General features: G+C 38.1%; 10 protein-coding genes and 5 pseudogenes across 15 annotated transcripts in view; 9 read left to right on the top strand and 6 right to left on the bottom strand.

Annotated features, from left to right (window-relative positions):
- PANX3 (pannexin 3) overlaps positions 1-5,352 on the bottom strand; it is an 11,677-nt gene extending 6,325 nt beyond the window's left edge. The window contains exon 1 of the mRNA XM_082342835.1: positions 1-5,352. This exon is cut by the window's left edge and continues 279 nt beyond it. The gene's annotated coding sequence lies outside the window, so the exon portion shown is untranslated.
- A 24,249-nt stretch (positions 5,353-29,601) lies between these two features.
- LOC309604843 (olfactory receptor 8A1-like) lies at positions 29,602-35,973 on the bottom strand. The gene is given in 3 exon segments (XM_082339835.1): positions 29,602-30,589; positions 30,592-31,081; positions 31,084-35,973. Coding segments are annotated over 3 exon segments (1,068 nt in total). The 5' UTR covers positions 31,210-35,973; the 3' UTR covers positions 29,602-30,137.
- A 7,435-nt stretch (positions 35,974-43,408) lies between these two features.
- On the top strand, positions 43,409-54,130 carry LOC309604844 (olfactory receptor 8B12-like; annotated as a pseudogene). The gene has a single exon. The product of its transcript is annotated as an olfactory receptor 8B12-like (transcript).
- A 7,306-nt stretch (positions 54,131-61,436) lies between these two features.
- On the bottom strand, positions 61,437-70,156 carry LOC309604854 (olfactory receptor 8A1-like; annotated as a pseudogene). Its single transcript, XR_014249656.1, has 2 exons — positions 68,082-70,156; positions 61,437-67,757 (listed from the first exon to the last, which is right to left on the bottom strand). The product of XR_014249656.1 is annotated as an olfactory receptor 8A1-like (transcript).
- Positions 70,157-86,762: 16,606 nt separating this feature from the next.
- LOC309604861 (olfactory receptor 8B8-like) lies at positions 86,763-240,396 on the top strand (annotated as a pseudogene). The gene is made up of 2 exons (XR_014249655.1): positions 86,763-93,153; positions 234,165-240,396. The product of XR_014249655.1 is annotated as an olfactory receptor 8B8-like (transcript).
- Positions 94,040-287,864, top strand: TMEM225 (transmembrane protein 225). Its single transcript, XM_082343943.1, has 4 exons — positions 94,040-114,237; positions 280,568-283,763; positions 285,075-285,272; positions 285,426-287,864. Exons 2-4 carry the CDS (start codon positions 283,586-283,588, stop codon positions 285,647-285,649), a joined length of 600 nt encoding a protein of 199 aa, XP_082200069.1. The 5' UTR covers positions 94,040-114,237; positions 280,568-283,585; the 3' UTR covers positions 285,650-287,864.
- On the top strand, positions 135,898-156,933 carry LOC309604851 (olfactory receptor 8B8-like). The gene has a single exon (XM_082339842.1). It carries the CDS (start codon positions 149,180-149,182, stop codon positions 150,116-150,118), a length of 939 nt encoding a protein of 312 aa, XP_082195968.1. The 5' UTR covers positions 135,898-149,179; the 3' UTR covers positions 150,119-156,933.
- On the top strand, positions 157,019-180,226 carry LOC309604846 (olfactory receptor 8B4-like). The gene is given in 3 exon segments (XM_082339837.1): positions 157,019-164,555; positions 164,559-165,048; positions 165,051-180,226. Coding segments are annotated over 3 exon segments (987 nt in total). The 5' UTR covers positions 157,019-164,135; the 3' UTR covers positions 165,128-180,226.
- LOC309604855 (olfactory receptor 8C8-like) lies at positions 184,464-190,724 on the bottom strand (annotated as a pseudogene). The gene has a single exon. The product of its transcript is annotated as an olfactory receptor 8C8-like (transcript).
- LOC309604849 (olfactory receptor 8B3-like) lies at positions 202,806-207,230 on the top strand. The gene is given in 4 exon segments (XM_082339840.1): positions 202,806-206,287; positions 206,289-206,859; positions 206,862-207,123; positions 207,125-207,230. Coding segments are annotated over 4 exon segments (954 nt in total). The 5' UTR covers positions 202,806-206,257; the 3' UTR covers positions 207,216-207,230.
- Positions 217,668-218,600, top strand: LOC309604852 (olfactory receptor 8B3-like; annotated as a pseudogene). Its single transcript has one exon. The product of its transcript is annotated as an olfactory receptor 8B3-like (transcript).
- Positions 220,852-226,161, top strand: LOC309604850 (olfactory receptor 8B3-like). Its single transcript, XM_082339841.1, is given in 2 exon segments — positions 220,852-220,908; positions 220,911-226,161. Coding segments are annotated over 2 exon segments (948 nt in total). The 5' UTR covers positions 220,852-220,871; the 3' UTR covers positions 221,822-226,161.
- On the top strand, positions 226,159-234,171 carry LOC309604853 (olfactory receptor 8C8-like). Its single transcript, XM_082339843.1, is given in 3 exon segments — positions 226,159-228,636; positions 228,640-229,012; positions 229,015-234,171. Coding segments are annotated over 3 exon segments (924 nt in total). The 5' UTR covers positions 226,159-228,294; the 3' UTR covers positions 229,224-234,171.
- On the bottom strand, positions 257,763-263,595 carry LOC309604845 (olfactory receptor 10D1B-like). Its single transcript, XM_082339836.1, is given in 3 exon segments — positions 257,763-258,680; positions 258,682-258,705; positions 258,707-263,595. Coding segments are annotated over 3 exon segments (999 nt in total). The 5' UTR covers positions 259,358-263,595; the 3' UTR covers positions 257,763-258,356.
- On the bottom strand, positions 269,890-274,873 carry VWA5A (von Willebrand factor A domain containing 5A; the record flags this gene model as incomplete). Its single annotated transcript, XM_082343944.1, has 4 exons — positions 269,890-270,504; positions 273,045-273,212; positions 274,326-274,405; positions 274,861-274,873. 4 exons carry the CDS (start codon positions 274,871-274,873, stop codon positions 270,214-270,216), a joined length of 552 nt encoding a protein of 183 aa, XP_082200070.1. The 3' UTR covers positions 269,890-270,213.
- Positions 287,865-288,358: the final 494 nt, after the last annotated feature.

Below are 288,358 nucleotides of genomic sequence, written 5' to 3'. Positions count from 1 at the left end.
CTGCAGCCCTGGCCTCACGGATATTTGTGTGAGGAGCGGGCGCTGGTTCTCTAAATAACTGGCCAGGCCCTGAGCCAGGCACCTGGTAATTAGAGGGAGGCATAGCCTAGTGGGTCCTCGCTGGAGGAGGGTCGGGTGTCAGCTGGGGCTGGTGCCAGGCTGCCCTCTGGATTGTCCCCGAGCAGATGCAGTCCCGTGGCTTTAGGCTGCCCTCTCATTAATAAAGTATTTTTGGTGGGGTGGTGGAGAGGAGGAGGGCTGTGGAGCAGGTCCCCCATGTAATTGGTGTGGAATTTGGGTGGAGATTGCTTAAATGTGTTGAAGGCCCTCATTTTGTGGTTTGGGGTGGGAATGGAGCCCCCAAGACTCAGCTAGCGTTGCTGCTCCTACATAGTATTCTTTGTCCCAGTGATGATTTTTGCTTTGGGCCCAGGTTCTCTCCCAGAAACTGATCTGTGTTTGGTGTTACATTCCCTTCCCTGCCTCTGGTCTTTTTCTAAAATGTTTCAACCATGTATTTACAATTTCCATATATTTACAAAAAAAAAATTTTTTTTTAAGCTCCCGTCAGTTCTCTAGAAAGCTGAGGAATGGGTGGCAGTGTTGAGTAGTAGAAAGAACATGACTTTTGAAATCTGGAGGGAAAAGTCTCCCACTGGAGACCTAGCAGCACTTGTGTTTTATCGCGTGACTGCGGGGAGTCACTTTTGGCTCTGTATTCTCATCTGTCAAATGGTATTATATTGATTGTACAAAACTGTGAAGATTGATGAAGAGTATTGTATGGGAAGATGCACTGTAAACTGTAAAGTGTAGGGTAAATGTCAACTCTTACTTTAATTTGGTGAGTTTGGTCGGTGGAAAGGCAAACACTGGGGCATATGGTAATCTTCTCTCTAGTACTGCCCTTAGACTTGGCAAGAGAGGCCCTGACCTTGGCTTTCACACTGGTCCCCTTTGCCTGTGGCCTTCCCACACGGCAAGGAGTGCATGGGGCCAAGGGGATGTGCTCATTCAGAGCCCATGCGCTTAGACCACTCTTCCAGCACCAGGGATGCTGTAATTCCCTGCCCAGATGGCCCCAGCCTGCTTCCAGGGCCTTTTCCTCAGGTACATTCTCCCATCGGCAGATCATGCTGCTGGTGTGCACCCTTGGGCCTAAGGAATGGCTCATTGTTGGGGTTTGGATGGAATTTAGAAGTCCTGGGTGTCCACACATGCAATTGTGAGACTTCTTGCAACGTGGGACTTAGCTGGGTTGGGAAGAAGGGATCTGGGCAGTTTGAGGATTCTAAATTTGAACCTGGCATTCCTGATCATTATGAAGGGGTATGTGTGTGTGTGTGTGTGTGTGTGTATGTGTCAAGGTAGGCAGATATAGAGCATATTTTAGTTAACAGTTTGCTTGCTTGATGTATAACTTCTCATTTTTTAGATATATGGTATGTGGGCTGGCACTGCCTCTGTCCCCATCCCCGGGCTAGAGGCCAGCTCTGAATCAGAGTTGTCCTGTGTGTACTAATCGCAGTGATCCAGGCCTGGCAGCGGGAGAAGGGATCCTTTATTTCTACTCCCCATCAGCCTCTCCACACTCCCCTTTCTGTAACTTTTTATTATATGTGTTTTTGCCAAATGTATTTTGCCAAATATTATTGGTTCATATGCATGTATTTTCTTTTGCCTTTTAAAAATAATTTACATTTTAATGATGTACCATATACATACATTAATATACACATGTTCCATAAATTTTCATCTGATCAAGAAACAGAACTTTAGTTTACACCCCAGAAGCCACCTTCGTGCTCCTTTCTAATAACCATCATTTCCCAAAGGATAATCAGTATCCTAACTTCTAATAGCATAGATTAATTTTGCCTTCCTTATGCTTTATAGAAATGGAATCATATGTATATACTCTTTTGTGCTTGGCTTCTATTGCTCTACATTGTATCTATGAGAATCCATTTTATTTCCTGTTTTTGTGCTCTATATAAATGGAATCATATGTATATTTTTTTGTGTGTCTGGATTCTCTGCTCAACATATTTCTGCGATTCATCCACGTTGCTGTGTGTGTCAGATTTCCATTCCTTTTTATTGCACATAAATACAACAACTTGTTTGTCCATTCACCAACTGATGGACATTTAAGTTCTAGTTTCTGGTTATTATAAAATAATTCTACCGTGAACATTCTAACTTGTGTCGTATGGTGAAAATATGTATGCATTTCTGTTGGTTATATACCCATGAAAATTGGTGTATTGGAATTTCTGGGTCATAATGCTTTGCATATGTTCATCTTTATTCGTTTTCCAAGTGGTTATATTTATTTGCATTTTTATCAACAGTTTGTGAGACTCCTGTTTTATCCACTTCCTTATGTTTTTGTAATTAAAAACAATCTGGCCATTTTGGAAGGTGTATAATGACATTGGATTGGGGTTTTCTCTGATGATGAATGCAGTTGGCCACTGTGACCATTTGGAAATCTTCTTTTGTGAAGTGTATGTTTAAGTCTTTTGCCTGCTTTCCTCCTGGGTTGTATATCTTTTGAATATTGATTTGCAGAATTTAATTTTATATTCTGCATATGAGACCATCACCAGATATATGTTTTATTTATATCTTCTAGGAGTCTCAGTTCCTTGTTGGGTGTTGGCAGGAGGCCTCAGTTCCTCAGCAGGTGGGTCTCTCCCTACCTCCCCACCTCTCACTGGGTGATCCGAGCAAAGCGGGAGCCGCCGTGCTTTAATGACTTAACCTCTGAAGTTTCAACTGCTACTTCTATTTTTTTCCTATTCAATAGAAGGAAGTCACGAAATCCAGCCTACATTCAAGGGGATGGGAATTGGGTTCCACATTTTAAGGGAGTGTCAAAGAATTTGTGGAATATTTTAAACCATAATTTTTGAGGAAATTGTCCATTTTCATCCAAATTGTCAAAGTTATTTGCATACCATTATTCATAATATTCTCTCATCATATTGTATTACTATCTTATTATGAAAAAAACTTAAAAATACAGCAAAGTTGAAAGAATTTTACAGTGAACATCTATAACAGTTAATTCTATGACATTTTATTTGGCTTGCTTTGTTATGTATCTATTTTTCTATCCACCCCTCTATCCACACATAAACCATTCAATTCTTTTTTTGGATATACTTCAAAGTACATTGTAAATATTGATATACTTCTTCCTAAATACTTCAGCACACACATCACTAACTATACTTCAATATTTGTTTACAGTTTGTTATTTTAAGGTAAAATTTATGTACAATGAAATGCACAAAGCTTAAGTATTCATACACAGATTTTGACAAATGCATACACCTGTGTAATCCACACCTCATCAGGACTAGGACGTCTTCACTCCAGAAGATTGCATTTTATTCCTTTTTAGAGATCCTAGTTTTCTGATGAAATCTCCATACTTTCATCTAATTTATCCGTCTTCTATTTTTTCATCATATTAATCAGGGTTATTTTTAAATCCTTATTGCTAACTCCAGGATTGGGGTAATCTGTAGATCTGCTCTACTGTCTACGTTTTGCAAAAATTACTGTTTGGAACTTGCATTGTATGCTGAACACCGTGGATAAAGGACCATAGGAACCAGAGATGCTCTGGATGATTCTGTCTTTTACCAAAGATGGTTCCCCTTTCTTCTATTAGTCATATAGGGTGAGGAACTGACCACTGAATCCAATCGGGGTCTGAGCTGACGTAGGTCTGCGCTGGGGTTTTAGTAAGAGTCAGTGTACATTTAGTTTTTCCTATTCCTAGAGCCTGATCTTTCCAGGATTTTGATTGAGCCTGTTGGGTCTTTGTCTCTTAAGCTCTGAAAGACTGTGAGGGGGTCTATTTTCCCCTTCAGAGGATTTCAGTGTAGCTCGTTAGTCTCCTGCTGCATTTAGCTTCTCAACCTGGCAAATGCTTTGAAGGAGAGACTGCCTCAGTGACTTCAATGCAGGACCCTTCCCTTTGTAGTGTAGTTGTTTCATAATTAGCACAGAGTGTAGGAGATTTCACTTTGCATTTTAGAGGCTTTTAGTCTAGTCTACACAGCCCCAGTGCTCAGGAAACGTCCTGTGGGGAAGACTGGGCATGCATTTGAAGTCTCTAAAATTTCCTATTGTCACTCCACCTTATAACTACCACTAAAAGCTTTGATGGTTCATTTTTCCCTGGCAGAAGCCCTCTGCTTGGACCAAGACCAAACGGGGAGTTGGCACCCAGAAGCAGGAACTTCCTCCAGGGGAAAACTTCCTGAAGATTGTCTTCTTACCTCAAAATGGTTCTATCTCCTGTGGAATTTTAATTCATCTTGTCTTCATTTCTTCCACAACTTCCTGATATCCACAAAACATAGTTTTTGTAATTAATACAGCCTTTTCTGCTATGGCTGCAGGAACAGTTGCCTGTTATAACATACTGAACTTTGCCTGAAAGTCTGTGCATTATAATTTTAATACATATAAATGATTTTATGTTTTATATTTTATGGTTTCTTACTTTAAAAAAAACTTGTCTCTTTACCCCTAAAAGTCCATCAATGTGGCTATGTACACAGATAATATATTGTTTCCATTGTTGCAAAACATTGCATTTTATCTACTTGCTTGCCTGTTGATGAGTATTCATTTTGCCTGTACTCCTTATACCACAGTAATGCACATTTCCCCCTGTGGTTCTATGACAGAATTCAATTGGGATATACATCAAAGACTGGAATTTCTAGATCGTAGGGCAGCATATACTTAACTTGTCTTAGGTGATATCATATTGCTCCTAGAATGGCTGTAATGCGTAGTTTCTTATATTTCCACATCTTCACCAACAGTTAGAACCATCTAACTTAAAAATTTTTGTCACTCTGTTGGATGTTAAGCAGGGCTTCTCACGGTGCGGTCCAGGAACCCCTGAGAGTCCCTGAAGCCCTTTTAGGAGGCCTGCAAGGTCAAAACTCTTTTCACACTAATATTGGCAGTATTTGGTCTTTAACTCTCATTCTTGAATGAATGTAAACTTTTCTGGAGGCTACATGCTATGTGATTTTTCAATGGGTTGAATGTAGAGGCAGATATGAAATTCCATCTGTTTTTTATTAAGCCAGGTATTAAAGAGATTTGCAAAACTATAAAGCAGTGTCACTCTTCTCACTAAATTTTTGTTTTATTTTGGAAAATATAGTTACTTTTCACAAAAATATTTATGTAATAGGTTTGTTATTCTTATTTTAAAATGAATCTTTAAAGATTTTCAGTTGTAATTTCTAACATGGTAAATATAAGTTGATATATCTCACATATATAAAAGCTCTTTGGTCCTTGATATTTTTTAAGAGTGCAAAGGGGTTAGATGTGACAGGGTGAGAGAGTGTCATGGACATATATACACTACCAAATGTAAAATAGATAGCTAGTGGAAAGCAGCCGCATAGCACAGGGAGATCAGCTCGGTGCTTTGTGACCACCTAGAGGGGTGGGATAGGGAGGGTGGGAGGGAGGGACATGCAAGAGGGAAGAGATATGGGAACATATGTATATGTATAACTGATTCACTTTATTATAAAGCAGAAACTAACACACCATTGTAAAGCAATTATACTCCAATAAAGATGTTTAAAAAAAAAAAAAAAAGAGTGCAAAGGGGTCCTGAGATTAAATGTTTGAGAGCTGTTGGTATAAAGTGATATCACATTATTTTAATTTGCATTGCTCTTGATAATTCATGAGTTGAATATCTCTTCATATGTGCATTAATTATTTCTGTGTAACAAATTACTTCAAAGCTTATCAGCTTAAAACAATAAACATTATCATCTCCCAGTTTCTGTAGGTCAGGAGTTTGGTAGCAGCTTAGCTGGGTTGCTGTGGCTCAGGGTCTCTCATCAGGTTAAAGTCAAGAGATTGGCTGGGGCTACAGTCATCTGAAGGCTTGGTTGGTGCTGGAGGACTCATGTCCCAGAGGCTCACTCACACGGCTCCTGGCAGAAGCCCTCCGTGTGGCAGGCAGCCTCATTTCCTCACCACGTGACCCTTTCCATAGGTCAACTACAAGAAGAACTCCATGTTCTCACTACATGGCAGCTGGCTTCTCCCAGAGCAAGCAATCTGAGAGAGAACCAGGAAGAAGCATGAATGCATCAAACCCAGAGAAAAATCCCAGAGCTTCTGCTAAAGGCTTTGGACTTGCCCTCTATGAAGCTGATGTGGAGAATGCTGAAGAGAAAACGCACAGGAAACAAGGACTGTTAACCTAGAGACTCCAACGTTGAATCAAGTCAAAGAGAAAACTGTCATATCAATATTATACAAGATAATGGATGAGAGAGGTAATGACTGATGAATAGCTCACAAAGGACAATTTTAATACAAGGCACAATGTCTATGGTTGAACCAACCAACCCCATTACAAATACTGCAACTACCAGCAGGAGCGGATGAGATATGACGACACAGAGGTCATGGGTCAGCATGCAACCGTCAGCCATGACAAATACAAGCAAGAAGTGGAGCTGTGACAAGCCGACCTCAAAGGAGATGATCTTCTTCTTTGATACAAAGTTCATCAGTATTTTAGGGGTAATAACAGAGCAGTTGCAGAGATCCACAAATGATGAATTTCTGATGAAAGTAGTATATGGGAGTGTGAAGTTGAGAATTAAGGAAAGTTAGAGCAATCGAGACTGGGCACCCCACTATGGCGCTCCCTGAAAGAGAGGGAGCTGGAGCCCTGGTTGCCTTGTTGACTCCCTGAGAATGAACTCTGTCCCTGTAGAATGCTTTGCTGCAGCCATTCTCTTCCAGGTGGGAGCCCTGTGGTTAGGCCAGGTATGAGCATCTCCGCGCACCTGTTTCTTGTGTTTTATTCATCTCACTACTGCTAATAATTGTTAGGAGTCAGACCAGGTGGGCAGTGTTTCAGAGACCAGCAGGGTTAGAGGAAATGGGCAAGGCCTGGAGTTTTTACTGCCTACAACTTCATACATTTAGAGTTAGAAATCTCTGTTTCTTGGACATGCATTTCGCTTCAGAATTTTAATCTCTCTTTTCGTATAGTCAATTCCAAAATATTCACCAGAACATGATAATGTAAAGCTGACATTATCCCAAATCCAGGGAGTATAGTGTGGTATGCTTATCCTGCTTACTGAATGACAAGTCATGTCCTTACCTATAAAATAAGAAATAAAAATATCAACTCCGAAGGTTCGTTGTAAGCACAAAATGGGATAATGCATATGGAAATATTTTTTCAAATGCTCAGTTGCTATAGAAATGTGAATTGTCATTATGCATCTGGAAATTGACCTTAGTTTTTCCCTGGACTTGAAGCTCTGTGATTTAACTCAACAGGTATCTTCCTACTTTGGGGAGGTTAATTACCAGCTAAACTGGAGGGCAGTAGTTGGGGTGAGAGCATCATGTGGTGGTTCCTGAGAAACCATTCCAAAAAGGAGTATAATCTGCACCCCGATAGGCCATGCATATCAGTGTTAATGGAGTTTGACTAACTGAATTTTAATGCACCAGATGTAAAAGAAGACCACGAAGAAACTGTGTTTTAGGTGCCTGTATGTGGCATGGCCCAAGGTAGCCAAAGAAGAAGGAAAAGAATAAATAACAAGGGATTATACACACCCACGAAACACATGCATGTTATCACAGTTATGTATTTGTGAAAAACTGTATATATGATTGTGGGCATATGTATTGAAAATAAAAGATGAAGTAGGATATAGCACTTTATGTATTTATGCCAACAACTAGGTTTGCTTTGCATATGAAATTGAATCCAACAAATTGGTAATTGGGCCTAAGTCCTATGATTGCTGAAAAGCCAGCATCTCTGACTCTAGACTGAAGGCACTGTCCTACTAAAGACAGATTAAATTATAGCAACTGAGAGTTTTGTAGCTTGAAAAATTGGGGAATCAGAAAAATTTTGTAGTTTAACAAATTGGGCAAATTAGGCTTGGAATGTAGTTTATTCTGAATAAAATAAGGGAATTAAGAAAAAAAGATGAGATCTATTGCTCCTTTTGTGCTCAGAGGAGCTCAGGAAAATTCAGGTTAGGTCAGGTTAGAAGTAGGTGGAACTAGAAATAGAATATGACATTCACAGATCAAAAGAGAATGATTTAAGTGGGGAACCAGACTCCCCTCTGCTCTGTGCCCTTTATATTGGGGTCCCAAGAAGTCTGTCTGTCCTTGAATTCCTTTTCTCATGTCACATTCTATCCCAGAAATTAGAGTATGTGGAAATATTAAGAAGAGGCACATAGAAAACCATGGGGACAATATCTACTCTGGGAAAAAGTAAAATGGAGCAAGTAAGGAAACGTAATCATAGTACAGTAAACATTAAATGTTGAGAAATGAAAATTGTGATGTACCCATATTGGGAGGAAAGGAGAGGAGAATTGAGGATGGGGAATGTAAGAGACCTAAATCCCAATCAAATTGAATTGGCAGTAATTCCCTAAGCAAATAATGGTAAAATAACTATTATGAGTTAGCTATTATTCTAGGCCATAAATCAATGAATTATGTTTAAATTAGATGAATCAACAAATAGCATTATAAGCATATTATTTAGAAACCCTGATTCTAATCTTTGCTGTGTAACCCTGAGCAAATTTTTTGACTATTTGAAGCCCAAACTTTTTCAGCTACAAGTTGGGAATTATTACACAGCTACTTCATAGGATTGTGAATTTTAAATTACTACAGTACCTGAAAAAATACTAAGTTTCAGTAAATTTAGACTCTTGTGTTATTATTATTATTTACATGTTTCTATAATGGTACTTAAGCAAGGCACTATTATCTCCATCTGCAGTGGCAAAGGACTCAAATTTCAGACATGCTTGCTAGAAACATGGATCTTTACCACTGGGAATCTAAACTGACAGACATCTCTGCGTCTGAGATGTACTTCCTAAAATAAAAATAATTTAAATTCTAGCTACTTTAGTTGCCTAACTTATATAATTAATGCTATTTGCATAATTCAGTAGAGTTTATGCATTCTTTTCACAAGTTTAAATCTTTTAATCCTCATAAAAATCTTGGAGGCAGATGGTATTTATTAGCAAGAACTATAATATATATATTTTTTAATTGGTGAAGAAACTCATGTGTAGATAGATGAAGAGATTTGTTCAAAGTCACAGAACTAAGAGAGGTGACTTGGAACTTGAACCTGAAGATTCTGTGCTTTTTTTCTTTGCCTCTAGTTAATGATTCTCAATGTGTGGTCCCCAGACCAGTATCATCAGCACTGCCCGGGAACTTACAAATCCTTGGGCCCCACCCCAGACCTACAGCAAACTCTGGAGATGAGGCCTGACAATCTGAGTCTTAACAGCTTTTCTAGGTGACTCTGACGTACATTAATATTTGAGAACCACGGCTCTAGTCTAGTTTGTAGCCTTTTAAATCTGTACACCTGTGTCTCTCAGGCATGTTGTTTTACTCCTGATGTCTTATTATCAATATGGCATAAGGAAAAAGAGGAATGCTGCATTATTGTTTTCATTTTCTAGGAAACAGAAGCTCAAGAAGTTACTCAAGTTACCCAAGGTCACATAGCTAGCAAGAGGCAGACCTGGGCATGACCTAGAACCCAGGACTTCTGACATCAGCCCATCATGTCCTCTCGGTAACATGCTGTTTTGCTACAACATACTTTTGGGTAGGACTTACTTTTGCAAAGTAAAACAGGTTTATTGAATTTCTGGGGATAAATGGGATCTTATTGCTGTATTTCATAAGCATTTTTTAAGATTTCAAAAGCAATATATGTGCATGAAGAAATGAGAAAATATAAGTAAATAAGAAAAAATGAGAAATTAAAAACACCGTATTTCCTCTACATTCTTAATTACTTAATGTCTATCCTTCCCAATATTTTTGTATGGATACATATACCTTTCTTTTTCTGAAATGAGATCATATTACATATACTGTTTATAGCTTGCTTTATTGGGCTGCCTTTTAAAATACATGGTTTTATATGATTCCCCTCCCATCACACACACACACACACACACACACACACACACTCTGCTAGCAATACCTGTCCCAACCATGCTCCTGTAGGCTTCAGATTACAGTGGTAAAGACAGGGAAATCCACACTGCACCATAAGCTTTATACCTTAAATTATGGTGCCCAAAATGGCACCATTTATTCATAACTACAGTTCTGAGTTGTGTTTCTTATCCACATTTTAAGACAAGGGATTTGAAGTTCAGTGAGAGGTTAAACAAATTTACCACTGTCATCCAGCTAGGAAGTGGCAGAGCCAGGATTTGTACTGAGATCAGACTAATTCCAAAGTTTATTTTCTGAATACTTAGCAGGGCCACATAATTTGTAATTCAAGTGGGATGCATCAGATTTGAAAGGTGTTGAGTCTAAAGTGCTGTCAGCCAAAATGGCACAGTAGGGAACTTCCAAAGTCCTTTCATCGACAAAGCAATAAATAAACTGGCAAAAACTTTCAAAATAAACTTTCTTGGAACTCTGGATACTAACCAGAAGCTTGTAGCAACCAGGAGAACACAATCAAGAAAAAAAGCTTAATCTTGGTAGGACAGTTCTGTGGCACTTTAACTTATCCTTGCTGCAGCTCAGCGTTGGCCATGAAGACAGCAGCTCGCATTCCTGGTGTAAGTGCCAGTACTGGAAGGAGCGTAACGGACCTTATTCTCCAAGAACCGTGGTTGTTTGTTTTGTCCTATCTGGTGGCTCTCTGAAGGATCCTGAAAGGGCTTGCCTCTATTTTGCCTAACCTGGACTCCTCCCGCCGGCTGATGGGGCTACAGGGGGAGGAGGCCACGTGTGGAAAACATTTAAAGGCAAAAATGTATTAGTGAGTGCAACCTGGGGCAAGGGATAACATTTGGGGCAAACAATAGGTTAACCAAAGATCTTGGGAGGAAAGACTAGGGAATGAGACGTTTTTGAAAATAAGGGCTTTGAAAAGAGCCCATGTATTCCGGGGAACCTAGAAGGCCACACACGTGGCTAGGGCTGGGCACATGCTCAGAAAAGACCTGAGAAGACCCTAAGCTCTCACCTCTGGCTGACCTTCGTGCAGCATTATTTATAATAGCTCCCAAGTGGAAACAACCCAAATGTCCACCAACTGATGTATGGATAAATAAAATGTAGTATATCCATTCAATGGAATATTATTCAGCCCTAAAAAATGATGTTTGCAACATGGACAAACCTTGAAAACATTAAGCTGAGTGAAAGAAGCCAGACATGAAGGCTGCATATTATATGATTCTATTTATGTGAAATGACCAGAAGAGGCAAATCAATAGAGACAGAAAGCAGATTAGTGACTGCCAGGGGCTGGGGGCAGAGGGAATAGGAAGTGACCAGGTTTCTTTCTGAGCCAATAGGATGTTCTGGAATTAGATAGTGCTGATGGTTGCACATTATTGTGAATATACTAAAAACCACGGTATGTATACGTTAAAATGGTGTATTTTATGTTACACGAATTTTACCTCAAAAAAAGTAAAAATAAAGTAAAAAAAACCCAAAAGCACAAACACATAAAAAGTGGTTGCTCTAATAGCTTTGAAATGCATTTGAAACGATGCTTCTATGGTAAAAGTTTCTGAAGTGACATCAACTCAGAGGAACTTTCCCTGATGTTGCATCATCCAGACAAGAGCCCTCAAAGGTTTTTAGAGAAAAGTCAACTTTTAATGAGCCCCTGAAGTCTTATTTGCTCTTGAGTCCCAGGGAGAGTCTGCCTTCTGGGGCTTATTTGAAGCCTGTGATAATAAATTGTTTTTCCTCTATTTGTAGCATATGTGCTGCTGAAGCAAGCACTGTTTTTCTCTAATGTAACTTTTGTGCAGTGGGATTGAGTACAGGGATTGGGATTTATTAATGATATTGAAGGATGTAGCAAAATTCTAAGTGAAAATCTATAAATAAGGCACCATTACTTCTGAGTTTTTGTCGAATATTGGCCACAGAGAAATATAATCAATCATTGATGAGTACTCATAAACACAAACAGGCCTTGAAGAAGATGGGTTTTGGCCTTTATATTATGATTTCATAACTTCTCCAAGGGGACTCCAGCACTTAACTCTGACCAGAAATATATCTAACCCACCCACTCGCTGAGGCTTTAATTTCCCCAAATTGAGATTTATTACTTTGGCTGAAAGGTCTGTCTTCATTAAAATAAAAGTGTCCTTAATAAGGAATGTGGATCACAGGTGGTCAAATACCAGCTTTATTAGTCCTTGAAGAAATGAATTTATCATATCCCTTCCTGAAGTCAGTTATATAATGTATGGAATTTAGAGATGCCAGGGCTGGGTGTTTGGAGAACAGAATCAGGTGTACATAGATACCTTCATGAAATGACATATGATTTCTTAAAATGTTCAGAAAGGATTTTTTCTCCTCTAAACTCTCAATATATCTCGATTTTTCTTTGCTTTGGGTTAAGGTATGGTTACTGAAGTGCACGACAGAAGTGTATTGCCTAGGAGGGATGTTTCATTGAGCCATGTTTACCCAAACAGACATTAGAATAGCTGACATTACCAAGCACAACTCTGGCTGCGTCTTTTCCAAGTATTTGTACAAATACTACCTTCACAATGAGGCCTAACCTCACCACTACCTAAATTTGCAGCCCATGCCCCTCCCCCCCTTTTTTTCTTGAATTATTTATTCTGGAAGTTTTTGTTGAGCACCTGCCCTATGCCACGGGCTATTTTAGGTACTAGCGATACTGTGCTAAGCAAAACAAACAAAGTCCTTGCCCTCAAGGAGCTTACACTCTCTAGTGAACAGCAATATATTGAGAATCCATGATATCATGCCCCTCCCTTTCTACCATCTTTCCTTGCTTTATTTTTGAGCATATTAAAAATTGAGAAAAATGTCTTTTATATTTATCCACACATTTTACAATTTTAGGTGCTCTCCAAGTTTATATCTACATTGTATCCCCAAGGTTAATTTTTATACTTTTAGGGGCTCCCCAGTTTTCCATCTGGTATCTTTTGTCCTTCTGCCTAGAGAACTTCTCTTAATGTTTTTTGTAGTACAGTCAGCTGGCAGCAGATTCTCTAAGGTTTTGTTTATATAAAACCTTTATTTCACCTTCAATTCTTTTTTTTTTTTACATCTTTATTGGAGTATAATTGCTTTACAATATTGTGTAAGTTTCTGCTGTACAACAAAGTAAATCGGCTATATGTATACATATATCCCCATATTCACCTTCAATTCTGAAAGATGTTTCCACTGAATACAGAATTCAAGATTGACAATTTTTTTTTCTTTCTGTACTTTCAAGATGCCATTCCATTATCTTTTTGCTTGCATCTTTTGCATTTCTGATGAGAAGTCTGTAGTCATTCTTATTTTGTTCCTCTGTATATAATGTGCTATTTTTCCTCTGGTTGCTTTTAAAATGTTCTCTTTATGACTGATATTCATCAATTTGACTATGATGTAGCTTTGTGTGGTTTTATTTTTGTTTATTCTGCTTGTAGATTCATTGGGCTCCTTGGATGTGTGGGTATATAGTTTTCATCTAATTTGGAAAATTTTAGCCATTATATGTTTAAATATTTTTCTCTTTCCCTCCTTTCTCTTGCTAGGACTCAAATTACACCTATGTTAGACTGCTTGATATTGTTCCATAGGTTACTGAGGCTCTATTCATTTTTATACTAGTCTTTTTCCTGTGTTTCAGTTTAGATAGATTCTACTGCTATGTCTTCAAGTGCACTGATATTTTCTCCTGCAGTGTTGAATCTGATGTTAATACAATCAAGTGATTTTTTTCGCTTCAGATATTATATATTTTTAAGCATCTAGATGTTCCATTTGAAAATATCTTCCATTTATTGGGCAGAAGACCTAAATAGACATTTCTCCAAAGAAGACATACAGATGGCCAAGAGGCACATGAAAAGATGCTCAACATCAATAATTATTAGAGAAATGCAAATCAAAACTACAATGAGGTATCACTTCACACCAGTCAGAATGGCCATCGTCAGAAAATCTACGAACAACAAATGCTGGAGAGTGTGTGGAGAAAAGGGAACCCTCTTGCACTGTTGGTGGGAATGTAAATTGATACAGCCACTATGGAGAACAGTATGGAGATTCCCTAAAAAACTAAAAGTAGAATTACCATATGACCCAGCAATCCCACTATTGAGCATATACCTGGAGAAAACCATAATTCAAAAAGACACATGAACCCCAATGTTCACTGCAGCACTATTTACAATTGCCAGGTCATGGAAGCAACCTAAATGCCCATTGACAGATGAATGGATAAAGAAGATGTGGTACATATATACAATGGAATATTGCTCAGCCATAAAAAGGAACAAAATTGGGTCATTTGTAGAGACGTGGATGGACCTAGAGACTGTCATACAGAGTGAAGTAAGTCAGAAAGAGAAAAACAAACATCATATATTAACACATATATGTGGAATCTAGAAAAATGGTGCAGATGAACCAGTTTGCAAGGCAGAAATAGAGACACAGATGTAGAGAACAAACATATGGACACCAAGAGGGGAAAGTGGCGGGGTGGTGGTGGTGGTGGGATGAATTGGGAGATTGGGATTGACATATATACACTAATATGTATAAAATAGATAATAAGAACCTGCTGTATAAAAAATAAAATTAAATTAAATTTAAAAAACATTAAAAAAATAAATAAAATAAATAAGCTATAAGGATATATTGTACAGCACTGGGAATATAGCCTATATTTTATAATAACTATAAACAGAATATAATGTTTATAAATTGTGAATTGCTATGTTGTACACCTGTAACTTATATAATGTTGTGAAACAACTATACCTCAATAAAAAATAAAATAAAAATTTAAAAAATCTTCCATTTCTTTTAGCATGCTTATTTATTCCTTTAAATTATTGAGCATATTGAGTATAGTTATCATAGCTAATTGTAAAGTTCTTATCTGCCAATTCCATCATCTCTGTCATTTCTGGGCTTTTTCTGTTGACTTATTTTCCTGCTGTTTACAGGACACATTTTTCTATTTTTTCCATATTTAGTAATTTTTTATTGGATGTGGACATTATAGATTTTATGCTGTTGAATGCTGGATTTTATTGTATTCCTTTAAAGTGTGCTGGGCTTTCTTCTGGCGGGTTTTACTTATCTTTAGAATCAGTTCAACCCTTTGAAGTTTGTTTTTGAGCTTTTCTAGGGTACATCTAGAATAGCCTAGGGTATGCCCCATGCATTTATTGAAATCTCTTCTCTCTGGCTGGTAGTAATTTGACTGATGACAGGCTGTGTGAGCTCTGGGAGTTGTTCTGCTTATTGCTCTCTGGTAATTGGTTTTGTCCAAGAAGCTCTTTTTTTTTTTTAAACCTGTCCGCATGGACTTTTACTCAGATTTGGTATTGAGCCAAAGTCTCATCTAGAAGGTTTGTGGAGTTCTTGTTTGCATAGCTCCCTCGGCTTCAGTATTCAGCTCTACGGATTCTAGCTGCTTGGGCTGGCTGAATTCCAGCATCTGTCTCCTCAGTTCAGTGAGACTACCAAGCTTGGTTTGCTTCCCTTTCCTGAAACCCCTGTTTGGAAATTGCCTCTAGGAAGAAAATCAGAGTGATCACATTTGTTTTTCTTTTTTCCCCTGAATTAGATTCTTCTGCTGCCTTCTGTCAATGTCTGGAAACAGTTGTTTCATATATTCTATTTGTCTAGCTGTTAAAGGCATAAGGAAAGTCTGAACCTTGTTGCTCCACATGGTTGGAAAAGGAAGTCTCAACCCCAGTTTTTCTTGAAGTATCTTTTCTGTAGTTTTAATGTGCATTTCTTGTATGAGGAAAGTTGAGCATCTTTTCATATGTTTAAAAACCATTAATATTTCTGTTTTCTCTGAAATCTCTTCATCTCTTTTGCCCAATTTCTCTTGGGTTGTAGGTGTTTAGATTCTCAGTTTTTAGAAGCTCTTTATATTAAAGACATTAGCTTTTTGTCTGAGATACAAGTATATACGTTTGGATACATTTGAAATTTATACTGCTTATGGTGTGAAAAATGAATCTAATTTTATTACTTTTCATATGGCTATCCAGTTGTATCATTGCTATTATAAAAAGTGGGAACCCATTTTTTCCCTGATGATTTGAGATGCTACCGTCATCATATATTACATTTCTATTGTTCTCAGGTCTATATGTGAACTTTATGTTCTATTACAACATTCTATCAATACCATTCTATTCATGTGCTAACTAACACCAACCTGCTTTAATTATAGAAGCTTTATATTGTTTGCATACCTGTTAGGGTTAGCTTCTAAACAATGTGTGTGTTCAGGATTTTTCATGCTACTTTTGCTTGTTTATTCTTTCATATAAACTCTATAGTCAGTGTGCATTCCTCCTGAAACAAAAACCTGATGCTATTTTTATTGAAATCGTATTATAAACAAACTTAGAATTGATATATTTTCGTTGAATATTTCAATCCAAGGACATGAAATGTCTTTCTATTTTTCTTTGTGTTTTTTAGGTGTGTTTATACCTTTAGTCATATAGGTTTTGTAAAATTCTTGTTAGATTTTTGCTTAGGAATTTATTTTACTTTTCTACTGAAATGAGATCTATTTTTATACATTCTAACAGGTTACCGTTTGTATGAAGTATATTGATTTCTAATTTTATTCCTGCAATTTTACTGGTATTATTTTCAGTGTATTTTCATTGATTCTTTTGGCGTTTCCAGATATATAATAATAGCATCTGCACATAGAGTTAGTTTTATCATTTCTTTTCTGATTCTTCTGCCTCTAAATCCTTTCTCTTGTCTAATGGCATTTTCTTTTCCCTTCTATACAATATTAAGTAATAGAAGAGATGATAGGCATTCTGTTCTTGGTTCAGGTTTTAAAAGGAATGCATCTGTATTAGTTTGCTAGGGCTGCCATAACAAAATGCTTCAGAGTGGGTGGCTTAAACAACAGAGATTTATTTTATTACAGTGTTGGAGGCTAGAAGTCCGAGATCAAGGTGTCCGTATGATGGTTTCTCCTGAGGACCCCCTGCCTGGTTTGCAGATGGCCGCCTTCTCCCTGTGTCCTCACATGGATTTCCCTCCTTGTGCACACACCCCTGGTGTCTCTCATTGTGTCCAAATGTCCTCCTTTTATAATGACAACAGTCAGGTTGGATTAGGCCACCCTAGTGGCCTCATTGTAACTTAATTAACTCTTTAAGGGCCTTATCTCCAAATACTGTCACATTCTGAGATACTGAGGGTTAGGCCTTCAATATATAAATTTTGAAGGGGACACAATTCAGCTCATAAGAACAATGAATATTTTTACATTAAGAATGTTCTCGGGACGTCCCTGGTGGTGCAGTGGTTAAGAATCCGCCTGCCAGTGCAGGGGACGCGGGTTCAAGCCCTGGTCCGGGAAGATCCCACATGCCGTGGAGCAACTAAGCCCGTGTGCCACAACTACTGAGCCTGCGCTCTAGAGCCCACAAGCCACAACTACTGAGCCTGCGTGCCACAACTACTGAAGCCCGCACACCTAGAGCCTGTGCTCCGCAACAAGAGAAGCCACCGCAATGAGAAGCCCGTGCACCACAATGAAGAGTAGCCCCCGCTCACCGCAACTAGAGAAAGCCTGCGCACAGCAACGAAGACCCAATGCCGCCAAAAATAAATAAATTAAATAAATAAAAATTTTTTAAATGTTCTCAATTCATCTTACATACTATCAATTTCTATTTCATTTAGTATTTATAATAATGAGTATTGAATTTGGTCAAATGCTCCTGGTCCCACTCCTTCCCCCATCCCCTCAGGTATTGCAAATCCTCAAAGTTCCATTTTCTTCCTTGTACCTTCAATATTCTTTTCTCTACTAATTCTTTTCTTCAGTGTACAGACATAAGCATACCTTTATTACCTTAAAAATATTCCTACCAATGCCCTTTCTCTCTCTTTTGCTTTAATTGTAAAAAATTTTTAAATAGTGATGCATGCCTTCCTGTCTACCTTGAAGGGCTGGTGTTCATTTCTAAATGTTATACCATTCCTTGCCCATCTCTCTCCTCATACCCACTGCAACTCCTATACAGATGTACTTATAAATCAAAATCTGGGCATTCTCTGTGTTTTGGAGCTTGCTGTGTAATGACAGCAAGTAAGTGTTTCCTGAGCTAGAAGATGATCCTGAGCACCTTTTTTTTTTTTTTTAAACATCTTTATTGAAGTATAATTGCTTTACAATGGTGTGTTAGTTTCTGCTTTATAACAAAGTGAATCAGTTATACATATACATATGTTCCCATATCTCTTCCCTCTTGCATCTCCCTCCCTCCCACCCTCCCCATCCCACCCCTCTAGGTGGTCACAAAGCACCAAGCTGATCTCCCTGCTGAGCACCTTTTTTGATTCTTAATTTTAGGCATGTTGCCACCAGGTGGCAGTAGGAGTCATCCTCTGAACTGACACTGAAGATGTTTAGGCCTTTGCTGATTTTTAAACACTGCCTTCTACTTTTCAAAATGGAAATGTACATACATATATATTCACTCATATATACATATATATTAATATATATGTATATATACACATATAATGTATATATACATATTTATATTTTATATACACACATATATACACATAATTTACTTAATGGAATATATACACATTCATACATATACATAGCATTCAAACATTTATATATAATATATATGCATATTTATTTTCAAAAGTAAAATAAAAGCAAGCACTATAGTTTGTCATGTAGACACTACAAAAGCCCTGCCTAATTTCCAGGTTCACAAATTGTGTTACTGAATTTTGGTCATCTTTGTAGAGATCTAGTGTACAGATTCCCACTAGCATCAACCCTGGGCCCCAGGGCCAAATGGGGGAGGGGGACAGAGTAGGCCCCTCCCTCCATTGTTCTGGGGTAAACAGTGCCAGGGTCGAAGTGAAGTTGTGCATGGTAGTGGTTAAAGGGTGCTTCAGGTGTGAACTCGAAGGCCACAATTTCCTGTTTTCTCTGGGAAAAAGGGAGCTACCTCTTGATTACTACTTAGACCTCTGATATATTTACATGTGAAATAAAACTCTTTAAAAAATATCATCCTATGGCCACAGTGACATGGACATATGATGCTTCCCTCCTTTATTTGGCGAGGAGCCTCGGGCATAGCCTTAATCAGAAATCATGGTCTTTAGTTCAGAATTCCTGACAGGATAATGTAGAAACAAAGGGACTAGGTTTTTCTTTTCCTAGCATAACACAGAAAAGAAAGATCTAGGCTCAGGACATTCCCCCTCTCCCTTATCTGAGTCTTTTCCCTTCCAGGAGCCCGAGAGAAGGGACTACAGGACCCTCTATGATACCAGTGGGAGAGTGGCCTCATCCCTTGTCTCTTCAAGTCTGTCTTAACCGACAGTTGTGCACTGGAATGTTTTGGATTTGGATTTTGTTTTGGCTTTGTCCCCTCCCCTTGTTTGATGTGGGTGAGAGAAGGAGAGATTGTGATGTCTCTAGGTCTCATCCTGGGTCTCAGTCTTTGGACCTGGTTCAAGACCAAGCTCTGAGTAGCCTAGACAACTACTGAATCTCTCTGAGATGCTGTGTGGACTGGATTCTGGTGCACAGTCTAGAGCAGCCCAGCCTGGACTGGTGATATGCCCTGGGTGGGGTGGCGGGGGATGAGGACCTATAGACACTTCACACCTGCAGATGAATTTATAGGGGAAGGGCACACTTAAGTGTGCAAGGGGGCAAGAAGAGACAGGCATTGCTACCTCGCTCCTCTTCCTTTGCATGAAGATGAGCCATTCTCTTGATATGGAGAAAGAAATTCTCATTCTGGAGGTAAGGAACTGGTACTACCTCTAATAAGGTTCTTCTTTTCTAAACCTAGAGATCACTGCCCAGAAGAGGGTGGCTCAGCCGTGATTACAGATCCCTGCTGAGTTCACACACAGACCAGAGCTGCCGCCATTCACTTCTTCCTGATCTTAGGGATGCCAGGGCTTCACCACTCTGTCGAGTCACTCAACTCCCCACGTTCTTCTTTTTTCTTATCCTTTAGCTTCTCCTTCATAGATCTCTTCTATTCATCTTTCAGTTCACCCAAAATGATAATAGGGCTTAGGTGTTTTATCCATTTCTTTGTCATTGGTGGTCACTGGGCTTTGAAACTAGTGGCCTGTGGTCGCTATTGAGGCTACGTTCTCGAAGGATTCCTTCCTGCTCATGCTTGGTCCCGATGTTGCCGTGTTTTCTAGAGTCATGACTTGACCAGGAGACGTGGACTGAACATGTCTGTGATCACAAGAGCAACAGCTTTCACAGGTGTGCCGTGCAGCTCCCGTCCTCCAGCTTTCCTGAGTTAGCGCCTATGTCACAGCTGGTGGATTTCCTGTCATGGGCATTAACTTCGTGGTTCCCAGTCTCAGCATCATTATCTCATGTTTTCATTCACTTCATCACCTTAGTCATCATTTTTTTTTTTTTTGGCATCATCCTTGATGAGGACTTGTCCAAAGTTTCAGTACCTGCAGACTCTACTCAATCCTGGTCACTTTCTCTTCTTCCTTCTCTCCTATTCATCCGCCACCCCCCGCCCTTCAGCATTCATGTACTTCAGAGATCTCTTGGCACTGTGGTCTAAGGTAAACCATCCAGTTTGAGTGCTGGTGTTTTCTACAGGACTCTGAGGGATATTGTCTTGATTTTCTGGGCAAGCGCTCAATTTCCTTGACCTGGACACCAACCTCACCTCTTACTAGCCCCCTCCCTGGGAACTAAGTCCGACTGTGGCCCTATTTTGTATGGAAGGAGCACCGGGAAGCAGGAGAATGATTCCTTCCTAACTTCAAGTATTTCTTCTTGCCTTTACTTTTCTAGCTCCTGTGCCTCATTCACCCATGACTAGGACTCCTTATTCTCCCTGCCTCACCAAACACACAGATTTTCTCTTCTCCAAGGAGCCTGTGCACTAAACCCTCATCTGGCCAGGTCAGGTGTACCTGCCTGTCCCAGCGGCACAGGGCAGGGAATGACAGGACACAGGGAAGCTAAGATTAAGATTGGCAAGGAGACGCCTCTCTGCTCCCCCCGCCATATATATATATCTGTAGAGAGGTTTGTTTTAAGCAACTGGCTCATGTAATTGTGGGGGCCTGGCACGTCCGAAATTTGTCAGGCAAGCATTCAGGTAAGAGTTGATGTTTGTTTTGAATTTCAAACGCATCAGGCAGGCAGGCAGGCTGAAAACTCAGGCAGGATTCTATGTTACAGTCTTCGGGCAAAATTCCTTCCTTGCTGGGAAATTTGCTTTTAAGGCCTTCAGTTGTTTCAATCAGGCCTACTCACATTATGGAGAATAAGCTGCTCTACTTAAAGTCAGCTGGTCATGATGTTAATCCCACCTACAAAATCCATTCACAGCAACATCTAGGCTAGTGGTTGAACAAACAACTGGACCCCTAGCCTAGCCAAGCTGACGCATAAACTTAACCTTCACAGTCTACCCACTGTCAACCAGGCATCCATACACATCTCCTTTAACCATACTGATATCCGTGTAAAGACAATAACGAATCCGTACTTCCACCCAGAATGATACGGCCAAGCTGACACATAAAATGAGCAATTGCACCACTCTTCCCCAAAGCTCTCCTATTTCACTCCTCAGTAGACTCGGTGATTTAGCCACAATGTCACCTACCTTTCCTTAAATACACTAGGGTTTTCTGTATCTCCATGTCTTTTTTCATTTTGTTTTCTCTGCCTGGATCCCTCCCCCATCCTCTGCTGGCCACCTACTTATCATTCAGGACTCAGAGCAATGAGTTCTCAGCACACCATAAACCTGATTGTGTTATTTCCATAGCAACGATGTTAATGAATAGGACACAGTTTCTGAGTGAAGACTGAGTATAAAATAAAGGTACGGCCAATTATCTGTCATACCATATATTATAAGCTATAATCATTTAAAAACAAAACCATAAAATAAATTTTATAAAAATGGGCAATGAGCTTCTCCTTGTATTGATTACATAAAGCACCTCAACAGACAACAAAGGGGGTGTGTGAGTGTGAGTATCTGTGTGTGCATGTGTGTGTCACACGAAACATAGGCGTCAACGACAACAGGGAGTGTTTAAAATATGTGTTTAAAATATAAATGCTAACTACGCCACATTTAAACAATATGATGTCATTAGCTTTATGTGATTTTGGAAATAATTTTGGGGATGTATTAAATTATTTTAAGATGCTTCCCAGTAAAATTTGAGCTGACATATATATATATATATACTATATATATATACACACATATATATAGTATATATATATATATATATAGTATAATATATATGCAAGCAAACATGTTTATAGTTGCTTTGCTGACTTTGGAGCATTAATGTTTCGTTTATCTTTTTAAAACGTAGCTCTTGTGAGACAAATGGCCTACAGATTTCCCCTTCCCTATTCTCCAAGGATGTTACTCTCTGGAAGAATAATAATCTGGAATCTGGTCCATTTGTACATTTCCACCCCTTAACACACCAACAAAAAGAGCCTGGAAGGGAAAAACAAGTTTAAATGCGTGAGTATTGTATGGAAGGAAGAGGGAAGGGCTGTTCCCACGTTACTGGGAAGATGGCGCAGGGGCCACGACCACGTGGGGAAAGAGAACACTGCTCCCCAGCCTGCGGTCCTCCCACTCCCTTCCCACCGGTGCTCCACCTTGCTGGCTTCTGTTACAGCCAGTGGTGGTTCTTGGCTGAGAAGAACAATCTGCCTCATTAACTTCAGCAGGAAATAAATTTGTTGGAAAGATATGGGGTAATTTGCAGAATCACAGAGAAGCCTAGGGAACCAGGTTTGGGAAATAATTAGGATCCAGGGGAAGCCACGTGGCTAGAATCACAGCTAAGGCCACAAGTAAGGAGCACTGGTCACTGGCCGTTACCACGGGCACCGCCTGATACACGATGTAACACAGCTGGTTCCAAGAGCGAGTCAGCTTTGTCTTTCCATAATGGACTCAAAATCCTCCTTGCTTCTTTGTAGTAAAGAAGTAAAGTCCTTTACTTGCTCCAGAAGTAAAGTCCTGAGTGGGGGCATCTGACTGGCTGAGGCTGAGCATCCCTCTGCACATTTTAGAGGCCTGGGAAACAAGGGTCTAGCCTTACTAGCTACCACGTAGGGAGATCTCAACTAAGACTCAAACAAGGGCAGATTTCCAGACAGAGAAGGGGGATCCTGGAAGCCAAACAGCACCTCCACCTCCTATGCTTCAGGTCTCTGAATTGCACTTCCTCAGAGAGGGTATCCCTGACCTCGGGAACTCAGTTCATTTCCCCCATTTTGTGTTTTCCTCCAACTCCGTACTTCCCCTTGGAGCACTTATCACACTTCTAATTCATTATAATAACACCTAGGACCTCTTTATAATAAATCCAGTTCCATACACATGTGCTGGCAGGTGTGGTTAAAGATTCTCAGGGGAGAGGGTTTTCCTTTTTGCCCCTGCTCCATCCAGAGCCAAAGGCTGAGACCAGCCTGCATTCTCATCATCTCTCTGGGTGGGGCATTTCTTTTTCTGTTCATTCACTCAGACCTCACTTTCTTTGAGCATGCATTTATAAGGGTGGTGGGGAGGTGACATGCCTCAAACCCCACTTTCCCTCTGCTTGCGCCCGGGCTTCATCTCTTGCCCCTCACGTGTGAAAATCTAGGCTCTCAGCCTCTGAGGACCGGCACACACCCTCAGGTCAACACTGGCTCCAGCTTCATTTACGTTTTCTTAATTTTTCCTTTGCCTTCACAGCAACTTTTGATACTTTCCCACAAACCATACCACGTAGTAAAAGGTTGTTTTAATATTGTTTATCCACTATTTTTATGTATCTCTAGTGACAGAAGGTTTTCTTCTTCTGATTATATAACCAGAAAGGACTGTTTCAATAAATATTTTTCAATTTAATGAATGGATACTTTAAGAATTATCTTTTTTTTTTTTTTTAAGGAACATTTATTCATTTATTTTGGCTGCGTTGGGTCTTCGTTGCTGCGCACAGGCTTTCTTTAGTTGCGGTGAGCGGGGGCTCCTCTTCGTTGCGGTGCACGGGCTTCTCATTGTGGTGGCTTCTCTTGTTGCGGAGCATGGGCTCTAAGTGCGCGGGCTTCAGTAGTTGTGGCTCGCGGGCTATAGAGCGCAGGCTCAGTAGTTGTGGCGCACGGGCTTAGTTGCTCCGCGGCATGTGGGATCTTCCCGGGCCAGGGATCGAACCCTTGTCCCCTGCATTGGCAGGTGGATTCTTAACCACTGCGCCACCAGGGAAGTCCCAAGAATTATCTTGATAAACAGAAATATTTGCTCTTTCATGTGCTTCTTGGTCACTGCTGTGGACTTGGTGAATCTTCTGTAGGAGAAGGAAGAAAGGGAGAAAAGCCATTTTTCCAAAAATAAACCCAGAATGTACAAATTTGGGACTGAGCTTGACTCTCAGGGTGGGGAGAGGTGATTGGATGCAGTGACCCAGACCCAGACTCTGTCCTGGAGATTTCCCTGTTCCTTTCCTTGGGTCCCAATTTGATGTCCACCCACCAGCCTGCAGCCCTCACAGGGCTTCTGCTTCCCCTCAACACTGAACAAATGACCGTGACTTGCTGCCCTGTGATGCATCTGGAGACAAGGCCAGAGGGTTCCAGCATGACTGTCCTAAAGGCCAGGGGATGACAAAAGTAAAATAAGCATGGAACACATCTACAGCAAACGTCTTATGAGATATTGTTTAATCATTGTCAGCTTTGGGGGTCCCACAGACGTTTCTGTACCCCAGCTCCTGTGGCACAGGCCATCCTTTACCCTCATTATCCTTATCATATTTGGACTTGTCTACTTCTCAAAGTCCAAACTGAGAACACACATCCTTCATCTGCTTGTTTCATTTCTTTCAGGCCAGTCCCAATAATGAAACTTGGTCAGCATATGATTCATACTTGGAGATGCCTTATTTTAGATCCCATGCAAAGAGAGCAATAAGGTGGTGGAGACCCTCTGGTGCACCTTGTAGTGAAAGTAACACAGTGGAGGGGAACCCTGGGCGAGGGGCACTAACGGCAGGGGGAAACCCACAGCTATGAATGTGACTCTGTGTCAGGCACCAGGGCTTCCAAGAGCATGTGCTCTGCAGCTGTGTGTACAACAAGATACTGCTGAGCACGGGGAGACCCCAGGATAGGCAGGGTGAGGACCTGATCACTTTACGCACATGGCTCTGAGCAGTTATCTATACTAGAAGCAGGAGATGCTCCTCTAAATACCTGACCAGGCCCCTGGTAATTAGAGGGAGGCTTGGCCTTGTTGGCTTTGAGCCCGTCTTTGCTGGAGGAGGATCCAGCTTCAGCTGGGACTGGTGCCAGGCTGCCTACACTGAGCTGTCCCTGAGCTGGTGGAGCCCCATTTCTTTGCGCCAAAGTCTTGCAAATGAGAAATTTTCAGTATGGTGATGGGGAAAGGGGTCCTATGGGGCTAGCGACCCTAAGTAATTGGTGTGGAAATTGCTCAACTGTATCGAAGGCCCTCATTTTGTGGTTTGGAATGAGAATGGAGACCCAAGACTCTCTCTGGGATTGTTACACCTTCATTTATTCTTTTTCCCAATGAAGGGCTGTGGTTCCCATGCCAAAACTGCTCTGCATTTAATGATGCCTACGGCTATCCTTCCCCGCCCACACCCTGGACTTTTTCCAAGTGGTTTAAACTACACTGGATTTCTGAAAAGCTCTGGAATGCAGGGCAGGGAACAGAAGTGGAAAGGGCATGAACTTTCAAAGCTGCAGTCAAAAGACCAGAGATGATAGTACCAGTTTTTCACTGTGTGACTTTTGAGAAACTGAATATACAAACACACGATGGCTAGACCATGTGTAAAAATAGAATTCCTACTCACAACCCCAGCAGCAACCAGCCCGGGAAGCCAAACCACAGTCTCTGCAATAATCAGCCCAGAATGAACAGGACTTGCTCACTGCCTGCCAGCTTCCCTATTTTTTTTTTTTTTTTTAACCCCTGCTTCCAACTTGGGGCCAATCAGGAAAAGCCAAATATGCTCCCAAACCAATCACAAAGGATGCCCTGCTTATAGTTAGCTCCCCTCCATCTTCCCCGTGCCAACAACCTCCAATCAGAGCGCACGTGAAGCCTTCCCCTTTCTTCACTATTAAGCTTTCCCACTCCCTTTCTGCTTATGAGTGTCTGCCAAAGGCAGTGATGGTGGCTGGATCCCTTGCTAGAGCAAGCTCTGGATAGATAGCCTTTGCTTGTTCTCATCTGGTGTTCTTTGTTTATCCCACACTTTGGACAAGTGACTTAGCCCCATTTCTTTTATTTGTAAACGGTCTATAGATGATCTCACAAGATTGTGAGCATTGATAGATACTGAGTGTGAAGATGCCTTTAAAAAAAAGAACCATTTTATTGAGGTATGATTGACACAGAAAAAGCTATATTTAATGTATACAACTTGATGAGTTTGGAGATAAGTATACACCTGTGAAACTGTCACCACAATCAATGCCATAAACATGTCCATCTTCTCCAAAAGTTTCTTCCTATTTATTTATTGTGATAAGATCAATAAGATCCTCCCTATTAGCAAAATTGTAAGTATACAACACAGCATTGCTAATTACAGGCAAAAACAAAGTAACCCTTTGAGGTTTAGGCTGTGACCCTATGTAATTGATGTGGAAATTGCTTAACTGTATCGAAGGCCCCCATTTTGTGGTCCTTCTCAGAGGACACATCTCAAGAGCTCTCCATGTGTATATGTTCCTTCTATGTCTAATGGTATGAAAAATGAACGAGAAGCATGAAATACACACACACATAGCCTTCCTCTCTTTTTAGGAAAACACTATGCCACCCATAATAAGGGAAAAAATACCCCAAGAAACCTGAAATAAAATTTGTCTTGAATTTAATATGACTTTCCCACAAAGAATGGTCTTCGGCATATACATTTAAATTCACTCTATAAAAACGATGCTTTGTAAACTGTAATATGTGGGACACAAACATCTTATCTCAACTGTGAGACCTGCCAGCTGGGGAGAGAAGCAGCAGCTATGGGCAAACACATGGGCAAGGTCACCTCTCTGCACAGTAGCCTTAGCAACCTCCCCGGACTGAGTGAGAGGCTCCTGTCCTTGGCCCTTCTCTGGCTGTATCCGGTTGGATCCAAGGGGCTGTGCCCCAGACAGAGCCTCTGCACCTCCTTCTAGACTTTGCGTGTAGTGTTGGGATACAGAGTTCCCTGCTCAAATACCCTGTACCCGCCAGGAAATGGCTGTGTGCCAGGGTATGGATGGAATACTTGTGGGTGGGACAGAACAAGGGGTGGGAGTGGACGGGGCAAGGTGAGGCTGTAGGCAGGGGGCTGGGGAGCAGGGAGAGGCTTCCTTTAGTATTGTGTTCTGGTGCGAGACTCTTAGATTCTGAAATTTCTAAATGTGAACCTGGCCTTCCAGCTTGTTATAAAGGCATATTTGTCAGCTTAGGTAGAAGAAACTATTTAACATTTTGTGAATGCTATTTTTAACTTCTAAATATTTAGAAAGTCTTTCCTCAGGCCACATGATATTAAGGGTGGGCTGGCCTGTCCTCCTACCCAGCAGTTCAGTGGGAGCGCTGATCCAGGGCCTCTTGGGAGAGTTGACTGCTACGCAGCTGGGGGCGGGCCCAGGAAAAGGAATTTTTATTTCTGTTTCTCTTTTTCCCACTCCCTCTTTCCATGCATCTTATCTCTCTGGGTAACCATTCTAACCTGCTTAATGTGTATTTTATGAATTACGAGAATAATTTTCTCATAATTATAGAGAAAACACAGTTTTCTCTCTGTGTTTTTTTTCTGGTTTGTGTGCATGTAAGTTAAACATACATAAGTAACATTAAGTTTTATGTCTCATTATCTTTCTTACTTTGCTCACATAGCACTATAGCTCTAGGCTATATGGCCTATAGTTAATCTTTTGCTTCTAACTGTTGCAATGTCTCCACTTCAATTTACCTATTCCTTACCCAGTGGTGGATGTAAAGAGATACCTTGTTGTTTTATTTGCACTTCTCTGATTAGTAATTGGGTTGAGCATCTCTTCATCTGCTCAGAGGCACTTCAGGCTTTCTCTTCTGTCAATTGTTCTGTATACTTTGCCTATTCTTTCTGTTGATGTTGAAGTTTCTAATATATGCTAGTTAGATATCTTCTTCCAATTTGTTATGTTGCTATTTATTCTTTCCGTGGAGTCCTCTGCTGAACAAAAATGCTAATTTTTGATAGAATCAAATTCACCAGTTTATTTGGCTTTATAGATCATCACCTTTGGAAAACAAACATATTTTCCTGCATTTTCTTCTAATTAGAGAGGCTCTGTAGTGGTAGAGATCTTATCTCTTGCTGGAAAAAGGTCAGGAAATAATAGGTAGACAGTTGAGAATGGTTCTCTCAATATCTACTCTACCCTCCTTCTGGTCAGGTTAAAAAGCTAAAAATTACATATCCCAGTTTCCCTTGTAGCTAGAGCCATGGATGTGAATTAGTTCCCGCTAATTAAATGCTTTTGTGTGAGGTTTGGCGGGTGGCTCTCACTCCTTAGTGCATATCAGAATCCCCAGGAGGCCCGTTACAACAGAGATCGCTGGGCCGCATCCAGTAATTCTGTAGGTGTGGAGCAGGAACCCCAAGTGTGCATCTCTAACAAGCTTCCAGGTGAGGCTCAATCCCAGGGTTCAGTTGTTTATTTACTAAGCCAAGTGTCCATAGTGAAATGGGGACAACAACAGTACCAATCACTGGGAGGTGCAATTCAAATAATGTACATAAAGCATTTAGAAGCATTGCGTGGCTCAGAGTAAGCCTCCAAAAGCATGGCAGTGGCTGGCATTATTATTATGTTACTAAGGAAGTCACATAAAGGGATCAGGTAGAAGTTCTTGGGCAAGAATAAGTAGGGAGGCGTGGAAGAGAGGAGAGGAAGACGTCTAGATGAGAAAGGCTCTGGGTATCACCTCTTGGTGACTCTCAAATCCACCTCTCTCTGCCTTGTGTACTCCCAAGTACAAAAAAGTAGGAACAGGTTGAGTAGTATTTTCTGCATAGAAGGTAATAAAATAGCTAATGACTCTAAAACTCAATGCTCATAGTTTAAATTTTTTTTAATTAATTAATTAATTATTTATTTTACTTTTGGCTGTGTTGGGTCTTCGTTTCTGTGTGAGGGCTTTCTCTAGTTGCGGCAAGGGGGGGCCATTCTTCATCGCGGTGCGTGGGCCTCTCACTATCGCGGCCTCTCTTGTCGCGGAGCACAGGCTCCAGACGCGCAGGCTCAGTAGTTGTGGCTCACGGGCCCAGTTGCTCCGCGGCATGTGGGATCTTCCCAGACCAGGGCTCGAACCCGTGTCCCCTGCATTGACAGGCAGATTCTCAACCACTGCGCCACTAGGGAAGCCCTAAATTTTTTTTAATTGAAGTATAGTTGATTCAAAATATTGTATTATTTTCAAGTATACAACATTGATTCAATATTTTTATAGTTACTCTATTTAAAGTTATTGTAAAATAATGGCCATATTTCCCTGTGCTTACAATATATCCTTGTTGTTGATTTTATACATATTAGTTTGTTCCTTTTCATTCCCTACCTGTATCTTGTCTGCCCCCGGTCCCCCAGTAACCACTAGTTTGTTCTCTATATCCGAGTCTGTGAAAGTTTAAAATTTATGTTAAATTACAATTAAGATAGTACAGTTTACCAAAGGGCTCAGGATAGAGAAAATGCTTCCCAAATGAGAGAAAACATGAACTTAAAATCAGCTGGCTTCAAACAGAAATGAGAGTAGAGAGAGGGCGGGAAGGAAGAGGGAAGGAGGCAGTCACCCAGCCATGCAGAGATGGGATTGTTTCCCATCACAGGTGGGCTAGGATTCAGAGGGCTTCCCTCTGGTATTCATAACAACTAATTTTTTAAATTGAGAAAGAATAATAACATTTGCTCAAAACAATTTTCCCCTCAGAGTTTTCTTCATGGCAGCTTTTACCTCCTCATTCCTCAAGCTGTAGATTACGGGGTTCAGCATGGGGATCACTGTGGTGTAGAACACGGAGGCCACTTTCTCCCGGGCTGGGGAACTGGCTGTGGAGAGTTTCAAGTACATGAATGCGGTCGTTCCATAGAACATCCCCACTGCAGCAAGGTGGGAGCTGCAGGTGCTGACGGCTTTGGACCTTCCCCCTGTGGTGCTGATGCGGAGGATGCTGGACAAGATGAAGGCGTAGGAAATGAGGACTGTTACGCTGGTGACCACGATGTTGAATCCAGCCAAAACGAAGACTGTCATCTCAATATGATAGCTGCTAGAGCAGGAGAGCTTCATGAGGGCGATGATGTCGCAGAAGTAATGACGGATGAGGAGCTCACAGTAGGGCAGTTTCAACATGAGGCCATCTCTATGGTTGAGCCAATGAGCTCCATGGCATAGACCCCAACCACCAGCAGGGAGCAGAATCGATGTGACATGATGATGTTGTAAAGCAAAGGGCTGCAGATGGCGACATAGCGGTCATAGGCCATGACTGTGAGCATGTAACACTCAGCAACGACAAACACAATAAAGAAGTAGAACTGGGACATGCACCCTGCATAGGAGATGACGTTCTCTTCTGTCACAAAGTTCACCAGCATCTTAGGGGTAATGACAGAGGAGTAGCAGAGATCCACAAGAGACAGGCTGCTGAGGAAGTAGTACATGGGGGCGTGAAGCTGAGCATTTAGACAAATCAGTGTTATCATGCCCAGGTTCCCTATCATGGTGACTGAATAGATCCCAAGGAAGAGGAGGAAGAGGGAGAACTGGAGCTCTGGTCGATTTGTTAAACCCTCAAGAATGAACTCTGTCACTGTAGAGTGATTTTCTCCAGCCATTCTCCTCTGGTTGGGAGCCCTGTGGCACTGGGAGAGAAGAACTCCATGAAAGGCTGCATCTTGCACTGCTTGGTGAAGCTAGTTTTGAGTATCTGGGGCCAGCTGAGTGATCCTGGTATACTTCCTGATGAAGTATCCCTCATCCTGCTGTTTATTTTGGGAGGAAGACCAGACCTTGGGTATTTCAAAGGTCATGGAGATGAGAGGAAAAAGGGGGAAAGATCTGAACCTTTTACCGTTTTCATGTTTCTCAAATATTCTAGAGAGGTGGTTCTTAAAGTGTAGTCCCTGGGCCAGCACCATTGGCATCACTTGAAGATGTTAGAGATGCAAATTGTCAGACCTCACCCAAGACCTACCAACTCAGAAACTGTGGGGATGGGGCCCAGCAATGTTTCCTATTGTCTCCAGTTGATGCTGATGCACACTCTAGTCTGAGAACCTCGATTCTATAAGCAATGAGCAGTATACTCCATATTTTATAGTTGGAGATGCATTTTGATTCAGAAATGAAATTCCCCTGTCATCTATGCAAGTCCTAAATATTCACTGAATGTGAACATATGAATACTTATCTCAAATTGATGCAGTGTCAGGGTGATTTGGTAGTTACAACAGTATCATTGAGTTACAAGTCAATTTCTGTACCTGAAAGATGAAGAAATTAGTGATATCAATCCCTAAGGTGGTTGTAAAATTAATATGGGGAAATGCATATTTAGAAATTTTTTTTCAAGAAGTCATTTCCTATAAAAATGTGAGTTGTCATTAGGGGTCTGGAATTTGTTCTTAGTTTTTTTTATCATACTTCAGGCCCTAAGGCAATGGTTCTCAACATTACTCGTATATTATGATCACCTGGAATCATTTAAAAAGTATTGATGTCTACGTTATGCCCACAGAGGTTCTGATGAATTCATCTGTGGTGAAGGCTGGGCCCTGGCACCTAGTATAGTCCAGAGAAAGTGCTCAATAGCTACTTTCACTATTATTATTGTTAGTTCTATTTTCAGATCATAGTATCAAACCATGGCTGCATTATCTCCTTAATGACAAAGTACTCAAATTACAGACAAGTCGTAAGAAGCAAGGATTATCATTGCTGAATATGATACCTATAGATATCCCTTCTCTAACATGTATTCCTTAAGCTAAAATCCTAAATTTGCACTATTTTAATTGCTTACTAACTTTTTTATAATGCTCTTCAAAGGTCAATCTCAGTAACTCCTCCCAGAAGTTTTGGGTATGTGGATAAATGTATCTGAGTAGAATTTTTATTCCCATGTTCTTACTGAGAAAACTGAAGTGCCAGACACTAAGTGACTCTCCCAAGGCTTCCTAATTATCAAGTATTTGGAACTGAAAGTGCTTTCTTCTGATCATGAGCTCCTTCCCTTGGCCCAAGTGTGTAGCCTTGTAAATCTGCACACCTATAGCTCTAAGCAATGTTGTGGCTGAATGTGCTTTATACTTGATGTGTTAGCCTGTGCATAGCATATAAAAATGAGGAATGCTGTATGTATTATTTTCCTCTTCTCTAGAAAACTGAAGCTCTAAAAGTTAAATTACCCAAAGTCATAAAACTAGCAAGACACAGAACTGGGTCTAAAACCTAGGACTTCTGACCACCAGTCTGTTTTGTTTTCACAAAACTATGCTGCTTTGCTGTAGCTTATTTTATGTGTAGCACTTTATTATTGTTCAGTAAACTTAATTTATTGAATTTTTGGACATAGAGGATAGATTTTATTGCCAATTTCAGTTGCATGCAAAAAATTTACCAAGGCAGTATAAGTGCACTGTAGAAAATCAGAAATACAAATAAGCAAAAATAAAATACCATTTTCTTGCTCCTTGGAGACAGTCATCATGAGTGTCATTTTACATTTTTTCAATGCATATATGTATTTACATGTGTATGAGCATATATGTATTTTTTAAAAAAACATTTTGTAACCTGCTTTTAATGTAAGTACTTTCAAATACACTGTCTCATTTGATTCCTATAATAGTAATAACAGTAGCTAAATTTGTCACCCTGCTCCTCCACCTGTAGACTGACAGAAAAGAATGGCAGGAGGTTGAGGGGCACAAGATGGTAGACTTATGAGAACCCTTCACCCATATATTCTCATTCATAAGGGAAATATGTTTATAAGAATATGTACTTCTCAAGAATACATTCAGTAATATATCATCTGTGAAAATGTTGCTAATGCAGATTTTAAATTAAACTTTTTCTTTTGAGTTAATTGTAGATTCACATGGAGGTACAAGAAATAATACAGAGAGATCCTGTGTACCCTTTATGCAGTTTCCCCAGTGGTAACATTTTGCAAAATTATAGTACAATCACATGCGGGATATTGCATGTTACCATAGATAATCCACTGATTTTATTCAGTTTTCTCCAGTGTTATTTATACTCATTTGTGTGTGTGTCCATTTACTTCAATACAATTTTATCACATGCGTCGATTTGTGTGTCCACCACCACAGTTCAGATAAAAACACATCACCTTCATTTTCTAATTTTCAAAATAATAATTTGGTTTCTTATCCTCCAAAGATGATTAGTTATTTTTCTTTAGTATCTTTATACTCTAATTTAATCATATTTTATGTTTTCCAGTTCACTGCAATTATTATCCTTTTGTTGCTCAAAATTTTTTATCTTTGGCCTGTGGTATTCTCTTCAGTTTGTCTCTTTAGTCTTTTGGACACAGTGCTATTAGCCTCTAATATTAATTACTATCTGATAGGACAAGATGTTCTAAGCTCCTCTCATACATTTCTTTCTTCAGACCAGGAATTAACAATTTCTCCAAGAAACTTGGTTACTTTTAGTGCTGAAATGGCATTTGAAGGCCAAAGATTAGGTGCTATAAGGGTTCATTGCTTCTGGGTTATTGCTTCTAGGTCTTTTGAAAAAGTACTCAAAAATTTGTATTACGTGGTTCTTAATAATTTTACTAGGATATGTTTTCATATTCATTCTTCAGCAGTTTTCTTAGGTGCGATGTTCCTTTTCAATATATCAAATATATATATAAATATATATATTTAACTGGGAAAAATTTCTTGAATTATATTATTTGTTCTGTTCCCTTGCTTTGGTTTTCTCCGTTGTGGCTCCTAATCACCGTAGATAAGATCTTCTTTGCCTTGTGTCTGCATCTGTTACTTCCCATTCATTCTCTTTGTTTATTTTTTCTTCTTCTTTTCATCTGTTTTTCTCACCTTCTAATTACTTAAAGTATTATCTGTTGTGTTTAGTTGCTCTTCTATTACTTCTAATTCAGCTTAATTTCCTAAATCATTTTTTCTTTTATTTCTAGTAATTTCCTGAGTTATTGTGTAATTATTGATTTTTTTCTAATTCTGAGTTTTGTTACACTTTCATACCTTGTATCATTTAAAAATGTGTTTTAGCTCATTTTGATAGAATGTAATAGGATTCATTCATTGTGGGCATGTGCTATGGACTGAATTGTGTTCTTTTCATAAGCCATCCACTGTAAACATTTAAAAACTGGACAAAGTATATAAAATAATTGTTTTTAGACGTTGGACAACAGGTGATGCTGAATTATGATCTAAGACGGAAAAGGAACATATGAGGTGAGTCCTATATTCACCCCGACTCTTTGTCAGGAGAGACTTTCTATATCATAGCCCAAAGAAGATATATGCTAACAGAGCACAGCATTTTTTTGTGAGTTGAGAAGAAGCAGACTAGAGTTTTGGGAGGCTGAAGTAGGTGGAATGGGTAGTAAAGTATATTGAAGCCACAGAGAAAGAACTCCAGGAATTTGTATATGGGTCCTTGTGTCTTTCTCTAAGCTTTGACAAATGCATAAGCTATGCATTTCTAACATAAAACTCGATGAAGCTGGGCAAAGTATAAATCTTTGGAAAGTTTAAGTTAAATAATTATCAGAGCTTATACAGGACTGTGTGATGTTTGTGTTCCATCCAGCCAGTGAGGAGATCTCCTTGAACACCTGTAGCACTCCCTAGAGAGCCAAGGTTTATGTCTTAACATTAGGGCCAAATTAGTTCTAGAATAAAAGCTATACTTCATATGTACTAACAAAACTTAAATAAACCTCAAAAACACCAAGACAATCTACAAGTAGTTTAACTGGCTGCCAAAACAAACTTTAAAATATTTTAAAGAAACAAAAAACAATTAAGAGAGTCAACAATGTACGGCATCCTATCAAAATTACTAGACATTCAGATAAGCAGGAAAATGTGTAAGAAAAGCAGGAGAAAATATGTATAAATAGAAATATCACATCTGATGAAATTAAGACAAGAATTTTTAAACAGCTATTATTGTTATTCAAGGATGTAAATGAAACTGTGAATATAATGAAAAGAAAAATGGAAGATACAAAAAAGAATGAAATAGTACTTTTAGAGATAAAAAATATGAAATAGAGATTTATTGAATGAACTTAAGAGCAGACTAGACATTGAAGATAAAAGATCAATGATAGAGAAATAGAAACTATTAAAATAAACCACACAGAGGAAAATGAACAAACTCAATAAACTGCAGAATATCCAGTGGTCTAACAATGGTGTAATTAGAGTCCCAGAAGGAAGGGAGGAAACAAAAAACATTTGATGATACAATGGCTAAAACGTTTTGATTGGTGGAGATAGAGATGATAAATGAAGTAAAAAATGTTGAGGATTGTTGAGTTGGGTGTTGGGTACATGGGTGTTTAGCAAACTAGTCTCTTTACTTTGTATATGTTTAAAAATTTTTATATTAAAAGTTTTAACTTAAAATAGATAATAGATCTAAGAGTAAAAGCAAAGACTTTAAAACTTCTAAAAGAAAAACCAAAATTTTCATGATGTTGGTATAGGCTAAGAGATTCTAGACTAAGCACAAAAGCACTCACCATAGAGACAAAAAAAAAAAACAGATGACTGGACTTAAGAATAAAAACTTCTATTCTTTGAAATAGACTAATAAAGAAGTGAAAAGACAAAGACAGCCCTGGGGGAAGATATTCAATATCAAAGGACTTGTATTCAGAACATATAAAGAGCTCTTACAACTCACTAATCAAGAAGACAAACAACTAATTAAAATTGAACCAAAACTTTGAATAGATGCTTCATTAAAGGAGAATTTCAAATAGTCAGGAAACACATGAAAATTTGCTCACTATCATTAAGTATCAGGTAAATGCAAGTTGAAAACACACTGACAGAACACTATGTGCCCACTAGAGATGTTAACCTGACAATATCAAATTTTGTTGAGAATGTAGACAAAGTGAACCTCTCAAACACTGCTGTTGGAAAATAAAATTAAACCACCTCTTTGTCAAATTGTTTGGCAGTTTCTTATAAACTTGTCTATCATCAAACAATTCCACTCTTAAATATTTATCTGAGGTAAATGAAAACATATGTTAAAGAGTTCTGTACGTGAATGCTTAGATCTGCTTTATTCATAATAGTCCAAGCTGAAAACAACCAACTGTCCATCAACAAGTGGGCAAACTAATTTGTGGATATGTTCAGGCAATGGATTATTATTAATCAATAAAAAGAAGTGTACTCCTAATACACACAACAAAATGAAAGAATTCATTGATGAATTCTTGATGGGGCAGGTTTAGGAGGTATCTGCTTGTGCAGAAGAGAAGAGGAACTCAGCTTTGAAGTTGCTGTTTGGACTGACCACAGGACAGACTATTGGAAACATCCAGTAAAGTGACTGGATACCACTTTAGGGGCTTCATAGAAAGATAAGAACTAACGTCACAAGTGTTAAAGTCACCCTTATAGAGGAGGTTGCTGAACAGATGCGTTCACCAAGCACTTAAAGAAGCAAAAGAAGTGCATAGGATGTTGGGAAAGGTGAAACATGAGGGGAGAGGAAACGGAACAAGAGGCAAAATAAGAGCTGCCTTTATTAGACTGCAAACTCCTCCAAGGCATGAACCATGTCTTTTTCTCCCTAAACCTAGAGTTTTAAAATGCTAAATAATGTACAAATTAGAGACTAACTGAACATTAAATAGAATTCTGTCCCATCTGACTCCTGTTTAATGACCTTAATTTTAGTCACTTTCTTAGGAGCTGAGGCCATTTCAAATGAAGACCTATCAGCTACCTTCTTTTCTCTCCATCCAGGCTCTATGGTTCTTCTTGTTGGAATTTATGTGTGTTCTTGTGTTTCTCTGATGTGTAGTGATGAACAACTCACTCAGTGCCATATCAGTGCTATTTGATAATCTACCAAAACTCTGAGACATATATGTAAAGACATTGTATACATGCTTATGTATCAAACATCCACTTACATTATATATTATATATATATATATAATATAAATATATATGTTAAATATGTGCTAGAAGTAACTGAAGCAAAGAAACCAAGAAGAAGAGATAAGCGTTTTGGAAAGGGGAAGGTTCTATACCAAAATGAACATGGTCAAAAATATTTCTTTCTGTACTGTTTCTTGCTTGTGCTGGAGCAAGTCATCAGTAAACTTGACTTTGGAGAAGCAATGGGTGAAATGCATTTAAAGTAAAGTTCTAACAGCAATAGTCTCTGAAGTGACATCAAACAAGAGGAAGTTTCCCTGGTGTTGCATCATACCCATACAGACAAGAAAGCTCTAAGGCTCCTAGAGAAAAGTCAAGTTTTAATGAACCCCTGAGGTCTTCTTTGCCTGTGGGGCCCTAGGGGAGTTTATGACAGTTAATTATTTTTCTCCATTTATAACTTATTTGTAGTGGGATTAAGATGAGGCTTGGGATTCATTAGAGTCACTGTAGGACACAGCAAGATTCTAAGTGTAAATCTACAAACAAAACATCACTATTGTGGAGCACTGACTGAAAATGTCTCACAGCAGTGGATAAGCAAGCAGACACTGATGTGTACACACACATAAAAATAGTGATAGGTGTGGTGATTGTAGTTGGACTTGACAAGGTTTCTGTCTTTGTAGTGTGATTGCATAAACTTCTCATGAGAAGCCCTGATCAAAAGCATAGCTTACCCACTTGTTCACTGAGGCTTGAGTTTCTCTGAACAGATATTTTTTTTCCCCTTTGGTAAAAACATCATAAATGACCTATGAAAGGATTTTGGGTATAGGTGACCATGCACCAACTCAGTTAGTCTGTGTACAGAGGAGTTTATCAGATCCCTTTCTGTGAGCTGATTTGAAAAGGGAATTTGAAGCAGCTGGTGCTGGCTGCTTAAAGACCAGAAATGTGTATGGACAGTGACCTTCACTGTGTGACCTGTGATTTTATAAAAATCTCAGAAAGGTCTTCTGGTCTCTTTAACTTGTCACTATGTACAAAACTCCCTACATTAGAGCCAGTGCTTTCAGTGAAGCTATATATCTGAAGCACCAGACAATACTGCATTGGTCCAGGTCCATTAGAATAGCTGATATATTAAGAGCACACCGCAGTCTTTCAAGTCTTTGCTCAAATGTCACCTTCACCTACCATCCTCTTTAAACTTACAACCCACATGCCTTGCTTTGTTTTTTATAGCTCCTATTACCTTCTAAAGTGTTACATGGGTTACTTATTTATTTATTGTCTGTCTCCCCCCCTACTAGAGTAAAAGCTCAATGACTTTTGTTTTGTGCTTTATTTGCAGTTTCTAGAACAGTGCCAGACATAGTTTCTTAATTAATATTTGTTGAATGAATCAATGAATTTCACTCTCTTATTCAAAGATTGTTAGACGTTACTCATTGGCTGATAATTGTGTTTAGGCTTAGCATTCTAAATTCTCCTTTGTGTGTTCCTGGTGCACTTTTCCAGACTAATTTCTTATTTCTTTTCAAGATTCACCCAGGTATTGCATGCATCAATAATCTGTTCTTTTTTATTGCTGAGTTGTATTCAGTTGTATGACTATACCATGGCTTATTTATCTATTTTCCTGTTGATCCTTATTTGGATCATTTCCCAATAAGGGAAATGTTTTTGGCTGTTATGAATAAAGCTGTTATGAACATTTGTGTGTGAGATATTTTGTGGACCTATGCAGTGATGTTTTTGGATATATGACTGGGAGTGGAATTGCCGGGTCACAGGGTAGGTGTGTGTTTTACTTTATCAGATACTGCCAATTTTACAAATAACTGTACAATTTTACATCCCCACTAGCAATATAAGGGAATGTTATTTGTTCCACATTCTTGCCAGCACTTGGTATTGTCAGTCTTTTAAATTTTAGCTTATTGTGGTTTTAATTTGCATTTCTCTAAGAAGTAAACCTTTGAGCAACTTTCCATATGCTTATTCTCCATTTGAATATCTTCTAACATATCTATTTAAGTCTTTCTCCCATCAAAAAAATTTTTTTAGTCTTTTATTAATTTATTTGTAGGAGTTTTTTATATAGTATAAATATAAGTCCTTTGACAGATACATATATTGTGAATATTTTCTCTCTGTCTGTGGTTCGCCTTCATACTTTCTTAATGATGTATTTCAAAGAACAGAAGTTTTAAATATTGATCAAATCAAATTTACGCTATTTTTCTTTTATGGTTAGTAACTTTTTTTTAACATCTTTATTGGAGTATAATTGTTTTACAATGGTGTGTTAGTTTCTGCTGTATCACAAAGTGAATCAGCTATACATATACATATATCCCCATTTCCCCTCTCTTGTGTCTCCCTCCCACTCTCCCTATCCCACCCCTCTAGGTGGACACAAAGCACCGAGCTGATCTCCCTGTGCTATGAGGCTGCTTCCCACTAGCTATCTATTTACATTTGGTAGTGTATATATGTCCATGCCACTCTCCCACTTTGTCTCAGCTTACCCTTCCCCCTCCCCATGTCCTCAAGTCCATTCTCTACGTCTGCATCTTTATTCCTGTCCTGCCCCTAGGTTATTCAGAACCTTTTTTTTTTTTTTTTTAGATCCCATATATATTTGTTAGCATATGGTATTTGTTTTTCTCTTTCTGACTTACTTCACTCTGTATGACAGATTCTAGGTCCATCCACCTCACTACAAATAACTCAGTTTCTTTTTATGGCTGAGTAATATTCCATTGTATATATGTGCCACATCTTCTTTATCCATTCATCTGTCAATTGACACTTAGGTTGCTTCCATGTCCTGGTTATTGTAAATAGTGCTTGCAACAAACATTGTGGTACCTGACTCTTTTTGAATTATGGTTTTCTCAGGGTATATGCCCAGTAGTGGGATTGCTAGGTTATATGGTAGTTTTAGTTTTAGATTTTTAGGAACCTCCATAGTGGCTGTATCAGTTTACATTCCCATTAACAGTGCAAGAGGGTTCCCTTTTCTCCACACCCTCTCCAGCATTTATTGTTTGTAGACTTTTTGATGATGGCCATTCTGACCGGTGTGAGGTGATACTTCATTGTAGTTTTGATTTGCATTTCTCTAATGATTAGTGATGTTGAGCATCCTTTCATGTGTTTGTTGGCAATCTGTATGTCTTCTCTGGAGAAATGTCTATTTAGGTCTTCTGTCCATTTTTGGATTGGGTTGTTTGTTTTTTTGATATTGAGCTGCATGAGCTGCTTGTATATTATGGAGATTAATCCTTTGTCAGTTGCTTTGTTTGCAAATATTTTCTCCCATTCTGAGGGTTGTCTTTTTGTCTTGTTTATGGTTTGCTGTGCAAAAGCTTTTAAGTTTCATTAGGTCCCATTTGTTTATTTTTGTTTTTATTTCCATTTCTCTAGGAGGTGGGTCAAAAGGATCTAGCTGTGATTTATGTCATAGGGTGTTCTGCTTATGTTTTCCTCTAAGAGTTTTACAGTGACTGGCCTTACATTTAGGTCTTTAATCCAATTTGAGTTTATTTTTGTGTATGGTATTAGGGAGAGTGCTAACTTCATTCTTTTACATGTAGCTGTCTAGTTTTCCCAGCACCACTTATTGAAAAGCGTGTCTTTTCTCTGCTGTATATTTTTGTTGCCTCCTTTGTCATAGAGTAGGTGACCTTAGGTGCATGGGTTTATCTCTGGGCTTTCTATCCTGTTCCATTGATCTATATTTCTGTTTCTGTGCCAGTACAATACTGTCTTGATTACCGTAGCTTTGTAGTATAGTCTGAAGTCAGGGAGCCTGATTCCTCCAGCTCCGTTTTTTTCCCTCAAGACTGCTTTGGCTATTCGGGGTCTTTTGTGTCTCCATACAAATTTTAAGATGTTTTGTTCTAGTTCCGTAAAAAATGCCATTGGTAATTTGATAGGGATTGCATTGAATCTGTAGATTGCTTTGGGTAGGATAGTCATTTTCACAATATTGATTCTTCCAATCCAAGAACATGGTATATCTCTCCATCTGTTGGTATCATCTTTAATTTCTTTCATCAGTGTCTTATAGTTTTCTGCATACAGGTCTTTTGTCACCCTAGGTATTTTATTCCTTTTGTTGCAATGGTAAATGGGAGTGTTTCCTTAATTTCACCTTCAGATTTTTCATCATTAGTGTATAGGAATGCAAGAGATTTCTGTGCATTAATTTTGTATCCTGCTACTTTACCAAATTCATTGATTAGCTCTAGGAGTTTTCTGGTAGCATCTTTAGGATTCTCTATGTATAGTATCATGTCATCTGCAAACAGTGACAGTTTTACTTCTTCTTTACTGATTTGGATCCCTTTTATATCTTTTTCTTCTCTGATTGCTGTAGCTAAAACTTCCAAAACTATGTTGAATAATAGTGGTGAGAGTGGTCAACCTTGTCTTGTTCCTGATCTTAGAGGAAATGGTTTCAGTTTTTCACCACTGAGGACGCTGCGGGTTTGTCATATATGGCCTTTATCATGCTGAGGTAAGTTCCCTCTAGGCCTACTTTCTGGAGGGTTTTTATCATAAATGGGTGTTGAATTTTGTTGAAAGCTTTTTCTGCATCTATTGAGATGATCATCTGGTTTTTCTCCTTCAATTTGTTAATATGGTGTATCACGTTGATTGATTTGCGTATATTGAAGAATCCTTGCATTCCTGGGATAAACCCCACTTGATCATGGTGTATGATCCTTTTAATGTGCTGTTGGATTCTGTTTGCTAGTATTTTGTTGAGGGTTTTTGCATCTATGTTCATCAGTGATATTGCCCTGTAGTTTTCTTTCTTTGTGACATCTTTGTCTGGTTTTGGTATCGGGGTGATAGTGGCCTCGTAGAATGAGTTTGGGAGTGTTCCTCCCTCTGCTATATTTTGGAAGAGTTTGAGAAGGATAGGTGTTAGCTCTTCTCTAAAGGTTTAATAGAATTCACCTGCGAAGCCATCTGGTCCTAGGATTTTGTTTGTTGGAAGTTTTTTAATCACAGTCTCAATTTCATTGCTTGTGATTGGTCTGTTCATATTTTCTATTTCTTCCTGGTTCAGTCTCGGAAGGTTGTGCTTTTCTAAGAATTTGTCCATTTCTTCCAGGTTGTCCATTTTATTGGCATATAGTTGCTTGTAGTAATCTCTCATGATCCTTTGTATTTCTGCAGTGTCAGTTGTTACTTCTCCTTTTTCATTTCTAATTCTATTGATTTGAGTCTTTTCCCTTTTTTTCTTGATGAGTCTGGCTAATGGTTGATCAATTTTTTTTATCTTCTCAAAGAACCAGCTTTTAGTTTCATTGATTTTTGCTATTGTTTCCTTCATTTCTTTTTCATTTATTTCTGATCTGATCTTAACGATTTCTTTCCTTCTGCTAACTTTGGGGTTCTTTTGTTCTTCTTTCGCTAATTGCTTTAGGTGTAATGTTAGGTGGTTTATTTGAGATGTTTCTTGTTTCTTGAGGTAGGATTGTATTGCTATAATCTTCCCTCTTAGAACTGCTTTTGCTGCATCCCATAGGTTTTGGGTCATTGTGTTTTCATTGTCATTTGTTTCTAGGTATTTTTTCATTTTCTCTTTGATTTCTTCAGTGATCTCTTGGTTATTTAGTAGTGTATTGTTTAGCCTCCATGTGTTTGTATTTTTTACAGTTTTTTTCCTGTAATTGATATCTGGTCTTATCGCATTGTGCTCGGAAAACATACTTGATACGATTTCAGTTTTACCAAGGCTTGATTTGTGACCCAAGATATGATCTATCCTGGAGAATGTTCCATGAGCACTTGAGAAGAAAGTGTATTCTGTTGTTTTTGGATGGAATGTCCTATAAATATCAATTAAGTCCATCTTATTTAATGTGTCATTTAAAGCTTGTGTTTCCTTATTTATTTTCATTTTGGATGATCTGTCCATTGGTGAAAGTGGGGTGTTAAAAGCCCCCTACTATGATTGTGTTACTCTCGATTTCTCCTTTTATGGCTGTTAGTATTTGCCTTTTATGTATTAAGGTGCTCCTATGTTGGGTGCATATATATTTACAATTGTTATATCTTCTTCTTGGATTGATCCCTTGATCTTTATGTAGTGTCCTTGTCTCTTGTAGTAGTCTTTATTTTAAAGTCTATTTTGTCTGATATGAGAATTGCTACTCCAGCTTTCTTTTGATTTCCATTTGCATGGAATATCTTTTTCCATCCCCTCACTTTCAGTCTGTATGTGTCCCTAGGTCTGAAGTGGGTCTCTTGTAGACAGCATATACGGGTCTTGTTTTAGTATCCTTTCAGCCAGTCTATGTCTTTTAGTTGGAGCATTTAATCCATTTACATTTAAGGTAACTATCAATATGTATGTTCCTATTACCATTTTCTTAATTGTTTTGGGTTTGTTATTGTAGGTCTTTTCCTTCTCTTGTGTTTCCTGCCTAGAGAAGTTCCTTTAGCATTTGTTGTAAAGCTGGTTTGGTGGTGCTGAATTCTCTTAGCTTTTGCTTGTCTGTAAAGGTTTTAACTTCTCCATCAAATCTGAATGAGATCCTTGCTGGGTAGAGTAATTTTGGTTGTAGGTTTTTCCCTTTCATCACTTTAAATATGTCCTGCCACTCCCTACTGGCTTGCAGAGTTTCTGCTGAAAGATCAGCAGTTAACCTTATGGGGATTCCCTTGTATGTTATTTGTTGTTTTCCCCTCGCTGCTTTCAATATTTTTTCTTTGTATTTAATTTTTGATAGTTTGATTAATATGTGTCTTAGCGTGTTTCTCCTTGGATTTACCCTGTATGGGACTCTCTGAGCTTCCTGGACTTGATTGACTATTTCCTTTCCCATATTAGGGAAATTTTCAACTATAATCTCTTCAAATATTTTCTCAGTCTCTTTCTTTTTCTCTTCTTTTTCTGGGACCCCTATAATTTGAATGTTGGTACGTTTATTGTTTTCCCAGAGGTCTCTGAGACTGTCAATTCTTTTCATGCTTTTTTCTTTATTCTGCTCTGTGGTAGTTATATCCACTATTTTATCTTCCAGGTCACTTATCCGTTCTGCTGCTTCAGTTATTCTGCGATTGATTCCTTCTAGAGAATTTTAAATTTCATTTCTTGTGTTGTTCATCATTGTTTGTTTGCTCTTTAGTTCTTCTAGGTCCTTGTTAAACGTTTCTTGTATTTTCTCCATTCTATTCCCAAGATTTTGGATCACCTTTACTGTCATTACTCTGAATTCTTTTTCAGGTAGACTGCCTATTTCCTCTTCATTTGTTTGGTCTGGTGGGTTTTTACCTTGCTCCTTTATCTGCTGTGTATTTCTCTGTCTTCTTATTTTGCTTAACTTACTGTGTTTGGGGTCTCCTTTTCACAGGCTGCAGGTTCGTAGTTCCTGTTGTTTTTGGTGTCTTCCCCCAGTGGGTAAGGTTGGTTCAGTGGGTTGTGCAGGCTTCCTGGTGGAGTGGACTGGTGCCTGTGTTCTGATGGATGAGGCTGGATCTTGTCTTTCTGGTAGGCAGGACCATGTCTGGTGGTGTGTTTTGGGGTGTCTGTGAACTTCTTATGATTTTAGGCAGCCTCTCTGCTAATGGATGGGGTTGTGTTCCTGTCTTGCTAGTTGTTTGGCATGGGGTGTCCAGCACTGGAGCTTGATGGTTATTGAGTGGAGCTGGGTCTTAGCATTGAGACAGAGATCCCTGGGAGAGCTCTTGCTGATTGATATTACAAGGGGCCAGGAGTTCTCTGTTCGACCAATGTACTGAACTCGGCTTTCCCACTTCAGAGGCTCAGGCCTGACACCCAGCCAGAGCAACAAGACCCTGTTGGCCACACGACCATGTACGCAGGGAGTTTCTTGCCTTTTGGGAAGTCTGAGGTCTTCTGCCAGCATTCAGTAGGTGTTCTGTAGGAGTTGTTCCACATGTAGATGTATTTTTGATGTATTTGTGAGGAAGAAGTTGATCTCCATGTCTTACTCCTCCACTATCTTGAAGGTCCTCTATGGTTAGTAACTTTTAAGAAATTCTTCTTACTTTAAGATCTTGAAGACATTCTCTTATTTTCTTCTATAGGCTTAACTTTTACATTTAATTCTCTGATCCATCATGAATTAATTGTGTGTGGTGTGAGACAGGTGTCAAGGATCATTTTTGTTTATATATAAATATCTAGGTGTTTCAGAATCATTCACTGAGAAGAAGTTTCTTTTCCCACAGAATTGCTTTAGCACCTTTGTAAAAAAATAATCAATGAACCATACATATGGGTCTATTTCTAGACACTCTACTCTGCTTCATTAATCTATTTACCTCTCCTCACTTCACTACTACACTATTTTAATATCTGTAACTTTAGACAATTCTTGGAGTCAAGGAGTGTAAGTCCTCCAACTTTCTTCTTTTTCAAAGTTGTTTTGGTTTTCCTAGGACCTTGCATTTCCATATAAATTTAAGAATTATCTTGTTAATTTCCACCAACATGTCTGCTGGTATTTTGACTGGTACTGAATTGAATCCATAGATTAATTAAGATGGACATAATATAACAATACTTAGTTTTCCAATCCATGAACATGATATACCTTTCCATTTATTTAGATTTTCTTAAATGTTCTTCTGTCATATTTTATAGTTTTCAGCATAGGGGTCATACACAAATTTTGTTAAGTCAATTCCCAGATATTTCATTTTTTCGGCTAACATAAATGGTATTTTAAAACTTCATTTTGTAATTATTTTTTGCTAGTATGTAGAAATATAATTAATTTTCATATATTAACAGTGTATTCCATGCCCATATAAATTTACTTTTAAATTCTAGTAGTTTGTTTATGAATTTATTTGTATTTTCTGTGTACACTTATGTCACCTGTAAATAAGGATGGTTTTATATGTTCCATTCAAATCTTTACGTCTCTATCAAACTGGGAGAAAAAACTTATACCTGGAATCTTATCTATCAGGATTTAGTTTGAAAGCACTGAGCAGATGGAAATTCAGTTAGAAGCTGTGTTCAGAGAGGTATGAGTGGAGGGCAGAGGCCGTCAATGGGAATTCTGGATTATATGCTTGACGTATTAACTGATACATTGTAGAGACTGAGTTATGCTATCCTTCTTTGAGAGTTGAGAGACTCAACATTTTTTTATTATTGAATTGGCTAGAAACTCCCATATAATGTTGACTAGAACTTGTGAAGTGGACATTCTTGACTTGTTGTTGATCTTCTTGCTTGTTATTGACCTTAGGATGAAAGCATTCAGTATTTCTATTGAGTATGATGTTAGTTATAGGTTTTCCATAGACATCTTTTATCAGATTTAGGATATTCCTTTCTGTTCTCTTTTGCTGAGAGTTTTTATCATGAATAGTTATTGACTTTTATCAAATACTCTTTCTGCAGCTATTGAGATGATTATATGGTTGTATTTTTTGTTCTATTAATGTGGTGAATAATATTGACTAATATTGTCAATGTTAATACATATTTGTTCCTTTTTTCCTACCAACCCTTGATTGTTTTAAAAATTCCATTTCAGGGCTTCTACTGTAAGTTGCTATACCTCTTTATATTATTTTTATTGTGTTGTTTGTATTCCTTTATTTGCATTACTGTATTTTGTTTTATTGTGCTGTCATTTTACATAGTTTGCTAATATATGTATTTAAAAATTCACCATAAATTGTTTGCCTATTGCTTTAAATGGCTGAAGTAATTTGACTGCTTAAAATAGTCAAAGAAATTTTAAAAATAGCCTTTTATATGTACCCACATATTTATCATTTCCAGTGTTCTGCATTTCTTCCTGCAGATCTGAGCTTTCACTTGGAACCATGTATCCCTCCTCCCCCTCATTTTTTTGTAGTGTAGACTTACTGGTGACAAATTCTTTCCCCTTCTATTTGTCTGAAATTTTCTTTCTTTCTTATTTTGAAGAATATTTTTGCCACATATAGAATATGAAATTGACTTTTTTCTTTCAGTTTTAAAGATGTAATTTCATTTTTTAACAACAGGTAAGTTATATTTTTGCTCCTTTGAAAGCAATGTGCCTTTTATCTTGGTTGCTTTTAAGCTTTTTTTCTTTGGTTTTCATTAGTATGAGTATGATATGCCTAGGTGTGGTATATTTTATATTCATATTGCTCATCGTTTCCTATGCTTTTTTATTCTGTGGGTTCATTACTTCATCAAATTAGAAAGATTTTCATCTATAATCTTTAAAAATATTCTGTCTCCCCCAATTCCCACTTAACTCACCTTTTGAAACTCTGATTACACATATGTTGTCATTGTCCTAAAGATTTTGGTTGCTATGTTTATTATTATTATTATTATTTCTATCTGCATTTAGTATGATAATTTCTATTGATCTGTTTTGCTTTCAACAATCCTTTCTTTGGCTGTGCTGAGTCTGCTATTAAGTCAACCTAATGAACTCTTTATTTCCAGTGTTATATTTTTCAGTTTTGAATGTTTTTGGAAAATTTCTTTTATTTTTATAAATCTGTTGGAATTTGCCATCTGTTAGTCAATTTTGTATTTATTTTATCTAAATTTAAATACTAAATAATTATAGTAGTTACTTTAAAGTCTTTGTCTGCTAATTGCAACATTCGGGTCACATGTGGATCTGATTTTACTGAATATTTTTTCTTCTTGATTATGAGTCATATTTTCCTGTTTCTTTTTTCTTTTTTTAAATTTTTATTGGAGTAGGGACTTCCCTGGTAGACCAGTGGGTAAGACTCCGCACTCCCAGTGCAGGGGGCCCGGGTTCAATCCCTGGTTGGGGAACTAGATGCCGCATGCATGCCACAGCTAAGAGTCGCATGCTGCAACTAAGAAGCCCACCTGCCGCAACTAAGAGCCTGCATGCCGCAACTAAGACCTGGTGCAGCCAAAATAAATAAATATTTAAAAAAAAAAGGAATGTCAAAAAAGATAAAGTTTCTATTGGAGTATAGCTGATTTACAATGTTGTGTTAGTTTCAGGTGTACAGCAAAGTGAATCAGTTATACATATACATATATCCACCCTTTTAAAGATTCTTTTCCCATACAGGTCATTACAGAGTACTGAGTAGAGTTTCCTGTGCTACACAGTAGGTCTTCATTGGTTATCTATTTTATATGTAGTAGTGTGCATATGTCAATCTCCCAATGTATCCCTCCCTCCTTTTGCCCCCTGGTAACCATAAGTTTGTTTTCTCCATCTGTGACTCTATTTCCGTTTTGTAAATAAGTTCAATTGTACCATTTTTTAACATTTCACATATAAACAATATCGTATGATATTTGTCTTTTTCAGTCTGACTTACTTCACACAGTGTGACAATCTCTAGGTCCATCCATATTGCTGCAAATGGCATTATTTCGTTCTTTTTTATGGCTAATATTCCATTGTATATATACCACATCTTCTTTATCCATTTTTCTGTCGATGGACATTTAGGTTGCTTCCACATCCTAGCTATTGTAAATAGTGCTGCAGTGAACATTGGGGTGCATGCATCTTTTCAAATTATGGTTTTCTCCGGATATATGCCCAGGAGTAGGATTGCCGGATTATATCGTTGCTCTATTTTTTCTTCTTGATTATGGGTCATAATTTCCTGTTTCTTTGTATTTATAGTAATTTTTCATTTTATGATGCTGGACATTGTGAATATATTGTAGAGACAGTGGATTATGTTATTCTTCTCTACGGAGTGTTGGATTTTGTTCTGGGATGCAGTTAATTTACTAGCAGATCACCTTGATCCTGTTGAGGTTTGGATTCAGCCTTTGGGTCTACAAAGTAGACCCAAAGGTCTACTTTGGGTCTAGTTCAGTTTTGCCCTTAGCCTGAAGGCTTAGCTCTTAGTTCGAAGGTATGGGTTTCAGGGGTCATCTTAATTCCTGGTATGCAGATGCCTGAGGGTCTTTATCTTTGGCTGCTTCCTCTCCATACCTTGCCCCACAAATTTCAGCTGTCTTAGCATCCTTGAGCACTTATCTTTCTTTATTCTACTAGTAGAGACTGTTGTCATTTGCTTGGGTTCCACTTCACTCTGCTGGGTTTGGAAATTGCCCTTAGGGAGAAAGTTAGGGTGAATGTGGCAGTCATCTCATTTTCTTGCCTTCTCTCAAGAATTTCACCCCTGTGCTGTCTGCTTCCCAAAGCTTGCAGACAGTTGCTTTATACATATTTTCCAATCTTATAGCTGTTTATGGTCAGAGGGTAAGTGTGATAACACCTACTATGTTACACTTGAAATCAGAAGTCTGATTGCTTACTTTTTAATTACTTGTTCTTTGTGTGCCAACCAAGCTGAAGGTCATATGGGGACGTGGACCAGGAGAGACTGGAAACCTGGAGACTTAAACTAGATCTGTGACCTTGGGCCAGTGGCTTTACTTCCTTGGATTTTCTTTGTGTCTTTGTTTATAAGATGAGGATAAATATTAGTTTTGTGGATCTGTAAGTAGCTGGCATTGGAATCACTAGGGAAGATTTAAAAATATGGCTACCATATTTATACCCATAGAGATGCTGATTCAGATGGTCTGAGTGGAGCCGAGAATTTCTTTTCTTTCTTCCTTCTTCCAGTTTTATTGAGATATAGTTGACATACAGCACTGTACAAATTTAAGGGGTACAGCATAATGATTTGACTTACATACATTATGAAATGATTATCACAGTAAGTTTAGTGAACATCCATCATTTCATATAGATACAACATTAAAGAAATAGAAAAAAGTATTTTTTGTGAAGAGAACTCAGGATTTACTCTCTTAACTTTCAAATATAACATACAGCAGTGATAATTATACTTATCATGTACATTACACTCCTAATACATATTTATCTTATAATTGGAAGTTTGTACCTTTGGACCACCTTCATCCAACTCCACCCCCCACCCCCTGCCCCACCCCCTGCCTCTGGTAACCACAAATCTGACCTCTTTTTCTATGAGTTTGTTTGTTTTTGAAGTGTAATTGACCCATGACACTATGTTAGTTCCTGTTACACAACATAGTGATTTGGTATTTCTATACATTTCAAACTGGTCACTATGGTAAGCTGAGCTACAATATGTCACCATCCAGGGACTGCCCTGGCAGTCCAGTGGTTAAGCCTTCACCTTCCAATGCAGGAGATGTAGGTTTGATCCCTGGTTGGGGAGCTAAGATCTCACATGCCTCGTGGCCAAAAAAACCAAAACATAAAACAGAAGCAATACTGTAACAAATTCAATAAAGACTTTAAAAAATATGTTACCATACAAAGATATTACATAGTTATTGACTATATTCTCCACACTCTACATTTCATACCCGTGACTCATTTATTTTGCAACTGGAAGTCTGTGCCTCTAAATCTCCTTCACTTATTTCAGAATTTCTTTTTAATAAACATTCTAGGTAATTATGGTGCTCAGCCAGGTTTGTGAAACACTGGATTTTATAATTTCCTGAATCTTTTCAGGTCAAAATTCTATGAGTGTGTGGGCTTGATGTTAAAGAAAGTAAGAAAAGATCAAAAGATCGAGATGAAGGATAGACAATATTTGACAAGGCATAAGTTTGTGTTGGGGAGTTAGAAGACAAAAAAAGACAAAAGCAAACCAAAGAGGAAGAACAAATTTGGATGTATCCTTGCACTGGGAATCTTATCTACCAGGACTCAGTCTGAGAGCACTGAGAAGCTGGGAAGTCAGTAGAGAGAAGCGCTGACAAAAAGTGGGTAGAAGGCAGGGACAGTCAAAGGGAGTTTTATTTAGAGAAAGGCTGTTCCCGGCAGAGGCTGAGAGCAGTTACCTGATAGAGATTCTTTGTTACCATTAAACTTATACCCCCGGAGAAGATGAGAGCAGGGAATCACAGAAAACTCCTTTCTTGTTTGAGCTAGATATAGGGCAGTTTTTCCTGGAATAAATAGGAATATGAATAAATTGAGTGCCCTAAACTAAATTATAATAGATAGCTCTTTGTGTTAATCTTTCCTTGATACACTCATTTCTTGTTTTTATTAAAGTCATTGCATATTTATTTGTTAGCTTACAAAAGATTCCTCTCACCAGGAGGAAATTTAGTCTAGTGATTACAACACAGAGGCCTGGAGTTAGACCCAGGCATGTGGGCTGTGAAACACACTGCCTCTGTGAACAACTTACCTTTAAGATGAATATCGTTATTGTGAGGAATAAACAAGAATATATTTGTATGGTGCTTTGGATCTTGGCAGCAAGAAGTCAGTGTAAAGGATCTGTGTCAGGCACGTTATTGGGTATTCCAGAAATAGTAACGATAGTAGTTTTTCACAGTGGTATTTCTCTTAATTGTACCAGATAAATTTTTTGTTGTTGTTGAAAGAACTGTCTCTAAAAGCCAAATCAACTAATATCAAGGGTATAAACAAACATTTGTTCCTTTGGGAAAGTAATCTCTTAAGAAATGGTCTTGAGGGAGTCCCTGTCTTAATAATCAAGTCACTTCACTTTGTTATAAAGCAGAAACTAACACACCATTGTAGAGCAATTATACTCCAATGAAGATGTTAAAAAAAAAAATCAAGTCACTGAGATCTGTAATCCTAATAAACCTCTTTATTCTCCTGTTATCCACTAGTCAGGAAAAGGCACTGTCTCCTTCCTTGTAGCTAGAGGGGCTTTTGGACAAATCAATAATTGGAAATCGTGCTCTTCAATGCAGAAAGGGATTCAAGATAAATTAGAGGCTCTGATTCTCTAGACCAGACTTGGGAGGAGAGAGTTCTGAGCTCAAAGCTGTCATCTTCTATTCACTTATGGTCATTTTCTTTCCCAGGACAATTGTGGACAAGAGACAATGGAGTGTAGCATTACATCTCTATACTAAAGGAAGGTGAGTGCGTGCCTGGCCCTGGTCAGTCACGTAACATGGTGGTTACCAGTGCAAACTGTGAGTCAAACTGCCCAAGTTCACCTTCTGACTGCTACTCAGTAGTTTTAGGACTTGGGTGAGTTACTTAACTCAGTTGTCTCATCTGCAAAATGGGGATATTAATAATGTCACGTAACTCTTAGTACACAGACTCACATAGTAACCACTTAAATAAGTGGTAGCTTAAAACAATTATCACTAAACCTAAAGTTACTGGAGCTAGGAGACCTTGGAGAAATGTGACCTCCCCTTCTTGATTTGTCAGCAGTGACCCAGAGGTGGGAGCACTGAGAAGACGCAGTGTCTTCTGCCAGTCAGGACTCTCTCCAGGGAAGAGGCTCAGATGTCAGCAACTGAAGCAGAGTCAGGAGAGAGAGGACATAGGAAATGGACTGACTTAAAGATCTAAAAGACATCTATCCTATTTTTGAATGAATTGGAATATGAATAAAGTACTGCTTTCTCTGGAAGTGCCAGTTCTCACTCTGGAGGCAAAGTCTAGACTCTTATTGTTCCCTGGAAGTTAAAGTCACTTGGGCTATGAAGGTAGATCCATAGCAAACAGTAAAAAGCTTCCTTCCATACTAAAGCTAAATCTCTCGGTGGATACCATTCTCAGGAATGGGGGATGGGTACTGGGAAGGTGGTGGCATTTCTTCTAAGTGGTTCTCTTTTCTTTTCCCTATTGACCGCCCTTTCCCCAGCCATCCCCAGAGGAGAATGGCAGCCGAGAACTCTTCTGTGACAGAATTCATCCTTGCAGGTTTAACCGACAGCCAGGACTCCAGATCCCCCTCTTCTTCCTGTTTCTAGGTTTCTACATGGTCACCACAGTGGGGAACCTGGGCTTGATAACGCTGATTGGGTTGAACTCTCGCCTGTACACCCCCATGTACTTTTTCCTCTTCAACCTCTCCTTAATAGACTTGTTACTCCACTACCATCACTTCCAAAATGCTGATGAGTTTTATCTCAAAGAAGAACATCATCTTGCATGCAGGGTGTATGACAACACTTTTTCTTCTGCTTCTTTGTCATTTGTGAGTCCTTCATCCTGTCAGCGATGGTGTATGACCACTCTGTCGTCATCTGTAACCCCGTGGTGTACGCAGTCACTATGTCTCAGTAAAAGGTCTGTTTACTCCTTTTGTTGGGTGTCTATGTGATGGGGTTTTCAGGGGCCATGGCCCACACGGGAAGCATAGCAAATCTGACCTTCTGTGCCAACAACCTTGTCAATCATTTCATGTGTGACATCCCTCCTCTCCTTGAGCTCTCTTGCAATAGCACTTATGTGCATGAGCTGGTGGTCTTCATATTTGTGGCCACTGTTATCGGAATGCCCATTGTCACCATCTTCATCTCTTAAGCTCTAATCCTCTCCAGCATTCTCCACATTCACTCCACTGAGGGCAGGTCCAAAGCTTTCAGTATGTGCAGCTCCCACATAATTGTGGTTTCTCTTTTCTTTGGTTCTGGGGCTTTTGTCTATCTCAAACCACCTTCTATTTTGCCCCTTGACCAAGGGAAAGTATATTCCCTATTCTATACCATTGTGGTACCCATGTTAAACCCACTGATCTACAGTTTGAGGAACAAGGATGTCAAAGCTGCTCTGAGGAAAACCTTGGGAAGAAAAATATTTTCTTGAGAAAGGAGTAATATTTAAGAAGATACAATTTTTTTTTATTAGTGTGTGTGTTTTCAATGAAGGATGAAAGTTCCAGTTTTTTCCTCTCTTGTACAGAAAGAGAATTTTAAGTCTTTATGTTTGGATGAGTGTTTAGTTCAGATCTATTTTCCCTGTCCTTTGACCTACCTTCACTATTCCAAGATTATTTAATGCAAATTCTTCTATAATTATAGATCATTTAATCTTGAATGGGCCTTGCAAATCATTTAATCTAGTATCCTCATTTAATAGATGTTGGAGACTCAGAAATATTATATACGTTTTCCAGGGCCACACAACTAACTGGAGTCACAACTGGGACTGGAATGCAGGCCCTTGAATTCCAATCTACTTGGTTTTCCTTTGTGGCATGTTTTCTTGCTTCATTTCCTTGTTGCCCTTGCAGATTTAATTTTGAAATTACGATGTATTAGTATATTAAAATCTGATTCTATTGATGGTAATTTAATGTAACTTCTCAATAAATCATTTTTGAATATTACATTTTTTTTTCAAGAGGGTAGGAGACAAACATTTACTGAACTTGATCATAGCCATATGACGAGACTTGTGTAAAAATTGCAGTGCGTGGGTGGCATGTTATGTAGGTCCCAGATAGCAGATAAAGAATGGTAATTCGAGGTTATGTATGGAAGCTGAGGGACCCAGCCTAGTGAATGAGAACTTCTGTAGGTTTAAGGGTTATAAAGATGCTGGGTTGGAAAATTTCATACATTATTTCAAGACTGAGAAAGTCAGAACTTAGAGTTTTTTCTAAGGGTTAGTTTGGGTGTTTTAGCTATAATGGAAAAAATCTGTGACTCAGGACAATCTACTAAGAGTCTGTAAATTCTAAAGGACGATTAAATAATTTGGGGGATCTAGTAAGTTATCAAGGTTGTACCAAGCAGCTGATTATTAGAAGAGGCCATTTCCATAGAATTTTAAGGCACTGCAGATTGCACTGCTCTTCTCATGCAGGCATATCTGGGAAAGACAGCATTCACCTCGACTGGATTATAAATCCACAACATTGGGTAAAGAGGTATAGAACATATCAGAACACTTGGGTCTCAATGACTTATTAGTAATAAAAGAAGATTCTTCGGAAGAGCACTAACATGTTAAGTGCTGGGGAGACACTTTGTCATATGAGCTTTTCTTCGGGAAGTTTCTCTTCTTTTGGGAAAAAGGGAATTGTGAATGAGTGACTAATTTTGACCTTTATTATGACATCGACCAAAGGGAGTGAAGTTATAAAACTGAAAGTGTTGGGGTGAAGATTCTGCTTTAGTCAGAATGGAATAGGGAAAGAGAACTGAATTCAAGAGACCTGTTGGATGTATAGTTTGTGTGGCTGGTGGGTGAGGTGACTAAGCCACATTCAGAAGGTGCCAGAGGAAAGAGCAATTTGTGAGGCATGTAGTGGAACTGGTTTTGTATCAACTGGTAAGCTCAGTTGATAGTTGTGTGTCTTTGAGCAAATTACTTAATGTCTTTAAATATTACTTTCTCTATTTTTAAAAGGGACAGAATGGTCTTGACTTTGTGGGGGTTTTGAGAGAATGAAATGCCAGGCACTTAAGAAATCTTAGTTCCTTCCCTTCGGGAACTCTTTCATCTGGTTATCAGCACTTCCTCTAGCTTTTGCATGACCTGAGGCAAATCAATTCATCTTTCTGGAACTCTGCTTAATCATGAGAAAAATGGACTCTTCTTTAATTTTCATTTAAAATGGGTATTAAATATTATTAAAACATATTAAAAATATTTTGACTAAGTAATACTTGCACATGGTAAACAATTAAACAACGTAAGTGGAGGTTATACTGTGAAGATATGTCTTCTATCCTTCTAGTTATTCCATCCCTGAATTCTCCTTAGAAGCAACAGCTGTTGGGGACTTCCCTGGAGGTCCAGTGGTTAAGACTGCATACTCCCAATGCAGGGGCCCGGGTTCGATCCCTGGTCAGGGAACTAGATCCCGTATGCCGCAACTAAAAAAAGAGCCCACATGCTGCAACTAAAGATGCCGCAACGAAGATCCCACGTGCCGCAACTAAGACCTTGTACAGAAACTAAGACCTTATGCAGCCAAATAAATAAACAAATAAATATTAAAAAACAGAACAAAAACAAAAACAAAGAAACAAAAACCAATTGTTGGTTATTCTTTATGAATACGCCTGTGTTCAAACATACATGTCTCTCTCTCTTTCCATATATATCTCTCCATATATATATGTATGCACCAGACAAGACGCACCACCACAATGATCCTGTAGTCATGTAAGCAACAAATATTCACTGTTGTGCACCAATGAGATTCTGTGAGACTGTTATATAGCAATAGCTAACTGATACACTCCACTAGAGATCAGGAAAGGAGAATCTTACCTGGAGTAACATTTCTTCCAGTGTGATCATGCTCTATGTGTCATGTTATAAAATATTGTTTAACTTATCATTATAATGTGAGCATTAACTTATCAATAAATATTTTTTGAATCATACTTTTTCAAGGATTTCATCATGTAGATTTGTGATTTTTAAAAAGCTTTTTCCTATTGTCAAAAATTAAAATTGTGCCAAGCTTTCCAATGTTTTATTACTATAAGTGATGCTATAATTATTACTTTGTGTTAAAATTTTTGTCTAGATTTCTGAATATTTCCTCAGAAGAGATTCTTATTTTATTATTTTTTCAGTTCAAAATATTTCCAAATTTCCCTTTGATTTCTTCTTCTCTGACCCATTTGTTATTTAGAAATATGTTTAACCATTATTTTCTCAGGTAAAGTTTTGCTAAATTGACAGGTGGTTCAGAGCTCCCGACCTCTGTCTTCTCTTTGTTCTTGGATCATCCTAACTTGGATAATTCTGATGTCAACAGCTCCATACACTTTTTACTCTTTAACTTTTCCTTCATTGGTTCCTTCAATTCTTTTATTATTTCTCCCCAGTCATGACCTCGTGACAACAAAAAACCTTATCACCTATGTGATATCAAAGATTTAGCTTTTCTCTTCTGCTGTATGAGATAATCCAGTTTCCCAACACCATTTATTAAAGATACTATCCTTTCCTCATTGACTATTCTTGGCTCCCTTGTCAAATATTAGTTGACTGTATATGCGAAGGTTTATTTATGGCCTCTCAATTCTGTTTATTCATCTGTGTATCTATTTTTCTGCCTGTACCATTCCAGTTTGAATGAGGAAGTGTGATGCCTCCAGCTTTGCCATTCTTTCTCAGGATTGCTTTGGTTACTTGGGGTTTTTGTGGCTCCATACACATTTTAGGACTGTATTTTCTATTTCTGAGAAAAATGCCACTGTAATTTTGATAGGATTGCATTGAATGTATAGATGGCTTTGGGTAGTATGAACATTTTAACAACAGTAAACCTTCCGATCCATGAACATGTGTCATTTTTCCATTTCTTGGTGTCTTCTTTAATTTCTTTCATTACATTCTTACAGATTTGGTGTTCAGATCTTTCACTCCCTTGGTTGAATTTATTCCTAAGTATTTTGTTTTTGTTTTTGATGCTATCATAAATGGGATTATTTTATTTCTTTTTCAGATATTTTGTTGTTAGTGTACAGAAATACAAATTGATTTCCAAATGTTGATTTTTGTGTCCTGCAACTTTACTGAATTTGTTGATTAAGTCTTACTTTGCTGAACCAGTTGATTAATTTAACTGATTCATTGACTAGTTTTTGGGTGAAGTCTTGAGGATTTTCTATAGAAGAAAGTATCATGTGCAAACAGATAATTTTTCTTCTTTCTAATCTGGATGCTTTTTTTTTTTCTTTCCTGATTGTTTTGGCTAGGATCTCTAATACTAAGATAAATAGAAGGGGTGAGACTGGGCACCCTAGCCTTTTTCCTGATCTCAGAAGAAAAGTTTTCGAATTTTCACTGTTGAGTATGATGTTAGGTGTGTCCTTGTCATATATGGCCTTCTCATGTTGAAGTCATTCTTTCTGTACCCAATTTGTTGAGTATTATCATGAAAGGATGTTGTATTTTGTCAAACACTTTTTCTTCATCTACTGTGATGATCATATGATTTTATCTTTCATTCTAGTAACATGGTATATCACATTTACTGATTTGTGTATGTTAAACCATCCTTCCATCCCAGTGATGAAACGTGCTTAATCCTGGTGTATAGTTCTATCAGTGTGCTATTGAATTCAGTTTGCTAGAATTTTTTTGGTAATTTTTGCATCTATATTCATCAAGGATATTGGCATGTAGTTTTATTGTTTTGTAGGGTCATTGTCTGAATTTGGTAACAAGGTAATATTGGCCTTGTAAAAGTGAGTTTGAGAGTATTCCCACCACTTCAATTTTTTGGAAGAGTTTGAGAAAGTTTTGAGTTAATTCTTTTTAAAAATGTTTGGTAGAACCCATCAGGGCAACCACCTGGTCCTGAGAATTTCTTTGTTGAAAGATTTTTGATTTCTGATAAATTCTACATACTCATCATTGATCTGTTCAGATTTTCTATTTCTTCATGATTCAGTCTTGCTAAGTTGTACATTTCTATGAATTTATCTATTTCTTCTAGGTTATCCAATTTGTTGGTGTATAATTGTTCATAGTGCATGATCTTTAGTATTTCTGTGCTATCAGTTAAAATGTCTCCTTTTTCATTTTTGATTTTCTTTATCTTTTCAAAAACCAGATCTTGGTTTCTCTGATCTTTACTATTGATTTTTTGGTTTCCATTTCATTTATTTCTGCTCTGATCTTTATTATTTCTTTCCTTCTTCTAATTCTGGACTTGATTTGTTCTTCTTTTTCTAGTTCCTTGTGTGTAAAGTTAGGTTGCTTATTTTACATCTTTTTTCTTAACGTAGGTATTTATTGCTAAAAATTTCCAGCCCGTGTGCCACAACTACTGAGCCCATTTGCCTCAACGAGAGAGCCCGGATGCTGCAAACTACAGAGCCCACGCACCCTGGAGCCCGCACACCACAACTAGAGAAGAGAAAAAAATCCACACACCGCAACTAGAGAGAAGCCCGCACGCCACAGTGAAGATCTACATGCTGCAGCAAGGATCCTGCATGCTGCGACTGGGACCCGACACAGCCAAAAAAAAAAAAAAAAGACATAAAGGTGGCCAATAGGCATATGAAAAGATGCTCAACATTGCTAATTATTAGAGAAATGCAAATCAAAACTACAAAGAGGAATCACCTCACACCAGTCATAATAGCCATCATTAAAAAGTCTACAAATAGGGACTTTCCCGATGGTCCAGTGGTTAAGATTCCATGCTTCCACTGCCTGGGGCACAGGTTCAATCCCCGGCTGGGGAACTAAGATCCTGCATGGCACGGCCAAAAAAAAAAAAGTCTACAAATAATAAATGCTGGAGAGGTGTAGAGAAAAGGGAACCCTCTTGCACTGTTGGTGGAATGTAAATTGGTGCAGACACTATGGAAAACAGTATGGAGGTTCCTTTAAAAACTTAAAATAGAGCTACCATATGATCCACTAATCCCACTCCTGGGCATATATCTGCATAAAGCTCTAATTCAAAAAGATACATGCACCCCAATGTTCACAGCAGCACTGTTTACAATAGCCAAGACATGGAAGCACCCTAAATGTACATCGACAGAAGAATGGATAAAGAAGATGTGTTATATAAATACAGTGGAACACTACTCAGCCATAAAAAGAATGAAATAATGCCATTTGCAGCAACATGCATGGACCTAAGGATTATTAAAGTGAAGTAAGTCAGACAGAAAGACAAATATCATATGATATCACTTACATGTGGAATCTAAAATATGTTACAAATAAACTTATTTACAAAACAGAAACAGACTCACAGACATGAAAAACATAGTTACCAAAGGGGAAAGGTGGGGGAGAGCTCAGTTAGGAGTTTGGGATTAGCATATACAAAAACTATATTAAAATAGATAAACAACAAGATCCTACTGTATAGCACAAGGAACTATATTCAATATCTTGTAATAAACAATAATGGAAAAGAATCTGAAAAAGAATATATCCATATCTATATCTATATCTATATCTGTTTGAATTACTTTGCTGTGTACCAGAAACTAACACAACATTGTGAATCAACTAAACTTCAAGAAAAATAAAAAAATAAAAATTTCCTTCATAGAGTTGCTTTTGCTGTCTCCCATAAGTTTTGGTATGTTGTGTGTCCATTTTGCTTACCTCAAGATTTTAAAATATTTCTTCCTTGACCCACTGGTATTTCAGGAGTGTGTTGTTGAATTTCCACATATTTGTGAGTTTTCTAGATTTCCTCCTGTTATTTATTTCTAGTTTCAAACAAATGTGGATGGAAAGATGCTTGGAATGATTTCAGTCTTTTAAAATTTCCTAAGACTTTTTAATGACCTATCATATGATATATCCTGGAAAATGTTTTGTGTGCATTTGAGAAGTATTCTTCTGCTCTGGGATGGTACATTCTGCATATGTCTGTTAGGTCGATTTGGTCTAAAGCATAATTCATTTAACATTTCCATATTAATTTTCTGTCTGGGTGATCTAACCATTGTTGAAAGTGGGGTATCATAATCCTGTATTCTTTTTGTATTGTTGTCAATGTCTCCCTTGAGATCTGTTAGTATTTGATTAATATATTTAGGTGCTCTGATATTTAGTGTATATACCTTATGGTTATTATAGCCTCTTGATGAATTGACCACTTACCATAATATAATGACCTTTTTTTGTCCCTTGTGACCATTTTTAACTTAAAGTCTATTTTATCAGATATAAGTAAAGCTAGGTGCCCTAGTTCTCTTCTGTTTTCCGCTTGCATGAAATATCTTTCCCTCCTTTCACTTTGACCCCATGTGTGTCCTGAAGGCTGAACTGAGTCTCTTGTAGGCAGCACATAGTTGGGTTTAGTTTTTTATCCATCCAGCCACTCTATGCCTTTTGATTGGGGAATTTAATTCATTTACATTAAGAGTAATTGTTGATAGGTAACAACTTACGAACGCTATCTTGTTAATTGTTTTCTGGCTATTTTGTAGTTTTCTTTGTACCTTTTTTCCTCTCTTGCTACCTTGCTTTTTGAATAATTTTCCACAGTGTTATGCTTTGATTCCCTTCTCTTTACCTTTTGTGTATCTTTTAGGTTTTTTGCTTTGTGGTTACCATGAGGCCTACATAAAACATTTTATAGATATAATGGTCTATTTTATGCTGACAGTAACTTAAGTTCAATTCCATACAAAAACTCTGCCTTTTACTCTCTCCCATTTAAGTTTTTTTTTTAATTAATTAGTTAATTAATTTTTGGCTGTGTTGGGTCTTCGTTGCTGCACGTGGGCTTTCTCTAGTTGTGGTGAGCGGGGGCTACTCTTCGTTGCAGTGCGCTGGCTTCTCATTGCGGTGGCTTCTCTTTGTTGTGGAGTACGGGCTCTAGGCATGCGGGCTTCAGTAGTTGTAACACGTGGGCTCAGTAGTTGTGGCACACGGGCTCCACAGTTGTGGCTGGCGGGCTCTAGAGTGCAGGCTCAGTAGTTGTGGCGCACGAGGTTAGTTGCTCCGCGGCATGTGGGATCTTCCCGGACCAGGGCTCAAACCCATGTCCCCTGAATTGTCAGGCAGATTCTTAACCACTGTGCCACCAGGCAAGTCCCCCATTTAAGTTCTTGATGTCACAGTTTAGCTCTTTCCATATTGTGTATCCATTAACAAATTATTATAGCTATAGTTATTTTAACAATTTTGTCCTTTAACCTTTATACTAGAGTTAAGTGGCTTAGACACCACCATATTACAGTATGAGAGTATTCTGAGTTTGACTATGTACTTACATTTACAGTTACCTTGTATATTTTCATATGTTTTCATGTTACTAATTAGTGCCTTTTCATCAGCTGGAAGAAGTTCTTTTAGCGTTTCTTATAAGGCAGCTTTAGTGGTGATGAACTCCCTCAGCCTGTGAGTGTAGCTTCAAATGCAAACCATTCACTCCAGGACCCATACACCCAACAACCCCTTTCACTGAGCTCTCATACTCTGGGCCACTATCCACCTGCCCTAATCATGCAAAGCCAGGTTCTAGACAACTGGGGACAGCCTCCAGGCCCCAGAACCAGCTGAAGTTATTCAAACTAGCCAATCCTACACCTGCTTACGCTGTCTCACTCATTATTCCCTGTGGAAAACACAATAGTCTCTTGTCCAATTTCCTCCTCTCTTTCTGCCTCATGACCAATCCTGGTGCTTTCTTGTGTGGCCCCCGTGGTGTGGCATGCTTTCCTTGCTTGGTAACTGTGAATATAAAAACTATTTTAAAAAAAGACATTTTCTTTGGAGAGATTTAGGCTCACAGTAAAATTTAGCTGAATGTACAGAGATTTCCCACATATCTCTTGCCTCTTCACATGCACAGCCTCCCCCAGTATCACCATCCCCCATCAGAGTGGTACAGTTGTTACAACTGATGAACTGACACTGATACATCATCATCACCCAAAGTCCATAGATTACATTAGGGTTCACTCTTGGTGTTGTGCATTCTGCTGGCTTGGACAAATATATAATGACATATATACATCCTTATAAGAGTCATACAGTGTAGTTGCACTGTCCTAAAAATCCTCTGTGCTCCACCTGTTCATCCTTCCTTCCCCAGGACCCTGGCAACCACTGATATCTGTGACCTTAGCAGAAACATCACCAGAGAAGATGTACAAATGGCAAATAAGCATATGAAAACATGCTCCATATCACTTGTCATCAGGGAAATGCAAATTAAAACAATAATGAGATACCACTACATACCTATTAGAATGACCAAAATCAAGAACACTGACAACACCATGTGCTGGTGAGGATGCAGAGTAACAGGAACACTTATTCATTGCTGGTGAGGATGGAATATGGTACAGCCACTTTGGAAGACTGTTTGGCAGTTTCTTACAAAGCTAAACATACTCTTACCATACAATCCAGCAATTGTGGTCCTTGGTATTTACCCAAAGAAGTTGAATCCTATGTCCACACAAAAACCTACACACAGATGTTTATAGCAACTGTATTCATAATTGCCCCAAACGTGGAAGCAAACAAGACAGCCTTCAGTTGGGGAAAGGATAAATAAAATGTGATATATCCAGACAATGGAATATTATTCAGTGCTAAAAAGAAAAGAGCTATCGAGGCATGAAAAGACATAGAGAAAACTTAAATGCATATTAGTAACTGAAAGAAGCCAACTCTATGACAATCTGGAAGAGGCAAAACTATGGATCAGTAGGGAGATGGGTGGTTGCCAGGGTTCTGGGGGAGAAAGGAAAGAGTAGGTAGAGCACAGAGGAGTTTTAGGACAGTGAAACTACACTGTATGAAACTATAATGGTTATACATATAATGGATACATGTTATTATACATTTGTCCAAACCCATAAATGACAATACCAACCCTAAATGTAAACTATGGGCTTTGGGTGGTAATGATGTGTCAAAGTAGGTTCATCAATTTTAACAAATGTACCACTTGCATAGAGGAGGTTGTTAATGGAGGAGACTATGCATTTGTGGTGGGCAGACAATACATGGGAAATCTTGGTACCATCTTTCAGTTTTGCTGTTCACCTGAGACTGTTATTAAAAAAAAAAAAAAACTGCTAAAAATAGCAAAAAAATACTGTGAGCATTTAGTTTCCTGTATTAAATCCCTTTCTGCTTGAAAAATTTAGGATTATTCATTTTTCTATGTCTGAGTGATGAAGTACTGTACCTAAAATAATTTAAAATGACAAAAGACTGATAATTAGTTCAGTATTATTCTAAATAATTATGAATGACAATGAAAAGAATGCCCACAAACCTTTGCAGTGCAAAGTAAATAACTCTTTAACACACTGTTTCAATCAAATGGTGGAAGACATTTTATCCCATGCCAACTGGATTTACTGAGTCATACTGGCAGATGTGGCAGAATGTCAGTTATTTAGAGTGGAGAAAAGACTACAGGAATGTCTAATATTCCTTGGCTGTCAGGGAGCTGTGGGAAGATTGTGGAAGAAAGGGAAGTTATTTTCAGGAAACATTTGAAATTCGAAGGTTATAATTATGCTAAGATCAATAGGCTGCACAGAGAGACTGTTGGCCAAGAGAGGGGGGATGATGAACTATCGGTGTGAATCTCAGTGTTAACTGTTTACCAGCTATGTAATATGAGAAAGTTACCTAACCTCTCTAAACCAAAGTTTCCTCATCTGAGAAATAAGATAATTTCGTAAAACACTTAGAAGATTGCCTAGCGTCCATGAAAGTGTGATGTGATGATGATAATTATGATGGTGATGATGATGATGATGATGATGATAATAATAATAATTGGGTGAAGAGACCATTTAAATAATCGTGGCAGGAATGAGATAGTAATAAAATAATAAGAAAGAGAAAAGAGGGATAAAGCTGGGTGAGAAGGAGACTATTTGCTATTTCTTGTGACTTTTGAATCCATCTCTATTTGTCTGTGTACTCTCAAGTACAAATTATTTTTAGTTTGGGTAATACTTCTCTATAGAGGAGAATAAATCAACAGACAGCTCTCTTAAACTCACTGCTGAAAGTTCTAAATTTATGTTATAAACAAGATACATGTTTACCAGAGGACAAAGGATAAACCAAACAACTGATCCCAAAAGGAAAATAAAACATGAACTTCAAACCAGCAAGATTCACGGCATGAGAGATGTGAAAGGGAGAAAGGAAAGAGGAAAAAATGAGTAAATGCATTCAATCAGTCATGTTGAGAAATGGTTGTTCTCTATTCATGTGTGTATAAATGTTTAGAGGGTTTCTCCCCTATATTTCTCTCCCAATTTTCAACCTGAGAAAGAATGGCGACATTTGCACCTAAAGAGTTTTCTCCCTATGTTTTCTGCATGGCAGCCTTTACCTCCTTATTCCTCAAGCTGTAGATTAGGGCGTTCAGCATGGGGATCACTGTGATGTAGAACAGGGAGACCACATTCTCCTGGGCCAGGGAACCGGCTGGGGAGGGTTTTAAGTACATGAACGAAGTACACCCATAAAATAATCCCACAGCTGCAAGATGGGAGCTGCACGTGCTGAAGGCTTTGGACCTTCCTTCTGTGGAGGGGACATGGAGGATGCTGGAGAGGATGAAGCATAGGAAACAAAGACTAAGCTAAGTTAAAGTTAAGCTGGTGGCTATGATGTTAAATCCAGACAAAAAGAAAGTTGTAATCTCAATATCATAGGTGCTAGAGCAGGAGAGCTTCATGAGCGAGAAAACATCACAGAGGTAATAACTGATGAGGATCTCACAATAGGACAGTTTCAACATGAGGCCAGTCTCTATGGTTGAGCCAATGAGCCCCATGACAGAGACCCCAGCCACCATCAGGGAGCAGACTTGATGTCATGATGATGTTGTAAAGCAAAGGGCTGCAGATGGTAACATAGCAGTCATAGGCCATGACTGTGAGCATGTAACACTTAGCAACGACAAACACCAGGAAGAAGTAGAGCTGCATAGGAGATGACATTCTTTTCTGACACAAAGTTCACCAGGATCTTAGGGGTAGTGACAGAGGAGTAGCAGAGATCCACGAGTGACAGGTTGCTGAGGAAGTAGTACATGGGGATGTGAAGCTGAGCATTCAGGCAAATCAGTGTTATCATGCCCAAGTTCCCTATCATGGTAACCAAGTAGATCCCAAGGAAGAGGAGGAAGAGGAGGAGCTGGAGCTCTGGCTGATTTGTTAAAGCTCCAAGAATGAACTCTGTCACTGTAGAGTGATTTTCTGCAGCCATTCTCCTCTGGGAGCCCTGTGGAGATAAGGAAGAAGAGCCTATGAAAGGATATATACAGTCAGTCCTTGCTATCAGCGGATACACATCCCAGGATTCAATCAACTCCAGATTGAGGACACAGAGGTCTGTCTTCACTGTACTATGTCATTTTATATAAGGAAGTTGAGCATTGGTGCAGCAGCCCCTGCATATACTGAGGAAAAACGGTGAATGAGCCTTTCTGGTGAGGCTAGGTACTAGCCTCTGTTCCTGAGTGAGTGATCTTGAACTCACTTTTTCCTAATTGTTTCTCTCTTTACTTCTTTTAATATTTTCTAGGATTCAGATGAGTTTGGCATGGTCTGAAGAATATGAAGGTGGGGAAAAAAGGCCCATCCCTGGAGCTTTTACCACCCTCATGTTTCTCAAGTACCCTGAAGGTAACGAAAACTGTGTTTTATTTATGGGTTTGGGGTTGAATTTTTCTCCAGAAAGAGAAAGCCCCTTGTCATCTATGCAATCCCAAAATATTACCCATAAAATGAAAACATGCAGTCACCTTATCTCAAATCCAGGTAGTGTGGGCTGGTAGTTAGAGCCCTTCCAATTACTGAGTGACAACTCAGTTTCCACATTTGAGAATTAAATGGAGTTACAACATCAATTTCCAAAGTTCAGAAATATAGTGGAATAATATACATGGAAATATTTTCCAAATATTCAGTTGCTATACAAAGATAAATTTTCATTAGGTATCTGGAATGTCTCCAAATTTTTCATTGAACCTGAGGTCCAAGGATAGTTATTCTTAGTTTTAATTACACATAAAAATCACCTGGTGAGATTTAAAAAATAATGATGTCTGGTTTCTGCTTATAGTAATTCTGATATATTGGCATGTTTTGGGCATTGAGCACTACGTTTCTCGGTAGGTGGCAAAGTTCAGCTAAAGGTAGCAAAGATTTTTTTTCAAGTTTTGTGCTTATTGGAACCAGAATGATTTTGTAGTTTGAAATTTTGGCATAGAATTCAGTTTATCCTGAGTCAAATGAAGTTCCTGAGGAAGAGTTTGAGACTGACTGCTCTCCACTGTGTTGAAAGAACTCAGGAAAAATTCAGCTTGGATCAGGCTTAGGAGTAGGTGGAAGTAGAAATATAACACAATACAACTTACGGATTAAGAGCAAAATGATTTGAGTGGGATGTGGACATTTTCCTTTGTCCCCTTCTTGCCTTCTGGTTGTTTCACCATTTTTCTATTTCTATGCTGTTGATTTCCAAATTACTACTTATTGTTTGTCTGTTTTTAGAGTCAACCTATGATCAAGAAGATTTTTAGCTGATGGTAATTATATGTAGATGCCCAAGAGATTCCTTGGAAGAAATCTTGGTATAGCTAAGTCAAAATGCCAGTTTAAGTTGGTCTTGAGATGCACCTCCTTTCACTGGGCATCACATGTTCTTGCGATGATTTTTCTTCATTTCTCCTTTCTTTCCAATGAGAAAAAACTGAAGGAAACAATATGTAAGAGCAGAGAGTATTTTTCTGCTGATAAATTGCCTTCTAGAAGTAATTTGGTAGATTCTGTTGAGAAATTGTCAAGTGGTAAATGTAAATCCAATCCTGAGTTTATGGATGAGCAAAGAAAAGTTCCATGTGAGTGAAAAAAAACATTTTTTTTAATCTGAAGATTTCAAAACATATTCAGAGTAGTTAAAAGTTAGTGAGTGTGCTTGTACTTCCACCCATGAAGGTACTTCCACCCACTCATACTGGAATTGTATTTACACCATAAACAACCAGAAAACCAGACAAGGCCTATGAAACAACCATTTCCAGACATTTGACAACAGGCAGCACCAAACTGATTCCTGAGAGGAGGGAAAAGTACATCGGAAGCCCAACAGTTGTACCAATGATTCCATGCCACACTCCAGGTGGACAAATCCAGAAAGGATGAATATTGCAAAATGTAGAACAACAACTAAATAATAAAAAAACTATAGCTGGGGCTTCCCTGGTGGCGCAGTGGTTAAGAATCTGCCTGCCAATGCGGGGGACACGGGTTCGAGCCCTGGTCTGGGAAGATCCCACATGCCGCGGAGCAACTAAGCCCGTGAGCCACAACTACTGAGCCTGCACGTCTGGAGCCTGTGCTCCGCAACGGGAGAGGCCGCGATAGTGAGAGGCCCGCGCACCGCGATGAAGAGTGGCCCCCGCTTGCCACAGCTGGAGAAAGCCCTCGTACAGAAACTAAGACCCAACACAGCCAAAAATAAATAAATAAATAAATAAATTTATAAAAGACAAAACAAAACAAAAAACTATAGCTAATAAGCTAATAGTGGAGATAAAATATAATCATCAAAAGAGTCCATCCAAAAGTAGGCAAGGAAAAAGAAAAATTGGAATAAAGGACAGTTGCAAGGTGGTAGATTTAAACTAAACCATGTTGATGACTGATTTAAATGCGAATAGTTTAAATATTGTAATGAAAATGCAGAGATAGTCACATTGGATAAAAGGCATTACCCAACTATATGCTTTCTCAAGAAATCCACTTTAAATATAAAGACACCAATAGCTAAAATTATAAGTATTGAAAAAATATACCAAGCAAATATCAACGAAAGAAAGCTGAAGTGACCATATCAGCATTAAAGAAAGTAGATCTCAAAGCAAGGAATATTACTAGAAATAAGAAGGAACATTTCAGAATGATAAAGAAGTCAGTTCATTAAGGTGACATAAGACTCCTAAACAAGTTCACCTATTAACAGGGTTTCAAAACACATGAACCAAAACTGACAACTGAAAGGAGAATATACAAGTCCACCATTAGTTCAAGATTGCAATACTCTTTATTTTTACTAATTGATGGAACTAGTAGAAAAATTAGTAATGACATAGAAAACACCCACAAATTGGCATTTTTGGAACACTCCACACAGAAGCAGCAGAATACACAATCTTTCAGGTACACATAGAAGAGTTTCAAGATAAAACCTATTCTGGGCAATAAAACAAACCACCATATCTTTAACAAGGTGAAATCAGATACAGTACCCTTACCAAAACAAACTATAAATAATTTATGGAGAGATACTCGGAAAATCATCAACTAGTTGAAAATTAAACAGCATACTTTAAAATAACACATGGGTCAAAGTAGTCATAAATTAAGTTAGAAAATAACATTTTGACCTGAATGAACATGAAGATACATCAATCAAAATTTTTGGAATGCTGCTAAAACAACTCTAAGAGGGAAACTTGTCATTAAATGCCATTTTAGAATAGAAGGAAATTCTAAAATCATTCATCTAGGTTTCCACCTTAATAAACTACAAAAATAATCAGAATTTAGGAAATAATATACATAATCACAGAAATCAGTGAAATAGGAAACAGATAAACAGTAGAAAGAAATCAATGAAATGAAAACCAGTCTTTGAAAATATCAATAAACTAAAAAATACCTAGCCAGAGAGAGATATGGGGGGGAGGGGGGAGAGAGAGAGACAATCGTATATAAAATATAAAGAGCAGAAATGAGATGAGGCATCTCAATGTCAAGACTGGGACCTAGGATAAGAGAGGATCAAACACAGGAGAGCAGCAAAGGGAACTAGGAGAGTGAGTCCAGAAAGGACAGAGCATGGAGGCCTTCAGGAGAGAAATGAAATTGGGAGATTGAATCAAACGTTTGAACATTTGGAAAATAATAGTAATCGGTACTTAGATAGTATGGAGCATGAGAAAATATAAAGGAGTGATACTTATTATCGGGCAATTATTACAATTCCAGGAAACTTACAAGTAGTACAAATAAGGAAACATAATCAAAAGTACAATATTTGGCTCTGCAGTGATGACTCACTGCAAAATTAAGTATGATAATGAAGTCTGCATTATCATAGTTCTCATCTTGTAGGCATTAATTACTGAGAATCAAAAACTGTATTATACTGTTTGGGGAGAATAGGGAGGGGTCCTGAGGTGGAGGAGTGTTAGATAATTCTGCAACTACATTAAGTGGAAGTAATGCATTAAACAAATACTTATTAATAACTATTATGTCTTAGGTCCTATTTTAGGCCATGAATAATGTCTAAAATAGTAAAATCCTCAAAGATCATGGTAAGCTATAGTGGAGAAACATAGAGGTAAATACCAGAGGAAACAGACATTTGAAAGTGGTTTCCTCTGGGCAGCAGAGTGGACGCGGGGATGCTTGGGGAAGCTAACTGTTAGTTTTCATTACTATTCTTTTAGTAGCATTTGAATTTTAAAGTATGTGGGTACATTATTTTTTAAAAATAAAAATTGATTAAAATACTGTGTTCCCTTGTAGTTTTTACTGGTAGCATTAATGTAGATTGTATTTTTTTTTTTTTTTTTTTTTTTGGCACACGGGCTTAGTTGCTTCGGGGCATGTGGGATCTTCCCGGACCAGGGCTCGAGCCCGTGTTCACTGCATTGGCAGGCAGACACCCAACCACTGTGCCACCAGGGAAGCCTAGATTGTATTTTTAATAAAAGGCATAATTGTGTTAAAATATTATATTTGACATTTAGTGTGGTAGTTAAAGGTGTAGACTCAAAAATCAGACAGAGCTGGGTTAAATTCCAGTTCTGACTTTCACTATGTGATTTTAAGCAAGTTACATAAACTTTTTACTTCTAAGCATTCTTTTTTTTTTAATACTCAAAATAGACAATCATTCATTTCTCTCTGAACAATACAACAAAAATGAAGATTGTGTTAGGTACAATCAGAATTCTTACAAAAATTATGAGGGCCAGTCACAGAATAGAGTTGGAAGGGAAGAAGCCACGCCTGTAAACATTTTCCTGAGCATGTGAATGTAAAATTCATGGAAGGTCAGAGATAATGCATTTATCATACAAGGAAGCATCAACTTTCACGAGCACTGGACTTTGTGTCACTTAATGAATTTCTCCTAGAACTGGGTCCTGCTGGACTTAAATGGAACTGAGGTGCCATTCATACGTTTTTTAATAAATTTTTATTGGAGTATAGTTGCTTTACAATGTTGAGTTAGCTTCTGCTGTACAGCAAAGTGCATCAGTTATACATATACATATATCTACTCTTTTTTAGATTTAATTTCCATTTAGGTCACCACAGAGCATTAAGTAGAGTTCTCTGTGCTATACAGTAGGTTCTCATTAGTTATCTATTTTATATATAGTAGTGTGTATATGTCAATCCCAATCTCCCAATTCATCCCACCCCTCACCTTCCCCCTTTGGTAATCAGAAATTTGTTTTCTACATCTGTGACTCTTTTTCTGCTTTGCAAATAAGTTCATGTCTGTAAATTGGCAATAATGATAATAATATCTACCTCACAGTGGACAGCCCCTAGCCCATAGTATTGCATATAATAAGTGGTCAACAATATCTATTATTATTAATTATAGCATCAGATCATACTATCAAACCATGACTCTACTGTCTTCAGAGACAAAATATACAAATAATAGACATGCTCTCCAGGAGGCATGCACCAATACATATGGAGATGATACTCAGAGACATCCTATCTCTGAGATGTATTTCTAAGCTGAAAAAATTTATATTCCTGCTATTTTAATTTTCTCCTCAAATAATTACTAATATTTTAATAATCTTTTATTGTACACATATTTCCTTTAGAGACTAGTCTCAAGTACTACTCCCTTACTTTTTTTTTTTTTAGTTGAATAATTGACCTACAACACTATGTTAGTTCCAGGTTGAAGTGCTGAGATCTTAAGGCTTCCTCAAAGGTCACAAAATTTACTAGTGGTGACTTGAAACTTGAACCTAATTCTTCTGTCTCTAAATCTGTGTACCCTTTCCTCTCCTTTGGTTTGTAGACTTATAAATCCACACAGCTATGGCTATGGCAATATTGTGGCTGCACAATATTGAGGTGTACTCTTTATTTCCTAGTATGAGGAGAGCATAGAAGAAAAGAGAGATGCTACCTTATATTATCTACTCTCCAGGACAGGGTTCAGCAAACTCAGTCAAATCCAGCTCACTGTCTACTTTATAATGATAAAGTTTCATTGGAGCAAAGCCACGTTCATTCCTTTATGCATTGTTGATGCTGCTTTTCCGGTAGAATTGCAGAGTTGAGTAGTGGCAACAGAGTCTGTTTTGCCTTCCACCATACCATGCTCTCTTGCTATAACTTGTCTCTTTGTGGCACTTTATTTTTATATTTTAAATAAACTTAATTTAGTACCTTAAGGCCAAGGAGTGATCTTATTGCTATATTTCCGGAATTTTTTTTAAATTACAAAAGCAATATATCTGCACTGTAGAAAAGTAAACATACAGATTGGCAAAATCAAATCATCATATTCTAACGACTAAGAATCTAAAATTGCTATGTATATTCTACTAGATCTTCTATGCATATATGCATTTACATATATGTGTATTATTATACATGTTTCTTTTTTTACTAAAAGTGAGCATATTATACCTTTTGGTTTGTAACCTGCTTTGTTGTGCAGCATTAAAAGACATTGACTCACCTGCTCAGCAACAACAGCAATAATATTACTTGTGTTCATTTTGGCATTGAAGGTAATCTGCATTCTCATAAATTTTATACCTTAAATTATTGGCAGTGAGATAACTAGTGAGTAACTAGTAACAGAATTTTGAATTGTATTTCAATTTTTTAAAAAAAGAGATAGACAAATTTCATCTAGATAGTGACAGTAGATTTAAAAGATATCTTTCATATCCCCTTCCCTCAAATTGGAGTCTCCAAAAATAAGGAACAGAAAATCCACAAAAATATATCATTACCAGGAATCAAAGTTCCTTATACAACAGAATATTGTTAAAAAGCAGAGATTTTATTTCCTGCCTCTTGACGTGAACACCTTTTCTAATGAATAGAAAATTGTTGGCAACAGAAATCTAAGTTTTATTCCTGTAATCTTCTAGCTAATGTTATAAATGATCTCAAAATTTCTTATTAGTTGCTAAAAATCTTACCACTAGTTTTATCATCTCACCAGAAGCTCAGAATTGCTGCTAATGACAACGATCAGAATTATGAAAACAACTATACTTCCTTTGCAAGTGGGGGAAAAGCACCAAGAGAAGGGGGATATATGATTGAAAAGAGTATATATAAAAGGTCTGTAGTAGAAATGGTAATTCATGGAAGTTATTTTGTTCTCATCTTACACAATTGCCTTAAAACTATAATTGAATACCTGTGTTGAGGAAAACTGGAACATTGTTACCTGGAAATCTTAGGAGGTACTTTGTTTTCAGTGATCAAGAAATAAATACCAGAAAATAGAAAGCTACAAGATTTACATCTATTTCCAGTGAAAGGGGTGAACACAGTCATAGAAATGGGTCACTGAGATTGGGAGCACTGAGTATGTTTATATATAGGTAGAATTTCTCCTGGAATGCAGCCGCTCCAGAGACTGGGTCCTCATTGAATGAGCAATTAGTCTGGGTTTACTCTTGCAGTATGAAAGATGTTTTACCTCCCAGGTGTGTTAATTTTTCGTCTAATGGGAGAGTTACCCTGTAGCCTGGTACGTTTGGTACCTCATGCCAGCACTAGGACATTTTTAGCTTCATCATTATCATCATCATCATTACCTTGACCACATCAGTCATTACCATGAATATCATCATCACCTTCACCAACATCATTGCCTTTGCCATCAGTAACTACCATCCTGGTTACTATTCATCATTAGTTTTCATCTTTATGTACAATAAACTATATTTATGGTCTTTATTATTAAAAGGCTTTATTTTATATCTTTTTGTATTGGACATTTCCCCATAACCAAATTCACTGAATTTAGGTAAAAAAAAAAAAAAGCCTGTTTAATTTTAGTTAACTGTTTTTTTCATCAAAATAGAATAAACTTTACTGTATTTTTTGGTAATTAACCTTCCTTAGTTTTATATTTTTCATTTTATTATTTTTACTGTTTTATTGAGATATGATTGACAAATAAAAATTATATACATTTAAGTTGTACATGTGGCTTTTTAAGTGTACAATGTGATGATTTGACATATATATATATTGTGAAATGATTACCACAATCAAGCTAATAAACATATCCATCACCTCACATAGTTACCTTTTCTTCGTGCTGAGAACACTTAAAATCTACTCTATTAGCAAATTTTAAGTGTGTATTTAATTCAGTATTATTAACTAGAGGCACCATGCTGTACATTAGATCCCCAGAACTTAGTCATCTTATAATTGAAAATTTGTACCCTTGACTAACATTTCCCCATTTCCCCCACACCCAACCCCTGGCAACCACCCTTCTTAGATTTAAAGGTTAAAAAATACTTAATGCTACCCATGTCTGTTTAGTAATGTTGGTTATCTAAAGTTTGTTCACAGCAACAAGATCCCCTGTGTTTTTAATCAGTTAATAGCAGTGTATCTGCAGCTTTTATATTTGAAAGCAGATTGGCTGTAGAAAAATTAATCTTCCTTGGTTCACATTTAAGTTTTTGAGTATCTAAAATGTATTACTCCATTTTCTTCTTCTGTAAAGCATGTTGTCAAAACATCTGATGACACTGCAGCCTGCCTGACAGGAGACTCTGGAAGCCACTGGAGTGAGACATATGACTTTTGATGCAGAGGAGAGGAAGGAACTCATCAAGGTGGGCATATTCCCTAGATCCACTCTGAAAGGGACTGAACTTTTGGCAGCAGCAGCAGCATCCTCTCCAGCAGAAGAGGAGTAAAAGGATGGAGCCTTTGTAGGTGAATGAAGATAAGTTGCTATCAGCGTAAAATGGATTGTTTAATCTATGAGATGTTTTATGTAGGTCTTGTGGTAACCACAAAGCAAAAATCTAGAGTAGATTCTTGAAAAATAAAAAAAGTGGGAGACTGAGCATACTGCCATGGAAAACTACCAATTTAAAAAGGTAGGCAGAAAAAGAAGGAAAAAGAAACAATGGAGATACAAACCAAGCAGAAGGCAAATAGTATGATGGCAGTAGTAAGATCCTTACATATCAGTAATTACCCTAAATATAAATAGACTGAATTTACCAATCAAAAGTCACAAAGTAGCTGGATAGATAAAAATAAAACCCAACTATATGCTGCTTACAGGAGACTCATTTCTGCTCTAAAGACACACATAGGCTCAAAGTGAAAGGGTGGAAATAGATATCCATGCAAGTGGAAACCAAAAGAAAGCAGGGATAGCGGTACATATATCAGACAAAAAAAGAGTTTAACCAAAAATAATAACAAGAGACAAAAAAGGTCATTACATAATGATAGAGGAGTCACTACATCAAGAAGATATGATAACCATAAATATATATGCACAACATCAGAGCACCTAAATCTACTAAGTAAATACTAACAGATCTGAAGGAACAACAACACAATAATAGTAAGGGACTTTAATACCCCACTGGGAGCAACGGATAGGTTTTCCAGACATAAAATCAACATAGAAACATTGGAATTGAAGCATACTTTAGACTAAATGAACTTGACATATACAGAACATCCGACAGCAGCAGAATACACATTCTTCTCAAGTGCACATGGAACATTCTCCAGAATATACCATATGATAGGATGCAAAACAAACATTAGCAAAATTAAGAAGATTGAAATTATACCAACTATCTTTTCTGACTACAGGGAGAACCTTCAAGATGGTGGAGGAGTAAGACATGGAGCTCACCTTCTCCCAAGAGATACATAAAAAATACACTTATATGTGGAACGACTGTCACAGAACATCTACTGAACACTGGCAGAAGACCTCAGACTTCCAAAAAGGCAAGAAAATCTCCACGTAACTGGTTTGCTTTCTGCTTTTGATTTGTTTATTGTTTTTAGTTTAGTTTTATTGTTTGTTTTTGTTTTGGGGTTCTTTTGTTTGGTTGTTCTCTTCTTTTTTGTTTGCTTCTTTTTTCATTTTTGTTTTGTTTGTTTGTTTTTTGCTTTTAACATTTGTCTTAGGGTTTTGTTTGTTTTCTTTTTTTTTCTTTTGATTGTTGTTGTTGCTGCTTGTTAGTTTTTGACTTTGGTATTTGTCTTGGGTTTTGTTTGTTTATTTTCTCCCCCCCCCTTTTTTTTTAATCTTTTCTGACTACAATGGTATAAAACTAGAAATCAGTAACAAGAGGAAAGCTAGAAAATCTAAAATATGTGGAAACTAAACAACACACTTCTGATCAACTATGGGTCAAAGAAGAATCAAAAGAGAAAAATTATCTGAAACAAATGAAAATGGAAATACAACATATCAAATCCCATGGGATCCTGCAAAAACAATTCTGAGAGGAAAGTTTATGGCAATAAATACATATATTAAGAAATTAGATCCATCAGGAGATGAATGGATAAATAGATGTAAGATATATATATATATATAAAATGGAATATTACTCAGCCATAAAAAGAATGAAATTCTGCTATTTGCGACAACATGGATGGATCTGGAGTGTATTATGCTTAGTGAAATAAGTCAGACAGAGAAAGACAAGCACTCTGTGTTATCACTTATATGTGGAATCTAAAAAAATAAAACAAATGAATGTATGTAACAAAACAGAAACAGACTCACAGATACAGAGAACAAACTACTAGTTACCAGTGAGGAGAGGGAAGGGGGAGGGGCAATATAGGGGTAGGAGATTAAGAGATACAAACTACCATGTATAAAATAAATAAGCAACAAGGATATATTGTACAGCACAGGAAAATATAGCCATTATTTTGTAATAACTTTAAATGGAGTATAATCTATAAAAATATTGAATCATTATGTTGCACACCTGAAACTAATATAATAATGTAAATCAACTATACTTCAATAAAAGAAAGAAATTAGAAAGATCTCAAATAAACAGCCTAACTCTACACCTCAAAAGACTAAAAAAAGAAGAACAAATTAAACCCAAAGTTAGCAGAGGAAATGTAATGATAAAGATCTACATGGAAATTAATGAAATAAAGACCAGTGAAAACAATTGAAAGGCTCAATGAAATTAAGAGCAGGTTCTTTGAAAATATAAACAAACCTGACAGACCTTTAGCTAGATTAACTTAGAAAAAAAGAGAAAGGACTCAAAAAATAAAATTAGAAATGAAAGAGAAGACATTTGTAATGTCTTCATCACATGTACAGAAATACACAGGATCATAAGAGCAAACTATAAACAATTATATGCCAATAAATTAGATAACGTAGAAGAACTGGACAAATTCCTAGAAACACACAAACTACCAAGACTGAATCAAGAATAAATAGAAAATCTGAACAGACCAATAATGAGCAGAGATTGAATCAGTAATCAAACACCTCCTGATACAGAAAACCCCAGGACCAAATGGCTTTACTGGCAAATTCTACCAAACATTTAAAGAAGAATTAATACCAATCTTTCTCAAACTCTTTCAAAAAGTTGAAGAGGAGGCAATACTCCCAAACTCATTCTATGAGGCCAGTATTACCCTGATACCAAAGCCAAATAAGGACTCTACAAGAAAAGAAAACTATAGACTAATATCCTTGATGAATATAGATGCAAAAATTCTCAACAAAATATTATCAAACCAAATTCAAGAACACATTAAAAGGTTTTCACACCATGACCAAGTGGGATTTATCCCTGGGATGCAAAGGTGGTTCAACGTATGCAAATCAATAATTGAAATATATCACATTAATAGAATGAAAGATAAAAATCACATGATCATCAGTGTAGATGCAGAAAAAGCATTTGACAAAATAGAACATTCTTTCATGATAATACAACAAATTAGGTATAGAATGAACAAATCTCAACTTAGTAAAGGCCATATATGACAAAGCCACAGCTAACACACTCAATGGAGAATAATTGAAAGATTTCCCTCTAATTTCAGGAACAAGACAAGCATGCCTACTCTCACCACTCTTATTCAATGCAGTACTTATTCAATCCTAGTTATTCTTATTCAATCCTAGCTAGAGCAATTGGGCAAGACAAGGAAATAAAAGACATCCAAATCAGAAAAGAAGTAAAAATGTTGCTATTTGCAGATGATACGATTTTGTATATAGAAAATCCCAAAGAATCAACCAACAAATTTTTGGAACTAATCAATAATTTCAGTAAAGTTGCAGGATATTAAATTAACATACAGAAATCAGTGTATTTCTATACACATCTGAAAAGGAAATAAAGAAAACTACACCATTCACAATAGCATCAAAATCAATAAAGTATATAGGAATAAGTTTAACCAAGGAAGTGAAAGATCTGCACAATGAAAACTACAAGACTCTGTTGAAAGAAATCAAAGACACAAAGGAAAAGGCATACCATGTTCACATAGATCAATGGAACAAAACAGGGAGCCCAGAATTAACCCCCGCATATGCAGTCAATTAGTATTTGACAAGGGAGCCAAGAATGGGGAAAGGATAGTCTCTTCAAGAAGTGTTGTTGGGAAAACTGGATAAATACATGCAGAACAATGAAACTGGACCACTATCTTACACCACTCACAAAAATTAATTTTAACTTAAAAAACTTAAAGATAAGATCTGATAACATAAAACGTCTAGATGGAAATATAGGGAAGAATCTCCTCGACACTGGTCTTGCAATGATTTTTTGGCTATGACCCCAAAAGCATAAACAGCAAAATCAAAAATCAAAAACAAATGGGACTACATCAAACTTAAAAGCTTCTGCAGAGCAAAAGACACAATCAACAAAATAAAAAGGCAACTTACAGAATGGGAGAAAATATTTGCAAGTCACATATCTGATAAGGGGTTAATATAAAAATATATAGAAAATTCATACAACTCAATAACAAAATATGATTAAAAAATGGGCAGAGGAACTAAATAGACATTTTTTTCTGAAGAAGACATCCAAGTGGCCAAACAGTTACGTCAACATCACTAATCATCAGGAAAATGCAAACAAAACCATACTGAGATATCATCTCACACCTGTTAGCATGGCTATTATTAAGAAGACAAGAGATAACAAGTGTTGCTAAGAATGTGGAGAAAAAGGAACCCCTGTACACTGTTGGTGGGAATGAAATTGGTTCAGCCACTATGGAAAACAATAGGGAGGTTCCCAAAAAATTAAAAATAGATTTATCATATGATCTACAGAAATTATGCTGAGCAAAAGAAGCCAGATCAAACCCCACAAAATGTGTGACTCATTTTATGAAGTTATAGAAGAGGCAAAGCTAATTTAAGGTGAAAGAAAATCAGACTAGTAGTTTTCCCAGGCGGAATGAGATTACCAGCATGGAACAAGGGAAATTTTCTGGAATGATTGAAATGTTCTATATTAAGATAATGGTGTGAGTTTCAGAGGTGTATCTTTTTGTTAAAAATGATACAGCTAAGATTTGTGTGTTTCAGTGTACATAAATTTTACCTGGGAAAGAACTGTCACCATCATCATCGATTGAGGTTAGGAAGCCAGTGAGGTAGAGATGATATAAGATTGTCATAATGCTGATATTGTTGAAACTAGGAGGGATACGGAGAGATTTATTATACTCTTCTGTTTACTTTTCATCATTTGAAATGCTCCAAAATAAAAAGTTAAGCAAAATTAACTCAAAATGGGATACTGACCTAAATATTAAGGCAAAACCAGTAAAAGTCTAGAAAAAGACATAGCAGAAAAGATATCTTCACCACCTTGGGCCAGACAAAGAATTTTAGATAGAACAAAAATGCACTAACCACAATATAAATTGGATTTCATAAAAACTGAGACTCTGTTCCTTGAAATACACTGCTAAGAAAATGAAAAGCAGGCCACTAACTGGGAGAAAATATTTTCAAAATATATGCAAAATACTTATACCCAGATTATATTAAGAACTTTTATAACTCAATAACAAGAAAACACAGTAGCCAAGTAAGAAATATATAAATAGCCAAATAAGATATATAAATGGCTAATCAGACATGAAAAGAGAATCAATATCATTAATAATCAGGGAAATGCAAATAAAATCATGAGATGCCACTGCATGCCAACAGAATGACAAAATTAAAAATACTGACAATTCCATGTACTGGTGAGCAGCTGGAATTCTCATTTATTGCTGGTGGGAGTGTACAATGGCACAACCACTTTGGAAAACACTTTGGCAGATTTTAATAGAATAAAAAAGTACATGTTTCATATAATGTAGTGATTCTGCTCCTGGATATTTGCCCAAGTGAAATGGAAACATATGTGGCTGAATATTCATGGAAGCGTTATTTATGTTAGTCTCAAACTGTAAACAATATAAATTTCCCTCAACTAGTGAATGAGTAAACAAATTGTGGTATATTCATATGATTGAACATGCCTCAGCAATAAAAAAGGAATGAACTACCAAAGCATGCAACAACATGAATTCATCTCAAAACTATGCTGAGTGAACGAAACTTAACACGAAAGAGTAATACTGTATGATTACATTTTTATAAATGCCAAAAACAGGCAAAAATAATATATAGTGACTGAAATCAGAAGTCACCAGGACCAGGAGTGGGGGATCATTCATTATACCAGAGAACATTTTAGGGTAATGAAAATGGTATGTATCTTGATCGAGTGGTGGTTGCATGGGATTATACATTTGTTAAAAATCAATGAACTGTATAAATCCATAAACTGGGTTCATTCTATTGTATGTCAATTATACCCCAATAAAGTAGATTTAAATACTCAAATACAACATATGAAGGGCCCAGGCCAAGAAACATAAAACTGAATTCCTAAAGCCCAACATTACTTACAGAGATACGAATTAATGTGACGGCATTTTTAGCATCAAATTGGCTCAATTTGTTAGGAACTTGTTAGGATAGACATGGGGGAAAAGAAACGCTTATACATTGCTCACAGGAGTGTAATTGAACCTTTCATGAGAACATTTCAGCAATATTCTTAACAGAGGGTATATCTTTAGACTTACCAGTTTAACTTCTAGGAATTTATCCTCAGAAAATAAATGGTTAGGTTTGTAAAAATGCATATTCAACTCAGCAGTATTTATCTTAGTCAAAATTGGACATAACACATGTCAAACAAAGAACTGACATACTAAATGATAGTACATCCACTGAAGGCATATTATAAAACCATTAAGAACAATGCTGTTGAAGTTTATTTACTGGCACATAAAGATGCCAATAATATATAGTTTACTTTTTATTGGAGTAAAATTGCTGTACAATATTATGTTAGTTTCTGCTGTACAATGAAGTGAATCAGCTATATGTATACCTATATCACCTCCCTCTTGACCTCTCTCCCACCCCCCCATCCCACCCATCTAGGTCATCACAGAGCACTGAGCTGAGCTCCCTGTGCTATACAGCAGGTTCCCACTAGCTATCTATTTTATACATGCTAGTGTATTTATGTCAAACCTAACCTCCCAATTCATCCCACCCCCCGCCCCGTGTCCACATGTCCATTCTCTACGTTTATGTCTCTATTCTTGCCCTACAAATAGGTTCATCTGTACCTTTTTTCTAGATTCCACATACATGCATTAATATACGATATTTGTTTTTCTCTTTCTGGCTTACTTCACTCTGTATGACAGACTCTAGGTCCATCCACATCTCTACAAATGACCCGATGAAAATGCTTCAAGGTAGTATATACAATATGATCTAACATCAAACATCATGCACCGAAATATTAACAGTGATTATTTATGAGTGGATGGCTTTTATTTTCTACTTTATGTTAATATATATCCTATAATTTTTCTAAAATATAAATGCACTACTTGTAAGAAATAAATTGTTAAAATGCATTACTTTCAGCAAGTTCTACCATTATTATTAAAAAACAATTCATGGTATATATTATTTTATTAAATAAATAAAATTTATTATAGTAATAGTAATAACTAATGAAACTGGTTTCAGAATGGGCTAGGACATAAGGCAGAGAAATCAATTTAAAAACTTTACACAAGCAGTAGAAACAGAAAAAGATAAACAGGGCCACATACTATGACATGATGATGAAATGCCAAGCAAGACTTAGTATCTCTAATGGCTTGAGAGAGAACAACAGAGAGGAGAGGCACAAATCATATTTGATTAAGTTTTCAAGCTCAGGGGAACAGGAGCAGGATGACGGAAATGGAAAAATAAGAAGGGGGTAGGGGACGGTAATAAGGAACATCTATATTGTATTCATCACTGATAGGCAGGTACTGAGTGTTAGTGTACCACAAAGCTATAGGATTAAGAATTTTCCCTGAAGAAGCTTTTAACCTAGTTGGGGTTTATGGAATACAGTCTTGAAATAACCAATGAATAGTTGTAAGTTGTATCAGACTAAAGACAGTAAAAGTTATATGGAAAAATAAGTGAATACACTTGCAAGAGAATGACTTAGTTCAAGGTTATGACTTAGTTCAAGGTTATTTTTCGAGTTTTTTTCCCTCTTGGACTTTGGTAACATTATTTATCCCTTACTCTTGACATTTTCCCTACTTTTGGCCTATGTGACATTTTATAGACTCAGCTAATATTTACTAAGTGAATATTCACTGGAGTAAAATTTAACCATCACAGATATCTGCAAGTTTGGTATTGTTATCCCGTTTTTTAGATTGGGACGCTGAGTCTTAATTAGGTTAAGTGACTTACTCAGGTTTGCCAGGACATAAAGAATACGGTTGGGTTTAATTCTAGGTTTGTTTTCTCCAGTTCTTGCTCTTAACCACTAAGTTTGCCTTATTTTGACATTTCCCTGGTCAATTTTCTTTTCCCATTATCTGTGTGTTGGCATTTTTGGAAGGTTGTATTTAATTTGCTGTTGTCTTTAAACTCTCCTCCTTGAAGCAATTTTCCCATTTTTCTGTAATCATCTATTCAGATGATTCCCCGAATTGTATCTTAATCCCTTTCATTCAATCTCTGAGTTTCAATTTTCTACCTTTTCTTTGTCATTTCCTTATTTTTCCATTTCCTGTTCCCCTGAGCTTGAAAACTTAATCAAATATGATTTGTGCCTCTTCCTCTCCATTGTTCTCTCTCAAGCCATAGAGACACTAAATCCTGTTTGGCATTTCATCATAATATCATAATATGTGGCCCTATTCATCTTTTTCTGTTTCTACTGCTTGTGTAAAGTTTTTAAATTGATTTCTCTGCCTTCTGTTCTAGCCTATTCTGAAACCAATTTCACCCAAAGATATAGTTATTACTATTATTATAATAAATTTTATTTATTTAATAAAGCAATATATAACATATAAATTGTTTTTTAATAATAATAATAATGAATTAGCTTCTTTTTGTATCTTCTTTGTGCCAGAAGGTGCATCACTTACTCATTAAAACAACACTTTGAGTTGTGGTTATTTTACTAATTTTAAGATAAAAATTTGGAAACTCATAGAAAGGCTAAACAAATTTCTCAAGATCACATAGCTACTAAGTAGTAGAACCAGGGTTTGTGCTGAGGTCTACCAGATTCCAAAATTCATGCTCTGAGTACTTCTCATTCAACTAGGATATATTTCAGAGTGGAAGGAAACTACTAATTTTTCTGGGACAATAAGCGCAAATTGGGACTGTCCTAGAAAACCAGGACTTAGAATCTAGCCTTATGAATTCTACTTTCTACTTCCTAACCATTGGTGATACCCAGATAAATAATGGAGCGGTTGAAAAGACAGAAAGGAAAATGTGTTCATCCTTGTTCTCAGTGAGTTCAGGGATGACCACAGGACGGCCTCTTGGAAATATCCAGAAAAAGTTTGGATACACAGGAAAGGAGCTTAATAGAGAATTGAAAACTAAAGACACAAATTTGAGAGCCATTTACATGGAGGGACTGTTGAAGCCATGAAACAATTGAGCTCATAGAGAATTTAAGAAAACAAAACAGTATGAAAGGTTAAGAGGCACTATTAGACTGTAAGCTTCCTTCTGGCATGAATCATGTTTTCTTGCATCCCTGAACCTCACATATTACATTGTCAAATACATTTATTAAAAACAATTTAACATTAACTATTATGCAGGCCCATATGACTACTGAAAGATGAATTTAATTCTATCTCCTTTGTCAGGAGCTAATGGAGACTATTTCACATGAAGCCCTCTCAGATGCCATCTTTTCTCGCTGGTCAGGTTTGTGCTTCTTACGAAGCTGGGAATCCTATGATAGGTAGGGATTGATTTGGGACCATACTTGTACAACTCCAATGGACTACCAGAAGTCTGAGAGCTAATGCACATGCATGAGACGTATTTGCAAAGACATTTTATCATATGTAAATCTTCACATGCCCTGTGATGTTTTATGTATAATATATAATTTAAGTTAGAAATAAATAGAAGAAAGTCATTCTCAGAGATTGAAGTTTTGGAAAGGTGACAGTACTATACAAATAGAAAAACAAAACAGGTTTTTTTTTTTGCTTTTGCTTTTGCTTTCTGCTTGTACTGGAGCAAGGCATCAGGTAACATGGCTTTAGAGAAACCCTGCTTAAGATGCATTTGGAAATGGGGTTGCCCTGGCAACTGTCTCTGAAGTAACAAAATCCCCTAAGAGCTTTCTGAGAACCCCTCAAAGTCTTCTTCATACTTGGAACTCAAGGAGAGCCTATTTTAATTTCATTTTAATGAATTATCTTTCTTCATTTTTAACTTTTGTGCAGTGGGACTGAGATTCATTAGGGTTACTTTGGGACATGGAAAATTCTAAATGTATATCAAAAAGATGAGGCACCATCACTGCGGAGTCTTAGCTTAGGGGAAGTAGGTCCTCACTGATGTATGCGCACAAACTCATAAACATACACAGGCCTGAGTGCAGTGATTTTAGTTAGACTTGCTTGAAGGAAGACAGACTTCTGCCTTTATATTTTGATTTCATAACTTTTGTAAGAGGACTTCTGCCATTAACCCAGGACCAAAAACCTCTCTAATCCACGAGCACACCAAACCTCAAATTTCCCCACATCAAGATTTATTTCTTGGCTATGAAATCTGTCGTCCTTAATATATAAAAGCCCCTGGTAAGAGGTGCAGAGTACAAGTTGCCTCTGTAGTCCCTATTTGAATGAAGTTCCTTCCTGAGAACTATTTGAGAACGTGTGCAATTTACAGTAGCCAGGACTGATGTCTCGAGACAAACCGGGTGCCATCAGTAACACACATTAAGTATCTTTAAGAAGTCCAGCAACGTCCCTGGTCCCTATGAAGTTTAGAGTTGGACAGACCAGAGTCTGACTTAAGATTCTGGAACCTACAATCTGTGTGTGTGTCTCCTTTTAAAGTGAAGATTAATAGGTCTAGCCTATTAATAGGTTGTTGTGAGGAATTAATGAGATAAAATTATTTGTGTATTGCTTTGGATCCTTCGTATGAGGGTCCTGGGTCAGATACAGTGTTTGGTACACAGTAAGTGCTCAAAACAAAGTAGCAAGAATTATTTTTCCCACATTGCTTTGCTCTTAAATGTGCTTAAAAAATGTAAACTCTGTAAAGGAATAGGCTGTTAAAAGCCATGTCAAGCATTATCAAAGATGTAAATAAACATTTCTTCTTCCTTAGGGAAGGTGGTCTCTGAAGCAGTGATCCTGAGGGAGTCTCTTGTAACTAGGTCAACTGAGATCTCTAATCCAGAATAAAACTCTTTAGTCTCCTGTGCATTAGGAAAGGATGCTGTTTCATCCCTGGAAGCTGGACAGGAAGCTTGGGGCAAAGCCACAATCAGAGATCTTGTTCTTCTGCTCAGCAAGAGAATCAAGATAAACTAGAGGTTTTGATCCTTAAAGTAGAGAAGCAGAAGCAGAGGCCTCTGAGCTCCGAGTTTTCACCTTCTTTTCACCAGGGCATTTGAGTCTCCATGAAGGAGATGGATGAGAGCCAGTGGAGCACAGCAGTGTGACTCCAAGCAGAAGGAGGGTGAGTGCTTGCCTGACCTGGTCTGTCCTGTGGCAGCGTGGTTACAAGATCAAACGCTGTGAACCAGACGAGCTGTATTCATTCACCTTCTGCTGCAACTCAGAAGCACTGGGACTTGTGCAAGTCACTTAAACCCAGTGTCCTCATCTGTCATATGGGGATAATCACAATGACACACAGCATTTAGATCAATGCCTCTCCCCTAGTTGGTGCTCAGTAAGTGTCCCTTTTCTTTTTCTTAAAGTTAATTAATAACTTTACATTATGACTCCATTATTATTGTCACATAATAATTCCATAGCCATTCCAGCCAAACACCCTGGGCACACAACCTCATCTTCTTGCTCTGCTGAGTTCTGGCCCCAAGGTGGAAGGCCTAGGCAGGGTTGAATGGCTTCTACGTCTCAAGAGTCACCCTAGAGAAGGGCTTACATCCTTGACCAAGGGCTGTAGAATGGAGGAAGTGCACAGAAGGGACCCTTATTCTGGAGGTAAATTTCACCCACAGGTTACTAGGATGGTTCAAGGTACTTGGGGACCATGAAAAGAGAGACACAGGTATGATGAAATGCCATCTACTTGAAGTTCAAAAATCTCTCTGTTCAAATGCCATTCTCAAGAAGGGTTTTTTTTTTCCCTCTTTTTTTCTGAACAACTCTTCTTTTTCCCTCACAAATTCTCCTAGAGGAGAACGGCTGCAGATAATATCTCCTCTGTGACAAGAGTTTATCCTCGCAGGCTTAACAAACCAGCCAGGACTCCAGATCCCCTCTTCTTCTTGTTTCTAGGTTTCTACACGGTCACCGTAGTGGGGAACCTGGGATTGATAACCTTGATTGGACTGAATTCTCACCTTCATATTCCCATGTACTTTTTCCTCTTCAACTTGTCCTTCACAGATTTTAGTTTCTCTACTGCCATCTTCCCCAAAATGCTGACAAGTTTTGTCCCAAAGAAGAACATCATTTCCTGTGCAGGGTGTATGACTCAGCTCTTTTTCTTTTGTTTTTTTCTCTTTTCTGAATCCTTCATCCTGTCAGCGATGGCATATGACCGCTAGGTCGCCATCTGTAAACCACTGGTGTACACGGTCACTATGTCTCCTCAGGTGTGTTTATTCCTTTTGTTGGGGGTCTATAGGATGGGGGTTTTTGGGGCTGTGGCTCATACAGGAAATATGGTATTTCTGACTTTTTGTGCCGACAACCTTGTCAATCACTATATGTGTGACATCATTCCCCTCCTTGAGCTCTCCTGCAATAGCTCTTACATAAACGCACTAGTTGTCTTTATTGCTGTGACTATTGGCATTGGGGTGCCTTTTGTTGCCATTTTTCCCTCTTATGGTTTTCACTCTTTTCAGCATTTTCCACATTAGCTCCACTGAGGGAAGGTCCAAAGCCTTCAGTACTTGCAGTTCCCACATAATTGCAGTTTCTCTTTTCTTTGGGTCAGGAGCTTTTATGTACCTCAAACCACCTTCTATTTTACCTCTTGACCAGGGGAAAGTGTCCTCCCTATTTTATACCATTGTTGTGCCCATGTTCAACCCATTAATCTATAGCCTGAGGAATAAGGATGTCAAATTTGCCCTGAAGAAAACCTTGGGCAGAATAACCTTCTCTTGAAGAAATATTAGAAATTGAGAAATAGGATCCAAGATTTTTTACTGGAGTGTTTATTATTATTATTATAATTATTATTATTACTATTACTATTGTTGTTGTTATTATTTGGTGTGGACCCCAAGCTCCAGTGCTTCCTTTCTATTCTATATGTAGAAGAGATTTTAACTCTTTCCCAAGTGGATTTATCCTCCTTCACCCTCATTTCCCAACTCTTTCTTCTTTATTTTACAAAAATAGTTGGTACTATTGAATGGGACTTAGGAATCATTTAATCCAGTGCCTTTATATAATACATCACACTTTGGAGACTCAGAAATGTTTGTATGTTGCCCAAGAACATAAAACTACCTGGTGCCAAAGCTGGGACTGAAATCCCAGCTTGAACCCCAATCCAGTTTGTTTTCCCTTATGCCATGTTTTCTTGACTCATGTCTTTCTTGGAAGATTCTACTTCACATGTTTGTTGACCTAGCACATTGAATTTATGAATATATTCACAGTAAGTTCATGCTACTTTTCACAGGATAATTTTGATATATCACATTTTGTAAGAGAGTAGGAGGTGAAAACTTCTGTTGAGTTGGCCTTGGCAAAATGACAAGATCAGTTCTGATGGATTTTGTAGTAAGTGGGAAGTATGTTAGGTTTCAGACAGATGCAAGTATGGTGACCTTTGACTTGGTGGATGGAGCCCTAGGGACATAGTTTAGTGAATTAGAACTTCCAGGTGAGAGAAATATAATTTTATGGGCTATAAAGATATGGGGTGGAGGTATATATTATTTCAAGACTAATGAGTCAGAATTTGGAGTTTCATTTCAAGGGTTACCTTGGTTGTGGCCCAGGTAATTGGGAGCTGAACTATCCAATACGGTAGTCACTAGCCATATATGGTATCAAGCACTTGAAATGTGATCATCCGAATTGAGACACAGTGTAAGTGTGCAATGTAAGTGTAAAATACACACTGGATCTTTGAAGAATTAAGATGAAAACTAATGTAAATAAGCTCATTGATAACTTTTTATATTGATTACATACTGAAATCACACTTTCGATCTATTACGTTAAATAAAATATATCATTAAAATGAATTTATCTGTTTAGTTTTTTAACGTATCTGCTGGAAAGTTTCAAATCATATAGGTGGCTTGCATTCTATTTCTATTGGATGACACAGGTCTGGAGGATGTAACAGAGCAATAGATGGTTGTGGGTTCACATTTAGTTATCAGGGCAGCACCGAGCTACTGCTTATTAGGAGAGGAAATTGCTATTGAATTTTCAGGCACTGCCCATTTCCAGGACATTCTAATAATGAGGCATATGGGAAAGGGATGTTGAACTCAGGATAAGTTTATAAATACACAGTATTATGTAATGGAAAATACAGCTTTATATAAAAAATTAAAAATCGAGAGAAAATTTTTGGTCTAAACTCACCATTAGTGGTAAAATTTCTTTGAGAACAATGACAAGTGAAGTGCTAGGGAAATATTTTTACTTATCAATTTTTCCTTAGGAAAGTTCTTCTATTAGGAAATAAGGGAAGTTTGGATAAATGTTTAGTTTTGCCCTTTGATTCTGTTCAATGTTGCTTCAATGAAAAGAATAAGCATACAGAGAAGGACTGTACTTTAGGTGAGACTGAATAGATCCTTGAATTCAGGGGACCTAGAATTTAGGAGTGGTTTGGTATATTGGGTATGCAGTACAATGTAGGTAATGAAAGAAAACAGAAATCTTTAAAAAAATTTGTAGTCTAACTTTCATATAGTAAAGTGCACAAATCGTAAGTGTATAGATTATTGAACTTTTGCATATGTATATATAACCACAACCTAGATCAAGATGTAAAACATTTCCATCCACATTAGAAGGTGTCCTCTTTCTCTTTTCCAGTAAAAACGACCTGCCTTCAAAAACTTCCCCCCACCCCAAGAGCTATCCACTATTCCTTTACTATCATAGATTAATATTTGAACTTCATCTAAACATGTGCTCTATTGTTTCTGGCTTCTTTTCCTCAGGATGAAGTCTGTGATATTCATCTATACTGTTGCATTGGATAGATCATTATTTTTTAAGGCTGTGTAGTGTTCCATTATATGAATATACAATTATTTAGTCTGTTAATGAACAGATAGTTTCAAGTTTTTCCCTATTATTAATAAAGTTTCTATAAACATTTTTGAACATGTATTTTGATTAAAGTAGGCAAGTATTTCTTTTGGATGTGTACTTAGATGTGGATTTTCTGGATAACAGAGTAGGCATATATTTAGATTTTGTAAATACCGTCAAACTGTTTTCAAAAATATTTAGGTCAGTTTACACTGCTATTAACAATGTCCAAGAGTTTCAGTTTTTCTGCATCCTCATTAACACTTAATATTTTTATTTTATCCCTTCTGGTGTTGTAGCAGACTGCCTTTTTGTTTTAATTTTCATTTTCCTGATGGGTAATGATGTTGAGCACCTTTTAATATGTTTATTGGCTATTTCAATATCTTCTTTTGTAATTATTCAAGTATTTTTCCCATTTGAAAAATAGGATTGTTAGTTGTTTTCTTATTCCTTCGGAGGAATTTAAGAAATTCTACATATAAGTCCATATACATGCATGTGTGTATGTATATGTACATGTATGTATAACATATACATATACAGGTAATACATATATGTATACACACATATCTTTTTCTCTACCTCTACCTCTATCTCTCTCTATATATTTTCTTCCAGACCATGTCTCACTTATTCTTTTTTTTTTATAAATTTATTTATTTTTGGCTGTGTTGGGTCTTCATTTCTGTGCGAGGGCTTTCTCTAGTTGTGGCAAGCGGGGGCCACTCTTCATTACGGTGCACGAGCCTCTCACTATCGTGGCCTCTCTTGTTGCGGAGCACAGGCTCCAGACGCGCAGGCTCAGTAGTTGTGGCTCATGGGCCCAGTTGCTCCGTGGTATGTGGGATCTTCCCAGATCAGGCCTCGAACCCGTGTCCCCTGCATTAGCAGGCAGACTCTCAACCACTGCGCCACCAGGGAAGCCCTCACTTATTCTTAATGGTATCTTTTGATAGCAGATATTCCTATCTTTCATGAAGTTTGATTTATCAACTTTGCCTTTTATGGTTAGTGCTGTGGTTTAAGAGATCTTTTTCTATTCTTCCTGAAGCTAGAGGAAGAGGAATGAGAAGGGGTATGAGTGAGAAAGAAGACATAGCAAACCCATGGTGGCTTTGGCTCTGTCAAAATTTTGGTCCCCTTATTCTGGCTTCACCCTATGCTTATATTATCTCTATGTCTATTTGGTTGATGCTTTGCAGGGGCAGAACACTTGAGGCATGAAGGTGCCAGGATTGCAAGTATTTTCAATTTACTAAACATGCATTTGTTTATGTATTTTTTATGTTTTAAAAAGGGTTTTAAGGAGATATAATTAATATACAATTAACTAAAAATGTTTAGACTGCAATTTTGATAAATTTTGACATATGTATACACTCATGAAACCATCACAACAATCTTGTCCCCTTGAGAACTCTTCCATTTCCCCCACTCTTCCTAGGTAACCACTGCTTTCTTTCTTTTGTTTTCATTCTCAAGATTTTATATAAATGAGACTGTACAGTATGTATTCATTTTTGTCTGGTTTCTATCACTTGGTTCAAGTATTTTGAGATTCTTCCATGTTGTTACATCTATTAATAATTATTTGTTGTTGCTGAGTAGTGTATCCATTGAGTGAATGGATATACTACTACTACTACTACTACTACTACTACTACTACTACTACTGTTACTACTGTTACTACTACTACTACTAGTATATATGGACACACTAATACCATTTGTTTATCCTTTACCCTGTTGATGGCCATTTGGGTTGTTTCCAGTTTTGGGCTATTACAAACAAAACTATTATGAACATTCATGTACAAGTCTTTGTATGAACATATCCTTTCATTTCTCTTGAGTAATACATAGGTGTGGAATGGTGAAGTCATACGATAGGTATATGTTTAATTTTTTTTAAAAATGCCGAACTGTTTTGCAAAGTGACTGTGCCATCTTAACACTCCAACAAATAGTGTTTGAGATTTTCAGTTCCTCCACATCTTCACCAATACTTGGTATGGTCCACTTTTTAATTGAACACATTTTAATAGGTGTGTAATGTTATCTCAATGTGGTTTAATTTGCATTTCCCTAATGACTAATGATGAGCATCTTTCCATGTAGTCATTTGTCAGCCATAAATCTTCTTTGGTGAAATGTCTATCCAACATTTTTGCCCATTTTTTAAAAAGTAGCTTGTTTATTTTCTATCATTGAGATTTCAAGGTTCTTTATATATTTTAAATTCAACTCCTTTACCAAATATGAGATTTTCAAATAGTCCATGGCTTGTCTTTTCATTCTATTCACAAAGGATCTCAATTTTAGTGAAGCCCAATTTATCACTTTTTTCTTTTATGAATTGTAGCTTTGTTCTTATATCCAAAAGTGTTTTGCTTAAGACAGGATCATAGACATTTCCTCCCATATATTTTATTCTGGAAGTTTTACAGGTTTTTACATTTGGGTCTATAATTCATTTTCAGTTAATTTTTGTATATAGTGTGAAGTATGGATTGAAGTTTTCTTTGGTGTGTGTTTTTGTACAAAAAACTTCCAGTCATTGTTCTTTTACCTATGTTAAAAATCAATTAATTCTATTTGCGTGTGTGTGTGTATGTTTCTGTTCTCTATATTCTGTTCCTTTTATCTACTTGTTTATTTTGATGCCAAAACCATACAGTTTTGATTATTGTAGCTTTATGATAATTCTTGAAATCAGTAAATGTAGGTCCTCTACCTTCATTCAGCTTTTTCAAATTTGTTTTGGCTATTTTATGTGTTTTGAATTTCATTTTATTTATTTTGTTATACAGCAGGTTCTTATTAGTCATCAATTTTATACACATCAGTGTATACATGTCAAGCCCAATCCCCCAATTCATCACACCACCACCCTCCCCCCCCCCACTTTCCCCGCTTGGTGTTCATATGTTTGTTCTCTACATCTGTGTCTCAATTCCTGCCCTGCAAACGGGTTCATCTGTACCATTTTTCTACATTCCACATACATGCGTTAATATATGATATTTGTTTTTCTCTTTCTGACTTACTTCACTCTGTATGACAGTCTCTAGAGCCATCCATGTCTCAACGAATGATCCAATTTCGTTCTGTTTTATGGCTGAGTAATATTCCATTGTATATATGTACCACATCTTCTTTATCCATTCGTCTGTCGATGGGCATTTAGGTTGCTTCCATGACCTGGCTATTGTACATAGTGCTGCAATGAACAATGGGGTGCATGTGTCTTTTTGAATTATGGTTTTCTCTGGGTATATGCCCAGTAGTGGGATTGCTGGATCATATGGTAATTCTATTTTTAGTTTTTTAAGGAACCTCCATACTACTCTCCATAGTGGCTGTATCAATTTACATTCCCACCAACAGTGCAAGAGGGTTCCATTTTCTCCACATCCTCTCCAGCCTTTCTTGTTTGTAGATTTTCTGATGATGCCCATTCTAACTGGTGTGAGGTGATACCTCATTGTAGTTTTGATTTGCATTTCTCTAATAACTAGTGATGTTGAGCAGCTTTTCATGTGCTTCTTGGCCATCTGTATGTCTTTTTTGGAGAAATGTCTATTTAGGTCTTCTGCCCATTTTTGGATTGGGTTGTTTGCTTTTTTAACATTGAGCTGCATGAGCTGTTTATATATTTTGGAGATTAATCCTTTGCCCATTGATTCGTTTGCAAATATTTTCTCCCATTCTGAGGGTTGCCTTTTCGTCTTGTTTATGGTTTCCTTTGTTGTGCAAAAGCTCTTAAGTTTCATTAGGTCCCATTTGTTTATTTTTGTTTTTATTTCCATTACTCTAGGAGGCTGATCAAAAAAGATCTTGCTGTGATTTATGTCAAAGAGTGTTCTTCATAGGTTTTCCTCTAAGAGTTTTACAGTGTCCGGTCTTACATTTAGGTCTCTAATCCATTTTCAGTTTATTTTTGTGTATGGTGTTAGGGAGTGTTCTAATTTCATTCTTTTACATGTAGCTGTCCAGTCTTCCCAGCACCACTTATTGAAGAGACTGTCTTTTCTCCATTGTATGTCCTTGCCTCCTTAGTCATAGGTTAGTTGACCATAGGTGTGTGGGTTTATCTCTGGGCTTTCTATCTTGTTCCACTGATGTATGTTTCTGTTTTTGTGCCAGTACCATACTGTCTTGATTACTGTAGCTTTATAGTATAGTCTGAAGTCAGGGAGTCTGATTCCTCCAGCTCTGTTTTTTTCCCTCAAGACTGCTTTGGGTATTCGGGATCTTTTGTGTCTCCATACAAATTTTAAGATTTTTTGTTCTAGTTCCGTAAAAAATGCCATTGGTAATTTGACAGGGATTGCATTAAATCTGTAGATTGCTTTGGGTAGTACAGTCATTTTCACAATATTGATTCTTCCAATCCAAGAACATGGTCTATCTCTCCATCTGTTGGTATCATCTTTAATTTCTGTCATCAGTGTCTTATAGTTTTCTGCATACAGGTCTTTTGTCTCCCTAGGTAGGTTTATTCCTAGGTATTTTATTCTTTTTGTTGCAATGGTAAATAGGAGTATTTCCTTAATTTCTCTTTCAGATTTTTCATCATTAGTGTATAGGAATGCAAGAGATTTCTGTGCATTAATTTTGTATCCTGCAACTTTACCAAATTCATTGATTAGCTCTAGTAGTTTTCTGGTGGCATCTTTAGGATTCTCTAGGTATAGTATCATGTCATTTGCAAACAGTGACAGTTTTACTTCTTCTTTTCCAATTTGTATTCCTTTTATTTCTTTTTCTTCTCTGACTCCCGTGGCTAGGACTTCCAAAACTATGTTGAATAATAGTGGTGAGAGTGGACATCCTTTCCTTGTTCCTGATGTCAGAGGAAATGCTTCCAGTTTTTCACCATTGAGAATGATGTTTGCTGTGGGTTTGTCATATATGGCCTTTATTATGTTGAGGTAGGTTCCCTCTATGCCTACATTCTGGAGAGTTTTTATCATAAATGGGTGTTGAATTTTGTCAAGAGCTTTTTCTGCATCTATTGAGATGATCACATGGTTTTTCCTCTTCAATTTGTTAATATGGGGTATCACATTGATTGATTTGCATATACTGAAGAATCCTTGCATCCCTTGGATAAATCCCACTTGATCATGGTGTATGATCCTTTTAATGTGTTGTTGGATTCTGTTTGCTAGTATTTTGTTGAGGATTTTTGCATCTATATTCATCACTGATATTGGTCGTAATATTCTTTTTTTGTAGTATCTTTGTCTGGTTTTGGTATCAGGGTGATGGTGGTCTCATAGAATGAGTTTGGGAGTGTTCCTTCCTCTGCAATTTTTTGGAAGAGTTTGAGAAGGATGGGCGTTACCTCTTCTCTAAATGTTTGATAGAATTCACCTGTGAAGCCATCTGGTCCTGGACTTTTGTTTGTTGGAAGATTTCTAATCACAGTTTCAATTTCATTACTTGCGATTGGTATGTTCATATTTTCTACTTCTTCCTGGTTCAGTCTTGGAAGGTTATACCTTTCGAAGAATTTGTCCATTTCTTCCAGGTTGTCCATTTTATTGGCATAGAGTTGCTTGTAGTAGTCTCTTAGGATGCTTTGTATTTCTGCAGTGTTTGTTGTAACTTCTCCTTTTTCATTTCTGATTTTATTGATTTGAGTCCTCTCCCTCTTTTTCTTGATGAGTCTGGCTAATGGCCTATCCATTTTGTTTATCTTCTCAAAGAACCAACTTTTAGCTTTACTGATCTTTGCTATTGTTTTCTTTGTTTCTATTTCATTTATTTCTGCTCTGATCTTTATGATTTCTTTCCTTCTGCTAACTTTGGGTTTTGTTTGTTCTTCTTTCTCTAGTTCCTTTAGGTGTAAGGTTAGATTGTTTGAGATTTTTCTTGTTTCTTGAGGTAGGCTTGTATAGCTATAAACTTCCATCTTAGAACCGCTTTTGCTGCATCCCATAGGTTTTGGATCATCATGTCTTCATTGCCATTTGTCTCTAGGTATTTTTTGATTTCCTCTTTGATTTCTTCAGTGATCTCTTGATTATTTAGTAACGTATTGTTTAACCTCCATGTGTTTGTGTTTTTTATGTTTTTTTTCCCTGTAATTCATTTCTAACCTCATAGCGTTGTGGTCAGAAAAGATGCTTGATATGATTTCAATTTTCTTAAATTTACTGAGGCTTGATTTGTGACCCAAGATGTGATCTATCCTGGAGAATGTTCTGTGCGCACTTGAGAAGAAAGTGTAATCTGCTGTTTTTGGATGGAATGGCCTATAAATATCAATTAAATCTATCTGGTCTATTGTGTCATTTAAACCTTCTGTTTCTTTATTTATTTTCATTTTGGATGATCTGTCCGTTGGTGTAAGTGAGGTGTTAAAGTCCCCCACTATTACTGTGTTACTGTCGATTTCCTCTTTTATAGCTGTTAGCAGTTGCCTTATATATTGAGGTGCTCCTATGTTGGGTGCATACATATTTATAATTGTTATATCTTCTTCTTGGATTGATCCCTTGATCGTTAAGTAGTGTCCTTCCTTGTCTCTTGTAACATTCTTTATTTTAAAGTCTATTTTATCTGATATGAGTATTGCTACTCCAGCTTTCCTTCAATTTCCATTTGCATGGAATATCTTTTTCCATCCCCTCACTTTCAGTCTGAATGTGTCCCTAGGTCTGAAGTGGGTCTGTTTTAGACAGCATATATATGGGTCTTGTTTTTGTATCCATTCAGCAAGCCTGTGTCTTTTGGTTGGAGCATTTAATCCATTCACGTTTAAGGTAATTATCGATATGTATGTTCCTATGACCATTTTCTTAATTGTTTTGGGTTTGTTTTTGTAGGTCCTTTTCTCCTCTTGTGTTTCCCACTTAGAGAAGTTCCTTTAGCATTTGTTGTAGAGCTGGTTTGGTGGTGCTGAATTCTCTTAGCTTTTGCTTGTCTGTAAAGGTTTTCATTTCTCCATCGAATCTGAATGAGATCCTTGCCGGGTAGAGTAATCTTGGTTGTAGGTTCTTCCCTTTCATCACTTTAAGTATATCATGCCACTCCCTTCTGGCTTGTAGAGTTTCTGCTGAGAAATCAGCTGTTAACCTCATGGGAGTTCCCTTGTATGTTGTCATTTTTCCCTTGCTTTCAATAATTTTTCTTTGTCTTTAATTTTTGCCAATTTGATTACTATGTGTCTCGGCATGTTTCTCCTTGGGTTTATCCTGTATGGGACTCTCTGCACTTCTGGACTTGGGTGGCTATTTCCTTTCCCATATTAGGGAAGTTTTCGACTATAAGCTCTTCAAATATTTCCTCTGGTCCTTTCTCTCTCTCTTCTCCTTCTGGGACCCCTATAATGTGAATGTTATTGTGTTTAATGTTGTCCCATAGGTCTCTTAGGCTGTCTTCATTTCTTTTATTCTTTTTTCTTTATACTGTTCTATAGCAGTGAATTCCACCATTCTGTCTTCCAGGTCACTTATCCATTCTTCTGCCTCAGTTATTCTGCTATTGATTCCCTCTAGTGTAGTTTTCATTTCAGTTATTGTATTGTTCATCTCTGTTTGTTCTTTAATTCTTCTAGGTCTTCGTTAAACATTTCTTGCATCTTCTCGATCTTCGCCTCCATTCTTTTTCCAAGGTCCTGGATCATCTTCACTATCATTATTCTGAATTCTTTTTCTGGAAGGTTGCCTATCTCCACTTCAGTTAGTTGTTTTTCTGGGGTTTGGTCTTGTTCCTTCATCTGGTACATAGCCCTCTGCCTTTTCATCTTGTCTCTCTTTCTGTGAATGTGGTTTTTTTCCCACAGGCTGCAGGATTGTAGTTCTTGCTTCTGCTGTCTGCCCTCTGGTGGATGAGGCTACCTGTTTTGGCTATTTTAGGTTCTTTGAGTTTCCATATGAATTTTAGAATTGGCTTGTAAATTCCTACAAAAGAACCTGCTTAGATGTTGACTGGGATTGTATGAAATCTGTGGATTTTGGGGGGAGAACTGACAATTACTTTCCCCTAAAATAAATGCGAGGTCCTACTTTTCTACACTCTCTTCAACATAGTATATGCTCAAAATTTTTCAATTTTTCCAACCTGATAAGTGAGAAATAATTTTTAGTATTTTTATAATTTGCATTTCTCTAATAATTAGAAACATTGGAGATGTTTTCAGGTGTTTAATGGCTGTTGGTATTAGTTCTTATATGGATGATCTTTTCACAACTTTCCCCCACTTTTCTATTGGATTTTGATCTTCCCAATTTTTCGGAGGACTGTATATTAACTATATTAGCTTTTTGTCTGAGGTATAAGTTGCATATATTTTTCCTCCCTATTTGTAACATGGCTTTTGACTTTCCTTATGATATAAAATTTTTAAATCAAATATTTTAATCTTTTATTGCTTCTGGTATTTTAATCATAGTTAGAAATATTTTCTCTCCTCTCAGGTTATAAAGAAATTCACTAATTTTTTCATAATGTTTGCATGATTTCATTTTTTTACATTTGAATGTCTGATCTTTTTAGAAATTGTACCAGTGTATGGTGTGAGGAATGGATCCAACTTTATCTTTTTCCATATGGCTATCCAGTTGTTCTATCACCATTTATAAAAAAAGTCCTTCTTTTCCCTGATGACTTGAGCTGTTGCCTTCATTAGATACAAAGTTTCATAGGCACTTGAGTTATTTCTGTGTTTTCCATTCTGTTCTATTGGTCTGTAAGTCTATTCATAAGCCAATATCACATTGCTTTAATTATAGAAGCTACATAATGTTTTCATATCTTGAAGGTAGCTTCCCACATATTGTTCTTATTTTTTTAGGGTTTTCCTGGCTATTCATTTTTAACCATAACCTTTATAATTAATCTGTCTAGTTTCAGAAAAAAAACTGATGGCATATTTATTGCATCTTAAATTTATAAGTAAACTTAGGGAGAATTGACATTTTTGGATCTTCAGACTTCTCATCATGAAGTGTGGTATGTCTTTCCATTTTCTGCAGGTCTACTTCAGTAACTTTTAGGAGTATTTTGTAATTCTCCTCATTTCTGTTTTGCACATTTCTTATTAGATTTATGCTTGGGAATTTTATTTTATTTTGTTACTGTAACAAGGGTTCTAGCTTTCATTTTATATTCTGATTAGTATTTGTATATATGAATTCTATTGAATTACATGTTAATTTTATACTTTGTAATACAATTGTTATTTTTTTGTAGAAGTTTTTCCATGGATTTGCTCAGGTTTTCCAATTATGTTAATAAAATCTTCTATAAATAGAGATAATTTTGCCTGATTTTCCTTCTGATTCTTAGCCTCTTATTCCTTTCCTATTTATAATTGCATTTCTAATACTTTTAATACAATGTTAAGTAACAGTGGAGACTGTAGGCATCTCGGTTTTACTCCTAGTTCTAATTAGAAATGTCTGTAGGGTTTTCAAATTAAGCTGTTGACTTTTTTTTTTAAATTAATTAATTTATTATTTATGGCTGTGTTGGGTCTTCGTTTCTGTGCGAGGGCTTTCTCTAGTTGCGGCAAGTGGGGGCCACTCTTCATCACGGTGCGCGAGCCTCTTATTATCGCAGCCTCTCTTGTTGCGGAGCACAGGCTCCAGATGCGCAGGCTCAGTAACTGGCTCACGGGCCTAGTTGCTCTGCGGCATATGGGATCTTCCCAGACCAGGGATCGAACCCGTGTCCCCTGCATTGGCAGGCAGATTCTCAACCACTGCGCCACCAGGGAAGCCAAGCTGCTGACTTTTGATCTGAGTTTTATATATTTTATCATCTTAAAGAAGAATCTATCATTGTCTAATTAAAAAATATTTTAAAAACATGAGTGGATGTTGAATTTTGTCAACTGCTTTTCATCTTCTTTGGGGTTTTAGTCTCTCAGAATTTCCTCATCTTTCTTAGATCTTTAAGATCTCCATCTCTGCAGACTCTTCTACTGCTAAACATATGCAAGCCTGCTTTAGCTTTAAAAATTCCCTTTGATACTCCTTCTCCCTTTTGCCTTTTCTGTCCACATTCACAGTTTCAACGATATTTTTTAAAATGTTATATAGTCTTTCCCATGTCTCCCTCTGTACCCCAGTGTCAGAATGTAACACTCCTGTTCAGATGCATGTGTATTTTAAAATCTGATTCTTCCAAGCCAGTGAGGACTTCATGTCTGATTTTCAGGGCATTCTTAAACCCTAGGTTCAGTTTGTGCTCATGTGCCTTGATTTTGGTCCTGAAATTTAGGCATGAGGCCACCAGGTGGAAGGAATCGCTCTGTCTGACTTGAATTTGCAGGTGTTATGCCCACTCCAATTTTTCAATAGGTATGAAGTTTCAGTTATACAAGATGAATAAATTTCAGAGATCTGCTGTACAACATTGTAGCTACAGTTAACAATGCTGTATCATACACTTAAAAATTTAAGAGAGTAGACCTCATGTTAAGTGATCTTACCACAATAAAAACAAAACAACTAAGACACAGAAACAAGAAACATAACATAAAAAAACCCCACTACATTCCATGTCATTTTTACGAGAAAATACATAGCATTATTTAAGAAAGTAAATTCTAGGAAAAAAATGCACCATCATTCAGTTAACACCATGTTTTAGAGGAAACTTTTTACAGCAACTGGGTATAATTTTTCAGTTCTTTTTCGAATGCAGAAATGATGGGATTATGGAATAATTGTTGAATAAAAGTATGAATCATTCATATAGTGAACTTCTACCTTAGCCAAAATAATAAAGAATATGTACTCGGATTCTTGGCCTCCAAAAGTGAGGTATCTTTAGAAAAATGTCATCATGGCTATGTGTGATTCTTCCCTGCTGTCTCTACATGGCACGTTACTGCTTCCATGGAGTCAATAGTAAAATAGCACTTACTTCTCTCACAGATTTTAAGCCACTTTGAGGCAGCTTTCATTGTTATTTGATAACGTAAAGTCTTTGGTAGCTTTGAAGTTTCTATATAATTTTATTGAAAAAGGTAATCTGGTGAGGGGCTTTGCCATGTTGAGTGTGTTAGGACCCTAACCAATTGCCAGGTCCACAGATTGTGTTTCTGAAATTTGTCATCGTTCCCGAGAGGCAGCATAGGGATTTCCACCTAGAGTCAACCCTGCACCCTATCTATGGCTCTGGAAGAGGGGCTCCTGCTTCTACTCCTTGGATAAGCAGTCCTTGGGGGATTGAAATTCTGCGCAGAAGTCAAAATGAGCTCTATTTGTGAAAACTACATTTTCTCGTTTCTTTTACAGATGGTCGTCCCAGGAGAACACCTGAGGGAAGCTTCTTTGGGTTCCAGCCAGATCTTGATATATACACATGTAAAAGAAACCCCCTTTTAAATATGTTATGGCCTCAGTGCCATGGACAGGTGATGTGTCCTTTCTTCAACTGGACGGAAGTATCTGGGCATGGCCTTCATTTGAGATCATGGTCTTTGGCTCAGAATTGATTCCAGGATAATGCAGCATTAATTTTCTTGCCATCACAGGAAAAAGAAGTATACATGCTTAGGGCACCCCTCTTCCTACGCCATCTAAGCCTTTTCCTTTTAGGGAGAGCAGAGACTGTAAGACTCTGTACTGCTGACCCTAAGCTGAACAAGGGCGAGCAGCTTCATGGTGGCATCCCATGTCTCTTTTTGTCTTTCTTCCTCAAATGAAGGCCTGAAAACTGAGTGTTTTGGAACTACCTCTTTCCCTAATTTTGTTCTGGGGTGGGGAGTGATTGAAGCAATGGAGGCAGAGATCATGATGTCTCTAGGTCTCTTCCCAGTTCTCATTCCTTATTCAAGATGTGGTTGCTAAGCAACGTGGGAAATTACCGAACCTCTCTGAGATGCTGCATCTCTGTCTTTGCTGTTTCCAGTGATGGAAGACTGGGCTTCCAGTGCACACTCTAGTTTAGTTCACCCTGAATTACTGGCCTCCCTGAGCTGCTGTGTTGGGACATTTCTCAAACAGGGGGGTATATTCATAAGTGTAGAAAGAGACAGGAAGGCCTTTTCCTGTGTTAAGACTAGTCATTCTCCTGTTACAGCAATAGAAGTTCTCATTTCTGAGTCATGGAATTTTGGCCCATAAAGAGGTTCTTTTCTCCTACCTGCTGAGATGACTTCCCTGAAGACAGTGGCTGTGGGAAATGTCTCAACAGTGACTACTTTATTTTTATTTGTTTCACGAATGGACAAGAACTCCATCCCACACTCTTCTCCTTATTCCTAGAGCTTCACCATTTTTACTGGGCTGAATTCTCTCAACATTCTCATAGCTTGTCTTCTTAGATCTCTCCTATTCCCTTGTCATTTCACTTAAAATGATAACAAACTCTGTATCAGAGACGAACATCATCACCAGTTTGAAGGGCAAGATTCTGCTCTTCTGCTTCTTTGTCATTAGTGATCACTGTCTTATTCCTTGTGTCCTGGGGTCACCATGGGATCTATGTCCCTCAGGAATGTTCTCTGCTGATGCTTGGCTTGTTTTGGGAGAGATACTGGTGGTGTCACGCCCCACCCAGTGGCAATGGTCAGACTGACTTTCTGGGACAACACCATCAACCACTGCATGTGCCGTAAACAGCTTCTCATCAACGTCTCTTTTATCAGCACTTGTTTCACAAGCTGGTGGATTTTGTAGTCATGCGGATTAGACTGATCATCTTCTTCTCTTACATACTCATGCTTTCCACCAGCCTCCATTTCCTCACTCCTGAGGCAGAGTCAAAAGCTGTTTCTTTTTCTTTGGATCAAGGAAATGCTTGTACCTCAGTTTACCTCCTGGGACTGGGAGCTATAATGGTGGTTCTCAAATTAAGCAAGAATCTGAATCACTTGGAGTGTTGCTAAAACATAGATTCCAGGCCCCATTCATAGGATTTCTGGTTCAGTAGGCCTGATGTAGACTTAAGAATTTTCATTCCTAGGAAGTTCCCAGGTGATGCTGCTGCTGCCACTCAGTGTGAACCAACCACTGAGAACCACTGGGCAATACCATCACCTTCTACAGCAGAGTAGCAGCCACGCTGAACTATCCACTCAACAGCTAGTTTCCTGAGATGAAAACTCTGAGAAAGAAAACTCTTCCTTTGAGTTAGAGAAATACTGGTATATCAAGTATGTTTTATTTTTGAACTTTTTCATGATACATTTTGAATTCTAAATGTTTTCCTTCTAAAAAGTGATGGTCCTAATTTGTCCTCAAATGGTTTTTTCTCACCTTTCCTTTGTGTACAATCTTCTCCTGTACTCTTCATTTGGTTTCCTTCCCCTCATTCTTGGATTGGTTTCCCCAGAAGACCCTGAGAGAAAGATTCATGTGATAGTGATTTGTTAGGAAGTATTCCCAGTACAGAATGAAGAAGTGAGATTGAGGGAGACTGAGAAAGTGTGTAATATCAAGCAAACTCTGATGATGGGCAACTTTGGCTCAAAGCCTGCATGAAGTCTTTGAAGACACTGTGAGACATGCCTCAGAATTGCCATGAGCAGGGTCAGGGATCTGGAGTATTTATACCCTGGCACATGTCAATCATGAGTTCAGGGGCACTCCAGGCCCTCCTGTGTGGGGAAAGTAGCTCTGGCATCCTGGTGAAGCTCTCTGGCAAATAAAATAGGTGCTAGCTCTTGGGAGTTTGTGAAAGCGTACTTGAAGATGGTGTGCATCAAAATGAGTACAGGATCTGAGGGGACGCAGGTGGAACACTAACAAGTATTTGGTACACTTCCCAACTGTCACAGGTGTTTCTATGTTACTGATGTGACATAAAGGAGAGAAAAGTTGCATCTGAATTGATCATTTGTCATTTTCCTCCTTCTGGACATACTTGCTACTCTTCATATGTGATCATGAACAAAATCCATAACACCGTGTTATCTATCTTTATCTTATGTTCTATGTTTCCAGTAAAATTTTGGTTTTGCTCATTGTAAATACATGATGCCCTCTTCTAATGGAAAAGAAAAGGTCTGTTTTGCTGTTAGTGGTATCCTGGCTTCTTCTGCCTCTTTTCTTCCCAGATATTTAGAGCTGATTCCTTCCCACTTAATCTGGTATTATTCCAATTCTGACAAAAACAAGCAGTTCTTCAATAGCCCTCCAACTCCTGGAGGATATTGGCAACTTCTTGCTCCTCCTAACTCTCCTGTCAGGTGTCCCCCAAGATGCTTTGGAAGTAGACGATCCAACATTCTATTTTTCCTGACCATCTAGGCTTCGTTCATAGGGCTGCATTTCTGCCTATGCTGGACATTTTCATTTGTCCCTGCAAGTCCATTCTCTATGCTTATCCATCCTGCTCTCTTCCCCAGGAATCTGACTGATAAGAACTGTATTAGCAGACTCTCTTGCCCTCTCTCATCAGCAAGCAATGTGGGAAAAGAAGAGAGTAAGGGCAAGGTATTTATTCCCCTGGCCTCCTTTCTGTGGGAGTGCTAGGGCTTGCATCTATCCACCAAGAGTCACACTCAGGTCAAGTGGCCCTCCCCACACTGCTCGCTCTTCTTGCCACTAATCAGGCCTAGAAGTGGTAATGGTTCTCCTTTCACTAGTCCTGGGATATTGCACAGTCTCCTCTGAGTTTCCTATATCCTACCCATACTTTAGAAATAGTTCCTATTCTCTCTGCCTAACCAAATGTGTTTGTTCTTCTCCAGACATCTTGTGCACCCAGAAAGCCTAGCTGCTGGGCTATAGGATCAGTTTTTTAAAACCTCAACCAGACATCTCTGGTGTTCTTGCCTACTCCACCAACCCACAGGACAGAGTGACAGATGTAGGCCAAAGATTATGATAGACAATTGCACATCTCTCTGCCCCTCTTTCCTCACACAAATAATGACAGAGTTGAGTGCCCTGTCCCTTCTCTGAATTCAGGAACGTTACTGCGAGCAGGAAGTTCTGGTGAACTGTTCCACAGCAGTGTCCACCTTTTCTCTTCTTAAAGTGGCATAAGGTTTGGGAAAGCAGACTCCTCAAATAGCTCTGATTTTGTGTACTTGCCTAAATTTTGCAAAGAATGACCTGGGTTCCCAGAAGCAGGGCTGATAACTGACCAATACAGGGAAAGGGAAGGGGAAATAGTCTTTGAGAAATTGTAGTCTTCACATTTCTAGTTACTTTTTCAAGATGATTTGAAAAATAAATGTTTCAACAGTGAAGCATTTCTGAGCTATATCTATAGAATGTTGGAAGCAAGAATTTAACATACAACTATGCACATATGTGAACTATGTACTTATATGTTTACCCACAAAAGGCAACCTGGTTTGAGCAATTATTCCTCTTCTCTGTAAATGGGCCAATTCTCTCTGGCCAAAAGCAGATGATTCCTCTAAAATGGGTACCTGTCCTTCCATGCCCTAGGAGAGTAAAGAATGCGAAGAAACTTTTCTCCTTATCCATATCCTTGTTCTTCTCTTCCTTAAGGGAGAGGAGTGACATTACTGCTGAAGCTGGGAAAGTGAACTGGGAATGAATGGCCCAGTCCCCTTTGGGCTCTCTTTTTAGGACTGGCCTGTCCTCTGGACCAGTATTTGTCTCCTCCTTCATGCGTCCCATCCCCCTTGGTAGGGAAGGCCTGATGTTGTCCATTTTTCCTATGCCTCGGTTCATCAGACTTATCTGGGGAAGGCAATGAGGGAATTAGAGAAACCCACTGTGGCTGCAGAGCTAAGCTGTATCCTCCAGTTAATCCTATTAGTATTGAAGCTCACCTTCTGATCTCCCTTTTATGAGGCTCCTGTGTCTCATTTCTCAGTTAGTTCTCTACTGAAAGTGCAGAGAGCAGGATGAGTGATTATCATCCTTAACAACTCCAACAATCTCCTTTCTGCCCTTTCATACACTCAGTGATTCAGCCCATACTATCACCTGCCTTTGCTCAAATATGAAAGGATTTACTGGGCTTCCAGTTTTTGGGTTTTTTTTGAGTTGGTCTGCCTGTCATGCTCTCCTCCACCCTCTGCTGTGAACCCACTTATTATTCAAGACTCATAGCAATATATTTCTAGTATGTCATAAACCTGGTAACACATTTTCTTAGCAACAATATAATAGTAACGTATAATGAGACATGGTTTCAGAGTGATGATTTAAAGTACAATAAGTTAAAGATATGGCCATTAACTTGTTATAAAGGCAAAAATACACCATATACTAAAACATATAATTATTTTACGTCAAAAACCAATTCTTTAATTTTATGCAATGGATTGATTACCTAAGGAAACTCAATAGGCAACAAAGTGCAATTAGATGGCCCATGAGAAATAGACCTCTATGACTAGATAGTAATGGAGTTCATAGACTTCTGGTTGCCAAGGGCAGTGCAGGGCGGGGCGGGGAGGGAAGGACTGGGAGTTTGGGGTTGGTAGAGGCAAACTATTATATATAGGATGGATAAACAACAAGGTCCTACTGTATAGCACAGGGAACTATATTCAATATCCTGTGATAAACCATAATGGTAAAGAATATGAAAAATATATATATGTGTGTGTGTGTGTGTGTGTGTGTGTGTGTGTGTGTGTATAACTGAGTCACTTTGCTGTACAGCAGAAATTAAACACAACATTGTAAGTCAACTATACTTCAATAAAATTTTTAAAAAAGATTAATGGATAATAAAGTAGAAAATTCTTTCTCATGAAAAAAAATAAAATGGAGTTCAAAACATTGACCACTTAAAACATAAGTACTATCTATGTATGCTATATGTTAAATAAGCATTTAACTAACAGTAATGTCATCAGCTTTTTTTTTTTTTTTTTTACTTAGTTTATTTATTTATTTATTTTTGGCTGCATTGGGTCTTCGTTGCTGCGCGCGGGGGTTTTCTCTAGTTGCAGCGAGCAGGGGGCTACTCTTTGTTGCGGTTTGTGGGCTTCTCATTGTGGTGGCTTCTCTTGTTGCAGAGCATGGGCTCTAGGTGCGCAGGCTCTAGAGCGCAGGCTCAGTAGTTGTGGTGCATGGGCTTAGTTGCTCCGTGGCACATGGAATCTTCCTGGACCAGGGCTCGAACCCATGTCCCCTGTACTGGCAGGCAGATTCTTAAGCACTGCGCCATCAGGGAAGTCCCATCATCAGCTTTAATACACATGAAAAAGAACTTGGAGATGCACTGATAGCCTGCATTATTTTATAAATTTGCACCTACAGCAGTATTCCCCTCCACAGGGACATATTCCTACTTAGCCACCAATGAAATCTTTAGTAATTGAGCAGTCACTGTATGCTGGGCACAGTCCACGAACCAAGATAATGATTTCTTCACCCACCTGACAATGAGTTAAGTCAATCCCTAGTCCCTATCTCACTATATTTTTGATTGGACCAAACTTGTTACTCCCTGCATTAGTCCAGTCCTCTGAGAAGGGGATTTCAAGACAAGCTTAGGTGTGTAACATCTATCAGGGAAAATGAGGCAGGAGCTAGAGGAAGCTGGGAGAGCCATCAGACTGGGGAGGCTGATGGTAAGGCTGACAGAAAATTCTTGAGCCAAATTCCATGGGAGGAGGCCCGTATCTGGCAAGAACATGCCTGCTTTAAAACCCCTGTTCTTTTCAGTCATTTTAGTTGGGGGTAGCCTGTGGGAAGCATGGCCTCAGTACTAATGTGGTGATGATTGATTTCAGAGTGTAGCAACAGGGATGATCAGCCGTTCACACTTCCTGAAGTAGTAGCTCTGAGAAGTACATGTTCATATCACCACAAGGAACTCAAATATAAAATACAATGTTTATTTCATTAAGAATTATTTTAAAAGATAATTCAATGTTTAAAGTAAAAATGAGAACAATGTGCTATGGTGGTGTTTATAACATATGATGAAATAAAATATATGACAATGATCACAAAGAATGGAAGGGAAAATGAAAGTATACTTTTTAAAGGTTTTTAATATTTAAAGAGTGCCAAGCTTTTATTTCAGGACAGATTTTGATAAGATAAAGTTATATACTGTCATCACTATTAGAAACCACTAATAAAATGTGATACAGTTAATAAGCCAACAGAGGAGATAAAAGAGAATACTAGAAAGTACTCAACTAATCTCAAAGAAGGCAGGAAAAGATGGGAAAAAAGGAACAAAGACCAGATGGGACGAGTAGAAAACAAATAGCAAGACTGTAGGTTTAATTCAAAAATTATATTGACTATAAATAGTCTAAACATGCCAATTAAAAGACAGAAAAAGTTATACTGGATAAAGAAAAAATAAAAACCCACTTATATGCAGTTTAAATAAATCACATTTCAAATGCAAAAACAGACGTTTTCTTAAAACAGAGAATGGAGAAAGATATACTGTGTAAGAACTAATCATAAGAAATCTGAAATAGCTATATATTTCTGACACAGTAAACTTCAGGACTTGAAATATTAACAAACATAATGAGGCATATTTCATAATAATTCAAGTATAAAGTAATAAAAACACATAATTCTAAATGTATTACACAGAACACGTTTAACACCACCTAACAACAGACCTTCAAATACATAAAGCAAATGTTGACAGAACTAAAAGGAGATACAGAAAAATTCACAATAAAAGTTGTAGGTTCAACATTCCCCTTTCAGTAGTTGATAAAACAAGTAGACAGAAAATCGTTATAGACACAGAAGACACAAATAACTCTATCAACTGACAGGAACAAAGTGACATTTATGCAACACCTCATTCAACAACAGAATACGGATTTTTTTTCAAGTGCACATGGACAATTCACTAAGATAAACCAGATGCTGGGACATTAAAGAAGTTTCAACAAATTTGGAAGAACCTAAAGTGTACAGAGTATATTCTCTGACTACCATGGAATTAAATTTTAGAAACTAAGAAGAGATCACTGCAAAAACAATGTCAAGAGATAAGATCATGCAAGAATAGGATTTAGTATCTCTATGGTTTGGAAGAGAAGGAAAGAGAAGAAAGAAGCACAAATTAAATCTGACTAAAATTTTGAGCCCAGGGAACCATGAGTAGGATGGCAGAGATGAAGAAGTAAGGAGTGGAGACGGTAAGGAGCTAGGTTTTAGGCTATTTGGAAATTGAACTACACATTCTTTTTTTTTTTAATTTATTTTATTTATTTTTTATTTTTGGCTGCATTGGGTCTTCGTTGCTGTGCGCAGACTTTCTCTATTTGTGGCGAGTGGGGGCTACTCTTCGTTGTGTTCAGGCTTCTCATTGCAGTGGCTTCTGTTGTTGTGAAGCACGGGTTCTAGGCAGGCGGGCTTCAGTAGTTGTGGCTCGCAGGTTCTAGAGTGCAGGCTCAGTAGTTGTGGCGCACAGGCTTAGTTGCTCCGCAGCATGTGGGATCTTCCCGGACCAGGGCTCGAACCTGTGTCCCCTGCATTGGCAGGCGGATTCTCAACCACTGCGCCACCAGGGAAGCCCTGAACTACACATTCTTAAATAACCCAATTTTGAGAAAGAAACCACAAGGGAAATTAGAAAATATTTTTGAACTGAATAAAAAATGAAAAAAAAAAAGCTAAGCATTTTGTGGTGTAGCTAAGGCAGTTTCTGGAGGGAAATTTATAATTTTAAATGCCTATATTAGAGGAGAAAAAAAGTTTAAAATTAACAACCAATGTTTCTCACCTTAAAAATCTAGAGATAGAAAAGCAAACTGAATCCAAAGTGAGAGGAAGGAAAGAAATGATAAAGATAAGAGTGTAAATTAATGAAACAGAATATCAGTAATTAATAGAGAAAAACAATTAAAACTTACAACTTTTAAGGTATCAAGAAAATTGATAAAATACTAGCTAGGCTCACCACAAAAAGATATAAAACAAAAATCAATAATATCAGGAATGAAAAGGGGGCAATCACTACAGATCCCAAAGATATTTTTTAAAAAATAAATAAATATTATGAACAACTTTACCCTGATAAAGTTGATAACTTAGAGAAACTGAGATATTCTTTAAAAGATGCAAATTAGTAAAACTTACAAAAGAAGAAACAGAAAACGGAATAGTCCTAAATCTATTAAAGAAAATCCTTCCCAAAAAGGAAATTCCAGGCTTTAATACTGAATTCTTCTAAACATTTAAGGACAAAATATAGATTAACAGTGATATGGAAGAAGTAAATTGGAATGCAAGAGTTCAATTTATTTAAATTCATTTTCATTTCTTCTTCTTTCCCTTGGATGCACAGAAACATTAGTTAATTCTCACACTAGAAATTCTCTCTCTCTTTTTTTGGCTTCTGTGAATTTCATGAATTCAAGAAATATTTACTTACCCTTTGACTAGTCTGTCTTTAAATATTTCTACTTGGAACAATTCGTCATTCTTCTGTGATCAGAGCATCCTAATTTGTATTTTGACCCCTTTCTCGCAAGCTCTGTTCCTCCACTGCCAATTTTTTACTTTTCCTTTTGAAGATATTTGCCAGCATTTTATCATCTAGTCTAAAATCTAGCTCTTTATCCTTTCCACTCCTTATTTGTTCATTTCTGCCATCCTGCTCATGGTTCCCTGGTTTCAAAATTTTAGTCAGATTTAATTTGTGCTTCTTTCTTCTCTTTCCTTCTCTTCCAAACCACAGAGATACTAAATCCTGTATTTCCATGTTCTTATCTCTTGATACTGTTTTCACTTTACTATTTCCACTACTTGTGAAACCTTAACTGATTTTCCTGCTTTCAGTCTGTCCCTATTTTAACTAATCCTGTGTGCCACTACAGTCTTAAATATTTTTCTTATTCAAAGGTACAGATCTGAATAATAATGACGATAATAGCAGTAACAACAATATAATATTTTTTGTGTCTTCTATGTTCTATGTAATGGAAGATACACCATTTATGATTAGTATCCCCATTTTAAGATGAGTAATTTGAAGCTCAAAGTTCCCAAGGCCACACAGCTAGTAAGTGTCAGAGCCAGGAATTGTAAAGGTTGGTTTGATTCCACATACAATTTCTCATTTAACTGGTATATATTTCAGAGTGAGAGAAGCTGCTACTAATAATAATTTTTTTGGGACAAGAGATGTGAACTAGGGCCAACCCAAATGAGCTAGAATTTATAGTACCCCACTAATACTATCTTCTACTTCCTCTCCAATAAAAACATAGGAAAGTTGGGCAGTCTGCTTTGGGGACAAAGAAGATGTGTTAATTTTTGTACTTGTTGAGTTCAGGGTGACAACAGGACAGCATACTGGAACATTTTAATACAGAGGTTGTATACACAAGACAGGGAATTAACAGAAAGATGAGAACTAGAGATACAAACTTAGGAACTAAGAATAAAGATGATGTTGTTGAAGTCATGAATGAGCTCACCAAACATTTAAGGAAGAAGAGGCTCAGATGGTTGAGAACTAAACACTGGAAATTTTGAAACATGAAAGGAATAAAGTGGTAAAGAAACAGAACATGAGATGCCTCTATAAGACTGTAAACCCCTTTGGGGCATGAACCATTTTTTTGAATCACTTTACCTAGCATTTTAATGTGCCAAGTAAATATATCAAAAACCAACTGAACATTAAGTATAATACAGACCATATGACTTCTGATAGATTGATTTAATGTTATGCCTGTCCTTAGACCCTAACTGAAGTCATATCAAATGAAGACATTTCAGCTGCCATATTTTCTCTCTGTACAGGCTCTTCGACTATTTTTTGGTTGGAATTATGGCTTATTCTTGTATTTCTCTTGTGTGGAGTGAAGGGTACACCACTCTGGTGCTGACTGAAGGTCTACCAGACATTTGAGGGTTAGTGAATATGTGTGAGGCATATATACATAGACACTGCATTATACAGACATTTTCCACATGAGTATGTTATAAACCATGTCTCACATATATTTTAGTGTTAGCAGTTAGTAGACAAGGAATCCATTATACAGAGATTCGAGTTTTGGGAAAGAGTTGTGCGACAAAAGTAACTTAATCAAGAATATTTATTTCTATGTTTCTCTCTGCTTATACTGGAGCAAGTGAACACTGAAAATGACTTTAGAGAAGTCTTGGTTCACTTGAAATAAAACCTTGATGCATTTAAAATACAATTTCCATGGAAACTGTCTCTGAAGTGACAAATCTCAGAAGAATTTTCCCTGGTGTTGTATCATGCCTGCAAGAACCCTCTAAGATTCCTAGAGGAAAGTGAACATTTAATGAACCCCTAAGGTCTTCTTTGCCCTTGGGTCTTAAGAAGAGCTTATTTATGGTGATTATTCTAATTTTTTGATGATAGATTGTTTTTCTCTATTTCTTAAATATGTGAAGTGGGATTGAGAATAGGGATTGGGATTCATTTGAGTCACTCTGGACCATGGACAATTCAATTCTCAGTGTAAATGAGACAGATGAGACTCCATCATTGCTGAGTCTTAGCAAGTGCTCATTGATGTATGTGTACATACTCATAAACATACAGTGGTTTTAGCTGCTTGCTTGGAGAAAGGTGGACCCCTGCTTTTGTGTTTTGATTTCACAACTTCTCCAAGAGGACTCCAGCCCTTAACTCATACCCAAAATATATATAACTCATCTGTTAACTTCCCCAAATAGAGATTTATTTTTTGGATAGAAGATCTACTATCCTTAATATTTAAAAGACCCTGGTAAAGAGTGTAGAATGCAAATTGCTACACAGAATTTTATTAGGCTTTATATCAGTTTCAGTCAATAACCTACATTTTGTGATTGTCACTGTCTGAAACCTCAGCAAGGTCTCTTGCCTCTCTATCCTGTTACTATGATCAGAATTTTCTCCCTCACAGCCAGCAATTTGGGTTACAGTATTGCATTTAAAGTGCAGGAAAAAGACGTGATGCCTTGGAAAGGTGCTCTGTTAAGCCATGAACATGCCATGTTTTGTTAGAGTAACTGTTTTTATCAGGATAAGCTTTTCAGGTATCTTTCAAATCATCGCTCAAATGTCAGATTACTCTGCTTAAAGTTGAAATCTGTAACGCTTGTGTTTTCTATCTCTTTCCCTTGTTTTCCTCTTCTTCATCACATTTTTCATGTCACATGTTTTACCTCTTTCTTTCACGTATCTTTTGTCTTCTCCCAATTGAATGAAAGCTCCATGAGGGCAGAAATACTTTTTGGTTTTTGTTTTGCTTTTTCACTGAAGAATCACCAGGTCTTAGAAGGGTTTCAGGGACAGGGTATATATTCATTAGGTACTTGCTGAAGGAATGCCGTTTTTGTTCAAAATCTTTCATCAACTCCACTTTACCTGTCAGGTTGGCTGTAGAATTTGTTCTCTGCTTTTAGGTCTTGACAAAAGTTGTTATTAACCCAGTAGTGGGATTGCTGGGTCATATGGTAGTTCTATTTGTAGTTTTTTAAGCAAACTCCATACTGTTCTCCATAGTGGCTGTATCAATTTACATTCTCACCAACAGCGCAAGTAGGTTCCCTTTTCTCCACACCTTCTCCAGCATTTATTTTTTGTAGATTTTTTGATGATGGCCATTCTGACCTATGTGAGGTGATACCTCACTGTAGTTTTGATTTGCATTTCTCTAATGATTAGTGATGTTGAGCATCCTTTCATGTGTTTGTTGGCAATCTGTATATCTTCTTTGCAGAAATGTCTATTTAGTTCTTCTGCCCATTTTTGGATTGGGTTGTTTGTTTTTTTTGATATTGAGATGCATGAGCTGCTTATATATTTTGGAGATTAATCCTTTGTCAGTTGCTCCATTTGCAAATATTTTCTCCCATACTGATGGTTGTCTTTTCGTATTGTTTATGGTTTCCTTTGCTGTGCAAAAGCTTTTAAGTTTCATTAGGTCCCATTTGTTTATTTTTGTTTTTATTTCCATTTCTCTAGGAGGTGGGTCAACAAGGATCTTGCTGTGATTTATGTCATAGAGTGTTCTGCCTATGTTTTCCTCTAACTACTGGGCGTACACCCTGAGAAAACCATAATTCGAAAAGAGTCATGTACCACAATGTTCATTGCAACACTATTTACAATAGCCAGGACATGGAAGCAACCTAAGTGTCCACTGACAGATGAATGAATAAAGATGTGGCACATATATACAATGGACTATTACTCAGTCATAAAAAGAAACGGATTTGAGGGCTTCCCTGGTGGCGCAGTGGTTGAGGATCTGCCTGCCAATGCAGGGGACATGGGTTCGAGCCCTGGTCTGGGAAGATCCCACATGCCGCGGAGCAACTGGGCCTGTGAGCCACAGCTACTGAGCCTGCACGTCTGGAGCTTGTGCTCCGCAATAAGAGAGGCCGCAATAGTGAGAGGCCCGTGCACCGCGATGAAGAGTGGCCCCCGCTTGCCGCAACTGGAGAAAGCCCTTGCACAGAAACGAAGACCCAACACAGACAAAAATAAATGAATAAATAAATAAATAATTTAAAATAATAATTAAAAAAAAAAAGAATTTGAGTTATTTGTAGTGAGGTGGATGGACCTAGAGTCTGTCATACAGAGCGAAGTAATTCAGAAAGAGAAAAACAAATACCATATGCTAACACATATATATGGAATCTAAAAAAAATGGTTCTGAAGAACCTAGGGGCAGGACAGGATGAAAGATGCAGACATAGAGAATGGACTTGAGGACACGGGGAGGGGGAAGGGTAAGCTGAGATGAAGTGAGAGAGTGGCATTGACATATATACACTACCAGATGTAAAATAGATAGCTAGTGGGAAGCAGCCGCATAGCACAGGGAGATCAGCTCGGTGCTTTGTGACCACCTAGAGGGGTGGGATAGGGAGACACAAGAGGCAGGGGATATGGGGATATACGTATCCATATAGCTGATTCACTTTGTTATACAGCAGCAACTAACACAACAATGTAAAGCAATTATACTCCAACAAAGACATTAAAAAAAAAAAAAAAAGAAATGTGTGTGAACAAACATGAGATGGGAACTTGAAGTGGCTATTAAAAATTTGGAAAGAAAAAAGTTGTTATTGGTTATCTGACAAATATTTGTTTTTAGTAATCAAGATTAAACTGCATGATCAAGTAGTGGAGAAAAATCAGAGAAAGTTACTTTAGGTTTAAGCTTGGAGAAGGTGCAAATAATTCTTGGTATATTTTAGAGGTGACTGAAATAATGAATATCCTCCTCTGAAGTCCAATACCCCTAATTTTACCCTTCTTGGCTCTAATACTTTCTACATTCCATTAAAATTATTTAAGTACTTGTTTTTATCTATAAAGAATCTCATGAGATCCTAGAAAGTAAAAATGCTGATTCAGAGATTTCATTGTCACTTACAGGGAGGTATTGTAGCACAGTGATTAAGGCTAAGAAGTTTGGAGTTGAACAGGCTAGGTTTTGACTCAAGATTCGGGAACTTCTAGCAGTGTATGCTCCTCACTTTTAAAGTAGAGATTAATAGGTCTAATATATAATGTTGTTGTGAGGAATAAACAAGATAAAATTGTTTGTGCATTGCTTTAGATACTTGGTGTCATATGAGGGTCCTGGGTCAGATACAGTGTTTGGTACATGGTAAGTGCTCAATACATGGTAGCAAGAATTATTTTTCCTACACTACTTTGCTCTTAATTGTGCTTTAAAAGATATAACCTGAATAAAAGAAGAGGTCATTAAAAGCCGTGTCAAGCATTATCAAAGATGTAAATAAACATTTCTTCTTCCTTAGGGAAGGTGGTCTCTGGAGCAGTGATGTTGAGGGAGTCTCTTGTAACTAGGTCAACTGAGATCTCTAATCCAGAATAAAACTCTTTAGTCTCCTGTGCATTAGGAAAGGATGCTGTTTCATCCCTGGAAGCTGGACAGGAGGCTTGGGGCAAAGCCACAATCAGAGATCTTGTTCTTCTGCTCAGCAAGAGAATCAAGATAAACTAGAGGTTTTGATCCTTAAAGTAGAGAAGCAGAAGCAGAGGCCTCTGAGCTCCGAGTTTTCACCTTCTTTTCACCAGGGCATTTGAGTCTCCATGAAGGAGATGGATGAGAGCCAGTGGAGCACAGCAGTGTGACTCCAAGCAGAAGGAGGGTGAGTGCCTGCTGACCTGGTCTGTCCTGTGGCAGCGTGGTTACAAGCTCAAACGCTGTGAACCAGACGAGCTGTATTCATTCACCTTCTGCTGAAACTTAGGAGCACTGGGTTTTGTGCAAGTCACTTAGGTCCAATGTCCTCATCTGTCATATGGGGATAATCAAAATGCCACACAGCATGTAGAACTGTGCCTATCCCATAGTTAGTGCTCAGTAAATGTTCCTTTTATTTTCTTCTCCATCTCACCTCCATAACTTCCATTAACTTCCATAATATGTTGCCTCTATTTTGTTCAGTGACTCTTTTCTTTTCCCCTCACAGGTTCTCCTAGAGGAGAATGGCTGCAGATAACATATCCTCTGTGATAGAGTTCCCATATAATTGCGGTTTCTCTTTTCTTTGGGTTAGGAGCTTTTATGTACCTCAAACCACCTTCTATTTTACCCCTTGGCCATGGGAAAGTGTCCTCCGTATTCTTTACTGCTGTTGTGCCCCTGTTCAACCCATTAATCTATAGCCTGAGGGATAAGGATGTCAAAGTTGCCCTGAAGAAAACCTTAAGCGGAAAAATCTTCTCTTGAAAATGATTGAGAAAGGAGCTCCAAAGCTTTATCAATTAAAAAAAATTTTTTTCAGTGAAGGAAACAAATGTCAGCCAGTGCTTGTTCTCCTATAGTTAAAGAAAATTTTTAACTTGCTCTTAAGCATTATATTTCTTTACTCCTTACTCCAGCCTAACTATTCCAATCATTCTTTGTTTTATGAAAACAGTTTTCACAGTCATAGAAGGTTACTCTTAAATAGGTCTCAGAAATGATTTAATCCAGCCCCTCATATGACACATTACACACTGGTGACTCATAAATATTTTCAGGTGGCCCATGGACACACATGTACCTGGTGCCAGAGCTGGGATCAGATCTAGGCCCTTCAATTTGAATCTACTTTGCTCTGCTTTCCTTTAGCCATGCTTTCTTGATCCACCTTTTCCTTGGAAGATTTCATTTCAAAGGTTTTTGTGTGTGTGTCTGTGTGTGTGATTTTTTTTTCTTTTTTCTTTTTGGCCATACCGCACAGCATGCGTGATCTTAGTTCCCTGACCAGGGATTGAACTTGTGCCCCCTGCAGTGGGAGCGCAGAGTCTTAGCCACTGGACTGCCAGGGAAGTCCCTCATTTCAGAGGTTTTTATTTTTGCATTTAAAAAAACCTAATTCTATTTACAGTGATGTCATGCAACTTTTCAATGGTTAATTTTTGGAATATTTTTGTAAGAATGTTGGAGGTGAAAAATTTGGTGATTTTGTCTTGGCAAAATTATAAAAAATGTTTCAATATTTTTGGGTATGAAATAAAGTTCCATACAGAATCAAGCATAGTGCCCACTGAGGTGGTGTACAGAGCTCTAAGGACACAGGCTAACTTATTAGACCTTCTAATGGAGAGATATACAGATTTAAGGGAGTTAAAGATGTTGGATATGAACTTCATTCATTATTTCCACACTAATATGATAGAACTTGGAGCCTCACTTCAAGGGTCTGAATGATGTAACTGAGTAATAGATAGCTTTGGGTGGAAGGGAGCCATTAGAGCAGTAACAACCAACCAACCAACCAGCTATTAGGAAGGCAGATGCCGTTGTATTTTAAGGCACTGCATATAGCTCTGATCTTTTAATAGTAGGGCATAAGGAAAACAGATGGTGGTCTCAAGACAGGTCATATATTCACAGTATTGGGCAAATGGAGGTACAGCTTTATATAAAGACTCAGAAGAACATTTTTGTTTTTTAGTCTGAACACATTATGAGAAGCAACACTATGTGACCTGTTTGCAACATACTTTGACTTTTGAACTTTTCTTAGAAAAGTTCTGTTCCATTAGAAAAAAGGGAGATTCTGGATACACGTTTAGTTTTGTCCTTTGACATGGTTCTGTTCAATGAGGATGTAATAAAAAGAATGAAAGTGCAATGGAGGATTGTGCTTTCAGACTGTATGGCAGAGGGAAAATTAGCTGAATTCAGGATATTTATGGATTGAGGGTACAGTGGGGGTGATGGAGAATCAGTACAATATTGGTAAATAAAAAAACAACCCCACCTCCATTTAAATTGAAGTGTAAGCTATATATAGCAAAGTGCACAAATTTTAAGTGCTCAATTAATTTTTTCACATACATAAGGCTATGTAACCACCACCTATACCAAGATATAGAGGATTTTTTATCATTTCAGAATATTCTTGCCTGCCCCTTCCCAGTAAATATTACTACCCACTCTCTTTCTGGAAATACCTACTATTCTTACTTTTATCATTACAGATTCACTTTACTCGGTCTTGAGCTTCATGTAAATGTTAAGTATTACATTTACTTTTTTAAAAAATTTCTGGCTTCTTTCTCTCAATACAAAGTATAGTGTGAAATTCATCTATAACGTTGTATGTGTAGGTATTTTGCTCTTGGTTATTGCTGTTTAGTATTCCATTGTATGGATATAGAGCAATTTATATTTCAATTATCCTCTTAATAAACATTTAGCATGTTTTCAGTTTCTGCATATTATTAATAAAACTGCTATGAACATTCTTGAGCATGTAGCTTTTTTTTTTTTGAATTTACACTTATTTATCTTGGTTCTATAGCTAGATGTGGATTACTGGGTCACAGGATAGGCATACTTCTAGGCTTCTTAAATACTAATAAACTGTCTTCCAAGATATTTAAATTGATTTGCACTCCCAGTAGTTTCCAGGTAAGGATGCTCCTCTTTCTTCTGAACATTTGTTATTTTCAGTCCTTTTCATCTTACCTACTCTTTTGGGTGTGTAGTGCACTATCACTTTAGTCTTTTTTTACATTTCCCTAATAAATAATGATTTTGAGCACTTCTTACTATATTCTTTAGAATTTAGACATCACCTTTGTGAAGTGCCTGTTCAAGTCTTTTGTCCACTTAAAAATAGTGTTAGTCTTTTAAAATTATTATTAATTTGAGCTTTAAGAAAGCATATTCTGGATATGAGTTGTTTTTCAGACATATACATTTGCTCAGCCTGTGGCTATTCACATGGCTATTCTTAGCAATGTTTTATAGTAATAGATCTTTTAATTTTAATGAAGTTCAATTTATTATACTGTTAATGCTGTGTCCTGTTTAATCTTTGTTTATTACAAAATTACAAATATATTCCTATGTTTTCTTTTGAAAGCTTTATTGTTTGTCCTTTAATATTTATATATTTTATCAATTTTAAATTAGTTATCATGAATGGTATGAGGGAATAAGTTTATTTTTTCATGATATTATACATCATGAATACATGTATTTTTTCAAGATATTAAATTGCTTTAGGATCATTTATGGAGAAGGCCATCTCTCCTCTTTCAGTTGTATTGGCTTTATATGGATCTATTTGATGATCATGTGACAATGTTTTTATGGGACTAGATGGAGAGAATTTGGGTTGGAGCCAAGGTGGTATATACTACCAGTACAGTGTTCCCTGGAAGTGTTAAGAAAAGACATTCTTGTCTTGTTTTGAAGTTGACATTATATTTATCCCTAGGAATTTGATATCTTTTGCTACTTTAAATGGATTATTAAAATTTAATTTTCAATTTTTTTTTGTATTTCTACATACACAATCATGCCATCTGCAAATAAAGGCAGGATTAATTCTTTCTTAATGATCTTTTATTTTCCTCATTGCACTAAGACATCCAATACAATGATGAGCAGAGGTAAAAATAATGGATATCCCTGTCTTGTTTATGACCTTAGGGTAAAAGCATTCAGGTTTTTGCTCCTGAATATGATGTTTGCTGTAGCTTGTTTGTTTGTTTTTAGATAGCAATGATTAAGAGTGGGTGATTAACTTCCATTTAAATGTATTTTTTTCAAGAGCATACATATACATAGTAAAAAATTAAACAGTATAAAAAAGAACATAGTAAAAATAAGCTTTTCTTTCCCTTTAGTTCTTCCATGTCTCTGTTCTTCCCTTAGATGTAACTAATCCTAGAAATGGTATAGGCATATACAAGCATATCTCTATATCTATTATATTTATTTACATATTTATCTATACATATTTAGAGACCCCTTTTTTTGTTTTAAAATTCTATAAAAGGGCATTCAAAGGTGTATCTTCCAATAGAAATGGTTTAGGGACTTCCCTGGTGGTGCAGTGGTTAAGAACCCACTTGCCAACACAGGGGACACGGGTTTGAGCCCTGGTCTGGGAAGATCCCACATGCCGCGGAACAACTAAGCCCATGCGCCACAACTACTGAGCCTGTGCTCTAGAGCCCACGTGCCACAACTACTGAAGCCCACATGCCTAGAGCCCATGCTCCGCAACAAGAGAAGCCACCGCAATGAGAAGCCCACGCACCACAACAAAGAGTTGCCCCCACTCACCACAACTAGAGAAAGCCTGTGTGCAGCAGTGAAGACCCAACACAGCCAAAAATAAATAAATAAATAAATAAATGAATAAATAAATGTATTTAAGAAAAAGAAATGGTTTAAAGAGGAGTGTGCAGAGGACATTGCTGGGCAAGAAGAAGAGGAATCAAATACAGAAGAGACAAGGGACAGGGTGTGAGTAGGAAAGAGAAAAGAAGAGGCAACACAGCAAACTCATGGTACCTTCAGCTCTGATAACATTTTAAATTCTCTTGATTTTCTGTCCCTACCCCATGGTTTGACTAACTGTACCTTTGTTTGCTTGTTGCTGTAGTGGGGGCAGAGCCATTGAATACATAAGGTGCTAGAATGGCAAGCACTTTCAATTCAACAAACTTTTATATATTCGCTCATTTATCTATTAAAAAAAAAAAAAAAAGGTTGGTTTCAGTCCCAAGAGGTAAAGAGCTTGGAAGCTATCATAGTCATTCTCACAATAAGAAAAAATCTGAACAAACTGAAAAGTTAACAACTCTTCTTAGATCCAACAGAGAATTGGGGTCACAGGACAAACTGACTCCCAGAAAACTGGAGAGAGAGTTGAGAATACAGAATCACAGTTTACTTAGAGCAGAAGCTGCTGGAGCTGGTATACATGTATTGGTAGTAACACTTAAACAGTAGCTGATGAATTGCTGGAGGATGATTATGGACTATCTCGAAATGTAAAAGCTCTTGGGGACTCAGTCTTAGTGAAGCACCAACACTTTTGTGGGTTTTACCTCCAGGAACACCACCAGGTTCTCAGGGAAAATCTCCTCCAGCTTTGGGTGGGGGTGGGGGTGGAGTAACCATTTTAAAACACACTCAGGGCTTTCTGTTCTCTGCCTGCCCTCAAGGGAAACTACTTTACCAGAACCTAAACTATGTTGGAGGTGGGAAATATCCAACTCCTGATCCTCCTGTTCCCTTTAGTCTTCCTGTCCCAACAAGTCTTCTTTATAACAGGCTATAGAGCTGAAAGAACTGCAAGGCTCAGACTCTAATTGAGAAAGATTTTCTAGGGAAATCAAAAGACAAAAGGGGAGAAAAAAATGACACTAGAGAAAACTGAAGCCTCAGATACCTACAGCTATAGCAAACAGTAAACACAGCATAAATCCTAACCAGATAAACATAAAACCTCACACTAAAATCCTATTTACCTCAGTTCCTATTACCCAAAACATCATGCCTGTCTTTTGACAAAAAAATAGCAAGGTACACTGAAGGGCAATATAAAACAAAGTCTGAAGAGACAAAGCAACCAAAAGTACCAGACTCAGGTATAGCAGAGATGTCAGAATTCTCAGACAAGGAATTTAAAACAATTATGTTTAATGTGCTAAAGATTCTAAAAATTAGCAAGAACAGTGGGTAATGTAAGCAGAGAGATGGAAACTCTAAGAGAGAATCAAAGGGAAATATTAGAAATCAAAACACTGTGACAAAAATGAAAAATGTCTTTGATGGGCTCACTAACAGACTGGGCATGGTAGAGGAAAGAATCAGTGATCTTGAAGATATGTCAATAGAAATTTCCCAAACTGAAATATAAAGAGGAAAAAAGAATGAAAAATATGGAGCAGAATATCCAAGAACCATGCGACAATTATAAAAGGTATAACACACATATAATGAGAATACCAGAAAAGAAAAAAGAAAGGAACCAAAGAAAAAACTGAAATAACAGTTGAGAATTTTCTAAAATTAATGACAGACATGAAACTACAGATGTAGGAACTCAGTGAAACCAAGCATGATAAATACCAAAAAATCTACACTTAGCCATATTACATTCAAATGGCAGAAAACTAGACAAAGAGAAAACCTTGAAAGAAGCCAGAGGAAAAATACCTACCTTACCTGTATAGATACATGGATAAGAAGTACAAAATGCTTCTCTTCAGAAACCATGCAAGAGGAGAGTGGAATGATGTATTTAAAGTATTGAAAGAAAAAAATCCCACCAATCTAGATTTTGTATCCAGTAAAGTTATCCTCCTCGGAAAAACAAAAACTGAATTTGTTGCCAGTAGACCTGCCTTGCAAGAATGTTAAAGGAGTTCTTTAGAGAAGAAAATATGTCAGAAACTGAGATCTACATAAAAAAGGATGAGTTTTAGAGGAGGAATAAATATAGGTAAAATAAAACTTTTAATTTTAAATTCTTAGCTGATCTAATAGATAAATATTTGTTCAAATGATAATAGCACCAACGTAATGGGTAATGAGGTAACCATGGTTATGGATAGGTGAAATGAATGACAGCAATGTCATAAGGGATGAGAAGGGGAAATTGGGAATACTCTGTTATAAAGGTACCTTCTATACCCATGAAGTGATATAGTGTTATTTGAAAGTAAACTTACATTAGTTATAAAGGTACAATTCAAAGTCTGGGGTAAACACCAAAAATAGAAAAAGAAGTATAATTGATATGCTAAGAGAGGAGAAAATGGAATAATATAAAGTTCAATTAAAACTAGAGATGGTAGAACAATAATGGAAAGTAAAAAAGAAAGAACAAGTGCAGCAAATAGAAAACATTCAAATATTGCAGACATGAATTCAACTATATCAATAATTACTTTAAATATGAATAGTCTAAATGCACCAATTAAAAGAAACTGACAGAAGATAAAATAATAAGATCTAGTGATATGCGGTCTATAAACAACCTACTTTAAATATAAAGACACAGATTAAAAGTAAAGGGATGGAGAAAGATATACCATGCTAACACTAATCAAAAGAAAGCCAGCTTATCTATATTAATTTAAGACACATCAGATTTCTGAACAAGGAAAATTATCAAGGATAAAGAAGGCATTACATAATAATAAAGGGGTCAATTCTCCAAGAAGACATAAGAATTCTTAAGTGCACATACCAGAAAACAAAGCATCAAAAAATGTGAGGCAAAAACTAATGTAACTGGTAGGAGAAATAGATGAATCCACTATTATAGCCAGAGACTTCAACACCCCTCTATCAGTAAATTGACAGATGCAGAAGCCAGAAAATCAGTAAAATATAGTCATACTGAACAACACTATCAATCAACTTGATCTAACTGACATTTCTAGAATACTTCATCCAACAACAGCAGAATACACATTCTTCTCAAGCTCATATGCAACATTCACCAAGACAGACCACATTCTGTACCATGAAACACACCTGAGCAAATTTAAAAAAATAGAAATCACACAAAATATGCTCTCAGACCACAATGGAATTCAACAGAAATCAACAATACAAAAATAGGAGAAACATTCAGAGATATTTTGAGATTAAGCAACACACTTCTAAAGAGCACATGAGTCAAAGAAGTCACAGGAAAAATTAAAAAATATTTTTAATTAAATAAAAATGATAATATAACTTATTAAAATTTGTGGGATGCAGTAAAAGCAGTGCAAAGAAGGAAGTTTATAGTAGTGAATGTATATATTATAAAAGAAGAAAGATCCAAAATCAATAATCCAAGCTTCCACCTTAGGAAACTAGGAAAAAGAAAAGCAATACAAATCTACAGCAAACAGAAGAAAGGAAATAATAAAAATTAGAGAAGTCAGGGAATTCCCTGGTGGTCCAGTGGTTAGGACTCTGTGCTGTCACTGCCGAGTGCCTGGGTTCAATCCCTAGTCGGGGAACTAACATCCCACAAGCCACGCAGAGTGGCTCAAAAAAAAAAAAAAGAAAGAAAAGAAATTAGAGAAGTCAGTGAAATTGAAAACAGAGGAATATTAGAGAAAATCAACAAAACTAAAAGTTGGTTCTTTGAAAAGATCAATAAAATTGATAAGCCTTTAGCCAGGTTCACCAAGAAGAAAACAGAGAAGACAAGAATCACTAATAACAGAAATAAAAGAGGGGCCAACTATTAATCCCATGAACTCTATGCCTGCAAATTTTATAACTTGGATGAAATAGACCAATTCCTTAAAAGACACAGTCTACCAAAATTCACACACAGAGAAACAGATAACCTGGACAGGCCTTTATCTATTAGGGAAATTGAATCAACAATTAATAACCTTCAAAAACAGAAATGATCAGGCCCAAATGGTTTCACTGGTGAATTCTATCTCCCAGAAAATAGATGAAGAGAAAACACTTTGCCACTCTTTCTATGAGGCCAGCATTTCCCTAACCCAAAAACCAGACAAAGACATTAGAGAAAGGAAACCTACAGATCAATCTCTCTTGATTATAAATGCAAAACTCCTCAACAAAATGTTAGTAACTTAAATCCAACAATGTGTAAAAATAATTACAATGACCAAGTTGTATTTATTTAAGATATACAAGAATGATCAACATTCAAAAATCAAATGATGTAATCCATCACATCAACAGGATAAAGAAGAAAAATCATATGATCTCATCAATAGATGCACAAAAAGCATTTGACAAAATCCTACACCAATTCATGATAAAAATGCCCAGCAAACTAGGGATAAAGGAAAACTTCCTCAACTTGATGAAGAACCCCTACAAAAAACCTACAGCTAACATAATATTTAATGGTGAGAAACTAAATGCTATCCCCCTAAGATTGGAACAAAGCAAAGATGTCTCTTCTCACCAATTCTATTCAACATCATGCTGGAAGTCCTAGCTATTGCAACAAGACAAGAAAAAAAAAAAAAGATATACAGATTGGTAAGGAAGAAACGAAACTCTTTGTTTGTGGCTGACATGATTGTCCATGTAGAAAATCCCAGTGTACTGACATTAAAAACTCCTGGAATTAGATAGCAATTATAACAAGGTTGCAGCATACAAGGTTAAGATACAAAAGTAAACTGATTTCATATATACCAGTAATGAACCATTGTGATTTAAAATTAAAAACACAATATCATTTACATTAGCATCAAAGCAAAAAAGTGCCTAGGAATAAATCTAATAATATATGTATAAGATCTCCATAAGGAAAAATACAAGACTCTGATTTTGAAATCAGAAAGAAGATGTAAATAAATGGAGATATACTATCTTCATGTATAGGAAGACTAAACATCATTAAGATGTCAACTCTTCCCATGTTGATCTATAGATTCAATACAATCACAACCCAAATCCCAGCAACTTATTTTGTGGATATCAACAAGCTGATTCTAAAGTTTGTATGGAAAGGGAAAAGACTCAGAATAGCAAACACAATACTGAAGAAGAAGAGGAAAGTCAGAAGACTGACCCTACCCAACTGCAGGACTTACTATAAAGCTATAATACTTGAGACAGAATGCTACTGATGAAAGTATAGACAAATAGATCAATGGAACACACTAGAGAGCCCAGAAATAGATCTACACAAATATAGTCAATGGCTCTTTTGACAAAAGGCAATTCAATGGTGAAAGCATTCTTCTCAACAAATGGTATTCACATCCACATGAAAAAAATTGAATCTCGACACCGACCTTACACCTCTCACAAAAATTAACTCAAAGTGGATCATAGACCTAAATGTGAAATGCAAAGCTGTACATCTTATTATAGAAGATAATACAGAGAAATTCTAAGTGGCCTTAGGTTAGTCAAAGAGTTTTTAGATAAAACACCAAAAGCACAATCTATGAAAGAAAAAATTGATACACTGGATTTCATTAAAATTAAAAACTGCTTTTCAAAAGATACTTAAAAAAAAAACCAGACAAGTCACAGACTAAGAAAAAATATTTGCAAACCACACATCTAATAAAGTACTTATACACAAAATATACAAAGGAATCTTAAAAGTCAACAATAAGAAAACAAACAACCCGATTTAAAAAAATTGGCAAAATTCTGAACAGACACCTCACCCAAGAAGATATACACACGGAAAACAACTGTTTGAAAAGTTGTTCAACATTATACATCATTAAGGAATAGCAAATTAAAATGACACCTAGATACTACCACACACCTATTAGAATGGCTAAAATCCAAAAAAACCTGACAATACCATATGCTAGTGAGGATGGGGACCTAGAAGAACTTTCATTCATTGCTAGTGGGAGTGCAAAATGGTACAGCTACTTTGGGAATCTTTCCATTTGATTCAGTAATCACACTTTAGGTATTTACCCAAATGAGTTGGAAATTTACGTCTACATAAAATCCTGCATAAGAATGTTTATAGCAGCTTTATTCATAATTGCAAAAAAAAACCCTTGGGTTGACGGAATCAACCAAGATGTCCTTCAAAAGACAAATGCATAAGCAAACAATGGTACATCCATACAATAGATATTATGTGGTTATAAAAAGAAATGAGCTATCAAGTCATGAAAAGACATTGCGGGACCTTTAATGCATATTGCTTGGTGAAAGAAGCCAATGTGAACAGGCTACATATTGAATGACTCCAGTGGGAAATCATTCTGGAAAAGGAAAAACTATAGAAACAGCAAAAAGATCAGTGGTTGCCATGGCAGAAGGCGAGAGGGATGACTAGGTGGAGCACAGAGTAATCTCAGGGCAGTGAAACTACTCTGATGCTACTGTAATGGTAGATACGTGACATTATGCATTTACCAAAGCCCAGAGAACCGTACAACAGAAAGAATGAACCCTAATGTAAACTACGGACTTTACTTAATTATAGTGTATTAATGTTGGCTCATATACTGTAATAAGTGTACACCTCACTAATGGCAAGGTATTAATAGAGAAAACTGTGAATGAGGAAGAAGGGGTATATGGAATCTCTCTGAACTATCTGTTCAATTTTCTGTAAGCCTAAAACTGTTAAAAAAAAAAAGTCTATTAATGAAAAAAAACCAGTTATGATCGTTTTCTTTTCTGAGTCTTGAAGTAGTACAAATTTTTTAGGAATTTGGAAAGTAAGAAAATTGTTAAGAAAGAAATTTACCCTTACGACTACTAAGCAAAGATCAGGAAAGGTTCTCATTTTGAAGCATTTTCTTTCAGTAGGATTATACTTTATATTTTATGTTACAAAATGTTTCCGCATGTTATTGTCATGAGTTTTTCGTTATTATTCTTTAAATTATAGTTTTGCTACATATGATTTCATATGACTGTATCATACTTTATAACATTTTTGTCCTGTTTCAAATCCTCCAATGTTTTATTAGTATAACTAATACCGTGACTATCACCTTTGTGTAAAAAATCTCTGGCTAGATTTATGGTGATTTCCTCAGGATAGATTCTCCACAGGAAACTGTAGCATCAAATGGCATGATGTTTTGAATTTGATATTTCTTTCCCAGTGAATTCATTCCAATTTAAACTCCCAAAAATAGATTAATACCTTTATGAAATGTCTACTCTTTGCCAGACACACTGTACTAGTAAGGCTATATGTAGCTCATAAAAAGTAATCACCCTGATTATTTAAACATAGTTTACATTATTTTCTTCTCTTTACTTGCCTGTCTTAGTAGGATGACAGTGAAAGGGCATTGTACATCTACCTTTTCTTCTTGCTTTTCTCTCTGGATACATAAACCTTATCCACTAAGACTTCATCTCATTAATTTTACCACAGTTTTGGCATCCTCCAAATTGGAGGACAGGAATATAGGGCTTTGTGAAGCACATAAGACACTTTGTCAGTTATAATAAATTTTTTAGAGATTTGTAACATAAATACCCATTTCTTCCTTTTCCCATTAAGACTAGGTGCCTCTATATGTGCTCCCACAGCACCCTTCACTTAACCTGTTAGAACATTTACTGCACATAAAGCAGTTGCCTATTTATGCATGGCTGATCCTCACACAGAATATAAATTCAGTGAGGGCAGTGTCTGTGGTGTCTGTCTGGTTATCTCAACGTTGCTGAGGAGAGTAACTGGCATACAATAGATGCTTAATAACTATTTAGTGGAGGCAAAAAAAAGAAGACTCCAGGAGATTGAGAAGATTATTTTTTAAAAGGCCATGTCTGATTTCCAGACCTATGATTTTATACACACTTGAAAAGAACAGACAGCATTTCAAAACAGAGGTGAATGGTGCACTTTTCCCACAGCAATTGCTCTCTGTTCTTGCTGGTTTGTCTGGGTACAGGCTGTCCCTCAGCCTCCTCTAACTCTGGATGAGAAGGGTCTTTTCCTAGATCAAGTGACTCAGGTCTAAGTATGATATGCAATGCACACTGTCAGAAATTTAGCCTCATTTAGGGCGGTGTTTTGTAAGAAGCACAGATTCTACTTAAATGTTTTTGTCAGTGCTCACTGCTATGATCTTTCAGTTTACCTTACATCTTGGAGCTGTCTTCATTAACCCTTAGGGAGCTGGAGTATTTATGCTTTCACACTAATCAATCATTCATTCTGGGTTGCCTTCAAAGGAACGCACATCCTCAGGAACTTCTGTCTCTCCTGAGTAGGCAAACCAGTCTCCAGCATCCCGAGCCAAGCTTTCTGGCAAAGAGAAGCAGGGACAGGTGTTGGAATTTTGTGAAAGCTTGTTTGAAGCTGGCATGCATAAAAATTTGATAAAGGGATCTGAGGGATATGGGTGAAGCACTGACAGTATGTAGTATACTCCCCAACAGACAGACATGTCTTTATGTTACTGCTGTCATATTAGTGAAAAAAAGAAAACTAAAAACACATCACAACTGAACTGTCCATTTGTCTCTCGAGCTTTTCCTCTTTCTGATGTACTTCTCTATGTTCTAAGGTTCTTATGTTGGGTGAGGTTTTGGTTGTGGAATCAGCTGCTCCCTTTTCTAATGGAACGCAACAGGCCTGTTTTGCTGTTAGTGGTAAGTATCTTGGTTTCTGCTAACTTTGCTTTTCCCAAGGCATTTAGATCTGGAACCACTGATTCCCTCTCACTTATGCTGGCCGTATTCCAATTCTGACAAAACCTGGCAGTTTTCAACACACCTCACTCCCCTGGAGAACGTGGATGTCTTCTTGCTGCTCCCACCCTCCTGTTTGATATGCCCAAGATATTTGGGTAGCCTACATTTTATCATTTTATTCTTTCTATCCATTTGGGTCTCATTTTTAGGGCTGCGTTTATGACTATGCTGATTATCCTCCTTTTGCTCCATCCAAATCCGTTCTTTACACTTGTCCATCCTGCTCTGTCCTCTGGGAGTCTGACTGATGTGGACTGCATTAGCAGACTCTTTTATCCTCTGCAGCAAGCAATGCGGGGAAAGGGAGAGTGAGGACAGCGTATTTATTCCTCCAGCCTTCCCCTGTGCGGGTACTGTGGGCTGCATCCATCCACCAAGAGTCACACTCAGGTAGAGTTGCCCTCCCCACACAGTTTGCCCTCCTTGCCACTTCAGGCCTACAGGTGATACCAGCTCCTGCATTATCCCTGTGGTTTTCCTACCTCCTACCTACAATCTTGTAAACTATATGGCTTTGCTCTGGTTTATGGGCCTTAGGCACCTAGTTGGCGAACCAGATGATCAGAGGGTTTCTAAGCCCTCATCTGGCCAGCCCTGGTACACTTACCTACTTCACCAGGCTGTAGGATAGAGGCACAAGGTGAAACAGAGATACAATCGGCAGTTACCTATCTCTTTCCCCTACCTGCCCACACAAAGAATGGCAGAGGGCCTTGTGCACACTGTGAATTCAGGAATGTCGTCCTAAGTAGGAAGTGCTGGTGAATATCTTCAGAGCAGGGTCTACCCTTTCTCTTCTTGAAGCTATTTATGCTGTGGGAGAGCAGGCTCCTTAAATAACAGCCCCCAAATAGAGCTAATGTCTCTCTGAATTGCTCTTGCATAGTTACGATAATTGTTCAGAAATATTTTATTCCTTTATCAAAAAACTGTACCTGAATATCCTGGGCTCCCAGATCATGGCACAGTATTAATTAATACAGGAAAACAGAAAATATAAGGGGGAAATAATGCATGAGAATTTGTGTTTTTAACTTTTTTTTAGATACTTCTTTGACTTTAGAAGTGTTTCGTATTAAAGATATTTGATTTATATTTATGGAACTTTGGAAGCAAGTATTTAGCATGTCATTATGCGCATATGTGGTACATGTATTTATATGCTTATCCGTGAAAGGAAATACGGCTTTGTGCAAACAATTCCTGTGAATGGGCAGATCTTCTTTGGTCTAACTGGGCACCTATCTTTCCATGCCCCAGGAGGATAAAGAGTGGGAGGAACTTCCTTCCTCATTCTTCCTCAAGGGGGAGGAATGCTCCTAACTGCTAGGACTGGGAGACCCAGCTGAGCTGAGCATATGATGTGCTTCTCCCCTTCTGTAGGGAAGGCCAGTTTCCCCAGGATAACAGCAAGCTCACCTACTTCATTTTATTCCCATCTTCTTATCTTTTCTGCCCTCCCAGGAACTTCTTTACTTTCCTGACAGCTAAGTCAGGCACCAAAATTGTGCTTTTTTAAAAAAAAATCCGGCATGCTGAATTTTAATTTTAATGCAATTAAAATTAATTTAATGCAATTTAATGCAATTTTAATGCATGCTGAACTGGAAGGACTGTTTTTGAATTTCAAACAGTAATATAGCCAAAAATTGTTGCCTATACATATTTTTAGATTTTATAAATGAATAGAGTGATAGACAATAAATTACAGAATGAAAGAAAGGAGTTTTATTTTATGCCCTAAGGAACCAAGATAATTACTTTTGTCTCATGTCTTTCCTTGGTTACTGCTTTACGTTTGCTGAAACTCATAGGAGAATGAAAAACACGCTGAGTAGAAGAGTCTTCTTGCCAAAAGAGAATGCTATTCTTCTAAAAGTTAACCTTAGAACATTCAAAATTGAAACTGGACGGAGATTCTCTGAGTACAGAGAAGTTATTGGACCATGTAACCCAGACTCTTCACTGGAGAGTCCTTCTCCTCTTGCCCTTAGGTCTTCTACCTGAGGCCAGCAACACTGGCCAGCACGCAGGCCTCACAGGCTGTCCCTGGAAAAAGGGCTGCATAAAGGCCACGCCATTGACTTTCAAATATTTTTTTTTATACTTCATTTACTTTTTTAATATTGATTTTTTCATTTTTGGCTGTGCCAGGTCTTAGTTTGTGGCATGCGGGATCTTTTTTTAGTTGCAGCATGTGGACTCTTAGTTGCAGCATGCATGCAGAATCTAGTTCCCCGACCAGGGATTGAACCTGGGTCCCCTGCATTGAGAGTGTGGAGTCTTATCCACTGGACCCACCAGGGAAGTCCCTAGGCCATTGACTTTCAAATGAGACTTTCAAAATGGTTGTCCTGAAGGCTAGGGAGTACCTGCATTGTATGTATATAGATCTATCATATGGAAAAATTCAGTGATACTTAAGATTCTTTTTTGTCTGTATCATATATATTAATACATAAGAAAAAAATGTACATATATATGTATACACACACACAAATACTTTTGTGGAGAATGTGTCTTACATGTTACTCATGTTCAGTATGTGCCCCCCAGGGGTTAGTCTCATTCCATCTCCTGTGGAAGAAGCCACCTTCCACCCTCAGTGCATAAAGTCTCACGTGCATAATGTCTATGTCTTAATGTTCAGACATAGTGGGAGACTGACTTCCCCTTCCTCACTGTACTTAGGACTATCTTTCTCAGAGTTGGCTTTTGTTTGAGTATCGACTTCTCCCTTGGAAGACCGGCACTGCCAATGCCTTTAACCTGCAAAAGAAATCCTACTACCTTGCAGAGTTCATTTTTGTTCTCGAAATAAATGAAGGAGCTAGAGTTTGAACCAGCTCCAATTAGCCATACATCCCATATACTTTGCACTGAACGATACTGGTATATGGTTTCAATTTTTCTGAGAATGAAAGAATTGATTCTTACCTGAAGCCCACCTAATTTGTAACTACAAATTTCTAATCAGAGTTATAATGTAAATGTTTGGTTATACTGTAGCACGGTGCACTGGTGAGAGCATAACCTGAGATACGGCAGGCATAGGTTTGCAGCTCTGCTCTTTTACTAACCAAGTGTATTTGAGCCAATTATTTCCCTTCATTAAACCCTGTTTAGTTACCTGTAAAATAGAAATAGTACTAGTCTCACAAGACTGCTACTAATGTTAATGTACATAATTTATGAAAAGCATTTTGCATAGTGCTAGAAACTCCTCCCCCCCACCGCCATTTTCTTCCTTTCAAAAGGAAATGTGAGGCTTCATATCCCACATACAATTTAGTGAAATTTGTTCTTGAAAATCTATACACTGCATAGGGATAAAAAAGAGACCCACTTCCTGAGCTGCACAATGGTGAAGGTAGGTTTTATTAACCCATTTAACAGATGAGGTAACTGGAGTTTAGAGCCTTTAAGCAACTTGCTACTGAGAAATAAAATATTGCCTGCCATATCAGTAAACAAAGGATGTCACAGTCAACAGAGATTGCAGCCACCACCGGTGAGCTGGTGAGCCCTGAGGGAAGAATACGTGGTGCCATCTAGCAGTCATCAGACTGCAGCCACTCCCCACGGTGAGCCCTGAGGAAACTCAGGATGTGAAAACACAGGATACTGGTCCCAGATAGCTGAGGTGCGTATCAAAGGAATGATTCCAGATACGTCAGAATAATTGTTGACATAATACATGCTTTTTCTTTCTTATTCCCCTCCCCTCTCACAGGTACAGTTTTGCAATTTTCCTGTCCTTCCCTGGCCTGGCAGAAATCTTAAGGTTTACTCTTTAGAGAGTTTGAACCAGGGGTACCCTGGACCCTGGACACCAGGCACAGCCATGGGCAGGGGACTGAACTGAAAAGACAGGGGTGAAATTTTTGGACTTAATCATCAAACTCTCTGAATGTTGGCAGCATCGTTATTAAGGCCACTCTCTCTCCACTCTTAAATTAGGAAATTAGGGTCTCCTTTCTGGTGAAACTGACCAGCCTATGAGGAAAGACCTAGAGATATTGAAGTTAGGGTTTCTCCAATAAAATAGCCCACGTGACCCACTGAAGAGTGAAGTCCTCTAGTTTCCAAGTGTGGCCCAAACCCACTGAGTGTCCTTAGGACGCTTAGGATATTCTTAGTTTCAAGAGAACAGCCAAGGATCACCCAGCATTTGAAGAAGGATTATGACATGAATAAAAGAAACTCAGATGAAACAGAGAATGTGATGCTGCCACTGGTGTCTCAAGCAGCAGAAGGTTATCTAGAGGTGGGCTGTGAATCTAACCCAGGAAAATGGGACTTGTCATCTTGTCTTGGCCAGTCTCATGTTTGTGGTGAGCTGGGCAGTTCCCACATGGGCTGACCACAAAGGCACCCTACTGGTTACTGAAGTTACTGGGAAAGAAACCCCCATAGGAAGCCCTGGAACAGGAATACTGTTCAGGCAGCCCTCTGCTGCGATAAAGGATGAGAACTGAGACACAAGGAATTCTCTGGGGGTTACTTCTTAGCCTCTTTCCAGATTTTTGCATTTGGCAGGCACTGTCCATCTCCTGTGCTCAAGTCTTCTGGTTGGGCCTTGCTGTGTCATGGTAGGAAAGGGGACAGCATTCACTCTTCTGTTTGCCCTGGGCCAGCTAAATACACTGACTCAGGCTTCTAGTCTGGGAGTTCTCTTTCCAAACGGCTACTGGACCCAGACAGGCCAGCAGCTGGCTGTGTCTGCTAACCTGCATTTTGGTACCAGTGCTCCTGCAGGGTGATGTTGATATCCACTTCCTGGGATAGGTGACATCTTTTAGAGGATTTATTGCCTCAACTTTGAGCTTAGATGTAGAGGAGCGGTATAGGTTGGGAATGATCTTGGAGGAAAGGAGTGAATACAGTGGGAACGCCCTTGGCTTTGGTTTTCCCATCATCGTTCCCCAAGAAAGAGAAATTAGAGACACTGATGCTTTTCCCCATTTTATGGTGATGAAACAGGCAATGTGAGTTTGAGGCTCCCTCCATGAATAATTTAGAAACAGATAGCATCATAAGGAAAAAAAAGGGTCAGATCTCCCAGCTCTTCCATGTTCTCTTTAACAGGGATTGTGGAGTGGCTGAATAAATCAAGAGCCCAAACAGTACAAGTAATAATGATTTAGATGGGGTTTATAAGAGGTGGGAAGAAAAGTAGAGAAGAAATAGAAGCAACATTTATTTAGCACATACTATGTACCAGGAAGCGTTAGGCACGAACAATATGTAATCAATAGCTTTTGGGGATAAGGAGTGAAAGACAGTTCAGAGATGATAACTGTCTTGCCTAAGAACTTTTGAGACTTCTAAGCCCTGAAAAAATATTGTGCCCCAATAGTAAGAACTACATAATTAGAAATTTTATTTCCCAAGATAATAAAAACTAACCTGAAGATAAAATAGCTTGTTTCTAGGTTTTTGAATGAAAAATTACGGAGCTGATAATAATTATGGAGGTGATAATATAATAATAACTTTCTTACATTTTTTGTCTTTTCTCTTTTGGTCTCCAAAGGACATGCATGCTTCAGACAAGGGTTTTTCAAACTATGGGCTACAATTCAAAAGTGGACCAGGGCAGTAAGGAGAACACTTGGGAAAATGCCAACATCAGCAACAGTGGGAAGCCTACAGCTATGAACTTGACCATCAGATCCAAGGGATGCATTGGGCCCAACCCCTTAGGGTGGGGCCCCTGTGGAGGCAGTGGGGTGCCTGGAAGCATCTGTGTGCTCTGCAGTTGTATATGCGACATGGTGTTACCAAGTGTGGGTATACAGAGCTGTCAGGATGGAATCCCAGGATGGGCGGAGTGAGGACACAATGGCTTCAGGCAGCTGGCTCTGAGCAGAGCGTGTCTGCAGTTCCAGTATTGGGAGTATCCGCGCTAGGAGCAAGAGATGATTCTCTAAATAACACGGCATGCTATGGGCCAGGACGGTGGTAATTACAGGGAGGCTTGACCGTGACTGGGTCCTTGCTGGTGGAAGATGCAGAGGTTGGGACCTCAGCTGGGCCTGGTGCCGGGCTGCTCCCTCCGAGTAGGCGGAGCGCTGTGGCTTTACGCTGCTCTCGCACTGATGAGGTGAGTGGAGGAGAGGGAGTGCTGTGGAGCCAGACCACCCATCTAATTGCTGTGGGATTTGGTTCGATTTTTTAAACGCATTGCAGGCCTTCATTTTGTTTGGGATGTGACTGGAGATCCAAACTCATCTAGGATTGCTCCCCCTCATAGTACACTTTGTCCCAGGGACGCTGGCTCTGGGCTCTGATTCATCCCCCAACACGTTTTGTCTCCCTGAGCCTGATCTTTTTCCGAAATGTTTCAATCTCACTGTTGGGATTTCCTTTTAGACCCAAAGGTCTTCTGAAAAATTTAGGGGATGAATGGCATGATAGGATATTAGAAAGATCATAAATTTTGAAATTTGAAGGCAAAAGACCTCCACTGGGGTTACAGAGGTTATATATGTCCCAGTTTTCTTTTCTGTAAAATAGGAAAATAGTACGTTCTCCCAGAATTGCAAGGATTGATTAAGATACGGTATTAAGTGGGTTTTCAACTATACAGGCGGGTACAACTGCCAGCTCCTGCTTTAAATGTGGGTTTTGAACTTACAGGGGCAGGGTGATAGCAGATGCAGAAATATTAGAAATACATCCTTAGGGGCAGGAAAATATGGATTATTTAGTCAGGACTACATCCTTCCTTGGTCATATGAAAGAAGTTCCCTGTAAAGAGAGGGAGTTGGGGGCAGATACTGGAAGGAGGGGATCTAAGGAAGTTATTTTGGGGGAGATATTGAAATGTGAAGTGTATGTTTATACAAAACTATTAGGCCAGGTACAGAGAGATTACAAACTCAGAGAAAATAGATTGTCTTTGGCTAAGAATTTGATTACTAGAGTACGACAATCTGAATTAGCTTCCTGGACCTCTCACTTTTGTGAATTCTAGAAAATTACCAACTTCCATAAATTTCAGTTCCTTCATTTGTGAAATTAGCACCATAACATAAACTATTTCATTAAGAATTAAATGAGGGCTTCCCTGGTGGCTGAGTGCTTAAGAGTCTGTCTGCCAATGCAAGGGACACGGGTTTGAGACCTGGTCTGGGAAGATCCCACATGCCGAGGAACAACTAAGCCTGTGAGCCACAACTACTGAGCCTGTGCTCTAAAGCCCGTGAGCCACAGCTACTGAGCCCACGTGCCACAACTACTGAAGCCCACGTGCCTAGAGCCCGTGCTCCGCAACAAGAGAAGCCACCGCAATGAGAAGCTGGCACACTGCAATGAAGACCCAATGCAGCCATAAATAAATAAATAAATTTATAAAAAAAAAATTAAATGAGATAAAGTATATAAACACTGAGTACAATGTCTGGCTTCTATTAAGCATCCAAGAAATAACTATTCATATTATTGCTATTAATTTGAAAAAGCTTGACTCAAATATTTAGTTGTTATTAGCACATGTCAAAATTTAATTTTATTTATTAATGAGGCAACTAGTAAGAAGACAAAGAAGCTGGTTCTAAGAACAGCTTATATACACACACACAATTTTATATAGAAATATATAAAATCAAACACATAATATATAAATAGCTAGGAAAAAATGCTGGAATTAAGACTGCCATGCTAGATATATGACTGATTAATGTCCTACAGGTTAATAAAACCATATTCCCTGTAGGATTAACTCCTTTACTAAACTATACAAATTATGATGACATCAATTTATGCAAAAATCTTACCTTATAAGGCTTATAAAAATGCCTGCCCCTTTATCATCCATGAATTGTTAGTCAAATACACTGTGATATTCTCCAAGAGTATCAGATTAGGGTCAAGCAGGTATTTTGGAAAATGCTCTAGCTCGATGTCAAAGAATTAGTCAATCATCTATTTACATTTTTCCATGTTTGGGATACATTTTTCTTTACCATTATTAAAGGAATTTTTGGAAGGGACAACCTAGAAATTATTGAGCAGAAACAAGACAATTGATTATAGGAACTTCTCCTATCAAACCAACCAGGGTCTTCTTGATTCTGAAATCATGAAGGTGAGATGAAATGAGGCCCAAGACCTGGAGCTTTTGCTGCCTGCAACAGTGCTCCTTAACCTTGGCTGCCCTTTGGCAACACCCCAGGAGCTTTAAAAACATACTGCTGCCAGGGCCCCATCTCAAGCTTCTGATTTAATTTGTTTGGCATTTGGATTTATCGTTAGTTCTTCCCTGGGTCTGAAACTTTTTAGTCCAATACAGCAGGGTCCTCTGCGAATCTAGGGAGAGGTTATTAAAAGCTGAAACAGGGGGCATAAATTGGGGTGAAAGCATTGTTTGTTGATAACAGAGCCTCATTCTAGGCAGAATCTGAAGGCATTAGCTTTAATGGAGTAAAAGCAGTCAAACACCAAGAAGATAACAGAAAAACTTACTTTTTAAAAATATCTATTTATTTGTTTGCATGGGGTCTTAGTTGCAGCAGGCAGGCTCCTTAGTTGCAGCTCACCAGCTCCTTAGTTGTGGCATGTGGCCCCCTTAGTTGCAGCATCTGGCCTCCTTAGTTGCGGCATGTGAATTCTTAGTTGCGGCATGCATGTGGGATCTAGTTCCCTGACCGGGGATTGAACCCAGGCCCCCTGCATTGGGAGCACAGAGTCTTAACCACTGTACAAGTCCCAGAAAAACTTCCTTTTTTTAGACACCACATCAATAATATCTGTACTGTGGCCAGGTTGTCCTCAAAAAGAGTTTTCAAAAGAGCTGCACTATTTTATTCATTTCCTATTCACCCCACTGATGAGGGATCCCTACCCATGGTTATGGGGATGGCTGAACACACAATACCCAGCATTGGACAGATGGGTTAACAGAAGTTTACTACTCACGTATACTCACAACCTGGGGTGGGGGGAACACTGCAGGTCATGCAGGTTCACGAGAGGGTTGCACTAGAAACAGAGAGGACATCCAGGGGCTGTGGGAGGAAGGCTTCCTAGTATTGAGAGGATGAGGTGCCCCTGGTTCCCAGGGGAGAAGGTAATTGGCTTATCTGAATACTTTCTCAAGCTAACAGGGCACTGAAACTCTAGGATACTCAGGGAGAAGCAGGGACTGTGCCTGGACCCCATGATAAGGGGGGGTTGCTTGGTTGGGAGACCTCATCTGTGGGACTGGAGTTGGGTGAGGAACTCATGGTTAGGCCATTCAAGGCCCTCCTGGTTTCCCTCAGATGTCAAGGCAACACATAACATTGGGCCTTATATCACATGCACACATTCACAAAAAATCATGTGTCTGCATTTATGCATTAATGCAAAGTTATGCATATATATGTGGGTATATACAGTCATCCCTCAGTATCTGCTGGTTCCAGGACTGGTTCCAGGACGCCCCCCCGCCCTGTGGATGCCAAAACTCGGGGATGCTCAAGTCCCTTATATAAAATGGAGTAGTACTTGCATATAACCTACACACATCCTCCCATATACTTGTATATTTTAAATCATCTCTAGATTGCTTATAATACCTAATACAACGTAAATACTATGTAAATAGTTGTAAATACAATGTAAATGTTATGTAAATAGTTGGTGGTATGAGGCAAATTCAAGTTTAACTTTTTGGAACTTTCTGGATTTTTTCTTTTTTGAATATTTTCAATCTCTGGTTGAATCTGCAAATGCAGAACCTAAGGATACAGAGAGCTAACTTTGTGTATTAAGAATGAAATAAAAAGATTAAAAATAAAAAGATGTAGCTCTCTGATTATCCATGCCAAATAGCTTGTTTTGCTTTGCATATGGTAACTAGCTACTAAGTGACAGGCTTGTTTTTTTTAAACATCTTTATTGGAGTATAATTGCTTTACAATGGTGTGTTAGTTTCTGCTGTATAACAAAGTGAATCAGCTATACATAAACATATATCCCCATATCTCCTCTCTCTTGCGTCTCCCTCCCACCCTCCCTATCCCACCCCTCTAGGTGGTCACAAAGCACCAAGCTGATCTCTCTGTGCTATGCGGCTGCTTCCCACTAGCTATCTATTTTACATTTGGTAGTGTATATATGTCCATGCCACTCTCTCACTTCGTCCCAGCTTACCCTTCCCCCTCCCCGTGTCCTCAAGTCCATTCTCTACATCTGTGTCTTTATTCCTGTCCTACCCTCAGGTTCTTCAGAACCACTTTTTTTTTTTTTTTTTTTTTTTTTTTAGATTCCATATATATGTGTTAGCATACGGTATTTGTTTTTCTCTTTCTGACTTACTTCACTCTGTATGACAGACTCTAGGTCCATCCACCTCACTACAAAAAATAACTCAATTTCGTTTCTTTTTATGGCTGAGTAATATTCCATTGTATATATGTGCCACATCTTCTTTATCCATTCATCTGTTGATTGACACTTAGGTAGCTTCCATGTCCTGGCTAGTGACAGGCTTTTTGAATCCTTACTGAGAAGTTAAGTTTCAGTTCAATTATCAATATCTATGATTTGGGGCTGGATGGAGAGGTCACCAAATATGAAGACTGTGTTAATTTTCTTTGTTAATTTTGTATTTTGCCTTCATTAAAGAACATAAGAGAAGAGAACATTTTAGGGAGAAGAGAAATTTATTCCACATGACTGAGTTTTAGGTGTTTGAGATATTCAAGTGGGGATGTCTGATAGGCTGTTGACAGTAGAGGGTGTAAGTCTGAGCTAGACACATACATTTGGCAGCTATCAATTTTATAGCATGGGTTCATTTTAGCCAGTATGGACTGATTGCATGTTTATCTTCAGAGCTCCCTGAGGCATAGTACTGACCAGTGGCCAAGCCTATGGAATATATTTACTAAAGATAATAGTGTTTTATAACCATGGGCTCCTGAACTGTTTTAGGGCAGGATGTACCAGCTTGCCAACACTGTCTGGTAATAATAACTGGATTGTAATAATTTAATAAAATAATAATAGCAATAATAATACTTGGTTTTGGCAGAGGCTGGGGGGTCTCAACGGTTCAGGCTGGGGGGTCTCAACGGTTCAGGCTGGTCTCATAGGTAGACTATGTCTACAAGACCAGTTCATTACAAAAGGAGCAGACTTGGGACTTCTCGGTACGAAGAAGCTTCCCACGTATGCTGGTGGTGATTCAAGACCCAGTGACAAAGTGCATCTTATGTAATCCAGTGGTGGGAGGGCAAGGAAGCCCATGCCAAAAATATGTGGACCTCTTTCATTGCATACCCTTCTCGTGCTGTTGCTGTACTTGTGATAAAGCTGTTCTGTGAGTGTAAAACGTTTGAATGTTGTGAGTCCTTTCAACATTTAAATACTTAAGGCAATTAATTCATAATTAACACATCAGTTAATGACATTTAAACCCTAGGAGGGGATGGAATTATTCTGGGAAATTGTATGCGACAGGCAGATAAGAAAGGTGAAGTTGGAAATTTCAGAATCTTCATTTAATGATGAGCAGGGAAGGAATACACCTGGTGTACTGTAGATAACATCATGACGTAGATAAAGCAGGTTTGATATTCCTGTTTACGGAAGAGGAAATCACAGACTGAAAACCATTTTTACTTTTCCAAGGCCACACAACTAGATCTTTAGATTCCTAAACCTGGTTCCTTCAACTACATCACATTGCATCTTGATTAAAACTAGTCTTTAGAAAAGTTCCCTAGAAAAAGCTTTGAAAAGTACATTTTACAGAGGTTTTGTGGCTTTCCTGACCAGTAGAGATGTTAAAAAATAGCAGCGTCTTCACCATCCTGCAATTAGGATTTCTGAGACATCTCTGTCCAACAAAGAAAGTCTGTTGCTTTCTACAAAATTAGTGAATCTTAATTTTTAGGATTTATTTTTAAAAAATCAATTGAGACATCCCCACCAATGCCTAGAATAACCTCCCCTCCATCAAATTGCCTTTAAATAAGGCCATGCTATGTCCTTGCATTTTTCTCCCTCTAGCACAATCTTGGAACATGCTGTACCCTTAACACACCTTGAAATCATATATTTTACATTGCTAGTGTTAGTGTAATTTGCTTTTTATAGTAGCATGCATATTCCTGAGATAAATGTCACTTAAAAATGGATTCCTATTTTAAGAGCCCCAAACTGTGGGCTATGATGAAACTGAGCTCTGGGCAGCTCCTGACTTGGGAAGACTTTGCAGCTCTTTCTGTCACTGAGTAACTCTCCTTTGCCAGTCCTCAAAATATAAGGAGGTTCTTTCTATTCTGTAAATATCTGGATTATGGAGGTCACACCCAATAGGTACACACCATCTAACATGACTGTCCATTCAGTGTCAACATTAGCATATTTAAAATGTCAAAAATATACTAAAACCACTTGTGTGAAATCTACATTATTTATCTTTTGGAAATGGGTTTACCACATAGCTATTTATAGGAAAACTCTTAACAAATTCCTTAATATTTGAAAAAAATAAATGTATCCCTGAACTTATCAATTTTCAAATCTGGACTTTTATTGAACCACATTTACACTTCTTTCTACTGAACTTAGTAAATATTAATGAACAATATGTGCACTTGTCACTGTGTTCAATATAGGGTGTGCAAATTAAACGGTATTTCAACATACCATCTTGCCTTGCGGTAACTTATGATATAGCTGGAGCTGGGGAAATTCAATCCTGAAACAGTGGATGAAAAGTAAAAGGCAGAATTTGACCAAGTGGATAAAAAGAGATATGCAACAATTCGGATCCTAAGATACTTCATTAATTCAAAATTACTTATTAAAATTATGATAACTGCTCCCCACAACAATCCCATATGTTAGATGTTAATCTCTCTGCTTACAGACTGGGTGCCTAAGGGGCAAACACTATAATCTTACTTGGCCAGTGAGTGATGTGATCAGGACTCAGGTCATGTGACTACAAAGCCTGCTCGGGGCCAACACACTGGCCTTCTCTGTCACATTTACTAATAACTTCCTCCTCCCTTTGTATTGAAAAGTTTCATCCTTAACCCTTGACCTGTGGTTTCTGTGCTCACCCCTGTTTACGTGATTTCCCAGTGCACATCTTGATGACCTCCTCCTCATGCCCCCATCTCACACAGCTTTTCCTGACCAACCCTCTTAGATGTACTTTCAGCACCTGACAGGTCTAAATCTAGGTCTTTATTTGCCATCTTTACTTCCTTTTTTCATTGTCCTGGGATTGAAATCTCAGTCACCTTTGATACTTGATCTTTCCACTCTTCTCCTATGATCATTAATTCTAGCTAATTAATCTGTTAATTCCTCCATCACTACAAACACCTGGAGGCTTAAGGAGACCAGGCTGTCCCAAGAGATAACCAAGTCTGATTCCTCTGAGTCAAGGAAACGTTCTTGTGCCGAGCAGGATAATAATAGTACCTACTTCATAGGATTTTTAAAAACATTAAGTGAGTTAATATGTGTAAAGTACTTAGCACAGTTTTTGGCACATAGTAAGCACTTAAAAATATAAAATATTAGTACTAGTATTAGTATTCTTGTATTCTATAATCCATTGGATGATATTTTTAAGCATGCCAAATCTGTACTTTGGGTAGATTATTCGTTTTCTATAAATGACATAATGTATGTAAAATTACTAGCAGAGTGCTTGGTACACAGGTGTTCAATACATGTTAATTACCCCCAATATAGACCTCCAAGTACCCTTCTTATTCTAGGATTCTATGTTAAATACATATATACCATTTATGTACAGATTTGCATGTTAAGGAGTTGAAAATGTTTAACAGAAGTATATTGAGATTGAATATAATGCAGAGCCACATAATTCCTGATATTTGTTTTCTCAGGAGCTAACTGAGGCTATTACAAATGAAGACCTGTCAGCTGCCATCTTTTCCCTTTGGTCAGGTTCTGTGCCTTTTCTTATGAAACTGTAACTTGTGCTTGGCCGCCTCTGGTGGGTAGTGATGGTCAATACACTTGGGGCCAACCTCGTGCCACCAGAAATCTGAGGGTTAATACATGTGCATGAGAGCCACTGTATTGAATTTACATGTGTCACACATGGAATGACACAAATAGATCATAATTTTAAAAAGACAGAAAAAATGGAAATAAATAAAGTAAAGAAGCACTATATAGAGATTCAAGTTTAGGAAAGAGGGCAGTTCTGCAACAAAAGGAATACAGTTAAGAATAGTTCTTCCTACACTGTTTCCTGCTTGGGCTTCATCTGCTCTTCAGGGAACATGACTTTAGTGAAGCCCCAGTTGAGAAGATTTTGAAATGTAGTTCCCATGGCAACGGGCTCTGAAGTGACATAAATCCAGAGAAGCTTTCCTTGGTTGTTCTATTATCCAAACAAGAATCCTCTAAGGCTCCTAGAGAAGTCAACTTTTAATGAAGCTTGGGTCCTCTTTGCTTTCTGTGCCCCAAGGTGCCCCTTTCCTGTGGGGCTTATTTCAGGTTTGTAATAATGATTTATTTTCTTTAACTGTGAGTTGACTACAGTGGGGGTGAGAGTAAGGATTGGAATTTCTTGTAATCACCAAGGCAGTGGCAAATTTCTAAGCGTTAAGATTCATGGTTGAGGTCTCTTGTTATTCAGCTGTGAGCAAAATATATTCCCCGTATAGAGGACTGGCAAGCATCAGGTATGTGCAAGTGTCACACAACACTCACACATACAAAGGACTGACACAGGGATTATAATTAGCTTGCCAAGTGGAGGACAGACAGCTACCAATGAGGTTCTCATTATAAACCCAGTGCATGATGACTCCAAATGCCTCATTCTGACCAAAATGTACCTCTCATCAATTGAGTACTGTCTGAAAGTTCATAATTAGAGATGTGTTTTTTTGGTTAAAGATTTGGTCTTCATTAAAAATAATACCTGGAAGAGGGTGTGGAATGTTTGTGATCTCCCATAAGCTTTAGTCGACTGTTGATGATTCTGTGAGATCTTTCTAGAGAATTGGTTCTGACACAGAATTGAAGGTAAAGAAAGCTTAGGACTGTGAGTGTTTGGGCAAGAGGGATTTTTACCGAGACTAGAAGTGGGTACAGAAAGAGAAGACTGGAGACTGTAAAGGAAAGCTCACCTGACTTTGTGATTTGGCCTTTGTGGTGTGGTAGAGTGTGGTTATTTGAAAATAAAGCATTGGTTTTGGATAGGAAGTAGGGACGAGGTGAAATATTCAAGGACCCTGAGCCTGTCTGTGGATTAAGTTGTGTTGGAGAGACGGGCCTTACATAAAATTTTGAAGAAAAAAAATATTATTTCAGAGCTCCTCTCATTTCTGTCAGCTCTCTTCCTCTTCCATCCTGTATGAGCTCCTCTTGCCCCTTTCAGGTTCATCTACCTCTTAATGAGCTTTTTCTCTTCCTTATTCCTTTCTAAATTATACATATTTTATATCTGTTTTATGTATATTTCTTATAACATTTATAAAGGCTCTTCCATGTGTCCACCTCTTTGCGAAAGTCTTCCATTATCGGATTTAATTTAACTCTCACAACAACCCTGTGAATTATTATCATTATCCCCATTCTGCAGATGAAGAGATTGAGAATCTGAGATTAATGAACATGTTGTGAGTTGCTGCAAGCCAGGTTCTATGTTCGATTTAAAGATACAAAATTGAATAAACCTAGTGCCCATCCTTCATGTTCCTGGAGGGATATGGATGTTCACAAACACAAAGATATGTTGGGAGGAGAGCTGCAGCAGATCTCAGGCAGGACAAGGCACTATAGGATTTTCTGGCTAATCTCCATTAGGCTGTGGCCTGATGATGATTTGAGATCCTACTCCTTCTGGCTTTTTGGCATTTTGATAGAACATACTCCAAACTTTCTGCAAAATGGAATTTCAGGTACTCAATAAATTCACGATTCACATTTAGTTTTCTGCCTGGAATCAAACAGCTTTGGGGGAGGCTGCTTCTCCCACGTGGAATGAGGAACATTTTGGTCAGACCTGCTCCAAATACTGTTTTAGGAGTACCTTAGCTGGGGTTTCCACAAAAACCCACGCTGGAGACAAGGATCTGTGTGCAGGTAGCTTATTTCTGGAAACGATCTCAGGATAAAGGAAAAGTGAAACAGGATAGGATAGAAAACCAATCCAAGGGTGGGTTATTGGGCAGTTTACCCTAATGCGAAATTGAGGATCAATCTCTTTGAGGCCCTTTGAGATACTATGAAGAATGAACCACTAGAGACACACAAGAGGGGAGCATTTATCCACTGGCTCCAGGGCGTGTTAACTCCTTTAAACTTCCAGGTTTGCACCAGAATGGCTGAGCAGATTCCCACAGATGTTCCACAGGTGGTGGCAGAGACATCCTAGCACAGAAAGCAGTGCGTATGTAGTTGTATAGCTGAGAAACTCTTGTTTGGCTACAACTGCATGCAGCCAGCTGCCAGAGCAACAGTAGAAGCTGAAAGCATAGGCTGAGTAATATGAAATGAGGCATAAAAGGTGTCCAACACAGAGAGCCTGGTGATGGCACCTGAACTCGGGGCCTTGTGAAAATGTTCAGAGTGGAAGGTAGAGGATACCACAGCTATAAGGCAAGACCCACATTATATGATTTGTAATGTAAACTTAGAAAGGCCTTTTGTTCCATTTACCTGTTATTTATTCTGAAAGTCCATCCCTTGTCCCTTATCTCATTGCTGTGCTTTGAGTTAAGGCATCTTGTTTGGAATACAAGATGAAACACAGTGCCTGGAGGGACTGTGGCATCAAGTCATTGACACCCAATAGCCCATGAGACTAACTGGTCTTTCTCAGCACATCTGATCATGTCATTCATTCTCCTGTTCAAAATGTTCCATGGATTCACACTGCATACACTTTTCCTGTCATGACATTCAAGTCTCTCCCTACTATGACCCTGGGGTGTTATTCCAGGTCTGATGTCCAATTATGTCCTTTACTTGTACTCTGCATTTCAGTCAAACTAAAGACCAAGTGGGCTTCTTCTGGATAAGCTCAAGACTCTCTTCAACTGCAGAGGTTAGAGACTCATGTTTTATTCCAGACTCTACCACCAACCAGCTCTGTGATTGGTTGGGCCTGAATTTTCCTATCTGGAAGATATGGGGTGGGAGAAATAGATCAGAGTATCCCAAACCTGGCTAAATATTCAGATCACCAGGGGAGATTTAGAAGAGAAAACAAATTATAAAGTCCCACTCCTGGAAATTCTGGTTTATATGTCTGGATTAGAGCAGCAGGGTATGTACTTTTAATAAGCATATACTTACATAATTCAATTGTACAGCTAGGTTTGTGAACCACAGGATTAGATGATTTTTAGTATTGCTTCAAATCTATGAGGCCCCCAATTAGCTGTCACTGAGCTCAAGAAGATTCTAAGAGTCTGGGACATAGATGGATAATTTTGTCATGAGAGAGGGGGAGTTAGGAAAAGAGCAAAGCAAGCAAAACAGGGAAACAAATGTTGGTGAGTTCAGTGGGGTGAAAGGGGGATCAAGCCACAGGGCCTCAGGATCAGTCTGAGGGTACCAGGAGACTGAAAGAGAGCTGAGACGATGGAGGACAGGGGATATCAAGGAGAATTCCAACAATTTAGCAATTCTGGAAAAAAACTGTTCTTAACTGATGGGGATTGTTCTTTACTGTCAAGCTCAAATTCCAAGAGATGGAAGGTTTGTTTCTCCTGGACTAGATACTGTGCAATTCCTGTGATAAACTGAAATGTAAGTGGTGGTATGTGGAAAGCCCTCCTCTAAACTTGCATAGCATTTTATTTTATTTTAAATTTTTATTGGAGTATAGTTGATTTACAATGTTGTGTTAGTTTCTGCTGTACAGCAAAGTGAGTCAGTTATACATATATCCACTTCTTTTTTAGATTCTTTTCCCATATAGGCCATTACAGAGTATTGAGCAGAGTTCCCTGTGCTATACAGTAGGTCCTTATTAGTTATCTATTTTATATATAGTAGTGTGTATATGTCAATCCCAATCTCCCAATTTATCCCCCCCCGTTACCCACTGGTAACCATAAGTTTGTTTTCTACATCTGTAACTCTATTTCTGCTTTGTAGATAAGTTCATTTGTACCCTATTTTTAGATTCCACACATAAGTGATATCATATATTTGTCTTTGTCTTTGACTTACTTCACTCAGTATGACAATCTCTAGGTCCATCCATGTTGCTGCAAATGGCATTATTTCATTCTTTTTTATGGCTGGGTAATATTCCATTGTATATATGTATCACATCTTCTTTATCCATTCATCTGTTGATGGAAATTTAGATTGCTTCCATGTCTTGGCTATTATAAATAGTGCTGCAACAAACATTGCGGCACATGTATCTTTTCAAATTATGGTTTTCTCTGTATATATGACCAGGAGTGGAACTGCTGGATCATACGGTAGCTCTGTTTTTAGTTTTTTAAGGAACCTCCATACTGTTCTCCAATAGTGGCTCTACCAATTTCATGTGCTTTTTGGCCATTTGTATGTCTTCTTTGGAGAAATGTCTATTTAGATCTTCCACCCATTTTTTTGATTGGGTTGTTTTTTTTGATATTGAGCTGCATGAGCTGTTTGTATATTTTGGAGATTAATCCCTTGTCGGTTGCTTTGTTTGCAAATATTTTCTTCCATTATGAGGGCTATTTTTTGGTTTTGTTTATGGTTTCTTTGCTGTGCAAAAGCTTTTAAGTTTAATTAGGTCTCATTTGTTTATTTTTGGTTTTGTTTTTCATTCCTGTAGGAAGTGGATCGAAATTATGTCAAAGAGTGTTCTGCCTATGTTTTCCTCTAAGAGTTTTATAGTATCCAGCCTTACATTTAGGTCTTTAATCCATTTTGAGTTTATTTTTGTGTATGGTGTTAAGGAATGTTCTAATTTCATTCGTTTACATGTAGCTGTCCAGTTTTCCCAGCACCGCTTATTGAAGAGATGCATTTTATTTTTAATAAATAATTTTTTCTGGATCTTATTTTTTTTTGCATATTTAGTAAGATATATTCTATCTTATCTTTTCCAAGAGAATGTCAGAGCCTTGAAGATAAGACTTTATACATTTAGTTATCTCCCACAGGGAGATATTAAATGCAATTGTTAAAAATACCGGATTTGGAGTTAGATGGACCTAGATTTCATATGACCTTTGTAACATTTAGTAAAATACTTCCTCTCTAAAATTGGAGTGATAAAACTTAGTTCATAGGATTTGGGGGAGAATTAAAATAAAGTATTATATCTAAAATGCTTTGGATCCTTGCATGCTGGGTTCAGCATACAAGTGCTAGGAGAGGAAGACTGTTGGGTATACGTATATAATAAGTGCTAAATAAGTGGTAAATTATTAGTTTTACATTTCACTGAGTAGCTGTTAACTGAACAAATAATGTTTCTAAAATCCCATTCAAATATTATCCAGGGTATAAGCAAAAGTTCCTTCTTTTTAGAGTTAATTTTTAGGGCTGTGGCCCCAAGGGACCTCTGGCTTTCTACTTCCAATCAGGTCCCTAGATCTCTAAAACCAGAATAAAACTGCTCAGTCTCCTGTCACCACCTGGCACTGATTACAGGCGAGGATGCTGTCTCCCTTCTGCAAGCTGGAAAAAAGCCTCAGGGCAAAGCCTCAATCAGATATCAAGTTCTTTAGCTCAGAAAGAATTCGAAGGCAGTCCAAGTTCTGATCCCCCAAATAGAACAGGGACTAAAGGGGCCACGCTTAGTTCCTTCACCTGTGTTAGCACCAGAGCCATTTGTCTGTCTGAACAATCGAGGGCAAGAGTTGGACCGACAGGGACAGGGCTAAAGCTGCAGACTGAAAGAGGTGAGTGACGGCATCTGGGCTGAACTTCTCCTAAGTCCCCACCCTCAGGTAGTAAAGGTTTTGGGAAGGACCACCTTCCTTTTCTGGTCTGTCCAAGTTGACCATGAGGTGGACACTCTAGCACAGCTGGGCTGGCTCCATCCTCTCAGAGGACTCTTCCCAGAGACTGACCGCAGTTACTGTAAACTTGAGCAGACACTGGAGTTGGAACGACACAACAAATGGACTGAAGTAAAGATCCGGGAGACTCCTCAGTGCATCCTTGGGTCCCTTCTTCCCAGCAGCAGTGGCCCTCCTCTTGGAGGCAGATCCATCCCCCGATGGTGCTCCAGAGGCAGAGTCACTAGGGGGTCATGGGAACAGACCCATAGCTTCCGGAAAGGCCTTTCTGCTGAAGTCCAAAATATCTAAGTGTGGATCTAATTCTAAAGAACTGGGAGGTGACAGGGAGGGCAGCAGTGCTCTCTCTCCCCATCTCCCTCTAAGTGACTCTTCTCCCTTGTTCCCACAGAGTGCCTTAAATGAGAACGGTAGCTGAGAACTCTTCTGTGACAGAGTTTATCCTCGAAGGCTTAACCAACCAGCAGGAACTCCAGATCCCCCTCTTCTTCCTGTTTCTAGGTTTCTACGTGGTCACTGTGGTGGGGAACCTGAGCTTGATAACCCTGATTGGACTCAACTCTCACCTGTGCACCCCCACGTACTTTTTCCTCTATAACTTGTCCTTCATAGATTTCTGCTATTCCACTGTTATCACTCCCAAAATGCTGATGAGTTTTGTCTCAACGAAGAACATCATCTCCTATGCAGGGTGTATGACTCAGCTCTTCTTCTTTCTTTTCTTTGTTGTCTCTGAGTCCTTCATCCTGTCAGTGATGGCATATGACCACTATGTCACCATCTGTAACCCGCTGGTGTACACGGCCACCATGTCTCCCCAGGTCTGCTTACCTATTTTGCTCGGTGTCTACGTAATGGGGTTTGCTAAGGCCATGGCCCACAGAGCATGCATGGGGAGACTGACCTTCTGTGCCAACAATCTTGTTGACCACTTCATGTGTGACATCCTTCCCCTTCATGAGCGCTCTTACACCAGCACGTATGTAAATAAGCCAGTAGTTTTTGTTGTTGTGGGTATTGATATTGGTGTGCCCACAGCTACCATCTTCCTTTCTTATGCCCTCATCCTCTCCAGTATCCTCCACATCAGCTCCACCGAGGGCAGGTCCAAAGCCTTCAGCACCTGTAGCTCCCACATAATTGCAGTTTCTCTTTTCTTTGGGTCAAGGGCGTTCATGTACCTCAAACCATCTTCTCTTTTACCCATGAAGCTGGGGAAAGTGTCCTCCTTGTTCTATACCATTGTGGTGCCCATGCTCAACCCTTTAATCTACAGCCTGAGGAATAAGGACGTCAAAATTGCTCTGAAGAAAACTTTGAGCAAAAAATCATTCTCCTGAGAAAGAGGCAATACTTAGGAAAGGGACATTTTTCTTTCCATAGATGATTCAAGTTCCACTGGTTACATGGAGAAAATTTGTACTCTTTCTCAAACAAGTTTGTCCTTCCCATTTTAAGAGCCCTTTAAATTAAGATTCTTAAAATTAGAGGATACTCACATTCAGTGGACATTTAGGATCATTTAGTTAAGTTCTATCGTATTTCTGAGAATAGACACAGGCTTATGCACCTTCACCAAGGTTCATTAGTTATGCAGTTACTCAGCAGCGGAACGGTGACTAGAATCCAGGCTCTTGATTTCTAATACTGATTTCCTTCCATTGCTATTCACTTTCTTCCTCCCTCAGCCCTTCCTCAAACCTGGAAGGCTTCATTTCAAATGTGAGCTGGTCTAGGACATGAAAGTCTGGTTCTGTCTACAGAAATTTCAGGCAACTTTTCAAGGGCTAATTTTAAATATCACATTTTTGCATGAAGGTAGGAGGTATAACATTTTGTTGAGATGGTCTTGGCTAAATGACCAGACAAATTCTTGAAGAATTTTGCAGAGTGTGTGGGGGAAGTGTGCTAGGACCTGGAGAGCAGCAAGCATGGTACCTCCTGAGACAATGATGTGGAGCTTCTGGGACTTGGACTTTAAGGGATTTGGCCAGGCTGGGTGGAAGACCTCAGAGAACATGTCAAGGTTACGAAGGACAGGATTTGGGAATTATTTCACACACAATCATTCCCGTTTTCAAGTTGTGCTTTTAAAGCAAGAGTAGAGAAGTCTGCCACTCAGGGTGGTCAGCTAAGGATCTGGAGACTCTTTCAGAACCACAGAAAACCTAGTGTTGTAAGTCAGTAATCCGGTTAGCACCACACAGCAGCCAGTCACAGAGGAAACGGCCACTGACTGTTACAGTACCGCTTCTGTTTTCTGTGTGCCTCTCCAGATTAACTTTCTGCCCTTTGTACTTTACTCCAAGCCCCGGGAGGATCCTGTCAATGGGCTCCCTGGCCCCTGGTTTCTGGCTGGGTTGGCATCAGCAGACGAAATCAGAAGGTGAGAAGAGCGTGATATTTGTGATATTTATTTCCTGGAATTCCTTCCAGCTGGGCTACAGTGTCAGGAACTGAATGCCCTGTTTCCTACCTGGTTACAGTAAATGCTGCCTCCTTTGTCTCTTCATGCCAAGGGGTGGCAATGTCTCTTGGCTGTTGCTAGTCTTGGGAGCTCGATCATCCCTTTGTGGTTTCTCTCAATCACCTTTCTGTTTACACCCCTACAAATAGTTCCCTTGTTATCTTTTTCAATCATTTTGTTTCAGTGGATCATCTGTTTTCTGCGGGGACCCTAGCTGACACAACTTCCAGTAAAGGGTGGAAGAGTTGTACAGCTTAAGTTTGTAGACCCACAGCCTAATGGTATTATGTAAAGGGAGGCAGGGTTGCCTTTTGTTTTAAAAGAAAATTGTAAGTGGTAAATATTTTTTTGGTGAAGCAACAATATGTGAAATGCTGTGAAAATACCTTTGATTTATGAGAGTCTCTTTAGGAAAAGTCTCTTCTATTTGGAAAAATGAAGTTTGGATGGATATACAGTTTTGCCCTTTGGACTGTACAGATCAATAAGGGTGAGTTCAAAAGAATGAGAGTGGAATGAGAGAACTGTGCTTTAGACAGCATAGAAAAGACGGATGGACAGTATGGAATCTGGATGACTGGGACAGGGGAGAGGAGGAGAGTAGCATAAAGACCTAGAAAAAGCATAGACTAGGGAATTGGAGGGTAGAATCAAATTTGAACCCTCGCTTTTACTCAGTAGCTATGTGACCTTCACCAAGTTACTTGATGTCTCTGAGCAAATGTTTTCACAGGATTATTAAGAAAATTAAATGGCAAGTGCTCAGCAAATTTAATCTCCATTCCTGCTAGATCTTCTCCTCCTAGTGTCAGCACTTCCACTAATTTATTGTGTGACCTTGGGACAACTGCTTCATCTTTCTGGGCTCATGCCTGCTTAAATGAAAAATGATTATGCTCTATCAGATTATTTCTACAACCTATTTACTATATATGTTTATTTGTATATTAAATGGGCAGTACATGTTCATGATAATTAAAATTATTACCAAAAAATAATCAGTGAAAGGACGTCCGCTTCACTCCAATTTTCTGGCCCTTTTGTACCCTCCCTCGGGTCCATCACTATTGCTTATTATATATTTTTAGACAGTCTTTGCACGTATAGTATACGGTACCTGCACATACATACACACAATGTTGCCTTTGTTTTCAAAGTCTATGAGCAGTTGCTTTAAACTGATGAAAATTAATTAGAAGAGGAGGGAATAAGGAATTATTATTGGATAAATAAATTAATAGAAAAGCAGAAAAGATGTATATGAAGGGTCATGGGTAGCCCAAAAGAGGGAGAGAGAAAGGAACACTGTGAAAACAAGGAAGCACCAGCCCTGGTTACAAAAGTGTGTGCCCCAAGACAGAGCTCACAGCAAGAATTTGTTTTTTCTGATCTCTTGCCTCCAATTTGGTTTTCATAATTACATAAAATTCTACCATGTGGATGTATTATATCCAATGAGCAATTTTCTACTGCTGTATACTATTTTAATATTTCCAAATTATAAATAATGCTTGATTAACAACATTCAATAAATCTTTGAGTCTCCCCCCACCCATTCAGAATATATTCCTAGACAAGGAATTACTGAATTATACAAGATTCTTGAATTTTATTGCAAAATCCCTTTTTGAAAGTTTACCTCAACTTGCACCCTCACTAGCAGTGTAAACATATCTGGACTGTCTACTTTGGCCAGACTCTGTACTGGTTAAGGGCGGCACTCATGAAAATTTATCATCTTTAATTTTGGTGGTGGTGGTGTTTGTATTATTGTCTCTTCCTTTTACATCTTTTTTTTTCTCTACTTCATAAACTGCTTGTGGTATCGGAATGGGTAAGAAAAGAGGGAGCAAAACTGAAAATGTTTTCTCCATCCTTCTCTTCCTTCCTTATATACTCCTTTTATTTCTTAAATGGCTCTTTCTTGGCTTAATCATATTGCTGGTAATCTTTTTAATTCTAGGAAGGGAACGTATTCTGGAGCCTTTATGTCTGTGATAATCTATCGTGAGGTGTCTTTCTGGAATATCTTTCTTCTACCTCCCCCCCCACCACCCCGTTCGTTTCTGCACCTCTGCTCTGTGCTCTCACAGCAGAACACTGCAGTCAATCTATCAAGTGCTGGTCACAATGTAGGGTCCTTGCTCACTTTCTTTTCTGTATCCACCCCTACCACAAATAAGACTGTAGGTTTTGGGTGAGCAGAGTCCCTGGTGTCCATTTTGAGACAGTCCCACACCCAGCACAGTGCCCAGCACATGCAGAGTGGGGATTTAACAAATATATGTTGGCTGCAAGATTGGAGCATCTAGCAGTTTTAGCAGCTGACTTACTAAAGGGGCTTCCCTGTTCTGTCTTCTGGCAACACATTCTTCTCTTCCAGCACACAGATAAACACATGCTTGGCCCCTAATATCCCATCAATGATGCCTTGATTGTATTATTCTTATGTTTAGTCCTGATCCCCAATTTTAGGCACATGCCACCTGGCGTCTGTAGCAGGAGCCAGACCCTATCATGATTTGTAAACCACAACTTTACACTTCTCTTAAGAGTAAAATGTACTGTGTTATATAAATGTATTGTGTTATATAAAATGTATTGTATTATAGTAAACTCTAAATCACTATCCAATTGAACATAGGGCTTTGAGGGAAATTTTATAAAATACCAACAGTTGGGCATTCATTTTGTACTCCCCATTTTAACTAATATCCCAGAGACAGCATACTGAAGAAAAATTTGTACAATACAGAAGTGAATCATTCATGACACTCCCAAATGGGGTATGACACTCCCATTTCCCCCAGAGTAACAGAGACTATAAGGTCGAATGATTGTGTTCAAAAGATAAATACACTTGGAAAAAAGTCACCAAGACCATAACCTGGTTCTTCTTTGCTGACCTTGCAAAGCACCATTTCCTCAGAGCAAAGCTTCATTTTTCTTTACTCTCACAAATGAATATATTCTATGTCCTCTCAGAATTGCTTCTGGGGACATCTGATAAAACAAGAGTTTTTGAAACTTTGCAAGTTCCTTAGTAATTTATTGGGGAAGGTTACTACTTTTTCCTTTGTAATTAAAAGTAAATTGTGAGAAGACATTTTGAAACTATGAAATGTCACGTTCCTTTTCAATCTTTCACACCCTAGTTTTAGCAGCCATTGATGATGCTTGCCTGAATCTATTACTCTGATGGTTGTAAAATGGAGACTGTCTAACTCCATCAAACCTTTGTTATTTGTTAGCTTGCATTTTGTCAGGAAGAACCTTTATTTCTTCTATATTTATTCATTCATTCATTTATATCATTGTGGACTCATACATTCTAATTTTATCTGAGTTATGATTCATTATTGTCATTATTTACTTTGATGCTCAATTTGTCCCTGATTTGTCCAGTGTGACCCTCCTCACACTGGATCTTATGTCCTTTTAATATATCTCCATTAGATTTTGAGCACTTTATTACTTTCTGGCAAAACAATCAGGCTCATCCTGTACTTTCCCTGCCCCAGCACTGGTTCTACATAAAGACAAATGGTGTTTAAATCTGAGATATGACTATTAGGTGAAATGAGCTGTATTTAATGTAATTCTGCAAGCAGGTTTTTAATGGGAGAATATTCGTGTTTGTAAAGTACTCCTTTATATGTTTGCTCTTTGAGGATACCTGTCTATGTACAAGTGAGACTTGCTTTCTGTCAATAGGCCAATGCTCTGCGTCCCAAACCCGATGATTCCAAAGTGTCACTTCTCACCACTTTTTACCTGCTCACATGACAGTTTCCTAGGTTCCCATCAGTGACTTGTGAGACTACATGAAAGGAAGAATTAGGCCTGGAGCGGGAGGAAAAAAAGCCCCGAGACGCTTGTCCACACATTTGGTTGTAGATGCCATTCAGTCTGGCCTCCTTAAAGACATGACTCCTTGTCCCGTTTGCCTCCTTCATTCATGTATCTTGCAATGACTGTGATCTGAGAATGAAGGTGGACAATATTTTCACATTGAAGGAACTCATGTTCTTCAAACAGTAATAATCACATTTTATATAAGTTCTCATTTAGTCTTCCCTATGACTGTATGAGATAATTCTCTCTGCTTTATAGATGGGTAAATTGAGGCTTAAAGACGTTAAGGAACTTGCCTAAGATTGAATAGATAGTAAGCGGTGGAGTAAAGAACTGAATTTAGACTGTCTGACTCTGGTGTCCACACTCCTACCACTCACTGCCTTCCAGAGGCTCAATCTGCATGTGTAAGAAATAGTGATGCACGTATATGCATCTCGTGCCAAGACCAAGGTCTTGCTGCCTTTGAGCTGAACAAGTCCATAATTCACTCTCATTTGAAAACAATTTGCCAAAAAGAAATGTCAAGGGAGACACACTAAAGACTCTTCTCCTTACTCATGGCACTGATCTACTAGGGTCAGTAATATAAACATGTGAGGCCTCCTGGACTATGGCAATATGGATTATGAAGTAATATATTCAGAAAATGTTTATTTGAGGTTATCTTCCCAACCTCAGCTAGGTGATCTAACACATGCAGGGAGCTTAATACCTGACAGATACAGAAGGTACTAAATAAATGCTGAATGAATCCTTAGTGAGATCTTAAAATACTAAATTATACAGTGTTTTGTTTTTAAAATAATTCTTCTTAAATTTGCAAAAGCAATGCTTGAGTGTTGTAAGAATATGTAAATGTATAGGTAAGCAAAGATTAAAAAATCTATGATCTTGCCACCTAGAGATAACTAACTACTCTTAGGATTTGGGTGTATATTTTTTCAGAATACCTGTGTGTGTGTAGTCGTGATGGCTTAAATTGGTTTGCAAAGACAATACACACATAAACATATACAAACACACAAAAACAGATGTGATCATATTAAGTATGATTTTATAACTTTATTTTTCATTTTGTAACACACTGTAAACAGCTTTCTGTGTAATTAAATATATATGAAAATCATGATTTTTAATGGCTGTACTCATTATGTTTGAAGCTGTAAGGTCAGTGGAATGATGTGAAATGTTTCTGTTGGCTGCACAGAAGGACAACATTGTTTCCTTCTTTTCAAAGAACTTTTTAACAGTGATGTGTTCATCTGAGGATCCTAAATTTCTTTTCTAAGAGTAGCTTTCTCTTTGATTTATTTTCATGTGTGACATTCTACACATCCCTCCCACCACCTTAGTTCAGGTTTCCTGGTCTCCAGCCCCATCCTTCTCCTTCGCCCTTTACCAAAATTCAAAGGCAAGTCTGGAGATGTCAAGGCTCTCCCATTTTGCTCACCATCGACTACAGTGAAGTCCAAACTCTGGTGCTAACCACTTTGGGCTCCAAATGCGATTCTAGCTTCATTTATGCTTTACTTTCCCTAGTGGGGGAGAAGCCTGTATGTCCCTGGCAGGTAAATGAAGAAGCAACCCTTTCTCTTCCCCCTTATTCTCCCCACTTCACCCCAAAGGAAAGGATGGTTTATAGCAGGGGTCCCCAACCCCCAGGCCACGGACCACCAGCGGACCGTGGCCTGTTAGGAACCGGGCTGCACAGCAGGAAGTGAGTGGTGCACGAGCAAAGCTTCACCTGACGCTCCCCATCACTGGCATTATCGCCTGAACCATCCCCCCCATCGCTGGCATTACCGCCTGAGCCATCCCTTACATCACTGGCATTATCGCCTGAACCATCCCTTACATCACTGGCATTATCGCCTGAACCATCACTGGCATTATCGCCTGAACCATCCCTTACATCACTGGCATTATCGCCTGAACCATCCCCCCCATCGCTCGCATTACCGCCTGAACCGTATCCCCATCCCCCGCAACCCTCTACCCCAGCCCCGTCCGTGGAAAAATTGTTTTCCATGAAACTGGTCCCTGGTGCCAAAAAGGTTGGGGACCGCTGGTTTATAGGACTGATCAGAAATTGGGAGAGTTAACTTATAATGTGGCTTAGTTGTGGCCCAGCCCCCTTCCTACAGCTCGCCTCATTTCTAGTTAGGACAGGCACATTCTCAGGATCTCCAATCATCTGTTCCATCTGCAACTCTGCTTCTTTGTTGAGAACACCAACAGTTGTCCAGCTCAGTTTAGACCTGGATTCATAAATTTAGTCTATGGTGTGCAATGAGGGAGCTATAAGGTCCTTGGATGTAGATGTACGTCCAAGCTGGGTCTTCCAATCAACCTTATCAGCAATAAAGCTGGCTTTTTTTTTTCCTGTCTGACTTCTGTGTCTAATTTCTCAATTGATTCTGGACTCAGAGAGGGAAGAAGGATATAATTTACTATCATCATTAATCTACCCCAACTACCTCCCACCCGTCTCTGCCATGTATACGATTCAAGTCTGTGTCATCTTCCATTCCCCAAATTTGCAGTGCTTCCCCCCCCACCCCATATGACCTTTAATATTTCCTTTTGTGATTCCCTTTGCCCAGAACATCCTCCTGATTTTCTCTGCTGGTAAACTTCTACTTATCATTCAAGACTAATAGCAATGCATTTCTAAAACCACATCATAAAGCAGACTGTGTGTTTCCATAGTAACAATGTAATAATTGGAGACTGTTTCCGAATAAAGATCTGTTGCAAAATCAAAGATACACTTTCCATAATACTCTATAAATGATTTTTAAGAGTAAATTATTTTCCACGTTTTACAAGGTGCGCAGAAAGCTATTCCATGTATTGATTTTATAAGGAATTGCAAAGACAACAAAGTGTATATAGAGCCCATGAAAAACAGAACCTTATAATAACAATGACCAATATAAACACACACTAGCAATTTAATCATTAATAAAAATAATTTTTGTGTCATTAGCTTTCTTAGATGTTAAACATAATCCTTATTATTATTATTTGTTGTTGTTGTTATGGCCCACAGAGAATTAAAAAAGCTGGTCAGACAATTAATCAAATGCATTTCTGTTTAGCTAGAAAAGCAGCTTATTAAAGAAAAGAAGAGTCATTGGAGAATTGAAGGTTTAAAAAACTTTGTGTAGGAGTATGAAGAATGGTCTCCAGAATCTGGAATGTTTGTTCATTTTATCCTCTAAACCACATCCAGACAACAGTTCCCTGGAAGGGGAAAAATCATTCAAAATGAAGAAAATCTCTGAGAGTTTGTTACCCCCTTTTAAGAAAGTGATTTTGGCGGGTGTGTCCGCCTTCATCACCGGGATGTGAGAAAGCTGCCCCACAGCCTGGAATGCTTTCCCTGCACCCACTCCCCGCCCACGTTCCCCTTAATCTCCAGTCCCTATTCCACCAGCCAGGGTTCTTGACTGCAGACAGCAGACATTGATTCTGGTTAACTTCTTCAAAAAAGGGAGTTGTCAAGAAATGGGGTGGTTCACAGAATCTTAGAGCAGACTGAGGAACCAGTTTTTGGAGTCAGGCAGCAACCAGGGGAAGCCAGGTGGTGGAATTACAGCCAAGTTACACCTCAGAACCATCTGGTTAGGCTGAGCTGGCTGCTCCTGCTGGTGCCACCAACACCTGATGTTTGTTACTGACTGATCGATTTTTTTTTGTCTTTCCTTGTGCCAAAAAGAAATATAAGTTGTTCTTGTTTCTTGTGTCACTTGCCCCAGACTCAGAGACCTGCATGGGAACATCTGAGCTGAGCTCAGGTCTTATGTTCTCTGGAGAGAGTTCACGGAAAGAGGCCAAGTCCTGGCTCCATCCAAGGCTCACACAAGGGCAGATTCCCAAATGCAGAAGGAGTGCCAATGCTGGACAGTCACAAACAAACAACTATTTTTATCCCTACTTACTTTTTGGTTTTAAACCTGAATTTCACTTCCTCAGGGAGGCCTTCCCTGACCCTCCATTAAATGGGTTCATAGCACCCCATAACTCCTTTCTGGCACACTTACTGTATTTCTAATTGATTATTAGAAGTATCTGTTTATTCTAGGTTTCTCCATATAAATTACATGTTTGAAAGAACAGGGACTATGTGCAACTGTTTCCACTGTTGCTTTATTTTTAGTGCAAAACACAGGGCTTAGAATGTGGTAAATGCTCTCTATATATCTGTTGGACCTTCTTTACTTCTACATTTCTTGGGTTATATTTCTAAATGATAGTTATTTCCCCATCCCCCTAGCTGATGTTGACTTCTGGATAATTTCTACTCTCCAAGTTACTTATTTTCTCTTTACCTGTGTCTAATAGGCTGTTTAACATATTCATAGAGTTGCTAATTTCAACAATCATGTTTTTATTTCTAGAAGTTCTATTTGAGGGAATTCCCTGGTTTGGGAACTAAGATCGCACAAGCTGCGAGGTATGGCAAATAAATAAATAAATAAAGTTCTATTTGAGTCTTTAAAAAAATATGCCTTGTCAATTTTGATTTTTCCTTCATTATACTTTCAATTTGTTTTTTTTTTCCTTTGAATACATCAAGTACATTTTTTTTGTATTCTGTCCCTGATAAGCCTAATAATTTTGCAGGTCTGGTTGTACAGACTGTGATTTTTCATTTATGGTGATTCTCATCCTGGTGGCTTATTTTGTGTTTGTTTAGTGATTTTCATTAAGAGCTTATGATCCTTGGATATTTATCTGGGGAAATTCTTTGATATCTTGATTTAAACTGTATTTTTCCAGGAAGGATTTTTTTTTTTTTTTTTGGTTATATATGTAATATGAATTTTCTACCTAAAACACAGAGGTGGTTAGAACTTTTCAGGGGATATTTTATTTCTTTTTCTGCCCTTCTAGAGCCAAGGCCAAGACAGATACATATCTCTGCCCTCTTCCTATGTGAGCTTTTTTCTTCCTCTAATTAAGCCATGGAAGATGTTCCCCTTTGGGGATCTAGTATTATGCATCAATAGGTTCCAAACTCCCTACCTGCTTGATTCCCAGGCTTTATCTCTTACGTCCTGCATAGGCAACCCAATTAAACTCTGACTCTGGGCCACAGGGCATCTACTAGTTCCCAAAGGGCAAACCCCAGGTCCAGTGCTTGTGCACCCCTCTGGATTATTACTTCCTTATTTTTTCTCTTTTGCTCTCACAGGAATTCACTTAGTTTCTGCCAGTTCAAAAATTAACAAATAGATGATTTTTATATTTTTTTCTGAATTCTTGGTTTTGTTATATCAGGAGAGATTTTTCTGAATATAAAGTTTGCAAGATTGCTGGAAATAGCTAACCTTAATAAAAACTTGTTGGATGATGAATAAATGAATACACTGACTTCTACTCTAATGAATAGAGATAATTCTTTCTTACTGTTCCATTGCTGGGTCATTGCTACACATCTGCTAACCTGTTATTTAAGAGGGGGAAATGCAGTGGGTAAGAAATTATGTACTAGAAAGAAATAACTATTTTCTTCATAAAAATAAACCTCAAAAACATCATCTAAATATGGAACTGGAAAAAGATTCTCTGAGTAGTGAGGGGGAATTAGACCAAGTAATCCTGACCTGTACTAGACACTGTCCTGGCCCCTAGATAGCTTCTGCTCTCCCTCAACATTGGATAAACTGCCATAAACTTTCTGCTTTGTGGTGTTTTTGGAGACAAAGCCAGAGTGTTCCAATATGACTGAGATGCTGGGGATGACAAAAGAGGAATAAGAGTATGGAGAGAGAGAGAGAGAGAGGGAGGAAGGAAGGAAGGGAGGGAGAGAGAGAGAAGGAGCGGGGAAGGGGGAGAGAGAGAGAGAAAGTGAAAGCTGTATGCTTTCATGACTGAGTCACAAAGCATCACTTCTGCCATACTCTTGCTTTGAGAAATCCCAAGTCCCTGCCTAGATGCAAGGTTAGAAAGCATAGACACCATCTCTTTATGGGAGGAGTGTTAGTTTCATTGTACCAAGAGCATGTGGGATGTAAGATGCATGTATGTATGTATGTATGTATGTGTATGTGTGTGCAGGAATGGCCATCTTTGGAGAGAATAATCTGCCACACATGCACAATGTCTAGTTGTTATAAACATAATATTACATAGAAAACATCCAGCATAATGCCAGGTGCTCTGCAGTTGCTCCATATGCATTAATTCTTTTTCCTCTTGATTTCCTCCCTTTTATATGAGAAACAAAAGGGGGTTTTATTTTAAGAGAAATAAGATAGATGAGAAATAAAAAAGGTACTTTTGCATGTGTTATCATACTGAAAGTTGGTAGGTTAGTAAATCTCCATTTTATAAATTAGGGAATTATGCCTCAAAGATGTTTAGTAATTTTAGTGTTAAAGTAATTCCGCAGGATGATTTATTAAGATATTCATTTGTTTTTGTTCTCCATTTATGTTGTAAGTAAACTTTTAATTGAAGGGTAACATAAGAACACAGTCTGATGAATTTTCACAAACTGAACACATCCATGTAACCAGCACCCCTATCAGAAACAGGACATTGTCAGCAACCCTGAAGCACCCTTCATAGACCTTTCCAGTCACTAGCCCCCAACTGACCAACCATGAATAACTGCTATCTGACTTCTAACATAAAAGATTAGTTTCCTTGCCTTTGAACTTCATATAAATAGAATCATAAAGTATGCCTTCTCTTGTCCTTGGCTTCTTTTCTTCCATAATAGCTTTGTGACGTTTATCTGTTTAACTTTCATGAACCTTTTGGCATGTTTTTAAGTTATACATGTGTATACTTATTTTTATTCGGTATACATCTAGGAGTATAACTGCTGGGTCAAAATGTATGTATATGTCCAAGTTTGTTAAATACTACTAATCAATTTATTGTACCATATACAGCAATATACAACAATGTTATACCATGGTACCAATGACTGCAATATAGAATTGTACCAATGTTTTATTCCTTGTTCCTATGTAATTCTTCTCTCCCTATTCCCCTTCCACATACTTTAGGCAGGTAACTATGGTTTTAACTTTATTTGCTTTAGGTTTTTTTTGCTAGGTATAAATCAGAAGCAGCCTGAAGTTAATGCCCTTCCCATTTTTAAGCCAAAATCTACTGACAAGATAGTACTGGTTGGCCAGGAAGAGTAGGTTCAGTGAAGGAGAACTCTCAGGGTAAGGAGGGTGAAGGACAGAGAGACTCCCTTGCTCAGAAAGCAGATAGAAGTCAGTGGGTCTAGGAGACAGCAGGAGCCAGAGGACCTGAATAGCTGCTTACGCTCTTTTTAGTAGGGTGACCATATAATTTGTTATCCAAATCCAGACATTTTTGAGAGTGAGAAGGTTTGCTATTAATAATTATACAGGGATAAAGGATGTAAATCAGGACTGTTCCAAGCAATCTGGGATTATTTTAGGCAGCTTCAGTGGAAACTTACAAATGTAGTTGCTCACATATCTCTTGAATATTTCTTAGAATATTCATGTAGCAGATCACATGGAGAACAATTTTGTCATCTGAAGGATGACAGGATTAAAACCTTTAGGTACATCTCCTGTTAATACCTTAGCCTGCACACATCCATCGAGTAACTTTGTAAAGGGGTGTGTGTGTGTGTGTGTGTGTGTGTGTGTGTTTCTTTGCATATATGATGTGATATTTTAATCTCCTCATATATAGTAAAAGCCAGCCTATGGCCCTTAGTAGGGCTGAGGGTAGGTGGTGTTTGGGGCAAGGGGTGTCTCCACTGTTCTGAGCAGCTCATGGTGCTAGAAACATTTTGTCTGAGGTGCTTTCCATATCACCTACAAGTCTGACCTAACTTTTTTTTTTTGTCCTATTCTCAAAACTCCTTTGAAAATTTAGAAATAATGGCTAAAATTAGTTTGGGATCATCCTCTCTTAATGTCAAGTGTAAGTGCCAAGCTTTAATAAAGGAGAGGAAAACTGAGGGTCCCCCCTCCAATTCAACACTTAACAACATGAAGTCCTTGGAGATAAGGAGAAGTTTGAGTAGAACATCTGAGTCCCAAGATGCTAGGTAAACATCATCATCCAAGCTGTAAACAAAGACAGTACAATTTCTTCCCTGTAGGGACATAGCTCTGAGAAATTCCCAGGGGATTGAAACTGTATCTAATCAGATCCCTGAGATCATCAAGTAGCATAAAGTTCTTCATGATATGCCAGCTGGGGTTCTGGTGAAAATGAGCGTTGCTATTTTTTTTCTCCTAAAGTTGATGTATATACCATCTGGGAAAATCCACAAACAGAAATCTTGGTCTGTTCCTAGAGCACCTTGGAGACTGGGGTCTGTAAAAGCTCTGATTCTCAGCACCAAGGGAATCAGAACAGTTAAAACTTGAGGCTGTCTTCTTTATGCACTAACACCATTTTCTCCTTTGAGATAATGGAAAAAGAGATTGCATAGGGCCCAGGACTGTGGGGGGCAAGGAGGAGGAAGGTGAATGTCTGACTCCCATTCTTCCTGATGGCTTTCTTTTATACTCACAAATAAGGAGTCTGGGATGTATTGAGCCCTTCCCTACTCTTAACACTGACTCTGGTGTGAAATGCAGTGAAGGGACTGAGAGGAGGAAGGTAGGAGGTGCAAACAGAGGGGACACTCTTGGCTTTCTCCCCATGGAGGGAGCCCCGTATCTGGTTGGGAGAGGGAGGCAGGACGAATGGAGACAATGGGGACAGGAGAGCTCCTGTCTCTGAGCTTGAGGCAGTGGGCTCAGGTTGTACTCCTGCTGGCTCTTGGAAGGTCTTTCTGAGAGTCGCTGGGCAGCCAATTCAGGGGCTCCATCTCCTCATCTCCCAAGTGGGGACAGAACTCTTGCTGCCTATGCTAACAGACTCTAGCTTGGATTCACGATCAACCCAGGGGAGCTGAGATATAGTCACAGACACATTGTCAATAGCTTTGGGGGGGGGGCACAGATGAGAGAAGAAAGGCACAAAGGAGGGCATCCATGCACTGGCTCATCTTCTAGACCTTTTTTCCATCAGCCATGCTTGTGCCTCTAACCAGTCTATGTATTTTGCCCTTGTTTCCACAGACAGCGCCCCAGAAGAGAATGACTCTGAGAAAGAGCTCCTCAGTGACTGAGTTTATCCTTGTGGGATTATCAGAACAATCAGAGCTCCAGCTCCCCCTCTTCCTCCTGTTCTTAGGGATCTATGTGTTTACTCTGGTGGGCAACTTGGGCTTGATCACCTTAATTGGGCTGAATTCTAGCCTTCACACTCCTAAGTACTTTTTCCTCTTCAACTTGTCTTTTATAGATCTCTGTTATTCCTGTGTGTTTACCCCCAAAATGCTGAATGATTTTGTGTCAGAAAACATCATTTCTTATGTGGGATGCACGACTCAACTATTTTTCTTCTGTTTCTTTGTCAATTCTGAGTGCTGTGTGTTGGTATCGATGGCTTAGGATTGCTATGTGGCTATCTGCAATCCTCTGCTGTACACGGTCACCATGTCGCCTCATGTCTGTTCTCTGATGATGTTTGGTTCGTATGTGATAGGGTTTTCTGGGGCCATGGCCCACACTGGAAGCATACTGAAACTGACCTTCCGTGATTCCAACATCATTGACCATTATCTGTGTGAAGTCCTCCCCCTCTTGCAGCTCTCCTGCACCAGCATCCACATCAATGAGCTGGTGTTTTTTATTGTTGTTGGAGTGGTCATCACAATATCCCTTATCAGTATATTCATCTCTTATGCTTTGATTCTCTCCAGTATCCTCCGTATTCCTTCCGCTGAGGGCAAGTCCAAAGCCTTTAGCACATGTGGCTCCCACGTTGCTCTGACTCTGTTCTTTGGGTCAGGGGCATTCACTTATTTAAAACCCTCTTTTCCTGGACCTATGGACCAGAGTAAATTTGCCTCAGTCTTCTACACCAGTGTGGTTCCCATGCTCACCCTTTGATCTACAGTGTGAGGAATAAGGATGTTAAAGTTGCTCTGAGAAAAACCCTGAAGACAGTGCTCTTCTGATGGTTCTGTTTGTATCAGTTATTTACCGGTAAGCATCATACTCAAGAATCTTTTTATCTACAGGTGTAGGAATTTAAATCTTTTTTCCTTAAGTGGGGTGTTCTCTCTACTTAAAAAAATCGCAAATCCCTTGCTTATACTCTTTTGGAGGTTTATACTGGTTCACTGCATGCAATTTAGCATCTATTAAGTGCCTATTGTTTACTGGACTCTATACTAGGTCCAAGGGATGAGCAAGACGAGGTGCTATGCCTTCCATCCTTTTCTTGGTAGGCTAAGTGGGTTTTTCCAAGCAACTTTTCTGGCTGGGAGATGGGGCAGGTGGTGGTATGAAGGTCCAGGAGAGTGAATTTATTTTTTCTTCAGTTATGGGAGCAGGCTTACCAAAGATGAAAGGTAGATATACCTTGGGCCATAGGTAAGGTAAGTCTCCCAACTCCTAGAGAGGTTGCTTGGCTAGGAAGATTGTAAATCATCCCTTTCATATACATCCATGTACACACAAGAGAAAGCCTCACTTAAGAGTTCTTTACATGGCCTGAAATGTAAAGATAACTCAAACCTAAAATCTTTCTTTTCAAAGTTTCAAAACTCTTAGGCCATGGATTGGTAACCATGGGGTAGGTGGTTTATAACTGAGCCAAATTCTTGGGCCCTGGGCTCTAAGGCTGAAAGCAAAAGAATAAGGGAGAAATTCCATGGATTTACAAGATTATGTTAACTGCTACCTCTATCCTGCCTGAGATACTGCACATATTATAGGCATTTAGGACAATTCTTTTATTATTTACAGTAGATTCAGATATTACTGTTTCTGAGACTGTGTGGACGTACGTGTGTGCGTATTACAGTTAACTATTAGAGAATCAGGAAGAAAGAGGAGTCACATTACACTTTCCACTTGCAGGAAGACTTGGAAGCAATCCTGATTTTGAGTGCCAAAGACTGCTCTGTACTACTCTGTTGAAGATTCTGCTATTCTATAATGGATAGCTCAGATTTTGAGGAGTACACCCTCATAAACTTCCCTGTGTGCTGGCAGGAAGGTGAACTTAGGGCCAAACCAACCCACATGGAAAGATGGGAGAATGGAGACTCACGGTGGGGTCAGAAGAATGGGACCCTCTCTGTGTAAAGACTAGAACTTGGGGTGCCCATGAGATCATCTGTAAAGAGCATTTGGTACTTTTGGATACGGGAGAGTCATATAAAGTACTCGGTCTATATATTTTGCTTTGTTTGTATTTTTCCAACTCACCCATAAAATTGGATAGCTGCACAGTGTATATTGGTATGAGAAACGAGGAAACAGAGGTGTAAGACCTTTCTCACATTTATCTCTCTGCTGACACTTGTTAGAAGTGGCAGCATCGTACTGAGAAGAAAGGTAGTTCAAGTGTTCCAGGTCATGGCCAGAAGCAAGGCATCCTGAGATGCAGCCGAGAACAGCACAGAGAAGCACCTGCAGCAAGGAACTGACTAAGGAGGAGACGTGAAATAAAACTTATTTTCTCCAAATATGCTAAAGGGAGGGCGTTTTTGAAGGTAGAAAAATCCAATACTTGGATTACATCTGGATTATGATAAAAATGATACTTAACCTTTATTGAGCACTCTATGTCTGGGCACTGTTTAAGGTGCCTTACATATATTAACTCACTTACTGGAATCGTGTTAATGCCATGCTGAACCACTGCTAGTCAGTCCTCTGGACTTAGCTAAACTCTATCCTCCAGAGGATTATCTAGGTCTAGGCATGTGGAGACCTGGGGATATTAGTAAGAGTCAAGAATAAGGAAGAATAAGAATAAATATAATTTGATGTGCATAAAGGAAAGAAATACCATTAGTATAAATGAGTGGAAATAAGGGACAAAGCAAAACCATAAGGATGTGAGTGGAAAGGAATAATTATGAAATAAGTTCATTAAAGCCTAAGAATAACTTTATTTACATTCATCCCATATTGGCATTGGAGTAACTAGAGGTGAAAGCATAAGTATGACTTAATGAGACACCGGCTTGGAACCCTTTGTCACTGAAGATCTGAAATGACAAAAACTCAGAGGCTCTTTTCCTGGTTCTTGTAATAGCCAGTAAGAGCCATTTATTTCTCCCACAGAAAAGACAACATTTCATAAATTATGAAGACCTTCACCTCTCTCACAAACTAAGGATAGGTCATCTTGCATATCCTTCTAGGTTGGTGTTGAGGAACTGCTGGTTCATAAATGGTCAACAAATAGGAACAGGTTTGGGGGCTTCTGCTTTACAGTAAGTGAAAAACATGATTTGATGCTCTGTGTCAGATGTCCTAAAGTGGGTCCCTCTGCCACAATAGCAAAATTCTGTCACCTCATGATATCATGACATTTTGACTTTCAGCAAGTTAAATTTTCTCTCTAGGAAGCATTATTAAAGTCAGGATTCCTCTGGGTTCAGTCTTTGGTCTACTTCTCCTTTTGGCTCTTCCTGGGACGTCTCTCCAGCTCCCACAGCTCCAACAACCACATGTTTGACTCCTAAATCCATAACTCTGGTTTGGACCTATGTTTATAACCTACAATTAGTTATAATTAGAAATATGAAAGTATCGTCAGATACCAAACAGAATTATGTAATAATTTGGTGGTGACGTAGTTTTGGAGAATAGAAAATAAACTGCTCTTGATATCTACACATTCTCCTACATTCTAAACAGGTAGGAGAGCACAGAGGTAAGTGACAGACACCAAGTCCGCGAAGAACTTTCCAGTGGAGCTTGGGAGTGAAAGGCACTGCTCTAGGCTGTGGGGCAGTGATGCCTGTTCAGTGCTAAGCCTTAGCCCACGTGTTAGATCGACAAACATCGCCCTCTGTCCCCTCACACTTCCATAAATGAAATCCGTCATTTACTAACTGCTGCAGCTGCTGATAACATAAGTCTGACTGCAGTGGCTTAAACACATGAAGGTTTATTTTTCTCTAACATAAAAGGCATCTAGAAGTAGGAAGTCCAGGGCTGATATGGCAGAGTCACCAAGAACTCAGTGTCTCTCTCTTTCTTCTCTTCTTAGCAGTGACTTCATTCTCGTGGATGCATCATGGCTTCCATATGGCTGCTAGACCTCATATGGTTTTGTCCACAGTCCAACCAGCAAGAAGACAAAGTGGCAAAGGAGGGCAAAGGATGCTTTGCCTATTCAATGAGTGACTTTCACTGACATCTCACTAGCCACCCCTACTTACAAGGGAGACTGGGAAACTTGGCATTCAACTTCAGAAAACTGCCATCCAGGAAAAACTTTAGGATTTTGTTATTAATTAAGAAAGAGTAAATGGCTATTGGGTAGGCAATCAGCAATGTGTACCAAAGGACAGAATTGGTTCCACCTGCCAGGAGGGAGCAGTTCAGAAGTGAACACCTTCCATCCCTATTATGGCTTCCTTACTTAGTTACACTTGGTTTCAAGTATAAGGGAGAGAGAGAGAAAGAGTTATTAATATTGCTAAATCTCTCACATTACAGTTACCTTTGTCTTTTTTAGTATAAAGGGACTTCTGGTAATTGAAGCTCTTATTTTCTTATGCTTTGAGACGCTCCCTCTTGATTTGTAGGTGGTTATTAGAAATGGTAGGAGAGAAAAATAAACTTTCCTCTATCCATCTTAGGTTCATTGACTAGGGCCCTAAAATTAGAATGATGAAAGAGAGATTAACAAGAGAAAAACAAACAGAAGTGTATTAACATGCGTGTTGTACATACACATAGGAGTACTCAGGGATGAGTAACTCCAAGGGGTGGTTAGAACTTGGACTTAAATAGCATCTTAACAAAGAATAAATTTGTAGAAAAGTTACAAGATAGAGGAAAAGGGTTCTGAGCTTCTGGGGTGGTAAACTGTGGGAAAGTAAATATATGGGGAAAACTAATGGAGGATAAGGTCTAATTAGTAATGTTTTTTAATGTAGGTTCTGCTGGTGAGGTCTCTGGGTTGAGAAGGGTCTAGAGTTGTCTCCAGTGATTAACTTCTGTCCCTAACTTCTGTCCCTTCTGGTAGAGAAGGGAGAGGAACACCTCTACATATTTATGTGCTGCTTTTAGGTAAATAGGGAGAGATTTTCTTATATCTACTTTTTCTCAATAGCCTTCAGTTCAAAATCCTTATACCAGCATGGTATATTTTAGGTAGCATATATTCTGCTGCCATTAGGAACCATACCAAGAACAAAGTTACTGAGAGCACACAAAAATGCAATTCAAGGGCTTCCCTGGTGGCACAGTGCTTAAGAATCCTCTTGCCAATGCAGGGGACACGGGTTTGAGCCCTGGTCGGGGAAGATCCCACATGCCGCGGAGCAACTGAGCCCGTGTGCCACAACTACTGAGCCTGCGCTCTAGAGCCCGCAAACCACAACTACTGAAGCCTGTGCACCTAGAGCCCGTGCTCTGCAACAAGAGAAGCCACCGCAATGAGAAGCCCACGTACCACAACGAAGAGTAGCCCCTGCTGCCACAACTAGAGAAAGCCTGCACGCAGCAGTGAACACCCAACACAGCCAAAAATAAATAAATAAATAAAATAAATAAATTTATTTTAAAAATGCAACTTAAATAGGGCCACGGACAGCGGGGCTCATTGACAGCTAACAGAGAAATATGACAAGAAAAATTAGGCTAGGAAATCCATAATTTCACAGAATAGCAAGAAGACTTGCTTATCTTTTAAGATTCACCCAACCATTTATGGGTTCAACAGATATTCACTAAATTCTCACTAAGTCACAGGTGAAGAGTTCAAGATTTCACTTAATGGGATCATTAGGACTTCAAACTGTCTTTTTTCCATTAATATGTACAACCACATGCCCTAATTAATAAATAAGCTGAGGAGGGTTTGATTGATACTACTTTCTGAAAACTGAGAATCCTAATTAGGACATTTGCCTACTTAGAACAATTTGACATCTCCTTGGAGGAGGGACAAGAGTACTTACAAGCTGACAATTAATAAAAGAATAAGTATATTTAATAGTGTAAAATAGACACCAAGGAAGAATTATTTTTGGCTAAAACTTGATGGTGGAGAAAAGGGAGCACAGAGGATAGGAAGAGGAAATGTATTAGTTGTATCATTAAATTATAGTGATAATAGACACAGTAAGGGTATTTTATAAAGTTATTATAAAAGCATGCACCATTACAAAAATACAAATCAAAATTTCACACACATAAGGAGGAAGAAAGGCAAATCATGTAGTTAGTGACTTAAAATAATGTAAATATAAAATGAGAAGTCATAACATAAAATACTATGATAGAACTAAAACAAACATATATAAATAAATGTAAAAGTCCTAACCTCTTTATTAGTTGAAAAAGGATTAGGCTGGATCATAAAGCAAAATACAAATCCATGTTACATACAAAAACCTATCTAAAACCAAGTGATTCAGAAAGACTGATAATAAAGTTGTGGCCAAAGACATATTAAGTAAATGCAAACAAATGAACAAATGAACAAGTATCAATAATATGGGTATCAACTAGAATGGAAGTCAGGCCAAAACTGTTAAGCAAGAAAACTATAATGTTACAGGGTAAATTTTACAATGTATATGTGAGAGTTGTGACTCTCTATGCCCTAAATAGTAAAACAGCAGGAACTATAAGAAGATATAAACACACTAATGGGAGGAAACTTTAAATTACCTTTCTCAGTTCATGATAAAACAAGGTTACTGAAAAAACAGAAAAAGACATAGAAAATCCTGTCTAAATATAAGAATCAGAAAAATATAATTTATATATATCATTTACCTGATATACTGTATATAAATCATCTGTACGTGTGTGTGTGTGTGTGTGTGTGTGTGTGTGTATGTGTCTAGTTCTGTTTCCTAGAAACACATCTTCTTATTAAGAGGTCAAGACAGTCACATAAATTGAATAGCTATTAGGTCATAAAAGCAAACCTCAATAAATGTTATATATTAGAAATAGCACAATGTCCTCTGATCACTGTGTAATAAAACTAAAACTTAATTACATAAGTAATTAAGAAAAAAAGTCCTCTATTATCTAAATAATAAAAACTAACTTTAAAGGTACTTACAGGTGAGAGAAAACTGCAAAATTATAAAACATCTAGAAAATGGATATGAAAATGCAACATTTCACAACTCATGGGATATGTGTACTGCTAAAGCAGAAATATAACACATAACCTTAAATACTATTATCAATAAAGAGAACAATGAAAATAAATTAAGCACTTAATAAATCAGGAAAAAACATAATAAAACCAAGAAAATGAAAACAGAGGGTAGGAATTAATAAAGTTAAAATAAAAAATACTGAATTAGAAAACAGAAAATAGTAGAATTAATAAATAAATAGATCAACTACTATCTATTCTAAACTCAGAAAAAAAAGGAAGGGGAACAAATACTAAATTTAAGAAATATGGGAGAATTAGAAATGGAGGAAATAAAAAACTTCAAACTACTTTGTTTTGCTCTATTCAAATGGATTAAAAAGCTTGGATGAAATAGTCCATTTTCTAGGAAAATGTGATTCAGTAAAACTAATGCTGGAACACGTAGAAAACCTAAAGAGTCCAATTCCATAAAATAAAGTTGTCAAGAGTTATATACCAGTCCCAAATGGTTTCACAGAAGAATTCTACCAAAGAACAAATAATTCCAATACTATTTAAACTGATCTAAAGCCTAAAAAAAGAAGAAAAACTCCAAAATTATTTTTATGAGATAAGTATAACACTGATGCCAACATCCACAAGATTGCATACAAAAAAGGACCAACCTCATTTATGAAATCAATACAAAAATCCTAAATAAAATATTAGCAGATATTTCAGCAGCAGAAAAAAACAGTAGCTCATCATATCTAAGTAGGGTTTATTACATGGCTGCATGGATGGTTCAATATTAGGAAATCTACTAATATAATTTATTTATTAATAGGGCTAAAGAGAAAAATCATATGATCATCTACATAGATGCTGAGAAGATATCAATTCATCATACAATTGTGACTAAATTCACCTCATAAAATAGGTCTTGATAGAGCCAGTTTGAAGTTTGGATCTCTCTCTCTCTCTCTCTCTCTCTCTCTCAGCTAGAACTAAAAACCCTATTGGACTTATTCCATTTACTTTTATTTCTAGCTATATATAACGCTCATCAAACTGCCTGCCCTCTTTGGACTAAATTCACAGAGACATTTCATTTGTCATATTTCTTTCCTGGCCCTGAGTAACTCATGCTATATTAGGTAAAAAGTAACATTTCACTGTCTTATTCATTTGTATTTATAGCTCCTTTTATTTTCTAGCTGTTTCCAAGTTCTGGACAAATATTCTGGGTTCCACAATTTTAACAGCAAAAACCACAGTATATTGTCCTTAGCTAAGGGCCAAAGGGCTATCTGCAGCATGAAGTTTCTTCGTTTTCTTCACTGTGCAAAACAGCTCCCTAGTGCAAATGAAGATCTTTTATTCCTCTTTGAAAAAGGAAAGAAATGTGGCAGAGAAACTTCCTAGCAGTGGACTGTACCTTTCCATGCAACTCCCACTTGCCTTTAGCTTCTTAGAAGGTAGAAATAATGTGTATTCTCCTGGCTATCATCTTTTATAGAGGAGTAAACTGAATTCCAGAGTTAAGAATCTGCTGAAGGTCACGAGAATGTGGTAGATCCTATTTTTAAACTCCACTTTATTGGACTCCAACTCCTACGCTTTTTTGCGCAAATACACATCGCTTTCTAGAAAGGAATGTAAAGAAATAGGAATATGAAATAGAGAAATATGAGAGGAACAGAGAGTGTGACAATCTGGAGAAATGGTTGCAAATCAGCATGAAAGAGAGGATGGACACAGTGTTGGTGTCCCAAATCCCTGTGAGTGAGATATAGTTTACTTTGGTTTAAGAGTCCAAAATAGACACTTGCACATATTCTTAAAAAGTTTGTCTCCAGGGCTGGATGAAGAAAGTCAGCTACAAGGGAACATTTAACCTTGCTTTGTTTCCAACAATAACTCTAACGAGACTGGAGGATGGATCAACCTCATTCTGGGAATATGTCAGAATCTTTAGGGACATTGTGTATAGTTAAAAATTTATTGTCACATGATTTTGTATATTTGAAAGTAAATTAAATACAAATAATGTCATAATGCCATTTAGTGATATAAAATACTCTGGTGAGAATACCTAAAAGAATTTATCTTCTTAACACCATTTATTCTAAAGAATAGCAAATAAAACCACTCCTTGGAGGTATGTATCAGAGCCTTGGAATTCGCAAAATTTAAATTTTTATCAAATGGTTTTAAGATGGTTAAACACACTGTTTTATAGGAATAAATTTAGATCATAAGTTATATTGGTGAGCATTTAAAACTAGATTTTATGTTCATGACACTTTCTATAAATATACATTATATAATCATTAACTTATAAAATCTTTCTTTCACTCAACTTTTTATTGTATTCCTACTATATTCCAGGTTTGGGGGATAGAGCAGTAAACAAAACAAAACAAAAAATACTCGGAGCTTAGATTCAACTTACTTGTTAAATTGGAATAATTAGTTTATATTTGTGTATGTTATTTATATTGTGATTGCCATGTCTCATCCATTCTTTCTTCACCACATAACATAGTAAGCATCCAATAAGTTTTGCAAATTGAATATATTCAACCTGCTTAATTTAAATTTTGCTCTAAAACACATCTTTTAAAAAAGTTTATGTGTTTTAACAATGAATTGAAAATTTTATATAATGAGTTATGTAAAATCTCTGGTTATACATTTAGGGGCCTAAAAATACGCAAAATATAAATTTTAAACTAAATTCACTTTTTTTAAAACAACTTCACTGAGTCACCAGCACAACCTGGTGGCTGCTTAAATGAATTACTTGGTTCAGTGTTTAAAAGTTTCTCTTGTGAGTTGTGTCTCCATTCTTGTACTGACCTGGCTTTTTCTTTTTTTGTATTTAAAAATCACATTAAGAAGCTTATAACTATCATAATTAAAATTTACACAACTTTTTGTAAAACAAATATAGGTATTTCAAAATCCTATACATACTGGTCCTCTAATAGCAATGTGATTGGATGATCTGTCTCCTCTCCAAGTTAATTAATTTCTAGAGGGCAAGAAGAGCATCACAAAGTTTTAAATTATAATCCTGCTCCCCACAGGAACTTAATATTCTGCAAATTAAAAGCAATTATTGTTTTACTGCTTTGCAACATTTTAAAGGGTTTGTGTGTTTTGCAGGTGATTTATACCCATTTAATAGAGTCTGGGATTTTGTCAGATTCATGATATCTATAATCTGAGATGGTTCTTCTTGCAAGTGATCATGACTAGAAATAACTGGGAAGAAGCTGAATGATCATTTGCCAGAAATGTCTTAAAAGGTATTTCACCATGGATGGGGGTGGTTGCACTAGAGGACCTCTAATTCTAAGATTTTAAAACTACTAGTGGGCTTCCCTGGTGGCGCAGTGGTTGAGAATCTGCCTGCCAATGCAGGGGACACGGGTTCAAGCCCTGGTCTGGGAAGATCCCACATGCCGCAGAGCAACTGGGCCCGTGAGCCACAATTACTGAGCCTGCGCGTCTGGAGCCTGTGCTCCGCAACAAGAGAGGCCGCGATAGTGAGAGGCCCGCGCACCGCGATGAAGAGTGGCCCCCGCTTGCCACAATTGGAGGAAGCCCTCGCACAGAAACGAAGACCCAACACAGCCATAAATAAATAAATAAAAATAAAATTAAAAAAAAAAAAAAAGAAATTGCCCCAGGTTGATCATAAAAGTGCCAAGGACATGAAGTTTAAAAAAAAAAAAAAAAAAAAAAAACTACTAGTGATACATTAAAATAGATCATTTTTTCTGCTTGTACTTCCACTAGCTAATGCAGGAATTCAACTCCTGTGAAATTTCCTCAAGAATTTCTGGGAATCTCCAGAAAGATCTTGTGCTCAGGAACCAGTCGTCTCACTGGCAGCACACTACTCCCTTCTGCAACCTTCCCTGTACCCCAAGACTGGAGGATACACTGCTCTGCAGAGCAGAAGATCAGCTGCTCCTGCCCCTGAGTTTCTGTCAGATGTGCCTGCTGCCCTCTCTTGCCACAGCTCAGAGACCAGCCCACGGGAGTACGGCCACATTCTCCAAGGCTGTTACCAGGCCCTGACACAGAATTCCCCTTCCTTGGTCCCTCTTTTCCCACCTCCCACACACATCTGCTGCTCTGGATGGTGGTCACTTTCATTGTTCTTTTTCTTTTTCACATATCCCTGTAAGAAGAATTTAAATGAGCATCTATAATGTACTGGACCCTGCATTTGGCACTGGGGATACAGCACTGAGCTATGTAGATATGGTTCTAGTTCTCATGAAGCATTCATCCCAACAAATAAATATGGAGCCAAATCAGATCATCTCACCATGAATTAATGAAATCCACAACTTCATCAGACATTATGAATCTCCTCTGGGTTCATCTGAACTCCTGCTAAATAAGTATTGATTTTACTTGCTTTGGTAAATAACACAATCTTTATTGAGTTTTAGATGAAATTGTAGGCTTAATCTAAACAATAAAAATCCAAGTGAATCACAAATTAAAAACATCTGTGATTCACTTGAGTGAGTCATATCATGAATCACTGTGATATGTGATGTGTGATATGTGATATGGAGATGATGGAGTTCCTAAATCCTTAAGCAGCCCAGAAAATGAGTATTTTGAAGCCTTGGTCTTCCTTTCTCCTTTATGTTCAGGATTGTATGAAGCTTTAGTTGCTATAAAGCTGGTAGAAATCTTCCCTGGCAAGGAAGAGTGTGGATGCTTTTGGGAATGGAGAGAATTGAAGAGAAATTTCTGGAAGGATAGTCCAGGTGAAGAATAACTAAAAAGTTATTTGGATGCAGAAGTAGTGGAAGGGGTAGGGAAGAAAGGTGGATTTTGGCTGTGTTGGGCATGGGCAACCTCGTACACACAAGGAGAATGAGTCATACAAGCATGTAGGGATCGGGGATATATTATCAACTCTTTGATTCTGAATACTAAGCCTAAGTTGTTTGAATGTAACTTTATTTTCATCAACTTGTACTGATGTGAGACGAAAAACACACACTTCTAGTGGGCCCATTTTGGAATCCCTTGGTGTGTTGGGTGGCTTTATTAGTGGGGAAATTTATTCAGGTAGGAGCAACATGCACATAGGATGCCCCATAACAATATGTGCTAAGGACACACTAAAGCTTAAGAAAGCTGTTCTAGTACATACAACGTTGATTACATTGACATTGTCCATCTCAAGTTAAATTCAAGATAACAATAAAATTAATCTAAATGGGCGATATCCTAAGATTTTAGTTTCAAGGAGAATACAATTTAAAAAATTCCCTTAAATGCCTTAATTTCTCTGTTTCTGAGATAAAAGCCTGTATCTTTTATCTTTTTTAAAATTAAACCTTTTAAATAGTAGATTAACATGCAGTTATAAAAATAATGCAGGGATCCCATGTATCCTCTATTCAATTTCCCCCAATGGTAACACCTTAAGACTATAGTATAATAGCACAACCAGGATATTGACACTGATACAATGCATTGATCTTATTGAGATTTTCCCAGTTTTACTTTTATTCATTCATGTATGTGTGTGTGTGTGTGTGTGTGTGTGTGTGTGTGTGTGTGTATGTGTTTGGCTACGTTGGGTCTTCCTTGCTGCACGCGGGCTTTCTCCAGTTGCAGCGAGTGGGGGCTACTCTTCGTTGCAGTGCGTGGGCTTCTCATTGCAGTGGCTTCTCTTGTTGCAGAGCACGGAATCTAGGGCGTGCAGGCTTCAGTAGTTGTGGCTTGCCGGCTCTAGAGCGCAGGCTCAGTATTTGTGGTGCGTGGGCTTAGTTGCTCCGCGGCATGTGGGATCTTCTCACACCAGGGATTGAACCCGTGTCCCCTGCATTGACAGGTGGATTCTTAACCTCTGCACCATCAGGGAAGTCCCTGTGTGTGTGTTTAATTCTGTACAATTTTTATCACATACGTAGGTTTGTGTATTCGATACCACAGCCAATATACAGAACAGTTTTATCACCACAAAGATCCCTTGTGATGTTCTTAACTTATGACGTTTATCTTCCTCCTTAAAACTTCATTCCCAGCCTTAAACTCTAATCCTTAAGCCACTAATCTGCTCTCTACCAGTATTACTCTTTCACTTAATTAATATTATAAAAATGGAATGATACAATTTGTAACATTTTCGGATTGACTCTTTTCACTCAGCATAATTCCCTTGAAATTCATCTAGGTTGTTGCCTGTATCAATAGTTCATCCACGTTTTTGTGTGAAGAAAATTTTCCTTGCTTTGGGATATATGCCCAAGGTTCTAACTGCTAGGTAATCATGTGTTCAGTTTTAGAAGAATCTAACAAACTGCTTTCCAGAGTGATTATAATATTTTATATTCTCACCAGGAATTTATGACTGATCCAGTTTTTCTATATCATTGTCAGCATTTGGTGCTGTCACTTTTATTTTAGCCATTCTGATAAATATGTAATATTGTTTCATTGTGGTTTTAATTATGTTTCCCTGATAATGTTGAACATTTTTTCATGTGCTCATTTGCAACCTGCATGTCCTCTTTAGTGAAATGTCTACTCATGTCTTTTTCTCATTTTCTACTTGCTTCTTTTTTTTTACTTTTAAGTTTTTGAGAGTTCTTTATATAATCTTGATACGTTTGTGAGATATATGCTTGCAAATATTTTCTCCCTATCTCTGTGTCTTTTTATCCTTTTAAAAGGGTATTTGACAGAGCCAAAACATTTAATTTTGGTGAGTCTAAATTTACAAATTTTTCCTTTTATAGACTGTGCTTTTGATGTCAAGTCTTAAAAATCTAGGCCTAGCCCTAGATCATGAAGGTTTTCCCCAAATCTGTGTTCTTTTAGCCAACTAAACAAGTTTAACATTATTGGGTTTCTGTCTTAACCTCCAACTCTGTCCATCCTACATAGAAGAGAAAGTTTTAGAAACAGATGCTGGAAGATCAAAATCTTCCAGGCAGGTTTTCTCAGAGATCTTAGCTAAGAGTTTATTTTTCCTCTTCTACAGTTATTAGGAGACTCTGTGAGGCAGAGTAAATCCCATCATGAACATTTTCATTAGCAAACACCCATTATCATTAGCTTTCATAATGAAATAAATTATTTGGTGCATTTCATTTGTTAATTACAATTGTAATTCTGATGATACTTGGGAAAGATGGGGTGATAGCAAAAAAACTTCTCTCCTTTAAAAAGGAACAATATTAATCACAAATGAAAAAGGGCCATTTTTCTCTGAGTGAAACCAAATTACTCCCTTCATGGGTTGATTTTTCTTAGTCACATTTTGACCTATTTTCTGTTTGATATTCAATCACAAAAATTAGGAAAATAGGATATTTCATAACTACAGTTCCTTACCATAGTGTGAGTTCACGAATGTAGGGAACTCTGTTTGTTCTGTATTATATCCCACACGTAGCACCTACTATGATAGGTGTTCAAAAATTTTTTGTAGAATGATTGAATTAATGAATCAATGAGTATTACCCCTAATTATTTCTTCAGGCAATTTAGGAGAGTCATCACTGAAAGAAAGATCAGAGCAGTGAATTCATTTAGTGTTCTACTTCTAAATAACAGAGGTATGTAGAAAACAGCAAGAGTTTCTCAGACTGGTTACCTTGGAGAGGGAGGCGTCTTTCTATGCTTCCCCAGTAATACACAGTCTCAAGTTCTGAAGTCTGTGTTCTGTTGGTTCATCTATATTCCTTTCTGAGCTGAAAGTAATCAAAATGGGCAATATGGGTATTTATGCCCATCAATCAGAGATATCAGCCCTATTCCTAAACTCAATATTTGGTGGGCATATGCTAAATCTCTGTGAGCCTCCATCCTCTTTGGCCTGCTGCAATCTCCCCTAGCTTCTTCTATTGGTGCCCAACCTTAGTTTTGGACACCTGATTATATCCGAGCCCCTGCGGGGACTGAGTAGATCCTCACCCTAAATTCTATGCCACACCTTAGACATCATCCAAAATGTACCGCTGTTAACATTTGGTTGTAATTCCTTACGATCCTAATTTGTAATTGCCAAATAAATTCCACTGCATGCTTATGCTCTCCCTGAAGTGCTTCATGCTCTGCTATCTTTGGCCTCTTCTTCATGCTTTTCCTTGTTGAATTTTCCTCACTCTCCCTATTGTGCTCCCACACTTCTCATCCGACAATACACACTTCTACTTTTGTTCAGGTAACTCATATCCTTCTTCTGTTCTCTGTTGAAACATTACTTTCTCCATTAAGTCTCCCAGCCTCTTAAATCAATCTTATACGCTTGGATACAAATGTACCTATTATCCTCACTGTAAGTATAAATATTTGTCAGATTCCACCACAGACTTTCAGTTCTTTCAGGACAAGGGACATGTTTAAATTATTTGCCATTGTATCAAGATGTCAGAGGTGTTTTTGATATGTAGGCAACAGGTTTCTAACCTTGGAAATACATAGGAGAGAAGAGTGTGGAGCTGAAAGACAATGAGCATTATCTAGTACTTGCTGTCTTTTTATTCTCTTCTGTTCCACATTTAATCCTGAATAAATATTGTGGGTTCTAGAGTCCACAGTGAGTTAAATTAACATTATGCTGAATTTAGCTGGGCACCAAAGTGCCACGGTATTATCACCAAATATCCTGAGAATGTGACTTAAAAGTAGCTTAAATTAGACAATTCAGGTGAACTAAGTCTTTTTTTTTTTTTTTTTTTTAATTTATTTATTTATGGCTGTGTTGGGTCTTGGTTCCTGTGCGAGGGCTCTCTCTAGCTGCGGCAAGTGGGGGCCACTCTTCATCGCGGTGCACGGGCCTCTCATTATCGCGGCCTCTCTTGTTGTGGAGCACAGGCTCCAGACACGCAGGCTCAGTAGTTGTGGCTCACGGGCCCAGTTGCTCCGCGGCATGTGGGATCTTCCCAGACCAGGGCTCGAACCCATGTCCCCTGCACCGGCAGGCAGACTCTCAACCACTGCGCCGCCAGGGAAGCCCAAACTAAGTCTTTTTGATCCTGTCTTCCTCAAACTTTTTTTTTTTTAATAAATTTATTTATTTTTATTTTTGGCTGTGTTGGGTCTTCGTTGCTGCATGTGGGCTCTCTCTAGTTGGCAACGACTGGGGGCTACTCTTCGTTGCGGTGTGCGGGCTTCTCACTGCGGTGGCTTCTCTTGTTGCAGAGCATGGGCTCTAGGCACGTGGGCTTCAGTAGTTGCAGTGCACAGGCTCAGTAGTTGTAGCTTGCGGGCTCTAGAGCGCAGGCTCAGTAGTTGTGGCGCATGGGCTTAGTTGCTCCACGGCATGTGGGATCTTCCCAGACCAGGGCACGAACCCATGTCCCTGCATTGGCAGGTGGATTCTCAACCACTGAGCCACCAGGGAAGCCCTCATACTTTTTAATAGAAGCAAAATTTGTACGTAACTTATCTCTAACAGTTTCTAGAAGCAAAACCCGAGAATCATAGCAGATGAGGTTGATGTTACATGAAAGAGGACTCATTATTGGCAAAGCCAATAATGACATTACTTGCCAGAGTAGGAAGCTAGAATTTTCTCTTTTGATAAGTGAGGTACAGAGGAGGTTACAAAAACTACCACTTTCAATCATTAATTATGAATCAAAACACCCTAAAACCAGTTTTCACAATGTTTAACTTTTCATATACATATCTTTGGCCAGTTTGTCCATGATTTGGCATATATGGATGCAGGGGAAAATCCTGTCTCAGGATTTATGTTGATAAGCAAGTCACTCTAGTAATTTACAGAAAGAATACTGGGGATGCAGGCACTTGGTGTGAGCCTGTAAAGCTATACTTGGAGAAAAGGCAGAACCGACGCAACCCAGAGGCCTAGAGCAGGGCGTATTTCAGCAGGAACAGTCTTGCTACAACGTCACACCCCTGCTCCATACAACTGGCACGGCCCCTGGACATGCTGCAGCCACCAAAATGGTTCCCAACTGTCTCACTGTGTTCACATCATTCCCATCAGATTAATTTCTCCGGTGGAAGCATGCAATTGGCTGCGTCTAGGTCAATGTGCCTCTTTTCTGTGAGCCTAGGGACATGGGGGAGGTGTTTCTCTCCTACATGGATTCTCCAGGGGGAAGTTGGGCACTCAATCTCATCAACATGACACTGAATGGAAGATTATCCTCCAAGATACATGCCCACACATTTGTTTTTTTCATATCTTCTGAAAGAGTGAACTTATATTTTCAACTCTGGTTAGTTGTTTATTTACATAATATCCAATATGACATTTGGGAGTGGAGCACTTGCTGTTTTTTCCTTGCATGTGATTAAATTGATGCCAAAACAATTCAGGTCATCTTCCTGTAACCTGTTTCAATTTGTTTTCATATTTTTAAGATGCTTTTTATTTCTGGCAGCAGCATTGAATACTGGTAGAACCGAATAGTAAGCCAGCTGGCAAAGTAGAAATATAAGCTCCAGAGGCTTAGCCCCAGTATCATGAATAAAAGTACAGAAGGATGGATTTGGACTGAGAGGTAATTTAAACTTACATGAACCAAAGAAACAGGTTCTATTAGGGCAACTGGACAATATTCATCAAACTTACATATATACATATCCTTAGGCTTAATAAATGCACTCTTAAAAACTTATACACATGCCTAACGATTTATGTACTGGTTTACTAATTTTAACCTTTTTTCATAATAACAAAAAACTGGGATTAACCTAGTTATCCATCAAAAAGAGACTGATCAAATACTTTTTTGGACATTTGTACAAAAATTTTATGTAGGTGCACTAAAAACTAAGACTATCTTTATATATATAACACATATATCATATATGACTATCTTTATATATATATATATGATATGATCTCCAAAATGTATTGTTAAGTGGAAAAAACCCTCCTAAACCACTGTTCCAGTCTGGACTAGTTGCTTTTAGGCTAGCTGCACAGCTGTCATCCTGGGACTTCACTAGTCTTCTGAATTTACTCTTTCCTGGATCCTAAGTCTTACTCGTTCTCTAGCTGTGTCTCAAGAAATGGTATATATAAGATAAAAAGCAGGTTAAACCAGTGTGCACACAGAATGCTACCATTTCTGTAAAATCAGTGGGCTAATATATATGAACTTTATTATATGTGAATAAAATGTCACTGACAGCACTGACGGTAACTGATAGGACTGGCCGCCTCCTGGGAGAACAACCGGGTAACTGAGGGGACGGGGAGTGTAAGGGAGACTTTTCATTGTATACCCTTTCTGTAGCTTTTGAATTTTGAACCATGTGAATGCATTATGGACTCAAAAACTAAATAATTAAAAAGGACCCCAATACTAAGAAGCCGTATTTCCCTTATATAATGAGTTATTAATTCTATATATACATATAGGAAAGGAGAAAAATCTAGACAGAGATGGTGGTCGTGGTAAAAGAACGCAGTAAAAGTAAACTTTCCAGAGGAAATACCATCCTAAGAAGAAATATCCGTAAGAAGTCTAAAAGGCATGAGAGAGTATGGTATCAGGAACAGTGCTTTCATAGAAGGAAATCTTTACTGACACAGGAAAATGCTCATGACAGAAAGGGATCAAAAAACAGAGCAGGAGCAAAGGACATAATCCATATAATGAAAAGGCATCCTATAGAATGGGAAAAAATATTTGCAAACCATATATCTGATAAGGGCTTAAATATACAAGGGACTCATACAACTCCATAGCAAAAAAATAAAACAAGCAAACAAAAAAACCTGATTAAAAAATGGACAAAAGAACTGAATAGATATTTTTCCAAAGAAGACATACAAATGGTCAACAGGTATACGAAAAAGTGCTCAACATCACTAATTATCAGGGAAACGAAAATCAAAACCACAATGAGATATCACCTCATACCTGTTAAGATGGCTTTTACCAAAAACACAAGCAATAGCAAGTGTTAGTGAGGATGCAGAGAAAAGGGAATCCTTGTATACTGCTACTGGGAATGTAAATTGGTTCAGCCACTGTGGAAAACAGTATGGCGGCTCCTCAAAAAATTAAAAGTAGAACTGCCATATGATCCAGCAATTCCACTTCTGGGTATATATCCAAAGGAAATGAAATCAAGATTTTGAAGAAATATCTGTAATTCTATATTCATTGCAACATTATTTACAACAGCCAAGATATGGAAACAACCAAAATGTCCATCAATGGATGAATGGATAAAGAATATGTGATACAAACACACACACGCACACACACGTTGGAATATTATTCATCCATGAAAGAAGGAAATCCTGCCATTTGCAACAACATGGATGGACCCTGAGAACACGGTGCTAAGTGAAATAAGCCAGACACAGAAAGATAAATACTGCATGATCTCACTTATATGTGGAATCTAAAAAAAGTCAAACTCATAGAAGCAGAGAGTAGAATGGTGGTGGCCAGGGGCTAAGGAGTGCAGGGAATGGCAAGATGTTGGTCAAAGGGTAAAAGCTTTCAATTATGATAGGAATAAGTTCTGGGGATTTATACTTTAAATTTACTAAGGGAGTAGATCTTAAGTGTATTCACCACACACAAAAAGTGGTAACTATGTGAGCTGATGGATGGGTTAACCAGCTTCATTGTGGTAATCATTTCGCAATGTGTGTGTGTGTGTGTGTGTGTGTATATATATATATATATATATAAAATCATGTTTTATACCTTAAATACATACAATTTTTATTTGTCAGTTTTATCTCAGTAAAACTGGGAAAAAGAATGCATAAATTTATGTGTAATATCACTCTAATTTCCCCCTAAATATATCTGCATATGTAAAGAGAAAAGACTTGAAGGTAACATACCAATCATGATGGGTAGTTTTCTCAGTGTGGTATCTGATACCTAGCATTCTAGTAGCCTAAAATTTAGGGCAAGGCAACTGTCAATCCTACTGAGGAAACTGAAATGCAATCCATTTTAACCACGGTTCAAGGCAAGCATGAGGACTGTGCACAAGAGCACGGATATGTCTGTTATATTTCTGCTGCCTCCGTTAGAAACAAAATTTTACCTACCATGATGCATTTTGGGGTTCTAAAAATGCCACAGCCGCTTTGCAGGCACACCTAATTTATTTACTTGGTTTTATTATCTTCTACTAACACATGCATAGGTTACATTTTGGAGACAGGTTTTAAATTTCATGTATATAACAAGTAGTACAACACATCCCTATTTTATCTTAGTTTCTGAAGGTAAAATTGCATGCTTTTCCTAATTTATTTTGTAACCAAACCAAACAGTTCTTCTTTTTTCCAAAAGGGATCCAAATTCTTCAGGAGGAACATGTTATTTTGCAAACAGGAGTGCTGGTTACCTGAAACAGTCAATTTGAAAGATACCTATGTTATAATAGACCCAGGAAAACCCAAAAGCTGAGGGATTCCATCACCACTAGACCTGCCTTATCGGAAATGCAGAAGGTTGTACTTCAAACTGAAAAAAGAACGGCATTTCCTTCTATTGCATCAAACCAGACTCCTTACCGTTTTGAAGATTTATGGCCACGAATTCTAAGAAAACTCATTTTCTGAAAAAAAGGAAGTTTTTACTAACAAAAACTTTTAGTTTGCTTTAGAGAAAAAATCTGTATCAAACAAGTTCAAACTATTAATTTCATGAATATTTATTTTACCAGATTCTAGTCTAACCATGTAGGAGAAAGGAGTAAACACTAGGTGGTCAAATTCTATTTGATTAGGCAGAGATGTAAACAAAATTATGACAGTCTGATACATGTATATATACATATATATCATACCCCTGATGCTATTACAACAAGTCAGACTAAATTGATTTAAAGTAACTAGGTTCATTTCTCTCAGTTCCTAATTGGTATTAACACATTCCATACTTATAAGCTAATACTTGTGATCCCTGTTAACTAAGCATAAATATCTCATAGATACTATTGAAGCTTTGCTGAGTTTGGAAATGCAGTACTATAGAAACCATGACTAAAAGAGCACTGAAATTCTAGAAGATGTATAACTTACACAGAAGGAGCTCCTCAAATGGTTAAACAACCGAAAGGGCTACATTAACATTGTTTTTAGGGAAAACAAAGAGGGGTGGCCACATCAGACCACATTCATGCTGATGTATGAAAAGTACACGGAAAGAGGCAAAGTGGGAGGTGGTGTGAAAGGGAGTAGGAATCAAGCTGAGTCTCTGGAGCCCACTGTTAAGAATAAAGCTCATTCACTGAGTAAGCATGGAACTGAGAACAATCATGAGACTCAATATTTGCATGTTTAAATGGCATGATTAGACAGAAAAAAGGATCTAAGGCAAAAACCTTGTTCTGAAGAAAATTATGGGAAAACACATTCACACATACACACACACACACACACACACACACCCAACAACCCAGCAATATTGGTTCTGCTTAGTTCGCAACTCTCTTTAGGGTTTTCTTCAGAGCAAGTCTGACATCCTTGTTCCTTAGACTATAGATGAGGGGGTTTAACATGGGGACTATTTTGGTATGAAATACTGAGAAGAACTTCCCCTGGCCCACAGAACCATCAGAAAAGGTCTTGAGATGTGTGAACAACCCAGAACCATAGAAGAGGGCAAACAGTTATTATGTGGGAGTCACAAGTACTGAGGGCTTTGGACCAACCCTGAGCTGATGAGATGTGGAGGATATTGGAGAGGATCAAAGCATAAGAAACAAAAATAATGAACTACATATTATTACAACTGTGCTCACAATAATGGAATCCACTGGCTCACTGGCATCAGTGCTGCTGCAGGACAGCTGGAGGAGGGGGAAGATGTCACACATGTAATGGTTGATGATGCTGGAATCACAAAAGGATAATCTGACCATGTGCCCTGTGTGGGCCATGGCACCGGCAAACGCCATTACATATGAACCAAACATCAGCAAAGAAGAGACCTGAGGGGACATGGTGACTGTGTACAAAAGGGGCTTACAGATGGACACATAGCGATCATAGGCCATGGCTGTCAACACATAGCATTCAGAATGGACAAAGAAACAGAAAAGAAAAACCCAGCAGAGTCATGCATCCTGCAAAGGAGATGATGTTCTCTGACACAAAGCTCATCAGCAGTTTAGGCGTAATGACCAAGGAGTGGCAGAGATCTATGAAGGATAGGTTGAAGACCAAAAAATACATGGGAGTGTGAAGATGAAAGTTCAGGCATATCTGATTAATTAAGCTCTAATTCCCTACCACAGTGACCATATAGTTCAATAAGAAGAGGAAGAAGAGGGGTATCTGGAGTTGACTTTGGTCTGTAAGTCCTATCAGGATGAACTGAGTCATTTTCCACAGACATTATTGGCAGGGGTGTGATCTGTGAGGAAATGAGAAAACAATGTCACATCAAGAAGAGACTGAAATCCTTTCTTTCTAGACCGAGGACTTGTTCCATGGGGGCTCAAGTGTGACTGTTGGGACAGCACTCTAGAAGAGCCAGAGTGACGACTCCGTATCTTTCAACTTTCTTCTCTCATCTGTCCTTTCCTTCCATGTTTTCAAATCTCAGCTGCAACTCCTCACCTCCCTTGCGCTGACATGATCCAGGATAAAGTCTTTCAGCAGGGGTCCAAAGTGATGTTCACATTTGAGAGATAAGGAAACAATATCTTGAAGAGATGAGTAGCTGGCCAAGGCCATAGAGCAAGAGAGGAAAGGAGTCCAGAGTGGTACCTGGGACTCCTTCCTATGGAAATTCCTGAAGCTTGGGACAGTGAGGTCACTGTGATCCCCACTGTGCCCACTGTTCAACCTATTCTCTTTCTCCTACCTTTCAGAAACTCAGCACCAGGCTTAGCAAAAGTACTGAGAGTGTCCCCTACGATCCTGCATTCCTCCCACCCATTCCCTTTATCCAATCTTACCTCAAAATCACAATGGATTGTTTAAGAAGGGCAGGTGGCCTCCCACATCTCTCCACTGCTGTAGCGGTGGGAATGAAAACATCAGAACAGAGAAGACTCGCCGCCCAACTTCCTTCAACCTGGAGACTTCACTACTACCAGGCCTTATGTGCTCTTTTCCCTTCACTGGCCCGAAGGAGACAGAGGTTTTGACAAAGGAGGAGGCAACATCCCTTCTGTCTGTAGATTCGCATATGTCTTCAGGGCAAGGCAAATGCATCAGCTTTATGTCTCCAAACCATCAGCGGGCTAATAGTGTGAATGCATCGTATTCTCTGTGGATCTCAGCAACTTGTTTGGAAGCTTGGAAAATGAGGCTCATTTAGGATCAAAGTTTGATCAGGCTCCTTAGGGAAGAAATTACTGAGGCTGTGTTTACATCTTTTGTTAGTAAGTTGATACTGGTACATTTGGGACTCAGTGTTCTTCTCCAACTATCAGTTCACATTAAGAATTTATTGATGTGTAATAAATTATCATAAACTTAGTGGCTTAAAAGAACACCCACTTACTAGTCATAGTTCTGTAAATTAGAAGTCTGGTGTGGAATGACATGGCTGGATTCTCTGCCCAGGCCGAAATCAGGGTGTGGGCAGGGCTGCATTCCCTTCTGGAGGCTCTGGGGGAAGAATCTGTTTCCAAACTCATTCAGGTTGTTGGAAGAACTCAGTTCCTGTAGTTGTAGAACTGAGAGCTCCATTCCCTTGCTGGCTGTCAGCTGGGGGTCACTCTCAGCTTCTAGAGGTTGCCTGCATTCCTCATCATGTGGCCCTCTTGTCTTCAACCTGGCAGTAAATGGAGAATCCTTGCTGTGCTTTGAATCTCTCCGACTTCCCCTTCTGCCACTAGCTTGAGAAAAACTCTCTGGTTTTAATATGCTCATGTGATTACATTAGGCCTGCCCTGATAACGTCCCTAATTTAAGGTCAACTGTACCATAAAACATGCATAATCCCTAAAGTGATATATCATTATATATATGGTTCCTTCCACATTCAAATAAGAGGGGATTATACAAGAGGAAAAGACATCGGGGGGCGGGTCACGTTTCAGAATTTTGCCTGCCACATCTATCTTCTCTGGAAATCTATTCTTCACACACTTTATATGGAATTACTTGTGAAAATGCTGTATTCCCTTGTTTAGCTTCTCTCAGCTTCTCTCTCAACACAGGTGCAAATCCCTCAGAAAGAGCCTTCTGGGGTCTGCTCCCCAAATTTGGTGTCCACAGCCTTTTATCCCATGTGTCTACTTCTTGAATTTTACTCTCTAGTAGTACTTCTCATGCATTTCGATGATTTCTTGGCTTCATATCATTTCATCTGCCTGAAATGCCTTCTCCCTTATTCTCACTTGGATACCTCTTACTCATTCTCCGAGACTTGTTCTGTCATCATTTCTGATAGAACATCTATTCTGACCTCTTCTCCTGTCTCTACTCCCGGAACCTAAAGTGCCTTCTCTGTGTGCTGCTGAAGCATCTTCTGCATTTATCTTCTCCCATTCATATACAATGAGTTTACATGGGTTACCTTCATTTAAACTGTAAACTCCTAGAGGGCAAGAAGTCAATCTTATTTATTTTTATTGATGCTATTAACAGGTCTTTCTTTCTATTTTTTCTTTTTTTGTTTTGGTCTTTATATTTCTAAATAACATGCAGTTGTTTCCTGATTTTTCACTATTATGTCTTGTCAATTGACTTTAAGTCTGGGAAACTAAATCTAGCCAATTTTCACCTTCTACCGCCACAAATATACTTCCTAATGTCTTCATCTTCCCAGTACAGTTAATTTTTAAAGTTCCATTAATATTCACTGTTTACATGATTATGAGGATGTAAATGCTTTGCACATCTAAGGAGTAAAATACGCTGATTACTTTTCCTTCACAACCCTGTTTTCTCTAGAGTAAATAATGGTCTTGGTGGATTTAAGCTGCAAGGTACTCTGAATACAAAAAGGAATAAAATGCAGATCCCGCCCCTTGGTTCTCTCATTCTAATTAGAGAAGCAACAAAAGAAAGTGAGAACTGCACAATTTATAGATATCTGGCTCTAGCTACAATACTAAACTCTTTCATTAACTTATCCTTTATAATCTTCAGAACTATCTGAGAAAAGTATTTCTGTTTTACATATGAAGAAACCAAAGCTGACGTTAAAAAAAAATTTGCCAAAGTCATAACAACTAATGGCAGAGCCAGGATTTAAACATAGATCTTTCTTACTATAAAATTAATTTCTCTTACAATGCTATACAGAAAAAATGGAGTAATTACTATCATAGAAATTTGTACAAGGTACAGTAGTGACATGTATTAATTAAAAACCTTTTCATTATAATAAATAATTACTTGTCATGTAAGTGAAATGATACTGAGACAAACAAAAAAGTTCACTTAACTGGCAAGTCCAGGGATGCATTTTGCTTCAGGTTTGAATGGATCCAAGGAATCCAGAGGGTTGTGTCTCTTTCTTTCAATTACTTGAATATGCTTGGTTCTACCTGGCTTTTTTCTCAGACAGACTTTCTCCTCGTGTAGAACAGAAGACTCTACTCTGTTCCTCATGAATATGTATCTCCACCTTTATTACTCTGACTCATGCAATGAAAAGATCACTCCTTTGTTTGATCTTATTTTAGCTGAAATTTCAAAATGGACCTTACTAAGAGTTGGGGTATAACTCAAGGGGAAAATGGCTTACCATGAGACCATATAGGACTAGCTTGTTCTGTGGGGCTCCACCGCCGTTTTCCATATACTCAGATCACATGAAATTGAGTAGCTCTTATCTAGGTACCTACTTTTGTAACTTCCAGTGTCAACATGTGGCAGGCATCAACATTATCACCCTTCACCCAAGACTACCCAACAGGTATTTTGAGCTGTTATAGTCCAAAATGAGGAGAAGAAATAAAGAGAAAGGAAAAGACTCAATATATACTGCTCAATGCCTATACTTTTAATTTCAGTATTCTGTTAAAAGAGATGCATCTTTCAAACATGACTGATGCCAAGAAAATGATCTCACCCTCAATTGCTTAACTCTGGGTGAGATTTCAAGAGAATATCATTCTCAGGAAGGGACTGGAAAGAGACCAACCCAGTGAAGAATCTCACTCCTTGCTTGATTTTGCCTATTTTTCTTCTTTTCCTTGTTCTAGTCTTTAAGATTTTATTTTTAAAACCGTTACAACACAAATTTTATTCTGTATTTGACCTCTCTGTTATTAGTGTCTTTATTTCTTTACTCCACACATAGTACTTTTATAATTATAATTTTTTTTCCTCTCTCTAGGTACCAAGAGGTGACACTTCAAATTGCATATCCTTTCCCTTCCCTTCCTGTACATCTTCACTCTCATCTCTCGAGACAGATTCTTCTTTTTCACATTTAGTGTGAACTTAACTCTTTCTGACTGTGGTTTTGGATCAAATTAGATACATCACAATCACAACTCTTCTCTCTTACCTAAGTTTTTTCCACCTGCTCTTGCTCATTGCAAAAGCTTGAGGTCTCTAGAGCAGGAGTGAGAGAGATTGCTTCCTGGGATTTGGAGTTTTTCTTTCTTAATTTATAGTTATTTTGAAGTTCGGGCATTTTTTGTCTTTGGATTATGCTGTGGATATTGTTTTTATGGATTTTTATTTGTTCATCTTATTCTTCTGTATTGCTTTTACCAGAAATATTGGGAGGTGCAGATCTAGGCAGCTGTCATTTTTTCTGGCTTCCTGAAAGTCTTCTCAAAAATAACACCTGGGGCATATATCCAGAGAAAACCATAATTCGAAAAAATACATGCACCCCAATGTTCACTGCAACACTATTTACAATAGCCAAGACATGGAAGCAACCTAAATGTCCACTGACAGAGGAATGGATAAAGAAGATGTGGTACATATATACAATGGAATATTACTCAGCCATGCATGAACATGCCATCTGCAGCAACATGGATGAACCTAAAGATTATCATACTAAGTGAAGTAAGTCAGACAGAGAAAGACAAATATCATATGATATCACTCATATGTGGAATCTAATTTTTAAAATGTTATAAATGAACTTATTTACAAAACAGAAACAAACTCACAGATTTGGAAAACAAACTTATGATTACCAAAGGGGAAACGTGGGGGGGGGTGGCAATAAATTAGGAGTTTGGGATTAATATACACACAACTACTATATATAAAATAGAGGGCTTCCCTGGTGGCACAGTGGTTAAGAATCCACCTGCCAATGCAGGGGACACGGGTTCGAGCCCTGGTCTGGGAAGATCCCACATGCCACAGACCAACTAAGCCCGTGCGCCACAACTACTGAGCCTGTGCTCTAGAGCCCGCGAGCCACAACTACTGAGCCCACGTGCCACAACTACTGAAGCCCGCGCGCCTAGAGCCCATGCTCCGCAACAAGAGAAGCCAACACAATGAGAAGCCCGCACACCGCAACAAAGAGTAGCCCCCACTCACCGCAACTAGAGAAAGCCCGTGCATACCAATGAAGACCCAACACAGCCAAAAATAAAATGAATAAATAAATTTTTTTAAAAAGTACGAAAATCAATGTAATTCACTAGTCTATTTAAAAAAATAAATAAATAAAAATAGATAACCCAACAAGGACCTATTGTATAGAACAGGGAACTCTAGTCAATATAATAACCTATATGGGAAAAGAATCTGAAAAAGAATAAATATATGTATATGTGTAACTGAATCACTTGGCTGTTAATCAACTATACTCCAATAAAAGTTAAAATGTCTGTATATTTCAAACAGTTGTTTTGACTTCAATATGGTTCACTTATCAGTGAACTCAGAAACATTTTTTTTAGTTCTAGTTTGTTAAAAACACCATTGTTCATCATTTAGATTTTTTTTTTAATTTATTTTTAAATTTATTTTTGGCTGTGCTGGGTCTTCATTGCTGCACACAGGCTTTCTCTAGTTGTGGCGAGCGGGGGTTACTCTTCGTTGCGGTGCACATGCTTCTCATTGCGGTGGCTTCTCTTGTTGTGTAGCACGGGCTCTAGGTGCACAGGCTTCAGTAGCTGTGGCACATGGGCTCAGTAGTTGTGGCTCGCGGGCTCTAGAGCGCAGTCTCAGTAGTTGTGGCACATGGGCTTAGTTGGTCTGTGGCATGTGGGATCTTCCCAGACCAGGGCTCAAACCCATGTCCCCTGCATTGGCAGGTGGATGCTTAACCACTGTGCCACCAAGGAAGTCCTGTCATTTAGATTTGTGTTATTTCAGAGAAAGTAAATATTCAAAAGATTACTAGGACTATTACTGGAAATATGGTGGACTAGTTTATTCAAGCCAACCATCTTGTTGGAAATAACTATGCTGTCATATAAAATATAGATTTTTTTTCTTATAAGATTGAAAAGCTGGAAGAGTGTAAAGAATTACTAGGTCAAAATAGATTACATGAAGTATCCTTTATCTATTAAATAAATTGAATAAGTAGGTCATCCTTCACACACACATGTGCTCACATCTTCACCCTAATGGCTTCACTGGTTAATTCTATCAAACATATAAGGAAGAAATAATATCAATTTTATGCAAATTCTTTCAGAAAACAGATAAAGAAAAAACATTTTCCAAACACATTTTATGAGGCCAAAGAATTAAAAGAAAAAATGTCCCCTGTAAACGTAAGTGCAAAAATTATTTATAAAATATTACTAATCTAATATAGTGTTCTATAAAAAGGATAATGCTTTATGATTAAGTGCAGTTCATCACAGGAAATCAAGATTGGTTACACCTCTGAAAATCATTCAATATAATTTACAACATTAACAGAATAAAGGAGCAAATAGTATGATCAGATAAGTAGACACTGAAAGAGCATATGGTAAAATTAAACATCCATTTATCATAAAAATCTCAGAAAAATAGGAATAAAAGAGATTTTCTCAATGTAGCAAAGGGCATTTATAAAAATTCTATTGATACATCTAACATTGTAATTAATGGTAAAGACTGAATGCTTTCCCTGTAAGATTGGGAATAACCTAAGATTGTCCTCTTTTCTCTGTATGTGGTAAAGAGCCTAGCTATTGAAATAAGAAACAAAAATGAAATAAGATGCCAGCAAACTGAAAACAAAGATAAATTAGCATTATTCATAGAAAATATGATCATTAATATAGAAAAACCACAAAACAAAAATACTAGAACTAATAAACAGATATAGCAAGGTCTCACGATATAAGGTCATTAAACATAAACCAACTGCATTTCTAAATGCTAGCAACAAAAATTTGGAAAACGAAATTAATAAAAATTCCATTTAAATAGCATCAAACTAAAATCATTAGAAATAAATTTAATGACTGATGTGCAAACTTCTAAACTGAAAACTTCAAAACCTTGCTCTGAGAAATAAAAGAGGATATAAATAATGAGAGATACACCATGTTTGTAGATTCAATATAATTTACAACATTAACAGAAAAAAGGAGAAATTAGTACTGGAAGATTTGATGTTGTTAGCATGTCCATTTCCCCAAAACAGTGACACCGAATAGCCAAAGCAATCTTGAGAATGAAAAACGGAGCTGGAGGAATCAGGCTCCCTGACTTCAGACTATACTACAAAGCTACAGTAATCAAGACAGTATGGAACTGGCACAAAAACAGAAATACAGATCAATGGAACAAGATAGAAAGCCCAGAGATAAACCCACGCACATATGGTCACCTTATCTTTGATAAAGGAGGCAAGCATATACAGTGGAGAAAAGACAGCCTCTTCAATAAGTGGTGCTGGGAAAACTGGACAGGTACATGTAAAAGTATGAAATTAGAACACTCCCTAACACCATACACAAAAATAAACTCAAAATGGATTAAAGAGCTAAATGTAAGGCCAGACACTATCAAACTCTTAGAGGAAAACATAGGCAGAACACTGTATGACATAAATCACAGCAACATCCTTTTTGACCCACCTCCTAGAGAAATGGAAATAAAAACACAAATAAACAAATAAGTCTTAATGAAACTTAAAAGCTTTTGCATAGCAAAGGAAACCATAAGCAAGACGAAAAGACAACCCTCAGAATGGGAGAAAATATTTGCAAATGAAGCAACTGACAAAGGATTAATCTCCAAAATTTACAAGCAGATCATGCAGCTCAATATCAAAAAAACAAACAACCCAATCCAATAATGGGCAGAAGACCTAAATAGACATTTCTCGAAAGAAGATATACAGATTGCCAACAAATACATGAAAGAATGCTCAACATCATTAATCATTAGAGAAATGCAAATCAAAACTACAATGAGGTATCATCTCACACCAGTCAGAATGGCCATCATCAAAAAATCTAGAAACAATAAATGCTGGAGAGGGTGTGGAGAAAAGGGAACCCTCTTGCGCTGTTGGTGGGAATGTAAATTGATACAGCCACTATGGAGAACAGTATGGAGGTTCCTTAAAAAACTAAAAATGGAACTACCATATGACCCAGCAATCCCACTACTGGGCATATACCCTGAGAAAACCATAATTCAAAAAGAGTCATGTACCAAAATGTTCACTGCAGCTCTATTTACAATAGCCAGGACATGGAAGCAACCTAAGTGTCCATCAACAGATGAATGGATAAAGAAGATGTGGCATATATATACAATGGAATCTTACTCAGCCATAAAAAGAAACGAAATTGAGTTATTTGTAGTGAGGTGGATGGACCTAGAGTCTGTCATACAGAGTGAAGTAAGTCAGAAAGAGAAAAACAAATACCATATGCTAACACATATATATGGAATAAAAAAGAAAAAAAAGGGGGGTCATGAAGAACCTAGGGGCAAGACGGGAATAAAGACACAGACCTACTAGAGAATGGACTTGAGGATATGGGGAGGGAGAAGGGTAAGCTGTGACAAAGTGAGAGAGTGGCATGGACATATATATATATACACTACCAAACGTAAAATAGATAGCTAGTGGGAAGCAGCTGCATAGCACAGGGAGATCAGCTTGGTGCTTTGTGACCACCTAGAGGGGTGGGATAGGGAGGGTGGGAGGGAGGGAGATGCAAGAGGGAAGAGATATGGGAACATATGTATATGTATAACTGATTCACTTTGTTATAAAGCAGAAACTAACACACCATTGTAAAGCAATTATACTCCAGTAAAGATGTTAAAAAAAAAGGACATTAGGTAAATACTAAGGAAATCTGTATAAAGTATGGATTTTAGTTATTGATAACATAACAATATTGGTTTATTAATTGTAACAAATGTACTGCAAGGTGTTAATAATAGGAGAAACAGAATGTGGGATATATGGTAATTCTCTGTACTGTGTTCTCAATTTTTCTATAAATCTAAAACTGTTCTAAAAAATAAAATTCATTTTAAAAAATGAAGAAGGAAACCAAGAAACAGGAAGATATAGGATCCAGAGAATAAGGGACCTAACATAGGTATAGTGACCTAACATAGGTAAGAGGTGAAGAGTATCCCCAGAAAGATGGTGAAGGGGGATCTCAAGATGTTAAATCTTCAACAAAGTAAGAGGGCATCCTGTTGTCACTGGAGTGGATCATAAATTTCTTGGAAAGACACCTTAAAGAAGATAACACTTTTAGAATACCAGCTAACATCATATAGCTACAGCTGTACATTCTGAGAGGAGATCTGTACAAATGGGCACGAGGTTAGGGATAAATCACAGAAATCCATAGACTATTAAGCAAACGAAAGCACCTAAAAATATTCACTTCAAGGAAAACAAAAAAGGAAACGAAAGCAAAAATAGCATTTTATGTACTATCTATAAATAGTGTTTAATAATCTAACTGCCAATATTTATCTAACAATTTACAGTTATAACCATATTGCAAGAAAGAGAGGCGTGTGTGTGTGTGTGTGTGTGTGTGTGGTGACAGGGAGGTAAGATTCCATAGGAACTCACACTGGAAACTATTAGAGTAATCTAAACATGAGATGAGGAGAAGCTTATCAAATCAGTATAATTGAGAGGGAAGGCCAGACCAGGATTTCAAGGAGATAAGTTCTCTGGGACTTGGAGACTGGATGAAGAAGTTGAGTGAGACGAAGATGTTTACAATTTGTTTGTTGCCTAGGTGGTAGTGAAAAAAGCTTAGAAACTGATGACCAGAGGAGGAGCAGTGCTGAGAATCACCAAGTAAATGTTGACTGCAGTTTGGGGCACTTTAACTTGAGGCACATAAACAGACATAAAACAAAACTGTCCAGGAGGCAGGCAGGGAACAGGTTCAGGCTGTACATTCAGGTGAATATGAATGAGGAGAAGAAGAACAAAAACTTATCAGACTCTATGTTCCAAGCAGTGTTCTAACATTTTACATGTAGTAAGTCATTTAAGCCAAAAGACAATTATTCTCATCTCACAGATGAGGATATCAACAGTGAAAGAGGTCACATAAATTGTCTAAAATTTCACAATTAGAAAGTGGAGAATCCACCTGGGTTTAAATTTCAGAAAGTCTGACTTGACGGCCCGTTCCCTTAAACGCTTTGCCGCAAGTCAAAACCTTAGACTAGCAGAATCATTGACCTGCTCTGCTCTCCTGACACTGAGAGAATAACACATCCACAACTACACTACATGATGTGGGTGTTGCCAACTGCTCAGAACTGGGTGAGCATCCTTTGTCAGTGGTAGCACAGCTGCCAGTCTTTTTGGCCTGCCCCACCCTTGCAGAACCTCTGTCTACCAAGCTGTCTATAAGATGCCTTATAGATGCGGATACCTGCCACATCTGCCTGTTCTCCAACCCTGGTTTTAGAACTTCAAACCAATTGTCTGAATTCCCAATCTTCTTTATATTAACTCTTTTCTATTTAAAAGAGCTAGAGTCATTTTTTTTCTAGTTTTATTGAGGTATAATTGACATACAGCACTGAATTAGAGTCACTTTCTATTGTTTGTGCACATAAACCCTGATACAATATTTCTCCCCCACATGTATCAGCCAAAGTGTGATCTAACTGGCAAAACACGTATCTGTCAAATGGGTTAAATTCTAAGTTAGAAATATGAATGAACTTTGCAGTACAAGATTTCAGGGTGTTTTAATTCTCAGTTAATCATTGAAATTTGTGTAATCTTTGTACCTCACTTCTCAAAAGAGAATATTCTAGCTTCCTCTTTGGCAAACAATGTCACTATTGGTTTTCCCAATAAGTCCTGTTTCATGTAACATATAAACTCATTTGCTACAACTTTGGATTTTTCCACCAAAAATTATTAGAAGTAAGTTACAAACACAGTTTATATTTCCTGAAAAATATGGGTAAGTCAAATCAAAAGGACCTTCTTCAGTGGAACTTATGGTTGAGTGAGGTCAGCAAATCTTCTCCACAAGAACATCCATAAACTTGGCCAAAACTGACAAACACAATGATTTCAACACTCTGGAAATCAACCAACGCACACAACAATCTGAGAAATGTTGAGGCTTCAGAAAGTGCTGAAGTTCATGTAAGAACAATGGGAGTCTGTGATATTTTACACAGGACTCCTCCCAAGGCCAAATTCTGACTGGCTCTTCGAACTTCGTATAAACTCTGTACTCTAGTTGCTGAATTTCTTTCTCACACGGCTATGTGTTTCCAACTCTGAAACCCTAATCCATGTATACTGGGGTTGACGGAATAATAATAAATTGTAGATAAAAGAAATTTTGTTATACTCAAATGCCTCTTCCCGGCTGATTTGCTTACGAAGAATAATATTGATCTGGGGAGCGAGCGCCGCAACAGCGAGAGCGGCCGGCTCCACCCGCGCGACTCCTCCCACAGCCGCCGCCGCAGCTTTACAGCCGCCGCTCGACGTGACGCGCGGGCCAAGGTTAGCGCCACCGCAGCCTCCCGGAGCCCAGGGGCAGCCCGGAGGCCCTGTGCCCTGTGCCCGAGCACAGGCGCAGCCTCACTCTTACCTTCTCCGGAGAGTCTCTGAAGACGCGGCGGGCGCAGCAGGCGGCTAGCGGCCCCTGCGAGGTCCTGCGCGAGGGCTCCCTGGTCTCCGGCATCTGCTGGGCCCCGAAGTAAGCGGCCGCTGGAGAACGGGCAGCCTGAGAGCCCCGGGCGGCCGGCTGGGCCTGGGTCACCGCACGGAGGCTGCCACGGGAGACGAGTGGGGCCTGCGGGCACGCGCGGCCTGGGCCACCGCCAAGGCCTCCTACGGCAGCAACCGCGAGATGGACGGCACGGAAGCCACCCTGGGGCAAATCAGCGGCTAGCACCGGAAGCGCCGTGCAGCCCACGCCCCGGCCCACTGCAGCCCCCAGTTGGCCGCCCACCAGCTGCCCGTGGCCTGGCCCCTGACGGTCCCACAAAGACAAAGCTTCGTCCGTCTTCTGCTCTGCAGCCTGGGGACCCCAGGCCCGCCGAGCCGCACACCCGCCTCGGTGGAGCCGGCGGCTGTGGCGCCGTGTGAGGAGCATGCGCACAAAGAGCGCGCCCGCTATCGCCTCGGGTCTTCCGCAAAATGGAGGCGCAAAGCCCTAGAGCGCCGGCGGGCCAGGGCCTGGCCAAGAAGGACACCAGGGGCAGCAAGCTGAGTAAGTGCCCGCCCATAACCCTGGGTATGTTCTAAAACAAGAAGTGCGTCTCCCGGCCACCCGCTCAGGCCGGGATTCCCGTGCCACTGCCGCCCGTCAGGGCACCTGGCCCTCGTGCCCAGGCAGCCTGGAAGCCGCTGATCACGGCGGAGCGCGGCTCCCCTTGGGGCCCACCGGTGGATGCCCTGCCTCTCGCCCGTCGGCCTCTCCGGTCTTGGGGCTCTGGGCCCTCACTGCCCCAGGCCTTGCTCCCCCAACTCCCGTCTCTTCTCACACCTCAGTGTCTGGGCTCTCAGCCTCCCCTTCTTACGCGTCTGCCTCCACCGTGTCTTTGGGCTTCACGCCCCCTTTGGGCCCTCATTCACTTCAGGGTCCCATCGCTTTGTGCCTCAGTCCCCCATTTGTAGGGGTCACCTTTTTGTACTTCAGTTCCGCGTTCTCCTGAGGCCTCCTGTCTTGGGCCTTCCGTGTTCTTGGGGTTCCCCTCTGCTCACGACTTACCGACTCTGCAGCTTCTTCACCCTGCTGCTGCTTTGCTGTCTCTGGCAGCCCCCATCCTCTCTGTCCTCCTCAGACCCTTTCTCTCCCACCTGCATCTCAGGCAGCTGGGGGCCCACTTCCTGTCCTGCTTGTATTCCCGTTTCCTCACTACCTCCTTCCCTGCCTCCAGGCACCTTTCCTGATGGCCCATCCTTTTGCTGTGAGGAAGTGAGCTGGTTGCAGACAGTTTGGGAGGGAGGGGTGGACCCAGCTTCAAAAAATGCCTTTCTTGGCGAGTGCGATAAGACCTTGGCAGGAGGCCAGGGGTAAGGGGCTCCCTGAGGGGCTGCCCTGCCCAGGCCAACTGAAGCAGACCTGGCCCCCTCCTCCAGCAAGGCTCTGGCCAGCATCTGGTGAGGAGTGAGAGCGCTAGGCTTTGCGCACGATAAAACCTGGTCTGGATGGGTGATGCCCCAGCCTCATGAAGAGTCCCTGGCATGCCCCACAGACACGTGCTCACAGGCACCATCCCCAGCTATGCCCGGAAAGGGGCTGAATGTGGAGCGCTTGTTCTTGAACAGATGAAGGCAGAGTATGGTGGCTGCTGAGCCCCAACCCACTGCTCTGGAGGGGTCCTGGCACCCCATGAGGTGGGAGTGGTCTTTGCTCTACAGGTGCCCAGCAGACCCCATCTCTACCCGGTTCTTGGAGCCTTTCCTCTTTGTTACCAACCTGCAAAATCTGTCCTCTTAACTTTCTTGTATTTTTTCACCTCCAGAGAGTAACTTTGATTTGGAATGATACCTTTTGGTACCAAAAGCCAATCCCCCCCACAACATGTAGGTGTTAGCACTGTGAATTTAGTGTTTCTGCTATTTCATTACAAATAGGTTTTTTTGTTGTTGTTGTTGTTTTGTTTTTGTTTTTAAGTCTAAGAACTCCCAAGAGAGAAAGAGTTTAAGAAACAAGGTCACTGAGCAAAGGGAGCAGTTCTGACTCCCAGCATGGAGAAGGGAGGGTGTTGGGGCTTGGGGGACACTGTCACTTTCACTCCCTTTTAGCTCTCTGTCCACCAAAGCCACTGCCCAGGGAGTGGTGACATCAGGGACTTTTCTTCAGGTGGAAAAGGTCACTGGGGAGCTGGATGAACTTGAGCATTTCTTGGCCTTCATATGCTTGCTCCTTAGTTTGTTTTCATGTGGCCTGGTGTGTCACTGTTCTGAGCAGACCATTCCAGGCCTGTTGCTAAGGGAAAACCCTAACAGGCATTCTGCCCATGGAGAGGCCAAAGACTGGGACCCCAGCCAAGACTCAAAGAGCCTCCTGTCTGTATCCTCCCACACCATGCTGCATAAGACGTCTCCTAAAGTGAGATTCTGCACATTTTGTTGTTAACAATAAAACACAATACATACACACACACACAGGCACATAATGATGATGTTGTGAATTTTCACAAAGAGTTAGTAGTGGGACATACCCTGTCTTTGACTGATTATAAGACCAACTCAAATTCTGGCCCAACTGTGCAGGCCTGGGAGAAACCACAAACTTGAGCATGCAGCACCACCCTAGGGAAAGCAAAAAGGAGGCTATCAGTAACTGAACTAGTTTTGCAGGGTTGAAAGAAGGCATACAAGCATAAGAACTCAGTTTATGTTGAAACAAGAAGTGTGGAGCACCATAGAAAAGATCTGAGAAAGCCTCAGAATTACTAGCAGGGCTGACAGAAGGTAATTCTCTCCTGAAGCCTGTCAGAAAGACCAGAGGAGGTGACTGCTTCTCCAGATTTGAAGACAGTAACAAAGTCTTCAAGGAATTTGAAAAATCAGTGTAGCATGACATCACCAAAGGAGCACAATAATTTTCCAGAATCAGAGCCAAAAAAAATGGAGATCTGCAGTTTGCCTGATAAAGAATTCAAAATAACGGTTTTAAGGAAGCTCAGTGAGCTACAAGAAAACAGAGAAAGACAATTCAATGAAATCATGACAAACAAAATGAGAATCTTAATAGAGAGAAGCATAAAAAACAACCAAATAGAAATCCTGGAGCTGAATAATACAATGAATGAAATTTTAAAATGTGATAAGAACAGCAGAAGCAGATTAGATCAAGCAAAAGGACAAGTCTATGAAGTAGAAGACAGGACATTTGAAATTATGCAGTCAGTAGAGAACAAAGAAAAAAAAATGAAAAAGAGTGAAGAAAGCCTATATGAACTGTGGGATACCATTAAGAGAAACATTGTAGACACTATTGTAGTCCCAGAAGGAGAAGGATGGAGAAAGAGGCAGAAAGCGTGTTTAAAGGAATAATGGCTAAGAATTTCCCAAATCTGGGGAGATATTTGGACATCCAACTTCATAAAGTTAATAGGTCACCCCATTATTTCAACTCAAAATGATCTTCTCCAAGACATATTATAATTAAGCTGTCTAAAATCAAAAATTTAAGATCATCCAGAGGAAAAATAATACTCAAATACAAGGGAACCCCCATTAAACTATCAGTAGATTTCTCAGGAGAAAGCTTGCAGCCCAAGAGAGAGTGAGATAATATACTCAAAGTGTTGAAAGAAAAAACTGCCCTGCCAATCAAGAATACTGTACCCAGCAAAGCAGTCTTTAAAAATGAAGGTGAGATAAAGACTTTCCCAAACAAACAAAAGCTGAGAGAATTAATCAGCATTAGACCTGCTCTAAGAGATGCTGAATGGAGTTCTTCAAGCTAAAACAAAAGAACACTAATTAGTAACATGAAATGTAAAAAAGTATACAATACACTGGTAAGTATATAGTCACATTCAGAATATAATACTATAAGACGGTGGTGTGTTAACCAGTCAACTCTAGTAAAGGTTGACAAAACTAAAGAACAAAACTATTAAAAATAACTATAACTACAATAACTTGCTGATGGATGCACAATATTAAAAGAGGTAAATTGTGACATCAAAAACATAAAATGTGGGAAGGGAGTAAAAGCGTAGTGTTTTTGTGTGTTATCAAAGTTAAGTTGTTATCACCTTAAAATAGAGTTATATCTATAAGATATTTTTTGTAAGTCTCATGGTAATCACAAAGCAAAAGCCTACATTAATATAAAAAGATAAAGAAAAGGGAAATAGAAACATACCATTATAGAAAATCATTAAATCACAAAAGAAGACAGCAAGAGAGGAAGAAAAGAACAAGGGAATTACAAAACAACCAGAGCACAATTAGGATAGAATTAGTAAGTCCTTACCCATCAATCATTATTTTAAGTGTAAATGATATAAATTCTCCAATCAAAAAGAAAAGAGTGGCTGAATGGATTAAAACAAAACAAAACAAAAAACAAGACCCAATTATATGCTGTCCACAAGAGACTTACTTCAGCTTTAAGGACACACACAGACTGAAAGTGAGGAGATAAAAAAAGGTGTTCTATGCAAGTGGAAACCAAAAAACAGCAGTGGTAAATATATCAGACAAGATAAACTTTAATTTAACAGCTGTAACAAGAGACAAAGACGGCAGTGATATCATGATGAAGAGGAAACATTACAACTGATATCACAATAATACAAAAGATCATAAGAGACTGCTATGACCAATTATACATAAATAAATTGAATACTGTAGAACACATAGATAAATTCTTTGAAACAAACAATCTACCAAGACTGAACTATGTAGAAACAGAAAAATCGAAGCAGATCAATAACGGGTAAGGAGATTGAATCAATAATCAAAAACCTCCCAACAAAGAAAAGCCCAGGACCAAAAACTAGATGAATTCACTGGTGAATTCTACTAAACATTTAAACAAGAATAAATGCCAAAACTTCTTAAACTCTTCCAGAAATGGAAGAAAGAACAACTTTCAAACTCATTTTACAACCAGAATTACCTTCACACCAACGTCAGGTAAAGACACTATAAGAAAAGAAAACTACAGGCCAATGTCTCTGATGAATATAGATGCAAAAATTCTCAACAGAATTCTAGCAAACCAATTCAACAGCACATTAAAAGATCATACACCACGATCAAGCGAGATTTAACCATGGGATGCAAGGATGGTTCAACATACACTAATCAATAAATGTGCTATACCAGATTAATAGAACGAAAGATTAAAATCATATGATTATTTCACTAGATGCAGAGAAAGCATTTGACAAATTTCAACATCCTTTCATGATAAAAAAAAAAGGGGGGGTGGATTGCAAAGGGAGATGAGTATACTTTTGGGGGTGAGGGAAATGCTCTAGATCTTGACCATGGTAGTCTTTATATGACTGTATTATTTTTGAAAGTCACTGAACTGTACTCTTAAAATGAGAGCATGTTATTGTATCCAGATTATGCCACAATAAAACTGATTAAAAAGAGAATAAGAAGAGCCAGTCTGAACTGTGATCTTATATCCCCTGCCCCTTAAACATTTTCCATAAATAAATCAGATTTAGTTTTGCATTAAACAAGAACCTAGTAGTTTTAAAATTACTACAGAAGTTTGAATAAATGTGGGTTGTATAAAATGCAATACAACTCAGCAATAAAAGGAGCAGACTGTTGATACATGCAACAACTGGGATGGACTTAAGGGCATCATGCTTAGTGAAAAAAGCCAGTTTCAGAAGTTATATATTGTATAGTTTCATCCGTTGTCTTCCTAATGACCCAACTATAGAGATGAAGAACAGGTTAGTGGTTGCCGCAAGACAGATGAAGGTGGGAGGGGATAGGTGTCACTATAAAGAGGTAGTGTAAGGGAGTTCCTTTATGTTAGTGGAAGAGTTCTGTATCATGATGGTGGTAGTTACATGAATCTACACAAGTGATCACATTACATAGATCTACACACACACACACACACACACACAACAGAAACACATACTGCATATAAAATTGCTCAAAGCTGAATAATGTCTGTAGTTTTGCTATTATACTACAGTTGTCGAAGATGTCACCATGGTAGGAAGCTGGGTAGATTTCAGGGGACTCTATCCATTATTTTTGAAATTTCCTGGGAATATATAATAATTAAAAAAATTTTTTAAACTTAGATTTTTTTCTCATAAGCATGATCATAAGCTAATACGTACATAGGAATTTTAAAGTCATATTTCCTTGTAATAGAAGCTTATTTACAGTGATTTTTCTTATAGATTTGATTTTAATCTATTAAAAGTATATTGAATCAGAACAACTCAAGGTAATTAAATTTCCATGGAATCATTTTTATAGTAAATAGTGTTTTATTAAACAATAATCTCTGAAATCAATTAAAAAGATCCTTTGGTTTATGTCTATAAAATTTGCATAAACACTGATTATTTAAAGAGACTCAACTATTATAAAGGGCCGTAATAAACTTTTCTGAAATGGTCATATATCTTTATGAACTTAAATTCTTGAAACTAATGTTACCTAGAATTATAATTAGTGAATTTTCAATGACATTAATTATTTGCATCTTTATAAGGGACAGCAGAGGATCCTTTCTCCTATGCTCTGGGGAATGTATAATCCCTGATGGGAAATTAACATTTACTGTAACAATTAGGGTGTAAACACAGACACATTTCTCCCCTGCAGAGCGTATCATGATGGGAAAGTCCTGGGGGACCCCTATACCTGAATTTCTAATCAGGTCCAAAAGAATTATAAGCCTTAAGCAAATGCTGTGTGCTCTATGACATTGTGGTTTAGATGTGAAGCCTGTGGTTTCCCTTCATGATCTCTTAGTAAATTTATAACCACAAGTTTGATCTAAATCATAGACTGACTCTTGGAACATTCATACTGTGAGATCTATGCTATGACTTTTCCAGGGAAAGAGGAAGATTCTGTGACTACATCTGCTCAGCTTTGATATCTCCAAGGCCAGTTCTTCTTTCAGGACAGTGGAGGTAAAACACACATAAAGGGTCAGCACTGAGTTCCCTCAGTGGATGGAGAGTGAGTTAACCAAGTTTCTATTTTTTGCCCACTCCCTCTGTTGCTGAAAAATGAGAAGTATTTATATTGAATAACAAGAAACTCCAAAGTCTGGAGCTCTGACTCTACTGCCTGTATTGTTCTCAGCATACACTCTGTGTTGACTCCATCTTCATTCTGGGAGCAGGAGAACTGTAGCAGTTCCAAGTGACAAATCCAGACAGCAACATCAGAAGAGATTTGTGGTTTTTTCTAAAATTTTTTTATTGAAATGTATAAACAGAGGAAAGTTGATATATCATAATAAGTATACAGCTTGAAATGTTTTCACAAATTTAATAACTAACTTAATCAGCACTCAAATTAACATTTCTCATTCATGCCATCCTACAAAACCTTGGAAAGCACATCCACCTTCCTTTATTCATTCGCTGTCCGGCTAGGATAGAGCAGAGGAGAATGTGTGGAAACACTGGAGTGTATGGTTAAGTATAAAACTTAGGTTACCAAGGTTCACCTCAATACCTGTTATCAATTATTAACTTCCTGGATTCTTATAGTAAAGTATCTGAAAACCTTAGAGACTATGAGAGACTTCCTGGTAGCAGAATATCTGTATGGTCTCTTCCCTGTAGGGATCTTTCTTTCTTGATGGTCAAAACAGGGGACCTGAGGTACCTAGTAGGGTAATGGAAACATGAGTAGGAACTAGGAAGTGATGAATCAGATGAATAGGGGGGAGAAATGGGGATACATTCCCACCTCTGAAGCCCATCAGCAAGTAGGCTTGCTCCTCAGCTACCCCATCCCTCTATCTTCTCGTAAGATAGAGCAGTTGTTTGTCACATGCAGTTCATGCAATGAAGGACAGTGATTTAAATGTTGAGGGGTGTGTACCTTCAGACCTTATGAAGCAAAGGAGGACTTATGTGATTTCTGCCAGTCTGAGTCTCTTTCACATAAAGCTCATATAAAAGAGAGTTTGTAAGAACAGAGCTGGGTTCCCTATTGATGGAGTTTTCTTCTATTCTCACAGATTTCTGAAGTTAAGAATGCTGGCTAGAAATGACTCCTTAGTGACTTGAATTTATTCTTGCTGGATTAACAGACCATCCAGAGCTCCAGCAGTCCCTCTCTTACCTGTTTCTAACGATCTACATTGTCACCATGGTGGGCATCCTGGGCTCGATCATTCTTATTGGTCTAAATTCTCACCTCCACACCCCCGTGTACTATTTAGTCTTCATCCTATCCTTCATTGATCTCTGTTACTCCTCTCTTTTCACCCCCCAGATGCTGATGAACTTTGTATTCAGGAAGAATATCATCTCCTATGTTGGGTGCATGACTCAGCTGTTTTTCTTTCTCTTTTTTGTCATCTCTGAGTGCTATATGTTGACCTCAATGGCCTGTGATCGCTATGTGGCCATCTGTACTCCATTGCTGTATAAGGTCACCATGTTCCATAAGGTCTGTTTGGTGCTATCTTTGGCTGCGTATGTGATGGGGTTTACTGGAGCCTCTGCCCACACAGGGTGCATGCTTAGACTAACCTTCTGCAAGGTTAATATAATCAACCATTACTTGTGTGACATCCTCCCACTCTTCCAACTCTCTTGCACCAGCACTTATGTCAGTGAGGTGGTAGTTCTCATTGTGTGGGTATTAATATCACAGTACCCAGTTTCACCATCCTAGTTTCTTACATCTTCATCCTCACTAGCATTCTTCATATCAAATCCGCTCAGGGAAGATCGAAAGCCTTCAGCACCTGTAGCTCCCACATCATTGCTCTTTCTCTTTTTTTTGGTTCAGCAGCATTCATGTACCTTAAATATTCTTCTCCTGGATCTATGGAGCAGGGGAAAGTTTCTTCTGTTTTTTATACTAATGTGGGACCCATGCTCAGTCCTCTGATTTAGTTTGAGGAACAAAGATGTCAGAGTTGCAATGAGGAAATCCCTGTTTAAAATGCAGAGGAGAGGGCTTCCCTGGTGGCGCAGTGGTTGAGAATCTGCCTGCCAATGCAGGGGACACGGGTTCGAGCCCTGGTCTGGGAGGATCCCACATGCCGCGGAGCAACTGGGCCCGTGAACCACAACTACTGAGCCTGCGCGTCTGGAACCTGTGCTCCGCAACAAGAGAGGCCACGATGGTGAGAGGCCCGCGCACCGCAATGAAGAGTGGCCCCCGCTTGCCACAACTAGAGAAAGCCCTCGCACAGAAACGAAGACCCAACACAGCCATAAATAAATAAAAATAAATAAATTTTAAAATCCAGAGGAGAAACATGTTCTAATTACAAACAACAATAATGTAAAGACATTCAATTTTTATTGTCTTTCAAGATATTTGTTCATAACTATGTCCTACAGATTGTGTTATATGTGGTATAATAGACTTGTCTCATCACTTTCCTTATAGCTTGTCTCACTTTTCCTACGTATCTCTTGCATCTTGTACCAGTTTCCTAAATAACTAGTAGCATCTTCATAAAAGGAAAGTATGAACTGATTTTTTTCATACTGTCTTTGTCTCCTGGGCTATTCCTAATCTGGACAAATATGGTGAGTTTCATAAATACATAAAGTTAAAATTAGAGCTTGCTGTTCTAGACACAGAAGTGCCCAAACACTGCAGAATAATTGTCTTTTAAAACAATATTGTTCCTGGTATAGGAAGAAGGATTCAAAGAAATGTCTTCATTGCAAATTGCATATATAGCTTAAAGTAGGATCAGATCCTTCTGATGTTATCATTTTGTTCTATTTTTCATACCAATTTTCCTTTTATTATTATTATTTTTCTTGTTCCCTTTGAAAATGGCCAAATCTGTTTTACATGCCACCTGCTTCTGAGACCCTCTATAAGGCAAATGCCTTTAATATTGAAGAGAATACATATAACTCCACCATTTATTGCCAAACATGGAATTAAGAGAGGATGATTAGAAGAATAATACATATGTATCTCAGGATCCCAGTAAGCATAATGGGTGGTTTATTATAAAATTTGTGTTTATTACTCTCTAAAATGACACCAGATATTTTGAAAAAAGCATATGGTTTTACTGTCAATTTTGTTTTTTATCACTTTAGGAAAATACTACACATGGTGTTAGGAGAAACATTTTAGCCATGTTTCACTTATCCAGTGAAGTATCATGAAAAAAGTTGTGTATTAATATAGTAAACCATAATCCTAGCAACATTTTTTGAACTTACTTAAACCTCATCTCACCAGTAAGACAATAAATATATTTACCTAGATGCTTCTCCCTATAATTTCCCTATTTCTCCAATGCTTTTCCCATTCATATATTTAGAGTATCAAATATAGTGGCAGGTCAAAAATATTCTTGTTGAATTGGATTATCTTGTTTGAATAATAATAATAAATTTAATGTTATAAATAATAATTAATAAAATATAGTAATAAATGACAAAAAATAAGTCAGAAGGAACTTTGGGGTATAATTTCTTTTGAGGAGTAAAGTGTGGCAACCATAGAGAGGTGCTGCTGACTCCCTTTCAGTAGAGCCACCTGTGGGGAGCATCATTGACTGTCTATAGCCAATACTCCTTTGGATCCACCATAGTGTTCAGGCAGAGTCCATGCTTACTCTAAGATGGCCTCAGCCAATGGCTTAGCATGGTGGGTCATACCGGCCTGGACAATTTCTGTGTAACGTGGATCTCTTCTGATAGGCAGTCTTTGTTTAGGGACTTCCTATCATCCTATTTGAGATTTTTTTGAACTGCACTGTGGTCTGAGGTTTTCCTACCCAATCCTTTCTTCTCTCTCTCCTTTCGTAGGTATCACACTTTCATCCTGGTCTGAAGGCTTTCTCACTGACTCCCACTCATTCCCATTTTATCCTTCACAGGCACTTACCACAATAAATGTCTTGGAAGTCTAATCATTTCTTAGCATCTGTTTCTTGGAGAACTCTAAAATGACATAGAGGACTTAACACTAACTGATTTTAAACCTTAGTTTTAGGATATGGTAATCAAGACAGATTGGTTTTGTTATAAATATAGATAAATCCATGGGACACAATAGAATATTTGGAAACAGAGCCTCACTTATATAGTTGATTGATTTTTAACTGAGCAACTGTGTAAATCTGTAAGTAAAGAAAAATCATTCTAAGCAATTGATGCTGGAAATACTAACTACTCATGAGGAAAACAATGAACTTTGATCTCTACCTCACATCATACACAAAAATTAATTTTAAACAGATCAAAACTATACACATGAAACTTTAACATAAACCTTCTAGAAGAAAACATAGAAAAGTATGTTAGTGTAGGCACAGATTTCTTAAACATATTCTGGAAAGCACTAAATCTAAAAGAAAAAAAAAAAAAGAGAAAATGAGTTTCATTTAAATTAGAACATCTGTTTATCAAAAAAATATTTATAGGCAAGACACAGACTGGAAGAATATTTGCAAAACATATATTTGATAAAGGTATTGTATCCAGAATATAAAATGTATCTCAGTGATGAAAACATCATATCATATATTGGCAAATGATTTGAAAGACACATCCCAAACGAACATATGTAAATAGCCAATAAGCACATGGAAATGTGCCAAACTTGGTACACCCCCTTATGTATAGTGAATAGCTGGACAACAGTTCCTTAACAGCTGTAGTATCCTCCCTCACTTTATTGCCCATACTTTGCCCCTTGAGTGGCTCAAGCACTTGTCAGGCCTTCTTCTTGGTCTCCCAACATGTTGGACCTTGCACCTTCTTGGAGCCTCTATTGCAGAGGTCCAAGCACCAGCTGTGGGGCATCTCCAAACCCTCCATTAATCCAAGCACCAATCCTATAGAGCTTCTTATCTGAGATTCTAGAATCTGGTTATGCTTCTTATTCTTTCTGTTTGTTCTCTCAGTTCTGGGTAGCTATTTTTTATAGGTTATTAGTCTTTATGTTTTCTCTGCTTCATCTTTTGCTCTTTCCTCCTTGCAATGTCTATATATCCAATTATCTTTTTAAAATATCCTCCATGGGAAATACATAGTATGCTGTTTTTTGACTGGAATTTGAAACAGGGAACACCTTTCATGTGATTTTGTTGGACGGACTTGCCCATTTCACAAGACATATCCTGTCTAATTAGCACATGCCAAACCCTGATGACAGTGATTAGTCAGAAATAGTCATTTGACTACAGTCTTTTCTGCCAAAATTATTTAAACAAACTTTTCTACTTGTAGTTACTGAATTGGTAAGATTAAATCTAGGGATTCTAGTAGTCCTGTTTTCACTACACGGGGAGAGTTCATCTGAGGTTAAAATGCAGTAGAACCAAGCAGACAAAATGTGTGGAGAGAGACACACCTCCATGAATGGTTGGCCCTGTCCAGCCAAATAAAAGGCCATGTATATTCATGACTTACCAGTTTCACACCCTTTTTGGGATTATGTTGGTTTATGTAGGCAAAATATAGTTGCAGGCATGACACATGCCTTGTAGTCTGAATGTGATATCCAATTTCCCAGCACACTCTGCTGGCAGTATGAGTCAGTAAAATGCCTGGCTTGGTCTGTGAATCAACAGACTTACTTTACAAGTTGACTTTATATTCTTTTGATCAACGTGGCAAAAATGATCATTTAAAATTATTAAAATCAAAACTCATATAAAACTAAAATGATTAAAAATTCAATTGTAGTGTTTTAAAAATAACTATAATTATAGAATTCGAAGTAAAAATTTTTTCAATATATCAAACATTTTTAAAACACCTTTAGGATATTTGGAAGTATTATGTCCATAACTTGATGAATTTCTTGAAGATATAGGTATCTTTATTATCCTTCTGTATATGCTTCATAAATACAATTTTAATTGGGAAAAAAGTTTGTTTTCTTCATGCGGAATCCCCAGATGAATTCACATTAAAGGCATCGAGCCTAGAGTATATCCTAGACAGATGCTCTTGGAAGGGTAAGAATAGAATGTGTCTGACGTGATGGCATATACCGTACTTTGGCCAGCGTCAAGAATGGTCAGCCAAGTGAGGCACTCACTGCTCTATTTCAACAGCCCAACCAAAAAGGCACTCCACGACCTGGTCACCAGCTACAGCAGCCACATGCAGAGGGGACAGTGCCTGTGGTGGACCAGAGTCCCACAGGGCTGCTGGGGGAGTCTGTTTCAGGTGCCCAGGAGCACAGTGCTTGGCCTGTGGTGGACGCCAGGCAAGGAGTCCTGATGTTCGCAGCTCCAGGCAGATGCCCTAGTCTCTAGCTCCCCATTTCACGTACTTCTGTCCATCTCCAGCCAATTAATCCTTTTCGTGGCATCTAAACTAGTTGAAGTGTGATCGCTCTAAGAATGCACAAGCCTTCTGCAAATTGGGTTTCTCTGTTATTTTGAAATATTTGAAATGAGAAAGCGAAATTAGTTCCAAATTTGTTGAACATTAAATTTGTCAGTAAAAAGAAAATAACTCACATTATTTAAATATGATTTCAACAGCAAAGTTTTAAATGGTGGTAAGAATGATCTAAACTCTACCACTTATGCATACAAAATTTCTCATTGATGATGATTATAAAAGAAATTGGAGATATAGTCATTACAAATTCTTGTTCAAGAATTGCAAATAACTTTCAAGCACAAAGCCTGTTAACAAAGAAATTATATTCCAGAAGCAAGTACCAATTTTCATTTAGAATTATGAGTATATTTTATTTGGGAATGTTATTTAATAAAAAATGATAAATCTCATTTAAGAGATATTTCTGATGTTTGAATAATTTACATTATTATAGTAGGTAATGAATATATGAACTTTTCTGATTTTACCATCAAATATATCCTGAAAACTTCATAATACATACATTTGCAATTTAATAAATAATGCAAAATTTATGTAATCACAAACCAGTTCATAAAATAGAATATTGTAGAATATTTTATTCAGTATTTTTAGCTGTTTTGAGTGAGTGGTAGACCCAATAGCCTAGTCCAACAATACCAGAAATGACAGTTGTTAAATAGCTTATTTAGTCAACTTTGTTCTCAAATTAGATTAGGTGGTAAGGGGGCATTCACTGTATAGTGATACTTTAGGTGGATGTCTTCAGCTGTTATGTCTTCAAATATTTTTCTACCACTCCTCCTCTCTGCTGTCTGGGACTCCAATTACATACATATGAAGTTACTCCAATTACATAATATGATGTCTTAGGGCTCACTGATGCTCTGTTCATTCTTTTCTAGGCTTTTTTTTTTGTCTCTGGATATCATTTTGGGTACTTTCTATTGCTATTCTTTAAGTTCACTCACCGTTTCTTCTGATGTGGTGTTAACTCCATTCAACACATTTATTTTTACATAAATTTTTTATTTTAGAATTATTTTAGATTTATAGAAGAATTGCTAATATAATACAGGGAGTTACTATATATTTCATATCTTGTTCCTCTTGCTATCTTACATTAGTGTGATACATATGTCACAGTTAGTGAACCAATATTGATAATTATTGTTAAAGTCCATACTTTATCCAGATTTTCTTAGTTTTTACCTAATGTCCCTTTTCTATCCTAGGATCCCATTCGGTATACCACATTGCGTTGATTAGTCATGTCTCATTGGGTTCCTCTTGGCTGTCACATTTTCTCAGACTTCCCGTGTTTTGGATAACTTTGACAGTTTTGAAGAGTATTAGTCAGGTATTTTGTAGAATATCCCTCAATTGGGATTTCTAATGTTTTTCTCATACTTATTTTTGGATTATGTATTTTTTTGGATTTGGTGTATTTTTCATTTCACACATTGTATTTTTCAGATCAAGGAAGTCAATGTGGGCCTTGTCATGCCTTGACTTTTTTTCTTGAATATATAGAATATATTAATAACAGCTCTTTTTTTCTTGTCTGCTAATTTTAAAATATGTTATTTTCAGTATGTTTCTACAGATTGAGGTTTTTCCTCATTGTGGATTGAATTTTCCTGCTTTTTGCATGCCAAGTTTTAGGCTAGTTTTTAGTTGGATTTCCTGTTATTTTAAACAAGAAATGTTGCCATATTTTTAAACTGAAATAACTCATTTGTAAATTTTTTATAAGAAAGAAAAAAGAGATTGAAGCTTGGCTGTCACTATTGGTGATAGAAACACAAACACACTGTAATAATTGGCAGGGCTCATGGAGCACAAGCTTAAACGGGAAGTGATTAATGTCCCAGTTGTATCTGATTATTTTTTTTCTCGGTTTTCTTTCTTTATGTCAACTTCATTGAATTTCCCCAGGTTGGAGACATGGATTCAATATAAGTCAGAATATTCTTTATGGAAACACCCAAGCCCAATCCTATGTAAGACTACTGACCCATCTGGTCCAGTATTAAGCCTCTAAGGTTGGTATGGAAAGGTGTGGATTGGCCTACCCATACTGATAGTAGATATTAGAGATGTGTTACAAAAACACAGACTAGTTTTCCATAGTAAGTCCTGAGAGATCTACTGAACAATATATTGTTTAAACTATTGAGCTGTATAAATTTTTATACAAATAAATTTTCCTTATAAAGTTTTATAAAAACATTTCAAATTATATTTTATGAGGCCTAGTTTACATACAGTAAAATATACAAATATGAGGTCTACAGCTTGATGACTTCTTACCTAAGTATAAACTCATTTAATCACCACCCAGAAAAAGATACAGAACATTTCTATGACCCCAGAAATTTCCCTTATGTCACTTTCTAGTCAGTAGACAAATCCCATGCACCAGTTGAGGTAACCATTGCTCTCATTTCTATCACTTTAGAGTAATTTTGCCTGTTCTTTAAAATCTTATAAATAAAATCATACTGTTTATACTCTTTTGAGTCTGCCATCTTCATTCAACATAATGATTTTTGTATTTCAACCATATTGGTGCATGTATCAGAACATAGTTTTATGAGAAATATCTCATTGAATGTATTTTCTGCAATTTCCTTATCTATTCTCTTATTGATGGAAATCTGGCTATTGAAATAAAACCTCAGTGAACATTCTTGTACAAGTATTTTTTTTTGACATATGCACTAATTTCTCTGTATATGTGATAGCTGTGGAATGTCTGGATCAGATGCTACATATGGTGCAACTTTACTAGAAAATACCAATTTGTTTTCCAAAGTACCTATATAATTTTACTCTTCTAACAGCAGTGTATGAAATTTCCAGGTGTTCCACATCCACATGTTCACTTGGTATAGACAGTCATTAATTTTAGCCATTCTAGTGTGTATGCAGCGGTATCTCATTATAATTTTAATTTACATTTTCCTTAGGACAAAGGATGTTGAGATACCTTTTTTCAAATTTATTAATATTTGAGCCTGTATTGCTTCTTGGAATGATAACTTTAAACCATTTTTAAATACATATTGGAAAAAAAGAAATACAATTGTCTGTGTTCTCAGATGACATGATTGTCTCTGTAGACAGTCCCTCAAAATTGACAGCAACAACTACTAAACAAATGAACAAAAAAACCTCTTGGAACTAATAAGTAGCTAGAGGAGAGTCACAGGATACAAAGTTAACATACAAAGGTTAATAGCTTTCCTATATACCAGGCACCGGATGATTGGAATTTGTAATGAAAAACTCAATACTATTCATATTGTCACCCCAACCCTACCCTCCAAAAAGAAGAAATACTTAGTTATAAGTCTAACAAAATATATAAAGGATCCATATGTGGAAAACAACAAAACTCTAATAAAAGTAATAAAAAATCTAAATAAATGGAAATATACTCCATGTTTGTGGATTAGAAGACTCAATTATGTTAAGTTGTCAGTTCTTCTTAACTTCATCTATATCGTCAATGTGATCCCAATCAAAATCCCAGCAAGTTTTTGTGGATATCAACAAACTGATTCTAAAGTTTATGTGGAAAGGGAAAAGACCCAAAATATCAAATACAATACTGAAGGAGAACAAAGTTGTAGGACAGATACTGTCCAACTTCAGGACTCACTATAAAACTACAGTAATCAAGTCAGTGTGGTAGTGATGAAAGAAAAGACAATGGATCAGAAGAGAGAACCTGAAGTTGACCTACAAAATATAGTCAACTGATCTTTGACAAAAGAGCAAAGGCAATCAATGGAATAATGGTAGTCTTCTTCACAAATGATGCTAGAAAAATCAGATGTCCATTTGCAAAAACATGAATTTAGACACAGACTTTACACCTTTCAAAAACAAACAAACAACAAACAAACCAGAATCTAGGACCTCACCCCAGATCTGCTGAATTAGATCTTGCCTTCCCATTTTCTTCCTGACACTTGCAGATTTAACGCTTTCCATTATATATTTACATTTAAAAATATATTATTAGCCAGTGATTCCAGATGCTTGCAGCAGCTTAGCTCAGGGTGACATAATACTGCAAATTAAAATTCTATTTAGTTAAAAAAGGTTTACACTTTTTGCATCTTTATGATAATATGGTATAAAACTTAAATTGCCACTGACTTTGATAAATTAGAACATATCAGGCTTGAGTTACTTAAAAAGGAGCCAGGAATTAACAAAAGATACCGTGGTATATATCAGTGAAAAGGATAACTATTTGACACATTTCATTATAACTAAATCAGGCTACTGTGACCATCATGTAGGTAGAAGAAAGGAGGGTAATGAGTTAGTTTTGCAATGTAAGAATAAGCTCAGAGTATCTCTACACTCATTCTCTGCCTGTATTTACATTGGTTGTGTTAAAGGTGAAAGAATGACCTTTAATTCTAATTTAGTACCTTGCCACAAACTTTTCTTGTAATGTGATTTGATGTAATATAAACTTAAAGGGAGTGTTTCTGGTTCTTGCATCACCTAAATAAGAGTTCTTAACATTTTCCAGGAAATAAAATAGTTTTAATGAATCTCTAAGGTCCTCATCAAGGCTAAGCCCAAGAATGTCTATCTTGTGAGACACATTTCAAGTTTGCCCTAAGGAATTTTTAGTCCCCTTGTAATTTCTAAGTGTCTGATGATAATAATTGGGACTCATTTTTGTAATGATTAGGTTTTCAACTATCCTACGTGTAAAAACCATATGAGGGATTTCCCACATGTTTTTCTTGCGTCTCTGCTCTTTTTCTTTTTATTCTTTCTCATTGAGTTCACCTGATTCCATGGCTTTAACCTCTGTGGAAATGGTCCCCAAATCTTTTTCTCAGATTCTGGTCTTCCTCTTGAGCGTTATTTAGCCTTATTTAGGTTGTATACTTCTACTTGCTTGTCCAGATGGCAACTCAAGATCACCATGTTCAAAACTGAATGCACATTGTTTATGAATATTTCCATTCTTTCTGAATTCTCTCTGTTTGTAGTTAACACCATAATTTAACCAAGCACCTAGGCTAATATCTTTGGGATTTTTTTGGTCTACTTCTATCCCCTTTGTGAGAAGTTCTGATGGCTCTTTCCTTTCAGTGTCTCTTGCATGTGTTTGTTTCTTTGAATTGCTCACAGTAGCACTGTTAATTCAGGGCATTTTTATCATTCATCGACTATTGAAATTGCCTCTTGCGAGTCACCTTGCCTCCAGTCTCTCTTATGCCAGTCCATTCTACCAGCCATTGCCATATTACTCTTTCTAAGCTTGCACTTAGATTATTTCATTCCTGTGTCAAAAGAGAAGTAAAAATCTCGAATGGTTCCTAATGGCCTCTCATAGTGAGCTGACCTTGATTTTGGCATTTGAAAACTTCCTGTATTGACCCAAATCTGCCTTTTGATCTGAGTCTATGCAGTCAGGGAGAGACATTGAGACCTTTCTGAGAGTCTGTGGAAGTCCTCTTTGTGACATTCAGGGAGGATGGAAATTATATTCTTTTCTCTGAGCTTAGCAACTTTGATCTGAGTCTATGTTGAATTCAGCAGGGAGAGGCATTAGGACCTTTCTGAGAGCTTGTGGAAGTCTGACGGTCTGGGAGGATGGAAGTTACTTTATTTCTCTGAGCTCAGTTAATCCAGCAGGATTGAGGCCCCCATGTAAAAGGGTGAGTGTTGAATTTTATCTGTCATGTTATTCTTCCAAACCTCATCTCAGAAAGCCAAGGACTCCCTGAAATGACACACCTTCTCTCTGCTGAGACAGTCATTGATCATTAGGTGGGCCTGGTAAGCTATCAAAGCAGAAGTGGAGCAGAGATGCTGTAGTCATGTGTGGTCACAGGGTTACTGAATCTTATCCCTGTAGAACTTGCTCGTTAGTGTTTTTGATATATATTATCTTTAAAAATTCCCTCAGCCTTTACACAAAGGAGAAAACAAAGGCACACAGAGGGTTGGCTTGGGTTCATTCTCCTATTCTGGGTCTCAACCTCATTATAGTGGGATTGGGTGGAGAGAGCTGGGTACTCATTTTAATGTTACCCTTTGTCCTGTTCCCACAGATATGTCCTAGGGAAGAATGGCCCCAGGGAACGACTCTTCAGTGACTGAGTTTATCCTGCTGGGTTTAACACAATAGCCAGAACTCCAGCTGCCTCTCTTTCTCATTTTCTTAGGAATATATCTGGTCACCATGGTGGGGAACATTGGCTTGATTATTCTGATCGGTTTGAACCCTCACCTGCACACTCCCATGTACTACTTTCTCTTCAACTTTTTCTTCATTGATCTCTGCTACTCCTCTGTCATTACCCCTAAAATGCTGATGAGTTTTGTAAACCAAAACGTCATCTCTTAAGCAGAGTGCATGGTTCAGCTCTGTTTCTTCTCCTTCTTTGTTATTGAAAAGTGCTGTATTTTGACGTCAATGGCCTATGATCGATATGTGGCCTTCTGTAAGCCCCTGCTTTACAGGGTCTCCATGTCCCATCAGGTCTGCCTCACGCAGATGGTGGGTGCATACGCGATGGGGCTTGTGGGTACCATGGCCCACACTGGGTGCATGCTGAGACTCTCCTTCTATGATGGCTACATCACCGATCATTACATGTGTGACATTCCTCTTCTCCTCCAGCTCTCCTGCACAAGCACCTCCATCAATGAGCTGGTGGTTTTCATTGTGGTGGGCGTCAGTGTCATAGGGCCCAGTCTCACCATCTCCATTTCTTATACCTTGATCCTCTCCAACATCCTCGGCATCTGTACTACAGAGGGCAGGTCCAAAGCCTTCAGTACCTGCAGCTCTCACATAATTCTGGTTTCTCTTTTCTTTGGATCATCAGCATTCATGTATCTGAAGCCTTTTCCTGCTGGGTCTCTGAATCGAGATAAAGTATCCACAGTTTTTTACACCATTGTGGGGCCAATGATGAATCTTTTCATTTACAGTTTGAGGAACAGAGATGTCCAAGTTGCACTGAGTAAGACTTTGAGTAAAAGGGTGTTCTCCTGAATGAAATCTGTGTTAGTTATTGATGCCAAATCCTCATAAGGGCAAACATATAATGCTATGGAGATAATAGTAAGAAATCAAAAAAGAAATGTAAATGATTTAAATGTGTAAATTAACTTAGTTATATAAATCACTTCTCAAGAAAATGTAAGGAAGAGGAGGATCAGCTGTTCACTCTCACCTTCTGATATTCCAATTATGCATATTTTTTCACTTTTGAAGTTGTTTCAGAGTTTTTGAATGTTCTATTTTACACTTTTTTTCTCTTTGGATTTGATTTTGGGAAGTTTCAGTTGCCTGATCTTCAAGCCACTGGTTCTTTTTCTAAGCTGTGTTGGGTTTTGATGAGCACGTAGAAGGAATGCTTCATTTATGTTACTGTGCCTTTTATTTCTAGCACTTTCTTTTGATAGTTTTTGTTAGAGTTTTCCATCTCTCTGTTTACCCATCGATTCTTACACGTTGTCTATTTTTCCCTTAGAGTCCTTAACATATTCATTATAGTCATTTTAATTTCCTGTTCAATAACTTCCACATCTCATTCTTATCTGAGTCTGGTTCTGTGGCTTGCATTATCTCTTTAGACTGTTTCTTTGTCTTGTAGTATTTTGTTGAAAGAGAATGTGCTGTCTCAGGTACTAACAACTTAGTTAATGGCTATTAGGGTGAGAATTTTTGGTATCCTGGCTAGGATTTTGGCTATGTTTAATTCTGTAGTGTCTATGGTTGCCAGAGTTATTTGTATGGAAATATGTTAATATAAATGTTTCAGACCTTACATGAAATTTCTAAAACTCTTATATGCTCTTGTATAATGTTATAAGTCATAATTCTAGTTATTACTTTAAAATGTATATCTCAGAAATAACTAAATTTCCTTGTCAATTGCATTATTATGAACTTTCATCAAATCTTTAACCGTGGTCATTTTTAAGTCTTTTGTCATTTACAGACAGTTCTGGGTGTACTCTGATGTTTTCGCAAAAATGTTCCTATAAAAGGGTTTCATCTTCAAGGAATTCATGGAAAAGACTCTGACAAGTACAGGTTTCTGGTAACTGACTATACTGCTGAACTGAATGAATAAGCATTTTCAGAACTCTAATGGAAAACTGATGAATTCATAAAAGTGCTAACAAAAGATCAAGATGAAAAAAAAATTACATGGGACTGAGTGAACTGATGAGGATGATTATAATTTTTGTGACTTTCTGTTTGAATAAAAAAAAAAAAATCCCACAAGGACTCAGAGGCAAAAAATATACAAATCAATTTTCACAGCAAAGTAAAGGAGCTGTTACAGTGGAGGATTACTGGACTGAATGTCAATATTATGACATAGTATGAGTGTGTTTCATGTTTGGTAATTGCAATCATTGTTGCTTTTGTTGTGGTCATCCATTTACAATGCTTGGTGTCAGTTTATTTCTTGTAAAAATAAAATACAGTGTGTGTGAAAAAAAAATATTTTTGTCGAAATATATGTACTGTACAAGTTTACATGTCATAGTAAGTATACAGCTTGATATATATTCACTAACAACAGCTAATTTAATCAGCACCCAAATTAATTTATTTCGCTTTCATGCCATCCTACAAAACCTGGGAAAGCACATCCAACTTCCTTTATTCATTCTATATTCAGCTAGGATGGAATAGAGGAGGAGAATGTGTGGAAACAATGCAGTATATGGTTAAGTATAAAGTTTAGGCCACCAAGGCTCTCCTCCGTACCTGTTATCAATTACTGACTTCATGGAATCTTGTAGTAAAGTACCGGAAAATCCGAGAGACTCTTAGCAACTCCCTTCTAGGAAGCAGAATATGGTTATGGTCTCTGCCCTGTGGGAGTTCTCTCTTTCTTGAAGGTCATCACAGGGGAACTGAGATACCTAGTAGAGTGATGGAAACATGAGTAGGAACTAAAAAGTGACTGGTCAGATGAATAGGATGGAGAGATGGGGATACAACCCCACCACCAAAGCCCATCAACAAGTAGGCTTGTTCCTCAGCTACCCCATCCCTCTGTCTTCTAGTAAAGATAAAGCCGTTGTTTGTTCCATGCAGCTCATGCAACAAAAGACAGTGATTTAAATGTTGAGGGGTGTGTGTTGAAGTACTTACAGACCCTATGAAGCAAAGGAAGACATGATTTCTGCCAGTCTGAGTCTCTTTCTTGTAAAGCTCATATAAAAGAGAGTCTGTAAGGACAGAGCTGGGTTCCCTATTAATGTAGTTTTCTTCTATTCTCACAGATTTCCGAAGTTGAGAATGCTGGCTAGAAATGACTCCTTAGTGACTGAATTTATTCTTCTGGATTAACAGACCATCCAGAGCTCCAGCAGTCCCTCTTTTACCTGTTTCTAACGATCTACATTGTCACCATGGTGGGCAACCTGGGCTCGATCATTCTTATTGGTCTAAATTCTCACCCCCACACCCCCGTGTACTATTTAGTCTTCATCCTAACCTTCATTGATCTCTGTTGCTCCTCTGTTTTCACCCCCCAGATGCTGATGAACTTTGTATTCAGGAAGAATATCATCTCCTATGTTGGGTGCATGACTCAGCTGTTTTTCTTTCTCTTTTTTGTCATCTCTGAGTGCTATATGTTGACCTCAATGGCCTGTGATCGCTATGTGGCCATCTGTACTCCATTGCTGTATAAGGTCACCATGTTCCATAAGGTCTGTTTGGTGCTATCTTTGGCTGCGTATGTGATGGGGTTTACTGGAGCCTCTGCCCACACAGGGTGCATGCTTAGACTAACCTTCTGCAATGTTAATATAATCAACCACTACTTGTGTGACATCCTCCCACTCCTCCAACTCTCTTGTACCAGCACTTATGTCAGTGAGGTGGTAGTTCTCATTGTTGTGGGTATTAATATCACAGTACCCAGTTTCACCATCCTAGTTTCTTACATCTTCATCCTTACTAGCATTCTTCATATCAAATCCGCTCAGGGAAGATCGAAAGCCTTCAGCACCTGTAGCTCCCACATCATTGCTCTTTCTCTTTTTTTTGGTTCAGCAGCATTCATATACCTTAAATATTCTTCTCCTGGATCTATGGACCTGAAAAAAATTTCTTCTGTTTTCTATACTAATGTGGTGCCCATGGTCAATCCTTTGATTTACACTTTGAGAAACAAGGATATCAAAGTTACACTGAGGAAATCCCTGTTTAAAAATCCAGAGGAGAACCATGTTCTAATTTGAATCAGCGATATTGTAAAGAAATTCAACTTTTTATTAATTTTTACTGGTGTCTTTCAAGAAGAGTGTATTTATCACCATGTTGCTTCTACAGATTTTTTTATATGTGGTATAGACTTATCACTTCCCTCATTGCTGATCTTGTCTCATATTTGGCCTCTGTATCTCCTGCACCTCATATCAGTTTACTAAATAACTAACAACATGTTTATAAAAGGAATAAATATGCTGACCTTTTTAAAAATAATTTTTTCTTACTTCCATCTTCTGAGTTATTCCTAATCTGGACAAATATGGTGAATCATAAATCACAGAAAGTTAAAATTATATCTTACTCATCTAAACACAGAAGTGCCAAATACTGTAGAAATATTCTCATTCTTGTCGATACTCTTGCTGGTATAGGGAACAGGATTCAATAAAATGTCTTAATACAAACTAGTATATAGCTTGAAGTATCATCAGATTCTCTGATCTTTTCCTTTTGTTCTATATTTCTTATCAACTTTCTTTTTATATTTTGCCCTTTCTTATTCCCTTTGAGAATGGCAAAATCTATACCATGTACCACCTGTTTTTGAGAGCCTCTATCAGCCCAGTTCATTTAATATTGAACAGAATACATGTAGCTCCACCTCTTATTGCCAAAGATGGTGTTAACAAAGTACCATTAAAGGAATAATACATATGTAACTTAGGATCCTAGCAAGGGGGCTGACTGGTTTATTATAAAACTTGCATTTGTTATTATCTACAATGACATCAAATATTTTAAAAAAGAGCACATAGCTCTTACTGCATAGTTTGTTATTTATCACTTTAAAGGAAAATACTGCACATTAAGTTAGGAGAAATATGTTAGACATTGTTTTACTTATCTAATGGGATTTATCATGAAAAAAGGTGTATATTAATGATAATAAACTATATTTTTTTCAACATTTTTTGTGCTTATTTAAACCTGTATCTCTGTCCATTCAGGCTGCTATAACAAAATACCACAGACTCAATGACTTATAAACAACAGAAATTTATTTCTCACAGTTCTGGAGGTTGGAAGTCCAAGACCAGGGTACCAGCATAAACGGGTGAGGGCACTTTTCTGGGTCGCTGCCTTCTCATTATATGCTCACAAGGTGGAAGGGGCTAGTGATTTCTGTGAGATGTCTTTTATAAGGTACTAATCCCAATTATGAGGATTCCATCTTCATGACTTAAGTACCTCCTAAGGCCCCATCTCCCAATATCATCACCTTTGGGGGGTTTAGTATTTCAACACTTGACCATAACACCTTGTCTCTCCAATAAGATAATGAACAGATATAAAGTAGATGCTGTTTTCTCTAATTTCCCTATTTCTCCAGTGCTTTTCTGTTTGTATATTTAGAATGTCAGATGTATTTGGAGGGCAAGAAGTAAGAATAGTGGTTACCTCTGGGGAGGGGGTGGGTATTGACTGAGAAGGGGAACAAGGGAACCTTTCTAGGAAATGTGTATCTTGAAGTATATTTTACATGGGCATATATATAGGTAAAATTCATTGAGCCATACACTTAAGATTTATGTTTCCTTTATAACAAGTATAGTTGATTTATACTATCATATTAGTTTCATTTGTACAACATAGTGATTCAATATTTTTATAGATTATACTCCATTTAAAGTTATTACAAAATAATGGCTATATTTCACTGCACTGTACAATATATCCTTGCTGATTATTTATTTTATACATAGTAGTTTTTAAGTCTTAGTCCCATACACGTAATCTGCCCCTCCCTCCTTCCCTCTCCCCTTTGGTAACTACTAGTTTGTTTTCTATATCTGTGAGCATGTTTCTGTTTTGCATATACATTCATTTGTATTATTTTTTTAGATTCCATATATAAGTGATATAATACAGTATTTGTTTTTCTCTGTCTGACTTATTTCACTAGGTCCATTCATGTTGCTGCAAATGGCAGAATTTCAATATTTTTATGGCTGAGTAATATTCCATCTTTACCTGTCTATCTATCTATCTATCATATCTTTATCCATTCGTCTGTCAATGGGCCTTTGGGTTGCTTCCATATCTTGGCAATTGTAAATAGTGCTGCTACAAACATTGGGGCATAGGTATCTTTTTAAATTAGTGTTTTTGTTTTTTTCCCAGATATACCTGCAACAGTGGAAATGCTGGATCATATGGTAGATCTATTTTTTAGTTTTTTTGAGGAAACTCCTTACTGTTTTCCATGGTGGCTGCACCAATTTACACTCCCACAAACAGTGTACAAGTGTTCTCTTTTCTCCACATCTTCTCCAACATTTGTTATTTGTAGAGTTTTGATAATAGCCACTCTGACAGCTGTGAGGCACTATCTTGTTGTTTTGATTTGCACTTCCCTGACAGTTAGCGATGTTGAGCATCTTTTCATGTGTCTGTTGGCCATCTATATGCCTCCTTTTGAAAAATGTCTATTCAGGTCTTCTATCCATTTTTAACTTGTGTTGTTTGTGTTTTTTTGATATTGAGTTGTGTGATCTGTTTACATATGTTGGATATTAACCCATTATCAGTCATATTATTTATAAATATTTTCTCTCATTCAATATGTTGTCTTTTCATTTTGTTGATGGTTTCCTTTGCTATGCAAAAGCTTTTAAGTTTAATTAGGTCCTGTTTGTTTCTGTTTGCTTTTATTTCATTTACCATAGGTGACAGATGTAAAAAAATATTCCTACAATTTATGTCAAAGAGTGTGCTGCTTATGTTTTCTTCTAGGAGTTTTATGGTTTCATGTCTTACATTTAGGTCTTTCATCCATTTTCAGTTTATTTTTGTATATGGTCAGGAAATGTTATCATCCCATTGTTTTACAAGTAGCTGTCCAGTTTTCCCAGCATCACTTGTTGAAAAGAATGTCGTTTCTTCACCGTGTATTCTTCACTTCTTTGTTGTAGATTAATTGACAATAAATGTGTGGGGTTTTTTTCTGGGATCTCTATTCTGTTTCATTGATCTGTGTGTCTGGTTTTGTTCAGGCACCACTCTGTTTTGATTACTGTAGCTTTGTAGTATAGTCTGAAGTCTGGTAGGGTAATACATCCAGCTTTGTTCTTTTTTTCTCAAGATTGCTTTGGCAGTTTGGGGTCTTTTTTGGTTCTATGTGAATTTTAGGATTAATTGTTCTAGTTCTGTGAAAAATATCATGGGTATTTTGTTAGGGATTGCATTAAATCTTTAGATTGCTTTGGGTGGTATGGCCATTTTAACAACATTAATTTTTTGAACCCAAGAGCATGGGATATCATTTCATTTCTTTGTATCATATTCAGTTTCCTTTATCAGTGTTTTATATTTTCCAGATTATAGGTCTTTCACCTCTTTGGTTTAGTTTATTCCTATGTATTTTATTCTTTTTGAAACTATTTTAAATGGGATTTATTTTTTACTTTCTTTTTCTGATACTTCATTATTTGTGTATGGAAACTCAACAGATTTCTGTATGTTTATCTTGTATCCCACAACATTGCTGAATTCATTTATTCTAATAGCTTTGGGGTGGAAACTTTAGCGTTTTCTATATAAAGTATCATGTCATCTGCAAATAGTGGCAATTTTACTTCTTCCCTTCGAATTAGGATACCTCTTATTTCCTTTTCTTGTGTGATTGCTGTGGCTAGGACTTCCAATTCTGTGTTAAATAGAAGTTGCAAGACTGGCATCCTTGTATGGTTCTCAGCTTTTCACCATTGAGTATGATGTTAGATGTGGATTCGTCATAAATGGCCTTTATTATGTTGAGATATGTTCCCTCAATACCCACTTTGCTAAGTGTTTTTTATCATGACTGGATGTTGAATTTTGTCCAATGTTTTTTCTGTCTATTGAGATGATTGTGATGTTTATTCTTCCTTTTCTTAATGTGGTTTATCACATTGATTGATTTGTGAATGCTGAACCATCCTTGTGACTGTAGAATAAATCCAACTTGATCATGGTGTATGATCCTTTTTATATATTGTTGGATTTGGTTTGCTAATATTTTGTTGAGGATTTTTGCGTCTATATGTGTCAGAGATATTGGCCTCTACCTTCCCTTTTTTGTAGTGTCTTTGCCTGATTTTGGTATCAGGGTAATGGTGGCCCTGTAGAATGAGTTTGGGAATGTTCTGTCCTCTTCATTTTTTGGAACAGTTTGAGAAGGATAGGTATTATTTCTTCTTCATATTTTTGGTAGAATTCCCCTGTAAAGCTGTTCAGTCATGGGCTTTTTTTTTTTTTTTCCCCCCTGGGAGACATTTAATTGCAAATTCAATTTCACTACTAGTGATTGGTCAGTTCAAATTGCCTGTTTCTTCTTGATTCTGTCTTGGAAGGTCGTATGTTTCTTGAAATTTGTCCATTACTTTTAGGTTGTCCAATTTGTTGGCATATAACTGTTTGTAACATTCTCTTACGATTTTTTTGTATCTCTGTGGTATCAGTTGTTCTTTCTCTTCTTTCTTTTCTTATTTTGTTTATTTGGGTTTTCTATATTTTCTTCCTGGTGAGCTTGGCTAGTGGTTTATCATTTTTTTTTAATCTTTTCAAAAACTAGCTCTTTGTTTCCTTGATCTTTTGTGTTATTTTTTCTATCTCTATTTATTTCCTCTCTGAACTTTATTATTTCCTTCCTTCTCCTGGACTTTGGGCTTTCTTACTTCTTCTTATTCTAATTCTTTTAGGTGGTAGATTAGGTTGTTTACTTGAGATTTTTCTTCTTTCTTGAGGAAGGCTTGTATCACTATAAACTTCCCTCTTAGAACTGCTTTTGCTGCATCCCATAGATTTTGGATTGTGTTGTTTCCATTTTCATTTGTTTCAAAGTATTTTCTGATTTACTCTTTGATTTCTTCATTGACCAATTGCTTTTTTAGTAGCATGTTGTTTAGTCTCCACGTTTGTGTTTTCCCCATTTTTCTTTCTGTAATTGATTTTTAGTTTTATACCATGTGGTTGGAAAAATGCTTGATATAAGTTCTGTCCTCTAAAATTTGTTGAAACTTGTTTTGTGCCCTAGCATGTGATCTATCCTATAATACACAGAACACAACAAAGAATTATCCACTTCAAAATACCATTAGTGCTAAGTTGAGAAATCTTGCTATAATGAATATGGATTAATAGCAATGGGAACACTTCTCAGGCTTCTATTATATGTCAGGCATGTTCCTAATAAACTTTGGGTGACTTAACTAATTTAATCCACAAAACAGCCCTATGAGATAGCTCTTTTGCTAGCCTCATTTTATAGATATACATAGGGATAAGTATATAAAAATATGCAGGGATCAGAGAGGTTATATGATTGTCTACAGTCTTACAATTAAGAAGTTTAACATCCAGATTTAAACTAAGTCTGACTTGAGGGGCCTGTTCTTTTAACCATTTTGCTACAACACGTCTTTACAGAGGTGAAATCCATAAGCATGGACAGTGCTAAAGCTATGATACACTGTTTCACTAATGCAATCCCAGAGGCTCTAGGAAAGTGCTAGTAAAGGCAAGTGATCATGCCCCAGATGTTCCTTTTTTAGAACTGTGCATAGACACCAGGAGATGATGAAGAAAGTACAAAAGGGGCACCCATTTTTCTGCATTGGGGGTTAAGAATTCTCACTGTGAAATTATAAACTGAGTAGAACATTGTGTCTCCAAGGATCTATGATACAGGATGGAAACACAAACTCAGTAATTTCTACCCTCAGTGGGCTCATTTAACTTGAAAGGAAATCATGAGGGAGAGAATAATTTTCTGTGCTTCCAATTTTCCCAGAACTATAGGGCATGGAATAGAATCTCATTTGAATCAACTGATTGTTTTGGAGCTCATATAAGGTTGCTTTCCTCCTTGCAAGTGAAGAAGACCTTCTGGGTAAATTCTCAAATAGAAATTATGGCTTGTTCCCCAGCATACCTCTTTTAGCAAGTCAAAGACTGAGGACCGTGCTGGCAGATATTGCCTCCTTCATTGTCAGAAACTTCGACCCTCTCAGGACTGTAGGGCAGAAGGAGCCTTAAGGTTCAATGGCAGTGAGCCATTTAGGAAAAAGAAGGTGAGGGTTGAATCAACCCCCTCTTTTCTTTTCAGACCCCAAACTACATAAATCAATGGTTGTGGGGAACACTATCTGTTTAATTGCTCTTTTCAGCCCTGATCCTTAACGGACACAGGGGAGAACGGAGAAAATGACATGCAGAGACACTGGGAGTCTACCAGCATGCTTTCTGAACAGAGACAAACAACAGTAGTAAGGGTAGAAAGGAGAAAATGAGGAATCATCAGAAATAATCATAAGTCTTGCTTTTTGGATGTCTTAATGTATGTCTTTATAAAACTGAGATTATAAACCGGCAGATCCAGCTCTCCCTTGGAAAACAAAGAAGAAAAGTCCATTGTTAATGTCAGTTTCTACCCCTGTTCCTGCAGATCAAAATTGTGCAATGAATGGCTATGGAAAATGCCTCCCCTGTGACTGAGTTTATCCTTATGGGATTCATAGACCAACCTGAACTCCAACTGCTCTTGTTTTTCCTGTTTCTGGTGAACTACATGGTCACTGTGGTAGGCAGTTTGTGCTTGATGAATCTAATTTGTCTAAATTCACTCCTTCACACCCCCATGTATTTTTTCCTCTTTAATCTGTCCTTTATTGATCTCTGTTACTCATGTGTCTTTACCCCCAAAATGCTAATGAGATTTATTTCAGAGAAGAAGATCATCTCCTTTACAGGATGCATGTCTCAGCTATTTTTCTTCTGCTTTTTTGTCAACTCTGAGTGCTATGTGTAGACAGCCATGGCCTGTGATTGCTATGTGTCCATCTGTAAGCCATTGCTGTACACAATCACCATGTCCCCTCAGGTCTGTTCTCTGCTGATGTCTGGTTCATATGTGATGGGGTTTGCCAGTGCTGTGGTCCATACAGGGTATATGATCAGGCTGATCTTTTGTGATTCCAACATCATCAACTATTATCTGTGTGACATCTTCCACCTCCTCCAGCTCTCCTGCAGCAGCACCTATGCCAATGAGCTTGTGGTTTCTGTTGTTGTGGGCATAGTTGTCATGGTATCTAGCTTCATTATCTCTGTTTCTTATACCTTGATTCTTTTCAATATCCTTCACATACCATCAGATAAAGGTTGCTCCAAAGCCTTCAGCACCGTGGCTCCCACATAACAGTTGGTCTATTCTATAGATTTGGGCTGCTCATTCATGTCAAGCCATCATTTGCTGGGTCTGTGGGTCAGGGGGAATTTTTCTCAGTGTTTTACGCCAATGTAGTACCCATGTTGAACCCTCCCATTTATAGCCTCAGGAACAAGGATGTCAAAATTGCTCTGAAGAAAACCCTGAAGAGAATTACAAACTGAGCTGAACCATTTATACCTCCACTTTTGTGTCTTTTCCTTCTCTTCCTGCTCCACTTTATCTTCTTCCTACTATTCTTTTTTTTTTTTTTTTCTTCATTTGTCTTTCTAAATTCTTCTTGGCAGGATTTCTTCTCTAATTTCTTTTCTTTTCTTGCCGCATGATGTAACCCCATGGGCCTATTCTTGGACTAGAGGGTCATTCTCAGCCCTAAGTAACCCTATACCAGTTGGAGACAATGGGCCAATAACCTTTCCCATCTAAAGATAACACTACTTACTTCTTTTCTTGTGTCATTCCCATACAAGGTAAGCCATGGAGGGGTATGCTGTCTAACCAATTTTTTTCTTTCTTGGTTTCATTACACAGCATCCTTTCCTGTTTCAATGATTTATTACTTACAATTTCATAAAACAGAGAAGGAATGACAAAAATTGTGGGTATGGTAAACTTGTAAATATTTCCAGAATTTTTCAGAGTTCTTTTATTAATGACTCTTATTCTAGATTTTCAGTATGCATATATATAGCAATTGAATACTTTGTTGAACTAAGGTTCTTTATTCTTGAGAATGCTTGGGAATGTATCAGCTACACTATTCTGCTCGCCTTTCACAATCCACACCAATAACAAATGCCTCTGTTTATGGTATTGGTCAACTGATATTTTGTCAGAAATGGAATTGAAATTGTTATTAACTTGTCTACATATCTGTGGATTGTGACTGTGATTAAAAATTAACCAATAGTATTTTTGTCTACAGAATAAATTGTCACATGTAATGTCAGGATTCTTTGTCTAACCGCAAAACAGGGGTTCCCCTTTGCAAAGGAAGATTTATTTCCTGCTTTCAAAACACAAACAAAAATATATGGCAAAAGCTTGTCCTACTGGGATTTACTCTTTCAACATGGTAATTTGACTCCTCCCTTTTGTCTCTCAGAAGGAAAATCTGTACTCCATAATATGTGCCACATTTTACAAATCCTATTAAAAGATAAGTCTCCTCATCCTGTTTTATAGACAAGGAAATAGTTATGTGACTTGATCAAGATCGCACAGCTAATGATGCAGAGCCCAGTTTTTGAATCCACTGTTCATCTCACAAAGAAATGGAATGAAAGAAAGAATTGTGAAGGGACAGAGAGAGCTCCTGGAGCGTTGTTTCTGAATGAGCTTGAAAGTGGGAGTTTTCCTCAGCCATGATCACTGTGGCAGAGGGATATTCTACAAGGCTCTGGTACCTAACTAGAAAAATGTACCTGCTTTTGTGCCAATACCATACTGTCTTGATTACTGTAGCTTTGTAGTATAGTCTGAAGTCAGGGAGCCTGATTCCTCCAGCTCCGTTTTTCTTTCTCAAGATTGCTTTGGCTATTAGGGGTCTTTTGTGTTTCCATACAAATTGTGAAATTTTTTGTTCTAGTTCTGTGAAAAATGCCAGTGGTAGTTTGATAGGGATTGCATTGAATCTGTAGATTGCTTTGGGTTGTATAGTCATTCTCACAATGTTGATTCTTCAAATCCAACAACATGGTATACCTCTCCACCTATTTATATCATCTTTGATTTCTTTCATCAGTGTCTTATAATTTTCTGCATACAGGTGTTTTGTCTCCTTAAGTAGGTTTATTCCTAGATATTTTATTCTTTTTGTTGCAGTGGTAAATAGGAGTGTTTTCTTAATTTCACTTTCAGATTTTTCATCATTAGTGTATAGGAATGCAAGAGATTTCTGTGCATTAATTTTGTATCCTGCAACTTTACCATATTCATTGATTAGCTCTAGAAGTTTTCTGGTAGCATCTTTAGGGTTCTCTATGTATAGTATCATGTCATCTGCAAACAGTGACCGCTTTACTTCTTCTTCTCCGATTTGGATTCCTTTTATTTCTTTTTCTTCTCTGATTGCTGTGGCTAAAACTTCCAAAACTATGTTGAATAATAGTGGTGACAGTGGGCAACCTTGTCTTGTTCATGATCTTAGTGGAAATGGTTTCAGTTTTTCACCATTGAGGACGATGTTGGCTGTGGGTGTGTCATATATGGCCTTTATTATGTTGAGGAAAGTTCCCTCTATGCCCACTTTCTGGAGGGTTTTTATCATAAATGGGTGTTGAATTTTGTCAAAAGCTTTCTCTGCATCTATTGAGATGATCATATGGTTTTTCTCCTTCAATTTGTTAATATGGTGTATCACATTGATTGATTTGCGTATATTGAAGAATCCTTGCATTCCTGGGATAAACCCCACTTGATCATGGTGTATGATCCTTTTAATGTGCTGTTGGATTCTGTTTGCTAGTATTTTGTTGAGGATTTTTGCATCTATGTTCATCAGTGATATGGGCCTGTAGCTTTTTCTTTGTGACATCTTTGTCTGGTTTTGGTATCAGGGTGATGGTGGCTTCATAGAATGAGTTTGGGAGTGTTCCTCATTCTGCTATATTTTGGAAGAGTTTGAGAAGGATAGATGTTAGCTCCTCTCTAAATGTTTGATAGAATTCAGCTGTGAAGCCGTCTGGTCCTGGGCTTTTGTTTGTTGGAAGATTTTTAATCACAGTTTCAATTTCATTGCTTGTGATTTGTCTGTTCATATTTTCTATTTCTTCCTGGTTCAGTCTCGGAAGGTTGTGCATTTCTAAGAACTTGTCCATTTCTTCCAGGTTGTCCATTTTATTGGCATATAGTTGCTTGTAGTAATCTCTCATGATCCTTTGTATTCCTGCAGTGTCAGTTGTTACTTCTCCTTTTTCATTTCTAATTCTATTGATTTTTCTCCCTTTTTTTTCTTGATGAGTCTGGCTAATGGTTTATCAATTTTGTTTATCTTCTCAAAGAACCAGCTTTTAGTTTTATTGATCTTTGCTATCGTTTCCTTCATTTCTTTTTCATTTATTTCTGATCTGATCTTTATGATTTCTTTCCTCCGGCTAACTTTGGGGTTTTTTTTGTTCTTCTTTCTCTAATTGCTTTAGGTGTAAGGTTAAGTGTGTATTTGAGATATTTCTTGTTTCTTAAGGTAGGACTGTATTGCTATAAAATTCCCTCTTAGAACTGCTTTTGCTGCATCCCATAGGTTTTGGGTCATTGTGTTTTCACTGTCATTTGTTTCTAGGTATTTTTTGATTTCCTCTTTGATTTCCTCAGTGATCTCTTGGTTATTAAGTAGTGTATTGTTTAGCCTCCATGTGTTTGTATTTTTTACAGATTTTTTCCTGTAATTGATATGTAGTCCATAGTGTTGTGGTCAGAAAAGATACTTGAAACGATTTCAATTTTCTTAAATTTACCAAGGCTTGATTTGTAACCCAAGATATGATCTATCGTGGAGAATGTTCCATGAGCACTTGAGAAGAATGTGTATTCTGTTGTTTTTGGATGGAATGTCCTATAAATATTAATTAAGTCCATCTTGTTTAATGTATCATTTAAAGCTTGTGTTTCCTTATTTATTTTCATTTTGGATGATCTGTCCATTGGTGAAAGTGGGGTGTTAAAGTCCCCTACTATGATTGTGTTTCTGTCGATTTCCCCTTTTGTGGCTGTTAGTATTTGCCTTATGGATTGAGGTGCTCCTATGTTGGGTGCCTATATATTTACAATTGTTATATATTCTTTTTGGATTGATCCCTTGATCATTAGGTAGTATCGTTCTTTGTCTCTTGTAATAGTCTTTGTTGTAAAGTCTATTTTGTCTGATATGAGTATTGCTATGCCAGCTTTCTTTTGATTTCCATTTGCATGGAATATCTTTTTCCATTCCCTCACTTTCAGTCTGTATGTGTCCCTAGGTCTTAAGTGGATCTCTTGTAGACAGCATATATACGGGTCTTGTTTTTGTATCCATTCAGCCAGTCTATGTCTTTTGGTTGGAGCATTTATTAATCCAGTTACATTTATGGTAATTATCGATATGTATGTTCCTTTTACCATTTTCTTAATTGTTTTGGGTTTGTTATTGTAGGTCTTTTCCTTCTCTTGTGTTTCCTGCCTAGAGAACTTCCTTTAGCATTTGTTGTAAAGCTGGTTTGGTGGTGCTGAATTCTCTTAGCTTTTGCTTGTCTGTAAAGGTGTTTTTTAAAATTTATTTTATTTATTTATTTTTATACAGCAGGTTCTTATTAGTCATCAATTTTATACACATCAGTGTATACATGTCAATCCCAATCGCCCAATTCATCACACCACCACCCCCACCACCCCGCCACTTTCCCCACTTGGTGTCCGTAAGTTTGTTCTCTACATCTGTGTCTCTATTTCTGCCCTGCAAACCAGTTCATCTGTACCATTTTTCTAGGTTCCACATATATGCGTTAATATACGATATTTGTTTTTCTCTTTCTGACTTACTTCACTCTGTATGACAGTCTCTAGATCCATCCACGTCTCAACAAATGACCCAATTTCATTCCTTTTTATGGCTAATATTCCATTGTATATATGTACCACATCGTCTTTATACATTCGTCTGTCAATGGGCATTTAGGTTGCTTCCATGACCTGTCTATTGTAAATAGTGCTGCAGTGAACATTGGGGTGCATGTGGCTTTTTGAATTATGGTTTTTTCTGGGTATATGCCCAGGAGTGGGATTGCTGGATCATATGGTAATTCTATTTTTAGTTTTTTAAGGAACCTCCATACTGTTCTCCATAGTGGCTCTATCAATTTACATTCCCACCAACAGTGCAAGAGGGTTCCCTTTTCTCCACACCCTCTCCAGCATTTGTTGTTTGTAGATTTTCTGATGCTGCCCATTCTAACTGGTGTGAGGTGATACCTCATTGTAGTTTTGATTTGCATTTCTCTAATTAGTGATGTTGAGAAGATTTCCATGTGCTTCTTGGCCATCTGTATGTCTTCTTTAGAGAAATGTCTATTTAGGTCTTCTGCCCGTTTTTAGATTGGGCTGTTTGTTTTTTTAATATTGAGCTGCATGAGCTGTTTATATATTTTGGAGATTAATCCTTTGTCTGTTGATTCATTTGCAAATATTTTCTCCCATTCTGAGGGTTGTCTTTTCGTCTTGTTTATGGTTTCCTTTGCTGTGCAAAAGCTTTTAAGTGTCCCTGACAGATGAATGGATAAAGAAGATGTGGCACATATATAGAATGGAATATTACTCAGCCAAAAAAAGAAATGAAACTGAGTTATTTGTAGTGAGGTGGATGGACCTAGAGTCTGTCATACAGAGTGGAGTAAGTCAGAAAGAGAAAAACAAATACTGTATGCCTACACATATATATGGAATCTAAAAATAAAAAATGGTTCTGAAGAACTTAGGGGCAGGACAGTAATAAAGACGCAGATGTAGAGAATGGACTTGAGGACACGGGGAGGGGGAAGGGTAAGCTGGGACGAAGTGAGAGAGTGGCATGGACATATATACACTACCAAATGTAAAATAGATAGCTAGTGGGAAGCAGCCGCATAGCACAGGAAGATCAGTTCGGTGCTTTGTGACCACCTAGAGGCATGGGATCAGGAGGGTGGAGGGAGACACAAGGCAGGGGGATATGGGGATATATGTATACATATAGCTGGTTCACTTTGTTATACAGCAGACAGTAACACAACATTGTAAAGCAATTATACTCCATAAGATGTTTTAAAAAAAGTCACAAGACATGTCAAATGGAAAGGTAAAGAACATTCTGAAGACATCAAGCAAACATGAGAACCCAACTCAGATATGATAGGAATACTGGAATTATCAGAGAGGAAATTTTAAATAATTAAGAATATTTACTCAGGCACAGCGGTTTTTTTTTTCTGCTTTGTTTTTTAAAAAAATCTGTTTAATAAAGGTCTGAAACAGAGTATTTATTGAGGTCTCTTTATGCTAAGGTCTCTGACTATGAACACAGAAAACTCTGATTGACTTTGAAATCCATATTATGCGTTGTGGCATTCTTCTAATTGAGTTTCACTAACAGGAGTCATAGAAACAATGATCAGTGAAGGTGAGTCAGGATAGTTCTTACAGATGTCAACTGACAGCTTGATGGTTTCCAGGCATTCTTTTTCTTGAACAGTATAAGTTGATATCTAGAGAATAATGCTGATCCATGATTTTCTGTTAACTCTTAGGTGGGCTTAAGAGTTTCACACATGAGGTATTAAAAGCTGTATTCTTCACAAATAATAGATCAACAAGAAAGGGTAGATGCTTGCAATAGGAAGTGTACAGCCCACAGGAGCCTTCCAAAGCCTGGTGAACCAGCCTAGGCAGGAGCATAGCCAAGCCAACCACCCCCTTGTTCAAAACTTTGCAGAATGATCCCAAGAATAAGGGGAAAAAATCCAGAGTCTCAGTCTGGCTCTGTCTTCTTTATTTATTATATTCTTTATTGTATATGCTATGGACATAGAAGAATGAACTTATTAGCTCCAAGGCTCTTTCTGTTTATTTCAAGCTTTAGGAAAATTGGAATCTGCAGAAGAAGGGATTATATTATACATTTAAGGACTATAACACATGGTCTAGGTGACTAACAAAGAGTATCAATGTCTTTTTTGGAAAACTTGGAAAGGTTATAGTTAATGATTTCATTTTCATTTCTGCCTAGAGACAACAGGCTGACTGATGGCTTCTTCTTGGTTTTGTGCTTCCAGGATTTTTTTTCACCTTCCATCATCCCTGCTCTGTGGTCTTTACCACAACAGTCTGAACTCTGTTATTTCCTGTGACTGAAAATGAACTCTTCCTGGAAATCCACGATTCATCTGCAAGGCCTGTGCTTCAAAGAGCTCACTGCAGGGCTTTGCCTCGGCTTCTCAGGAGACTAGGAACTGTGAGATTTATTATAAAGTTGTATAGTCTACTTGAATTCTTAGAGGATGCTAAAACAGTTAATCATTGAGGAAAATTAAATCTGGAATGTATTAGTCATAGACTCACAGGCTTTAATCCTCTCAGGGTATGAGTTCAAATCAGGAAAGGAGTATTTAAACTGAGTCTAAATTATTCTCAGTTCCTATCATTATGCAACAATGATGTCTTTATTTTGACTCCTTTTCTGTTCTTGAAGGATGATTTACATTCAGTTCCATTGTAGCCATCTAATTTCTACACCTAGAACAAACCTTAGAATATCCCTTCATAGTGATATAGATCACTATCTATAGATCACTTTCTTGCTCCTGGACCCACTCACTTCCTTGTTATGGGTAGAAAGCAGACTTTTTCATTCTCTGTTATTCTGTTTTAGTTGGGTGTTTGCCCAGCTGGAGTAGCCAAGAGTTTGCATTTCATGTTAACATCAGGCCACAGGCTGACCTCTACCATCCTGTACATACTGAGTCATTATGTTCAGGAATAGGTCTGTCTGTGACAGGAAGGAATAAATTATTCCTGACTTGACATAAATACTACATACTCCCAGGCTCTGAGTTAGTTCTGCTTCTTCAAAGGCTGTATGTGGTGATGGGCTGCTCAGTCACTGTTTCCCCTCATTTGTATAGAACTTTGCCATTTATAGAAACACATTCTCATGTATTATCTAATTTTAGTGAATCCCTGTGAAGATTTGGTATGAATTGTGAGTCCGGTTTTAAACATGAAAAAGATAAAATTCAGTAAATATTAGCAATCTTTTTTCCACAGTTGGGCTTAGAGTTACCTTTTGTGAAAGGTTTTTTAAAAATTGTTATTATAATTTCTTTAATAAATGTTCAGGTTGCCTTTTGCTTCATGGGTAAATTTTGGTAATTCATAAAGTTGGTCTTTTTCCATACAAGTTGTCACAAGTCTAGGCTTGCCTTCTGTGGGTTATGTTTCTAATGTCAGTTCAGTTCTGGAAGCATCTGCTGTGCTATTTGGGTCTGTTCTGCATGTGGGCCGCCTCATGAAGTCTGGAACCTGGGCAGTGTACCCCACAGTTCAGCTGCTTATGGTCAGATCCCTGCTTGTACAGCCTAGGGATAAGCCCAGAGATTTCACATACAAACTTTACTGGATTGCCTTCTTTTAGTTATCTACCCTCTTAGAAAACTACACTTTTAGGTCCACCTACTCATTTTCCAGTTAGAAAGCTGGGAATTTAGTTTTCCTACTTTGCTGTAGTTTTCAGTGATGGTGTCTGCCCTCAGGGACAAGCAGAAGAAAGACAGGATAGGGAAAAATGCAATCGAATCACTCCTACCTATTCGAAATTACAATTCCCCTTCCTCAGAGTTTTATGCACTTGCCTGTCTGCCACTGCCCTGACTGTCACTGCCACCATTGCTGCTGCCTCAACATCTCCTGAGGACAGGGGAGTAGGAGAGAATGAAAACACACACACACACACACACACACACACACACACACACACACACACCAGAAAAGTCCAGGGACTTCCCACCCTCTCTGACCCCTGGGGCCCCCTTTCTCACTCCTCAGATCAGAAGGTGCATCTCTAAGAGATCTTTCTGTCTGCAAATGGTGTGATTTGGGGTTTTAATCTGCCTTTGAATCCAGACTGAAGGACACTGAGAGGAAAAAAACAAAACAGGAAATTCACTGCTTTGGGTCCCAGTTTCTCTCCCCAAACTCCCTGCTACTATTTACTTTTCAGAGTCCTCAGTTACCAACTCCATGCATTCATTTTGAGAAATCAGATGGAGTGTGCTTGCCCATCTGAACCAGAATAAGAATCTTCTAACAGTGATTTTGATGAGCAGAAGTATTTAGCTTTCTATTTTGTTTTTTCCAATAAATTCAACAATTTAGCAAAATTTATACATTTAAAAAATTTCTTTGGGATTGACATGTACACACTGCTATATTTAAAATGGATAACCAACAAGGACCTACTGTATAGCACAGGGAACTCAGCTTCATACTATGTTAACAACCTAAATGGGAAAAGAATTTGAAAAAGAATAGATACATGCATATGTATAACTGAATCACTACTGTACACGTGAAACTAACAGTATTGTTAATCAACTATACTCCAATATAAAATAAGTTAAAAATTAAAAAATTTATTTAAAAGCACAACTTTTAAAAACTGACACAAAATGAAATAGCAAATCCCATTAGTCCACTGGTCATTAAATGCATTGAATTTAAAATATTTTTAAAAACCTGCAGCAAAGGAAGGTCAGGGCACAAAAAGTTTCATAAAACTTCTAAGAAATAATGTAAATATAAACACCATTTTACAAAATAGAACAGGAGAGAATACATACCAAATTATTTTATGAAGTAAAAGTATAACCCTGATTCCAAAACCTGACAAAGAAATTACAAGAAACAAAAATTAAGAAGCTTAAGTCGTTAAAAGTACATTAGCAAGTAGAATGCCATAATATACAAAAGGATAATACAATGTGACAAAGTGGGATTTATCCACGAATGTTAGTTTGATTTAACACTTGAAAATGATTCAAGAGGTTAAGAGAATAAGGAGAAAAAAAATGTCATCTGTATAGATTCAGGAATATAACATAATACTTAGTGAAATATTGAAGAATGTTCCCCTAAAATTGGGAAGGCTGTTGTTTTCTTTGGTAATTTTATTCAAAATTGCACCAGAGGTCCTAGTCAGTTCAATAAGGCAATAAAAAGGGGAAGAGGGCATAAAGTTGGAGAGAAATAAACATATATTTATTTGCTGATGACATGATTTACTGATTAGAAAGTCCTAAGGTATCCGCAAAGCAAATATGACACCTAATACATACATTTAGAAAAGGCACAGGACATAATGTCATTATACAAGGATCAAATCTGTGTCTATATAACAGCATAAAACAATTAGAAAATGTTAAAATAAATTATATTTATAATAGCATCAAAACACATCAAGTACTTCAAAATAAATTTAAGAAAATAAATGCAAGATCTCAATGATAACAACTATTTAAAAACATTGGGAATAATTAAAGACAACATAAATAAGTACAGGGATATTCCATGCCTGTGAATTTGAAGGTTCAGTAAGTTAGGATGCTTAATTCTGCAAATTCACCTATATCTTCTAAGCCAAAATAATTATCCTAGCAAACATTTCTTTTTTAAAAAAACAGAATTTGATGAGCTGATTTTGAAATATGGTATTATAAAGGACCTAGAGCAGACTAAACAATGTTGAAAAACAGACCGCTCGACTCAGATTCTCTACAAAGCCACCATAATCAGTGTAATGTGAAATTGATGTGAGGATAGACAACTCGATCAAAGAAATAGAAGATAAAGTCCAAAACATAAGAGACTTCCTTAATGACCTGGTAAGCTAAATGTAGTGTTTTGCCCTTTTTAATCTTACATTATTTTGTAATCCTTTTCTCATGCTGCTACAGAATTTTAATAGTTGATAATTTTGAGAGCCATATAATATTATACTAAGTTACTATGCTAGAATTCACCTAACATGTTATCTGTGACTGGACATTTAAGCTGTTTCCTTTTCTTGTTGCCATTTGAGGTGAACTAGCACTATATAGTATTTTCCTTTGGAAATCATCATTTTGGTATGATGATTTCTCAAGATTCTACTTACTGGACCAAAGTACAGTGACCCTAGGACAGAGGTTAGGGGTGCCAACCCCCAAGCAGTTGAAAATCCAGGTATGATTTTACAGTCAGTCTTCAATGTTCTTCATGCCACATCATCTGATTCAATCAGCCTCGGGGCATGTAGTACCTTAGTATGTGTTTATTGAAGAAAAACCACATATAAGTGGACATGGGCAGTTCAAACCTGTGTTTTTCAAGAGTCAACTGCATATGAACACATTAATCTTGATTTGTATTATAAAATTGTTTTTCTAAAGGATGCACCAATATGTTTTATCCCATGAATGAATCTTGCTGTTTTATTTATTCCTCTGTGCTACTGCTAATCCTGCTGTCTTTATCTCTTCACTATTTGATTTGTGGAGCTAATTCTTATTCTCTGCTTAACATTTAATTTAAGGTTTCTTTCCTCATTGGAAGATTTTCCTGATATATCCCCCATTTTGAAATGAATATCCCTCTTCAATGCTCTCTTCAAATCCTGCATATTTGTGTATCATTGCAATAACCTTCTTCAGGGCAGTATCAATGTCTTATCTGACTTGTAAGCCTAGCTCCTGTCACTATGCAAAATATAGAATTGATACTCAAAAAACACTTGTTTAATGAATAGATGAATCAATAAAGATTACCTGTAGATGAATCAATAAAGGTTACTTACCAGAAGCCACCGAGTTCTGTAGCTTGTTAATATGTAGTTTAATTCTTTAATATTATTTTTTTAATTGAATAGATGTAAACGGTATCGTAGTGTCACACTGCTATATTAAAAAAAATTAATAGGTTAACCATCTGTGTTTATTAGTTTTTTTCCTCTTGTGTGAACTATATTTCATTGTATGTTTGAAATTATCATATTTGTATGCTGTTTTTCTACTCAGTTTTACCCTATGTATAATTTTTTATTTAACCATGTTAAAATTTTGAAATATACTAAATTATGCCAACATCTGTACTATTTAATAATGTGTGGGCAATTCACCTACCTTCAATTGCTGAATTCCTTCTGTGAACCCAGCATACATGAAATATTACATAGAAATCAGAAATATAGCCCTGCCTCCCAAGGAGCTTAGAGAACACAGTATAATGTAACCTGTGTAACATTAACATATTTATAATCTAAAATTAGAGCACAAAGGAAACATAATCTATGTCTTCTTGTGGGAATCAGATCAGACTTTTTGCCGAGGAATTTTGACAGATGAAATAGGACTGAATTGCATTTCAGAGACTTGGAACAGCATCTCCAAAGGCACCAAATTTTGATATCGCTTCTTTGGAGAAATGACAAATAGCTTGGTAATTCTAAACTGACAGGGAAATTAGATGGACACTGAGGCTGGACATTTAGATACAGCCAGATTATACAAATTATTATATACATATTTAAAAGTTTATTTTATTCTAAAGTTAATGAGTAGACACAAAAGGCTTGAGAGCATGGGAGTAATATCATCAGATGTACTTTGGACTTGAGAATTCCCTGAGCAGACAAAACTATTTAATCCATGTAAGTAAAACTAATTCTAGCTTATTTCATGAATTCCCTGAGCAGACAAAACTATTTAATCCATGTAAGTAAAACTAATTCTAGCTTATTTCATGAACATAAGACTTAATTTAGGCTATTTCTTATATATGCCTCTGATAATCATAAAAGAAGCTTAAGTCATCTTCCTAAAAATGGTGTGAAATAATCACTATTAACCTATCCCCTCCCATCTGGAAACTCCCACTGTAATAACCAATCATTGTGAAGATTACATAGCTTCCTGATTTTCACTTTATTAGCCATTCTGTAACTTCATGCCCCTGAGTTTCACATCAGTCTTTACATCTGAAAGTTCCCAGTTTGTGAGCAGTTCTTATATACAACAATAAACTCTTACTAAATATTATGTATTGATTAGGTGGGTTTAATTTGCTCTTTCTGGATTTCTGACAACATAAACAGGAAAAACTGATTTTTAAAAAATATTTAATTTTATTCAGCAGTCATTTAAAGAAAACATTTTATCACATTACAGCAATAATCACAAGCATTCATTATAATTTTAAAAAGTCATATCAGAAGAAATGCTCAAAATCCAATTAATTGGATATAATTATTTTTAACACCATTGTTCAATATTTCAATTGCTTCCCATTTTCCAATCTTATAAATATGGTAGCAAACATCTCTGTATATAAACATTTATTCAGTTTGTCATCTCTTCAAAATTATCAAGTAACTCATAGAACAAATTTTCTCCTCTATCCCTGCCCCTCCAAACACAAACACACTGATGATTTCTAAAGCCAGGGAGAACGTTTAATTCTGTGCTAGGATTGGAGATGCTCCTCATCCAGCAGAGGGCGACAGAGCACAGTTTGCAGAATACAAATGCTTGGCGGGTGTCCACCCTGGAGCAATTTAAGTCTAGACTTACTGACTTACCAGACTGCATCACAGATACAAGATACTGCCAGGGTTCCTGTTTAACTGTAAACCTAATATATGTTGAAAAAGAGAAGGCGACTATAGCTGCCATCTCGTGCAGGGATAAATGATGGGGAACAGACCAGGATATCCAGGGATGATTTAAAGAGCTAGAAGACAGCCTACATGCCTCATTCTTTTGAATCACAAGCTCCAAACGCAGAGAGTACAAAAGTGAGTTCCTAATCTTCCGTCCTTCTGGGTTTGCAATGGATACTGCACCCACCGATTTACTTTCAGTTTGGTAAAATAGGTCACAAGTGGGATCACTGTGACCTTGGATACCTTCTTTTTGCATTTTTCATTTCATTGATGTGATAAAGCAGACTATTTAAATACAGCCTGGAGGCACACAGACCAAAGGAGCCAGCCCTTTGCTCACATTACAGTAACTCAAGACTCAAAAGAGGGAGAGATTAAATTCTATTACTGACAATTGTTCAAAGGGAAGTTCCAAGTTCTCCAGCTCTTGGGGTTGTTAAGAAGCAGAACATAAGAAATTCTTATGACCAGGACATACAAATTAGTATAAATGTGTCTCAGATCCATTATAAATTTAAAATGTACTATTTAACATATACTGTATGTTTGTTACTTCTCTTTTACCTAAGTACACAATCATAAATTTGGGAAAATTTATAAGGGATTATCATTCTCTAAAATGAGGCATTCAGTTTAGCTGTATTGAATAGAAGCACATTTCAGTGGTGGCTATTGGTTCCATAACTGTCATAACCACTATGGGCCAGTTACCAATAAATGCCTTTAGTTTTCATGGTATTCTAAATATAACTGCTTATCTGAGTCTATGAATGTACTTCAAACCCTTCCTGCAGAACCTCAGTTATTCTGCTATAAATTCCATTTGGGTCTTATTGTTTTATATAAACTTACTGATTTTAGTAGGGCTTGATGCCAGTGTATCAGGTATTCAGCTTAGTTTCAGAAGCCTTTGTCATCTTATTTCCCTTCGTTCATCCTTTTTCCTCAGCTTGGTAGTAGCTGTTAGAATAGGGTTCGAGTCCTGACCACATGGGTTCGAGTCCACACCTGAGGTGCACGGTTTCAGTATTAGTTTCCTATTGCTGCTGTGACAAATTACCACAAATGTTGTGGCTTAAAACAATGCCAATTTACCGTTTACAGTTCCGGAGGTTGGAAGTCCACAATGAGTGTCACTGTGCTAAAGTCAAGGAGTTGGCAGGACTGAGTTCCTTCTCAGCTATCATTTCTCTGGTTCTCTTCTGCCTCCCTCTTCCATTTAAAAAATCTTTGTAATTACATTGGGCTCGCCCATATCATCTAGGAAAATCTCATGTCTAAGTCAGCTGATTAGCAACCTTAATTCATCTGCATTCTTAATTCCCCTTTGTCAGACACCTAACACGTTCATGGGTTTTGGGGATTTGGACCTGGGCATTTCTGGGGAGCGTTATTCTGTCTATGACACCAATTGACAGATTTCTCCACTGCTGAGTTAGAAGATCCCATCCTTAGTCAATTCTTCCTGGACAGGAATGTTAAAAAAAGATCAACAGGAACGTTCAATAAATCCACCTAAGCAGCGTTTCTGCAATTCAGAAGTAAATCCACGTAACTCTTTATATCCATTGAAAATGGATGTAGGTCACTGAAAATGTCACTTTAGCTGCTCATTCCCAAATTGAGGGATCTGAAAGTCAGCAAATTTCTTAACTGCTCAAAAATATTAGACGTCTTTAAAATTAATCTATTTTTGCTTCAAAAATTGATAGCTGAGTTGTTGCCAGAGGTGTAGTAGGAGCATGAGAACACAGAGCCAGGGGGCACAAGGGGAGCCTGGGGGAGCAAATAATAATATTTACTTTATACTTTTCCAACGTCACAGATTTATTTTGAGAATAAAATCAAATGGTTTGTGTAGAATAACTTTGCAAACCACAAATGACTATGCACATATTTGGATTTATTATCATCATTTGTAATAAGGCCAGAGATGCCAGTGCTGTACATCTCTGATTAAAATTAGGGACATTATTAGACCAAATCCAATATTCTCCCCCAATAAGTTAACTTGTATCCATTCTACCCATCTTTCAAGTTCTACCTTCTAAGTCCTTCTATGCTGGGTCATATGACCCTCTTGAAGCCCTTTAATTATCTTCTACATTAACTGATTTTATGCCAATGGCCAGGGGACGGTCTATCAGTATAGGAAAGGAAGACATGAGGAGTATCACCAACACATGGGGAGAAAAGGACCTTAAGCAGGCAATCCCACCAGGAACAGAGACCGGTTTTGGTACCACCAAACCAGTGGGAGCACCACTCCCAGAGCTTTCTACATGTACACTTGAGGAATATGAGGAGGGACTGAAAAGTCAAGAGAACTTCCATGACCTCCACTGGTAGCACTTGTTAATTCAGCCATATATATATGGAGAGAGAGATGTATGTATATGGAGAGATGTATTTGTGTGTGCATTTCTGTTTTCCTGGAATGTATGCTTTTACTGAACTAGGATAAGTTTTATTTTCATCTTTTTTCATGATATATATTTTAGGACCTTGGTAGTATATATTTAGTCATTGAGATTGAATTGACTTGAAATCATTAGACTCAGAAAATAGGATTATAGACTGGAAAGGCACTTAATAAGTTATAAGAATAAGTGTTCTCCTAATCCTACTAGTACCTATACTTGCTTGGTCCTAGGCTATCTCAATCACTCTGGATCTCAATTTACTTGCCCATAAGTGTAGCTTAAATAACCCTCATGTTTATTAACATTGTATATCATAATTAAAGTATGCTATACAAATACAAGACATAAGAAGTCTTCTGTCTTTTAATATTTCTCCATTTTTCCATGTTACTACTCACCTTTCTATTTTTTAAAAAATATTACAGAGGTGTTATAAAGCAGAAACTAACACACCATTGTAAAGCAATTATACTCCGATAAAGATGTTAAAAAAAACATATTACAGAGGTTAAATTTTTCCTTAAGTGATGTAGTTTTTTCTAGGTAAAAGCCCAAATAAGAACAAACTTTAGGAAAGGATACACTGTGTAACTTCAATGTAATTTTTTTTAAATTTAAAATCTATAATCTTTGAATCATGAATTAAAAATTATGGTTTATAAAACAGAACAAGGGGCTTCCCTGGTGGCGCAGTGGTTGAGAATCTGCCTGCCAATGCAGGCGACAGGGGTTCGAGCCCTGGTCTGGGAAGATCCCACATGCCGCGGAGCAACTAGGCCCGTGAGCCACAACTACTGAGCTTGCGCGTCTGGAGCCTGTGCTCCGCAACAAGAGAGGCCGCGATAGTGAGAGGCCCGCGCACCGCGATGAAGAGTGGCCCCCGCTTGCCGCAACTAGAGAAAGACCTCGCACAGAAACGAAAACCCAACACAGCCATAAATTAAAAAAGCAAAAAAACAAAAAACCAGAACAAGCCTTTATATAATAAATTCTATAGACATATGGTTTAATTAATATTTATATGGTAACTATTTGGGCTCATAACTCTCTCTAGCTCTCAAATTCTTCATTTGAAAGGGAGTAAATGTTATTAGATGTTCCTGAAAATCCTTAAGATTCTATGACAAAAAATATAGCTGATATTGCTTACGTGTTTAATTGTTCCAGACATTCCAATAAGTGATTGGACTGAGAAACTAGAGATCTCTGATCCAATCCCACTTTTACCATGAAGTTGCTGCATAAGCTTAGATAACGGAAGAGAAAAGGTCCTGGGAGGTGAGTGACTGAGTAGGACAGCCTCCATCTGATGGTGCAGGGGTTAGTGAGTGTTAAGTGTTAAGTACTTCCCAGCGGCAGGTAAGAGAGCAGAGTCCTCTCTACTCTGTTAATGAGGTGCCCTGCCCGTGCTATGCTTGGCACTGGCTGTGCTGGCAGATGTTCTCAGCAGACTTAGGTCAGACTAAGCCTCCACACTATGATTGGGTCTCCATTGCCAAGTTCTTATGTTAAAACTCCTTAGGTCATACAGAAGTAGGATGTCTGTATAATTTATCTTACAAATCAGAAAACTTTTGAGAGTCTAGACACTATTAAAAATCATGTGTAAACTCTCCTAGTAAACCTAGAAATAATGACCTTCCTACATAGATATGAAACCCAATAATTTGATTAATCTCCTTTGTATCATCCCCTTCTCTCTCCCTGCCACTCTCCCATTTCCATTCTCACTTCCAATCTACTGATATAGTTTTCCCTGAAAATGATGTGCACATCACACATCCCTGCTTTCACAGGCTGTCCCCTTCTCTCTTATTCTCTGCTATTTCCCAGACTGTTCATCTGAAATTTGTTCATCCTTCCACACCATTCATCCTTCAAAGCCTAGCTCACGTGTCTCTTTTTGCAAAGCCTTTCCAAAGATCCCTAAGCAAAAATCATCACTCATTTCTCCAAGCTTTTATAGCTTCTCTGTTTTTATGGTGTTGATGTCGTAATGAAATTATTAAAAGGAGAGACACAGGAGTCAGACCGTAGGACCTTCAATCCTAGTTTTGCGACTTACTAGCTAGGAAAATGACTTAACTTCTCTGTGTCTCTATTTTCTCGTGTATAAAATGGGGATAAGACTACTATTAATACTTAATAGGATTTTGGTGAGGATTAAATGAGTTACTGTAAGTAAAATGCATAAAAATAATACTTAGCACATGGTAAGCGCTAAAATGTTTTCTGTTATCACATTTTATTACAGACAATTCTATTATGTCTGATTCTAAACACCAAACGGTGGAATCCTTCAGGGCAGGGACTTTATAGACTTACTTCGCATGAAAATAGTATCTGCTGCAAAACAGACATTTAATAAATACCAAGTGAATTACTTCTCCAGGGAGTCTTGTGGGAAAAGAGATCTGAGGACATCAGGCTGACCTTTAGCCAAATCAAAATCTAGACAAATATATCTCTGTATCTCATCTGCCTTTGTTTCTCCTTTTGTCAATCATAAACAGAGACCTTTCTTTCTCAGCTAGACATCATCTCGTCTCTGTTACTTTCAAGGGAATGTGTTTTTGAAAAGACAATGTAGAATTTGAGAGGAAATTCATTTTTTAATGGCAGAATTTCAGGCATGAAAAGGATAAAATACTTTGGAACACGTGGTCTGACAAGCATGGTTAACCAGTATCTTTATGAAAACTTTAAAGTTGGCTCCAGGTACACATTTTGTGTTCCTCTTCCTTGTTTCATTATAGTAGTAAGAATGTTAGTGGGTTCACAGGGTCTGAATCCGCTTAAGGGGCATTGCTAGGTTACACTTTAATGTTTCCATCATAGACTGTCAGGGCTCAGATCTCCCAGCATCTCCTTATCAGGGGTTTCAGAGGAGAAATTCTTGGATACACTGAATAAACTTATCTTGCAAATGTTTTGTTTTGTTAACATGAATTTAAATATTCCTGGAGTAAAATGTTTGGGTTTTGTTTGTTTGTTTTTACTTTAATATTTTTTTCAGATTGTGAGGGTGACTGGGGGAGAAAATGGGAGAAATCTCTGGGAGATGATGGACCTGGCTCTTCTTTATGAAACAAATTACTGTCTAACGTGGCCAGCCCAGCTGAGAGGAGGGCCAAAGTGGTGGCTGCCATAGAAAAATGTTTCTAATTGAGAAGAAAAGAGGGAGGAGGAGTTAAACCATAGAGTGCATTCCACTGTCTCTCTTCAGCAAGTTAAAACAACAAAGAACCTACGGGAGCTTCTCCGCTGTAACTGGCAGTGATCTCAACAGATTTATAGAGGAAGCATAGCTCTAGAGAATATTGCAAGAAATGTTTTAAATAGATGTTTCAACTCTAGTCATAGCAAGCTACTAATTAATGGTTCACTAATAAGAAACTTTTAAAATAATGGATTAGCATTCCTTTTAAAGTGGACATGCAGGCATACAGAACACACTTGAGGACATGGGGTGGGGAAGGGGAGGCTGGGATGAAGTGAGAGAGTGGCATGGACATATATACACTACCAAAAGTAAAATAGATGGCTAGTGGGAAGCTGCTGCATCGCACAGGGAGATCAGTTCGGTGCTTTGTGACCACCCAGAGGGGTGGGATAGGGAGGGTGGGAGGGAGATGCAAGAGGGAGGGGATATGGGGATATATGTGTATGTATAGCTGATTCACTTTGCTATACAGCAGAAACTAACACAACATTGTAAAGCAATTATACTCCAATAAAGATGTATTAAAAAAAAAACACAATATACATTAAAAAAAAAAAGGATGTGATATTGTTACTGAAAGTGGAGTCCGCTGCTTGCTGCTCTAAAGCCAATACTCAAGGCAAGGTTGGTGGAAACTTTGCTTTAGTTTGGAGGCCAGCAATGGGGGGTTGGGGGGGTTTTGACTCATGTCCAAAGGTGGACTCCCCCCACTGACAGTGGGCAAGAGCTTTTCAAGGGGAGTTTCAGGGGGGTACAGGCGGAGGGAGGGGGCTACATGCAGAAACAGCAGGGTCAGCTCTGACAGTCGTCTTGAAATTAGTCATGCAGTGGTCTGATCAGCGTCATCTTGATTGTTTTAAGTACAGTTAATCTTCAGTTCCAGGGTCGGTTTGTTTCCATTTCTTTGAGGCCAGTTCTCGGAACTGTGGCAGCTTATGTCATGGCTACAGCCTGGTCATCATGCAGTTAACTTCTTCCACCTGGTGGAGGTTTCAGTATCTGCAAAATAGCTCCAAGGATGTGGCTCAGAATATTATCTATAGCTCTTGAAGGGAAACTAAAGGTCCTTGACTTTGTTTAATGACTAAACTACTATTATTTGGTCTTGTTTGACTATTTACCTTTGCTTCTGCATTTCTCACTTCTCTGATTAAATTTATTCTTTGACTAAACTTTTTCTACAGACAAAAGGCAGGCAGAGGACACGGTGGGAGACCATAGAGTCCTGCTCTATTTCAGTATTTTGTCTTCAATTTTTCATTTTTGTCTTAAAATATTACAAAGAAATATGTATTAGTGAAAAAGGAGAAGTGCAGTCTCATTGTTATCATTCCTCTAGGGCCTTGAGTAAAGCTGAAAACCACCAAGGGGCTCTTGGGTTTTTTTGTAGGATGCTCCCTCCCCAATAACAGAGACTTTGTATTGTTTCTGAGATTCCAGAAGGTGAATTCACCAGGCTCAATGCAAACGATAGTGTGGCTGAGAAGGAGGCTTGTGAGCTGCTAGAACAAAGGGTCATGGTCCAGATCAGGTGAGGAATCAACACCAGGAAAATAACATCCATCTCTTCCATGGTCCAGGAAACTTCCTAACAAAGGGGATGGAGATCACAGGTGACAGAAGGAGGGCAAGAGGTGGATGTTTGACTGGAGACAGAGCTTTTTCTCCAGCTCTTGCTCTTTTTTGTATCCTCGGTCTTCTCCCCTCATTGCAAGTTTCCTCAGATGATACAAAGATTCTAGCACCTTCATTTATAGCTCCTGCCCTCCTTTTATTCTGGAAAAAGACAGAGAGAAAGATGTAGAACTTCTTATTGCTGTGTGGCCCTCCTTGCTTTTCTGTCACTGTATTGTATCCTAATTGGTGTGCCCCTTCGTATCTCACTATGGGGCCAGAGCCATCGTGTGATAAACACACCACTGACTCTTTTTTTATTTTTTAATTGAAAAATGCCTTTATTTTGTCCTCACATTTGATTGTTAGGTTTTCTGAGAATTGAATTCTGGGTTGAAAATCTTTTCCCCATGGAACTTTGATGTCATTGTTTCATTGTCTATAGTGTCCAGAATTCCTTATGACAGTGAAGAATTACTCATGTCAGTCTAATTTTTCTTCCTGTGCAGATACATTTTTGCAGTTCTAAAGGATATTCTTCATACTCAGAGTTCTAAAATTTTACCCATATGTGTCTCTTAAGTGTAAACTTTTTTTATTCATTGTTTTAGACTCTCAATGGGCTCTTTTAGGCTGAAGGCTTAGGTCTGTCTTTAGCTCAGAAATTTCCTTCTTGTATTATTTTGTCATCTTCTACATTCCCCTACACTGTCTTTGGAACTTCTACTAGTCATGTGTTTGATCACTTTTCTTTGCCTCCTTATTTCCGTTGTCCATTTTCTGTCATTTGTTACTATATTGTGGAGATTTCCTACACTTTTTTTCCATATTAGTGACTTGGTCTTCAACCATGCCTGTTTTTTGTTTGTTTGTTTGTTTGTTTAGACTGGCCATTTTAGTTTTCATTTTGGCAATTTTATTTCTTTTTTTTTTCTTAAAGAAACGCTATGATGTTTTTTTAATTTATTTATTTATTATTTATTTTTGGCTGCATTGGGTCTTTGTTGCTGTGCGCTGGCTTTCTCTAGTTGTGGCAAGCGGGGGCTACTCTTCATTGTGGTGCGCTGGCTTCTCAGTGCGGTGGCTTCTCTTGTTGCGGAACACGGGCTCTAGGCAGGCGGGCTTCAGTAGTTGAACACACCACTGACTCTTTTGGTTACCATTTCCTCCATAAGGGTCGGAAACATGTCCTTATCTAGGTACTTTATCTTCTTGGGTTGGCATGAATAAAAGTAAGTGTTCCTATTTAGTGCCTTATCTATTCTTAAGGAAAGATTCCTAGGTATTTGGGAATCACTTTCTTAATAATTAAGAGCAAAAAGCCTCAGCTTCATAACCTGGCCCTATTATATTCTAGCTGTGTGATCTTGAGCAAGGAATTTCTTTTCTTTAAAGCCTTAGACATTTATTTTAAAAATTGGGATAATAATACAACTGTCACAAGATTGTTTTGAGGATTAAATGAGATCATTTTGTATAGCATTTAGCATAATACTGGATACAAAGTAAGGAGTCTATAAATAATAATCTTCATACTACTGAACCGAAGACAGAAAGGTGAGGCACAAATGGGTGAAGAGGCTATTTAAAACAATGAAATACAGACAGTCCCCAACTTGTAATAGTTCAACTAATGATTTTTTGACTTTCTGATGATGCAAAACCCACATGCATTTAGTAGAAACCCTGCTTCTGATTTTGAATTTTGATCTTTTCCCAGGCTCACGATGTGTGGTGGGATACTCTCTCGTGATGCTGGGCGCAGCTGTGAGCCCCAGCTCGCAGGCAGCCACGTGATGCCGAGGGTAAACAACAAACGTAGAAAGTGCATGCTATTATCAGTAGCACAAATCATACACTGGATATGAGAGGTATCAGAGCAGAGCTGGGCTTGGAAGTGTCTTACTTTTCCAGGACTTTGGCGACAAAATATCACAAACTTGGGTGGCTTAAACAACAGAAATTAATTTTCTCACAGTTCTGGAATCTAGAAGTCTCAGATCAAGGAGACAGAAGGGTTGGTTTCCACTGAGAGGACAAGGGATCTGCCAGCCTCTCTCCTTGGCTTGCTGCTGGCCACCCTCTTGCTGCCTCCTCACGTGGTCATTCCCACGGGAGTGCATCCCTGGTGTCTTTGTGTCTGTAGATTTCCTTTCTTATAAGAACACCAGTCACATTGGATTGGGGTCCACCCTAACAGCCTCATTTTAATTTAATTACCTCTATAAAGGTCCTATCTCCAAAAACGGCCATTCTGTGATATGGGGTCTGGAGGGGGTGGTTAAGCCTTCAACATATGAATTTGGGGGAAAAACACGATTCAGCCCGTAACAGAGAGTAAGACAAACATAGGGATGAACGCTAGCCAAGGCACCCACCACATGTATGGTTTTGAACAAGTCTCCCATGCTCTCAATCTCATTTTTCTAACTGTAAAAGAGGGATAATAATGATAAGCATTTACCTCATAGGGTCATTAGGAGAATAAAATTAGGTAAGAATGGCAAGAACCCAGCATAGCGCTCAGCACATGATACATGCTCTACAAATCTCAGCTAATCACAACAAAAATTTACATTTTCTTGGTATCTCAAACATTTCCTGGTGGTAGCTTCAGTATATCCTTTTCCATCTACAGTTATAATTTAATGTCTATCAGCTTGCTTCTTTACTATAAGTCCTATTCAATCTAATATAACGTTTAAGCTTGTATTTTTGCTTCTTTTAAATGGCTTTGATAAAGTCTCAATTTTTGGTAGCAGTTTTCAGCAGCAGCAGCATTTCTGATATTTCCTAAGAATTTTTATCTTGTCTACTTTTTTTGGCAAATTGGAAAAACGGTCTTTTTTGGCTTTTTTTCTAAGTCTTTGTTTACATCTCTTTACAATTTGTTAGCTGTAGATAAAACATAAATAGAAAATAAGTCAAAAAGAGAAACAAATACCGTATGCTAACGCACATATATGGAATCTAAAAAACAGTACTGATGAACCTAGTGGCAGGGCAGGAATAAAGATGCAGACATAGAGAACGGACTTGAGGACACAGTGGGGGAAGAGGAAGCTGGGACAAAGTGAGAGAGTAGCATTGACATATATACACTACCAAATGTAAAATTAGATAGCTAGTGGGAAGCAGCCACATAGCACAGGGAGATCACCTCAGTGCTTTGTGACCACCCAGAGGTGTGGGATAGGGAGGGTGGGAGGGAGGCTCAAGAGAGAGGGGATATGAGGATATATGTATACATATAGTTGATTCACTTTATTGTATAGCAGAAACTAACACAACATCGTAAAGCAATTATACTCCAATAAAGATGTGAAAAAAACATAAATAGATGTTGGGTTGAGATAAAATGTATAATTCCAATATTCTACCATCTATCATATATTTGTGGGATCATATACTCAAGGGTTCAGCATTTTAGTGACTAAGTGAAGGAAAAGTAATTGTGAGAACTATCACAGGAAATAGCCTCATCCAATTTTGCCTCAATTCAAAATATTACATAATTATAAATTAATGTATAAAATATTTATATTAAATTAAATTAAAACATTTTATTATACTTAACACTGGCTAACATTTACCATGTACTCATTACACACTCAGCCCTGTACTAAGCCCTTTACAGATAATATCTATTCTTCACAGTGACCTGTGAGTCAGGTACTTGTATCCTTCTCATAGTGCATTTGAAGAGTGTGTGCTCAGAGAGCTTGCCTAACACCACACGAATGACCAGTGGGAACTTAAACTGTCTGGCTATGAAGCCCAGCACACTCTTCAACAGTGTTCTTTGCCCCTAATATTTGTGAAGAATTATATCCAAAGGAAAACCTTGTGAACTAAACATTGCTTTTCTTTAGCTTTTTAAAAAAATTATTACTTAAAATATATTTCTTAAGAAACAGAGAAGAGAGGAAGATAACATTTGCCAAATCTCTATTATGTTCAAGATACAGTGTGAATTGCTTTAAAGAAACATCCAAGTCAATCTTTACAATTCAATGATGTAGGTTTAAATATCTCCATTTTGCTAATTAAAACATAGCAACTTAAATTAGCTAAGTAACTTATTGCAAGTCATAAAATGCTTACATGTTAAGATCAAATTAAAACTATCTCTGATTCTATCACTTCTCTTGGCTTAACCATTACTACAGTTTATTCCTCTCAAAGAAAAACATGAATCTGTTCTTAACAGATGCTTAATAACTTCTGACAAATGTATAGACTGGGGTTCTGGCCATCAACAAAATGTCATTGAGAAGTCACACTTTCATTTATTGTTAACAAATGAAGGGCTGGACAGTTCTGAACTGTAAATATTGTCTCCTTTTCTTCACTTTCCTGCATCTAGTTAACTGTTACTCTTGAGGTTCACTTTACCAATCTTATTTTCACATGATTAATTGATGCTGTATGCTATGATGTAAAATTGGAACACAAAGAAATAAGAACTTAACTATGTCTGAGATACGGATATTCCACAAAGAAAATGAATATTTAACTTGGGTTTTGAAGGATGTATAGAAGTTTTTCCAGCAGAAGAATCAGGGAAGGGCATCCCAAGTGGCGAGAGTAAAAATTTTAAAGGCACAAAATTGTGAATGAATCTATTTTAAACGCTTTTTGGAAACCTTCTCCAACATCTGCACAGGATTAATCATTACATATTTTACATATTTCTGTTAAATATTTATTACCTTTTATTTTCATCAAGTGTATGTTTACCTCCCATGCTCAGGTATGAGCTTCTAAAGAATAGGACTTCTAGATCTTTGTAACTACAGTGCTCAACATAGTAAATGCTCAATAAATATGTGTTTCTTGAAAGAACAAGTCAATGAATGAATGAAAAATGAAAGGGGTGTCTCTGGGAAATGGTGAGGACATTTTAGCTAAATAGTAGAGCGTGCCTGAGAGAGATGTGTGTGCTACTGGGTAAACACATGGCTTTGAGGGGACTACAGAGGTAGGCTGGGTCTGAGTGTTAGTTCCATAATACTATACAAAGTTATTAAGTTATTTTAATTCAACGTATAAGCAATAAATTATTGAAGATCCTAAAGAAGCAGAGCAGTATTACATGGTTTGCATTTTGGAAAGATAATAGTTGAAGAAGTGAATGAATTATGACCATAGCATTTCTTAGGACCTCTGTTCACATCCCTCCAGTCCACTCCAGAGGTCACCTTCAGACAATGTCTTTATGTCCTGAGGACTCCCCATCCTCTGCCTGGCAGTAGTCTCTGGCCAAGGACTCTTTTTGGTTTACATATATGAGGCAGGCCGCGAACCAATGTGGGGCAGGAGTCAGTACAAAAATACCCCAGCTTCCTTTTCACCCTAGTGGGACAAGCTGGAGGTGTTTACAGACCATTTTTTCAGAAAATCTCCAGTGTGACTGAGCCCCAGTTCCCCACAGCAGTAAACTATTCATTGACACTTGCTTAACTGACTATCCTTTCCTGACTCACTTTCGCATTCTCTTATCATGTTTCTTGGGATCATCTTCCAAAGAAATTGGGTTATACCTAAACCCTCGTCTCATTGTCTGCTATTGGGCAAATCCAAACTGAATAAAGTTTTCTATTTTTCTTTTCCCTAATAGAAGGAATTCTTGCAGGGAGGCTGGTAATAGTATCTTTGTGTCATATCTATACCTATTGATGGGTATGAAGAACCCACCAAAACATTATGGATGTTTAAAAGAAAAGTGTTCTTAAATTCTGGAAATTCATATTATTTATAAATAAAAACAACAGCAGAAAAATACATGTTGATCTACTCACACAATGGGATACTACACTTTGGCTAATGAATTACTTTCACACACACGTGATGACATAAATGTCAAAAAAGTAAAAATTTCAGTGAAAAAAAGCAAATTTCAGTAGAATTAAATTAATATAAAGATCAAAAACTTGCAATATGGACACATGAGGTAAAACTTTAAAACAAGGGAAAAATGAACCCAAAATTTAGGAGAGTGATGACTTCTAGAGGGAGTGAAGGGCACTGAATCAGCCCAAGGTTCACTGGGAACATCCAAGGTACAGACATCGCTCTCCTCCTTAAACTAGGTAGTGGGACCCAGGCGTTCACTGTATCAGAGTTTTGTATATTTTACATATTTTCCATTAATATTATTTTTTAATTGTTTACTATTTAATAAAAACTTTTGAAAAAGACTTCCAACAGGACAATGAAGGATGTCTTATTGATGTCATTGTAGAATATTGTTGCCACAAGCATTAAAATATTATTTTTAAACAATGGAATGTAAAATAAAGGGATGATTAAATAATCAGCTACATTGTTTTTCACTAATTTAGCATCCCAGTAATCACAGGCATTATTACTCCTCCTACCCTAAGTGAACTAGCAGAGCATAAATAATGCTATTCTCTTAGCTTGAATAATTATTTTTGTAAAAGTAAAGCCAGTATTCTTGACCAAAAAAATTGCAACTTAAGTGATAAGTGTCAGGATGAACCTAGTAGCCTTTAAAGGAACTAGAATCTACCTGGAATCAGGTCTTGAATACCACTTTCTAGACCATGTTTGAATCCAGTGACTCAGGAAATGCTGGTGCTTGTAGCCACTCTTCTCAAAACATCCTCTGAACCTTTGCTTTAATATTCTTGTTCTTCTCTGGCCTCCCTGGTCTTGGACTTTGATTCTCTTTCTTTGCTCTGCCCATGTGGATTAAATATTCTGCTAGATGGTTTACTTGATTTGGGGTTTCTCCCACTGAGATTTTTTTCTTAAGTTCTTCTTACATTGTCCCTTTAATTGTAGAACACAGAAAAGTCTTATTCCACTATCTAAGCCAGCCGGGGCCTCCATCTCCCAGGCTGGGCCTGACATTTTGGGCTCCTTCTCAGGTGAAAAGAGAGTTCAGACACTACCTGGAGACATGAGAGCTGCCAGCAATTCTCTGGGACAAGCAGAAAGGTCAATTTGTTTAAGGAGATGATAAGAGTCCTTCTGTGTGAGTCATTCCTTCAATCCAGGAACAAAGAGCTGAGCTGAAGGAAGAACCCTGAAAACAGGTCAAATGAATTTTATTTTTCCTGCAAGAATATTCACTCATAGATGGCAAATACTTAAGAGATACCAAATACTTAAGAGATACCAACTCATCACTGTGTGTGCGTGCACGCACACACACACGCACGCACACACACACACACACACAGCAGTGTGTTGTTTCTCCCTGTGAAGCATTTCTCAGCTATTCTTCATTTCATTCATTCAAACAAACAACAAAAGTCAACCTTCAACACCTCTTCTTTGAGGTCCCTCCCCAGTCCCAGAAAAATATACTCCACATTTTCTGCTTTATTTCATACCTTGACCACAGTATTTATCCTGGGATGGTCTAGTTAGTTATATATCTGCTTTCTCCAGCAGACTATGACATCATTCAGGTAAGATCATGTGTGTCTTCTTCATCTTTGCCTACCCTGCTTCTAGTACCGAGTTATCCATCAAATGACATCTGAATGAGTGAAAATGAAAGGGAACTGGATCCCATCTTTTATTATTACAAATTGTTCTAGGCTGACCATCTGAGCAGCTACAACCAGGAAACTGAGGAATGGGAAAAGATCTTGAAATGGACTCAGAGAGACTTGAGGAGGGTTTGGGATACACTAAATTTGGAATCATTTGAAATGTACTTGCACCTTCCCCTTTAGGTTCTTGTTTACTGAGAAACAAGGGAGAAACAGCACTGAGGGGGTTTTTAGGAGCTTAAGAGAAGTGACCAGGCAAGAGTTTGTCTCCACTCCAGGAGCAAGTGCTAGCTCACCGCAGTGCCTGGAGACACAGACACAGTGGTGCTGGTCTGGTCTGGAAGGTTCCGTGGTTGCTCTCTGATTCTGAGAAGTACAGAGACAGGGGAAAAATGGTCTCTGCCTCTGCCCCCTTCTCTTCCATCATCCTTTTTCCAGTGTCCTTCTATCTCTACATCACTGTTAGAATAAACTTCATAGCAACTATATTCCCCAAGTGTGTTGGTACGGTCGATGAATTCAGTCGTGAAAACAATAGTTCACTGTATTGAAATAGCACTTTTTTCAGCCTTAGCACATTTCAGCCAAAAAATAAAGAAATGTAGGCATGGGGACCAAACTCAAATCCTTTCAGCAAACAGAAAAGCCAAAGGTACAAAACAATGACAGCTTGGACACAGCATTGCCTCCTGGTTATACTGAGCAATACAAAGCCAAGTCCAGATTTTCTGACACAGCATCACAGCACAGTCACCACTCCATGGATTCCCCCGTCTGCCCTTTCCACATCCCCATTCACATGCTGCATGTCTGCAGCCAGGACTGCTTCCCGGATGAGCCCAACAGATAGGGTTTGTAGGTGATACAGTACACCAGCCCCTCTGCTTCACTCACAAGAGACCTGTCTCAGGTCCCAGCCCCACATCCTTCTCTTCGCACAATGCTTTTATGTTTTTTAGGGTGCCTTGGGGATGCACCTGTCCCATTTTTTCAACAACTCGTAGACCAATAAAATGAGGGCTTATTCAATGCAGGCATTGGAGGAGACAAACACTGCAGCCAAGATGAAGAAGCACCAGGGTGAAGGGGAAAAGAAGAGGAGGAGGGGATGTGGGAGGATGAAGAAAACAGATACTGAGAAGCAGAAGGTCCAGGTTGTTCTGCCTACTGGAGTGATCTCCTTCCTTCCCCCATCAGCTGAATGATATTCTCAAGAGCGCACACGTCCCAGGGTCAGAGAGCCAGCCCTCGAGTCTTCATTCTGCCATTCACTCCTTATGTGTCCTTAACAAGTCACTTTATCTCTTCCAATCTTAGTCCCCACATTGTGAAATGGAGATAATCATAATGATACCTGTCATCTCAAATTCAAAGATATCTGTGAGAACCGTATAAAAATGTTTCATAAAACTATGAAGTGCAGTTGAAGTGTTAGCAACTAATCTCTCTCTACAATGCTCAGGAAGGAAGCCCAGTTGATGTAGGACCTTCCTCAGAGATGACTTCACTTCCTTATCCCTGAGGCTGTAGATCAAGTGGTTGAGCATGGGGGTGACCAGGTTATTCAGGATCTGAACAGCTGCATCTATCCAGGGGCTTGGGGTTGGCCTTAGGTAGATGAGGACCACTGGCATGTATGAAAAGCAGGATGGCAGTGAGGTGGGGCACTGCAGGTGGAGAAGGCGTGCCGTTGGCCCTCTGCAGAGCGGATCTGCAGGATGGAGTAGACAATGCGACTGTAGGAGGTGAGAATGAGAAGGAAGCAGCTGAGGGGCATGAGGCCCACACTGATGAACCCCGCCATCTCCAGGGCTGAGGTGTCTGCACAAGCCAGCTTCAGCATCACTGGGATATCACAGAAGAAACAGTCCACCTCACTGGGGCCACAGAAGGACAACTGGAATGTGAGAGTAGTTAGAAAGGTGGCCTGAATACAACCAGAAAATGAGGTCTCCATGGCCAGGATGGCATACACTCTGTGACTCATGATTATTGTGTAGCGCAGACGGTAACATATGGCAACAAAGTGGTCATAAGCCATTACTGTGTACAGGAAACACTCAGTACATCCCAGGAAATGGTAGAAGGAGAGCTGGGACATGCAGCCTGCATAGGAGATGGCTCGGCTGTTCCCTGAGAGGTAGAAGAGCATCTTCGGGGAACTCCCAGAAGGAAAAACTATGTCACACACTGATAGTTGACACAGGAAGAAGTACATGGGAGTGTGAAGTCGAATGGAGGAGACGAGCAGTAGGGTGAGCAGGCTCTCCATAAGGGTAAAGAGGCAGAAGGACAAAAACAGGACGAAGAGCATGGTCTCCAGATCCCCTGTGTGTGGGGTGCCCGGCAGAATAAACTCGGTCACCACTGACGCATTCCTCACACCTGTGAGGAAGTCAGACCTCGAAAAGGGACCCGTGACACCGAAGTCTGAACACCAGTATCGAATTATTAAGCTTTTTGCTGATCAGCGCTTTGGCTGTGTTTTTAACAAGCAATAACCAGCCTGCTTATGAATGGCAAGTTCTGTATAAAAATATCAGGTAATAAGAAAAGGCTATTTTAGAGCCAGTCTATTCAACTCCTGGAAAGAATGTTTTGAGAGGCTGGTGGTTGTTTATGACAAGATCAGAAGTTTTGAGATATATTCAAAACATTCTCAGGTTAAGTAAGAAACTTTTTACAGTTGTTTAATTCATGGATTTACTCTCTTTAGGCCTATTTATATTTTGAAATCTCACAAAATCTTTGAGAAGCAAACTCTCACTATACATTACCTTCTGAAAAATATTAGGAAAAAAATTTTGTTAGAAATCAGAACACTTAATTTTAATCCTGGCTTTGCCACTTATTAGCTATAGTAGTTCAAACAATTTATATAATGTCTTCCATAGACATAGTTTTATCATACAAATAATATGAAAATAATAATTATAACAAAAACATGAACAACAAAGATACCCTGGTATCATAGTAAAGTTAATGAAATTTCTGTGAAAGTATCTGGCAAAACATAAATCCTAATGAAAAGTGTTTCTATATTTTATGTTTCTTAAATTTAAGTGTTTAAGTACCTTCTTTTAATGTTGGCATTCTATAATTATTTGCAAATAAATGTTTTATGAAATAATATTGTTAAACAGACTTACATCACATCCTCTTCAGCTTACATCCTGGAGGTATAATGTCCCCAACTCTATCAGGAGATACTGCTCTGGTTCTTCTGGTCCTTTTAACATTTTCTAAGTGGACGTAAGGTGACTCTGAAACATTAGCAAAAGAAAGAGTAGCAGAAAGTGAAGTATCAAATTTGTGTTACTGTGATGAAAAGAGAAATACAATAACCCACATAGCAGAAAGTCCAAGAACAGCTCTAATGTGGAGGGTTAAACACAGGGACCTCTTCATCTCATTACTCACTCAATAATAATGAAAACTATGTTCCAAGAACTGGGCTCAACACTTTCAAAATATGATTCATTTTTTTCAATAAACCTATATGAAGAAACTATTACTATTTCAATCTACAGATCAGAAAATTGAAGCTTAGAAAAATTAAGCATGTCGCCCAAAGTTGCAAGCTAGTATGTGACAGAGACAAGACTCAAACCTCTTTCATTCCACTCTTCATTAGGAAATCTGCCTTCTGTCTGCCTCTGTTTTCTAAGAGCCTCTTCCACTGCTAGGCAGTAACACCCTTCTAGATGGGTTCATGTCACCGTTTTATTCTAAGGTGGGAAAAGTCTTCTTGTCTTACTTCTTCCTGGTCATTTCCAGTCTTGACTTTACAGCACACCTAGTTAATATCTAATTTAGTTTTAGAGAAGATACAACATGCTTTTCCCATTCTTTTGACACTATACCTTAGTATCAACTCCAATGTAGGAGCTTTCAAGTCATAGAGCCACATTCAACATGGGGATTCCAATCATAAACTGTGGCAAGTGCCACTGAAAAACACAACTAAGAGAATGACCAAGACAAAATGAGTCACTCACACAGCACCCTAGAATTGAGCAAAAGTGATGACAGCAAAGGGAAAAACAGTGATACTCTGGGGGAAGTATGCTGCTGACAGCCTGCTTCTTATCACTAATCCTTGCCATACCTGAATAGTATCTCTGAGAAAGGCAGATTTCTGTGAGCTCTGGATCACCTCCCCTTGGGCAGCAAAGTCAGAAGACTTTGGTCCTTGCCTATGATTAGATACCATTATAATCTATGATTCTATAATACAGTTTGAGTTTTTAAGTCCATTTCAGGAAAAAGAAGCCACAAGGACTAGGAAGGTCCCTGTATGTGGCCCCCGACTATGTGGGGAGCAGAGGCTAATGGTGAGACACGGGCAGTGGTCTGAGCACTCACATAGTCCGCCTGAGAACGCAGTTACGTTTTCCAGTTTTATAACAAGACCTCACATTGACTGCTTCTGAGCAGAGCACAGGGTGCTCCAGCCAAAGGAGCTTGAATTCTCCTACTTATAAAAAATTGAGCCTCATAGGGTTTGTGCAATCAAGACCTGCACACACTCACTCTTCCTGGATTGCTTCCTTGGAAGTTTATTCAGATCCCCAGAAGCCCTATTTGGAACTCAGTGATAGCTCTGAGGGAGGAATTAGTTTGTCAACCTTATTCATCATCCAGCTATGAATTAATAATAGTAGTGAGATCATAAGGGATGCTCTAATGTGGGAAATATCTATGTTCCTCCAAGATTATTTGCACGGTAGAATGAGCTCCAATTCTAACCTTAGATCACCTGCAATGCTATCCCTCTTTTTGGCTGCCTTATACACCTTCAAGCTTTTGCTAGTGATATCATTTGTCTACTGCTTTTGAAATTATCTATACATCCATGCAATTACACAGTTACCTCTAATAAACATCACTATTCCAGGTAGAAACCTAATCAGTTATTTATTATTTATTATGCATCTACTATCGTTACGTGTCCTTCAGGTCAATACTCCTAAAGGGAGTATACGTTCATAGGACGGTGACCAGTATAAATAAAGGGGTTGGCTGTAAACCTTCTCAAAAGGAAAATGATTGACCAAATAGATAATATTCAGTTAACAATTCATAGTAAGCATTTACCACATGCTAAGTGCTATGCTAATTCTCAAAATTTATTATTACATTTAATCTCCAAAAGAAACCTTATAAAGTAGGTGATGTTATTTGACAAAGAAACTGAAAAGCAGATTGAATAACCTGAAGATTATACAACTAGAAAGTGGCTGAGCTGAGACTATAATTTTAAAGCCAATGCCTTTAAGCTCAATGCAATGATGAATTCCAGAGATCTGAGTTTTGCACCCAAAGAGAAACAGAGATATAATGTGATTTTTCAAATGCTTGCAAGGCTGTTCCATGTGGATTTTATATGCACTGTTCCACGGGTGATTCAGAAATCATGGGCAGATCTGGTAGAAAGACAGATTTATTTTCAATGTAGAAAGTTTAATTATTAGAAAATGTACATTGATGAAATAAGCAGCTCTTATGATGGAGTTATTTCCTGGTCTGGAAGTATCCAAGAAAGTGTAAAAAGAATCATCTTTCCGGTATGCCATTAAGGTTATTCTCAATTTGAATGAATAACTTGATTTAAAGTTCTCACTAATTTTGAAATTATTTGATTTTATTTATACTGGAAAACTTTTCAATGATATCTAACACAATAAAAGTGGAACTTCAATGATAATAATTCTACTAACCCCTATGCAAAAGAAATTATGAATATAACCACAGTGGTTACAATACTAACAATAGCTATTGTGAAAACATTTTAAAAGAAGAAGAACAGGAGTCACAGAGGGAGTCCAGATGCTACTCAGTGTTTTGCAAGATAGGAGTGGCCTGTTGGGATATCTTCGTGAATAGACCACAGTTTTAATAATAACTAACATTTTTGTACATTTGCTACATAGCAGAATTCTGCTGAGCGCTCTACAGGTATTATCTCTTTCAATTCTCACTAGAAACCTACTAGGCAGGCAGTATTATTTCCCCCAATTTCTAGTAGAAAATTTAGTCTCAAAGAGTTTAAGCAACTTAACCAACGTAATAGAGTTGGTTAATGGATCCAGAATTATATAATTCTTCTGAGTTATAAAGAAAAACAAGTTTGTAACTAATTTGGATTTTCAAATACTCATTTGTAGCTAATATCACCTTACATTTATGGTGGCTTGAGTTTTTCAATGCACTTTTGCCTTTTTAAAGTTAATTTTCTCAAGAACTAAGTAAGGTGGTTCTTATTAACCCCATTTTACAAATAAAGACACTGAACTCACAGTAATTGTGACTTTCCTAAATTTAGACAGCAGAAGAGCCCAGGCACCCTCAGGTTTCTCTCTCTTTCCACTACATCCTCACTGCTTCCCAAGATGACCCCATGCAGAAAGCAGCTGTCCCTGTATGAGAGGAGAATTATTAATATTTACTTTAGAGTTTGGAGGAGTCTTATGTATACCCTTAAGAGTCCTTACCATTTTTATCTTGTATTCCATGACAAGATTATGGCTTTAAACTATAACGAGAGAGAGAGAGAGAGAGAGAGAGAGAGAGAGAGAGAGAGAGAGAGAGAGAGGAGAGAGAGAGAAACTTCTTCAGTTTATGTCTGAACTGAACAGTTATGAAACAGTTATGTTTCATAGGGATTGAGTCCCAGAAAGTTCAGTAGGTATTTCTCAAGGGAGCTGTCTTGTTATGATTGACTTGTAGGAAATTTTGCCCTATATTTGGATCATTCCCAAGAGTGACTGTTTTAATCAGAGAAAACAACATGCCTTGTTTAACACCTTTTTCCTCTGCTCCAGAAATTCAAGTAAGGCACTAGCATATTCTAGCAACTACTGGTTTATCAACTAATCATTCAGCAGAACTTTCTGATTATGAATAGCAGGGCTAAGTCTAGGCATTCTTGGTCCAGTAACAGGTGCTTTATTATTTGTTGGCAGGGTTGGGGTCTGGGGTGAGTGGCCAAGTGAGTTTCTTCTTTCCTCTGCAAAAACTCAGTGGGGAAGAGTTGGACTGTGAACCAAATGGAAGAGTAGAATGATGGCTATTTACTGGATGATAAATTTCTTAAGCTGTTATTTCCCTTCCTTCCTTTCTTTCCCTTTTTCCGTTTTTTTTCTTCTGGTGGGAAAGTGCTCAATTGCTTGTTGGGCTTCCTAACAATTTAATGGTTTCTATGGAAGAGGTGTGACCCACTTAATGGAGGAGCTAAAGTAATAAGCATAGGAATGAAACTTATTTTCTGCATTTTTATTGGGGAGAGATGGGAATGACAGAAATATCAGGAACTTGAATCCCTGGAAACTCTCTTGAGTGACTTGGTGTCCTCAGTAATCACTAATTCCTAAGTGATTCCTCATGCTTCTATGTGGTCCCCACTCCCACTATCAAAGCCTGTAAACTTCTGGAATATGGTTCAGGTAACTCAGCAGGCTACAATATTGAAACAACCCTTGTATCTGTTGGAGCAGACCAGGTACTAGCAGGGAGATCACTAATCTAGCAGGTTTGAGATATAGCACAGTCTGTCAAGCAAACTACAGTATTTCATTTCCATGGCACAAGTAGGTCAAAGTTCAGGAAGAGTAAAACTTTTAGTAACAAGCAGATATCCTAGAAGATGCAGTACAGCATCCCTACAAAAGAAAAAGAAAACAAAACATATGCCTAGAGAGATGTATCTCTGTGTCATATATATATATATACACACACACACACTTATTTATTTATTTATTTATTTATTTATTTATTTATTTATTTATTTATTTATAACAGAGATATATCCATACATCCTCTGGACTTGGATCCAGGGACAGGATGCAGGACTCCATGAAGGAGAATTCAAATGAATAAGCAGAACCCCAGTCCAGGAAGGCCAAGGTCATGACCAAGTGACCTAAATTGGGGTATGAGCCCAGACAACAAGGGTAAGACCCTATTATCAGAGCTGCGGACACAAGGAAAGAGCACCGTAACAGGAAGGGAATAGAAACTGAGGTCTAGGAAAAGCTGTTCTGAGGCCCAGTTGCTTAAACCTTCAATGCTTCCTCTCAAAGGGCAGCAATGGTCCTCAAAGCTGAGGCAGGGCTGGGTCTACAAACATTGTTCCAAGGGATCCAGTAGGGAGAAGAGGGCAGTAGAGTTTGGAAATCTGCCAGAGTTAGTACCAAAAATATGGTAGAACCGTAACCAAGTCTGTCCTACTCTATTTTAATGCACTGGACTAAGTAGTAAATTCACCTTCGAAAGAACAGATTTCTGGAAAGCTATACAATTAATAATGACTATATTTGTTATTATATCAATTGCTTATTATTTATAAAATATATAAAAATAAGATATATTATTATACCAACATGGGATTTCACAAATAGTAATTATAATAATATGTGATATCTACTTATTAATAATAATGAACTTGTTTGACAATTATTTTAAATTATTTTATGCAATAACTAAAATGGGAAAGAGACAGAGAACTATGCTTCAGTTTTCTGACCTCTTTTATCACTGCCATTTTACTATAAATTCATGGCATTTCAAACTACTTGTAGTTCCCAGAATTCTTCATAGTATTTCACACCTTCATGCTCATCTTTACACTTTTGCTTGGAATGCTTGCCTCCCATTTCTTTGCCTAAATAACTTAAGTCCTAATTCATGTATAATTTTCTCTTTGAAGCCTTCTCTTCCCAATTGGACTGGGTAGGTTAAATACTTTTTTAGCATTATATTACCATCCTGTTCATAAGTCCAGCAAATAATTTCCCTGAAAGCTAGGATCACATCTTTCCAATTAACTATTGTATTTTTTAACACTTAGCACAATACATAAAAGTGTTCAATAACAATTTATCAGATGTGTGAATAATGAACCTGCCTTCCAATATCTCAAAGGTAACACCTATGTGTTTTCTGGAAGAGTCCAAGAGCAAAACAGTTGTGGGATATTAACACTTCACCAACCTGTCTGCTTTTTAATTAAGTTCTCTATTTATCCCACTGCAAACTTCTCCACCAAAACAACTCTCTCAGGTCACCAACAAATTCCATGTTACCAAATCCAGTGATCAATTCTAATTCATCGTTTTATCTGATACATTCAAACCTTGTATCACAGTAGTTCACTCTATTCTTTTTTAACTACTTATTTGGCTTCCAGATACAAACTTATTCTTGGCTCTATCTTTCCATCCCTCTTTACCACATTATCCCGACCTCTAAATGCTGGAATGCCCTAGGGTTCAATTGCTAAGCCTTTTATTTTTATTTACTTTTATAAATTTATTTATTTATTTATTTTTGGCTGTGTTGAGTCTTCGTTGCTGTGCGCGGGCTTTCTCTAGTTGCAGTGAGACGGGGCTACAATTCGTTGCAGTGCGCGGGTTTCTCATTGCAGTGGCTTCTCTCATTGTGCAGCACGGGCTCTAGACACGCGGGCTTCAGTAGCTGTGGCTTGAGGGCTCTAGAGAACAGGCTCAGGAGTTATGGTGCACGGGCTTAGTTGCTCTGCAGCATGTGGGATCTTCCTGGACCAGGGATCGAACCTGTGTCCCCTGCATTGGCAGATGGATTCTTAACCACTGCACCACCAGGGCAGTACTGCAACAACTAAGATTTAAAGATGGTCAGAGTAGCTAAAAACACAAAACCCAAGTATATGTAATATTGGGTACCAGGGACTTCCCTGGTGGTCCAGTGGTTAAGATATATATATATATATATATGTATCTCACCAGAAACCCAATTTAATTATAAAGACTTACGTTAAAAGGAAAGTAATAAAAATATATATCATGCTAACACTAATCAAAAGAAAGATGGAGTAACTATATTCATTTTAGACAAAGCAGATTTCAGAAAAAGGAAAATAATCAGAGATAAAGGTGTGCATTACATAATGATAAAAGGGTCAAATCTCCAAGAAGATATAATTCTAAATGTGTATGTATCTAACAAGAGAACATCAAAATACACGAGGCAAAAACTGATAGAACTGAAAGGAAGAACAATATAGGGGGTGTTGCATGGAGTTTTTCTTCTTGTCAATCAGATACTTCAAGTAGATGGACTGCTTTTAAGGAAGCAATGGCTGAGTTCAGAGAGAAACAGCAAATGCTGAATGATTCCCAGCATGACTGTATTAGACTTGGGGAAAACAGCAGTGGGTTTAATAGTAAGTCTATGTAGAACAGGGTACCCTGCACTGAAGGCACTGGGCTCAGTCTGAGTGGGAGAATCCTGAGGCGATGTTACCTGCCTTCCTTCTTGTGGCCAAGTCTGCAGCAGCCAGGAAACAACTGCAGGGTGAGGATAACCAATGGGAGATGAGAGCAGCTTCTCTCCTGGGCTTCTTGCCCAGATCATCAGTCCCTGAAAGTACAGATGGTGCTTTATATTTTCCTAAAACATGAAGCACCAGCCTTGAAAGTGGGCTTCAGTACAGGTGCCAAAATATCTTTGTTGATTATGCAGACAGACACTTGTTTAGATCTGAGGAATTTATAGTTGGTACAACATTTTACAGCATGAGAATGCAAATGGAAAAATAAAACCATGCTACTTTAAAACTGTAGTTGATTCTGCGTTTTAAAGAAGACAAAACTAAGACTGTTCTTTGTCTTGTTTTTTGCTTTAGAAGTTCCTAAGCCCCAAGTCTGGAAGCTGAGGGTGAGAAAAGGGGAGGTGAACAATAAATGTAATAATAAACGCCCTGCATGATAAATGTAAAGGGCCATCATTCTGTGGGCAAAGGGTAATTCTCTAAGTTTTATGGTCCTTAGGAAGCTGTCTCTTCTGTCATTACCTCATTAGGGACTATCTAGATGACAAACTTGGATACAAAGCCTATTTTATGAAAAGACTAAGCCCTCATTTTGAGTTTAATGTGCATACAAATCACTTGGAGACCTTCTGAAAATACAGATTTTGATACTGTAGTTCTTGGGGTTGCCTAAAATTCTGCATTTCTAACAAGCTTCTAGGTGATGCCACATCCTTATTCCATAGGTCACGCTCAGCTGTAAGTAAACTTGGAAGAAAGTCTTGGGAGGTCAGTTGCCACTGTGCAAGTTGGGCAAATCTTCCTAATGCCAGTTCATGCAACAGCTGAACAGAACTCAGCTCTGGGCCATCCTCTACCTTAGTGAACAGATATTGAGGTCCTGCTCAGAATTCTTGAGTATTCAAGATAAGGGAAATAATAGAATTCTAGTTTAATCCCTTAGTTGTACAGATGGGAATTGTAAGCCCCTGAGAGTGAAATCATTTGTCCTTATCACATAACTATTTAAATGACTATTATATATAGGATGGATAAACAAGAAGGTCCCGCTGTACGGCACAGGGAACTATATTCAATATCCTGGGATAAACCACAATGGAAAAGAATATGAAAAAAAGAATGTCTATATGTGTAGAACTGAGTCACTTTGCTGTACAGCAGAGATTGGCACAGCATTGTAAATCAGCTATACTTCAATTAAAAAAAAAAAAGAAAAAGAGAAGAAATGTATGGTCAGGATTCCAATAGTGGTTTTCTGACCAGCGCCCTTTACTTGCCTCATATAAGACAGGAAACCAGCCTAAAACAGAAGACATGGGGAAAGGACACAGAGTGAACAGTGGAGGCACCAAAAAAGCTGGGTGGAAAAAGAAGGGATAATAAAACCAATGCAGGTTCAATGAGTAAATCTATAAAAGACCAGATACAACAAAGTGCAGTGTAGAGTTAGCCATTTTAATATCAATACAATAGTATTTTAGGAAACAACACATCACATAGGGTCATGCCCACTGGGATAGAGTATATGGGACACAAGGTTTAGAAATATGGGGAGCTCCTTTCTTCCTCAGGGGGTGAGTGGTCTAGGTTGAAGTCTCAGGCAAAACTGCCTTTCAACTTGCTTTTTCCTTTATTATACGAGGTCAGATCCTGACTTAGAAGCATCATGAGTTCAGGCTAGGACTAAGGATTCCATTACTGCCCTCTTACTAAGATGTTTAATGATTAAGGAAAAACATGTCTCCATCAGGTATAACTCAACCCAAGTCCCTGAGGCAGTGGGAGGAAAGGCAAGTAGTAGCAAAGCCCAAGCAGGATCAGTCAAGAAGGCCCCAACAGTGCCAGCCCTCACAGTGGACCCCTTTAGTCTCCCTCTTTGTGATCTTAATATAAGGTTATATTCATCCCAGTGTGGGCTTTCTACCTCCCCTCCAACTCTTCCTCCTATGTAAACACAGAAAACTGCATAGCTCACCAGTCTGGTCCTGATAAATATATGAGAACAGAAATAAACTGACAAATAAAATGCAGACAATTCTCTAATCCAGGCATTCTCTGAACATCAGTGCTGCAACCTTTAGTCTGGAGTCCATGTCACCTGTTTTTCAGGTGGTCACTCTGGAAAACCTAGGTGGAACGTTACTGCCTATGAATGATTTGAACTCCTCCAAGAAAGGGAACAGGTTCTGGGACCATTGACACTTGGCTGAGAGGATGGGCTGGGGAAGGAAGAGCAATCCAAAGGGAACCTGGAACAGAGAGGCAAGGTGGGGTGGGCGTCCACTACTTTTAGGAGAAGAAGCTGACAGGATAGGTGTAAAATACAAAAACACATCAGAACAGAAGAGAGGGTAAAGGAAAGGACAGTAGCATAGAAGAGGCACTTGTTCTTCTGGACGGTATCTTCAAAGGGCAAAGACGGCACAATCGCAGATGATTTCATGAAAGCAATCGCGGCTTTCACAAGCGCGTGCCTGACAGCAGCTGTCATGAACAGAAAACAAGAATGAGAGCTGAGGGACAGCGATGAGACAGGCTCTTCTCCCAGTCTCCCCTAAACCTCCCTCATCATCTCCCATGAGCCCTGCTTAGCTTTCTTCAATACCCCTGACTTTTCTTTCCCTACTGCCCAGATTCCCTTTAATTTTCTCCAGCCCCAGAAATACTCAGCAGCAGTGAGATGATAAACACCCAAGGAGTAAGTCCAGTCTTACACTCAGTACAGTACTGAGATGATGAGGACAATCAATGTTACTTCACGTCCTTCTCACAGCTCACACTCCCTACCCATGTCACTCTCCCTCTTCACTCACCTCCTTTGCTCCCCCAATTTCAGATTGCACCTTCACCCAAGGAAAGAACTATCTGGGAGAGCAGGAAAGGTCTGAACCAGGATGGTCAGGGGAGGAGATTATGGGGACCCTCTCTTGGTGACTCTCTATCAGGCCTGGAGGCTCAGTGCCTGGGATGATGGTTAGTTTCCTAAGGAGGGAAGGAGATGGGGGTCTCAGGACTGTGTTCCTACCTGCATGGATGTGAATCCAGGCCATGGCCTTCCGTTCCAGAAGCTCCCACTCACACTTCATGTCCTTACCACTGTCATGCAGCCAGAGCACCACCAGGACTGTGGCCCAGCTTAAGGAATCAGCATCCTGTACTACAGACAGAGACGCAACTGGGACCCGCAGGTTGGCAGAAAGCCCCTCAAGGGGGCGTAAAAAGCTCCACTCCCCCCTTACTTACCTGCCCCAAACAGCTAACTTATCTAACAGGCCTTGAACCTTAGGGCAGCAATCCACTGTTATCTTAGGATAGAAAGATCTTAAGTTTTGAATCCAGTGAAACCACCAGGACAGTGCTTAAAGCTCCTAAAGCATCCCCAACGAGGATTACCCAGCAATGATATGAGAAGCACATGCAGATGCATAATTGCTTTATATTTTATAAAGTATCTCCAGGTATTCTTATTTGAACCCTCACCAAAACAAACAAAAACATGACAAATTATCAATAATCACATTTTTTAGAGAGAAAACTGATTTGTACAAAAGTGAAATTATTTGCCCAAAGTCAGCTTTCTACCAAATGACAGAGCTGGGACTGGAGGCCAAATGCTCTGATTTGAATCACATTGTTTATACTGCTCAACAGAAAGTCTCAGCCACAGAACACAGAACAGCCTCTCATGGGTTTTCACCCACAGCTCCCAACTTCAATTTTTTTATATTGAAATCTGAGTCAACAGATCAAGAGAAATTCCTCTTTTATATCATGACTTTTAAGATTTGGAAACAGCTATCATGTCTGCTCTGAGTAGTCCTGTTTCAGACCAAAATTCTCAGCTCCTTTCTTTCTTCCTTAAGAGGACTGTTTATGTCAAAGCAGTAAGAATCCCCATGCTTGTTCTCTTAGTCTAGAAACAAACATCACAGTGATTTTTAAACTATATCTCCTTAAATGGTCACGTCTGGAGGTAAATAAATGTACTTAAAAAATTCTATGACCACAGCCCCCAAATACCTCATACATATAGCTTCTGACAATCCTGTTGCCCTCCGCTAATCATGTCTCCAATATGCTGATTCACACTAAGTTTGTGGTCATCTAAAATCTCTGATTTTCATGTACAATAGCTCTTACGTTATTCTGCTTCTATCCTCTACTTGTGTAGTTGAGAATTTGGGATCCTCATTTTCTGGTCTAATAATCTGCTCTCCCAGTTGTGTCTTACACAAATAGGAAAGCATTGGTCTCCATCTTCACTGAAAATATGGACCTTCAGAGAATTCAGAGGCTGGTGAGCTTAAAAATCTGTTTCCAGTTTGAATTTCTTATTCAGTGTTATAGGTTTTCATTTAGTTTGTACTCAGTCCATAAGCTCATCATTAAAACATTCAAATTCCTTATTGAAGGACTCTTCATTCCCTTGATTTATTGGTCCAGTTACCATGTCATGGAAGGAAATGTTAGTCTGACATGTCTTGTTCTCAATGAAACCAAGTTAGAACTTTGTGATTCTCATATCTTCTTCCACTTATTTGTAAATTATCCCTTTGATTATTTGTTCTAGAATAATATTTTTCAATAGAAATATAATGCTAGACACATATATAATTTTAAATGCCCTAGCAGCCACATGTAAAAATGTAAAAATAAAGAGGTACTATTATTTTACTAATATATTTAACCTAATATATTCAAAATATTATTTTAACATGTAATCAATATAAAAATAATTATTGATGAAATGGTTTACATTTTTTATGTTGTCTTTGAAATCAGTTTGTATTTCACACCTCAATTCAATGAAAAATTTAATTCCTCATTTGCATTTGTCACATTTCAAGTGCTCAGTAGCCACATGTGACTAGTGGAAACTGTAGGAGATGGTGCAGGTACAGGATATCTGAAGTTTATTTAATCACCTTCCACATTTTGAAAATTCAGAATGACAGCTGTCCTTCAGGCTTCTGGCATTTGTCTCATATTCAACAATTTCTCAATTAGAAGATTTAGTAAGTTGCCTTGAAATTCCTGAATGTAATTTGTCCTCATCAGCATACTTGAACACATTTGAAATAACTAGGTTGTCCCTATTAATACTTCACCTATCCTGACTTCAGTGAAATTGTGTTCATTTCTGGACCATTCCTTTCAATATAAAGAGTAGCAAGAATGCGGGTTCTGAAGACAGACAGTCCTAGATTGAATCCAGCTCTGCCACTGACTAGCTGAGTAAACTCAGAGACATTATCATACTTCTCTGGACTTCAGTTTCTTCATCTATTAATAACAACATGAGTAGGATTTACCATATTTAACTGCTTGATGAATAAATAAGATCACGAATGTTAAGTGCATAGCACAGTGCCTGGCACAGAGTCACTGCTCAATAAATATTAGTAATTATAACTAAGATGACTGGCAGAGAATGTAGTTAAAATAGAAGAGGATTTTTGCTTTCCCTTTGTCATCCATCAACTCTAAACCATCAACTTCTACTAATAGACCAATTCCTTGTTCTTTCTGCTCTAAAATAGCCAGGAAAATCTTCAACCTCTATTTATTAGAAATTAATTTAGTCTATGGCCTCTTATGTTCTCCTTCCTGAGGTGAGTCATCACCCCAATTCTCATTACTCACCTCAACCCCTCAAAAATATACATACTCTTTTTATTTCTCTGAATCTCACCTTGTCAGGGAGTGCAGCCAGTATGTCTTCCAACTTCATACCCAGGACCAAGGCCAGACCTTCATTCAGATCCCAGGAACCGTCTGCCTTTTGGAGGGAAATCAACTGCATAAGATGATTATCTTCAAAGACTTTGGGGGAGAAAAAAGAGGATGGGAAATTATGGCACTAATGACCCCTTAGCATACCTGAGAGAGACAGGTCTGAATTCAGAGACAGGATGTAGCGAGAGCCCAGTGCTAAGCAGATCCCACCAAGATCCCCATTTCAGTCTTTTCCCCTAGGACACATGCACTTTCTCTGTGACAATGCAGGTCACTTAGGTGACGTACCGACTCTAGGGGTGCTGCACTGAAACATTCAGCAACAAGGGAAAGATACAGGGCACTAAAGAACCCACATGATGGTGCTGTTTAAGTCTTATCCAGTCCTGTTTAAATGGGCCTTAAAACTTCAGGTATATTTAAAAATTCTACGCAAATATAGCTTGGATTTTAATTATCAAAATTTCGAAAGAAAGCAGATATAATGGAAGCTGTCAACAGTCTACCTCAAAGAGTAGCCTAGTGTCCAAACCTGATGGTATAAAAATTGCTTAAAGACAATGCAATTTTCATAGAAAGCATCTCGCATCTGGCTAACTATCATATGGAATGATGTACTTAGAGCGACTTAGAAAATTAGTAGGCAAGAAAAACTGTGATCAGAAAAACAGTTCTACTCCAATGGAAAAAAAAATATCTAAGGCTGTGAATTTCAACGGTCTTAGTTTGAATCTAGGCGCTATTAACACTCAAAATGTATTAAACTAATGGGCATTTCAGCCTTCTCTGTAAATTGGAGACAACAGTGCCTAGAATGTAAAGTGCCTGGAAGGTCACTAACGCCTCCCTACAGATGGTAGTTGCTAATTAATTAATAAAAACCACTAGCATTACTCTGCTGGGTAATCTCAACTTCTCCCTGGGTGTTTCATTCTTCAATTGTCCACAGGGATATTCCAAACTCTTTCCTCAAATTCTCCACTCTACCACTTCTAGTCTCATACTCATTAGCTAATCTTGCTGTTGCTTTCATTAAAGCTACAGAAAAACTATCACACAGAACTCTAAAAACCTGCCTCTCAGCCTATGACCTAAAATCTACTTCCATCACTTTTCCTCCACATCCTGGCAGGAGTGGGAGAATGCCCTAATACTTGTCCTGTTAAAGGCTAGTCCCTCCACTGCTGCTCTAGAGCTCATCCTCTCACTTCCTCAAATACCCTTCTCAGTAACCTACCCTTTTCTCCCCCAGTATCCTCACCCTCCTCTGCTGGCACTTTCCTATTAGTATTACAACATCCTCAAATCTCTCCCATCCTGAAATTTTAAAGAGATACAACACAAAAATACCCACCTCAACTCTACAAAGTCCTCTGTAGATACAACTCTCTGTTCCTTCTCTTTTACAGCTTAACACTTATAAAAAGTGTCTTTACAAGCTGCCCCTCATTTCCCACTTCTCATTTCTTCTTTTAAGTTATTATATGTGTTAAGTGTACAGCATTATTGTTCAACATCTGTATACATTACAAAGTGATCACCACCACTAGTCAAGTTACCATGCATCACCATACAGTTGAACCCCTTCACCATTTCACCCAACCCCCAAGCCCCTTCCCCTCCTGTAACCACTAATCCATTTTCTGTATCTATGAGCTTGGTGTTGTTTTATTTTGTTGGTTAATTTTTTCATTTTTTTTTTTTTAGATTTCACGTACAAGTGAAATCATATACATCTTTCTCCATCTGACTTATTTCACTCAGCATAATACCTTCAAAGATCATCCTTGTTGTTGCAAATGACAGGATTTCATTTTTTATGGCATATGTATATATATATATATGAATAATTTCATTATCCATTTATCCATTGATGGATACTTAGGTTGTTTCCATATCTAAGCCATTTTAAATAATGCTTCAATGACCATAAGAGTGCATATAGCTTTTCGAATTAGTTTTTGTGTTCTTTGGATAAATACCGAGAGTGGAATACCTAGGTCATATAATAGTTCTAGTCTTAATTTTTTCAGGCATCTCCATACTGCTTTCCATAGTTACTGCACCAATTTATAGTCTCACCAACAGTGTATGAGGGTTCCTTTTTCCCTACATTCTCTCCAACTTTGGTTATTTCTTGTCTTTTCAATAATAACCATACTAACAGGTATAAAGTAAGATTTCATTGTGGTTTTGATTTTCATTTCCTTAATAATTAGTGATGCTGAACATCTTTTCATGTGCCTGTTAGCCATCTTATGTCTACTTTGGAAAAATGTCTATTCAGATTCTCTGTCGATTTTTTAATTGGGTTGTTTTTGTTGTTGTTGTTGAACTGTATGAGTTCTTTATATGTTTTGCATACTGACTGCATATTAGATATATAATTTGCAAATATCTTCTCTCAATCAGTAGGTTGTCTTTCTGTTTTCATGATGGTTTCCTTTGCTGTGGAGAAACTTTTTGGTTTGATGTAGTCCCATTTGTTGTTTTTGCTTTATTATACTGAGGTACATTCCCTCTATACCCACTTTGCTGAGAGTTTTTACAATACACAGTAGTTAAATATTGCCAAATAATTTTTTTGCATCTATTGAAATGATAACATGGTTTTTATCCTTGATTTTGTTAATGTGATAGATGTATCACATTGACTGATTGCAAATGTTGAACCACCCTTACATCCTTGGAGTAAATCCCACTTGGTTGTGGTGTATGATCCTTTTAATGCATTACTGGATTCAGTTTGCTGATATTTTTGATGAGTTTTGCATTTATGTTTATCAAGGATATTGACTTGTAATTTTCTTTTTTTATAGTGTCCTTGCCTGATTTTGTTATCAGGGTAATGCTAGCTTTGTAAAATGTGCTTGGGAAGTTCCCATCCTCTTTAAATTTTGGAAGAGTTTGAGAAGGATAGGTATTAAATCTTTGAATGTCTCGTAGAAATCACCAGTGAAGCCATCTGCTCCAGAGCCGTTGTTTGTTGGGAGACTTTTTCATTACTGTTTCAAACCCTTTACTAGTAATTGGTCTATTCAGATTTTCTATTGCTTCATGATTCAGTCTTGGGAAGTCTGTATGTTTCTAAGAATTTGTCCATTTCTTCTAGGTTGTTCAATCTGTTACAGTATAATTGCTCCTCATGGTCTCTGATGAATCTTTGTATTTCTGTGGTATCAGTTCTAACTTCTCTTTCATCTTTGATTATATTTATTTAAGTCCTCTCTCTTTTCTTCTAGGTCAGTCTAGCTAAAGGTTTATCAATTTTGTTTATCTTTTCAAAGAACATGCTCTTAGCGTCATTGATAATTTCTATTAATTTTTTTTGGTCTCTATTGTATTTATTTATGCTCTGATCTTTATTATTTTCTTCTTTCCACTAATTTTGGGCTTGTTTGCTCTTCTTTTTCTAGTTCCTTCAGGTGTAAGTTTAGATTGTTTATTTGGGATTTTTCTTATTTCTTGATGTAGGTCTGTATTGCTATGAACTTCTCTTTTAGAACCGCTTTTCCTGCATCCTATAGATTTTGATGTGTTGTTGTTCTCTTTCCATATGTCTCTAGGTATTTTTTATTTCTCCTTTGATTTCTTCAAAGACCCACTGGTTGTTCAGTAGCATGTTGTTTAATTTGCATGTTTTTCTCTTTTCTTATGATTGATTTCTAGTTTCATATCATTTTGATTGGAGAAAATGCTTGATATAATTTCAACTTTCTTGAATTTACTAAGATTTGTTTTGTAACATAACATGTGATCTATCCTAGAAGATGTTCCACTATTTCCCCATATCATTTTTCTGGCCCTTTCTTTATCTCTTTATCTCTTCTATTTCTGGGATCCTATAATGCAAATGTTATTCTGCATTTTTTTTTTTTGCAATTTGTTTTTTTTTCCTACATGCACTTTATACTTCAATACAAACTTGACTTATAAAAGGTCTTCAGTCCTGGCCTCCTGACAGACAGAGGGCATAATTAAGTGTGACCAGAAAGGTGGGGGTTCTGTGAAGGAAATCCAGAGGTTTATCGAGAACAGCTGGGGGAGGTGCACCTTCTCCGACGTGAAGGCTGAGGAGGGCTCAGCCAGAGGAGCAGCCAGGAAGAGTGGGTGGGCAACAACAGCTTGGGGTGTCCAGGGGGCAGGGATGGGAGGGAGGGGTGAGGCCAGACCGTGTGGGGCTCAGTGGATTCTGCCTGATGTTGCCCCATAGGTCCCTTTAGGTATTTTCACTTTTTTAAATTCTTTTTTCATTTTGCTGCTCTATTTGGGTAAGTTCCATTGTTTTGTCTTCCAGCTTGCTGCTTCCTTCTTCTACCTCATCCAGTTTTGATGAGCTCCTCTTTGAGTTCCTCCTTCTTGAACTCCTCTAGTGTATTTTTTAGTCTGGTTTGATACTTTCTTATATTTTCTCTCTTTGTTCAAGTTCTCACTGTGTTCCTCTATTCTCCCAAGTTCAGTGAGCATCTCTTTGACCACTATTTTGAGCACTTTATCAGGTAGGTTGCTTATCTCCATTTCATTTAGTTCTTTTTCTGAGGTTTTATCTTGTTCTTTACATTGGAACATAGTCTTCTGTCTCCTCATTTTGCCTAATTATTTGTGTTTTCTTCTATGTATTATGTAAATCAGCTATCTCTCCCAGTCTTGAAGAAGTGACCTTATTTAGGAGATGTTTTGTGAGGTTTAGAAGCAGAATCCCACCTGGTCACCAGAGCCAGGTGCTCAAAGAGTATCCTCTATGTGGGCTGTGTTCACACCCTGCTGTGGTAGGGTCACAGCTGCAGCAGTGGCTGCAGTGTGCTTGTGGGCCAGGCTGGCTCCCAGAGCAGCTTCAAAGCCTGGCTGCAGCTGCTAAAGGGTACTGGTGGGCAGGGATCTCACTGGGGCATGTCCACTGGTGCTAGCAGATTAGAGAATTCCAAAATTATGCCAGCGAGCACCAGCATTAGCAGGGTAGCCTTAGATCACAAAAATGACTCCTGCCAGTGTCTCAGTCCTGGGGGAGCATCCCTACTGGTTCCTGCCTCTCTGGCAGACACTTCAAGGTTAATAAGTTGGTAGCAAAGAGAATCCAACAACACATTAAAAGGATCATATACCATGATCAAGTGGGATTTATCCCAGGGATGCAAGGATTCTTCAATATATGCAAATCAGTCATGAGACACACCATATTAACAAATTCAAGAATAAAAACCATATGATCATCTCAATATATGCAGAAAAAAAGCTTTTGACAAAATTCAACACTCATTTATGATAAAAACCCTCCAGAATATAGGCATAGAGAGAACTTTCCTCAACATAATAAAGGCCACATATGTCAAACCCACAGCCAACATCGTCCTCAATGGCGAAAAACTGAAACCATTTCCACTAAGATCAGGAACAAGACAAGGTTGCCCACTCTCACCACTATTACTCTACATAGTTTTGGAAGTTTTAGCCATGGCAATCAGAGAAGGAAAAGAAATAAAAGGAATCCAAATCGGAAAAGAAGAAGTAAAGCTGTCACTGTTTGCAGATGACATGATACTATACATACAGAATCTTAAAGATGCTACCAGAAAACTACTAGAGCTATCAATGAATTTGGTAAAGTAGCAGGATACAAAATGAATGCACAGAAATCACTTGCATTCCTATACACTAATGATGAAAAATCGGAAAGAGAAATTAAGGAAACACTCCCATTTACCATTGTAACAAAAAGAATAAATTACCTAGGAATAAACCTACCTAAGGAGACAAAAGACCTGTATGCAGAAAGCTATAAGACACTGATGAAAGAAATTAATGATGGTACAAACAGATGAAGAGACATACCATGTTCTTGGATTGGAAGAATCAACATTGTAAAAATGACTATACTACCTGAAGCAATCTACAGATTCAATGCAATCCCTATCAAACTACCAATGGCATTTTTCACAGAACTAGAACAAAAAATTTCACAATTTGTATGGAAACACAAAAGATCCCGAATAGCCAAAGCAATCTTGAGAAAGAAAAGCGGAGCTGGAGGAATCAGACTCCCTGACTTCAGAGTATACTACAAAGCTACAGTAATCAAGCCAGTATGGTACTGGCACAAAAACAGAAATATAGATCAATGGAACAAGATAGAAAGCCCAGAGATAAACCCACGCACATATGGTCACCTTATTTTGGATAAAGGAGGCAAGAATATACAATGCAGAAAAGACAGCCTCTTCAATAAGTGGTTTTGGGAAAACTGGACAGCTACATGTAAAAGAATGAAATTAGAACACTCCCTAACACCATACACAAAAATAAACTCAAAATGGTTTAAAGACCTCAATGTAAGGCCAGACACTATCAAACTCTTAGAGGAAAACATAGGCAGAATACTCTATGACATAAATCACAGCAAGATCCTTTTTAACCAACCTCTTAGAGAAATGGAATTGAAAACAAAAATAAACAAACGGAACCTAATGAAATTTAAAAGCTTTTGCACAGCAAAGGAAACCATAAACAAGACAAAAAGACAACCCTCAGAATGGGAGAAAATATTTGCAAATGAAGCAACTGACAAAGGATTAATCTCCAAAATTTACAAGCAGCTCATGCAGCTCAGTTATCAAAAATCAAACAACCCAATCCAAAAATGGGCCGAAGACCTAAACAGACATTTCTCCAAAGAAGATATAAAGATTGCCAACAAACACATGAAAGGATGCTCAACATCACTAATCATTAGAGAAATGCAAATCAAAACTACAATGAGGTATCACCTCACACCAGTCAGAATGGCCATCATCAAAAAATCTACAAACAATAAATGCTGGAGAGGGTGTGGAGAAAAGGGAACCCTCCTGCACTGTTGGTGGGAACGTAAATTGATACGGCCAGTATGGAGAACTGTAAGGAGGTTCCTTAAAAAACTAAAAATAGAACTACCATATGACCCAGCAATCCCACTACTGGGCATATACCCTGAGAAAACCATAATTCAAAAAGAGTCATGTACCATAATGTTCACTGCAGCTCTATTTACAATAGCCAGGATGTGGAAGCAACCTAAGTGTCCATTGACAGATGAATGGATAAAGAAGATGTGGCACATATATACAATGGGATATTACTCAGCCATAAAAAGAAATGAAATTGAGTTATTTGTAGTGAGGTGGATGGACCTACGGTCTGTCATACAGAGTGAAGTCAGTTAGAGAAAAACAAATACCGTATGCTAACACATATATATGGAATCTAAAAAAAAAAAAAAAAAAGGTTATGAAGAACCTAGGGGCAGGACAGGAATAAAGATGCAGACGTAGAGAATGGACTTGAGGATACAGGGATGCGGAAGGGTAAGCTGGGATGGAGTGAGAGAGTGGCATGGACTTATACATACTACCAAATGTAAAATAGATGGCTAGTGGGAAGCAGCCGCAGAGCACAGGGAGATCAGCTCAGTGCTTTGTGACCACCTAGATGGGTGGGATAGGGAAGGTGGGAGGGAGACACAAGAGGGAGGAGATATGGGGATATATGTATATGTATAGCTGATTCATTCTGTTATAAAGCAGAAACTAGTACGCCCTTGTAAAGCAATTATACTCCAATAAAGTTGTTAAAAAAAAAAAACTTCCCTACTTGTGTGACATATTCAACATGCTCAATGAACTCAATCTGTCACTTGAGGGGAGAACGACAACTGTGTTCAAGTCGGCAGATAACATGCCTGCATTCAAATCCAAACTGGAATTATGGGGACGATGAGTGAACACTGGGATTTTTGACATGTTTCAACATTAGTAGAGATTTTGAAAGAGACTGAGCCAGGGCCTTCTTTCTCCCAGCTGGTGCATGATCACCTATCTCAGCTTTCAAAAGAGTTTGAGCATTACTTCCCAACCACAAAACATCCCTGAACTGGGAAGGAATGGATCCTCAACCCATTTGTGAATAAGCCAGATGAACCGACTTTGTCCATGCTAGAAGATGATCAACTGCTTGAGACTGCAAATGACGGTGGCCTTAAAAGTATGTTTGAGACAAGTTCAAATCTCCATACGTTCTGGATTAAAGTCAAGGTGGAATATCCTGAGATTGCCACACAAGCACTGAAAAGCCTGCTTCCATTCCCAACCTCCTATCTCTGTGAAGCAGGGTATTCTGCAGTGACAGCAACCAAAACGAGATTACGGAGTAGACTGGACATAAGCAACACACTTCGGGTGTCACTGTTTCCCATCCCCCCCAGATGGGACCATCCAGTGCAGGAAAACAAGCTCAGGGCTCCCACTGATTCTGCATTATGGTGAGTTGTATAATTACTTCATTATATATTACAATGTAATAATAATAGAAATAAGGTGCACAATAAATGTAATGCACTTGAATCATCCCGAAACCATCCCCCACTCCGGTCCGTGGAAAAATTGTCTTCCATGAAACCAGTTCTTGGTGCCAAAAAGGTTGGGACCTGTGGTCTACTGTATGCCCTATAGGCACCTTAAACTTAATCAAAACCAGTACTTGCTAAATTCTTTCTCACCAGGCTTGTGCTTGCTCCCATATTTTACATCTTATTTAATGACATCATTGACTACTGTTTTCCCTAGCTAGAAATATGATTTCTTCTTTGACCTGTTATCTCAATAATCCCTCACCCTGTCAGTTTCTCTAACCTGGCTACATCTTTGTATCTTTAGTGCCATTATCTACTAAAATTTTAAAGAAACATAAATCTTTCAGCCTAGGAATCCTACTTTTAAGGATCTATTGTGTAGAAACAAAAGTATCAATATGTGAGAACATAATAATATAAGTTGTCATGGCGTGCTGCCTATACCCTCTTGGTCCCTCCACTGCACTAGGCCCCAAGGGTCAAGAGTCAAACCAATAGATGATTCCATGGCAGTTGGCAGCCCTAACAGCAAGCTGGCCCTAATATAGGAGTGGTGAAAAGTGGGAGCTCATTCCCATAGCGACCAGAAGTTTTGACTGCTGAGGCTTGCAGGTCCTGACAGGTAGTACAGAAGTGCCCTTGAGACAGAAGGGAGATACTACCCCAGGGCAGCCTGCATTCCATGACAACCTGAGCTCTCCTGCTCCACTCAGGATGACGCTGAAGGATGGCCCCCAGACCCAGAGCTCCTGGTGGGGTTGGCTAATGTGTCCTCTGTTGCAGCCACATCTCAAACCTGCTTCCTTCAAACACTTACAGGTGTGATTCCTGGATGTACTCCCTAGTAAACTCCCCACATACAAATCTCTGCTTCAGAATCTCTTTCCCAGGGAATCCAAATTAATACTATGGTAACTGCTGATATATTATTTATGTGCCAGGAACTCTTTTAAGTGCTTTACATTTCTAAACTCATTTAACCTTTATGAAATCGTTAAACAGTAGGATGCATTATTACCTCTAACACCACAAAGCTGCTCAGTGGTAAAGCCAGAATTTAAAGTCACGATTCTGAGTCCATTTTCTTAATTACAAAGTCTCCCTGACAGCATAAATGTAAAATTAAATATACTGAGCATTCTTTTAAAAAATTTAAAAGATCAATAAGATATAACGAGATGTGTACAGAGGAAGAAAGACAGCATAGTGTGTTTGAGGCAATGAAAGAAATCCAATTTGACCCGTGGAAAGCAGCCTGCAATGAGGTCAAAGAAATATGTAGAGAGAGGCTTTTGGAGGTGCCTTTCATCTTAGTTCAGTAAAAGTTTTTTTTTGGATTTTAGTACAAGTCCTCTGACTCTGAGCTCAGTGCACACCATGGCTGCTTATTCAAAGAATCTGAAAATGTTTTCTCTGCTGTTACAAAGGCAATTCTGACAAGAAATAATTGTCTGTGCCTTATAAATGATTTTGGACTGCAGTGGTTCAGTGTGTCAGGCTAGTTCTTTTGGTTTCACGGTGCTCATCTATTTCCTAAATGCCTGCGTAACTAAACTTACTTAGGCTCCCCAAATGAGGACCGAAGTTTCTCCAAAACACCGCAAATTTTAAATGGTCATTCCCTTTTGTGATGCTAGCTAGCTGACATCTCACGTCAATGATCTTGAATTCCTTCTGTATTTCACTGATACCTGTCTAATGTTCATTAATCCTGGAACATATAATTCTAACATCTTTAGTCATATATGTCTAACTTCTTTTAGGGCCTCCAGTTATACCTATATGTGATAGTTCTCTCTATATGTGACATCTTATCTTCCTCTGTATCTGGTTCCTCAGGACCGTTAGGTCCCTTGGTGCTTCCACTGCACTAGGTCTCAGGGTCAAGGGTCAGACCAAGATGATTCCATGGCAGTTGCCAGCTGTGACAGTAGGCCAGCCCAGATGGAGGTGTGATTTATCTTCTCTGTTCCATAGGCTACTTCAGCTTCTGCCACTGCCAACGCCTCAGCAATCACTAAAAGTCTAGATTTTGCCCTAATTCCTGTGACTAATCAAATCAGAGAAGAAGCATGTGAGATATTGGTGATGGTCTCAGCTTGAAATCCCCACTCACAATGGTGCATGTATCGGTCAGAAAGGTCCAAGCCACCAACATGTTCTTCTCCTCCTGGGTCTTAGTCTTCTTGGCAGTAGGAATCATCACAGAAGAATGGGCTGAACTGAAGTTGGAACCAAAAAAACCTAGGATAAGCCACAGTCCATGGATATGTTGTACTCCTGTTTGGCCAGAAGGTCAGAGCTATACTATGGAAAGTGATGGGTGCAGAGGGAGGGTTCCTCCTTCCTTGACTTCCATCCATCTCACCATTATTCTCTAGTGCAACCACCTGTGGTTGCAGTGTGCCCACTTCTGTAATCAACACAGTCAAGGCCAACTCCAAAATCTCATCATTTGCATGTTTTGGAGAAAAGTTTAGAAGCTCACAGACTTAATTGCTGATCTCTGAGAAGTCTTGACAGTAGCAGCAGGATGACCAGCATATCTAGAATGTGAGGGTATAAAAGAAAGGTAACTGGCAACAAGGAAAACAGGTTATACTGCTGTTCTCGGAAGGATAGTAGTCTTGAAGAAGGATCTCATTTCCCTGTCCAGGGATTGAACCTAGCCACCAGTCCACCAGGGGCTAGAGGCTAGAAGCAGACTTCCCTGATTCTTACCCCGTTCGAAACCAAAAATGTTTCAAGGAGGCAAAAACTGCAAAACAGGTACGAAGTTTATTATTAGAGACACAACACAACTTATGGGAGAGCACACAGAGAAACAATTTATTTATTTAAAGCAGAAATACCCACCTGGAGAGGAGTGGGGGCATCCTGAATGAGGAGCGCAGTGAAGAGGTGATTTAAATCGTTTATGTAGGACAGTTCTTCCGGGTTTTTGTTTGCATTTGGCCAATTACCTTGTTTCTTTTTGCATACCTGATTGGTCTTAGGACCCTCCCCAAGATGCGTGTGCAACTCTTTTCTAAAATGGATCCCACTGCAGAGGTCTATGGGTACATGTCCATACATATTATGGGGTGGCGCTCCCTCCCTCTTTGACCCCCAAGGAGCCTTCCTGCGCATGTGCAAACAGGGAAGTATTCCTTGACCTCAGGAGTGGGCACCTTATTTCTTTACTTTAGCAGAGCTCAGCTTCTGCCACTAGCTTTGTCCTTGGAGTGTCTGGGTGAGAACAAAGCTTCAGTTTTACTCCACTTGACAAACACCAGCTGTCTGGCCCAGGGGCCCATCTATCTCCTACCTCATTGTCACTAGAGGAAGACAGGATGAATTGGGAGCGTTTAGCAAGAAATCAATTTTGAGAAAATAGAAGAGAAAGAAGCTTGCAGAGACACCAAGATAGAGAACAGTTTCTTTTGGTTCTGCCTCCCTTTCAGCTTAAGATCCCTACCTCTTTCTTTCTCCACCTCCACTCTTTATTATTTAATCAAATCTTTCACCTCATTCACATGTTTACCTAGAGATTTGTGGGCCCCAGGTGGAAATGAGCCTAGAAAAAATATCTGTCCTTCTCTCAATACAGCTTCTGCTTTCCAACAGGTGGCCTGGAAGTGGTTAGGAACATGCTGATTTTGGTCCTCAACCTTTCCTTCCTCCATAACTTGTTCCTGGGTTTTGAATTCACCTATATGATTCCTCAAACTAAACATATTCTCGTTATGACTGCCTGCCTAGCTTTCCTCACAGGTAACTTTCTGTCTTCCCTAACACAGGTTTGGAGGCATACTTGGTTTGTGGGTCCAGCCTGTAGTCTCTAACTCAGCCTTCCCAGTTCTTTGCCTTAGTTATGCAGCTTCCAAATTGGATCTACCACTGAAGTGGGATTGGCCTTTGGACAAGGTGCAGGTGTACGGGGTGGAGGTTTGGAAGTCATGCATATCTTGGATTAAGACTTGAGTAGAAGAGCCAGGGTTCCTCAGAAGGGACTTTTTTTTTCTCCTTTTGTCTGGACATCAGGCATCCTTCTGCTCTGTGCACTCCTACTGTATCAACAAATGATAAGTCAAGGTGAATCCCTGTACTACTCTAGTTACAAGATCACCTGGATCATTTTCACTGCCTACTTAAGCGTTTTCTTCTTAATCGTCTCTGGTGAGTGTCTTCAGGGCCCTTGATGGGTGAAAAGAACCAATCCATGCCTGATAGAGTGAAGAGGGAAAGGATCAAAAGGGGACTGGAAGAAAATGTGTCAACCCGTACATTCTAAAGGGCTAACGTTGAGAGTGGACTCACACTCTGAGGACAGTTCCTACAAGGACAGTGTTGGTGGTGCGGGCTGAGTGAGATGTTCAATGTGCTTGCCTCCAAGGGAGCTCCTCATTTCCACCTTTTCTCTCTTTCACACCCTCCCCACTTCAGAGCCGAGATAGCCATTAACTTCAAGACTAAGGAGAGTGGCTGATAGGGAATGTTCACCCTTGTGGAGAGAGGCAGTGAGCCTGGGGGCACGGTGTCCTGCCAGGACAGCCTGAGGTCAGAGAGAAGCAATATCTGATGCTAAATGGCCGCCTATGAATACTGGAGACTCTTAAGAAGTCTTTAAAATTTCATTTGGACTTGGGACTTCCTAACTCAGAAGCATGTCCTCTTTCAGAAAGAATCCTCAATTTTGTTGAGTTGAGCAGCATTTAACCTATTCTGCGTACACTTCCAGTCTCTTCTGCTAAAGCATCCCCCTCCCGAATGGCTTGGCGCAGTTCAAAGGGAACCACTGGGCTTTGGATCAGGGTCTCATAGCTGAAAAGGAGGGAAGTGCTTCTGTGACTTTTCCATTTTTCCTTCATCAACCTCCCCTGGCTTCTCTTTTCCCTAGGATTCCTCTCTCTCCTACAGCACAAGCAGTCCGTTGTTAACTCTGCCAGCCTGACCACTATGCCTAAATCTGCCAGAGAAAGTCAGGTTATGGAGCAATCTGGGGCTTCTATCAAAGTTATTTCATTACCAGCAAGCACTGCAATGCCTCATAGTATTGTCCGTGTGCACTCTGCACAAACAAAAGAAGATGCTCCAGAAAGACCACAAGTCCAAGCACGTCATGTAACCTGGGCTCTATGATCTGACAATTTATCTTTCAGTATATGTTCATCTTAACGGAAACAGTATGTGCATATGTGGTGTGTCTATGTCCAACTGTATTGTCTGGTTTGGCATTATGTGAATGACTGTGACTGGTTTGGGGTCTATAAGAAGATCCAGAAGGCTTAAAAAAAATTTTTTTTACCCTGACCAGCTTCTATCTGTTCTCACCATTTAATAACATCTGTTATTAATATAATAAATATTATCTTATAGCTGATACTTGCTTTATTAACTCTATACATCACAAAGATTTAGAATAATGTATACTACCTTTTGTCTCATATATTTCATTGTAAAATATTTCAACAATTCAGAAAGAATACAAAACAATATGATAAACACCTGTGCACACATCACCCAACTTTAAAATTAAATTACAGACATAACTGATGTTCCCCTAAATTTTTTTTCTAATCTGATTTCCCTCCCTTGTTTCTCACCACAAAACACCTTTAATGATTCACTGTTGATCATTTTACAGTCATGTCATTTTTACTACAACTTTATGTTTATAAAAATTATATAGATTATCTTCCCAAGTGTTCAAAAATCATTAAATGTCATAATGTACAGACCATTTTTTGAAACTCAGTTTGTTCACTCAATCCTATAGTTTTGTGATTTATTGATAAGTTTTGCTCTACAATTCATTCAAACTACTGTTAAGCTTTCCACTGTAGAGATATAATAAGAAATACTCATTTTCCAGTTGATGGAAATCTAGTTGTTTTCTTTTATTCTGTTACAAATAGTGCTGCTATGACTATTCTTACACACAGCTCCCTCTGTCCATGAGCTAGAATTTCTCTTGGGTGTTTATCTAGGAATAGAATAGCTGCAGAGACTATATTCATATTGAAATTACCTAAATATTGACAAATGAACTAAAAAAATTGTTGTGCTGGGGAGACCTTCAAGATGGTGGAAGAGTAAGACATGGAGATCACTTTCCTCCCCACAAATACATCAGAAATACATCTACATGTGGAACAACTCCTACAGAACACCTAATGAATGCTGGCAGAAGACCTCAGACTTCCCAAAAGCCGTGTGGCTGAAAGGGTCTTGGTGCTCCGGCTGGGTGTCAGGCCTGTGCCTCTGAGGTGAGAAAGTCGAGTTCAGGACATTGGTCCACCACAGACCTCCCGGCTCCACGTAATATCAAATGGTGAAAGCTCTCCCAGAGATCTCCATCTCAGCACTAGAGACCCAGCTCCACTCAATGACCAGCAAGCTCCAGTGCTGGACACCCTATGCCGAACAACTAGCAAGACAGGAACACAACCCCACCCATTAGCAGAGAGGCTGCCTAAAATCATAATAAGGTCACAAACATCCCAAAACACACCACCAGACGTGGTCCTGTCCACCAGAAAGACACGATCCAGCCTCATCCACCAGAACACAGACACCAGTCCCCTCTGCCAGGAAGCCTACACAACCCACTGAACCAAACTTAGCCACTGGGGGCAGACACCAAAAACAACGTGAACTACAAACCTGCAGCCTGTGAAAAGGAGACCCCAAACACAGTAAGCTAAGCAAAATGAAAAGACAGAGAAACACACAGCAGATGAAGGAGCAAGGCACATACCCACAAGACCAAATAAATGAAGAGGAAATAGGCAATCTACCTGAAAAAGAATTCAGAGTAATGATAGTAGACATGATCCAAAATCTTGGAAATAGAATGGAGAAAATACAAGAAACGTTTAACAAGGACCTAGAAGAACTAAAGAGCAAAC

Source organism: Balaenoptera borealis (assembly GCF_965194805.1).
Source record: "Balaenoptera borealis genome assembly, chromosome: 11".
Lineage (NCBI taxonomy): Eukaryota > Metazoa > Chordata > Mammalia > Artiodactyla > Balaenopteridae > Balaenoptera > Balaenoptera borealis.
This window is presented reverse-complemented; position numbering and strand designations above follow the sequence as displayed.

Coding starts and splice junctions, on each gene's coding strand:
- TMEM225 (XM_082343943.1), top strand. CDS start 283,586: ATGGTGCATGTATCGGTCAGAAAGGTCCAAGCCACCAACATGTTCTTC. Junction 283,764..285,074: donor TACTCCTGTTTGGCCAGAAG/GTCAGAGCTATA, acceptor GCTTTCCAACAG/GTGGCCTGGAAGTGGTTAGG. Junction 285,273..285,425: donor GAGGCATACTTGGTTTGTGG/GTCCAGCCTGTA, acceptor TCTTGGATTAAG/ACTTGAGTAGAAGAGCCAGG.
- LOC309604851 (XM_082339842.1), top strand. CDS start 149,180: ATGAGAACGGTAGCTGAGAACTCTTCTGTGACAGAGTTTATCCTCGAA.